At 46.3% G+C, this 264,181-nt stretch overlaps 2 protein-coding genes across 9 annotated transcripts; one reads left to right on the forward strand and one right to left on the reverse strand.

Annotated features, from left to right (window-relative positions):
• Window positions 1–9,809: 9,809 nt before the first annotated feature.
• On the forward strand, window positions 9,810–151,518 carry HDGFL3 (HDGF like 3). Of its 3 annotated transcripts, XM_063925966.1 has the most exons (8): window positions 9,816–10,191; window positions 37,503–37,579; window positions 78,133–78,271; window positions 101,224–101,235; window positions 110,360–110,524; window positions 126,880–127,023; window positions 140,664–140,749; window positions 148,585–151,518. In XM_063925966.1, the coding sequence occupies exons 1-7, from the start codon at window positions 10,108–10,110 to the stop codon at window positions 140,721–140,723; spliced, it is 681 nt and encodes a 226-aa protein (XP_063782036.1). In that variant the 5' UTR covers window positions 9,816–10,107; the 3' UTR covers window positions 140,724–140,749; window positions 148,585–151,518. The 3 variants fall into 3 exon arrangements, with proteins under 3 accessions (XP_063782038.1, XP_063782036.1, XP_063782037.1); XM_063925968.1 differs by lacking the exon at window positions 140,664–140,749 and having other exon boundaries at window positions 9,810–10,191; XM_063925967.1 differs by lacking the exon at window positions 101,224–101,235.
• Window positions 150,146–243,517, reverse strand: TM6SF1 (transmembrane 6 superfamily member 1). Of its 6 annotated transcripts, XM_063925961.1 has the most exons (11): window positions 243,153–243,514; window positions 240,500–240,603; window positions 229,846–229,943; window positions 221,268–221,371; window positions 198,898–198,980; window positions 191,946–192,067; window positions 187,314–187,418; window positions 175,855–175,947; window positions 165,581–165,700; window positions 152,718–152,760; window positions 152,347–152,512 (listed from the first exon to the last, which is right to left on the reverse strand). In XM_063925961.1, the coding sequence occupies exons 1-11, from the start codon at window positions 243,242–243,244 to the stop codon at window positions 152,439–152,441; spliced, it is 1,038 nt and encodes a 345-aa protein (XP_063782031.1). In that variant the 5' UTR covers window positions 243,245–243,514; the 3' UTR covers window positions 152,347–152,438. The 6 variants fall into 6 exon arrangements, with proteins under 6 accessions (XP_063782029.1, XP_063782030.1, XP_063782032.1 ...); XM_063925959.1 differs by lacking the exon at window positions 152,718–152,760 and having other exon boundaries at window positions 150,146–152,512; window positions 243,153–243,511; XM_063925960.1 differs by lacking the exons at window positions 152,718–152,760; window positions 243,153–243,514 and adding an exon at window positions 241,272–241,373 and having other exon boundaries at window positions 150,146–152,512.
• Between the last annotated feature and the right edge of the window lie 20,664 nt (window positions 243,518–264,181).

Here is a 264,181-nt window from a genome sequence, read left to right on the forward strand (position 1 = left end):
TGGATTTCACAGGGAATAACATCTGCTTGTAGAGTTGGATCTTGATCCAAGGCACCAACAGTCTAAAGCTTTGACTGTTCCCAAGATGCACTGCACCGCCTCCTCTATATCCCTGCCTCCAGGCACTGGAGCTCAGTTTTGTTAACCAGTCCAATGCAGTAGCAGGTAAAAGAGACGGAAGATGTTAGCCACATAGAACCACATTCTCACAACAGGAGATGGTACCAGCGGCTAATGCCATACAAACCTAAAGAAGGTAAGTGCGTCAGGGTGGGCGCCCTGTGGAATCCAGTGTACCTCGCAGAATGAGTTTTAACCATGGTAAGTCTTACCATAAATCTCCTTTTCTGCAGCAGGGTACTTTGGGTTCCACAGGGAATAACATCGAGGATGTCCTAAAGCAGTTCTTCATGGGAGGGGATGCACTGTAGCGGGCACAAGAACCCGGCGTCCAAAGGAGGCATCCTGGGAGGTGGAGGTATCAAAGGCATAGAACCTGATAAACTTGTTCACTGAGGACCACGTAGCTGCCTTGCACAATTGATCAAGGGACGCGCCACGGCGGGCCGCCCAAGAAGGTCCAACAGGCCGAGTAGAATGGGCCTTAATAGCAGCAGGAGCTGGAAGTCCAGCCTGCGCATAAGCTTGTGCAATCACCATTCTAATCCATCTGGCCAAGGTCTGCTTATTTGCAGGCCAGCCACGTTTGTGAACACCAAAAAGGACAAAGAGGTCTCCTAAGGCAGGTGGTTCTACATCCAAAGACCGCTCTTTGGAGGACAAATCAGGAGAGGTAAAGGCCGGAACCACAATCTCTTGGTTAAGGTGGAAAGATGACACCACCTTAGGTAGATAACCAGGGCGAGTTCTAAGAACCGCACGGTCACGGTGAAAAATCAGAAAGGGTGACTGACAAGAAAAGGCACCCAAGTCCGAAACCCGTTTAGCAAAGTCAATAGCTAGCAAAAACAAGACCTTAAGCGTAAGCCATTTAAGGTCCACAGACGCAAGAGGCTCAAATGGAGACTCTTGTAGGGTATTCAGAACAACAGACAAATCCCATGGAGCCACAGGAGGGACATAGGGAGGTTGAATCCATAAAACACCCTGAGTGAAAGTGTGAACATCAGGAAGAGACGCAATCTTTCTCTGAAACCACACCGACGAGGCAGATATATGAACCTTGAGGGAGGACAGACGAAGGCCTAAGTCCAGGCCCTGTTGCAGAAAAGCCAAAAGTTTGGCAGTACTGAACTTGTATACATCGTAATTCTTAGCCGCACACCAGGTGAAGTAAGAATTCCAGACCCTATGATAAATCCGAGCTGAAGCTGGTTTACGGGCTTTCAACATAGTTTGAATGACCGCCTCAGAAAATCCTTTGGCCCTCAGGAGTGAAGCTTCAAGAGTCACGCCATCAAAGCCAGTCGGGCCAGATTCTGGTAGACACAAGGGCACTGAACAAGGAGGTCTGGGCGTTGCGGAAGCAGAAGAGGACGCTCTATCGAGAGACCCTGCAAGTCTGAGACCCATTGCCGTCTGGGCCACGCTGGAGCGATTAGAAGTAGTATTCCTCCTTCTTGCTTGAACTTCCTTATTACCCTGGGCAGGAGTGACACTGGAGGGAACATGTACGGCAGCCGAAAGTTCCATGGAATTGCAAGTGCGTCCACGAACGCTGCTTGAGGATCCCTTGTCCTTACTCCGAAGACCGGAACCTTGTGATTGTGTCGAGACGCCATCAGGTCTACATCTGGTAGGCCCCACTTGTCCACTAGGAGTTTAAATACTTCTGGATGAAGGCTCCACTCTCCGGCGTGTATGTCCTGACGATTGAGGTAGTCCGCTTCCCAGTTGAGGACCCCCGGAATGAACACTGCCGATATGGCTGGCAGATGGCGTTCCGCCCATTGAAGAATCTTTGACACTTCCAACATTGCCATGTGGCTTCATGTGCCGCCTTGATGATTTATGTACGCCACCGTGGTGGCACTGTCCGACTGTACTTGAACAGGCCTGTTCGGTACCAGAGGCAGGGCAAGTTTCAGAGCATTGAACACTGCCCACAACTCCAGATTATTTATCGGGAGGAGAGATTCCTCCCTGGTCCACTGACCCTGAAGAGAGACCCCTCCAACACCGCTCCCTAACCCCGCAGACTGGCATCCGTCGTTAGGAGGACCCAGTTGGAGATCCAGAAGGGACGACCCCTGCTCAATTATTGGTCCTGTAGCCACCAGCTCAGTGACAGATGAACCTCCGGAGTCAAGGAGATCATAAGAGATCTGATCCGGTGAGGCAGGCCATCCCACCTGGCAAGAATTAGCTTCTGCAGAGGGCAATTGTGAAATTGAGCGTACTCTACCATGTCGAAAGCCGACACCATAAGGCCTAGTACTTGCATCGCCGAGTGTATCGACACTTGTGGGCGAGACAGGAAACATCTTATCCTGTCCTGAAGCTTCAGGATCTTCACTGGAGACAAGAACAAACATTGGTTGTGTGTGTCCAGTAATGCCCCCAGGTGCACCATACTCTGAGCAGGGACCAGTGAGGATTTCTTCCAATTGATGAGCCACTCGTGTGCTTGTAGGAATTGGACCGTCAGTTCCAGATAACGGGTGAGAACCTCTGGGGAGTTCGCCAGGATCAGCAAGTCGTCCAGATATGGCAGGATCCTGATACCTTGCTGACGGAGAATGGCCGTCATGACAGCCATGACCTTGGTGAAGATCTGAGGAGCTGTAGTCAGTCCAAAGGGCAAGGCTTGGAATTGATAATGTAGGTTGCCAATAGCAAACCGCAGATACTGCTGATGCGATACAGCATTAGGTATGTGTAGGTAAGCATCCTGTATATCCAGGGATACCATATAATTCTTGGGCTCCAAAGCCAGAACAATAAAGCAAATAGTTTCCATACGGAATTTGGATACCTTCACAAATTTGTTCAAAGATTTGAAGTTGAGAATGGGCCGGGAGGATCCATTCGGCTTTGGGACTAGGAACAGCGTTGAATAGTACTCTGAGACAGAGGCACCGGCGCTATCACTCCCATGTCCAGGAGTGATTGCACCACCAAACGTAGAGTTTTTGCCTTTAACGGATCCGAAGTGATAACCGTCGAGCAAAACCTGTGAGGGGGACGTGTCCTGAAAGAGATAGCGTATACGCGAGTGACGACTTCCCTCACCCAGGCGTCCGAAGTGGTCTGTTACCATACCTTGGTGAACTGCAGGAGTCGGCCTCCAACCCTGGGATCCCCCAGGGGGATCCCAGACACAGCCCCGTCATGCAGCAGGCTTGTCTGGTTTGGAAGCAGGCTAACGGTCAGCCCAAGAACGTTTAGGCTTGGGCTTAGAGGTTTTGGAAGTGCGAGTCTATTTCAGGTACGCCTGACCCTTTGCTTTACTTGGAGGTCGAAAGGAACGAAAGGAGGTACTTTTAGCCTTCGGAGCCGAAGGATTAGTACTTGGTAGACATGCAGCAACAATCTTGTTCAAATTTCCCCCCGAATAGGATATCTCCCTTAAAAGGGATCACCTCCAAGGTCTTTTCAGAGTCCAGGTCAACCGACCAGGACCGCAACCACAGAATCCGTCGAGCCAGAATGGACGTAGTAGATGCTTTGGCCGCCAGAACACCGGCATCAGAGGCCGCCTCCTGAATGTAATGAGAGGCTGTGGTAAAATATGAAAGACACTGTCTGGCATTATCAGAAAAATTCAGAGGTAGCTCTGCCTCAACAGCTTGAACCCAGGCTTCAATACCTTTTGCAGCCCAAGAAGCAGCTATAGTGGGTCTATGTACAGCACCCGCAAGAGTGTAAATAGACTTCAAGCAACCCTCCACGCGCTTATCTGTCGGTTCCTTCAGAGAGGTGACGGTAGTGACAGGCAGAGTGGAAGACACCTCAAGACGAGCCACATGTGAGTCCACCGTTGGTGGTGTTTCCCAATTCTTACTTAACTCTGCAGAGAGGGGATAACAAGCTAGCATCTTTTTAGACAGGGAGAATTTCTTCCCTGGAGACTCCCAGGATTCCTGACGTATGTCAACCAAATGGTCAGAATGTGACAAAACTAATTTAGTAACCTTCTGACGTTTACATTTATTAGGTTTCTTAGACGTATCTGGAGGATCAGTTTCATCCTCAATCTGAAGAATCAGTTTGATAGCCTCCAACAGGTCAGGGACATCAACCTGCATTGTAGATTCCTCATCAGAAGCATCTGCATCAGTGTCTGATGGGTCAGTATATACCCCATCTTCATCGGATGAAGTATCCGAAAACATGAGTGAATTGTGAGGAAGAAATAGCCCGCTTAGATGACACCTTGGTCCTAGGAGGGCGAGGGTTAGGCTTTAGTTTAACCAAAGACTGATTTAATTGCTGTAACTGAGTAGACAGAGCATCCGCCCATGGCGGATTAACTACAGGGACAATATGTGGCTGTAATGGCACAGGAGGTCCCACAAGGGGCGTAAGTCTCGTTACTAGCGTAGTCAGTAAATTAGAAAAAACAGCCCAAGGTGGGTCTTGGTGTGCCACCGGTGCTGCAGACTGACTGAGGGGTACAGAACCCCCGTTACCTGGACCCTCAGCTGGAATATTTTCCTCAGATAAATCCGCGGCGTCAGCACTGCATGATGCAGGATCAGCCACGGATCTCCCGCCCTGTGTAGCAGACATTATATGTAAACATAGCCTAAGGGCCGAAACACACGAGGCGGCTGGCGCCGCCCGGCAAACACCCGGCCGGCTTTAAACCGCTGCCGTGATGTAAAGATACATGCAGCGCAATGTGTCCTTACACACGGCACGGTCCCGGCACGGCTGCCAGGTTGCAGACGGCTCTCACCACTGGAAGGTCTGGCTGCCGGGCCGGCGCCGGGCCGGCGCCGGGCCGTCTTTGCAGCCAGTAAACCGTGTGTGTGAAGGGGAGCTTTCACACACAACGGTTTTTTCTCAAGCCGTGTCTGATACTGCGCATGCGCACAGCATCACACACGGCTCAAAGCCGTCCTGTGTGAGCGACTCTGCCGGTTTCTCCCGGATGGCAAAAAGCCGGACAAAGTTTGTCCGGCTTTTTGCCATCCGGGAGAAACCGGACAGTGTGTTACAGCCCTTAGGACGTAACAGTACAATATAGCCAGACACAGTACCTGACAAAATCCCCCTGTGGAGTGTGACTGCCAATGCAGAACACAAACAGAGGATTTAAGTTGTATATGGTGACTGAAATACACAGAGAAAAATACAAAAACAGTATATATATATATATATATATATATATACAATGCTCAGACCGGCACTCCAATGAATGAAGTAATCAGCTGGTGCCCTCACATATACCTCCGTATATACATACAATCACTGCTGGTGCGGCACTCGGCTTAAGAAAAATTCCAGTAGACTGGCGTGTATAACAAGTTATACACGCCAGTCTACTGGAATTTTTCTTAAGCCGAGTGCCGCACCAGCAGTGATTGTATATATATATATATATATATATATATATATATATATATATATGACCCTGACGCACTTAAACCCCCTCAGGGTACAGAATATAGTGATAGCAAGACGTGATACACGGCATGGAAACCACACGGCAGCTATAGGCACACACAGTCACATGTACAATGCAGAAATTATTACACACAACAATAAGTTGCACTGGACTAGTAATGTTACATAAAACTATGTATGTATACAGATATACACAACAATGCACAGTAAAAACTGGATGTATATCACAGTATACTTGTACTAAATATTCCTGTAGTTATGCACTTGTTCTTAACTAACACTGTCTAAACGACATGTAGAATACTTAAGTGTCCTGTAAATGCACAGCGCTGATGAGGCAGGCGGTTTTACAGAGGAGACAGTGCCCAGCAGTCTCAGAATCAGCGCAGCTCTGTGTAATGGAACCCAAACTCTGACAGGGAGTGATGGAGAGAGATTCAGCTCCAGGGCGGGAACATCTGCTGTAGAAGGCGCCTGGGGCTGAGGGAGGGCCTACAGGTCAGCGCCTTATCCCCTCTGCTGGGCTTCACCACTGGGTACTATGGAGCCTATAATAAACGGATTTTAGCAAATCCGATCTGTGCTCCTTGCCCCGGTGGATATAGTGGGGTCCCTGTACGGCCACAGTGTCCATGCCAGCGGCGCGGTCCGTCTCCTAGGACCACGTCCGGATCGCGATTTCGGGGGACCCTCTTACCTCCTCCCTGTAAGTGCGGCCACGCGATCCAGGAGCGCAGCGGGGGTATATGTGTGCCTGATGAGACCGGAGTGCCTCTGCTGTAAGTACCCGGCAACCAGGGTGCGGGAGTATACAGCACCGCTGGGGGAGGTGATGGAGCCGCAGCACGATATGTCAGTATGACATATAGCATCTAGTGCCTGTGCTGCGGCCCTTGAAGTCTTCTTTCTTCTCAGAAAAGCTCTTTTCAGGGCTGTTTAACGCAGCTCTCCCTGTTAGCTGCCTGCACTGCAGGCACCAACTTACAAACTGAGCTCCAGTGTCTGGAGGTGGGGATATAGAGGAGGCGGTGCAGTGCATCTTGGGAACAGTCAAAGCTTTAGCCTGTTGGTGCCTAGGATCCAACTCTACACCACAATGTTATTCCCTGTGGAATCCCAGTGTACCCCGCTGCAGAAACTATTTTAATCATATAGAGAATACTCCTTTTCTGCTATCTATCCCTAAGAGGAGTGCCAGTATCAGGAAGATGATATGAAAAGCATTGTAATTTTTTACTGTCACCTAAGGACCTTACTCAGCATCAGTTACAGTTTTGCTAATTTAGATAACTGCTAACACCGGCATGCTGGGAGTCGCCCAACACAGGGCAAAGCCACCCAGCATACTAATTGCCGACAGCAATTTAATCACAATGCAATTGCATAGCAGACCCGTCAAAATAAGGGTATCCCCTTGCCTGTATTTTTTCTTGCAGCAGCCATGTGTGATGTCACGCGGCTGCCCCGAACAACGGCTTGGACCCGCCCGTGTTTCATACGACACTCCCCTGCAACACCACATCGCCTCCCCCGACCACCCCATGAATGCCTCTGCCTGCTATGAAAACGCAGCTCTCAGGCCGCACAAAGCGGGAAAATGTGAACGCATTGCATTACTGACTAATGCTGAATAAGGCACTAAGTGGCCTGCAGCGAGTTCTCACTGCTTGATCAATTATGCAATTACCTGAGAGGTATGTACAAATAAAAAAAAAATCCCATTATGGTGGAGATGGCCTCAATAAATGTGCATGGAGAAGGCACTATTAAATGGGTGAATCACTTTAAAAGTGACTCATAATCATCAATGGGGAGATTTTTTTTATTTTTAGAAATTATGTGTGGGCTTTCCTTTTCATAAATGTATTTTTAAGTTTTGTACTTTATTGATGGTTGATAGCAATGTGTGTATATACACCCACAACATTAAAACCACCTGCCTAATATTGTGTAGGTCCCCGTCATGTCACCAAAACATCTCTGGCCCACCGAGGCATAGACTCAACAGACTTCTGAAGGTGTCCTGTGGTACCAAAACGTTAGCAGCAGATCCTCTAAATCCTGCAATGCAAGTTATGAGGTGTGGCCTCCATCTGCCCTTCTTTTTCCAGCACATCCCACAGATGCTTGATCAGATTGAGATCTGGGGATTTCAGAGGCCAAGGCAACATCTTGAACTCTTTGTCATGTTCCTCAAACTATTCCTGAACAATTTTTGCAGTTTGGCAGGGGGCATTATACTAGTGAAAGAGGCCACTGTCATTAGGTAATACCATTGCCATAAAGAGGTTTACTTGGTCTGCAACAATACTTAGGTAGGTGGTACATGTCACAGTAACAGCCACATGAATTCCAGGACCCATGGTTCCCAGCAGAACATTGCCCACAGCATCATACTGCCTCCGCCAGATTGCCTTCTTCCCATAGTACATCCTGTTGCCATCTCTTCCCCAGGTAAACAATGCACATGCACCTGGCCATACACATGATGTGATTCATCGGACCAGGCCGCCTTCTTCCATTGCTCCATAGTCCAGTTCTGACTCTCTCATGCCTATTGTAGGTGCTTTCTGCAGTGGACAGGGTTCAGCATGGGCACTCTGACTGGTCTGTGGCTATTTGGCCCCATACACAGCAAGCTGCAATGCACTTTGTGTTCTGGCACTTTTAGATCACAGTGCAGCATTCACTTTTTCAACAATTTATGCTAAAGTATCTCTTCTGTGGGATTGGAACATCTATCAATGTGCCTTGGGCACAGATTGCACCAGTGGCATGTGGTGAAGTGAGGCAGAGCCTTTCCTGTCATACTCCAGTTTACCCCACAGTTTTGACTATATAAAGTATATGAAAAATACAAAGAATATTTTAGAAATATCTTCTTTGTATTATTCTAATCATTTTTATAGTCTGAAGCAGTGCCTCCCTGCCTACCTTTTCCGCACATCTCTGATCAAAGCGCATCAAATTTCCAGCAATATATACTGCTGCACCTGTGTATAATGCCCACATGCACCCTTTGGCTCATATATAGTGTGTAAATCTGGCTCTGGTATTAGCCTGTGCCACCTGAGCCATTTACCTCACTACATGTCCCTGGATTACACTGTCATGTGTTCACCAGTTGTCCTTACTTGAACCGCTTTTAGCAGATACTAACCACTGTATACCAAGAGTACCCTACAATATCTGCCATTTTGGAGATGCTCTGACCCAGTTGTCTAGCCATCACAATTTGACCCTGTCATGATTTGCCTTGAACCCCCCCGGAAGTTCCCTGGCAGTCCCGGACACACAATTTGTTTGTTTTTTGTGCATACGATCTTATGCCGCATTGTGCGCCCCCTATACGACAAATTGACACACAATCTTTCATATGCCTCCCAAAAACCATACACTCAAATGACACTGATTGAACGGTGCATTGTATGTGCATTAAACATGGTACGATATGCATATGATTACAACGGATATTATGGGCTGCACGTATGATCAGGGGATGCGACATTCGACCCACGGGACCGCGCATCACATCGTAATCGTACCCAAATAATGCACGATGTGCACACGATGCAGCGATCGAGGCGTTGGAATTGTCATTTGTACATAAAATCGTCCTAGCGTATGGCCAGCTTAACATATCCCACCCCTGGACAGGTGCCATTGTAACAACATAATCGATGTTATTCACTTCACCCATCAGTGGTTTTAATGTTATGGGTCCTACTGTATTTATCATTTAATATTTGCTGCATGTTTTAAGTATCACCCCCTAATAGCAGCCAGATATACCATATCCATTTCTGACAGCTGCTGAAGCACACATAGGTTTCTACGGAGGATGCAAAGCTCACAGCAGCTTAGCCACTGTAGCCTATATAAGGCTGTATTTCGCAGAAAATATACTCGAGTGGGTGGTATACAATTTCTTATCACATATTAAAACAGTGGCGATAAATTAAAATTATTGGGTCTGCACTTCAGCTGAAGAAGAAACATACTGCAGGTGAACACAGATGTGCTGATAGTGTGTACACCACCAAACCAATACTCTGCATTACCTTTAATACCATTACACACAATTCTGTCAAAATGTAATGAAGCCTGAATGTGCAACGGGGACTATTCCCAGTACTGAGCACCCCAACTGTCATTTCTTCCACCACGCTGTCTGTGAACCTAGAGAAATACCCGTAGAGAGACACCCTAGCGCCGCACAGCGAGCTATTATTATTTGTATTAGGTCCCTGCCCACTCTCCATCGGCGAGCGCAGCAGCCCTGTTGTCCTCCTCGCTCACAGGCAGCGCCAGGCTGTGCCAGTGACTAGTCCGTGTGACAGGGGGACGTAGAGCGGCGGGTGCCCGGGGCTCGCACATTGGGGAGGGCCTGATTGGGAGAGCTCCTGTTAGGGGGGCTGTGTGAGGGGAGGCGGCTGCTGTGGGGCCTCTCTTGCCCCCTTTTGCTGCTGCTGTACATCGCACACTCCCCCATCTCCAGCAGCGGCTGCCGCAGGACGGAGGGGGCGGAAGGGTTGTGTGTCGCTGTTGCTGCTGCGAGGGCTGGAGGAGGACAGGATGGCTCGGCCCAGGCCCCGAGACTACAAGGCTGGAGAACTGGCGTTTGCCAAGATGAAGGGCTACCCGCACTGGCCGGCCAGGGTGAGTGCCCGGCGGGGCGTATGATGGGGCAGTGGGCACCACAAAAGGGCGCGAAACCGCCCCCCCCCCCCCCCACTCTCTGCCTGTACATGGCACCCCGGGGGGTGGGGCAGCAGCGGCTGAGAGCCCAGGTGATGTATGGGGCCTGTGCTGGAGCATCCTTCTGTGCATGCCTGGCAGCATCCTCCATAGGCGGCCGGTGCTGGACCAGTGCACCCGGCTGTACCCGGAGAGCACACACTGCTGCTGCACTGCACGTGCCCCCTACAGTGTACACACATGCAGCCATTGTGATCAGCTAGCACTGCCTGCACGGACAGTAAGGTCTCAGGGTTACATTGTTCTCCCACACTGCTCTGCACCCTGCCAGCCTCCAGCAGATTTGGAGCTGCCACCCCACCATGTTTGTGCCAGGCTGGCAAGGCATGCTGGGACTGAACATGTCCCTGCATCTTGGGAAGCCACAGGTTACTGTGACTTGCAGGGCATGCTGGGTGTTCTAGTTCCAAAATAAGAAATGGTGCTGCAGGAGCCCATATCCCTCTCTGTAAGGAGGATGCCATAGGAAAAGATTTTGGTTATTTAATAAAACTTACTTTGCCTGGCTAAGCTAAGCAGGGTAACAGGCATTCTGGAACTTCTAGTTCCACTGCAGCTAGAGAGCCATAGGTTGGCTAAGCCAACTTCACCGAGAGAGATTCCCGATAAGAGAAGCATAATGCTTCTATATAACCTCACTCAGTTACATTATAATTGTAGTTGGATTTCAAGTTTCAAGCAGATATGTGCTGTGTAACATGTACAGTAATTAGTAATTCCTGTAGTTCAGTATGATTATCATATGCAGATAAGACTGATATTACCCTCATGTTTACCATACATGGCTCCTTATGTAGAAAATTGACATTAAGCATAAGAGACACGTACCTGTAATTTGTCTGATTGTTAATATATGCATTGGTATAATGATAAGTTCAGTGTAGGACACTTTTATTGATTCACATCTGGTTACCAGCAATTAGTTTTTCGAGGACTAAAGCCTGATAAGTGTGGTACACACAGGATTGTTCTGTCAAATGTTATGATGTGGCACACCAGATAGCTGTTATGGAGACACATTTGGGGATAGGTTTGGAGACTGGCTATTCAGTAATCACAGACCTAGAGGTGTCAGGGATGCTCTCCCTCCTATTCCTCAACAAAAACATTCATTACAGCTGCAGTTCTCCAATCGAGAATATGTCCATGTATACAGTACTTACCTGACTGCTCTCATTAAAGGTAACATCAGTATTATCAATATGTCTTCGAAATCTCAAAAATGATGTCAGGATTATATATGACTGACAACATAGGTCTGCATTTACTACAAATAACGTCAAAGCTCTGTAGTATGATTTCCTCAGGCATGTTGTTTGTTAGGGAAAGAATACGTTTACCTTCAGGGTTAGATTAGCATCATAAATGGCATGTTTGTTTATTTATCTCAGGGTCCAAGATGTGTTTACTCAAGGTATTGCTGGTTGCAGTTGCTGTAAACCTATGTTCTCTGTCACCTGCTCATATCAGACAACCTTACAATTATTGCCCCATTAACAAATGGTAACCCTGTTTTTTAAAAATATAATACTTTTTTTTTTCTCTTTATCAACGTTAATAAAGCAAGTGCTATATTTGTATTATAAAAATAATATTTTCACATGGATTTAATGGCATACCTGAAAGATCATTTTAAGTATAAACAGACAGAAAAATGACAAATACCTGAAAGATCATGTCTGAGTTTAATAATCTTATAGTCAAACACAGTATATGAAAATACAGTGATTTTTCCAAGAATAGTTATCTTTGCAGAAAGCAATGATCATCTCTCTTCCCATATACCTTCATTTCATCTTGTTATTTTGGATTCCTTTCTTCAGGCAGAATATGATCAGGCTCATCACAGAGACATGGGCTGTACCATTTACATTTTCTATGGTTTACACATTTTCATTTAAAATGACTGGTTCCTATACTGATAAAGCTTACCAATGATAACAAAATATACCATGCATTGTATAATATATGTGTGGCATAGAAACAAAATACTGCTAACCATCCATAGCACTAATCTAATGCAATGATGCCTCCTCTTTGTGGTTCTCTTCCTACTATTTAAAGAATACAGCCAACCTGGGAAGCAAATATACTTTAAGAAAAGATAGCTTCAAAACCATGGAGGTCTGATGAAGAGCGGATTCGATATTTGTTATTGAAAAGAAATAATCGGCAAGTGATGACTGCTTCTCAGAGAAAGCTGTCTGTGATAATGGAGATTCAGCATGATCATGCCGTACACATGCATTTACTAGGAACACCACACCTCCATGGCTTCCGCTGTGTTTTCTCTGTGTTTCTCATTCACTAGCACTCCCTCAGCAGCTACATTTGTAAGGAGGAAAAACCATCTCCATGTTTGCTCACCCTTCTAAAGCTGTATCTTTGTGAGGAAGTAATTGTGACTTCACTCCAGACATAATTTAACTGAAATCGCATGTCTAGATTCTTTCATGTTAGTTTTGGCAAAGAACAGACTCCAGGGCTTTCATATGTTTTCACTTTGTATCTACGGATATCAGAGCGAAATGTATATTTCTCTATCGTCCTAAGTGGATGCTGGGGTTCCTGAAAGGACCATGGGGAATAGCGGCTCCGCAGGAGACAGGGCACAAAAAAGTAAAGCTTTACTAGGTCAGGTGGTGTGCACTGGCTCCTCCCCCCATGACCCTCCTCCAGACTCCAGTTAGATTTTGTGCCCGAACGAGAAGGGTGCAATCTAGGTGGCTCTCCTAAAGAGCTGCTTAGAGAAAGTTTAGTTTAGGTTTTTTTCTTTACAGTGAGTCCTGCTGGCAACAGGATCACTGCAACGTGGGACTTAGGGGGAAAGTAGTAAACTCACCTGCATGCAGAGTGGATTTGCTGCTTGGCTACTGGACACCATTAGCTCCAGAGGGATCGAACACAGGCCCAGCCGTGGAGTCCGGTCCCGGAGCCGCGCCGCCGACCCCCTTGCAGATGCTGAAGCGTGAAGAGGTCCGGAAACCGGCGGCTGAAGACTCCTCAGTCTTCATAAGGTAGCGCACAGCACTGCAGCTGTGCGCCATTTTCCTCTCAGCACACTTCACTGGGCAGTCACTGAGGGTGCAGAGCGCTGGGGGGGGGCGCTCTGAGAGGCAAATATAAACCTTATACAAGGCTAAAAATACCTCACATATAGCCCATAGGGGCTATATGGAGATATTTAACCCCTGCCTGACTGGAAAAATAGCGGGAGAAGAACCCGCCGAAAAAGGGGCGGGGCCTATCTCCTCAGCACACGGCGCCATTTTCTGTCACAGCTCCGCTGGTCAGAACGGCTCCCAGGTCTCTCCCCTGCACTGCACTACAGAAACAGGGTAAAACAGAGAGGGGGGGCACATTAATGGCTATATATATATATATATTAAAGCAGCTATAAGGGAGCACTTAATATAAGGATATCCCTTGTATATATAGCGCTTTGTGGTGTGTGCTGGCAGACTCTCCCTCTGTCTCCCCAAAAGGGCTAGTGGGTCCTGTCTTCATTAGAGCATTCCCTGTGAGTTTGCGGTGTGTGTCGGTACGTGGTGTCGACATGTATGAGGACGATATTGGTGTGGAGGCGGAGCAATTGCCAAATATGCAGATGTCACCCCCCAGGGGGTCGACACCAGAATGGATGCCTTTATTTGTGGAATTACGTGATGGTTTATCTTCCCTTAAACAGTCAGTTGAGGACATGAGGCGGCCGGACAATCAATTAATGCCTGTCCAGGCGCCTCAAACACCGTCAGGGGCTGTAAAACGCCCTTTGCCTCAGTCGGTCGACACAGACCCAGACACGGGCACTGATTCCAGTGACGACGGTAGAAATTCAAACGTATTTTCCAGTAGGGCCACACGTTATATGATTTTGGCAATGAAGGAGACGTTACATTTAGCTGATACTACAGATACCGTAAAACAGGGTATTATGTATGGTGTGAAAAAACTACAAACAGTTTTTCCTGAATCAGAAGAATTAAATGACGTGTGTGATGAAGCGTGGGTTGCTCCTGATAAAAAGTTGATAATTTCAAAAAAGTTATTGGCATTATACCCTTTCCCGCCAGAGGTTAGGGCGCGCTGGGAAACACCCCCTAAGGTGGACAAGGCGCTCACACGCTTATCCAAACAAGTGGCGTTACCCTCTCCTGAGACGGCCGCACTTAAGGATCCATCAGATAGAAAGATGGAAGTTATTCAAAAGAATATATACACACATGCAGGTGTTATACTACGACCAGCTATAGCAACTGCCTGGATGTGCAGTGCTGGAGTAGTTTGGTCAGAATCCCTGATTGAAAATATTGATACCCTAGATAGGGACAATGTTTTACTGTCGTTAGAACAAATAAAGGATGCATTTATCTATATGCGTGATGCACAGAGGGATATTTGCACACTGGCATCTCGGGTGAGTGCTATGTCCATTTCAGCCAGAAGAGCCTTATGGACACGACAGTGGACAGGCGATGCGGATTCAAAACGTCACATGGAGGTTTTGCCGTATAAAGGGGAGGAGTTATTTGGAGTTGGTCTATCAGACTTGGTGGCCACGGCTACTGCCGGGAAATCCACTTTTTTACCTCAAGTCACTCCCCAACAGAGAAAGGCACCGACCTTTCAACCGCAGCCTTTTCGCTCCTACAAAAATAAGAGAGCAAAGGGCTTGTCGTACCTGCCACGAGGCAGAGGAAGAGGGAAGAGACACCAACAGGCAGCTCCTTCCCAGGAACAGAAGCCCTCCCCGGCTCCTGCAAAAACCTCAGCATGACGCTGGGGCCTCTCAAGCGGACTCGGGGACAGTGGGGGGCCGTCTCAAAAATTACAGCGCGCAGTGGGCTCACTCGCAGGTAGACCCCTGGATCCTGCAGATAATATCTCAGGGGTACAGGTTGGAATTAGAGACGGATCCTCCTCATCGTTTCCTGAAGTCTGCCTTACCAACCGTCTCTTCCGAAAGGGAGAGGGTGTTGGAAGCCATTCACAAGCTGTACGCTCAGCAGGTGATAGTCAAAGTACCCCTATTACAACAAGGAAAGGGGTATTATTCCACTCTATTTGTGGTACCGAAGCCGGATGGCTCGGTAAGGCCTATTCTAAATCTGAAGTCCTTGAACCTCTACATAAAAAAGTTCAAGTTCAAGATGGAGTCACTCAGAGCAGTGATAGCGAACCTGGAAGAAGGGGACTTTATGGTATCCTTGGACATCAAGGATGCGTATCTACACGTTCCGATTTACCCCGCACACCAGGGGTACCTCAGGTTCATTGTTCAAAACTGTCACTATCAGTTTCAGACGCTGCCGTTCGGATTGTCCACGGCGCCTCGGGTCTTTACCAAGGTAATGGCCGAGATGATGATTCTTCTTCGAAGAAAAGGCGTATTAGTTATCCCATACTTGGACGATCTCCTAATAAGGGCAAGGTCCAGAGAACAGCTGGAGACAGCTTTAGCACTATCTCAAGAGGTGCTAAGACAACACGGGTGGATTCTGAATATTCCAAAATCCCATTTAATCCCGACAACTCGTCTGCTGTTCCTAGGAATGATTCTGGACACGGTTCAGAAAAAGGTTTTCCTTCCAGAGGAAAAAGCCAAGGAGTTATCCGATCTGGTCAGGAACCTCCTAAAACCAGGAAAAGTGTCAGTACATCAATGCACAAGAGTCCTGGGAAAAATGGTGGCTTCTTACGAAGCAATTCCATTCGGCAGATTCCATGCAAGAATATTCCAAAGGGATCTGTTGGACAAATGGTCAGGGTCGCATCTGCAGATGCACCTGCGAATAACCCTGTCACCAAAGACAAGGGTGTCACTTCTGTGGTGGTTGCAGAAGGCTCACCTATTAGAAGGCCGCAGATTCGGCATTCAGGATTGGATCCTGGTGACCACGGACGCCAGCCTGAGAGGCTGGGGAGCAGTCACACAAGGAAGAAACTTCCAGGGAGTATGGACGAGTCTGGAAAAGTCTCTTCACATAAACATTCTGGAACTAAGAGCAATCTACAATGCTCTAAGCCAGGCGGAACTTCTCCTGCAAGGAAAGCCGGTGTTGATTCAGTCGGACAACATCACGGCGGTCGCCCATGTAAACAGGCAGGGCGGCACAAGAAGCAGGAGTGCAATGGCAGAAGCTGCCAAGATTCTTCGCTGGGCGGAGAATCACGTGATAGCACTGTCAGCAGTGTTCATCCCGGGCGTGGACAACTGGGAAGCAGACTTCCTCAGCAGACACGATCTTCATCCGGGAGAGTGGGGTCTACATCCAGAAGTCTTCAACATGTTAATAGACCGTTGGGAAAGACCAATTGTAGACATGATGGCGTCTCGCCTCAACAAGAAACTGGACAAATATTGCGCCAGGTCAAGAGATCCACAGGCAATAGCTGTGGACGCACTGGTAACTCCTTGGGTGTACCAGTCAGTGTATGTGTTTCCTCCTCTGCCGCTCATACCAAAGGTATTGAAGATCATACGGCAAAGAAGAGTAAGAACAATACTAGTGGTTCCGGATTGGCCGAGAAGGACTTGGTATCCGGAACTTCAAGAGATGCTCACGGACGAACCGTGGCCTCTACCTCTGAGAAGGGACCTGCTACAGCAGGGTCCCTGTCTTTTTCAAGACTTACCGCGGCTGCGTTTGACGGCATGGCGGTTGAACGCCAGATCCTAAAAGGGAAAGGCATTCCAGAAGAAGTCATTCCTACCTTGATTAAGGCACGGAAGGAAGTCACCGTGAAACATTATCACCGCATTTGGCGAAAATATGTAGCGTGGTGCGAGGATCGGAGGGTTCCGACGGAGGAATTCCAACTGGGTCGTTTCCTACATTTCCTGCAATCAGGATTATCTATGGGTCTCAAATTGGGATCCATTAAGGTTCAAATTTCGGCCCTGTCAATATTCTTCCAAAAAGAATTGGCCTCTGTCCCTGAGGTCCAGACTTTTGTCAAGGGAGTACTGCATATACAGCCTCCTGTGGTGCCTCCGGTGGCACCGTGGGATCTAAATGTAGTTTTAGATTTCCTCAAATCCCATTGGTTTGAACCATTGAAAAAGGTGGATTTGAAATATCTCACATTGAAAGTGACTATGTTACTAGCCCTGGCCTCTGCCAGGAGAGTATCTGAATTGGCGGCTTTATCTTATAAAAGTCCTTATCTAATCTTCCATTCGGATAGGGCAGAACTGCGGACTCGTCCGCATTTTCTCCCTAAAGTGGTATCAGCATTTCATCTGAACCAACCTATTGTGGTGCCTGCGGCCACTAGCGACTTGGAGGACTCCAAGTTGTTGGACGTTGTCAGAGCCTTAAAAATATACATTGCAAGGACGGCTGGAGTCAGAAAATCTGACTCGCTGTTTATATTGTATGCACCCAACAAGTTGGGCGCACCTGCTTCTAAGCAGTCGATTGCTCGTTGGATTTGTAACACAATTCAACTTGCACATTCTGTGGCAGGCCTGCCACAGCCTAAAACTGTAAAAGCCCACTCCACAAGGAAGGTGGGCTCATCTTGGGCGGCTGCCCGAGGGGTCTCGGCATTACAACTCTGCCGAGCAGCTACGTGGTCGGGGGAGAACACGTTTGTAAAATTTTACAAATTTGATACCCTGGCAAAGGAGGACCTGGAGTTCTCTCATTCGGTGCTGCAGAGTCATCCGCACTCTCCCGCCCGTTTGGGAGCTTTGGTATAATCCCCATGGTCCTTTCAGGAACCCCAGCATCCACTTAGGACGATAGAGAAAATAAGAATTTACTTACCGATAATTCTATTTCTCGGAGTCCGTAGTGGATGCTGGGCGCCCATCCCACGTGCGGATTATCTGCAATACTTGTACATAGTTATTGTTAACTAATTCGGGTTATTGTTAAGGAGCCATCTTTAAGAGGCCCTTTCTGTTGTCATACTGTTAACTGGGTTTAGATCACAAGTTGTACGGTGTGATTGGTGTGGCTGGTATGAGTCTTACCCGGGATTCAAAATGCCTCCCTTATTGTGTATGCTCGTCCGGGCACAGTACCTAACTGGAGTCTGGAGGAGGGTCATGGGGGGAGGAGCCAGTGCACACCACCTGACCTAGTAAAGCTTTACTTTTTTGTGCCCTGTCTCCTGCGGAGCCGCTATTCCCCATGGTCCTTTCAGGAACCCCAGCATCCACTACGGACTCCGAGAAATAGAATTATCGGTAAGTAAATTCTTATTTTTTAGTAATGGAAGCATGTTTGAGCAATGCAATGTAAACCTGAATATCGTGTTTTTTAATGCAGGTGTTTACGCAAGTATTGTGTGTTGCTTTATTTGTAAATACAGTATGGGTTATTGTTTATTTAAGGTTGATATGACTTACATTAATATCTCTTGTTTGATTACACTTGTAAAAGGAATGAATAGGAATAGGCTTGGCATGCTTCGTTATCTAAACATTCATCAAAACGAAAAGAAAACAATAAAAGTTCTGCAATTTCTACGATTTTTGGACTCATCTAGATGGGAAGGTTACAGTGAAAAATACTATTTGTAGCTTGATTTAACAGAAAGGGTTCAGGTATTATTACAGTCTTTTTTTTTACCTCTTTGCTGCTGTTGACGAGTGGTATTCATTATCCTCATATACATGTAAAAGAGTCCCACTCGTAATCTGCAGCGTAGGACCCCTTACGGAAAAAAAATGTCATGCTCCCCACCGGTACTGATCACCGGGTAAGATTCGTGAGCAGCAATGGAGGCGGGGTCCCTGGCAAATGCACAGGCACGTCAACATCACTATTGTAATATAAATAAAAAACATGTAGGGACTCTATGAGGTATATTTACTAAAGTTTCTAAAAATGGAAAGTGGTGATGTTGCCCATAGCAACCAATCAGATTTCATCTATCATTTTCTAAGATGCAATAGATAAATGGTACACAGAATCTGATTGGTTGCTATGGGCAACATCACCACTTTTGATTTTTAGAATCTTTATTAAATTTACCCCTCTATCTCACCAACCCTGGAACGTAGAAGATGGCTGTGCACCTTCATATGAGAGAGGGGAGTCCCTTTTATCATGGTAGCCCCACCCAATATAATGCTGGGTACACATTACACGATAAGTGTACCCAGCAACATAGTTGGCGACAGGACCTGGCGGGGGAGCCGACATCGGCAAGTGCATACACACTTGCCGGGGGTGGCAGCTGCGGCGGGGGTCATGGTGCATTTGGCATCATGGCCCTTGCTAGCGAGGGCCGATGGAGGATGTCGCTGAGGACATGCAGGAGCACGCATCATCAGTGACATAACAGGTACACTATACGATGTACCCAATATGTCGCCGGATCAGACGACATCGTTTAGTGTGTACCCAGCTTGAGTTGTTGCCTGTGTGATCACTAGACAATAAGCTCTACAGTAAATTCATGAAGTCTCTAAAGATAAGTCATGGAGTCCAGAGTTAGGGAAACATCACCTCCAACCTGGCTTCAATAAATTCTAAAGCATACATATTTAAAAGAGGTCTGTGCCTTCTTTCCATTGAAGGACTCCATCAGTATTTATCATGTAGTGGTCACCAGACAGTATCTCTCTGCACTATAGAAAACAAACTTTTTGTATAGATGAAGGATGGCATCAAAGCACTATCTCCCCCACGTCTTGAAAGAGGGGAGTAACCGCTTTCAAACAATATGCCCTTATATGTTATTGTTTGGGCATCGTTCCCTTTTTCAAATTAAGTGAGGCCATTAACACCACCTCCCTTTCCTCCCTGTTCAACTCAGTTCTCTCTCTGTCATGCCCTGAACAAGCCGCTGCCCTATATAATGCATCCCTTACTTCTGCTCTTGACTCTGTCGCTCCTCTGACCACTATTCACCCAGATTAACACCTCAACCCTGGCACACCAAATACACCAGATATCTGCAAAAATGCTCACATACTGACAAGTGACAGTGGAGGAAATCACGCTCTAAGGCAGACTTCCTCCATTCAAAGTTATGCTCTCTTCCTTGCTGCCCTTTCCCTTGCTATACAGTCATACTTCAAGAATCTCATCACCTCCCAGTCTTCCAACCCCAAGGGCCTCTGCCACTGTCAACTACCTCCTCTGCCCAACCCAACCTCTTCTTTCCTTCTCACTCTCTGCTCTTGACTTTGCCACTTACTTCACATCCAAAATTGTCTTCATACGTCAGGACATCACATCCTAATAGATCATCATCAACCAGCCACCTCTTTCCCTTACCACCCCTCCCCATCCCTTTTCCCAACTCTTGACATCTTTCTCCCATGTATCTGGTGAGAAGGTCATGGCCCTCATCCATTCCTCCCTCCCAACTTGACCATACCCCCTCCCGCCTGTTCCGCTACCTCTCTCCTTCTGCCTGTTAACATCTTGCCCACCTCCTCAATCTCTCCCTCTCATCAGGCACTGTCCCCTCTGCCTTCAAGCATGCACTCGTCTCCCATAGTCTCAGAAAACCTAACCTTGGCCCTCATTCCGAGTTGTTCGCTCGCAAGGCGATTTTAGCAGTATTGCACACGCTAAGCCGCCGCCTACTGGGAGTGAATCTTAGCTTCTTAAAATTGCGAACGAAAGATTCGCAATATTGCGATTACACATCTCGTAGCAGTTTCAGAGTAGCTTCAGACTTACTCGGCATCTGCGATCAGTTCAGTGCTTCTCGTTCCTGGTTTGACGTCACAAACACACCCAGCGTTCGCCCAGACACTCCTCCGTTTCTCCAGCCACTCCCGCGTTTTTTCCGGAAACGGTAGCGTTTTTTCCCACACGCCCATAAAACGGCCTGTTTCCGCCCAGTAACACCCATTTCCTGTCAATCACACTACGATCGCCTGAGCGAAGAAAAAGCCGTGAGTAAAAATCCAAACTTCATAGCAAATTTACTTGGCGCAGTCGCAGTGCAGACATTGCGCATGCGCACTAAGCGGAAAAACGCTGCGATGCGAAGAAATTTTCCGAGCAAACGACTCGGAATGACCTCCCTTAATTCAACAACTGACCCATCTCTCTTCTCCCTTTTGCCTCCAAACGCCTCCCTTTTGCCTCCAAACTGCTTAAGCGTGTTGTCTACAACTGCCTTTCTTTCCTCCCACTCACTTCTTGACCCATTTCAGTTTTGCTTCCGTCCTCTCCACTCCACTGAAACTGTCCTCACAAAAGTCTGCAATGACCTCTATACTGCCAAATCTAAGGGCCACTACTCTCTGCTTATTATTCTTGACCTCTGTGCTGCTTTTGACACTGTGGACCACCCTCTCCTGTAAATCCTTCACTCCCCTGGTTTTCTTGATACTGCCCTCTCCTGGCTGTCCTCCTACCTCTAACCGTTCATTCTCTGTCACCTCTCATGACTCCACCTCCTCCCCACTTCCACTAACTGTAGGAGTCCCCCTAGGTTCTGTTCTTGGGGGGGTCATTCAGACCCGATCGCACGCTGCAGTTTTTTGCAGCCTTGCGATCGGGTTTGAACAGCGCATGCGCCGCAATGCGCAGGCGCGTCATTGTCGCCGGGCAGCAACGAGAAGAACTAAGAAAGTGCTTGCAGCTGCGAACGCAAGAAGATTGACAGGAAGAGGCCGGCCGGGGGTGTCAACTCACCGTTTTCTGGGAGTGTCGAAGAAAACGCAGGCGTGTCCGGCCGTTTGCAGGGAGGGATCCTGACGTCAGCTCCAAGAAGGATCATCGCAGCGGGTGAGTAAGTCTTGAGCTGTGCAGAGACTGCACAAACCTTTTGCTTGTGCAGCTCTCTGCACAGCCGATCGCACCCCTGCACAGCTCTAACCCTCTCCCCTGTAGGCAGCAAATACCTGGTCGCAGCAGTGCAAAAAATAGCCTGCGTACGACCAGGTCTGAATTAGGCCCTTGGTCTTCTCCTTTTCTCTCAGTATACATCCTCTTTAGGTAAACTCATTAGCTCTTTGACTTCCAATATTGGGGGTCATTCCGAGTTGATCGCTCGCTAGCTACTTTTTGCAGCACTGCTATCGGATAGTCGCCGCCTATAGGGGAGTGTATTTTTGCTTTGCAAATGTGCAAACGCTTTTACAGCCGAGCTGTACAAAAAAGTTTTGTGCAGTTTCTGAGTAGGTTTGAACTTCTCAACCGCTGCGATCACTTCAGCCTGTTCGTGTCCGGAATTGACCTCAGACACCCGCCCTGCAAACACTTGGACACGCCTGCGTTTTTCCAAACACTCCCAGAAAACGGTCAGTTGCCACCCACTAACGCCCTCTTCCTGCGAATCTCCTTGCGATCGGCTGTCCGAAAGGACTCTACGTTAAATCCATTGCTCAGCAACGATCCGCTCTGTATCCTTACGACGCGCCTGCGCATTGCGGTGCATACGCATGTGCAGTTTTACCGAGTTTTGACCTGATCGCACCGCAGCGAAAAAACTTAGTGTGCGATCAGGTCGGAATGATCCCTATTATCTCTATGCTGATTATACTCAAATCTACCTTTCCTCCTCTCATCTCTTCCCCCACTCGCCTCACTTGTATCTCCAACTGTCTCTCTGCTATCTCTTCTTGGATTTCCCAGCACTTTCTTAAACTTAACATATCAAAGACTAAGCTGATCATCTTCTCAATCTCACCTCCCACCATTTAATTATCTACTGATGGGACTACTATCTCCTCTAGCTCCCAAGTGCGCTGTCCTGGAATAATCCTTGACTCCTCCCTCTCCTTTAAACCACACATTCAGCACCTTTCACAATCCTGCTGTTTTCTTCTCAAAAATATTTCCAGGGTCAGACCCTTTCACATCCAGGATGCTACTAAGACCATTATCCACTCACTGGTCATCTCCAGACTGGACTACTGTAATCTCCTATGTGGCATCCCTGACAAATACCTCTCTCCACTCCAATCTATCCTCAATGCTGCAGCCCTGCTCATCTTCCTCACCAAATGTAATATGTCCACCCCCCTCTTCTACAAGCCTTTCACTGGCTTCCCTTTCAGAATCCAATTCAAGCTTGTCACACTCACAAAGCCCTCACCCACTCCTCTCCCAATTAACATCTCTGACCTTATCTCCTTTTACACTCCCATCCATCCGCTTTGCTCCGCTAATGCACGCTGCCTCTCCTGCCCACTGATTACCTCCTTCCTCCAAGATTTTGTACGTGCTGCTCCCTTTCTCTGAAATTCTCTACCTCTCCCCATCAGACTCTCCACCTCTCTGCAAAACTTCAAACAGGCACTTCTTCACCAAACCCACTGTAATCTCTATCCTAATCCTCTGTTCCATGATCACTGTCTACTCCATCTGTGTAGCCCCTGTCTGTCTGCCCCTCCCCTTTAAAATATAAGATCTCAAGAACAGGGCCCAGCTGATACAGGTATGTTTATGTACCCTGTACTTGTACTAAATTGTCTTCAACTGTAAATCACTGGTTTCCTTATTTGTTTATGTACTCTGCAATTGGGCTCTATGGATCTCTTGTGGTGCCATGTAAATAAAGGATAATAATGTGCCCCCATAGCAACTATTGTGTGATGATGCACTACACAATATCAGCGATACGCAGTTTTGTGAGGCATGGATTGGATCAGTAGTTGTGGGGTATGCTGATCCTTGTAGTGCCATGTTGGAGGATCTTTGGGGCCTCCAGGTAAGTTAGCGCACAATTTAGAAATACATAAACATATAACCCAAAGTAGGTGTTATTATCGTATAGTGTTGTACAACGAAACAGAGATGCCTTAAGCTGGGTATACATTTGTCCAGTCCTCGGCAGATCTGACTCCAGATCTGACTGTTTATATACAATCCTACTGCAGACCTGCTTGCAGATTCTGCATCCAATCAATCCATGGCTACACACTTGTTACATTTTTCAGCAGACCTCCAATCTGTGTCTGCGGAAATAATCTGCTGAAAAAATAAATTTGGCTGTGGGGTAAGGGTGGATTTATTAATCATAGTGTGGTGGGAGAAGGGGAGGAATTTATTATTAATAATAATAATAATGGTGAAAAGAGGGGAGGTTGAGGATATTAACTGGTGTGAATGTTGTTTCCGATACTAAACAATTAAATAAATAGTGGAGTCTCCCCAAAAACTCAATAACCAGTCCTAGACCCCTCAGCCTGATCTGGGAATGGAAATTAGGGTGAAAACCAGCATGGGGTTCCGCCTATTTTCCAAATACCAGCACCAGGCTGAACCAGCCAGGGGAATAATTCCATACATGTTAATATTTTACAGGTAGCCTACAGGTCCCAGCAAGGCAACCCCAACATGCTGGCACTTGGAGATAAATAAGTGCAAGAATGTCTGGACACCTGTAATCCACCTGTATAGAAAATTTTTAAATAAAGACATAACCGCTAATGTGGTATTAATTTATTGTACAGCACCTTCACCTGGGGTGACAGCCTTTAAGCTCTGTTGCATTTGCACTGCCTCCCCAGTGACTGCGGCATTTTCTACTTTGATTTTCATCTGGCGGAGTGGTGGCCTGTAAGCTCTTTAGCTGGCCGCTGCCTTCTCAGGGCTTGCAGCGGTGTCTTCTGTCTTCACCTGGGGGGCGGCAGCCTGTAAGCTCCTTTTCATGGCTGCAGTCTCCCCAGTGCTTGCTGCAGCGTTTTCAATTTCCACCTGGATTGTGGTGGCCTGTAAGCTCTTTTGCATGGCCACCGCCCTCCAGGACTTCCTCAGCGTCTTCTGTCTTCAGGAGCTCTTCCTTGCTCCTCCTCCGTCATCAGACTGACAGCTGCTGCCTCGCACTGGCTAATATTAACTGGCACAAGGGGCAGGATGATGATGCGGCTTGCCATGGCCATCTTGAATTAAAAAATTGGTGCTGCCTTAGCATGCCCACTGCCGAACTCTGCAGATAAACTCTCTGGTCCTGTCACCATGCCCGCAGCCGTGTTCCACAGCAGCGGCAGACAGTGCCGGGATCCCACACCGGTGCCACACTGATAGTGTGCAGTGCTACTGGGACCGGAGATTGGTTGTCCGCTTTGGTCTCAGCAGCCTACACACTTGTATATCGGTCGGCGGTTGAGTTTCCAGGTTTTTAAGTATGTTTACAAAACCAGGAGACCCAACAGACGACTAGGATTGGGTTAAGGGGTTAGTGATGGAGGGTACACACTTGTCCAATGTCGGACAAACCAGTCATTGGGAGTTGGATCTCCCCAGGATTGGACAAGTGTGTACCCAGCTTTAGTGTGGCTAATACCATATGCCTGCAAATGTATATAACTGAGATCTCTGCATTTCTATTATTATATAAAATGTAAATCTCTGTTACTAGTCTGTTGCAGTATGCTGGGGGAATTTGGTTAGTTTTCGCTTGACAATGCTATATCACCCTGAGCTAAGGTAAAATTAAATTTTCCATAGATGGGGGGAGGGCACATATAAAATCTACTGCTGGATTTCATATCCAAATGGATATCTTATTTTTACCCTTTTCATACAGAAATGTGTGAAAATCTCGGCATTTGAGTGCCGGGGAGTTTTGCCGGTCCTTGCCTGGACCCCTTTCACACAGACAAGTAAATTGCTGTGTCAAGAATTTCTACCCGGCAATTTGCAGATCAACACGGGTATTTCTTCTGTGTGAAAGGGTCAACCCCGGGTCAAAATTCCCGGGTCTCCGATCCTGGTAGATTCCTGAGTTGAAGTCCCGGGAATTTCATCCCGGGTTGACCTCTCACACAGAAAAAGGACCCGTGGTAATTGGGAAATTACCGGGTAGAACTGCTTTCCCCGGTAATTTGACTTTCTGTCTGAAAAGGGTATTATCTGAATTTAGTATTTTTATATGTTACTTTGTATTGGATATGTTGATACTGTTTCCATTAATATATGTCACTTTATGTCCCTTTAATTTTTTTTTTTTATCCATTGTTTCACTTGTTGAGGGTATGTTTTAGAATATATGTAAGGTATCTGATTCAGAGGGGTAGTTATCAAAGCTTGGAGAGAGATAAAATTGTGAGGATAAAGTGAGTTATTCAGGTTTGTTAGCAAACCAAAAAAGTTAACAATTGGGCAAAACCATGTTGCACTGCAGGCGGGGCAGATGTAACATGTGCAGAGAGATTTAGATTTGGGAGGGTTGTATTGTTTCTGTGCATGGTAAATACTGGCTGCTTAATTTCTCCACTGTAATTTAGATTTCAGTTTGAACACACCCCACCCAAATCTAAATCTCTCTGCACATGTTACATCTGCCCTCCTGCAGTGCAACATGGTTTTGCGAAATTGCTAACTTCTTTTTGTTTGCTAACAAACCTGAATAAGGCCCAAAGTACCAACCAATCAGCTCCTGTCATTTTTTAAACACAGCTGCAACATGCATGTCATAAGCTGATTGGCTGATACTTTATCTCTCACAATTGTATCTTTCTCTGAGCTTTGATAAATACCCTTTAAATGACAATCGGTTCACACAAGGTTCGTGTTGAGAAAGAAATGCAATTCTTCTATCAGATTTAGCACAGACACATTGAAACAGGACATATGGGAGAACTGGTGTCTAGGTGAATTATGTAAGTACAGATGTGCCAGATGCGTGCGCGCGCCCCATTCACTAGAATGGGATTGTCTCTGTGCGCTCCCAGCGTGACTAGGCGGACGGATCGCCTAGTCACGCCGGGAGCGCTCATATGCGATGGTGCGGCTCCATCTGTATCTATATAAATGATGTAGAATGAGTAGTTTCACCAACTCCATTTGGACCAAACACGTGTACATTACGAAATAGCATTTTTGATTGTGCATGCAAAACACTAATATAGTTTAATTTACTGAACCTACCCACTCCTGTAAGTCAGATGCCACAGTAGTCATCCAAGTTCTAGTTATATAGTCCTTTGCCAAAGGCATTTTCTATTGGATTCTAGAGGACACAGAGTAATACGAAGTAATAAATAAAATGTTTTGAGGATTTCTGTCTGTGGAAACAGGTGGGAAAATGAACTAACTTGTGCATGATTAAAGGAACCATTGCTAATGTCTGCTTATTTTACACTTGAAAATGGTATTTGTTACTTTGTATTATTACTCTGTGTCCTCTAGAATCACATAGAAATGATCCACCCTTACCTACAATCTAAGTATTATTATAATTTCTTTGTGTAGTGCCACCATATTACGAAGTGCTGTACAGAGAGTATTTGTCATTCACATCAGTAAATGCTCCACTGGACCTTATCCCTCATACACCAACCCACACTTTGGTCCATTTTGGCCAAGAGCCAATTGACCTGCTAATATGTTTTTGGAATGTGGTAGGAAATGGGAGCAGCAGGAGAAAACACACACAAACACAGGGAGAATCCACGCAGAAAGATTCTGGTTGGGAATTGAACTAAATCTGTGCTGCGCGAAAACAAGGAAACAATACTAACCACTGTGCTACAATATATACTTTTTTTTTAATTGCAATGCTTGCAAAACTACACTTTACAAAACTGATATGAATTCATAGTACTTGTACATACTTAAGGCTGCATTCTTTTACAAACACACACAGTTGTGCACACTTGCACGTGTTCATAGTAGGGCACTGCTCACAAGGCTTTTCTCTGACGTCCTAAGTGGATGCTGGGACTCCGTAAGGACCATGGGGAATAGCGGCTCCGCAGGAGACTGGGCACAACTAAAGAAAGCTTTAGGACTACCTGGTGTGCACTGGCTCCTCCCTCTATGACCCTCCTCCAGACCTCAGTTAGAATTTTGTGCCCGGCTGAGCTGGATGCACACTAGGGGCTCTCCTGAGCTCCTAGAAAAAGAAAGTTTATTTTAGGTTTTTTATTTTCAGTGAGATCTGCTGGCAACAGACTCACTGCTACGAGGGACTAAGGGGAGAGAAGCGAACCTACCTGCTTGCAGCTAGCTTGGGCTTCTAAGGCTACTGGACACCATTAGCTCCAGAGGGATCGAACACAGGGCCCGACCTCGATCGTCCGTTCCCGGAGCCGCGCCGCCGTCCCCCTTACAGAGCTAGAAGCAAGAAGAGTCCTGGAAATCGGCGGCAGAAGACTTCGGTCTTCAAACAAGGTAGCGCACAGCACTGCAGCTGTGCGCCATTGCTTCCCATGCACACCTCACACTCCGGTCACTGATGGGTGCAGGGCGCTGGGGGGGGGGCGCCCTGGGCTGCAATATTAAGTACCTTGGCTGGCAAAAAAACACATAATATAGTCATAGAGACTATATATGTGTAAAATACCCCTGCCAGATATACATAGAAAAAAAGCGGGAGAAGTCCGCCGAAAAAGGGGCGGGGCTATCTCCCTCAGCACACTGGCGCCATTTTCCCTCACAGCTCCGCTGGAAGGATCGCTCCCAGGCTCTCCCCTGCAGTTTCCAGACTACATAGGGTAAAAAAGAGGGGGGGGGGGCACTAAATTTAGGCGCAATATTGTGTATACAAGCAGCTATTGGGAAAAATCACTCAGTTATAGTGTTAATCCCTGTGTTATATAGCGCTGTTGGTGTGTGCTGGCATACTCTCTCTCTGTCTTCCCAAAGGGCTTTGTGGGGTCCTGTCCTCAGTCAGAGCATTCCCTGTGTGTGTGCGGTGTGTCGGTACGGCTGTGTCGACATGTTTGATGAGGAGGCTTATGTGGAGGCGGAGCAAGTGCCGATAAATGTGATGTCACCCCCTGCGGGGCCGACACCTGAGTGGATGGACTTGTGGAAGGAATTACGTGAACGTGTCAACTCCTTACATAAAAGGTTTGACGACATATCAGATGTGGGACAGCCGGCTTCTCAGCTTGTGCCTGCCCAGCTGTCTCAAAAGCCATCAGGGGCTCTAAAACGCCCGCTACCTCAGATGGCAGACACAGATGTCGACACGGATACTGAATCCAGTGTCGACGACGATGAGACAAATGTACATTCCAATAGGGCCACACGTTACATGATTGAGGCAATGAAAAATGTGTTGCACATTTCTGATATTACCCCAGGAACCACAAAAAAGGGTATTATGTTTGGGGAGAAAAAACTACCAGTGGTTTTTCCCCCATCTGAGGAATTAAATGAGGTGTGTGAAGAAGCGTGGGCTTCCCCCGATAAGAAACTGGTAATTTCTAAAAGGTTACTAATGGCGTACCCTTTCCCGCCAGAGGATAGGTCACGTTGGGAAACATCCCCTAGGGTGGATAAAGCGCTCACACGTCTGTCAAAAAAGGTGGCACTACCGTCTCCGGACACGGCCGCCCTAAAGGAGCCTGCTGATAGGAAGTAGGAGGCTATCCTGAAGTCTGTATATACACACTCAGGTATTATACTGAGACCAGCTATTGCTTCAGCATGGATGTGCAGTGCTGCAGCTGCGTGGTCAGATTCCCTGTCGGAAAATATTGATACCCTAGACAGGGACACTATATTGCTATCCATAGAGCATATAAAAGACGCAGTCTTCTACATGAGAGATGCACAGAGGGATATTTGCCGGCTGGCATCTAAAATAAGTGCAATGTCCATTTCTGCCAGGAGAGGATTATGGACTCGGCAGTGGACGGGTGATGCAGATTCTAAAAGGCGCATGGAAGTTTTGCCTTATAAGGGTGAGGAGTTGTTCGGGGATGGTCTCTCGGACCTCGTTTCCACAGCAACAGCTGGGAAGTCAGCATTTTTACCCCATGTTCCCTCACAGCCAAAGAAAGCACCGTATTATCAGGTACAGTCCTTTCGGCCCCATAAAGGCAAGCGGGTTAAAGGCGCGTCCTTTCTGCCCAGAGGCAGAGGTAGAGGGAAAAAGCTGCAGCATACAGCCAGTTCCCAGGAGCAAAAGTCCTCCCCCGCTTCCTCAAAGTCCACCGCATGACGCTGGGGCTCCACAGGCGGAGCCAGGTACGGTGGGGGCCCGTCTCAAAAACTTCAGCAATCAGTGGGCTCGCTCACGGGTGGATCCCTGGATCCTTCAAGTAGTATCTCAGGGGTACAAGCTGGAATTCGAGACGTCTCCCCCCCGCCGTTTCCTCAAATCTGCCTTGCCAACAACTCCCTCAGGCAGGGAGGCAGTGCTAGAGGCAATTCACAAGCTGTATTCCCAGCAGGTGATAGTCAAGGTGCCCCTCCTTCAACAAGGACGGGGTTACTATTCCACAATGTTTGTGGTACCGAAACCGGACGGTTCGGTGAGACCCATTTTAAATTTGAAATCCTTGAACACATATATAAAAAAATTCAAGTTCAAGATGGAATCGCTCAGGGCGGTTATTTCAAGCCTGGACGAGGGGGATTACATGGTATCACTGGACATCAAGGATGCTTACCTGCATGTCCCCATTTACCATCATCACCAGGAGTACCTCAGATTTGTGGTACAGGATTGTCATTACCAATTCCAGACGTTGCCGTTTGGTCTGTCCACGGCACCGAGGGTATTTACCAAGGTAATGGCCGAAATGATGATACTCCTTCGAAAAAAGGGAGTTTTAATTATCCCGTACTTGGACGATCTACTGATAAAGGCGAGGTCCAGGGAGCAGTTGTTGGTCGGGGTAGCACTATCTCGGGAGGTGCTACAACAGCACGGTTGGATTCTAAATATTCCAAAGTCACAGCTGGTCCCTACGACACGTCTACTGTTCCTGGGGATGGTTCTGGACACAGAACAGAAAAAAGTGTTTCTCCCGGAGGAGAAAGCCAAAGAGCTGTCATCTCTAGTCAGAGGCTTCCTGAAACCAAAACAGGTGTCGGTGCATCACTGCACGCGAGTCCTGGGAAAAATGGTAGCTTCCTACGAAGCAATTCCATTCGGCAGGTTCCATGCAAGGACTTTTCAGTGGGACCTGTTGGACAAGTGGTCCGGATCTCATCTTCAGATGCATCGGCTGATAACCCTGTCTCCAAGGACCAGGGTGTCCCTGCTGTGGTGGCTGCAAAGTGCTCATCTTCAAGAGGGCCGCAGATTCGGCATACAGGACTGGGTCCTGGTGACCACGGATGCCAGCCTTCGAGGCTGGGGGGCAGTCACACAGGGAAAAAACTTCCAAGGACTATGGTCAAGTCAGGAGACTTCCCTACACATAAATATTCTGGAACTGGGGGCCATTTACAATGCCCTAAGTCAGGCAAAACCCCTGCTTCAAAACCAGCCGGTAGTGATCCAGTCAGACAACATCACGGCAGTCGCCCATGTAAACCGACAGGGCGGCACAAGAAGCAGGACGGCGATGGCAGAAGCCACAAGGATTCTCTGATGGGCGGAAAATCACGTGTTAGCACTGTCAGCAGTGTTCATTCCGGGAGTGGACAACTGGGAAGCAGACTTCCTCAGCAGGCACGACCTCCACCCAGGAGAGTGGGGACTTCATCCAGAAGTCTTCCAACTGATTGTAAACCGTTGGGAAAGGCCACAGGTCGACATGATGGCGTCCCGCCTAAACAAAAAGCTAGAAAGATATTGCTCCAGGTCAAGAGACCCTCAGGCGATAGCTGTGGACGCTCTAGTGACACCGTGGGTGTACCGGTCGGTTTATGTGTTCCCTCCTCTTCCTCTCATACCCAAGGTACTGAGGATAATAAGGAGAAGAGGAGTAAGAACTATACTCATTGTTCCGGATTGGCCAAGAAGAGCTTGGTACCCGGAACTTCAAGAAATGATCTCAGAGGACCCATGGCCTCTGCCGCTCAGACAGGACCTGCTGCAGCAGGGGCCCTGTCTGTTCCAAGACTTACCGCGGCTGCGTTTGACTGCATGGCGGTTGAACACCGGATTCTGAAGGAAAAGGGCATTCCGGAGGAAGTCATTCCTACGCTGATTAAAGCTAGGAAAGAAGTGACCGCAAACCATTATCACCGCATTTGGCGAAATTATGTTGCGTGGTGTGAGGCCAGGAAGGCCCCAACGGAGGAATTTCAGCTGGGCCGTTTTCTGCACTTCCTACAGTCAGGGGTGACTATGGGCCTAAAATTGGGTTCCATTAAGGTCCAGATTTCGGCTCTATCGATTTTCTTCCAGAGAGAACTGGCTTCTGTACCTGAAGTTCAGACTTTTGTTAAGGGAGTGCTGCATATTCAGCCCCCTTTTGTGCCTCCAGTGGCACCTTGGGATCTCAACGTGGTGTTGGATTTCTTAAAGTCACATTGGTTTGAGCCACTTAAAACCGTGGCATTAAAATATCTCACGTGGAAAGTGGTCATGCTGTTGGCCTTGGCTTCGGCCAGGCGTGTGTCAGAATTGGCGGCTTTGTCATGTAAAAGCCCTTATCTGATTTTCCATATGGATAGGGCAGAATTGAGGACTCGTCCCCAGTTTCTCCCTAAGGTGGTATCAGCCTTTCATTTGAACCAACCTATCGTGGTGCCTGCGGCTACTAAAGACTTGGAGGCTTCCAAGTTGTTGGGCGTAGTCAGGGCCCTGAAAATTTGTGTTTCCAGGACAGCTAATGTCAGGAAAACTGACTCGTTGTTTATCCTGTATGCACCCAACAAGCTGGGTGCTCCTGCTTCAAAGCAGACTACTGCTCGCTGGATCTGTAGTACGATTCAGCTTGCACATTCTGCGGCTGGACTGCCGCATCCTAAATCAGTGAAAGCCCATTCCACGAGGAAGGTGGGCTCTTCTTGGGCGGCTGCCCGAGGGGTCTCGGCTCTACAACTTTGCCGAGCAGCTACTTGGTCGGGGTCAAACACATTTGCTAAATTCTACAAGTTTGATACCCTGGATGAGGAGGACCTAGAGTTTGCCCATTCGGTGCTGCAGAGTCATCCGCACTCTCCCGCCCGTTTGGGAGCTTTGGTATAATCCCCATGGTCCTTACGGAGTCCCAGCATCCACTTAGGACGTCAGAGAAAATAAGATTTTACTCACCGGTAAATCTATTTCTCGTAGTCCGTAGTGGATGCTGGGCGCCCATCCCAAGTGCGGATTGTCTGCAATACTTGTATATAGTTATTGTTTAACTAAAGGGTTATTGTTGAGCCATCTGTTGAGAGGCTCAGTTATTGTTCATACTGTTAACTGGGTATAGTATCACGAGTTATACGGTGTGATTGGTGTGGCTGGTATGAGTCTTACCCGGGATTCAAAATCCTTCCTTATTGTGTCAGCTCTTCCGGGCACAGTATCCTAACTGAGGTCTGGAGGAGGGTCATAGAGGGAGGAGCCAGTGCACACCAGGTAGTCCTAAAGCTTTCTTTAGTTGTGCCCAGTCTCCTGCGGAGCCGCTATTCCCCATGGTCCTTACGGAGTCCCAGCATCCACTACGGACTACGAGAAATAGATTTACCGGTGAGTAAAATCTTATTTTTACGTTCCCCGACCCATGACGAATATCGGAACATTTTCAAATGTAATGCTAATAACATGCTTACACTACTGTATAATAGACAGTACATGTATTAAAGTATCTAATGCATTTAAAGTATAGATGTGCCCTCTTACATCCCTGCTGCAGTCGCGCTAAACAGCCTTTGAAGTCATACCATGCCCTGGCGGGATTCTATAGCGCCAAGTGTCTTTTGCCGCATAAAATGCATCATAGACACAATGTATTGCAATAGGACGCACAATCAGATTTTGCTGATTAAAATGATATGCAGCATGCCTATATTCTTTCTGTGTATAATAGCAACTCTGTCTCCATCCGAAAAACAGTTTTTTCAGAAAAACACTGTAGCATAGCATTTTGTATACAAATACAGTCACACACAGAATATAGGCATGCTGCATATAATTTTATTTAGCAGAAGCTTCTCCTGCGTCCTATTACATTACATTGTGACTATGAGGTGTATTCAATGAGAGTCGGAAGTTGCCGTCTTGTCGGAATGACGGCAGCTTCTGACTGATTGAGGTCGGAAAGGGTTCCGACCTATTCCAGAAGACTGTGGGAATACACGTGGATCGACAGCTTCAGCTATTGAATACGGCCCTACGATGCATTTTTGTGTGTGTGGGGGGACGCTCAGCACTACCGAGTCACACGGCACTCACACTTTATGTGTAACGCAACTTGTAGCACATGGAGCAAAGTTGTAAGAGGACACATCTGTAAGAAGCTTGAGAGACACATTTTTCTTGCCACTACACGTAGATGCCATTGTAATATAGTAATATATTTATGTACTGTATTGTGTGATTCCAACAATAAAATAGCACCCGTCTTTGACAACCTTCTGTTGAGCGTGTCAGGTCGAAAAAATGGAACATACTGTAGATATAATTGAAAACCAACAAGTTAGCGGAAGTACAAAAAGCAGGCCCTTGCTGTATCCATATAGATAGGATTTCATACAATTGGCAGACATTCAGTGCAACAAATCTATACCCAGACACACACAATTGCACAAATATATATATATATATACACATATAAATATATATATACTGTGTATATGTGTATATATATATATATATATATATACACGCAATAAATAGAACAAAAAAACTTGCTTGTACACTAATATATAGTGCTAGACATAGTTCAGTTAAAAAAAATAATGTGTAGTGAAAGGTATTTCACTTAAAGAAGGGGTCCATTTACTCAGCCTCAGAGAGAGATAGAGATAAAGTACCAACATAGACCCCTAACGCCAACATTTTAGGCAGAGTTAAATAAACTATGCCAGCTGTGTTGTTATTGATCTATGGCATTCTCTCCCTAAGTGGCGTCTATCATTTGTGTGTGTTTTGGTTTGCTGTCACAAAAATGTCGGAGCTTGAATTAGAGCAATGAATCGACATTACATTTTTTGTTAAACTTGGCGAGAGTGGAAAAAGAGCTGTTAGTCAAGTTTTTGGGGATAATGCTATGAAGAAAATTGTAGTTTACAAGTTGGTGAAACGTTTTTCTGAGGGAAATTAAAGTGTCACTGACGAAGAGAGATCAGGACGACCAGGAATGAGCAGAACTGAAGACAACATTGCAAAAGTTTAACAATTTGTGCATGAAAATTGTCGGCTGACTGTCAGGAGTATAGCAGAGCAAGTGAACATTGACAAACAGTCAACCAACTTTACTATTTGAAAGTACTGAAAAAGCTGTGTGAAAAAGTTAGATGGAAACGACCCAAACTTTAGGCCAACAACTCATGAATCTTGCATCATGGTCAATGCATCTGCTCACATGGCACTTGAGGTTTTTTTTTAGCTAATAAACAAATAAATGTTAGAACACACTCCGTATTCACCGGATCTAGCCCCCAGTGACTTTTTCCTTTTTCCAAAGAGAATGGTAATATTGAAAGGAAGGCATTTTGATGACGTTCATAATATCAGGAGTAGTACGATGGCAGCTCTGAAGGCCATTACACAAAACCACTTCCAAAATTGTATTGAAGGATGGACTGATACCCATTTTCCACTAGAAGTCTTGGGTCTGACCCGGGATTTGGAACTCGGTTCCAAGTCAGGTCAGACCCGAGACGGACCCCTTTTCCACAATGGTGCCGAACCGGGAATATCCCGGGCCGGCGCCGTTTACATTGCACCCGGGTGCAGTGTCTTCTGGCCGGCACTTGGAGATTACGTCATCTCCAAGCGCCGGGAAAACTAGCAGAACGGGACCCTCGGGGCATGGCCTTGGTCCCGTTAGGCCACGCCCACAATGCGATGCTGCCCACTGTCACACTGGGGGCAAGCCCAGCACTCTGGAAGCTGCTGGGCTGCTCCCAGCCAGCGCTGCTGTCTGCAGACAGCAGCGCTGTCCCCCCCCAACCTCCCGACCGCTCGGGGTCACTGCAGTCAGGGAGGAATGGGCTCTTAACATGCTGTAAACGGGTCCCGGGTCGGATGACCCGGGTAACCCGTTTACACTACACCCTTACCCGGGTCATTCCCGGGTCCAACCCAGGTAGCTACCCGGGTAGGATTGCCGGGTCATTTGACCCGGGTTTTTTCAGAGGGAGCCGTTTCCACTACCAAAAAACCCATGCTTTTTGAGCTAGTGGAAAAGGGGTATGAGTTCTGGCATCACTGCATAGCTTCCAAAGGGAAGTACTTTTAAGGTGACCACAGTGATATTCAGCTATGAGGTATGTAGTACTTTTACCGCAATGAGTTCACAAACTTAATTGTCAGACAATATTGTACAGGTTACTCAGTGGCTAGTTTTCGGTGATGCGCCCCTGTCTTGCTAAGCAGTTGTGTTGTTCTTTCATGAATGTTTTAATCCACAGAAGAATGTATTTTTGAATAACTTATTTAACTCCATACAAAACAATATTGTAAGTTGTGGGTGGAGTCATCTTCAAAGTATTTGTATTAGAAACTAGTTCTTGCAATTTTAGAAGGGAATCTCAAGTTTCTTACAGTTTTAGAGGGTCATTTATTGGCAAATTCAACTGGATTTACTGCTTTCTCTAAATCAGGGGTGGGGAACCTCAGGCCCGCAAGCCGTATAAGGCCCGCAGAGCCACTTGATCCGGCCCGGACAGGCTCACCTAACCAAGGAAGATGCCGGGCACCCGCTGAGATTTTGTTACTAGCAGGTGCCCAGCTTCTTCCCCTCAGCAGCAGCTGGATGCAGGAGCTCACTCCTGAGCTCCGGCTTACGGCTCTGGCAGTGTGCGTGTGCGGCTGTGTGGTGCTATGGGAGAGATGTCATGACGTCTCTTCCATAGTTCTGAGGAGTGGGCGGCTAGGCGGATGGCAACGGTCCGGGAGCGGGGCTGGTGAGTATTGTGTTTTTTTGTCTTCTTTAATGTGTATGTGTAGGCGTCGCTAGTAGAGGGCATATCTAATGGGGCATAACAAGTGACTGGGGGCATATCTAATGGGGCATAACAAGTGACTGGGGGCATATGTACTGGGGCATAACAACTGACTGGGGGTATATCTACTGGGGGCATAACTACTGATTGATGGCATAACTACTGGGAGCAGGCTAATTTTTACGTTGATAATTTTTGTATGGCCCCCAAAGGATTTTTATAAATATCCAAATGGCCCTTGGTAGAAAAAAGGTTCCCCACCCCTGCTCTAAATGCTGTGTTGTTCTGCATGGTAGGTAATATTGGTGTTTCATATGAAAAACTCATGTTAGGACTGCTACTACTTAAGTGGTATATAGTGAAGCACACAGATTTCACTCTGCTGCTGTTGTAACCAATAAGACATAAGAAAATGGTTTGCACCAGAGCCAGCAAATCCTGCTTACATAAGGACATCTGTATTGCATATTGTTGCCACCTGCCACTACGTTGAACTAAATTAAGAGGAAATCACTAATAAAAAAAATCCAAACATGTTTTATTGTCCAACAGATTGATGAACTGCCGGAAGGAGCTGTGAAACCACCAGCAAACAAATTTCCAATCTTCTTTTTTGGAACCCATGAGACGTAAGTTTTTCCAGATTTCTAATGAGTAAAACATGGGGTTATGCCATAGGTTCTGAAATTACAGAAACCAGCGTGATTTGACACAAAATGACACTATATTAATAAATCCTATTTGAATCCTCATTAATGTTTCAATATAATGTAAATATATAATTTCTCTGACGTCCTAGTGGATGCTGGGAACTCCGTAAGGACCATGGGGAATAGCGGGCTCCGAAGGAGACTGGGCACATCTAAGAAAGAATTAGGACTACCTGGTGTGCACTGGCTCCTCCCTCTATGCCCCTCCTCCAGACCTCAGTTAGAATTCTGTGCCCGGCCGAGCTGGTTGCACACTAGGGGCTCTCCTGAGCTCCTAGAAAAGAAAGTATATATTTAGGTTTTTTATTTTCAGTGAGATCTGCTGGCAACAGACTCACTGCTACGTGGGACTTAGGGGAGAGAAGCGAACCTACCTGCTTGCAGCTAGCTTGGGCTTCTAGGCTACTGGACACCATTAGCTCCAGAGGGATCGAACACAGGCCCAGCCTCGGTCGTCCGGTCCCGGATCCGCGCTGATGTCCCCCTTGCAGAGCCAGAAGCAAGAAGAACGTCCAGGAAATCGGCGGCTGAAGACTCCGGTCTTCATTAAGGTAGCGCACAGCACTGCAGCTGTGCGCCATTGCTCCCCATGCACACCACACACTCCGGTCACTGATGGGTGCAGGGCGCTGGGGGGGGCGCCCTGGGCTGCAATAAGAGTACCTTATATTGGCATAAAACACATAATATAGTCAGTAAGACTATATATGTGTAAAATCCCCTGCCAAAAATATCCTTACAAAAGCGGGAGAAGTCCGCCGAGAAGGGGGCGGGGCTATCTCCCTCAGCACACTGGCGCCATTTCCTCTCACAGCTCCGCTGGAGGGACGTTCCCCAGGCTCTCCCCTGCAGTTTCCAGGCTCAATAGGGTGAAAAAGAGAGGGGGGGCACTAAATATAGGCGAAAACTGTATATTTATAGCAGCTATAGGGGAAAAAATCACTGTGTGTAGTGTGAATCCCTGCATTATATAGCGCTCTGGTGTGTGCTGGCATACTCTCTCTCTGTCTCCCCAAAGGACTTTGTGGGGTCCTGTCCTCAGTCAGAGCATTCCCTGTGTGTGTGTGTGTGTCGGTACGGCTGTGTCGACATGATTGATGAGGAAGATTATATGGAGGCGGAGCAGGTGCCGATAAGTGTGATGTCACCCCCTGCGGGGTCGACACCAGAGTGGGTGGATATGTGGAAGGTATTAACCGACAGTGTCAACTCCTTTACATAAAAGGCTAGATGACGTACAGCAGTGGGACAGCCGGCTTCTCAGCTCGTGCCTGCCCAGGCGTCTCAAAAGCCATCAGGGGCTCAAAAACGCCACTACCTCAGATGGCAGACTCAGATGTCGACACGGAGTCTGACTCCAGTGTAGACGACGATGAGACAAATGTAAAATCCACAAGGGCCATCCGTTGTATGATTACGGCAATGAAAAATGTGTTGCACATTTCTGACATTAACCCAGTTACCACAAAAAAGGGTATTATAGTTGGGGAGAAAAAGCATCCAGTGGTTCTTCCCCCATCAGATGAATTGAATAAAGTGTGTGAAGAAGGTTCCCCCGATGAGAAAATAGTAATTTCTAAAAAATTACTGATGGCATACCCTGTCCCGCCAAAGGACAGGTTACGTTGGGAGACGTCCCCTAGGGTGGAGAAGGCGCTCACACGCTTGGCAAAAAAGGTGACACTGCCGTCTCAGGATACGGCCGCCTTAAAGGAGCCTGCTGATAAAAAGCAGGAAGCTATCCTGAAGTCTGTATATACACACTCAGGTATTATACTGAGACCTGCAATTGCTTCAGTGTGTAGTGCTGCAGCAGCTTGGTCCGATACCCTGTCAGATAATATGGATACTAGACAGGGATACTATTTTGCTAACCATAGAGCATTTTAAAGACGTGGTCTTATATATGAGAGATGCACAGAGGGATATTTGCCGGCTGGCATCTAAAATTAATGCAATGTCCATTTCTGCCAGAAGAGTATTATGGACTCGGCAGTGGACAGGTGATGCTGATTCTAAAAGGCACATGGAGGTTTTGCCTTATAAGAGTGAGGAATTGTTTGGGGAGGGTCTCTCGGACCTAGTATCCACAGCAACAGCTGGGAAGTCGACATTTTTACCTCAGGTTTCCTCACAGCCTAAGAAAGGACCGTATTATCAGGTACAGTCCTTTCGGCCACAAAAAGACAAGCGGGTCAGAGGCGCTTCCTTTCTGCCCAGAGGCAGGGGAAGGGTGATAAAGCTGCACCAGACAGCCAGTTCCCTGGAACCAAAATTCTCCCCCGTTTCCTCTAAAGTCCACCGCATGACGCTGGGGCTCCACAGGCGGAGCCAGGTGCGGTGGGGGTGCGTCTCCGGAACTTCAGCGACCAGTGGGTTCGCTCACAGGTAGATCTCTGGGTTCTACAAGTGGTATCTCAGGGATACAAGCTGGAGTTAGAGGCCACTCCCCCTTGCCGTTACCTCAAATCTGCCTTGCCGGCTGCTCCCAAAGAATGGGAGGTAGTACTGGACGCTATTCACAAGCTGTACTTCCAGCAGGTGATAATCAAGGTACCCCCCCCCCCTTCAACGGGGGCGGGGTTACTATTCCACAATGTTGTGGTACCGAAACCAGATGGTTCGGTGAGACCCATCCTAAATTTAAAATTCTTGAACACTTCTATAAGGAAGTTCAAGAGGGAATCGCTCAGGGCGGTTATACAAGCCTGGAAGAGGGTGTCCCCATGTACCCACCTCACCAGGAGTACCTCAGGTTTGTGGTACAGGACTGTCATTACCAATGCCAGACGTTGCCGTTTGGTCTGTCCACGGCACCGAGGGTATTTACCAAGGTAATGGCCAAAATGATGATACTCCTTAGAAAGAAGGGAGTTATAATTATCCCGTACTTGGACGATCTCCTGATAAAGGCGAGGTCCAAGGAGCAGTTGCTAGTCAGCGTAGCACTATCTCAGGAAGTGCTGCATCAGCACGGCTGGATCCTGAATATCCCAAAGTCGCAGCTGATTCCCGCGACGCGTCTGCTGTTCCTGGATATGATTCTGGACAACAGAAGAAGGTTTTTCTCCCGGAGGAGAAGGCCCAGGAATTATCATCTCTGGTCAGGGACCTCCTGCAACCAAAACAGGTGTCGGTGCATCACTGCACGCGAATCCTGGGAAAGATGGTAGCTCTTACGAAGCGTTTCCCTTTGGCAGGTTCCATGCGAGGATCTTCCAGTGGGATCTATTGGACAAGTGGTCCGAATCGCATCTTCAGATGCATCGGTGGATCACCCTGTCACCAAGTGCCAGGGTGTCTCTGCTGTGGTGGCTGCAGAGTGCTCATCTTCGTGAAAGCCGCAGATTCGGCATACAGGACTGGGTCCTGGTGACCACGAATGCAAGCCTCCGAGGGTGGGGGGCAGTCACTCAGGGAAGAAAACGTCCAAGGACAAAAACTTCCTTGCATATAAATATTCTGGAACTACGGGTCATTTACAATGCCCTGAGTAAAACAGAATCCCTGCTTCAAAAACAACCGGTGCTGATTCAGTCAGACAACATCACGGCTGTCGCCCATGTAAATCGACAGGGCGGCACAAGAAGCAGGATGGCAATGGCAGAAGCCACAAGGATTCTTCGATGGGCGGAGAATCACGTGATAGCACTGTCAGCAGTGTTCATTCCGGGAGTGGAAAACTGGGAAGCAGACTTCCTCAGCAGACACAACCTCCACCCGGGTGAGTGGGGACTTCATCCAGAAGTCTTCAAGCTGGTTGTACACCGGTGGGAACGACCACAGGTGGACATGATGGCGTCCCGCCTCAATAAAATGCTAAAAAGATATTGCGCCAGGTCAAGGGACCCTCAGGCGATAGCTGTGGACGCTCTAGTGACACCGTGGGTGTACCAGTCGGTTTTATGTGTTCCCTCCTCTTCCTCTCATACCCAAGGTACTGAGGAGAATAAGAAGGAGAAGAGTAAGAACTATAATCATTGTTCCGGATTGGCCAAGAAGAGCTTGGTACCCAGAACTTCAAGAAATGATCTCAGAGGACCCATGGCCTCTGCCGCTCAGACAGGACCTGCGGCAGCAGGGGCCCTGTCTGTTCCAAGACTTACCGCGACTGCGTTTGACGGCATGGCGGTTGAACACCGGATCCTGAAGGAAAAGGGCATTCCGGAGGAAGTCATCCCTACGCTGATTAAAGCTAGGAAGGATGTGACCGCAATACATTATCACCGCATATGGCGAAAATATGTTGCGTGGTGTGAGGCCAGGAAGGCCCCAACGGAAGAATTTCAGCTGGGTCGTTTTCTGCACTTCCTACAGTCAGGGGTGACTATGGGCCTCGAATTGGGTTCCATTAAGGTCCAGATTTTGGCTCTGTCGATTTTCTTCCATAAAGAACTGGCTTCACTGCCTGAAGTTCAGACTTTTGTTAAGGGAGTGCTGCATATTCAGCCCCCTTTTGTGCCTCCAGTGGCACCTTGGGATCTCAACGTGGTGTTGGATTTCCTAAAGTAGCATTGGTTTGAGCCACTTAAAACCGTGGAGCTAAAATATCTCACGTGGAAAGTGGTCATGCTGTTGGCCTTGGCTTCGGCCAGACGTGTGTCAGAATTGGCGGCTTTGTCTTGTAAAAGCCCTTATCTGATTTTCCATATGGATAGGGCGGAATTGAGGACTCGTCCCCAATTTCTGCCTAAGGTGGTATCAGCGTTTCATTTGAACCAACCTATTGTGGTGCCTGCGGCTACTAGGGACTTGGAGGATTCCAAGTTGCTGGACGTAGTCCGGGCCCTGAAAATCTATGTTTCCAGGACGGCTAGAGTCAGGAAGACTGACTCGCTATTTATCCTGTATGCACCCAACAAGCTGGGTGCTCCTGCTTCAAAGCAGACTATTGCTCGCTGGATCTGTAGCACGATTCAACTTGCACATTCTGCGGCTGGACTGCCGCATCCTAAATCTGTAAAAGCCCATTCCACGAGGAAAGTGGGCTCTTCTTGGGCGGCTGCCCGAGGGGTCTCGGCTTTACAACTTTGCCGAGCTGCTACTTGGTCGGGTTCAAACACATTTGCAAAATTCTACAAGTTTGATACCCTGGCTGAGGAGGACCTTGAGTTTGCTCATTCGGTGCTGCAGAGTCATCCGCACTCTCCCGCCCGTTTGGGAGCTTTGGTATAATCCCCATGGTCCTTACGGAGTTCCCAGCATCCACTAGGACATCAGAGAAAATAAGAATTTACTCACCGGTAATTCTATTTCTCGTAGTCCGTAGTGGATGCTGGGCGCCCATCCCAAGTGCGGATTGTCTGCAATACCTGTATATAGTTATTGCTTAACTAAAGGGTTATTGTTTGGAGCCATCTGTTGAGAGGCTCAGTTGTTATTCATACTGTTAACTGGGTATAGTATCACGAGTTGTACGGTGTGATTGGTGTGGCTGGTATGAGTCTTACCCGGGATTCCAAATCCTTTCCTTATTGTGTCAGCTCTTCCGGGCACAGTTTCCTAACTGAGGTCTGGAGGAGGGGCATAGAGGGAGGAGCCAGTGCACACCAGGTAGTCCTAATTCTTTCTTAGATGTGCCCAGTCTCCTTCGGAGCCCGCTATTCCCCATGGTCCTTACGGAGTTCCCAGCATCCACTACGGACTACGAGAAATAGAATTACCGGTGAGTAAATTCTTATTTTTTCTTATACTGTACCACTATATCAGGTTTAATGCTGGGACCCACTTAGATGTCCTACAACTGCTTTACACAGACAGCTTTAATACTGCAAACAGTCATCTATTACTGAGCTGACTGTAAAAAAAGGGGAGCTTAAAGTAGATCTGGTATGACAAATCTGTGTGATAATATTGACAGTTACATATAATGTTAGTATTTGCTGCTAAAATCCTGGCCCACTAGGTGTGTGTGTTAGGATAGGAATGGGTGGTCTATCTCGTAAGTGGTGGGTGCTTGAATCACTAGGAGTGGTGTAGGCACCAAGGGGTGGGTGCTAGGGTGGCATGGGTGTTTTTAGCTTTGCAAGTGATGGGTGTTAGGATCACTAGGTGTGGGTGCTAGTGTGATGAAGGGTGGTCTGGATTGAAAGTGGTAAGTGCTAGGATCATTTTTACATTGAACAGGGTTGTGCAGTATGGAGCATACCTGTGGAGATGGCATGTCAGTCATCTATTGACTTGCACTCTGAGACCCGCGTGCAGCCTCTGTGAGGAACTCTCCTCTTGCCTGCACAATTGGCACAGTCTACTGCACATGGAAAGGTCTCCGGAAACATGGCCTGCACCATTTCCACCTTGATTTCTGCAGCGCTGGTGTAGGAATGCCAAGTATAATGTATGGGTGCAGGATGTGCTGTGTGGGTTCCCTTGGACACAGTAGCCCATATGCACCTCAAGCCCTTGCCCATCCTTCCACTGTGGTTAACTTCACTTTTTCAGGAGGGAAGCGGAAACTGTGTTTATTCATCTCTTAACTGGAACGCAAAAGAACTATGTAGTTTAGTAGTCATTTATGTCTACTAAACTACATAAGTAAAGAAAAACCATGTCAAATTAACCTACATGTATTAAAAAAATAAAGTATTGTGACCCCTTAATGTAACGCAGACCATGAATTTAATGCAGGCTGGTTATTTAAATGTAAATATTTTATGTTAGCCTACACCCTCCTGAGGTACTAGCAAACTGCAGCATTAATCTTTTCCGTATCCTGCCTTAATTTAACACTTGTGGTGAACTGAATAGCTTTGTGCCCAGAACACAGACAAAAAAGACTCCTTAATGTGCGTTAAAAAGGTCATATGCATCTCTTGTAAATTGCAGCTTATCTAACCCTTGTAAAGCATTTCACAGCCAAATCATGGGCAGTTGAATTCGCCCAGTAGTATCAATCCTACTATATTGCACGATACACAGGTAGGAGCAGTTTTTAATTTTGTAGAATAACTTACATTTTCTTTTTCCAAAATATGTAAATAACAAAAAAAAACATAATAATGTGGCCAAATTGCATATATGAACAGTCACATACTGTAGGTACAGAAATAAACATGTGGCTTGAGAGAGCTGCACACGCGCTATTTACCTAAAAAGAGTGAGAAACATATAGGTATGGAGACCGTCTAATCGGGACTTTTTAGACGCTCAAACAATTTTCACTATTCAAATGTGTTTGGGCGCACATGCACATCACGCATGTCGCACCCAAACAGACCGGGTTTAACTGCATGAAAACGGCTAAATCTGTCTAAACTCCCTGCTTTGGGCGTCCAAACTCCTGTTTGGATGCCCAAAGTGCTGTGTTTCCACACATTTTTTCTCGCATCTGAGGAGCCTGCGAGAAAAAATGTGAGCACCGCGTCTACTGGGCTTCTAAACAGAGCAACAATTAAATTGCTCCGTTTTGCGCCCCCTGGTGGTAGCTGCTGGGAAAAACTATTGAATCGGCCATATATAGCCCTTCAAAAAAAATGATGTAAAAAACCCTAAAAACTAAGGGCGGCGTAGAGAAAGCGAAGGAGTCAAAATGGAGATCGGCCTATTGATAACACTTCTAAGTTATACCATGTAGTCAGGGCTCCAGCTGTACAAAGAGAATCTGTCACAGGGGAGAGTAAGGACATATGGGGTATATGCAATTGCGGTCGAATTCGCGGCAATTTACGCCGTTTTTTAATTCGACTCAATTCGACAGGTGAATCCCGGAAGGTGGCTTCCGGAATTCACCATATTCAATGAAAAACGGATTCGCCAGAGTCGCGGGCGAAAATCGGCCGATTTGGCGGATTTTGCCGCAATTTTAAAAAACGGTAAAAAAACGTGAAAAACCCGAAAAAAAAATGGCGTGGGGTCCCCCCTCCAAAGCATAACCAGCCTCGGGCTCATCGAGCTGGTCCTGGTTCTAAAAATGCAGGGGAAAAATTGGCCAGGGATCCCCCGTATTTTTAAAACCAGCACCGGGCTCTGCGCCTGGTGCTGGTGCCAAAAATACGGGGGACAAAAAGAGTAGGGGTCCCCCGTATTTTTAACACCAGCATCGGGCTCCACTAGCTGGACAGATAATGCCACAGCCGGGGGTCACTTTTATGCCGTGCCCTGCGGCCGTGGCATTAAATATCCAACTAGTCACCCCTGGCCGGGGTACCCTGGGGGAGTGGGGACCCCTTCAATCAAGGGGTCCCCCCCCCCCCCAGCCACCCAAGGGCCAGGGGTGAAGCCCGAGGCTGTCCCCCCCCATCCAATGGGCTGCGGATGGGGGGGCTGATAGCCTTTTGTGATAATAAAAAGATATTGTTTTTTCCAGCAGTACTACAAGTCCCAGCAAGCCTCCCCCGCAAGCTGGTACTTGGAGAACCACAAGTACCAGCATGCGGGAGAAAAACGGGTCCGCTGGTACCTGTAGTACTACTGGGAAAAAAATACCCAAATAAAAACAGGACACACACACCTTGATAGTAAAACTTTATTACACACTACCGACACACACATACTTACCTATGTTGACACGCCGACTGCCACGGTCTCCGACGATCCGAGGGTACCTGTGAAAAAATTATACTCACCTTCCAGCGTCCAGAGATAAATCCACGTCCAGAGAGTAAAATCCACGTACTTGTTTAAAAAAAAACAAACGCAAAAACCCGCTCCATACCGGACTAGAAAGGGGTCCAATGCTTTCACATCAGACCCCTTTCTCCCGAATGCCGGGACATCACGTGACTCCTGTCACTGACGTCCCTTCAGCCAATCAGGAAGCGCTACTTCCGTGGCGCTCACCTGATTGGCTGTGCGCTGTCTGTACTGTGACAGCACATCGCAAAGCCGCTCCATTACTTTCAATGGTGGGAACTTTGCGGGTAGCGGTGGGGTCACCCGCCGGTCAGCCGCTGACCGGCGGGTGACCTTACCGCTAGCCGCTAAGTTCCCACCATTGAAAGTAATGGAGCGGCTTTGCGATGTGCTGTCACAGTACAGACAGCGCACAGCCAATCAGGTGAGCGCAACGAAGTTGCGCTTCCTGATTGGCTTAGAGACCTTTCTGTGACAGCTGTCACTGACAGGTCTCATTCGTGGAAAGGTGTCCCATGTGTCAGCATGGGACCCCTTTCAGTCCGGCATGGAGCGGGTGTTCGGTTTGTTTTTTTGCCAAGTACGTGGATTTATCTCTGGACCATGGCTGAGGTGAGTATATTGATCTTTTCTTTTCAGGTATCCGTGGATTCTACATGGAGAAGAGGACCGATGTCGGCGTGTGAACATAGGTAAGTATGTGTGTGTCGACGTATGAAATAAAGTTTTACTGTCGACGGTGTGTGTCCCCTGTTTTTATTTGGGTATTTTTTTCCCAGTAGTACTACAGGTACCAGCGGGCCCGTTTTTCTCCCGCATGCTGGTACTTGTGGTTCTCCAAGTACCAGCTTGCGGGGGAGGCTTGCTGGGACTTGTAGTACTACTGGAAAAAACAATATCTTTTTATTATCACAAAAGGCTATCAGCCCCCCCATCCGCAGCCCATTGGATGGGGGGGGACAGCCTCGGGCTTCACCCCTGGCCCTTGGGTGGCTGGGGGGGGGGGACCCCTTGATTGAAGGGGTCCCCACTCCCCCAGGGTACCCCGGCCAGGGGTGACTAGTTGGATATTTAATGCCACGGCCGCAGGGCACGGCATAAAAGTGTCCCCCGGCTGTGGCATTATCTGTCCAGCTAGTGGAGCCCGATGCTGGTGTTAAAAATACGGGGGACCCCTACTCTTTTTGTCCCCCGTATTTTTGGCACCAGCACCAGGCGCAGAGCCCGGTGCTGGTTTTAAAAATACGGGGGATCCCCTGTCAATTTTTTCCCTGCATTTTTAGAACCAGGACCAGCTCGAAGAGCCCGAGGCTGGTTATGCTTTGGAGGGGGGACCCCACGCCATTTTTTTTTATGATTTCACCGTTCCAGCATAAAAAAAAAAAAAAAAATATTTTAAAAAATATATAAATAATATTTGTGCCTCCAAAAAAAAAAAAAAAAGTACCTAATCCCTTCTAATATAAATAGATCTGCTATTCCCCCCCAAAAAAACACAAAAAAAAACATGTTTAAAATTTTTTTATTTGTTTTCACCCTCCAAAGTGTGGCGGATTGAAAATGACGAATTTGCTGTCTAAAAGCACTGCTGTCGAATTTCCAAACTTGAATTGAATATGCTTTGGTCGAATTGCAGCACTTGTATCATTGCAGAAAAGTCGAATTTGCAAAAAGTCGAATTTCAAAAAGTCGAATTTTGAAAGTCCGTTTTTTGGTCGGAAAGCACTGAATTGCATAGGCGATTTTTTTTTTGGGTCGAAAATGACCCGAAATTCGACAATTTCGGGAATTCGACCGCAATTGCATATACCCCATGGTAACCAGATTGTCTCTTTATTTATTTATTTTCATAAATAGTTTTTATTGAAATTTCGTTCCTTTGGACACGGAAGGGGGATACAGAAAAAAGGGGGGGAGGAGAAAGGAACAAGGAGTCAACAGGTACAGTCACATAGAATGGCATATAAACAAACATGGTGACAGTCCGCATATATGAAGCGAACAAAACAATATAAAAAAACGCAGTAACAACATTAAGAATAGACTAGCAGCAATTTGACCTCTAACAACAAATCAGTAATCCGTTTCAACCAAGTAAATCGGCTCCCTCCCTCGAGGTTGAGTATTCGTGCCAACTAAACCACTTAACCAGAGGGGATTTGGCATTAAACGCATACAGTAAACCCTGAGTTTCCTTTTCAAAGGCATAATGAATGTTACAGATAATTTTGAGGAGAGATGGAGGAGAGGGGTTTTTCCAGTTTTGAGCAATTGCGGCCCTAGTGGCTATCAAAATATGGCCAAGTACATAGCAGTCTGCTTGTGTGAGGTCCTTAGGAAGATATGAAAAAGAGCTATGGAAGGAGACGCATGGAGTGAAATATGGAGAACTGTAGAAGCGATAGTAAAGACATCACTCCAGAGTTAACGCAGCATGGGGCACGCCCATATAAATGAAAAATGACTCCAATTGCAGTTCTTCCGGCAGAATTTTGTTTGACTAGACCAAATCTTGTGTAATTTAACTGGTGTGAAGTACAGTCTATGCAAAAGTTTAAAATGCATTTCCTTATGGTTATTGCATTTAGACATATTATGTGTAGTTAGGTATATCAATTCCCATTGTTGCTGTGTAAACGTACAATTTAAATCCGCCTCCCAACTTAATTGAGCAGGAGATTTGCCTTGTAGCGTATCATTCTAATCTACACCGTACCAAAATCTAATGGCACCTCTGCCATTGCTGGATGAAATTTTAGATAGTATAGTAGGGGGAGGCAGTAGTTGTGGCCCCAAGGATCTTATCGAACTAGAAATCTCCTAAGTGGATGCGGGGACTCCGTAAGGACCATGGGGATTAGCGGCTCCGCAGGAGACTGGGCACAACTAAAGAAAGCTTTAGGACTACCTAGTGTGCACTGGCTCCTCCCACTAAGACCCTCCTCCAGACCTCAGTTAGATTCTTGTGCCCGGCTGAGCTGGATGCACACTAGGGGCTCTCCTGAGCTCCTAGAAAGAAAGTATATTTTAGGTTTTTTATTTTACAGTGAGATCTGCTGGCAACAGACTCACTGCAGCGAGGGACTAAGGGGAGAAGAAGCGAACCTACCTAACTGGTGGTAGCTCGGGCTTCTTAGGCTACTGGACACCATTAGCTCCAGAGGGATCGACCGCATGGAACCGGCCATTGATGTTCGGTCCCGGAGCCGCGCCGCCGGCCCCCTTACAGAGCCAGAAGCAAGAAGTGTTCCGGAAAATCGGCGGCAGAAGACTTCAGTCTTCACCAAGGTAGCGCACAGCACTGCAGCTGTGCGCCATTGCTCCTCATGCACGTCACACACTCCGGTCACTGATGGGTGCAGGGCGCTGGGGGGGGGGTGCCCTGAGCAGCAATATAAACACCTTGGCTGGCAAAATCATCACAATATATAGCCCCAGAGGCTATATATGTGATAAATACCCCTGCCAGAATCCATAAAAAAGCGGGAGAAAAGTCTGCGAAAAAGGGGCGGAGCTATCTCCCTCAGCACACTGGCGCCATTTTCTCTTCACAGTGCAGCTGGAAGACAGCTCCCCAGGCTCTCCCCTGTAGTTTTCAGGCTCAAAGGGTTAAAAAGAGAGGGGGGGCACTAAATTTAGGCGCAATATTGTTTATACAAGCAGCTATTGGGGGAAAAATCACTCAGTTATAGTGTTAATCCCTGCATTATATAGCGCTCTGGTGTGTGCTGGCATACTCTCTCTCTCTCTGTCTCCCCAAAGGACTTTGTGGGGTCCTGTCCTCAGTCAGAGTATTCCCTGTGTGTGTGCTGTGTGTCGGTACGGCTGTGTCGACATGTGGGATGAGGAAGGTTACGTGGAGGTGGAGCAGAGGCCGATAAATGGGATGTCGCCCCCTGTGGGGCCGACACCAGAGTGGATGGATAGGTGGAAGGTATTAACCGACAATGTCAACTCCTTACATAGAAGGCTGGATGACGTAAAACAGCTGTGGGACAGCCGGCTTCTCAGCCCGCGCCTGCCCAGGCGTCTCAAAGGCCATCAGGGGCTCAAAAAAGCGCCCGTTACCTCAGATGGCAGACACAGATGTCGACGCGGAGTCTGACTCCAGTGTCGACGAGGTTGAGACATATACACAATCCACTAGGAACATCCGTTACATGATCTCGGCAATGAAAAATGTGTTACGCATTTCTGACATGAACCCAAGTACCACATAAAAGGGGTTTTATTTTTGGGGAGAAAAAGCAGCCAGTGTTTTGTTCCCCCATCAGATGAATGAATGAAGTGTGTAAAGTAGCGTGGGTTCCCCCGATAAGAAACTGGTAATTTCTAAAAAGTTACTGATGGCGTACCCTTTCCCGCCAGAGGATAGGTCACGTTGGGAGATATCCCTTAGGGTGGATAAGGCGCTCACACGTTTGTCAAAAAAGGTGGCACTGCCGTCTTAGGATACGGCCACCTTGAAGGAGCCTGCTGATAAAAAGCAGGAGGCTATCCTGAAGTCTGTATATACACACTCAGGTTATATACTGAGACCTGCAATTGCCTCAGCATAAATAGTGCTGCTGCAGCGTGGTCTGATACCCAGTCAGATAATATTAATACTCTAAGACAGGGATAATAGTTTGCTAACATAGAGCATATTAAAGACGTCGTCTTAGATATAAAGGATGCACAGAGGGATATTTGCCGGCTGGCATCCAGAATTAATGCAATGTCCATTCTGCCAGGAGGGTATTAGAAACCCGGCAGTGGACAGGTGATGCTGCCTATAAAAGGCACATGGAGATTCTGCCTTATAAGGGTGAGGAATTGTTTGGGGATGGTCTCTGGGACCTCGTATCCACAGCAACAGCTGGGAAGAAAATTTTTTACCTCAGGTTTCCTCACAGCCTAAGAAAGCACTGTATTTTCAGGTACAGTCCTTTCGGCTTCAGAAAAGCAAGCGAGTCAAAGGCGCTTAGTTTCTGCACAGAGACAAGGGAAGAAGGAAAAAGCTGCACCAGCAGCCAGTTCCCAGGATCAAAAATCTTCCCCCGCTTCCTCTGAGTCCACCGCATGACGTTGGGGCTCCACTGGTGGAGACAGGTGCGGTAGGGGCGCGTCTCGGGAACTTCAGGGACCAGTGGGCTTGCCCACAGGTGGATCCCTAGGTTCTGCAAATAGTATCACAGGGATACAGGCTGGAGTTCGAGGCGACTCCCCCTCGCCGTTACCTCACATCAGTACTGGCGGCAATTCACAAGCTGTACTTCCAGCAGGTGAAATCAAGGTACCGCTCCTTCAACAAGGCCGGGGTTACTATTCCAAAATGTTGTGGTACCGAAACCAGACTGTTCAGTGAGACCCATTCTAAAATTGAAAGCCTTGAACACTTATATACGAAGGTTCAAGTTCAAAATGGAATCGCTCAGGGCGATTATTGCAAGCCTGGAGAATTTCATGGTATCACTGGACATCAAGGATGCTTACCTGCATGTCCCTATTTACCCTCTTCACCAGGAGTACCTCAAAATTGTGGTACAGGATTGTCATTACCAATTCCAGACGTTGCCGTTGGTCTGTCCCCGGCACCAAGGTATTTACCAAGGTAATGGCCGAAATAATTATCCCGTACTTGGACGATCTCCTTATAAAGGCGAGGTCCATGGAGCAGTTGTTCGGCGGAGTAGCACTATCTCGGGAAGTGCTACAACAGCACAGCTGGATTCTGAATATTCCAAAGTCGCAGCTGGTTCCTACGACGCGTCTACTGTTCCTGGGTATGGTTCTGGACACAGAACAGGATAAAAAGGGTTTCTCCCGGAGGAGAAGTCCAAGGAGTTGTCGTCTCTAGACAGAGACCTCCTAATACGTATACAGGTGTCGGTGCATCAATGCACGCGAGCCCTGGGAAGGATGGTAGCTTCTTACGAAGAAATTACATTCGCCAAGTCCCATGCAAGGATTTTCCAGTGGGATCTGTTGGACAAGTGGTCCGGGTCGCATCTTCAGATGCATCGGCGGATAACCCTGTCTCCAAGGGCCAGGGTGTCGCTGATGTGGTGGCTGCAGAGTGCTCATCTTCTAGGGGGCCGCAGATTCGGCATACAGGACTGGGTCCTGGTGACCACGGATGCCAGCCTTCGAGGCTGGGGGGCAGTCACACAGGGAAGAAACTTCCAAGGCTATGGAAAAGTCAGGAGACTTCCCTACACATAAATATTCTGGAACTAAGGGCCATTTACAATGCCCTAAGTCAGGCTAGACCCCTGCTTCAACACCGGCCGGTGCTGATCCAGTCAGACAACATCACGGCGGTCGCTCATGTAAACCGACAGGGCGGCACAAGAAGCAGGATGGCGATGGCAGAAGCCACAAGGATTCTCCGATGGGCGGAAAATCATGTGTTAGCACTGTCAGCAGTGTTCATTCCCGGAGTGGACAACTGAGAAGCAGACTTTCTCAGAAGACACGACCTCCACCCGGGAGAGTGGGGACTTCATCCAGAAGTTTTCCAAATGATTGTACACCGTTGGGAAAGGCCACAGGTGGACATGATGGCGTCCTGCCTCAACAAAAAGCTACAAAGATATTGCGCCAGGTCAAGGGACCCTCAGGCGATAGCTGTGGGCGCTCTGGTAACACCGTGGGTGTACCAGTCGGTGTATGTGTTCCTTTCTCTGCCTCTCTTACCCAGGGTAATGAGAATAATAAGAAGGAGAGGAGTAGGAACTATACTCATTGTTCCGGGTTGGCCAAGAAGAGCTTGGTAACCAGAACTTCAAGAAATGATCTCAGAGGACCCATGGCCTCTGCCGCTCAGACAGGACCTGCTGCAGCAGGGGGCCTGTCTGTTCCAAGACGTACCGCGGCTGCGTTTGACGGCATGGCGGTTGAACGCCGGATCCTGAAGGAAAAAGGCATTCCGGAGGAAGTTATCCCTACGCTATTTAAAGCTAGGAAAGAAGTGAACGCAAACCATTATCACCGCATATGGTGGAAATATGTTGCGTGCTGTGAGGCCAGGAAGGCCCCAAAGGAGAAATTTCAGCTAGGTTGATTTCTGCACTTCCTACAGTCAGAGGTGACTATGGGCCTAAAATTGGGTTCCATGAAGGTCCAGATTTCGGCTCTATCGATTTTCTTCCAAAATAGAACTGGCTTCACTGCCTGAAGTTCGGACTTTTGTTAAGGGAGTGCTGCATAGTCAGCCCCGTTTGTGCCTCAAGTGGCACCGTGGGATCTCAACGTGGTGTTGGATTTCCTGAAGTCGCATTGGGTTGAGCCACTTAAATCCGTGGAGCTACAATACCTCACGTGGAAAGTGGTCATGCTGTGGGCCGTGGCGTCGGCCAGGCGTGTATCAGAATTGGCGGCTTTGTCATACAAAAGCCCTTATCTGTATTTTATATGGATAAGGCGGAATTGAGGACTCGTTCCCAATTCCTTCCTAAGGTGGTATCAGTTTTTCATGTGAACCAACCTATTGTGGTGCCTGCGGCTACTTGGGACTTGGAGGATTCCAAGTTACTGGACGTAGTCAGGGCCCTGAAAAGTATATGTTTCCAGGACGGCTGGAGTCAGGAAAACTGACTCGCTATTTATCCTGTATGCACCCAACAAGCTGGGTGCTCCTGCTTCTAAGCAGACTATTGCTCGCTGGATCTGTAGCACGATTCAACTTGCACATGCTGCGGCTGGACTGCCGCACCCTAAATCTGTAAAAGCCCATTCCACGAGGAAAGTGGGCTCTGCTTGGGCGGCTGCCCGAGGGGTCTCGGCTTTACAACTTTGCCGAGCTGTTACTTGGTCGGGTTCAAACGTTTTTGCAACAGTCTACAAGTTTGATACCCTGGCTGAGGAGGACCTAGAGTTTGCTCATTCGGTGCTGCAGAGTCATCCGCACTCTCCCGCCCGTTTGGGAGCTTTGGTATAATATGTCTGCAATACTTGTTTATAGTTATTGCCTAACTAAAGGGTTATTGTTGAGCCATCTGTTGAGAGGCTCAGTTATATTTCATACTGTTAACTGGGTATAGTATCACGAGTTATACGGTGTGATTGGTGTGGCTGGTATGAGTCTTACCCGGGATTCAAAATCCTTCCTATTTGTGTCAGCTCTTCCGGGCACAGTATCCTAACTGAGGTCTGGAGGAGGGTCTTAGTGGGAGGAGCCAGTGCACACCAGGTAGTCCTAAAGCTTTCTTTAGTTGTGCTCAGTCTCCTGCGGAGCCGCTAATCCCCATGGTCCTTACGGAGTCCCAGCATCCACTACGGACTACGAGAAATAGATTTACCGGTGAGTAAAATCTTATTATTGCAATTATGTGTAAATATTTATTTATGAGATAGATTGAATTGTCTTTGTAATGTGGAGAATGGAGTAATAGTAGTTCAGTCGACTAGATCAGCAATGGTGGTAATGCCACAGGATAACCAATTAGAAATATTCAAATCTTGAATTAGCCTGGAGAAAGCAGCTACAGATAATGTACGGGAGGGCAAAGAAATTATTTTTGGGGCAGCTACTGTATCACCCCATGCCTGGAGAGAATCTAGAATAGTACATGGGGCAGTTTGTAAAGATGGACGTTGTTGCATGGGAGGCTATAGAAGGTCTGAAAGGTCAAAGTGTGGATGCAATTCTTTTTCCAAATCCACCCATTGTTTCATTCCAATAGGTAAGGACCAATCGCTTATTTGAGCCACTAGGCAAGCGATTTGATACACCTTCAAATAAGGCACCTCCAAACCTAATTTTCTAGACTTCGTCAGGTGGCTATAAGCTAGCTGGGGCTGGGGGGTTGTTTTTCCAAATGCATTGGGTTATTACAATGAACTTGGCTAATAAACCGTCGGGGGACCAAATAGGGGACCATGCAAAATAAGTTCATTAATTTCGGGAGAATTGACAGCTTATAAGTCGCCAACCTGCCCAGCCACAGTATCTCCAGGCCTTCCCATCTTTTTAGAATCGCTTCTATCTGAGAGAGTAAAGGGGTGTAATTAATCTCAGCTATCATAGTCAATGTGTTGGGAATGTTGATACCCAGATAAAGTATGTGGTCTTTCTTGCAATTATATTTGTAGAGAGATTTAAAGATAGTCAGCTTTTCGGAGCACAGATTGAACGGTAAACTTCCGTTTTAGATGTATTAAGGCCCTCATTCCGAGTTGTTCGCTCTGTAAAAATCTTCGCATCGCAGCGATTTTCCGCTTAATGCGCATGCGCAATGTTCGCACTGCGACTGCGCCAAGTAAATTTGCTATGCAGTTAGGAATTTTACTCACGGCTTTTTCATTGTTCTGGCGATCGTAATGTGATTGACAGGAAATGGGTGTTACTGGGCGGAAACAGGCCGTTTTATGGGCGTGTGGGAAAAAACGCTACCGTTTCCGGAAAAAACGCAGGAGTGGCCGAAGAAACGGAGGAGTGTCTAGGCGAACGCTGGGTGTGTTTGTGACGTCAAACCAGGAACGACAAGCACAGAAATGATCGTAGATGCCGAGTAAGTCTGGAGCTACTCAGAAACTGCTACGAGGTGTGTAATCGCAATATTGCGAATACATCGTTCGCAATTTTAAGATGCTAAGATTCACTCCCAGTAGGCGGCGGCTTAGCATGAGCAAATCTGCTAAAATTCACTTGCGAGCGAACAACTCGGAATGAGGGCCTAAGTTTGTAAAAAGAAGCTTCGCTGTAACGTGTAACTATCTCCTGAAGTGTCGGGGTCTGTAATAAATAAACATGAGAACGTCATCCGCGAAGAGGCTCAGTTTATGTTGAGTGGAGCCAACTAGTATTCCGGGGAATGACAAGGATTGTTGCAATATGGCCACCAAAGGTTCTATGGCAGTAACATATATAAGGGGGGAGAGGGGGTACCCCTGCCTAGTGCCATTAGAAATTGCAAATGGGGAGGACGTAAAGCCATTACTGAACACTGGTGGCTGATGGGAAGCTATACAATGCCAATATTGATGATAGGATCGCACCGTGTAAGCCCGCCTTCAGCAAAATCTCTTTATGAAATCCCCATTGCTTTCTCAGCATCTAGAGATAGAAAAATGGCCTCTCCTCCCACTCTTGCCAGATATTCCACTAATAAAAACACCCTTCTTGTATTATCTGAAGATTGTCTACCCCGCACAAAGGTGGTCATTCCGAGTTGTTCGCTCGCTAGCAGTTTTTAGCAGCCATGCAAACGCTATGCCACCTCCCACTGGGAGTGTATTTTAGCTAAGCAGAAGTGTGAACGAAAGGATCGCAGAGCGGCTACAAAGTTTTTTTGTGCAGTTTTAGAGTAGCTCAAAACCTACTCAGCACTTGCGATCACTTCAGACTGTTCAGTTCCTGTTTTGACGTCACAAACACGCCCTGCGTTTGCCCAGCCACACCTGCGTTTTTCCTGGCACGCCTGTGTTTTTTCGAACACGCCCTGAAAACGGTCAGTTGACACCCAGAAATGCCCTCTTCATGTCAGTCACTCTGCGGCCAGCAGTGCGACTGAAAAGCATTGCTAGACCCTGTGTGAAACGACATCGTTTGTTGTAATAGTACGTCGCGCGTGCGCATTGTGCCGGATACGCATGCACAGAAGTGCCATTTTTTTGCCTCATCGCTGCACAGCGAACGAATGCAGCTAGCGATCAACTCGGAATGACCACCAAAGCCTACTTGATCTGAGTGTATGAGATAAGGGATAAGAGAGGACAATCAGTATTGAGGAGTGCTATGGGCCTATAATTTTGGCATAGAGAGGGGTCCTTTCCCTGTTTGTGGATGGTAATAATCCTAGAGTGCAGCATTTCCTTGGGTAATGGCCCATTGTCAGTGGCATACCTATAAAGGGTGGTAAGAGGGGATGTAAGGTTTGGAGCAAATTTTTTATAGAACAGATTAGTAAATCCTTCTGGACCCGAGGCCTTTCCCAGAGGAAGGGACCCAATAACTGCCGTTATTTCCTCACCCGTCCAATCCTGTGTCTCTTTATTAATCATCATCTGTAACCAATCCATATAGAATACAACTGCAACCCATGGCAGTTATAAAGCTATGGTCAATGTGAGGAAATCCATTGGGATAGAATGTTTTTGACCCAATGCTAATGTAGACTGTCTAGCAGTGGAGATGATATCCCACATGGCTCACTCAGTGGATGTAGTAAAAGATATACCTAATTTGTCCCTTACATAATCCTGCATAAGAAGCCAAAATTTGTGAATCCCACATAGCTCACTTGGGATGAAGTAAAAGAGATGCCTAATTTGTCCCTAATATAATCCTTTATAAGAAGCCAAACTTTCTGAACCTCCGCACAGTCCCACATACAATGATAGGGATCCACCTCAGGTGTGTGACATTTAAAACAGTTAGTAGTCTGATGAAAGCTCCATGAGTAAACGTAGCTAAGGCTTAGGCCACACATAGCATTTTCGCCTGACCCGTTTCGCAGGACCCGTTCAACAGGAAGGAGCCTTTTTGGATTCACACATACAGAACAAATGTAAGTTGCTCATATCAATTAGGCTATACAATTCATGTGCATGAAAGGGAGCGGATAGTCTAAGCTAGAAATACATTGGGGAGTTGCCCCCAGCACACCAGGCTCTACCTGTACCAAGACTTGAAAGACTATATATATATATATATATATATATATATACACAGTGTATGTATATATATATATATATATATATATATATATATATATATATAGATATATACATAGATATATACACTAGAAATCCAGAGGTCTTAGTTACATACATTTGCAAATATATGAAAAGCCACCAGGCCCCGACAAGGCTCCTCTGATGCTGGTGGTCCCTAACTCTAGGTCTGGACCTGGAGTGCATAACCCCATAATCTGGCATGGGCCAGCTGCCTCAGGGCAGCAAAACACGAGTCGGTAAAGTGTTAGTACGTATTAATAAAAAGAAAACAAAATCTATATACAAAAATTAATATAACTGAAAGTGTAATTAAAAGACCAAAAGGATTAATAAATGTGTTAAGGGGGTGCTAAATAAGATCTTGCAGTGTTGACAACGTGTTGTGCTCAGTGTTGAGCACGTGTTCAACCCTGCTCGCTAGCTGAGTTGGAATACCAGGTCGCTCGACCCAGATTATTCCAACTGAGCCCTTTCAGACCGCACAGCAACACGGGTTATGCGCGCCAGTGTGCAATAACCCGTGTTAAAAGCGTATAATCAGTCCCAATGATTACTTACATTTCCTGGAGATTTCTAAAGAACAGTAACCGTTTAATGTCATTTTATTCAGTCATCTAAAACAAACAAGCCTCCTGAGTACTTTTACAATTTTAGTTGATGTTTCCATGGTGACAGGCATTATGTGTATACACATATATACCAGCCAGGAGGCGTATCCATTGCCGGTGCTGTAGGGCTGGTGCAACAAGATGCAATGATGATGTTAATAATTGCTTACAATGTTGGCATTCAAAATGTGGTCAAATTATAATGTAAACATTGTGACTGTAGACAGGTGATTTTTTTTTCTCTAACGTTCTAGAGGATGCTGGGGACTCCGTAAGGACCATGGGGAGAGACGGGCTCCGCAGGAGACATGGGCACTTTAAGAAAGAATTTAGTTCCTAGTGTGCACTGGATCCTCCCTCTCTGCCCCTCCTCCAGACCTCAGTTTGATTCTGTGCCCAGAGGAGCTGGGTGCTTTTCAGTGAGCTCTCCTGAGTTTGCTGATAGAAAGTTTTTTTGTTAGGTTTTTTATTTTCAGGGAGCTCTGCTGGCAACAGACTCCCTGCATCGTGGGACTGAGGGGAGAGAAGCAGCCCTACTCTCTGAAGCTAGGTCCTGCTTCTTAGGCTACTGTACACCATTAGCTCCAGAGGGATCGGTACGCAGGATCTCACCCTCGTCGTCCGTCCAAGAGCCGCGCCGCCGTCCCCCTCGCAGAGCCAGAAGACTGAAGCCGGGTGAGTATGAGAAGCAAGAAGACTTCACAGGCGGCAGAAGACTTCGTGATCTTCACTGGAGGTAACGCACAGCACTGCAACTGTGCGCCATTGCTCCACACAACTACACATACTCCGGTCACTGTTAGGGTGCAGGGCGCAGGGGGGGGCGCCCTGGGCAGCATTTGGGACCTCATTCTGGCAAATGAACACATATATATAGCTGCGCACTGTATATATGAAGGAGCCCCCGCCAAAGAAATAAAATTTAAGCGGGACAGAAGCAGGGGCGGGGCTTCTCCCTCAGCACTCACCAGCGCCATTTTTTCTCCACAGCACGCTGAGAGGAAGCTCCCCAGGCTCTCCCCTGCTGATACACGGTAGAAGAGGGTTGAAAAGAGAGGGGGGGGCACATAATTAGGCGCAAAAAAGTATATAAACAGCAGCTACTGGGTTAACATTAAGTTACTGTGTTATTCCTGGGTTATATAGCGCTGGGGTGTGTGCTGGCATACTCTCTCTCTGTCTCTCCAAAGGGCCTCGTGGGGGAACTGTCTTCAGAAAGGACATTCCCTGTGTGTGTGGTGTGTCGGTACGCTTGTGTCGACATGTCTGATGTGGAAGGCTATGTGGGAGAGGAGCGGGAGCAAATGAATGTGGTGTCTCCGCCGACAGCGCCGACACCTGATTGGATGGATATGTGGAAGGTTTTAAATGATAATGTAAATTCCTTACATAAAAGATTAGACAAGGCTGATGCATTGGGACAGGCAGGGTCTCAACCCTTGTATGATCCTATGTCGCAGGGACCGTCGGGGTCTCATAAGCGCCCACTATCCCAAATTGTTGACACAGATACCGACATGGATTCTGACTCCAGTGTCGATTACGATGATGCAAAGTTACAGCCAAAGTTGGCTAAATCACTCCGATATATGATTAAAGCAATTAAGGAGGTTTTGCACATCACAGAGGAAACCCCTGTCCCTGACACAAGGGTTTATATGTATAAGGGAAAGAAACCTGAGGTAACTTTTCCCCCCTCACAGGAACTGAATGAGTTATGTGAAAAAGCTTGGGAATCTCCAGATAAAAAACTGCACATTTCCAAACGGATTCTTATGGCGTATCCTTTCCCGCCAACGGACAGGTTACGCTGGGAATCCTCCCCTAGGGTGGACAAAGCTTCTAACACGCTTATCTAAAAAGGTAGCCCTGCCGTCCCAGGATATGGCTACCCTCAAGGATGCTGCTGATCGCAAACAGGAGGGTACCCTGAAGTCCATTTATACACATTCAGGTACCTTGCTCAGACCGGCAATCGCTTCGGCCTGGGTGTGTAGTGCAGTAGCGGCATGGACTGATACCTTATCAGAGGAGTTTGATACCCTAGATAGGGATACTGTTTTATTGACCCTGGGGCATATTAAAGACGCTGTCCTTTATATGAAAGATGCTCAAAGAGACATTAGTCTGCTGGGTTCTAGAATAAACGCTATGTCGATTTCTGCCAGAAGGGTCCTGTGGACTCGGCAATGGACAGGTGATGCCGACTCTAAACGACATATGGAGGTTTTACCTTACAGGGGTGAGGAATTGTATGGTGAAGGTCTCCCGGACCTGGTCTCCACAGCTACGGCTGGAAAGTAAAATTTTTTGCCTTATGTTCCCTCACAGCCCAAGAGAGCACCGCATTATCAAATGCAGTCCTTTCGTTCACAAAGAAACAAGAAAGTCCGAGGTGCGTCCTTTCTTGCCAGAGGGAGGGGCAGAGGAAAGAAGCTGCACAATACAGCTAGTTCCCAGGAACAGAAGTCCTCCCCGGCCTCTGCAAAATCCACCCCATGACGCTGGGGCTCCACTGGCGGAGTCGGGGCCAGTGGGGGGCACGTCTTCGGAATTTCAGCCACATCTGGGTTCACTCACAGGTGGATCCCTGGGCAATAGAAATTGTGTCTCAGGGTTACAAGCTGGAATTCGAAGAGGTGCCTCCTCGCCGGTTTTTCAAATCGGCCCTACCGTCTTCTCCCCTAGAGAGTGAGATAGTGTTAAATGCAATACAAAAATTGTATCTTCAGCAGGTGGTGGTCGAGGTTCCCCTCCTTCAACAGGGAAGGGGTTATTATTCGACCATGTTTGTGGTTCCGAAACCGGACGGTTCGGTCAGACCCGTATTGAATTTAAAATCTCTGAACATATACCTGAAAAGGTTCAAGTTCAAGATGGAATCGCTCAGAGCGGTCATCGCAAGCCTGGAAGGGGGGGATTTTATGGTGTCACTGGACATAAAGGATGCGTACCTTCATGTCCCCATTTATCCACCTCATCAGGCGTACCTAAGATTTGCGGTACAGGACTGTCATTACCAATTTCAGACGTTGCCATTTGGTCTCTCAACGGCTCCGAGGATTTTCACCAAGGTAATGGCGGAAATGATGGTGCTCCTGCGCAAGCAGGGTGTCACAATTATCCCGTACTTGGACAATCTCCTCATAAAAGCGAGATCAAGAGAGCAGTTGCTGAACAGCGTATCTCTTTCACTGAAAGTGTTACAACAACACGGCTGGATTCTCAATATCCCAAAGTCGCAGTTGGTTCCTACGACTCGTCTGCCTTTCTTGGGCATGATTCTGGACACGACCCAGAAAAGGGTTTATCTTCCGATAGAAAAAGCCCAGGAACTTATGACTCTGGTCAGGAACCTTTTGAAATCAAGACAGGTGTCCGTGCATCATTGCACTCGTGTCCTGGGAAAGATGGTGGCCTCATACGAGGCCATTCCCTTTGGCAGGTTCCATGCGAGGACTTTCCAATGGGATCTGTTGGACAAGTGGTCCGGATCACATCTACAGATGCATCGGTTGCTCACCCTGTCCCCCAGGGCCAGGGTGTCGCTCCTGTGGTGGCTGCAGAGTGCTCACCTTCTCGAGGGCCGCAGATTCGGCATTCAGGATTGGATCCTGGTGACCACGGACGCAAGCCTCCGAGGTTGGGGAGCAGTCACACAGGGAAGAAATTTCCAGGGTCTTTGGTCAAGTCAAGAGACTTGTCTGAACATCAACATCCTGGACCTAAGGGCCATATACAATGCTCTACGTCAAGCGGAGGCCTTACTTCGCGACCAACCAGTTCTGATCCAGTCAGACAACATCACCGCAGTGGCTCATGTAAACCGCCAAGGCGGCACAAGGAGCAGAGCGGCAATGGCAGAAGCTACCAGGATTCTTCGCTGGGCGGAGAATCATGTAAGCGCACTGTCAGCAGTGTTCATTCCGGGAGTGGACAACTGGGAAGCAGACTTCCTCAGCAGACACGACCTACACCCGGGAGAGTGGGGACTTCATCCAGAAGTCTTCGCACCGATTGTGAGTCGGTGGGAACTGCCACAGATAGACATGATGGCGTCCCGCCTCAACAAAAAGCTACAGAGGTATTGCGCCAGGTCCAGAGACCCTCAGGCAGTAGCGGTAGACGCCCTCGTGACACCGTGGGTGTTCCGGTCCGTCTATGTATTTCCTCCTCTTCCTCTCATACCCAAGGTGTTGAGAATAGTAAGAAGAAAAGGAGTGAGAACAATCCTCGTTGTTCCAGATTGGCCAGGACGGACCTAGTATCCAGATCTGCAGGAAATGCTCACGGAAGATCCGTGGCCTCTTCCTCTAAGTCAGGACCTGTTGCAACAGGGACCGTGTCTGTTCCAAGACTTACCGCGGCTGCGTTTGACGGCATGGCGGTTGAACGCCGGATCCTAGCGGAAAAAGGTATTCCGGTTGAGGTTATCCCTACGCTGATAAAGGCTAGGAAGGAAGTAACAGCAAAACATTATCACCGTATATGGCGAAGATATGTTTCTTGGTGTGAGGCCAGGGATGCTCCTACGGAAGAATTCCATCTGGGCCATTTCCGTCACTTCCTACAAACTGGAGTGGATTTGGGACTTAAATTAGGCTCCATTAAGGTCCAGATTTCGTCCCTATCCATTTTCATTGGCTTCTCTCCCAGAAGTTCAGACTTTTGTTAAGGGAGTACTGCATATTCAGCCTCCGTTTGTGCCTCCGGTGGCGCCTTGGGACCTTAATGTGGTCTTGGACTTCCTAAAGTCACACTGGTTTGAACCACTGAAAACGTTGGAGTTGAAATATCTCACTTGGAAGGTGGTCATGTTATTAGCCCTAGCTTCGGCTAGGCGAGTGTTGGAATTGGCGGCTTTATCACATAAAAGCCCCTATCTGGTTTTCCATATGGATAGAGCGGAATTGCGGACACGTCCTCAGTTCCTGCCAAAAGTGGTTTCATCCTTTCATATGAACCAACCTATTGTGGTGCCTGTGGCTACACGGGACTTAGAGGATTCCGAGTCCCTTGATGTGGTCAGGGCTTTGAAGATTTATGTAGCCAGGACGGCTAGAGTCTGAAAAACAGAAGCACTGTTTGTTCTGTATGCAGCCAACAAGCTTGGCGGCCCTGCTTCAAAGCAGACTCTGGCTCGCTGGATCTGTAACACGATTCAGCAAGCGCATTCTACGGCTGGTTTGCCGTTACCAAAATCGGTCAAGGCCCATTCCACTAGGAAAGTGGGCTCTTCTTGGGCGGCTGCCCGAGGGGTCTCGGCACTACACTACTGTGTCGAGCTGCTACTTGGTCGGGTACAAACACCTTTGCAAAATTCTATAAGTTTGATACCCTGGCTGAGGAGGACCTCATGTTTGCTCAATCGGTGCTGCTTAGTCATCCGCACTCTCCCGCCCGTTTGGGAGCTTTGGTATAATCCCCATGGTCCTTACGGAGTCCCCAGCATCCTCTAGGACGTTAGAGAAAATAAGATTTTACTTACCGGTAAATCTATTTCTCGTAGTCCGTAGTGGATGCTGGGCGCCCATCCCAAGTGCGGACTTCTTCTGCAATACTTGTATATAGTTATTGCTTCAATAAGGGTTACGTTATTGTTGCATCGGGCGTGAATTGATGCTATGTTATTGTCATACTGTTTACTGGATTGTTATCACAAGTTATACTGTGTGATTGGTGTGGCTGGTATGAATCTTGCCCTTGGATTAACAAAAATCCTTTCCTCGTAGTGTCCATCTCCTCTGGGCACAGTTCTCTAACTGAGGTCTGGAGGAGGGGCAGAGAGGAAGGAGCCAGTGCACACCAGGAACTAAATTCTTTCTTAAAGTGCCCATGTCTCCTGCGGAGCCCGTCTCTCCCCATGGTCCTTACGGAGTCCCCAGCATCCTCTACGGACTACGAGAAATAGATTTACCGGTAAGTAAAATCTTATTTTTTCTCATACGTCCTAGAGGATGCTGGGGTCCACTTCATGACCATGGGGGTATAGACGGTTCCGCAGGAGCCATGGGCACTCTTAAGACTTTTCAATGGGTGTGAACTGGCTCCTCCCTCTATGCCCCTCCTCCAGACCTCAGTTTTAGAAAAGGGAGAACTGCTGGCAACAGTCTCCCTGCTTCGTGGGACTGAGGGGGCAGAAGTAGGAACCAACTTCCTGAAGAGTTTCATGGCTCTGCTTCTGGCTGACAGGACACCATTAGCTCCTGAAGGGTACTGAACGCTAGCCGTGTCTAGATGCTCACTCCCACAGCACGCCGTCACCCCCCTCACAGAGCCAGAAGACAGGTGAATAGAAGAAGACAGATCTTCTAGCAAGAAAAGTGACGGCTGAAGTACTGCGCGGCTGGCGGGAACGCAGCGCGCCATTGCTGCCCCCACACAGTCACTGCAGGGTATAGGGTGCGGGGGGGGGGGTGCCCTGGGCAGCAAAAACACCTCTATAAACTGGCAAAAAGGGGGCATAAGATGCCCAGGCACAGCCCTACCCCGGCCAGTATAAATATTATGAAAAGTTTCTGAGGTAAAAAGGGCGGAGCTTCTTCCTCAGGCAGCCAGCACACTGCTCAGTGCCATTTTCTCTCTCCTCAGGCTGCAGAGACATCGCTGGTCCTCCTTCACTACTGACTACAAGTATCAGGGTGCAAACAGGAGGGGGCACAAGCGAATTTGGTGCTTTACAAGTGTGTTTTACTGTGTAAAAAGCGCTGCATGTCAGTGGGCATTCTGTGTTCACAGGCATTAGATACTGGCGCTGGGGTTGTGAACTGGCTGCTCCTAAACTGTGTCCCTCTGACAGATTTTACTGTGGGTCTGTCCCCTATAAGTCCCAGTGTGTCTGTGTGTGTGTTGTACACGTGTGTAAGACATGTCAGAGGCAGGGAGTTCCTCCCCGGAGGAAACCATTTTAGGGACACAGAAGTATAATGTGGTGGCGCTGCCGGCACACCAAGAGCCTGCATGGGTGAAAGAAATACGTGATAGTATGCATCATATCAATAGGAGATTAGATAAATCTGAATCTCATGCTGAGTGCTGGAGAAAATCTGTGGAGGATGTGATTTTTCAGGGCTCTGTTCTTCCATCCGCAGGCGACCCCTCTGGGTCACATAAGAGACCATTTGCGAATATTGTGAATACTGATACCGACACGGACACTGATTCTTGTGTCGACGATAGTGACTCCAGAGAAATAGATCATAAATCGGCAAAAAATATACAATATATGATTGTGGCTATAAGGGAAGTTCTGGAAGTCACGGAAGCCACTCCTGTACCTCAGGAGAAGGCTTATTTCTATAAAGAAAAGAAATCTAAGGTCACTTTCCCTCCTTCCCACGAGCTTAATACACTCTTTGAAGGGATGTGGGTGAATCCCGAAAAGAAATTTCGTATTCCCAAGAGAATTCAGATAGCTTATCCTTTCCCAGTGGAGGACACGAAAAAATGGGAGTCACCCCCTGTGTTAGACAGTGCACTGTCCAGGTTGACAAAGAAGGTAATTCTCCCTGTACCTGGCACAGCTTCAATAAAAGAGCCGGCAGACCGAAAGATGGAAACTACATTGAAATCTATTTATGTTGCCAATGGTACGCTGATCAGGCCCACAATTGCTTGCGCGTGGGTGAGTCGCGCTATTGAAAAATGGTCAGAAAGCGTGTCATCAGAAATTGACACGATTGATAAAGATGTGATACTCCTTAAGTTAGGGAATATCAAAGACGCTGCCGCATACATGCTAGAAGCAATGAAAGATATTGGACTCTTGAGTTCACAAGCCGCTACCATGGCAGTATCAGCTCGGCGGGCGTTGTGGACTCACCAGTGGAACGCGGATGCAGATTCCAAAAGAAATATGGAGGCTCTCCCATATAAAGGTGAGGCCTTATTTGGCGATGGACTGGATGTGTTAGTCTCTGCGGCTACCGCAGGTAAGTCGACATTTTTGCCTTCTGCGCCTGCACCGGCAAAAAAGACATATCACCCGCACATGCAGTCCTTTCGGCCCAATAAATACAAAAAAGCGAGAGGTTCCCCCTTCTTTGCGGGTAGTGGAAGGGGAAAGGGAAAGAAGTCCACAGCAGCTTCAGGTTCCCAGGAGCAGAAGTCTACCCCTACTTCTGCCAAATCTTCAGCATGACGCTGGGGCTCCTTTGCGGGAGGCCGCTCGGGTGGGGGCACGTCTCAAACTGTTCAGCCAAGGTTGGATTCTGTCTGGCCTGGATCCCTGGGTGTTACAAATAGTGTCCCAGGGATACAAGCTGGAGTTTCAAGACGTTTCCCCGTGCCGATTTTTCAAATCGACCTTGCCAGTTGCTCTTCTTTAAAGGGAAGCAGTAACAGCGGCAATCCAAAAATTATGTCAGGATCAGGTCATAGTCCTGGTACCTTTGCCACAACAAGGGGATGGATTTTATTCAAGCCTTTTTGTAGTTCCGAAGCCGTACGGCTTTGTCAGACCGATCCTAAACCTGAAAAATCTGAATCTCTACTTGAAACGATTCAAGTTAAAAATGGAATCACTGAGGGCAGTGATTTCCAGTCTGGAGGAGGGGGACTACATGGTGTCTGTAGGGGTGGTCTTCTGTTTGCCGGCGGTCGGGCTCCCGGCGCTCAGTATACCGGCGCCGGGAGCCCGACCGCCGGCTTACCGACACTTATTTTCCCTCGTGGGGGTCCACGACCCCCATAGAGGGAGAATAAAATAGTGTGGCGCGCGTAGCGCGCCACCGTGCCCGTAGCGTGGCGAGCGCAGCGAGCCCGCAAGGGGCTCATTTGCGCTCGCCAAGCTGTCGGTAAGCCGGCGGTCGGGCTCCCGGCGCCGGGATGCTGGTCGCCGGGAGCCCGACCGCCGGCCACCCGTAGTGAACCCGTCTGTAGACATAAAAGATGCTTACCTGCATGTTCCCATTTATCCTCCTTACCAGGCTTATCTGAGATTTGCAGTTCAGGATTGCCATTACCAATTCCAGACGTTACCTTTCGGTCTCTCCACGGCGCCGAGGGTATTCACCAAGGTGATGGCGGAGATGATGGTTCTCCTGCGTCAAAACGGAGTCAATATAATTCCTTATCTAGACGATCTCCTGATAAAGGCAAGATCCAGGGAGCAGTTGTTACAAAACATCACACTCTCCCTGTCAATACTCCAACAACACGGTTGTATCATAAATTATCCAAAGTCACAGTTGGAACCGACGACAAGATTGTCTTTTCTCGGGATGATTCTGGACACAGAAGTTCAGAGAGTATTTCTTCCGGTGGAAATGGCTCTGGAAATCCAGAAATTGGTAAAACAGATATTGAAACCATCAAGTGTGTCGATCCATCAGTGCATTCGGTTGTTGGGGAAGATGTTGGCAGCCTACGAGGCCATACAGTTTGGCTGGTTCCATGCCAGGGTATTCCAGTGGGACCTGTTGGACAAATGGTTGGGATCCCACCTACACAGGCACCGGAAGATAATCCTGTCGTCAAAAGCCAGGATTTCGCTCCTGTGGTGGCTACACAGTTCTCACCTACTAGAGTGACGCAGGTTCGGGATTCAGGACTGGGTCCTGGTAACCACGGATGCAAGTCTCCGAGGCTAGGGATCTGTCACTCAGGGGGAAAGCTTCCAAGGAAAATGGTCAAGTCAGGAAGCCTGCCTTCACATAAACGTGCTGGAATTGAGAGCCATTAACAACGGCCTTCAACAAGCGGTACATCTTCTTCAAGATCATTCCGTGCAGATCCAGTCGGACAATGTAACAGCAGTCGCGTACATAAACAGGCAGGGCGGAACGAAAAGCAGAGCGGCAATGGCAGAGGTGACGAAGATCCTCCTCTGGGCAGAAAGACATGTAAAGGCTCTGTTGGAAATTTTCATTCCGGGAGTAGACAACTGGGAAGCAGACTTCCTCAGCAGACACGATCTCCATCCAGGAGAGTGGGGCCTCCACCAAGAAGTCTTCGCAGAGGTGACAAGTCTTTGGGGAGTTCCTCAAGTAGACATGATGGCATCTTGTCTCAACAAGAAGCTTCAGAAATATTGTTCTAGGTCGAGAGTCCCTCAAGCAATAGCAGTGGATGCACTAGTGGCCCAGTGGGTGTTTTGGTCGGTGTATGTCTTCCCTCCACTTCCTCTGATCCCAAAGGTGTTCAGGATCATAAGGAGAACAAGAGTTCGAGCAATCTTCATTGCCCCAGACTGGCCAAGGAGGGCTTGGTACCCAGATCTTCAGGAGTTGCGCATAGAAGATCCTCGGCCTCTTCCTCTTCGCGAGGACCTGCTGCAGCAGGAGCCGTGCGTGTATGAAGACTTACTGCGGCTACGTTTGACGGCATGGCTGTAGAGCGCCGGATCCTAGCCCGTAAGGAAGTCATCCCCACCCTTATTCAGGCCAGGAAAGGAGTAACGTCGAAACATTACCACCGTATTTGGAGAAAATATGTGTCTTGGTGTGAATCCAAGAAGGCTCCTACGGAAGAGTTTCAGTTGGGACGTTTTCTCCATTTTCTGCAGGCTGGTGTGGAGGCGGGCCTCCGATTGGGGTCAATCAAGGTCCAGATTTTGGCCTTGTCAGTGTTCTTCCAAAAAAAATTGGCCTCTCTTCCAGAGGTTCAGACCTCCGTGAAAGATGTTCTGCACATCCAGCCTCCATTTGTGCCTCCAGTGGCACCATGGGACCTTAATGTGGTGTTGCAGTTTCTTCAATCGGATTGGTTTGAGCCTCTACTAGAGATAGAGTTGAAGTTTCTCACTTGGAAAGTGGTGCTGCTTTTGGCATTGGCATCCGCACGGCGGGTGTCTGAGTTGGGGGCCTTGTCTCACAAGAGCCCTTACCTGATCTTCCATGAAGATAGGGCAGAGTTGAGAACTCATCAACATTTCTCTGACGTCCTAGTGGATGCTGGGAACTCCGTAAGGACCATGGGGAATAGCGGCTCCGCAGGAGACTGGGCACAAAAGTAAAGCTTTAGGACTACCTGGTGTGCACTGGCTCCTCCCCCTATGACCCTCCTCCAAGCCTCAGTTAGATTTTTGTGCCCGGCCGAGAAGGGTGCACACTAGGGGCTCTCCTGAGCTTCTTAGTGAAAGTTTAGTTTTAGGTTTTTTATTTTCAGTGAGACCTGCTGGCAACAGGCTCACTGCATCGAGGGACTAAGGGGAGAAGAAGCGAACCTGCGTGCTTGCAGCCAGCTTGGGCTTCTTGGCTACTGGACACCATTAGCTCCAGAGGGACCGAACACAGGCCCAGCCTCGGAGTCCGGTCCCAGAGCCGCACCGCCGGCCCCCTTACAGAGCCAGAAGCAAGAAGAGGTCCGGAAAATCGGCGGCAGAAGACATCAGTCTTCACCAAGGTAGCGCACAGCACTGCAGCTGTGCGCCATTGCTCCTCATACACACCTCACACTGCAGTCACTGAGGGTGCAGGGCACTGGGGGGGGGGCGCCCTGAGCAGCAATAAAAACACCTTGGCTGGCAAATATACATCACATATAACCCCCAGGGCTATATGGATGTATTTTAACCCCTGCCAGAATCCATAAAAATGCGGGAGAAAAGTCAGCGAAAAAGGGGCGGAGCCTATCTCATCAGCACACTGGCGCCATTTTCTCTCACAGCTCCGTTGGAGGGAAGCTCCCTGGCTCTCCCCTGCAGTTACTACACTACAGAAGGGGGTTAAAAAAGAGAGGGGGGCACTAATTAGGCGCAGTATTAATAAAACAGCAGCTATAAGGGGAAAAACACTTCTATAAGGTTATCCCTGTATATATATAGCGCTCTGGTGTGTGCTGGCATACTCTCCCTCTGTCTCCCCAAAGGGCTAGTGGGGTCCTGTCCTCTATCAGAGCATTCCCTGTGTGTGTGCTGTGTGTCGGTACGATTGTGTCGACATGTATGAGGAGGAAAATGGTGTGGAGGCGGAGCAATTGCCTGTAATGGAGATGTCACCCCCTAGGGAGTCGACACTTGAGTGGCTGAGCTTATGGAAGGAATTACGTGACAGTGTCAGCTCTTTACAAAAGATTGATGACATGAGACAGCCGGCTACTCAGCCTGTGCCTGTCCAGGTGTCTCAAAAGCCATCAGGGGCTCTAAAACGCCCGTTACCTCAGATGGCAGATACAGACGCCGACTCGGATACTGACTCCAGTGTCGACGATTAAGAGACGAATGTGACTTCCAGTAGGGCCACACGTTACATGATTGAGGCTATGGAAAATGTTTTACATATTTCTGATAATACCAGTACCACTAAAAAGGGTATTATGTTGGGTGAGAAAAAACTGCCTGTAGTTTTTCCTGCATCTGAGGAATTAAATGAAGTGTGTGATGATGCGTGGGTTTCCCCCGATAAAAACTGTTAATTCCTAAAAAGTTATTAGCATCATACCCCTTCCCGCCAGAGGATAGGGCACGTTGGGAAACACCCCCTAGGGTGGATAAAGCGCTCACACGCTTGTCTAAACAGGTGGCACTACCGTCCCCGGATACGGCCGCCCTTAAGGAACCTGCTGACAGAAAGCAGGAAAATATCCTAAAAATGTATATACACTCACACGGGTGTGATACTGCGACCAGCAATCGCCTCAGCCTGGATGTGCAGTGCTGGGGTGGCTTGGTCGGATTCCCTGACTGACAATATTGATACCCTAGATAGGGACAGTATATTACTGACTATAGAGCATTTAAGAGATGCATTTCTATATATGCGTGATGCACAGAGGGATATTTGCCGACTGGCATCAAGAGTAAGTGCGCTGTCCATTTCTGCCAGAAGAGGGTTATGGACAAGACAGTGGTCAGGTGATGCTGATTCCAAAAGGCATATGGAAGTATCGCCTTATAAAAGGGAGGAGTTATTTGGGGTAGGTCTAACAGACCTGGTGGCCACGGCAACGGCTGGGAAATCCACATTTTTACCCCAGGTAGCCTCTCAACATAAGAAGACGCCGTATTATCAGGCGCAGTCCTTTCGGCCCCATAAGGGCAAGCGGGCAAAAGGCTCCTCATTTCTGCCCCGTGGCAGAGGGAGAGGAAAAAGGCTGCAGCAGAAGCCATTCACAAGCTGTATTCCCAGCAGGTGATAATCAAGGTACCCCTCCTACAACAGGGAAAGGGGTATTATTCCACGCTGTTTGTGGTACCGAAACCGGACGGCTTGGTGAGACTTATTTTAAATCTGAAATCCTTGAACACTTACATACAAAGGTTCAAATTCAAGATGGAGTCACTCAGAGAGGTGATTGCGAACCTGGAAGAAGGGGATTATATGGTGTCTCTGGACATCAAGGATGCTTATCTCCATGTCCCAATTTACCCTTCTCACCAAGGGTACCTCAGGTTTGTGGTACAGAACTGTCACTATCAGTTTCAGACGCTGCCGTTTGGTTTGTCCACGGCACCCCGGGTCTTTACCAAAGTAATGGCCGAAATGATGATACTCCTTCGAAGGAAGGGAGTTTTAGTTATCCCTTACTTGGACGATCTCCTGATAAGGGCAAGATCCAGGGAACAGTTGGTAGTCGGGGTAGCACTATCTCAAGTAGTGTTGCGGCAGCACGGTTGGATTCTCAATATTCCAAAATCGCAGCTGATCCCGACGACACGTCTTCTATTCCTTGGGATGATCCTGGACACAGTCCAGAAAAAGGTGTTTCTCCCGGAGGAGAAAGCCAGGGAGTTATCCGAACTAGTCAGAAACCTCCTAAAACCAGGCCAAGTGTCAGTGCATCAGTGCACAAGGGTCCTGGGAAAAATGGTGGCTTCCTACGAAGCAATTCCATTCGGCAGATTCCACGCAAGAACTTTCCAGTGGGACCTGCTTGACAAATGGTCCGGATCGCATCTTCAGATGCATCAGCGGTTAACCCTGTCACCAAAGACAAGGGTGTCTCTCCTGTGGTGGTTGCAGAGTGCTCATCTTCTAGAGGGCCGCAGATTCGGCATTCAGGACTGGGTCCTGGTGACCACGGATGCCAGCCTGCGAGGCTGGGGAGCAGTCACACAGGGAAGAAATTTCCAGGGCTTGTGGTCAAGCCTGGAGACATCACTTCACATAAATATTTTGGAGCTAAGGGCCATTTACAATGCACTAAGCCAAGCAAGACCTCTGCTTCAAGGTCAGCCGGTGCTGATCCAGTCGGACAACATCACGGCAGTCGCCCACGTAAACAGACAGGGCGGCACAAGAAGCAGGAGGGCAATGGCAGAAGCTGCAAGGATTTTTCGCTGGGCGGAAAATCATGTGATAGCATTGTCAGCAGTGTTCATTCCGGGAGTGGACAACTGGGAAGCAGACTTCCTCAGCAGGCACGACCTCCACTCGGGAGAGTGGGGACTTCACCCAGAAGTCTTCCACATGATTGTAAACCGTTGGGAAAAACCAAAGGTGGACATGATGGCGTCCCGCCTAAACAAAAAATTGGACAGGTATTGCGCCAGGTCAAGGGACCCTCAGGCAATAGCTGTGGACGCTCTTGTAACACCGTGGGTGTACCAGTCAGTGTATGTGTTTATCTCCTCTTCCTCTCATACCAAAAGTACTGAGAATTATAAGACGGAGGGGAGTAAGAACTATACTCGGGGCTCCGGATTGGCCAAGAAGGACTTGGTACCCGGAACTTCAAGAGATGCTCACGAAGGACCTGTGGCCTCTACCTCTAAGAAGGGACCTGCTCCAGCAAGGACCCTGTCTATTCCAAGACTTACCGCGGCTGCGTTTGACGGCAGGGCGGTTGAACGCCGGATCCTGAAGGAAAAAGGCATTCCGGATGAAGTCATCCCTACCCTGATCAAGCCAGGAAGGATGTAACCGCAAAGCATTATCACCGCATTTGGCGAAAATATGTTGCGTGGTGCGAGGCCAGTAAGGCCCCGATGGAGGAATTTCAACTAGGTCGATTCCTGCATTTCCTGTAAACAGGAGTGTCTATGGGCCTAAAATTGGGGTCCATTAAGGTTCAAATTTCGGCCCTGTCAATTTTCTTCCAGAAAGAACTAGCTTCAGTTCCTGAAGTTCAGACGTTTGTAAAAGGGGTACTGCATATACAGCCTCCTTTTGTGCCTCCAGTGGCACCTTGGGATCTCAATGTAGTTTTGGGGTTCCTAAAGTCACATTGGTTTGAACCACTTGAATCTGTGGAGTTAAAATATCTCACATGGAAAGTGGTCATGTTGTTGGCCCTGGCCTCGGCCAGGCGCGTGTCAGAATTGGCGGGCTTTATCCTGTAAAAGCCCTTATCTGATCTTCCATTCAGACAGGGCGGAATTGAGGACTCGTCCTCATTTTCTCCCTAAGGTGGTTTCAGTGTTTCATCTGAACCAACCTATTGTGGTACCTGCGGCTACTAGTGACTTGGAGGACTCCAAGTTGTTGGACGTAGTCAGGGCCTTGGAAATATATGTTTCCAGGACGGCTGGAGTCAGAAAATCTGACTCGCTGTTTATCCTGTATGCACCCAACAAGCTGGGTGCTCCTGCTTCTAAGCAGACTATTGCTCGTTGGATTTGTAATACAATTCAGCTTGCACATTCTGTGGCAGGCCTGCCACAGCCAAAATCTGTAAAAGCCCATTCCACAAGGAAGGTGGGCTCATCTTGGGCGGCTGCCCGAGGGGTCTCGGCTTTACAACTTTGACGAGCAGCTACTTGGTCAGGGGAAAACACGTTTGCTAAATTCTACAAATTTGATACCCTGGCTGAGGAGGACCTGGAGTTCTCTCATTCGGTGCTGCAGAGTCATCCGCACTCTCCCGCCCGTTTGGAAGCTTTGGTATAATCCCCATGGTCCTTACGGAGTTCCCAGCATCCACTAGGACGTCAGAGAAAATAAGAATTTACTTACCGATAATTCTATTTCTCGTAGTCCGTAGTGGATGCTGGGCGCCCATCCCAAGTGCGGATTGTCTGCAATACTTGTACATAGTTATTGTTAACTAAATCGGGTTATTGTTGTGAGCCATCTATCCAGAGGCTCCTCTGTTATCATGCTGTTAACTGGGTTCAGATCACAAGTTGTACGGTGTGATTGGTGTGGCTGGTATGAGTCTTACCCGGGATTCATAAATCCTTCCTTATTGTGTACGCTCGTCCGGGCACAGTATCCTAACTGAGGCTTGGAGGAGGGTCATAGGGGGAGGAGCCAGTGCACACCAGGTAGTCCTAAAGCTTTACTTTTGTGCCCAGTCTCCTGCGGAGCCGCTATTCCCCATGGTCCTTACGGAGTTCCCAGCATCCACTACGGACTACGAGAAATAGAATTATCGGTAAGTAAATTCTTATTTTTCTTCCAAAGGTGGTTTCATCTTTCCACTTAAACCAACCTATTGTGGTGCCAGTAGTTACTGACACGTTCACTGAGTCAAAGTCTCTAGATGTGGATAGAGCTTTGAAGATTTATGTCGCTAGAACAGTTAGAATACGGAAAACAGAGTCTTTGTTTGTCCTGTATGCTCCCAAGCAAACTATTGCGCGTTGGATCAGAAGTACGAATCAGCACGCTCATACTACGGCTGGATTGGCGTTACCGACGTCTGTGAAGGCCCATTCCACTAGGAAGGTGGGCTCATCCTGGGCGGCTGCCCAGAGGGTCTCGGCATTGCAACTTTGCCGAGCAGCTACTTGGTCGGGGTTAAACACATTTGCAAAATTCTACAAGTTTGACACCTTGGCCGATGAAGACCTCAAGTTCGGTCAATCGGTGCTGCAGGGTCATCCGCACTCTCCCGCCCGTACTGGAGCGTTGGTATAAACCCCATGGTCATGAAGTGGACCCCAGCATCCTCTAGGACAGGTGAGAAAACAGGATTTTGATACCTACCGGTAAATCCTTTTCTCCTAGTCCGTAGAGGATGCTGGGCGCCCATCCCAGTGCGTACTTTACCTGCAGTTTTGTTTATTAGAGTTACACATGTTGTGTTTTATTAGTTTCAGCTTGTTTGCTTTAATTGGTTGATGCCTGTTGGCGTGTGTTATGTTGAATGCCATGTTGTGCGGCATGGTTGAGGTGTGAGCTGGTATGTATCTCACCATTAGTATTAAAGTAAATCCTTTCCTCGAAATGTCCGTCTCCCTGGGCACAGTTACTATAACTGAGGTCTGGAGGAGGGGCATAGAAGGAGGAGCCAGTTCACACCCATTGAAAAGTCTTAAGAGTGCCCATGGCTCCTGCGGAACCATCTATACCCCCATGGTCATGAAGTGGACCCCAGCATCCTCTACGGACTAGGAGAAAAGGATTTACCGGTAGGTATCAAAATCCTGTTTTTACTGATCTTAGGGTTAGGCTTCGGTTTGAGTTAGGTTTACTTACCTTGTCAATGGAAAACCACATGGTTGGCATGCTGCCTGTTGACACGTCGAAATCCCAACAGTGAATATCGACATTCAGAACATAAACAGTATTAAAAGAGGGTATGGGGCTTCATTTGGGAAGGGTGCACTCTGATCTAATATTTATACACATATTAAACCATCTCCTGTTAGGTAGGCAATTAAATGTATAGAAATACGTCTATATGTGAGTATATATATTATCTTGATACTGACATATAAGCCGGGATGTAATAAAGTCGGAGTTCAGCGGCCGTGCGGTTTGCCGGCTGAGCTCAGACATTTTTTTTTTAAAGCTGTAAGCATTTACAAGGCTAAACCATGACTTGTAAATGATTTCCCCTTTAAAAAAAGCCAGAGTTCTGTCTGCATCCCGCACGGAAGCTGAACTCAGACTTCATTACATCCCGGCCCTAGTATTTTTATACATTGTATATACTGTATAATATATATAGCCTCAAAAATTGGATCAATCCTATGCCATATGACTGTTAAAAATTCAAAAAACAGGTTGTACATTTACTTATATATTATTATTAGTAACAATAATATTAATAATTAAATTAATAATACAGATCTAGAAATGTAAGAAGAAAATGGGGGGGGGGTTTGTTAAATCTGCTGTATATTACCTCTATCAAATAAGAAATACATATGAAAATGGAAAGAAATTGCTATGATTAAATATATAGGGTTTGGGAATATATTCTCAATGGCTTAATATACCATATTGTTTATAGTTTTCTTGCATACACATAGATGTATTCTCATAAACCGAAATGTATGTAATATACTTTAGCTAATATAGATATGATATCCAGATATGAATTTATAGTAACTTATCATATATGTTATTATCAATTATAGTGAATATACACTCAAACCGATGTAGCAAAACAGTATTGATAGTATGATACATCAATAGTGGTATCAAAATTGCCATGTATACATAAAATGAACCTCTAAGTGTGTATTCAGTGTGTTAATAGAGATGTTTGTTTATTTTCTGTGAATACAGTACAGGTTGAGTATCCCATATCCAAATATCCGAAATACGGAATATTCCGAAATACGGACTTTTTGAGTGAGAGTGAGATAGTGAAACTTTTGTTTTTTGATGGCTCAATGTACACAAACTTTGTTTAATACACACAGTTATTAAAAATATTGTATTAAATGACCTTCAGGCTGTGTGTATAAGGTGTATATGAAACATAAATTAATTGTGTGAATGTAGATACACTTTGTTTAATGCACAAAGTTCTAAAAATTATTGGCTAAAATAACCTTCAGGCTGTGTATATAAGGTGTATATAAAACATAAATGCATTCTGTGCTTAGATTTAGGTCCATTCACCATGATATCTCATTATGGTATGCAATTATTCCAAAATACAGAAAAATCCAATATCCAAAATACCTCTGGTCCCAAGCATTTTGGATAAGGGATACTCAACCTGTAATTATATTCCTCACAAAACTATTAACCTAAGTGGTATGTTTCGTAATTTGTCAATGTTAGATGTGTGATTTTATAATATAATTTACACTGATTACCTTATATTGCATCAGGGGAAAGATTTCAGGGCCTCTGTAAGGCCATTGTATTGTACCCTACCACTAGTTCTATGGAATAGGAAGACTCACACGAGCAGTACGGGTGCACTGAATTGTGATTGTGATTCAAGTAATACCTGTTTTGGTGAAATCAGAATTAAGTTTACAGAAAGTTGGGATGAACATACTATTTAGGGGTTCTTTGGGCCTAATTCATGTTTGTAGGCATCAGAACTGCTAATCTTATCAAGTGAAACTGCCACCCAGAAAAGATGACGTCCACTGGAGCCACCGCAAACTTACAGTATTTGTAACTGCGTATACATACGCAGCCTATACGTTTTTTGTACGTACATGATTGCAGATACATGCCCCGCTAATGGCCATGACACGCCTGTGTTTTTGTTGCCACTCTCTGTTCCCAACCACAAACGGTTACATCCTGTCAATCACTCTGCTATGATATCCTCACTGTGCGCGTGATTGCAAAGGAACCTTTACAATTGCTACGCATGCACAGTCTGCAGATAATCAGCGATTGCGTGCAAACATGAACTAGGCCCTATGTCTAGCTTAATAAATTCCTTCATCGGTAATAGTACAACATTCATGTATTTCATAATCAGAGTCTGTAAAAACAACTTTGCACAAATTGGCAAAATACCAGCGATTCCAAGCAATAATGTATTACAATTTGTATTTGGATCTCCAGGTCCATTATATATGTAAGAGTTTTGCTTCTTGCCTTACTTTAGTGCATTTTTGGGACCAAAAGATCTTTTCCCCTACAAGGAATTTAAGGACAAATTTGGAAAGTCAAACAAGCGGAAAGGATTCAACGAAGGATTGTGGGAGATTGAAAACAACCCTGGTGTTAAATTTACTGGTTATCAGGTAATCAAAGTTTATAATTACCAGTAACATACCATAGTATAATAATTTAATCATTTAGATCTAAAATAAAGATTTACAGGCAACTAAATCTGAATTGTGCAGTTGAGTGAAAACTCTTGATCTCCGGCTAAATTGTGGCCTTCTGTGGGATTACTGACCGTTTCAATCCATGGTCACAACTTTAGAATTTTCTGTCCTGATACGTTTTTAAACCATTTACAAATTTATAAAGCTTTTTAGTAGCCTTATTTTATAATCCTATTTTTCAACTGAGTGATAATTTCATCTAATTTAATCCATTCTTATATCTTAATTGAAACTGCACTCTTGTATATGAACTAGCTAAGTGCAAGCAGTTGTCCCTTTGTATAATTAATATTATGTATTATGTGCTCCCAAGATGGGTCATTCTATATCATCTGATCCAATTTTTAATAACTTTTATTTACCATGGTCTTCCTTATGGGTGTAGTAGGGTATGCCGGCTGTCGGGGTCCCGGCGCATAGCATACCGGCGCCGGAATCCCGAACGCCGGCATACCGAGAGTGTGGCGAGCGCAAATGAGCCCCTTGCGGGCACGGTGGCGGGCTACGCGCGCCACGCTATCTATTCTCCCTCCAGGGGGGTCGTTGACCCCCAAGAGGGTGAAACGGTGTCAGTATGACGGCTCTCGGGATTCCGGCGCCGGAACCCCGACAGCCGGCAAACTGAAAACCACCCCTTCCTAATTTGTATTGCACTCTGCATAACAAATGGAACATTGAAGCTGATTACAAATCTTCTTGTTTACATTTTTATCTCATGTAGTTTTTGAGTTTTGAATATGTCAAAAATGTACTTGTCAGTATACAAAACCTAATTTTCTCAGGCTAGGAATAAAATATTTCCAAGTTAAAAAAGAACACAACAGGCTTTAATTTAATATACCACATTACTTGGCTTAAGGCATCAATATTTCAAGGTCACAGACTAAAACACTTAAAAACAAATTAAAAAAACCCATATGGTTTGTGTTTATTCCTTGATGCTTAGAGTTTCCATCTCAAATTTCAAGTTGGAACCTAAATGGGTTATTATATATATATTTTTTTTTTAAATTGTGTTTATTGAAGAGAAGAAAAGTAACACACATGTAACAGTATTAATACATATCAATAAAGGCGAACATAGAAATCCACTGTCCGTATATTATTGTGACATGTTAAATGTGGGAAATTGCGAAACAAAATAGTATAAACCCTAATGATCATGAAATACAGTACATCAAAATTAGTCAATTATACATATGTATGACTATATTTATAAGTGAGGTGTTAAAAGTCCAACGGCAAAAGACCTATCTAAAGAAGCTCAAAACGGTGGCGACCCATCGGTGAGGGTTGCCATATTATACCACGTCGTTAACCGTACCACTTTACGTATACTTTCTTTGGTGTTCACAGGTAATGTGATCAAAAAAGGCAGCCATATTGCAAAAAACTTAGGAGCACGAGATTCAACATCTAGAGAACATTCTGTCCAATCCATTTGGAATAGAAATATTAACCGTGGTAACACAAGAGACACAGGAATATGATCTTTTTGTATCCACTGAGATAGTATTGTTTTCTTTGCTGCTGCTGCAATGCGAGCCAGAAGCAGTCTTGTACCCTTGGATAAAGCGGGAGTGTAAGGTTCTACATAATTCCAAAGGGCCCATGCCATTGTCATTGTAAATGGTATACCCAAGTTAACCCCGATGTACACCTGTATTAGTTCCCAGAATGATTGTATAATTGGGCAAGACCATAAACAGTGTATAATATCAGCATCGGGGGACTTGCATTTGAAACATTGAGAATTGTCTGCTGCCCCTGTAAGGAATCGCAGCCTAGGGGTATAGTAAGCTCTATGTAAAATTTTTAAATGCATCTCTGCATAAGAGGAAGATACCAATTGTTTATTAAGCAAATTAGACCATTTAATAATAGTGTGCAAATCCACTCCCGGAAAGACATCCTTCCATTTAGCTATGCCCGCAGTAAGTTTAGTATAGTCAATCTTCCGTCTGGTGTAAGAGTATATTAAAGATGCAGAATGGGGGGAGTCTAAACGTCGTCGTACAATTCCATCCAGTAGAAAAGTACGATCAATGGGCTGTAGGTGTGTCATAATGTGTGTAGCAAAACTACGCATCTGAAAATATGCAAAAAAGGGAAATTTCAAAGTCGGGTATCTAGTTTGTAATTGGGACAGCGATAATACCGCCGAACAGTCATCATTCAAAAATTTAAACAATGAACGGAGTCCCTGGAGGTGCCAACCACGTACAATCCTGCCCGCATCCCCTCCCTGAAAAGCCGGGTTCCCAACTAAAGGCTGGAACAAGGAATGAGTCAGAGTGAGTTTAGAACGTTTTCTAATTTGCTGCCACGCCTTGTAAGGAGCATATAATAATGGAATTGATTTAATATCCTGTAATATAAAGGAATTCGGAAAATGTAGTATCTGTACCAAATCATAACTGGGATACAAAGCTTGTTCCAGAGCCTTGTTAACAAAATTGTCTCCGTTACCTATCCAATCTAGGGCGCATCTATAATTAGCTGCTAAGGAGTAATCTTCCGGGCAGGGGAGATTAACTCCTCCAAGTGAGGGTGGTTGTTTTAATTTGAACAGCGCTATACGAGGACGCTTATTCGCCCATATAAATTTAGTAATGGCTTTATTTAGTGTATGTATATCTTTTTTTAATAGCAAAAACGGAAGCATCTGTATCGGGTAAAGTAGGCGAGGAAAAGACACCATTTTATACAAGTGACACCTACCCAAGTAAGAAATTGGCAGATGTTACCATCTCGTAAAGTCCTCGATCATCCTATTAATATAATAAGAAAAGTTTAAAGAGTATAATTCCGAGGGATCAGATGATACACGTATACCAAGATATGTTATGTAGTTATGCGCCCATTTAAATGGGAACGCATCATCCCATCCCACCCTCGCGTCTCCACCCAGTGCCAGTGCCTCAGTCTTGTCAAAATTAATTAAAAATCCTGATATTAAGTTAAAATTCTCTAGTGCGGTCAATAGTGAGGGAAAGGATGTCATGGGGTCACTGAAATATAGTAGAAGATCATCCGCAAAAGCGGAGACCTTTATAGTGTGAGAGCCCACTTCGATACCTTTCCAAGATACATCACTTATGAACGTGCGTATGAGCGGGTCTAAAGCCAGATTAAATAACAAGGGGGAGAGGGGGCACCCCTGTCTTGTACCCCTATATAACTGAAACGATTTTGTGTTTAATCCATTGATCGTGATATACACTTGTGGAGTGGCATATAGTGTTTTAAAAACATCAATAAACTTAGTACCAAAATGTTGGGCATGTAGGACTCGCAATATATGAGCCCAGGAGACACGGTCAAATGCCTTGTCTGCATCACAACTGACTATAAGGGCTTTGTGAGACTTTGATTGTCTCGAGCTATATATCGCTGCCATTAAAGTACGGATATTATGTACTGAAGTTCTGTTTCTAACAAACCCATTTTGAGCTGGGTGTAAAATTCGCTGTAAAATGGGCTGAAGTCTAAACGCTAGTAATTTGGTAAATAATTTCAAGTCCTGGTTTAGTAAGGAGATCGGCCTATAAGATTGGACATACTTGGGATCTTTTCCCGGTTTCGGAAAGACCACTATTCTAGCCTCATCAAACCCGGTCGGGGCTGGATTCCCTTGTAATATAGAATTAAAAAGAGCTAGCATATAAGGCATTAAGTGAGGAGCCAGCATTCGGTAATACTCCGCCCCAAAACCATCCGGCCCAGGGGACTTCCCCTTTTTCAACAATTTGATTAGAGATAATATTTCAGGTTCCTGAATTGGCGTCGTCAGAGATTCTCTCTCTTCCTCCGTCAACACCGGAAGTCCTGCCTTATCCAAAAATCTCTGGCCCTCCATTGGATGATCAGGAGGAGATTTATACAAAATTTGGTAGTAACGTAAGAATTCCTCCGAGATAGCAGGAGTATCCAAAACGTGAGAGGTGAGATCAGTTGACAGTTGAGTGATGCGTGAAGGAGCAGAGTACGACCGAACCAAATTTGCCAACAACCTGCCCGATTTATTGCCAGTTCTAAAAAACTTGTTTCTATGAATATCATGAGAAAAGCTTGCCCGCTCAGTGCATAGGGCATCGTATTGTTGTTTAGCAGTAAGATAAGCCTGGCGGTTTTCAAGTGAATAATGTGAAGAGAGTATATCATAAGTTCTAGTTAAATTTTGACTAAGATCATTTAATTGATTATTCAGTGCCTTGCGTCTCCTGGAGACATACTCCATGATCTGACCCCGTATTACCGGCTTCGAGGCGGACCAAAATAGGTTGATGTCCCCGATATGTTCCATATTATCAGTTTTATAATTTAGAAATGACTGTTCAAGATGTAGGCGGAAATCTGAAGATTTTTCCATATAAGCTGGAAACTTCCAATTATAAGAACGTGGTATTGGAGTGTTTAACTTTATAGTGAACCACACCGGAGCATGGTCAGAAAGGAGAATTGGATCTATCTGGGAGTGTACTACCTGTTGCAAAAGAGTATCCGTGATCAGCCAATAATCTAATCTGGACGAGGAATGATGAGGGTGTGAGTAAAACGTATACTCACGAGAATCTGGATGTTGGCACCTCCAGGGATCACACAATCCCATCGTATTAGTCAGCAACGAAAGCGATAGGGGAGCAGCTGAGCCATGGGTAGTGGCAGCTGTGGATCTGTCCAGTCCTGTCAATTGAACACAGTTAAAGTCCCCACCCAGAATAATAGCACCTTCTACCCAGTCCTGCAACTTTGTATAAATATCCGTGAAAAAGAGGGCATTAGGTCCCGTGGGAGCATAAATATTAGCAATCGTGTAAGATATACCATGTATAGTCAGTTTTAAAAATAGATACCTTCCCTCAGGGTCTACCAAGCTGTCACTAATATTATAAACAAGAAATTTGCTAAAAATAATCATAACCCCTCTTTGTTTTGATGTATAGGATGCTGTTTTGAAATCTCCTATCCATGTATCTCTTACCACATTGGGATCAGAAATCTTCCAGTGTGTCTCTTGTAATAAAACTATATCCGGTCGTAAACGTTTTAGATGGGTCAGAATCTTCTTCCTCTTTATAGGGGAATTTAAGCCCTCCACATTCCATTTTACTAATTTAAGGGCCGTTTTTATCGTTTTAGAAGGATTTACAGTTGCTGTCATTTAACCAATACCCACCCTAGGCCAAGTCATAACAGTATAAACTTCCTTTGGAAAATCCTTACCCGTCCCAGCGAGCGGACAAGGGGGAGGTGAATACCGGCCCAATGGGGGGAAATGTAAACATATCACATGTAGTAGGAAAAAATCATGTGTGTTAACCACAATTAAATTTTCAACAATCATAAACCATTTTAACCTTATAAGAACCCAGTAGTATGTCCGACTGAGCAGCAGCCCTGCAGAACATTGCAGGACACAATCATACTCGTGTGACAATACGGATTTCGAACTAGACGGACATTTAGTACTAGAGCATTTTAAAAGCTGAGAAAATAGGATAAGAACAAGAAAAAGAAGAAAAAAAAGAAGGGAAATCAGTGAGATGCAGAAAGAGAATAAGAAAAAGAGGGCGAGCGAGCCGAAGAAGAAATAGGTAAAGGTACACCTAGATATGAGATTTTCAACAAGAAGTTTGGTCCTTGTAAGACTCCAGCAACACCCTTGAAATATCACAGCATAGCTAAGCATTAAACAGCCTGCAAGAAACCAAAAACATTCCAAACTATAAACCGTCATCCATAACCTGAATGTTCAATGAATTTAAAGATGTCCACAAGATGAAATTCTGTAGTGTCAATCCGCATCATCCATCCTAGATGGACGTGAAGAAGCCAATGAGTCCACAAAGTTTTTTGCAGCTTGCGGAGTATCAAAGAAATAGGATTTTCCTGAGTATGTGACCCTCGGCTTAGCCGGATAAAGTAGAGCAAACCGGAGCTCCATCTCGAACATGCGTTTGCATATCGGGGAAAACTCTCGTCTCTTTGCAGCCACCATATATGAGAAGTCCTGAAAAAGCAGGATCTTGGACTCTTGGTACTTGAGAGTGGAACGTTTTCTATAAGCATCGAGCAGGCGGGCCTTATCAGCGTAATTTAAAAACTTCGTGATAACCGGTCTAGGTCTATCTTTGGTAGATTGTCGATCCGGACCGATACGGTGAACACGTTCAATCAGCAGTGATTCAGAATCAGATATACATCCCAATTCCCTTGGCAACCACTGAGAGACCAAGTTCATAAGTTCGTAAGGTTTCACCGTTTCCGGGAGTCCTATAAGGCGCACATTACTTCTTCTATTTCTGTTCTCTAAATCTTCAAGTTTCTCTTGCATGGACGTCACTATTTTATCCTGTTCAGTGAGCGCCGTTCTGGCCGTCGTTAAATCATCCTCAAGGTCTGAGATTCTTTGCTCCGCCTCCGATATACGTTGATCATGATGATTCAATTGGGTAAGAGCGGAGTCCAATGAATCCTTCAAGGGAGCCAATTTTTGATCCAGAAGCGAAGCCAGTATGTCAGTAATCTCATGCGTAGTAAATATATATATTTCTCTGACGTCCTAGTGGATGCTGGGGACTCCGTCAGGACCATGGGGAATAGCGGCTCCGCAGGAGACAGGGCACAAAAGTAAAAGCTTTAGGATCAGGTGGTGTGCACTGGCTCCTCCCCCTATGACCCTCCTCCAAGCCTCAGTTAGATTTTTGTGCCCGGCCGAGAAGGGTGCAATCTAGGTGGCTCTCCTAAAGAGCTGCTTAGAGTAAAAGTTTTGTTAGGTTTTTTATTTTCAGTGAGTCCTGCTGGCAACAGGCTCACTGCATCGAGGGACTTAGGGGAGAGAAGTGAACTCACCTGCGTGCAGGATGGATTGGCTTCTTAGGCTACTGGACACCATTAGCTCCAGAGGGAGTCGGAACACAGGTCTCACCCTGGGGTTCGTCCCGGAGCCGCGCCGCCGACCCCCTTGCAGATGCCGAAAAGTGAAGAGGTCCAGAAACCGGCGGCAGAAGACTTTTCAGTCTTCATAAGGTAGCGCACAGCACTGCAGCTGTGCGCCATTGTTGTCAGCACACTTCATAGCAGCGGTCACTGAGGGTGCAGGGCGCTGGGGGGGGCGCCCTGGGCAGCAATGATAGTACCTTATTCTGGCTAAAAATACATCACATATAGCCCCTGGGGGCTATATGGATGTATTTAACCCCTGCCAGGTCTCAGAAAAACGGGAGAAGAAGCCCGCCGAAAAGGGGGCGGGGCCTATTCTCCTCAGCACACAGCGCCATTTTCCCTCACAGAAATGCTGGTGGGAAGGCTCCCAGGCTCTCCCCTGCACTGCACTACAGAAACAGGGTTAAAACAGAGAGGGGGGGCACTTATTTGGCGATATGACTATATATATTAAAATGCTATAAAGGAAAAACACTTATATAAAGGTTGTCCCTGTATAATTATAGCGTTTTTGGTGTGTGCTGGCAAACTCTCCCTCTGTCTCCCCAAAGGGCTAGTGGGGTCCTGTCCTCTATCAGAGCATTCCCTGTGTGTGTGCTGTGTGTCGGTACGTGTGTGTCGACATGTATGAGGACGATGTTGGTGAGGAGGCGGAGCAATTGCCTGTAATGGTGATGTCACTCTCTAGGGAGTCGACACCGGAATGGATGGCTTATTTAAGGAATTACGTGATAATGTCAACACGCTGCAAGGTCGGTTGACGACATGAGACGGCCGGCAAACCAATTAGTACCTGTCCAGGCGTCTCAAACACCGTCAGGCGCGTTAAAACGTCCTTTCTCTGACGTCCTAGTGGATGCTGGGAACTCCGTAAGGACCATGGGGAATAGCGGCTCCGCAGGAGACTGGGCACATCTAAAGAAAGCTTTAGGATCACCTGGTGTGCACTGGCTCCTCCCCCTATGACCCTCCTCCAAGCCTCAGTTAGATTTCTGTGCCCGACGAGAAGGGTGCACACTAGGGGCTCTCCTGAGCTCTTTGTGAAAGTTTTAGTTTAGGTTTATTATTTTCAGTGAGACCTGCTGGCAACAGGCTCACTGCATCGTGGGACTAAGGGGAGAAGAAACGGACTCACCTGCGTGCAGAGTGGATCGGGTTTCTTAGGCTACTGGACATTAGCTCCAGAGGGACGATCACAGGTTCAGCCTGGATGGGTCCCGGAGCCGCGCCGCCGGCCCCCTTACAGAGCCAGAAGAGCGAAGAGGTCCGGTGAAATCGGCGGCAGAAGACGATCCTGTCTTCAGATAAGGTAGCGCACAGCACCGCAGCTGTGCGCCATTGCTCTCAGCACACTTCACACTCCGGTCACTGAGGGTGCAGGGCGCTGGGGGGGGCAGCGCCCTGAGACGCAATAAATCGATAAAACCTTATATGGCTAAAATAAATGCATCACATATAACTCCTGGGCTATATGGATGCATTTAACCCCTGCCAAAACATATAGAAAAACGGATGAATAGGACGCCGAGAAAGGGGCGGAGCCTATCTCCTCAGCACACTGGCGCCATTTTCCCTCACAGCTCAGTTGGAGGGAAGCTCCCTGGCTCTCCCCTGCAGTCACTACACTACAGAAAGGGGTTAAAAAAGAGAGGGGGGCACAAATTAGGCGCAGTATATAACAATACAGCAGCTATAAAGGGAAAAACACTTATATAAGGTTATCCCTGTATATATATAGCGCTCTGGTGTGTGCTGGCAAACTCTCCCTCTGTCTCCCCAAAGGGCTAGTGGGGTCCTGTCCTCTATCAGAGCATTCCCTGTGTGTGTGCTGTGTGTCGGTACGTTGGTGTCGACATGTATGAGGAGAAAAATGATGAGGAGACGGAGTAGAGTGTCTGAAATAGTGTTGTCACCCCCTAGGGGGTCGACACCTGAGTGGATGTACTGTTGAAATTGCGTGACAGTGTCAGCTTTGTATAAAAGACAGTGGTTGACATGAGACAGCCGGCTACTCAGCTTGTGCATGTCCAGACGTCTTATACAGGGGCCCTAAAGCGCCCGTTACCTCAGATACAGACGCCGACAGGGGTACTGACTCCTGTGTCGACGGTGAAGAGACAACCGTGATTTCCAATAGGGCCACACATTGCATGATTGAGGCAATGGAAAAAGTTTACACTTTTCTGATAATATGAATACCACCAAAAAAAGGGGTATTATGTTTGGTGAGGAAAAACTTCCTGTAGTTTTCCTGAATCTGAGAAATAAAATGAGGTGTGTGATGATGCGTGGGTTTCCCCCCGATAACAATTGATATTTTCTAAAAAGTTATTGGCAGTATACCTTTTCCCGCCAGAGGTTAGGGTGCGTTGGGAAACACCCCCTAGGGTGGATAAAGCGCTCACACGCTTGTAAAAACAAGGGCTCTACCCTCTCCTGAGATGGCCGCCCTTAAGGATCCTGCTGATAGAAAGCAGGAGCGTATCCTAAAATGTATTTACACACATACTGGTGTTATACTGCGACCAGCAATCGCCTCAGCCTGGATGTGCAGTGCTGGGTTGGCGTGGTCGGATTCCCTGACTGGAAATATGATATCCTAGATAAGGACAGTATATTATTGCCTATAGAGCAATTAAAAGATGCATTTCTATATATGCAGGATGCACAGCGGAATATTTGCCGACTGGCATCAAGTATAAGTGCGTTGTCCAATTATTCCAGTAAAGTGGTCAGGTGATGCGGATTCCAAACGGCATTTGGAAGTATTGCCTTAAAAGAGGGGATGTACCCCAGGTCGCCTCTCAAAATAAGACGCCGTATTATCAGGCGCAGTCCTGGTTGGCAGGCGGACAAAAGGGTTCCTCTTTTCTGCTCGTGACAGAGGGAGAGGAAAATGGCTGCAGAGATCAGCCAGTTCCAAGGAACAGAAACCCTTTTCCGCCGCTGCCAAGCCCTCAGTATGACGCTAGGGCTTTACAAGTTCAGGCACGGTGGGGTCCCGTTCTCAATGAATTTCAGTGCGCAGTGGGCTCACTCGCAAGTAGACCCCTGGATCCTTCAGATAATATTTCAGGGGTACAAATTGGAATTCGAGACGTATTCCCCTCGCCGTTTCCAAAAGTCTGTTTTACCGACGTCTCCCGCTGACAGGGAGGCAGTTTTGGAAGCCATTCACAAGCTGTATTCCCAGCAGGTGATAATCAAGGTACCCCTCCTGCAACAGGGAACGGGGTATTATTCCACACTATTGTGGTACCGAAGCCAGACGGCTCGGTGAGACCGATTTTAAAATCTAAAATCTTTGAACACTTGCATACAGAGGTTCAAATTCAAAATTGAGTCACTCAGAGCAGTGATTGCAAACCTGGAAGAAAGGGACTACATGATGTCTCGGGACATCAAGGAGGCTTACCTTCATGTCAAAATTTACCCTTCTCACCAAGGGTATTTCAGGTTATGGTACAGAACTGTATCAGTTCGGACGCTGCCGTAGGGATGGTCCACGGCACCCCGGGTCTTTACTGAAGTAATGACCGAAATGATGATATTCCTTCGAAGGAAGGGAATTTTAGTTATCCTTTACTTGGACGATTCCCTGATAAGGGTAAGATCCAGGGAACAGTTGGAGATCGGTGTAGCACTATATCAGGTAGTGTTGCGGCAGCACGATTGGATTTTCAATATTCCAAAATCACAGCTGGTTCCGACGACTTGTCTTCTGTTCCTAGGGATGATTCTGGACATAGTCCAGAAAGAAGGTGCTTCTCCCGGAGGAGAAAGCCAGGGAGTTATCCGAGCTAGTCAGGAACCTCCTAAAACCGAACCAAGTCTCAGTGCATCAATGCACAAGGGTTCTGGGTAAAAATGGTGGCTTCCTACGAAGCAATCCCATTCGGCAGATTCCACGCACAGTGGAACCTTCTGGACAAATGGTCCGGGTCGCATCTTCAGATGCTTCAGCGGATAACCCTGTCACCAGGGACAAGGGTATCCCTCCTGTGGTGGTTGCAGAGTGCTCATCTTCTAGAGGGCCGCAGATTCGGCATTCGGGACTGGGTCCTGGTGGCCACGGATGCCAGCCTGCAAGGCTGGGGAGCAGTCACACAGGGAAGGAATTTCCAGGGCTTATGGTCAAGCCTGGAGACATCTCTTCATATAAACATTCTGGAACTAAGGGCCATTTACAGTGCCCTAAGTCAAGCGAAACCCCTGCTTCAGGGTCAGGCGGTATTGATCCAATCGGACAACATCACGTCAGTCGCCCACGTAAACAGACAGGGCGGCACAAGAAGCAGGAGGGCAATGGCAGAAGCTGCAAGGATTTTCGCTGGGCGGAAAATCATGTGATAGCACTGTCAGCAGTGTTCATTCCGGGAGTGGACAACTGGGAAGCAGACTTCCTCAGCAGACACGACCTTCACCCGGGAGAGTGGGGACTTCACCCAGAAGTCTTCCACCTGATTGTAAACCGTTGGGAAAAACAAAAGGTGGACATAATGGCGTCCCGTCTAAACAAAAAACTAGACAGATATTGCGCCAGGTCAAGGGACCCTCAGGCAATAGCGGTGGACGCTCTGGTAACACCGTGGGTGTACCAGTCAGTGTATGTGTTCCCTCCTCTGCCCCTCATACCAAAAGTACTGAGAATCATAAGAAGGAGAGGAGTAAGAACTATACTCGTGGTTCCGGATTGGCCAAGAAGGACTTGGTATCCGGAACTTCAAGAGATGCTCACGGACGAACCGTGGCTTTTACCTCTAAGAAAGGACCTGCTCCAGCAAGGGCCTTGTCTGTTCCAAGACTTACCGCGGCTGCGTTTGACGGCATGGCGGTTGAACGCCGGATCCTGAAGATCCCTACCCTGGTCAAGGCCAGGAAAGACGTAACCGCAAAACATTATCACCGCATTTGGCGAAAATATGTTGCGTGGGGTGAGGCCAAGAAGGCCCCTACAGAGGAATTTCAACTGGGTCGTTTTCCTCCATTTCCTGCAAACAGGACTGTCTATGGGCCTAAAATTAGGGTCCATTAAGGTTCAAATTTCGGCCCTGTCGATTTTCTTCCAAAAAGAACTGGCTTCAGTGCCTGAAGTTCAGACATTTGTAAAAGGGGTACTGCATATACAGTCTCCTTTTGTGCCTCCAGTGGCACCTTGGGGATCTCAATGTTGTGTTGAGTTTCCTAAAGTCACATTGGTTTGAACCACTCACCACTGTGGACTTAAAATATCTCACATGGAAGTGACGAGTTAGCCCTGGTTTCAGCCAGGCGGGTGTCAGAATTGGCGGCTTTATCATATAAAAGCCCTTACTTAATATTTCATTCTGAAAGGGCAGAATTGAGGACTCGTCCTCAAATTTTCTACCTAAGGTGGTTTCTGCATTTCACGTGAACCAACCTATTGTGGTACCTGCGGCTACTAAGGACTTGGAGGATTCCAAGTTGCTTGACGTGGTCAGGACCCTGAAAATACATGTTTCCAGGACGGCTGGAGTCAGAAAATCTGACTCGCTGTTTATCCTGTATGCACCCAAAAAACTGGGTGCTCCTGCTTCTAAGCAGACGATTGCTCGTTGGATTTGTAGTACAATTCAGCTTGCACATTCTGTGGCAGGCCTGCCACAGCCAAAAATCTTAAAATGCCCACTCCACAAGGAAGGTGGGCTCATCTTGGGCAGCTGCCCGAGGGGTCTCGGCTTTACAACTTTGCCGAGCAGTTACTTGGTCAGGAGCAAATACGTTTGTAAAATTCTACAAAGTTGATATCTTGGCTGAGGAGGACCTGGAGTTCTCTCATTCGGTGCTGCAGAGTCATCCGCACTCTCCCGCCCGTTTGGGAGCTTTGGTATAATCCCCATGGTCCTTACGGAGTTCCCAGCATCCACTAGGACGTCAGAGAAAATAAGAATTTACTTACCGATAATTCTATTTCTCGTAGTCCGTAGTGGATGCTGGGCGCCCATCCCAAGTGCGGATTGTCTGCAATACTGGTACATAATTATTGTTACCAAAAAATTCGGGTTATTGTTGTAGTGAGCCATCTTTTCTAGAGGCTCCTCTATTATCATGCTGTTAACTGGGTTCAGATCACAAGTTGTACGGTGTGATTGGTGTGGCTGGTATGAGTCTTACCCGGGATTCAAAATCCTTCCTTATTGTGTACGCTCGTCCGGGCACAGTATCCTAACTGAGGCTTGGAGGAGGGTCATAGGGGGAGGAGCCAGTGCACACCAGGTGATCCTAAAGCTTTCTTTAGATGTGCCCAGTCTCCTGCGGAGCCGCTATTCCCCATGGTCCTTACGGAGTTCCCAGCATCCACTACGGACTACGAGAAATAGAATTATCGGTAAGTAAATTCTTATTTTTACCTCAGTCGGTCGACACAGACACGGACACTGACTCCAGTGTCGACGGTGAAGAAACAAACGTATTTTCCTTTAGGGCCACACGTTACTTGTTAAGGGCAATAAAGGAGGTGTTACATATTTCTGATACTACAAGTACCACAAAAAATGGTATTATGTGGAGTGTGAAAAAACTACCTGTAGTTTTTCCTGAATCAGATAAATTAAATGAAGTGTGTGATGATGCGTGGGTTTCCCCCGATATAAAATTATTGGCGGTATACCCTTTCCCGCCAGAAGTTAGGGCGCGTTGGGAAACACCCCTTAGGGTGGATAAGGCGCTCACACGCTTATCAAAACAAGTGGCGGTACCGTCTCCAGATAGGGCCGCCCTCAAGGAGCCAGCTGATAAGAGGCTGGAAAATATCCTAAAAAGTATATACACACATACTGGTGTTATACTGCGACCAGCGATCGCCTCAGCCTGGATGTGCAGCGCTGGGGTGGCTTGGTCGGATTCCCTGACTGAAAATATTGATACCCTTGACAGGGACAGTATTTTACTGACTATAGAGCATTTAAAGGATGCATTTCTATATATGCGAGATGCACAGAGGGATATTTGCACTCTGGCATCAAGAGTAAGTGCGATGTCCATATCTGCCAGAAGTTGTTTATGGACACGACAGTGGTCAGGTGATGCAGATTCCAAACGGCACATGGAAGTATTGCCGTATAAAGGAGAAAAAGACAACGTCTTTTCAGCCTCAGTCCTTTCGTCCCCATAAGGGCAAGCGGGCAAAAGGCCAGTCATATCTGCCATGGGATAGAGGAAAGGGAAGAAGACTGCAGCAGGCAGCCCATTCCCAGAAACAGAAGCCCTCCACCGCTTCTGCCAAGTCCTCAGCATGACGCTGGGGCCGTACAAGCGGACTCAGGTGCGGTGGGGGGGGGGTCGTCTCAAGAGTTTCAGCACGCAGGGGGCTCACTCGCAAGTGGACCCCTGGATCCTACAAGTAGTATCCCAGGGGTACAGATTGGAAATTCGAGACGTCTCCCCCTCGCAGGTTCCTGAAGTCTGCTTTACCAACGTCTCCCTCCGACAGGGAGGCAGTAGTGGAAACAATTCACAAGCTGTATTCCCAGCAGGTGATAATCAAAGTACCCCTCCTACAACAAGGAAAGGGGTATTATTCCACACTATATTGTGGTACTGAAGCCAGACGGCTCGGTGAGACCTATTCTAAATCTGAAATAGTTGAACACTTACATACAAAGGTTCAAATCAAGATGGAGTCACTCAGAGCAGTGATAGCGAACCAGGAAGAAGGGGACTATATGGTGTCCCGGGACATCAGGGATGCTTACCTCTATGTCCCAATTTGCCCTTCTCACCAAGGGTACCTCAGGTTCGTGGTACAGAACTGTCACTATCAGTTTCAGACGCTGCCGGTTGGATTGTCCACGGCACCCCGGGTCCTTACCAAGGTAATGGCCGAAATGATGATTCTTCTTCAAAGAAAATGGACGATCTCCTGATAGGGGCAAGGTCCAGAGAACAGTTGGAGGTCGGAGTAGCACTATCTCAAGTAGTTCTACGACAGCACGGGTGGATTCTAAATATTCCAAAACCGCAGCTGTTTCCGACGACACGTCTGCTGTTCCTAGGGATGATTCTGGACACAGTCCAGAAAAAAGTGTTTCTCCCGGAGAAGAAAGCCAGGGAGTTATCCGAGCTAGTCAGGAACCTCCTAAAACCAGGAAAAGTGTCAGTGCATCATTGCACAAGGGTCCTGGGAAAAATGGTGGCTTCTTACGAAGCGATTCCATTCGGTAGATTTCACGCAAGAACTTTTCAGTGGGATCTGCTGGAAAAATGGTCCGGATCGCATCTTCAGATGCATCAGCGGATAACCCTGTCTCCAAGGACAAGGGTGTTTCTTCTGCGGTGGCTGCAGAGTGCTCATCTACTAAAGGGCCGCAGACTCGGCATTCAGGACTGGGTCCTGGTGACCACGGATGCCAGCCTGAGAGGCTGGGGAGCAGTCACACAGGGAAAAAATTTCCAGGGAGTGTGATCAAGTCTGGAGACTTCTCTCCACATAAATATACTGGAGCTAAGGGCAATTTACAATGTTCTAAGCTTAGCAAGACCTCTGCTTCAAGGTCAGCCGGTATTGATCCAGTGGGACAACATCACGGCAGTCGCCCACGTAAACAGACAGGGCGGCACAAGAAGCAGGAGGGCAATGGCAGAAACTGCAAGGATTCTTCGCTGGGCGAAAAATCATGTGATAGCACTGTCAGCAGTGTTCATTCCGGGAGTGGACAACTGGGAAGCAGACTTCCTCAGCAGGCACGACCTCCACCCGGGAGAGTGGGGACTTCATCGGGAAGTGTTCCACATGATTGTGAACCGTTGGGAAAGACCAAAGGTGGACATGATGGCGTCCCGCCTGAACAAAAAACTGGACAGGTATTGCGCCAGGTCAAGAGACCCTCAAGCAATATCTGTGGACGTTCTGGTAACACTGTGGGTGTACCAGTCGGTGTATGTGTTCCCTCCTCTGCTTCTCATAACCAAGGTACTGAGAATTATAAGACATAGAGGAGTAAGAACTATACTCGTGGCTCCGGATTGGCCAAGAAGGACGTGGCACCCGGAACTTCAAGAAATGCTCACAGAGGACTCATGGCCTCTGCCGCTAAGAAGGGACTTGCTTCAGCAAGTACCAGGTCTGTTCCAAGACTTACCGCGGCTGCGTTTGACGGCATGGCGGTGGAACGCCAGATCCTAAGGGAAAAAGGCATTCCGGAAGAGGTCATTCCTACCCTGGTCAAAGCCAGGAAGGAGGTGACCGCAAAACATTATCACCACATGTGGCGAAAATATGTTGCGTGGTGTGAGGCCAGGAAGGCCCCACGAAGAAATTTCAACTCGGTCGATTCCTGCATTTCCTGCAAACAGGAGTGTCTATGGGCCTCAAATTGGGGTCCATTAAGGTTCAAATTTCGGCCCTGTAAATTTTCTTCCAGAAAGAATTGGCTTCAGTTCCTGAAGTCCAGAAGTTTGTCAAGGGAGTATTGCATATACAACCCCCTTTTTGTGCCTCCAGTGACACTGTGGGATCTCAACGTAGTTCTGGGATTCCTCAAATCACATTTTAAACCGCTCAAATCTGTGGATTTGAAATATCTCACATGGAAAGTGACCATGCTGTTGGCCCTGGCCTCGGCCAGGCGAGTGTCAGAATTGGCGGCTTTGTCTCACAAAAGCCATATCTGATTGTCCATTCGGACAGGGCAGAACTGCGGACTCGTCCCCAGTTTCTTCCTAAGGTGGTGTCAGCGTTTCACCTGAACCAGCTTATTGTGGTACCTGCGGCTACTAGGGACTTGGAGGACTCCAAGTTGCTAGATGTTGTCAGGGCCCTGAAAATATAGGTTTCCAGGACGGCTGGAGTCAGGAAAACTGACTCGCTGTTATCCTGTATGCACCCAACAAACTGGGTGCTCTTGCTTCTAAGCAGACGATTGCTCGTTGGATTTGTAGCACATTTCAACTTGCACATTCTGTGGCAGGCCTGCCACAGCCTAAATCTGTCAAGGCCCATTCCACAAGGAAGGTGGGCTCATCCTGGGCGGCTGCCCGAGGGGTCTCGGCATTACAACTCTGCCGAGCAGCTACGTGGTCGGGGGAGAACACGTTTGTAAAATTCTACAAATTTGATACCCTGGCTAAAGAGGACCTGGAGTTCTCTCATTCGGTGCTGCAGAGTCATCCGCACTCTCCCGCCCGTTTGGGAGCTTTGGTATAATCCCCATGGTCCTGACGGAGTCCCCAGCATCCACTAGGACGTCAGAGAAAATAAGATTTTACTTACCGATAAATCTATTTCTCGTAGTCCGTAGTGGATGCTGGGCGCCCATCCCAAGTGCGGATTGTCTGCAATACTTGTACATAGTTATTGTTACAAAAATCGGGTTATTATTGTTGTGAGCCATCTTTTCAGAGGCTCCGCTGTTATCATGCTGTTAACTGGGTTCAGATCACAGCAGGGTCGGATCTAGACTTTTCTTTTAGGGGGGGCGGTTTACGGTTTAATCTTGACCCCTCCCCTCTCCAGTCCCGACTCCTCCCCTCTCTCGTCTTGACTCCACCCCTCTCATCTTGACCCCTCCCATCTTGACTCCTCCCCTCTCCCGTCCAAATTCATCCATCACACAAATAGGTATAATTGCAGGTAAAGGATTTGTTAGTGGATGTTAGGTATAATAATCACTTCTACAACACATCAAAGCAAAGTTGCCCAATATGACATCTATCCAAATCCCTCCTTATGTTCATCATAATGTATGACACGTCATGTACAATTGTGATACCTACAGTATAAAAAGTTATAATCCCCTAATATTGGGGTATAGCAAAAGAAAATTAAATATAAACAAAATGTCTGGAGTAATTATTTGCAGCTATTTCTCATCTTAATATGAGGTACTGATATAGAGACAGTCAATCATCAAGGTTTATATGTCAACGTCGTTATGAAATACAGTATTATCATAAACCTTGATGATTGACTGAATCTATATAAGCGCATTATATTAAAATGAGAAACAGTAACAATGTGATAATACCTATAATTCCTTTCTTTGGGATACTAGCAACTTTTATGGATACAAATGGTAACAACTGGCATTTTATGTGTTACTGAACCAGGAAGGGAAGACACATTATAATACCCTGTTATATTATTATAATAAGGGGAACTGCTGAATAGTACCAAGGGGATTTTAGGCACAGAGTCTTGGGGGGTTAGACCAATTATTTGATAATCCCACACAGTACTCAACACTTGCCAACCCTAATAGATGAATTCCACATTTGTAATTGTCCAATAATGGAGTTTGAGACTAACCAGGATTAAGTGAGAGTACGTAATACTCGCAGGAGTTCACCTGTAGATTAAAATCCCTTTTGCATCTATGTGCCACATAGGTTTGGGAAATCCCCCCACCACCCTTTTTTTTCCAGAAAAATGTTGCAAGTATACCATAGTTATCTGATTGATACAATTAATTTAAGGAATTATAGGTATTATCACATTGTTGTATAGAATTTAGCCAGTGCTACTGCATATGTAGGTTGTTCATAAATATACCACTTCAGATACAGCAGATGTCATACTTCTTATTAGGCTCATTCAGCTATCTCCAATGAAAGGGATAAGCAAATATAGTGAAGTACTGTTTAATAATTGTAAATTTCAGCCAAACCTGAGCCTGCACCAGTGGGAGAACCCAGGACTTGCACTGTTTCAAGTGCATTCTGAACTGCTTAAATAACAGTTCATGTCTAGCTGGAATTGTCAAAATTTGGCCACTTGGAAATACATGTGATCTGTGTGGAGTTTATATGTTTTCGTTTTTCTCATATTAAATCTTACAATTATTAAACAGTGTTTCACTATAATTGCTTATCTCTTACATTTTGGGTATATCTGAATGAGCCTAATAAGAAGTATACTGTGAGATATGACATCTGCTGTATCTGAAGTGGTATATTTATGAATGACCTACATACTGTATGCAGTAGCGCTGGATAACTTCTATTCAACCTTTTTTGGCACATATTTGGTGAAGATGTGAGGATACCTTTAAGTAAAATATTGAGCTCACCGAGCTGCTTTTTTTCTGCTTGTGCGCACTGCTAGGATTGTCTATTTTATATATCTATTATCAGATTGTTACTGTTTCTCATGTTAATATGAGGTGCTGATATAGAATAAGTCAATCATAATTAATCCAGACATTCTGCTTTAATTTAATATTTTTTTGTTATACCCCAATATTAGGGAATTACAACTTTGTATACTGTAGGTATCACAACTGTACAGGACGTGTCATAAATTATGATGAACATATAGATGGTATAATAGAGGGCCATCAAAATACGGCATTTGTGGCAACAGTAGTGACAAGACATTTGGCATAATTCAAACTTGATCGTAGCCGTGCAGCTACGATCAGTTACTCAGACATGCGGGGGGGGGGGGGACCCAGCACAAGGCTAGTCCGCCCCGCATGTCTGACTCCCCACCGTACAAGTTCAAAACCATCGCACAGCGGCAATGCTTTTGTACTTGATGAGTAGCTCCCTACCAGCGCAGCTCCTGCGCACAGGCAGGGAGCTACTAGTCACTGACCGGGTCACAGCGGCTGCGTGTGACGTCACGCAGCAGCCTGCCCCCCGCACGGTCCGGGCACACCTGCGTTGCCTGGACCGCACCCCTAAAAAGGCAGCAAAACGCCACCGGCCCGCACCCTCCTGCCCAGCGTCCGCCTCTGCCTGGCAGGGCTGAGATGGCCGTCGGCTGTCTGGCATGCACCAGCGTATATGTGCAGTTCAAACCTGAACGGCTGCTGTGAGAAAATGCACAGCAGTGATCAGGTGTGAATTAGGCCCCTTGTCTGTAATGACATCAGTTATAAGAGAGTGAGGCTCCCGAGGACGCACCATATCAAGCAATTGAAATATTTCTAGGGATTTGGATAGATGTTATATTGGGGGACTTTGATTTGATGTGTTGTAGAAGTGATTATTATACCAAACACCCACTAACAAATCCTTTACCTGCTTATCTTGCAATATATCCCTACCAGCTATTAGGGTGCCATTTATAATCAAGGGATCTCTCCCACTGATATATAAACTGATGCACATTATAGGACCAATGCTATACAGGAACTTGAAGACGTTAATACTCATTTGTGAGGCTATAGTGAGGGCACCTTGTAGGGGAATTACACGGTGAGGACAATTCCGAGTTGATACCTTGTAGAAGGAGTATGGTGTTATGAGAAAGTAACCAAATAGAGGACAGATTAGCATACACCATATTTCTTGTATAGCATTTTTATACACATTTTCTGTACTTTTACACGCATCTCTCTATTATTTTAGTATTTCACTGACAGGACATGATATGTAATGTTTAATATTATGAAATACAAGGAATATTTTAAAACCTATAAGTGCATCTACTACAGACATCCTCTGTTCTACTGTATCGCACATATGTGAGACTCAACCTGTAATACCCTGCCTAGGGAATATGGCAAGAAGATCTCTTACTGGCTGGTTCCTCTGCAACAGGCTGGTAAGATGGTCCCTTTTCCACAGGCTGGTCAATGGCACAGATTGGCAGGAAAGTCCCTCTGGCTGGTCTCTGGGTGCAGGAATGCAGCATGCTCTCAGTGTGGAAAAAAGTAAACACACTATAGTATACTGTTTGTATTAGCCCACTAGCCTGTCTTATAAGTGAAGCCACGCCCCCAACACACAGCCACACTTCCTGGATCTGTTATCAGCAAGGAGACGCTGGGGAGATGAAAGCAGTCTCAATCAACAAACTATGTTGATTGATTAACTGCCGTGCAGGCCAAAAGGGTGAGTGAGGAGGAAGGGGCACCCGCTGTGAGCTGCTGCGACTCACACCACTGACTATAGCTGACTGACTATAGCTGACGGCCAGCTGAGATAGGAAGGGGTTAAGGAGCAGGACTTCACAGACAGATTGTCTGTAGGCAGAAGTGTGCTAGGGGGGGCGATCGCCCCCACCGCCCCCCTCTGTATCCGTGCCTGGATCACAGGTGGTACAGTGTGATTGGTGTGGCTGGTAGGAGTCTTACCCGGGATTCAAAATCCTTCCTTATTGTGTACGCTCGTCCGGGCACAGTATCCTAACTGAGGCTTGGAGGAGGGTCATAGGGGGAGGAGCCAGTGCACACCACCTGATCCTAAAGCTTTTACTTTTGTGCCCTGTCTCCTGCGGAGCCGCTATTCCCCATGGTCCTGACGGAGTCCCCAGCATCCACTACGGACTACGAGAAATAGATTTATCGGTAAGTAAAATCTTATTTTTTTTAAAGTCACATGGGTTATTATATGTTTAGTCATTTTTGTTAATAGAAACACTTGAAAATGTCTGATTTTGCACTATAGTACAGTCAGATATACACAATTGTCTGATAAGTTGCTATGGCGAATACCTCCACTTTCCCAAATGATTATATTGTCAGTGCTTGCAAAACCAAGTCCCTGCCAACACCACAGCCATGGACGTTCCTGCTTTTACATTTGTCAAAAAAGTTCACTCTGTTGATTTATAATATTATGTAAATAATTTATTAGGTTTCTCTTTCTTTTCCAATTTCAGAGAAAGAAATTCAAAGCTATGGGGTAAATGTATTACTCATTACCGAGGCAAAGCAGGACGAGACATGGACAAGATGAACATCTTGTCTGCCTAAGCGGACGATGCCCCTGAGCACTCAGCTTAGTGCACATGCGCTGTGTCTCCCTGCCTGGCTGGCTCCACTGCGCATGTGCAGGATCTCGCTACTCACGCGAGATCCCCTGCGTAGTTCAGAGCCAGCACCTGCCACAGCTAGGGACAGCTCTGTCCCTGTTGTGGAGATAGGGCATTGCCACCTGCAGCTGTCGAAACCGATGCTGACCATTCATACATTGCCACCTCATATCGGCCTGCTATATGTTAGATAGTAGCCCAGATACTGATAGGCCTTTCACTGAGCCAGCACCGCCAATGTCATACATGGGGGAGAAGCGGTATCAGTGCGGTTTGTCGCCGCCCCTGGACACCCGTTGCCTGTCAATCATGTTGCGAGCGCATCCTTCCGGGATGCAATCTCATCATGATAGTCAGACACTCTTTTATAGAATTAAGTGTGTGCAGATAATAAAATGAAATGATAAGGTTTGTATTGGATCACAGGTATATAGTAGCATTGGTGTTATTTACCCTCTGGTGATGCATTGCTGATTAGCACACTGGGGCAGATGTATTAAGCCTGGAGAAGGGATAAAGAAGTGATAAATCAGTGATAAGTGCAAGGTGATAACGCTCCAGCCAATCATTACAGATTTGAAAAATGACAGGAGCTGGTGCGTTATCACCTTGCACTTATCACTGCTTTATCACTTCTCCAGGCTTAATACATCTGCTGCAATGTTCTATGCCGCAGCACTTCCTCAAAATGAGCAAGTGTTGTCCCAATAAAAGCAGTTGATTCGGCCCGCTCTGAGCTGGTGGCTTTTGTATGGTAAATGACAATAACTACAATAACTTACACATTCACTTTGCCCACCCTATAGTGATCAATCAAACTACATTTTTTAGAGCAAATCTGTATGAGTTTTAAAATTGGTATGTGAATGGTGACTTATTTAAACATAGGCTGGTAAAATAAAATAGATTTCTGCCTGTTGTTGTCACAAGGGCAACATGAACAGAATTATAGCTATTTTACATAGCTGAGCATAGTGGTGCGGCGCTTGTGGTGTAAATTTTATTGGTAGCATAGTGGTGGCACGGGGGGGCGTTGTCAGTTGTATTGTTGGGGCCCCCACAAACCTTAATCCGGCCCTGGTTCAAATAGTTGGTAAAGTGATGGGACTGTTAAAAAGCTGTCTAAATCACTCTTTGTATATAGTAATGAAATAATAAAAGCAAAGACTAATAAAGAATATATACATTTTTTTTCCAGATGCATCTGAAGGTGAGCACCGTGATATGTGATACAGTACAAGCCAGTTCAGTGGACACATGACCATTTGTTGTGGAGGGAACTGTGGTAGAATGCTTTGCAAGAAACAAGAAAACGTCTTCAGAAATGTCCCACATGTGGGGGGTATTCAATTGTGGGCAAAGGTGGCGAATTGCTATTGCTGCAGCGTACTTTTCACCTGACCCGATTTGCACCACTTCCGCTTAAAAGTGCTTGCTACCTCATGGAGTTCAAATACTTTTGAGCGAGAACCTGCTGCCATAAAGTGCATTGGGTGTCGTGGAGATTCGGGAGGGTGAACAAATTGCTGGCAACTGAATTCCCCCCTTTGTTTCTTTTCTAATGTTGCTGAAAAGCTTTCCTGCTAATCCTGGAGGTTGAAGACAGTACTTACCTTAAACCTACAGTACTTACAAAAGCAGAGTAGGATCTGCTACATGGCACATATAATTCTTGTACTTAGCACATTGGGGGTTATTCAGAGTTATTAGCAAACCAAAAAAGTTAGCAATTGTACAAAACCATGGGCCTAATTCAGACCTGTTTGCTAGCAAGCGATTTTTGCACTGCTTCGATCAGATAGTCGCCGCCTACAGGTGGAGTGTATTTTAGCTGTGCAAGTGTGCAAACGCATGTGTAGCAGACCTGTACAAACAGATCTTGTGCAGTCTCTGCGCAGCCCAGGACTTACTCAGCTGCTGCGATCACTTCAGCCTGTCCGGGACCAGAATTGACGTAAGCAACGCTCCCTGCAAACGCTTGAACATGCCTGCGTTTCTCTAACGTCCTAGTGGATGCTGGAGACTCCGTAAGGACCATGGGGAATAGACGGGCTCCGCAGGAGACATGGGCACTTTAAGAAAGAATTTAAATTCTGGTGTGCTGTGGCTCCTCCCTCTATGTCCCTCCTCCAGACCTCAGTTTGAATCTGTGCCCGGACGAGCTGGGTGCTGTTCAGTGAGCTCTCCTGAGCTTGCTGTAAGAAAGTATTTTGTTAGGTTTTTTATTTTCAGGGAGCTCTGCTGGCAACAGACTCCCTGCATCGTGGGACAGAGGGGAGAGAAGCAGCCCTACTCTCTGAAGCTAGGTCCTGCTTCTTAGGCTACTGGACACCATTAGCTCCAGAGGGATCGTACACAGGATCTCACCCTCGTCGTCCGATCCCAGAGCCGCGCCGCCGTCCCCCTCGCAGAGCCGGAAGACAGAAGCCGGGTGAGTATGAGAAGCAAGAAGACTTCGAAATCGGCGGCCGTTCTTCACATGAGGTAACGCACAGCACTGCAGCTGTGCGCCATTGCTCCAAACACACCTCACATACTCTGGTCATTGTAAGGGTGCAGGGCGCAGGGGGGGGGGCACCCTGGGCAGCATATGGACCTCTTTTGGCAAAAGTACACATATATACAGTTGGGCACTGTATATATGTATGAGCCCCCGCCAAGAAAATTTATATTTAAGCGGGACAGAAGCCTGCCGTCGAGGGGGCGGGGCTTCTTCCTCAGCACTCACCTGCGCCATTTTTTCTCCACAGCTCCGCTGAGAGGAAGCTCCCCAGGCTCTCCCCTGCAGATACACGGTAGAAGAGGGTAAAAAGAGAGGGGGGGGGGGCACATAATTAGGCACAAAAATCTATATAAACAGCAACTACTGGGTTAACATTAAGTTACTGTGTTATTCCTGGGTTTATAGCGCTGGGGTGTGTGCTGGCATATTCTCTCTCTGTCTCTCCAAAGGGCCTTGTGGGGGAATTGTCTTCAGATGAGCATTCCCTGAGTGTGTGATGTGTCGGTACGTGTGTGTCGACATGTCTGAGGTAAAAGGCTCCCCTAGGAGGAGATGGAGCAAATGTGTGTGTGAGTGGTGTCTCCGTCGACAACGCCGACACCTGTTTGGATATGTGAAATTAAGTGCTAAGGTAAAATTATTGCACAAAAGATTAGAGAACAGACAGGGAATCTACCCATATCTGTCCCTATGTCGCAGAGACCTTCAGAGTCTCTCAATGCTCACTATCCAAAATAATAGACACTGATATCGACACGGAGTCTGACTCCAGTGTCGACTACGATAATGCAAAGTTACAGCCAAAATGGCAGGAAAGTATTCAATATATGATTATTGTAATAAAAATGTTTTGCATATCACTGATGACTCATCTGTCCCTGACACAAGGGTACACATGTTTAAGGGGAAGAAAGCTGAGGTAAATTTCCCTCCTCTCATGAAGAAAAAGACCGGGAATTTCCAGACAAGAGACTGCAGTTTCCCACAAAGAATTCTCAGGGAGTATCCTTTCCCTGCTAGGGCCAGGATACGATGGGAATCTTCCCCTAGGGTGTCACGTTTGCCCAAAAGGTAGCGCTGACTCAACAGCTATCCTCAGGGATCCTGCAGATAGCATTCAATAAAAGTACTTTGAAGTCCATTTACACACATTCTGGTACTCTACTCAGACCGGCGATTGTGTCGGCATGGGTTTATAGCGCTGTAGCAGCGTGGACAGATACCTTATCGGCAGAGATTGAGACCCTAGTATGTATATATATATGTATATATATATATATATATATATATATATATATATATAGAAAAGATGCTGTCTTAGATATATATATATATATAAAACATGCCCAAAGAGACATTAGTCTACTGGGTTCTAGAGTCAACGCTATGTCGATTTCTGCTTGACGTGTCCTGTGGAACATGCAATGGACAGGTGATGCCGACTTAAGAGGCATATGGAAGGTTTACCTTACAAGGCTGAGGATTGTGTGGAGAAGGGATCTCGGACCTGGTCTCCACAGCTATAGCTGGTAATTCTGATCTTTTGCCTTATATTCCAGCACAGCCTAGGAAAGCACGACATTATCAAATGCAGTCCTTTCGATCACAAAGAAACAAGAAAGTCCGATGTGCGTCCTTTCTTGACAGAGGCAGGGGCAGAGGAAAGAAGCTGCACAACACAGCTAGTTCCCAGGAACAGAAGTCTTCCCCGGCCTCTACAAAATCCACCGCATGTCGCTGGGGCTCCACAGGCGGAGCTAGGCCCGGTGGGGGCACGTCTTCGAAATTTCAGCCACAAGTGGGTTCACTCCCTGTTGGAACCCTGGGCAATAGATATTGTGTCTCAGGGATACAAGCTGGACTTCGAGGAGATGCCCCCTCACCGACGGCCCTGCCGGCTTCCCCCCACGAGAGGGAAATAGTGTTAACTGCAATTCACAAATTGTATCTTCAACAGGTGGTGATCAAGGTTCCCCTCCTTCAACAAGGAAGGGGTTATTATTCGACCATGTTTGTAGTCCCGAAACCGGACGGTTCGGTCAGACCCATATTGAATTTCAAATCCCTGAACATATACCTGAAAAGGTTCAAGTTCAAGATGGAATCGCTGAGAGCGGTCATCGCAAGCCTGGAAGGGGGGGATTTTATGGTGTCTCTGGACATAAAGGATGCATACCTTCATGTCCCCATTTATCCACCTCATCAGGCGTACCTCAGATTTGTGGTACAGGATTGTCATTACCAATTTCAGACGTTGCCGTTTGGTCTCTCCACGGCACCGAGAATAATTACCAAGGTAATGGCGGAAATGATGGTACTCCTGCGGAAGCAAGGAGTCACAATTATCCCATACTTGGACGATCTCCTCATAAAAGCGAGATCAAGAGAGCAGTTGCTGATCAGCGTAGCACTTTCTCTGGAAGTGTAACGGTAACACGGCTGGATTATAAATATTCCAAAGTCGCAGTTGGTTCCTAGGGCTCGTCTGCCTTTCCTAGGCATGATTCTAGACACAGACCAGAAAAGGGTTTATCTCCCGATAGATAGAGCTCAGGAGCTCATGACACTGGTCAGGAACCTATTAAAACCAAAACAGGTGTCAGTGCATCACTGCACTCGAGTCCTGGGAAGTAGGGTGGCATCATACGAGGCCATTCCCTTCGGCAGGTTCTATGCGAGGACCTTTCAACGGGACTTACCTGACAGGTGGTCCGGATCACATCTTCAGATGCATCGGTTAATCACCCTATCCCCCAGGGCCAGGGTGTCTCTCCTGTGGTGGTTGCAGAGTGCTCACCTTCTCGAGGGCCGCAGATTCGGCATTCAGGACTAGGTCCTGGAGACCACGGATGCAAGCCTCCGAGGGTGGGGAGCAGTCACACAGGGAAGAAATTTCCAAGGTCTGTGGTCAAGTCAGGAGACTTGCCTTCACATCAACATCCTGGAACTAAGGGCCGTATCAACGCCCTACGTCAAGCGGAGACCCTGCTTCGCGACCAACCGGTTCTGATTCAGTCAGACACCAACACCGCAGTGGCTCGTGTAAACCGACAAGGCGGCACAAGGAGCAGGGTAGCGAGCCTCCAGAATTCTTCGCTGGGCGGAAAATCACGTAAGCGCACTGTCAGCAGTGTTCATCCCGGGAGTGGACAACTGGGAAGCAGACTTCCTCAGCAGACACGACCTCCACCCGGGAGAGTGGGGACTTCATCAGGAAGTCTTCGCACAGACTGCAAGTCGATGGGTACTGTCACAGGTGGACATGATGGCATCACACCTCAACAAAATACTGCAGAGGTATTGCGCCAGGTCAAGAGACCCTCAGGCGATAGCTGTAGACGCCTGGTGACACCGTGGGTGTTCCAGTCGGTCTATGTATTTCCTCCTCTTCTTCTCATACCAAGGTACTGAGAATGATAAGAAAAAGAGGAGTGAGAACGATACTCATTGTTCCAGATTGGCCACGAAGGACTTGGTATCCAGATCTGCAAGAAATGCTCACAGAGGACCCGTGGCCTCTTCATCTAAGACAGGACTTGTTGCAACAGGGGCCCTGTCTGTTCCAAGTCTTACCGCGGCTGCGTTTGACGGCATGGCAGTTGAACGCCGGATCCTAGCGGAAGAAGGCATTCCGGCGGAGGTCATTCCTACGCTGATAAAGGCTAGGAAGGACGTGACAACTCAACATTATCACCGTATATGGCGAAAATATGTTGCTTGGTGTGAGGCCAGGAATGCCCCTACGGAGAAATTCCAGCTGGGCCGTTTCCTTCACTTCCTACAGTCAGGAGTGAATTTGGGCCTAAAATTGGGGTCCATTAAGGTCCAGATTTCGGCCCTATCCATTTTCTTTCAAAAGGAGTTGACTTCTCTACCTGAAGTTCAGACATTGTAAAGGGAGTGCTGCATATTCAGCCCCCTTTTGTGCCTCCAGTGGCACCTTGGGATCTTAACGTGGTGTTGAGTTTCCTGAAATCCCACTGGTTTGAACCACTCAAAACGGTGGAATTTAAATATCTCACGTGGAAGGTGGTCATGCTGATAGCCTTGGCTTCGGCTAGGCGTGTGTCAGAATTAGCGGCTTTGTCACATAAAAGCCCCTATCTGGTTTTCCATGCGGATAGAGCAGAGTTGCGGAACCGTCCACAATTCCTGCCAAAAGTGGTTTCATCTTTTCATATAAACCAACCTATTGTGGTGCCTGTGGCTACTACTGACTTGGAGGATTCCGAGTTGCTTGATGTGTTCAGGGCTTTGAAGGTTTATGTAGCCAGAACGGCTAGAGTCAGGAAAACAGACTCTTTGTTTATCCTGTATGCTTCCAACAAGCTTGGTGCGCCTGCTTCAAAGCAAACTATTGATCGCTGGATCTGTAACACGATTCAGCAGGCTCATTCTGCGGCTGGATTGCCGCTGCCAAAATCAGTTAAGGCCCGTTCCACAAGGAAGGTGGGCTCTTCTTGGGCGGCTGCCCGAGGGGTCTCGGCATTACAGCTGTGCCGAGCGGCTACTTGGTCAGGTTCAAACACTTTTGCAAAGTTCTACAAGTTTGATACCCTGGCTGAGGAGGACCTTGTGTTTGCTCATTCGGTGCTGCAGAGTCATCCGCACTCTCACACCCGTTTGGGAGCTTTGGTATAATCCCCATGGTCCTTACGGAGTCCCCAGCATCCACTAGGACTTTAGAGAAAATAAGATTTTACTTACCGGTAAATCTGTTTCTCGTAGTCCGTAGTGGATGCTGGGCGCCCGTCCCAAGTGCGGACTTCTTCTGCAATACTTGTATATAGTTATTGCTGTAATAAGGGCTATGTTATTGTTGCATCAGGGTTGAACTGATGCTCTGTTGTTGTTCATACTGTTGACTGGGTAAGTTTATCACAAGTTATAAGGTGTGATTGGTGTGGCTGGTATGAGTCTTGCCCTGGATTCCAAAATCCTTTCCTTGTAATGTCAGCTCTTCCGGGCACAGTTTCCTTAACTGAGGTCTGGAGGAGGGACATAGAGGGAGGAGCCAGAGCACACCAGAATCTAAATTCTTTCTTAAAGTGCCAATGTCTCCTGCGGAGCCCGTCTATTCCCCATGGTCCTTACAGAGTCCCCAGCATCCACTACGGACTACAAGAAATATATTTACCGGTAAGTAAAATCTTATTTTTCTAGACACTCCCAGAAAACGGTCAGTTGACACTCACAAACGCCTCCTTCCTGTCAATCTCCTTGCGAATGCCCGTGCAAATGGATCCTTCAAACAAACCCATCAATGAGCGGCAATCCGCTTTGTACACGTGCGACACGCCTGCGCATTGTGGTGCATGCGCAGTTTAGACCTGATCACCCGCTGTACGAAAACGCAGCCTAGTGCTCAGGTCTGAATTACCCCCCATGTGCAGTGCAGGAGAGGCAGATGTAACATGCGCAGAGAGAGTTAGATTTGGGTGGGGTGTGTTCCAACTGAAATCTAAATTACAGTGTAAAAATAAAGCAGCCAGTATATACCCAGCACAGAAACAAAATAACCCACCCAAATCTAACTCTCTCTGCACGTTTATTATTATTATTATTATTATCCTTTATTTATATGGCGCCACAAGGGTTCCGCAGCGCCCAATTACAGAATACATAAACAAATAATCAAACAGGAAAACAGCAACTTACAGTTGATGACAGTATAGGACAAGTACAGGGTAAATAAACATAGTTACATCAGCAGATGACACTGGAATAAATATCAGGTGGCAGATGACTGCTAGATTTAATGCAGTTGAAGATTATTAAAGTAAGAAAGGATAAGCACATGAGGGAAGAGGGCCCTGCTCGTGAGAGCTTACATTCTAAAGGGGAGGGGTAGACAGACAGGGGTGACACAGTTGGGGTACATAGAGAGCGTAGCACAGAGGGTTAGGATGAGATTTAGCTGGGTTTGGTGAAGAAGTGGGTCTTGAGAGCCCGTTTTAAGTTTTGTAGAGAGGGGGAGAGGTAGGGAATTCCAAAGAAGTGGTGCAGCACGTGAGAAATCTTGGAGGTAGGAGTGGGAGGAAGTAATCCGTAGGCAGGAGAGTCGGCGTGCATTAGCAGAACGAAGAGGACGGGTGGGAGTGTAAAGGGAGATAAGGTCAGAGATGTAGATGGGAGAGGAGTGGGTGAGGGCTTTGTAAGCGAGTGTGAGAAGCTTGAAATGGATTCTGAAAGGGAAGGGGAGCCAGTGAAGGTCTAGTAAGAGAGGAGAGGTGGACGTAGTGCGTTTGGTGAGGAAGATGAGCCGGGCAGCAGCATTGAGGATAGATTGGAGTGGAGAGAGGTATTTGTCAGGAATGCCAGCCAGGAGCAGATTACAGTAGTCCAGTCTGGAGATGACCAGTGAGTGGATAAGGGTCTTAGTAGCATCCTGGGTCAGAAAGGGTCTGATCCTGGAAATATTTTTTAGATGAAAATGGCAGGTTTGTGAGAGGTGCTGAATGTGTGGTTTGAAGGAGAGGGAGGAGTCAAGGATTACTCCAAGACAGCGCACTTGGGGGCTAGAGGAGATAGTAGTGCCATCAATAGATAATGAGATTGTAGGAGGTGAGGTTATGCGGGAGGGAGGGAAGATGATCAGCTCGGTCTTAGACATGTTAAGTTTAAGAAAGCGCTGGGACATCCAGGAAGAGGTAGCAGAGAGACAGTTGGAGATACGAGTGAGGAGACCAGGGGAGAGGTCTGGAGAGGAAAGATAGATTTGGGTGTCATCAGCGTAGAGGTGATATTGGAAACCAAAAGAACTAATGAGCTTACCTAGTGAGGACGTATAGAGAGAGAAGAGAAGAGGACCAAGGACAGAACCTTGGGGTACCCCTACAGTTAGTGGAAGTGAGGGGGAGGTGGAGTCATGAGAGGCATGTTACATCTGCCCCACCTGCAGTGCAATAAAGTCTTGCCCAATTGCTTACTTTTTTGGTTTGCTAACAACTCTGAATAATAACCCCCATTGTGGAAGAATAAAAAACCTGATATCTGAAATCCAGCAGAAGTAATTTCTCCTGACCTAGTAAGTAAGATCCTACTGGTCACGGTCGGACTGGCCCACAGGGGAACAGGGGAAACCACCGGTAGGCCCCACGGGCCTGTGGGCCTTCCTTCTCCTCTAGGGATCAGATTCCAGACTCTACAGTATCTTAGTGCACTTGAATTATGCATTATACTTATGTTACATTATACTTCACAAGAATACGGTTTATTATATATTTACCAAATGGTACAGAACATCAACTCTGTAATGGTTAGCCAAACCTCTGTGGTGGCTGGCCACGACTTAGTGGAGCCTGGCCACACCCTTAAGCATGGGCCCCTACAACAGCATTCCCCCGGTGGGCCCTTTATGTCCCAGTCCGACACTGCTACTGGTAGACGGTTTCTGTCTATAGCATTTGGAGCTCATACTGTTTTCAATAGCAGATTGGTAGCTTTTCTTGATGATTGCTTCACAGGGCATACCATGCTAGTGAGAAATAATGCATTGATTTCTAATAGTGTCTTGATCACAATTACCCCTTTAGGCTCTCATTGTAGTCAGATGGAGGAAGCATGGACAGTCTGTACGTTTTATGCTAGAAAACACTGTCATGAGTTTTACATTGTACACAAAATATAATGATGCAATTTGAGCCCCGACAGTGTACATTCCCTAGTGGCTGAGACACCTGAAACTGAGAGTTACCACCAAATGGATTCCCCCTGCCGTGCATGTACAATACATTACTAATGCCACAGCCTCCTATCAACCATAGGCAGTTTCTGAACTTTATTAGAATTATATGTTGGTAGATCTCTGCATTTTTCTGATGTATTCAAGGCAATCCAGCAACAGAGCTCATCAGAAACAGAAGGAGATGGAGATGGAGGCAATGCTGCTGACGGCAGCAGCGAGGAAGAGGGGGATCAGGTGGAGGAGGATGGGAAGGGCAAAAGGAAGAATGAAAAAGCAGCTTCCAAGAGGAAGAAGTCCTACACTTCAAAGGTGATTTGGAATAAAGTGAAAGTGTAACCATTTTTCTCTATCGTCCTTGTGGATGCTGGGGTTCCTGAAAGGACCATGGGGAATAGCGGCTCCGCAGGAGACAGGGCACAAAAAGTAAAGCTTTCCGATCAGGTGGTGTGCACTGGCTCCTCCCCCTATGACCCTCCTCCAGACTCCAGTTAGATTTTTGTGCCCGGCCGAGAAGGGTGCAATCTAGGTGGCTCTCCTAAAGAGCTGCTTAGAGAAAGTTTAGCTTAGGTTTTTTATTTTACAGTGAGTCCTGCTGGCAACAGGATCACTGCAACGAGGGACTTAGGGGAGAAGGAGTGAACTCACCTGCGTGCAGGATGGATTGGCTTCTTGGCTACTGGACATCAGCTCCAGAGGGACGATCACAGGTACAGCCTGGATGGTCACCGGAGCCGCGCCGCCGGCCCCCTTGCAGATGCTGAAGTAAGAAGAGGTCCAGAATCGGCGGCTGAAGACTCCTGCAGTCTTCTAAAGGTAGCGCACAGCACTGCAGCTGTGCGCCATTTTCCTCTCAGCACACTTCACACGGCAGTCACTGAGGGTGCAGGGCGCTGGGAGGGGGGCGCCCTGGGAGGCAAATGAAAACCTTTTTTGGCGAAAAATACCTCACATATAGCCCCCAGAGGCTATATGGAGATATTTAACCCCTGCCAAGATTCACTAAATAGCGGGAGACGAGCCCGCCGAAAAAGGGGCGGGGCCTATCTCCTCAGCACACAGCGCCATTTTCTCTCACAGAAAGCCTGGAGAGAAGGCTCCCAGGCTCTCCCCTGCACTGCACTACAGAAACAGGGTTAAAACAGAGAGGGGGGGCACTGATTTTGGCGATATTGAGATATATATAAAGATGCTATAAGGGAAAACACTTATATAAGGTTGTCCCTATATAATTATAGCGTTTTGGTGTGTGCTGGCAAACTCTCCCTCTGTCTCCCCAAAGGGCTAGTGTGGGTCCTGTCCTCTGTCAGAGCATTCCCGGTGTGTGTGCTGTGTGTCGGTACGTGTGTGTCGACATGTATGAGGACGATGTTGGTGAGGAGGCGGAGAAATTGCCTGTAATGGTGATGTCACTCTCTAGGGAGTCGACACCGGAATGGATGGCTTATTTAGGGAATTACGTGAGAATGTCAACACGCTGCAAGGTCGGTTGACGACGTGAGACGGCCGACAAACTATTAGTACCGGTCCAGGCGTCTCAGAAACACCGTCAGGGGCGTTAAAAACGCCCATTTACCTCAGTCGGTCGACACAGACACAGACACGGACACTGAATCCAGTGTCGACGGTGAATAAACAAACGTATTTCTCATTAGGGCCACACGTTAAGGGCAATGAAGGAGGTGTTGCATATTTCTGATACTACAAGTACCACAAAAAAGGGTATTATGTGGGAGTGAAAAAACTACCTGTAGTTTTTCCTGAATCAGATAAAATAAAATGAAGTGTGTGATGATGCGTGGGGTTACCCCGATAGCAAATATTGGCGTTATACCCTTTCCCGCCAGAAATTAGGGCGCGTTGGGAAACACCCCTTAGGGTGATAAGGCGCTCACACGCTTATCAAGTGGCGTTACCGTCTCCAGATACGGCCGCCCTCAAGGAGCCAGCTGATAGGAAGCTGGAAAGATATCCTAAAAAGTATATACACACATACGGTGGTTATACTGCGACCAGCGATCGCCATCAGCCTGGAGATGCAGTGCTGGGTTGGCTTGGTCGGATTCCCTGACTGAAAATATTTTATCCATATAGAGCATTTAATAGGATGCATTCTATATATATGTACGTGAGATGCACAGAGGGATATTTGCTCTCTGGCATCAAGATAAGTACGTTGTCCATATCACCCAGAAGATGTCATGGACACGACAGTGGTCAGGTGATACAGATCCCATACGGCACATGGAAGTATTGCCGTATAAAGGGAAGGAGTTAGTTGGGGTCGGTCCATCGGACCTGGGGACCACGGCAACAGCTGGGAAATCCAACCTTTTTACCCCAAGTTACATCTCAGCTGAAAAAGACACCGTCTTTTCAGCCTCAATCCTTCCTTTCCCATGAGGGCATGCAGGCAAAAGGCCAGTCATATCTGCCCAGACATAGAGGTAAGGGAAGTAGACTGCAGCAGGCAGCCCCTTCCCAGGAAAAGAAGCCCTCCACCGCGTCTGCCAAGTCCTCAGCATGACGCTGGGGCCATGCAAGCGGACTCAAGGTGGGGGGGTAGTCTCAAGAGTCTCAGCGCGCAGTGGGATCACTCGCAGGTTGACCCCTAGATAGTACAAGTATTATCCCAGGGGTACAGATTGGAGAGTCGAGACATCTTCTCCTCGCAGGTTTCTGAAGTCTGCTTTACCAACGGCTCCCTCCGACAGGGAGGCAGCATTGGAAACAATTCACAAGCTGTATATCCAGCAGGTGATAATCAAAGTACCCCTCCTACAACAAGGAAAAGGGTATTATTTTTCCACACTATATTGTGGTACTGACGCCAGACGGCTTGGTGAGACATAGTCTAAACTGAAATCTTTGAACACTTACATAAAAGGTTCAAATCGAGATGGAGTCACTCAGAGCAGTGATAGCGAACCGGAAAAAAGGGGACTATATGGTGTCCCTGGACATCAAGGATTACCTCCATGTCCAAATTTGCCCTTCTCAACAAGGGTACCTCTGGTTCGTGGTACAGAACTGTCAATATCAGTTTCAGACGATGCCGTTTGAATTATCCACGGCACCCCGGGCCTTTTACCAAGGTAATGGCCGAAAAGATGTTTCTTCAAAGAAAAAAGGCATCTAAATTATCCCTTACTTGGACGATATCCTGAAAAGGGCAAGTTCCAGAGAACAGTTGGAGGTCGGAAGAGCACTATCTAAAGTAGTTCTACGACAGCACGACTGGATTCTAAATATTCCAAGAATCGCAGCTGTTTTCCGACGATACGTCTGCTGTTCCTAGGAATGATTCTGGGCATAGTCCAGAAAAAGGTGTTCCTCCGGGAGGAAAAAGCCAAGGAGTTATTCGACCTAGTCAGAAACCTCCTAAAACCAGGCCAAGTATCAGTGCATCAATGCACAGGAGTCCTGGGAAAAATGGTGGCTTCTTACGAAGCGATTCCATTCGGCAGATCTCAGGGGATTTGCTGGACGAATGGTCCGGATCGCATTTTCAGATGCATCAGCGGATAATCCTGTCTCCAAGGACAAGGGTGTCTCTTCTGTGGGGGCTGCAGAGTGCTCATTTTTTAGAGGGCAGCACACTCAGCATTCAGGACTGTGTTCTGGGGACCACGGATACCAGCCTGAGAGGCTGGGGAGTAGTCACACAGGGAAAAAATTTCCAAGGAAGTGTGGTCAAGTCTGGAGACTTCTCTCCACATGAATATACTGGAGCTAAGGGCAATTTACAATGCTCTGAGCCTAGGAAGACTCCTGCTTCAAAGTCAACCGGTGCTGATCCAGTAGGACATCATCATGGCGGTCGCCCACGTTATCAGACGGGGCGACACAAGAAGCAGGAGGGCAATGACAGCAAGGATTCTTCGCTGGGCGGAAAATCATGTGATAACACTGTCAGCAGTGTTCATTCCGGGAGTGGGCAACTGGGAAGATTTCCTCAGCATAAATGAATTCCACCCGGAAAAGTGGAAACTTAATCTGGAAGTTTCCACATGATTGTAAACCGTTGGGAAAGACCAAAGGTGGTTATGATGGCGTCCCACCTGAAGCGCCAGGTCAAGAGACACTCAGGCAATAGCTGGGACGCTCTGGTAACACCGTCGGTGTACCAGTCGGTGTATGTGTTCCATCCTCTGCTTTTCATACCCAATGTATTGAAAATGATAGGAAGGAGAGGAGTAAGAACTATACTCGTGGCTCCGGTTTGGCCAAGAAGGACTTGGTTCCCGGAACTTCAAGAGATACTAAGAAGGGTCTTGATTCGGCAAGAACCGTGTCTGTTCCGGGACTTACCGCAGCTGCGTTGACGCCAAGGCGGGTGAACGCCGGATCCTAAGGGAAAGAGGCATTCCGGAAGAGGTCATCCCTACCCTGGTCAGAGCCAGGAAGGAGGTGACCGCACAACATTATCACCACTTAGGTGAAAATATGTGCCAGGGTGTGAGTCCAGGAAGGCTCCACGGAAGAATTTCAACTAGGTTAATTTCTACATTTCCTGCAAACAGGAGTGTCTATGGGTCTCAAATTGGGTCCATTAAGGTTCAAATTTCGGCCTGTTGATTTTCTTCCAGAAAGAAATTGGCTTCAGTTCCTGAAGTCCAGAAGTTGTTAAGGGAGTACTGCATATACAGCCCCTTTGATGTCTCCAGTGGCACTGGGCGATCTCAACGTAGTTTTGGGATTCCTAAAAAATCACATTGGTTTAAACAACTCAAATCTGTGGATTTGATATATCTCACATGGAAAATGACCATGCTGTTGGTCCTGGCCTCGGCCAGGCGAGTGTCAGAATTGGCGGCTTTATCTCACAAAGCCATATCTGATTGTCCATTCGGACAGAGCAAAGCTGCGGACTCGTCCCCAGTTTCTCCTTAAGGTGGTGTCAGCGTTTCACCTGAACCAGCTTATTGTGGTACCTGCGGCTACTAGGGACTTGGAGGACTCCAAGTTGCTGGATGTTATCAGGGCCCTGAAAATATAGTTTCCAGGTTGGCTGGAGTCAGGAAATCTGACTTGCTGTTTATCCTGTATGCACCCAACAATGCTGGGTGCTTCTGCTTCTAAGCAGTCGATTGCTCGTGGGATTGGTAGCACAATTCAACTTGCACATTCTGTGGCAGGCCTGCCACAGTCTAAATCTGTTAAGGCCCATTCCACAAGGAAGGTGGGCTCATCTTGGGCGGCTGCCCGAGGGGTCTCGGCATTACAACTTTGCCGAGCAGCTACGTGGTTGGGGGAGAACACGTTTGTAAAATTCTACAAATTTGATACCCTGGCAAAAGAGGACCTGGAGTTCTCTCATTCGGTGCTGCAGAGTCATCCGCACTCTCCCGCCCGTTTGGGAGCTTTGGTATAATCCCCATGGTCCTTTCAGGAACCCCAGCATCCACAAGGACGATAGAGAAAATAAGAATTTACTTACCGATAATTCTATTTCTCGGAGTCCGTAGTGGATGCTGGGCGCCCATCCCAAGTGCGGATTATCTGCAATACTTGTACATAGTTATTGCTAACTAAATCGGGTTATTGTTGTTGTGAGCCATCTTTTCAGAGGCTCCGCTGTTATCATACTGTTAACTGGGTTCAGATCACAGGTTGTACAGTGTGATTGGTGTGGCTGGTATGAGTCTTACCCGGGATTCAAAATTCCTCCCTTATTGTGTACGCTCGTCCGGGCACAGTACCTAACTGGAGTCTGGAGGAGGGTCATAGGGGGAGGAGCCAGTGCACACCACCTGATCGGAAAGCTTTACTTTTTGTGCCCTGTCTCCTGCGGAGCCGCTATTCCCCATGGTCCTTTCAGGAACCCCAGCATCCACTACGGACTCCGAGAAATAGAATTATCGGTAAGTAAATTCTTATTATTTAATATACTACAATGAATTGTGTCAGATTAAAATCTGGCATTCCCCAGTAGCAGAAGAATGTACCTTTTTGACCAATATATGGTTTCCTTCATCCATCAAAGATGGGGTACGTGGGGTATGTCTCATTGATTATGTGACAGATCTATCGAGGCCAATAGGAAGCTCTAGTCACAGACTATGCTGCTTACACAAGGGGGTTGATGTATGAAGGGCTGTTACCTGTATCTCCAGTAATTGCACACATTGGGGGAGATTCAAATGTCTGAAAAGTCAGTTGGGAGTTTGTTTTTTCCTATCTAATAGACAGGAAAACAGACACCCAACCGACTTTTCAGACATTTCAATCTCCCCCATTATGTGCAGCAGTTACCAGTTCCCTGCATGTATGAATTCAAGGTAATAATCTGAATGATGGAGGCGCTATGTGCCACCATCATTATCGCCACTGCTATTAAGCAAACAGGGTAAAGAAGTGGTGTTGTCAGGTATGAAACGGTCAGTGGCACTGATCAATTGTGCCAGCTTATCTGCTGTTCTGTTTATTATGGAAACATAGCACTAATCATAGTGATAACATAACTAAAAAAAAATCAGCACATGAAAAGTGACATTTTGCACGTGGAATGAATATGTGGAAGCACAATTAGCCAGAAGCTAGGGTCAGAGGGTACCTACCATTTTTTCTTTATACAATCTAATGATATGTAGCCACTACAGAATTATCTTGGAGCATTTCCACCCAGTGTGGATTGCAGAGAAGAATCAGTGTGAGACTTACATCTTCAACAAGATTGTGATTTGGTAGGGGAACTTGGTTAAGAATATGGGGGCATCAGTAACATCTAGACTACAGGTTCTCAAACTCGGTCCTCAGGACCCCACACAGTGCATGTTTTGCAGGTAATCCAGCAGGTGTATTAATTACTCGCTAACACATTTTAAAAGGTCCACAGGTGGAGCTAATTATTTCTGTTGTGAGTCTGTGAGGAGACCTGCAAAACATGCATTGTGTGGGGTCCTGAGGACAGAGTTTGAGAACCTGTGATCAAGACAATATCTTAGAATGTGTAACAGACTGGTACAGTAGGCCAGGGCTGGCCAAACCGGTCCTCGAGATCTACCAACAGTTCATGTTTTCCAGGCCTCCTGGAGATCTCTAGATTTGTCAGTTAGGAATGAATGCAGCACATCTTAATTAGTAATGACTACACCTGTGCACCAGCTAAGTGGTCTGGAAAATGTGAACTGTTAGTAGATCTCGAGGACTGGTTTGGCCAGCCCTGAAGTAGGCTGACCATACTAGCCCTTTAAACTAGGACACTCATGAATTACACAGGTTCTGTGGCTGATTAAAACCTGGTGACATGCAGGCTTGAAGTCAGCCAGCCACAGAACCTGTGGGGTTTTGGTGTCGTTTTCTTCTTAGAGTGACCGGGATCCCAAATTAGTGCACCGCGTCCGCTCGCCATGCTTCGGGCATGGTGCCTTCGCTCCGCTACCGCTTCGCTCGGCACACTTTACCGTTCCAATCGTAGTCCACATGGATCGTTAAGTATGAAAAAATTCAAAAAAAGAAAAAAAATTGAAAAACTCATATCGACCTTTAGACCTGTCAACCTAGCACATGTCGACCTAGAAACCCTGTCGACCTTCCATCCATGTCGACCTAGTGACTGTCGACCTATAGTGGTCGACCTAAACATTGTCGACCTAGATACTGTCGATATTCAGACCGGATCCCACTACAGCATATAAAATGGCACATCCGCCATCAATCTACTGCAAAGTGTTATCACTGCACAGATCACTAAGATCTGTGCAGGTTTTATTATAGCAGGGCTGGCCAAACCGGTCCTCGAGATCTACCAACAGTTCATGTTTTCCAGGCCTCCTGGAGATCTGTAGAATTGTCAGTTAGGAATGAATGCAGCACATCTTAATTAGTAATGACTACACTTGTGCACCAGCTAGGTGGTCTGTAAAATGTGAACTGTTGGTAGATCTCGAGGACTGGTTTGGCCAGCTCTGTATTATAGTAAAAAATGTGTTTATGGTTAATAGTAAAATCCCTGTGCCTCTGAGCCTAGGCTGGTATAGAAATTAGGCATGAGGAAATAGTGGGCGGTACCCCCTACTTTCCAATAACCAGAACCAGACTGAACCAGCCAGGGTGGCTGACACTGTAGCAAGAGGAAACAGTGTGGGATTCCCTTGCCAAACTGATCAGCCCAGGGCCTAGGGAAGTGCCCCTCCCCAAGGGCAACCAGCCCTAGGCTGAAAGCACAGGGTTCTTCTCTACACACCCTGGGCTTTAGGTGTAGAAGTAATAGTGAAAGTAAATTGTTAAATAGTATTGTTTCTCTGACGTCCTAGTGGATGCTGGGGACTCCGTCAGGACCATGGGGGATAGCGGCTCCGCAGGAGACAGGGCACAAAAGTAAAAGCTTTAGGATCAGGTGGTGTGCACTGGCTCCTCCCCCTATGACCCTCCTCCAAGCCTCAGTTAGATTTTTGTGCCCGGCCGAGAAGGGTGCAATCTAGGTGGCTCTCCTAAAGAGCTGCTTAGAGTAAAAGTTTTGTTAGGTTTTTTATTTTCAGTGAGTCCTGCTGGCAACAGGCTCACTGCATCGAGGGACTTAGGGGAGAGAAGTGAACTCACCTGCGTGCAGGATGGATTGGCTTCTTAGGCTACTGGACACCATTAGCTCCAGAGGGAGTCGGAACACAGGTCTCACCCTGGGGTTCGTCCCGGAGCCGCGCCGCCGACCCCCTTGCAGATGCCGAAAAGTGAAGAGGTCCAGAAACCGGCGGCAGAAGACTTTTCAGTCTTCATAAGGTAGCGCACAGCACTGCAGCTGTGCGCCATTGTTGTCAGCACACTTCATAGCAGCGGTCACTGAGGGTGCAGGGCGCTGGGGGGGGCGCCCTGGGCAGCAATGATAGTACCTTATTCTGGCTAAAAATACATCACATATAGCCCCTGGGGGCTATATGGATGTATTTAACCCCTGCCAGGTCTCAGAAAAACGGGAGAAGAAGCCCGCCGAAAAGGGGGCGGGGCCTATTCTCCTCAGCACACAGCGCCATTTTCCCTCACAGAAATGCTGGTGGGAAGGCTCCCAGGCTCTCCCCTGCACTGCACTACAGAAACAGGGTTAAAACAGAGAGGGGGGGGCACTTATTTGGCGATATGAATATATATATTAAAATGCTATAAGGGAAAAACACTTATATAAAGGTTGTCCCTGTATAATTATAGCGTTTTTGGTGTGTGCTGGCAAACTCTCCCTCTGTCTCCCCAAAGGGCTAGTGGGGTCCTGTCCTCTATCAGAGCATTCCCTGTGTGTGTGCTGTGTGTCGGTACGTGTGTGTCGACATGTATGAGGACGATGTTGGTGAGGAGGCGGAGCAATTGCCTGTAATGGTGATGTCACTCTCTAGGGAGTCGACACCGGAATGGATGGCTTATTTAAGGAATTACGTGATAATGTCAACACGCTGCAAGGTCGGTTGACGACATGAGACGGCCGGCAAACCAATTAGTACCTGTCCAGGCGTCTCAAACACCGTCAGGGGCGTTAAAACGTCCTTTTACCTCAGTCGGTCGACACAGACACGGACACTGACTCCAGTGTCGACGGTGAAGAAACAAACGTATTTTCCTTTAGGGCCACACGTTACTTGTTAAGGGCAATGAAGGAGGTGTTACATATTTCTGATACTACATGTACCACAAAAAAGGGTATTATGTGGAGTGTGAAAAAACTACCTGTAGTTTTTCCTGAATCAGATAAATTAAATGAAGTGTGTGATGATGCGTGGGTTTCCCCCGATAGAAAATTATTGGCGGTATACCCTTTCCCGCCAGAAGTTAGGGCGCGTTGGGAAACACCCCTTAGGGTGGATAAGGCGCTCACACGCTTATCAAAACAAGTGGCGGTACCGTCTCCAGATAGGGCCGCACTCAAGGAGCCAGCTGATAGGAGGCTGGAAAATATCCTAAAAAGTATATACACACATACTGGTGTTATACTGCGACCAGCGATCGCCTCAGCCTGGATGTGCAGCGCTGGGGTGGCTTGGTCGGATTCCCTGACTGAAAATATTGATACCCTTGACAGGGACAGTATTTTATTGACTATAGAGCATTTAAAGGATGCATTTCTATATATGCGGGATGCACAGAGGGATATTTGCACTCTGGCATCAAGAGTAAGTGCGATGTCCATATCTGCCAGAAGTTGTTTATGGACACGACAGTGGTCAGGTGATGCAGATTCCAAACGGCACATGGAAGTATTGCCGTATAAAGGAGAAAAAGACAACGTCTTTTCAGCCTCAGTCCTTGCGTCCCCATAAGGGCAAGCGGGCAAAAGGCCAGTCATATCTGCCATGGGATAGAGGAAAGGGAAGAAGACTGCAGCAGGCAGCCCATTCCCAGAAACAGAAGCCCTCCACCGCTTCTGCCAAGTCCTCAGCATGACGCTGGGGCCGTACAAGCGGACTCAGGTGCGGTGGGGGGGGGGTCGTCTCAAGAGTTTCAGCACGCAGTGGGCTCACTCGCAAGTGGACCCCTGGATCCTACAAGTAGTATCCCAGGGGTACAGATTGGAAATTCGAGACGTCTCCCCCTCGCAGGTTCCTGAAGTCTGCTTTACCAACGTCTCCCTCCTACAGGGAGGCAGTAGTGGAAACAATTCACAAGCTGTATTCCCAGCAGGTGATAATCAAAGTACCCCTCCTACAACAAGGAAAGGGGTATTATTCCACACTATATTGTGGTACTGAAGCCAGACGGCTCGGTGAGACCTATTCTAAATCTGAAATAGTTGAACACTTACATACAAAGGTTCAAATCAAGATGGAGTCACTCAGAGCAGTGATAGCGAACCAGGAAGAAGGGGACTATATGGTGTCCCGGGACATCAGGGATGCTTACCTCCATGTCCCAATTTGCCCTTCTCACCAAGGGTACCTCAGGTTCGTGGTACAGAACTGTCACTATCAGTTTCAGACGCTGCCGGTTGGATTGTCCACGGCACCCCGGGTCCTTACCAAGGTAATGGCCGAAATGATGATTCTTCTTCAAAGAAAATGGACGATCTCCTGATAGGGGCAAGGTCCAGAGAACAGTTGGAGGTCGGAGTAGCACTATCTCAAGTAGTTCTACGACAGCACGGGTGGATTCTAAATATTCCAAAACCGCAGCTGTTTCCGACGACACGTCTGCTGTTCCTAGGGATGATTCTGGACACAGTCCAGAAAAAGGTGTTTCTCCCGGAGAAGAAAGCCAGGGAGTTATCCGAGCTAGTCAGGAACCTCCTAAAACCAGGAAAAGTGTCAGTGCATCATTGCACAAGGGTCCTGGGAAAAATGGTGGCTTCTTACGAAGCGATTCCATTCGGTAGATTTCACGCAAGAACTTTTCAGTGGGATCTGCTGGAAAAATGGTCCGGATCGCATCTTCAGATGCATCAGCGGATAACCCTGTCTCCAAGGACAAGGGTGTTTCTTCTGCGGTGGCTGCAGAGTGCTCATCTACTAAAGGGCCGCAGACTCGGCATTCAGGACTGGGTCCTGGTGACCACGGATGCCAGCCTGAGAGGCTGGGGAGCAGTCACACAGGGAAAAAATTTCCAGGGAGTGTGATCAAGTCTGGAGACTTCTCTCCACATAAATATACTGGAGCTAAGGGCAATTTACAATGTTCTAAGCTTAGCAAGACCTCTGCTTCAAGGTCAGCCGGTATTGATCCAGTGGGACAACATCACGGCAGTCGCCCACGTAAACAGACAGGGCGGCACAAGAAGCAGGAGGGAAATGGCAGAAACTGCAAGGATTCTTCGCTGGGCGAAAAATCATGTGATAGCACTGTCAGCAGTGTTCATTCCGGGAGTGGACAACTGGGAAGCAGACTTCCTCAGCAGGCACGACCTCCACCCGGGAGAGTGGGGACTTCATCGGGAAGTATTCCACATGATTGTGAACCGTTGGGAAAGACCAAAGGTGGACATGATGGCGTCCCGCCTGAACAAAAAACTGGACAGGTATTGCGCCAGGTCAAGAGACCCTCAAGCAATATCTGTGGACGTTCTGGTAACACCGTGGGTGTACCAGTCGGTGTATGTGTTCCCTCCTCTGCTTCTCATAACCAAGGTACTGAGAATTATAAGACGTAGAGGAGTAAGAACTATACTCGTGGCTCCGGATTGGCCAAGAAGGACGTGGCACCCGGAACTTCAAGAAATGCTCACAGAGGACTCATGGCCTCTGCCGCTAAGAAGGGACTTGCTTCAGCAAGTACCAGGTCTGTTCCAAGACTTACCGCGGCTGCGTTTGACGGCATGGCGGTGGAACGCCAGATCCTAAGGGAAAAAGGCATTCCGGAAGAGGTCATTCCTACCCTGGTCAAAGCCAGGAAGGAGGTGACCGCAAAACATTATCACCACATGTGGCGAATATATGTTGCGTGGTGTGAGGCCAGGAAGGCCCCACGAAGAAATTTCAACTCGGTCGATTCCTGCATTTCCTGCAAACAGGTGTGTCTATGGGCCTCAAATTGGGGTCCATTAAGGTTCAAATTTCGGCCCTGTAAATTTTCTTCCAGAAAGAATTGGCTTCAGTTCCTGAAGTCCAGAAGTTTGTCAAGGGAGTATTGCATATACAACCCCCTTTTTGTGCCTCCAGTGGCACTGTGGGATCTCAACGTAGTTCTGGGATTCCTCAAATCACATTTTAAACCGCTCAAATCTGTGGATTTGAAATATCTCACATGGAAAGTGACCATGCTGTTGGCCCTGGCCTCGGCCAGGCGAGTGTCAGAATTGGCGGCTTTGTCTCACAAAAGCCATATCTGATTGTCCATTCGGACAGGGCAGAACTGCGGACTCGTCCCCAGTTTTTTCCTAAGGTGGTGTCAGCGTTTCACCTGAACCAGCTTATTGTGGTACCTGCGGCTACTAGGGACTTGGAGGACTCCAAGTTGCTAGATGTTGTCAGGGCCCTGAAAATATAGGTTTCCAGGACGGCTGGAGTCAGGAAAACTGACTCGCTGTTATCCTGTATGCACCCAACAAACTGGGTGCTCTTGCTTCTAAGCAGACGATTGCTCGTTGGATTTGTAGCACATTTCAACTTGCACATTCTGTGGCAGGCCTGCCACAGCCTAAATCTGTCAAGGCCCATTCCACAAGGAAGGTGGGCTCATCCTGGGCGGCTGCCCGAGGGGTCTCGGCATTACAACTCTGCCGAGCAGCTACGTGGTCGGGGGAGAACACGTTTGTAAAATTCTACAAATTTGATACCCTGGCTAAAGAGGACCTGGAGTTCACTCATTCGGTGCTGCAGAGTCATCCGCACTCTCCCACCCGTTTGGGAGCTTTGGTATAGTCCCCATGGTCCTGACGGAGTCCCCAGCATCCACTAGGACGTCAGAGAAAATAAGATTTTACTTACCGATAAATCTATTTCTCGTAGTCCGTAGTGGATGCTGGGCGCCCATCCCAAGTGCGGATTGTCTGCAATACTTGTACATAGTTATTGTTACAAAAATCGGGTTATTATTGTTGTGAGCCATCTTTTCAGAGGCTCCGCTGTTATCATGCTGTTAACTGGGTTCAGATCACAGGTTGTACAGTGTGATTGGTGTAGCTGGTAGGAGTCTTACCCGGGATTCAAAATCCTTCCTTATTGTGTACGCTCGTCCGGGCACAGTATCCTAACTGAGGCTTGGAGGAGGGTCATAGGGGGAGGAGCCAGTGCACACCACCTGATCCTAAAGCTTTTACTTTTGTGCCCTGTCTCCTGCGGAGCCGCTATCCCCCATGGTCCTGACGGAGTCCCCAGCATCCACTACGGACTACGAGAAATAGATTTATCGGTAAGTAAAATCTTATTTTTTAAAGATCCCAGAAAGCCTGCTGTGGTATGATGACCCTTGTTGAAACACAAGTGCCAGCATACCCGGACATTAATGGCCCACTGAAACCTGTAGTCTGTCAAAAAATCTTAAACAAAATAAAGGCACTGCACAGAATTTGCTATTATTTTAATAAATAAAAACTCCCACTCCCACACTGCCCTCTTTCACCAATGTATTGGGCTGGTGTGTCCTTGAGGAGGGGGGACCCCATTTTTTGGGAGGAGGGGTCCCCACTTCCCTGGGTATTCCAGCTCTGGCATGACCAGTTTGGAGCACAGTGTGCCTCCCTGCTTTAGCATCAGCCTCCCGGCTGGTTCAGCCTGGTGCTGATTATTGGTAGATAGAGGTAAACGCCACACAGTTGTCGTCCATCCCCCCCTTCATTTTTTAATAACAGCCTAGGCTTAGAGGCCCAGAGCTGTTTATGGATTTGAATGCCCCACTGTGCTATTTTAGGCTCCACTCTAATGGGAAGTGTTCCCACTACATTTTAGAACATGGCTTTGAGAATTTGTGTCCATTCAGCCACAATGGCTATAGTTAGATTGGGCACTGATGTTATAGGCCCTACACACTGGCCGACATCACTGCATGATATGAACGATCTCGTTCATTAATAAACGAGATAACGTTCATATCGTGCAGTGTGGAGGCACCAGCTATGAACGATGCGCGGCCCCGCGCTCGTTCATCGCTGGTGCCCCGTCGGCTGTACATGCAGGCCAACATGGACGATCTCGGCCATATTTGCCTGCACTTCTATGGAGCTGTGTGACGGGGGGAGTGAAGTAACTTCACTCCCCCCGTCACTGCCCCCGGGTCGGCCGTATCTGCCGTCGGGCAGCTCGGCGGCAGATCGGCCAATGTGTAGGGCCCATTAGACAGTAAGGCTTAATTTGCAGTTGGCATTCCAAAGGTATTCAGTACAGTCAGTGCTGTGTGTCATCCAGTCAAATTGCATCTAACCAACCTATGCAAACCTCTTCTTTGATGGACCTTGCTTTATGCACAGGAGCATTGTCATTCTGGAACTGGACCGTTATTCTTCCACCACCAAACTTTACAATTGGCAATATGCTTGCAAGCATGAGGTATTCTGGCACCATGCAATTCAGGATCCATATGTCAGTGTAGAGGAGTATGGTGGAGTATGAATCGTCATTACATAATAAAACATTTATCCACTTCTCCAGAATAAGATGGTGAAGTGACGTACTCTGTTCCATCTGGCATTGTGCAATGGAGATCTCAGGCTTGTGTGCAGCTGCTCGGCCTTGGAGAACCAATTTATGAAGCTCCTGACAAACAGCTCTTGTTGTGATGTTACAGCATTATTGCATGCTACCCACTTCAGCACTCGGCGGTCCCAATCTGTGAGCTTGTGTGGCCTATCACTCTGCAGCTGAGCACCTAGAAGTATCCACTTCACAACAACAGCACTTTCAGTTGTAATTACAACTCTAGCAGTGTACAGATTTGACAGATTGACTTGCAGGAACCATGGCATCCTATGACGCCACAAAAGTCGCAGTTAGTCACTGATCCATTCTACTACTTTTGTTTGAATATAGAACTGTAAGCTTGATATTATGCAACCGTTAGCAATGGGTGTTACTGAAATGGGCAAACACACTGACTAGGAGGGTTTTCTACATACTATTGGCTATGTAGTGTCATGTGATGTATTTATTTATTCCTGAACCTGCTCAAATATATCTGCAGTCAAGATAGACTTTGCTGTAATGCTTGCCTTTAAGACAACTGTACAGAACATTAAATAATTTTATACATGAAAAATGAAGATAACAAGTTTTCACCTGACTTTCACTGCAGTTCTGTTAAAGTAAAAAAATGTATAAAATATTTACTTCCTTTCCATCACAAATAGTTGAAAACCACATCCAGTTGCCCTTATCTAATGGACAGAACCAGGTTCATGTAGGATAAAAGCTGAAATGGCAAACCATACCATGTCAGTGGTACATACTATGACATAAGTGGATATACAGCCAGGGCAAATTCATCAATCTATACCAGGCATTCACAACCTCGGTCCACAAGGCACACTAATAGGCCCTACACACTGGCCGATATTCCTCAAAGATATGAACGATCTCGTTCATTATTGAACGAGATAACGTTCATATCTTTGAGTGTGGAGGTACCAGCGATGAACGATGCGCGGCCCCGCGCTCGTTCATCGCTGGGGCCCCGTCGGCTGTGCATGCAGGCCAGTATGGACGATCTCATCCATATTTGCCTGCACTTCAATGGAGCCGGGTGACGGGGGGAGTGAAAAAACTTCACTCCCCCCGTCACTGCCCCCCGCCGGGTCGGCCGTATCCGCCGGCGGGCAGCTCGGCGGCGGATCTTTATATGTGTAGGGCCCTTAACAGTCCAGGTTTTAATGATATACATGCTTGAGCACAGATGACTTAATTACTACCTCAGTTATTTTGATTTAACCATCTGTGCTGAAGCCTGGATATCACTAAAACCTGCACTGTTGGTGTGCCTTGAGAACTGAGGTTGGGAATGCCTGATCTACACAGATACAAGATACAGGTAGAGAAACTGCTTCATAAGGTTTGCACATACTTGCCTACTTGACCCTCTCCATGAGGGAGAAAATGCTCTGTTCCTGGACTTTCCTGGTAATGTATGATTGCCGCCATCACCTGTGGTGAGACACCTTTCTTATCAATTAACAGGAAAGTCCAGGAACAGAGCATTTTCTCCCTCATGGCGAGGGTCAGGTAGGCAAGTATGGGTTTGCATGGACTGTGATATATGTGCTATAAGTGTACAAATACATGTTTTGAACGCTACATTTGTATGTTCCACTTTTGTAACCATTTCAGAAACCATCCAAGCTTTCTCGGAAATCTTCGGCAGACGAGGGAGAAAAAGACAGCAAAGATGAAGACAATAAGAGTGGGTCAGAGGCTGGTGACGTGGACAACGACACGAGAAATGCTTCAGAAGTGCAGAAAATCAATACAGGGGTATGACTGCTTGCATGTTACTGTAACACAGAGGGGTATAAATGCATATATATTACACTACAGCAGGGGGGTAGGGCCGCATAAGTGTTACGGTAATGCAGAGAAGTATAGTGTAAATCCATACATGCATGTTACCGTACAGCAGGGGGTAGGGCTGCATATTTGCCTACCTGACCAGCCTTCAGCTGACCATGAAGGAGAAAATGCTCTGTTCCTGGACTTTCCTGGTAATGAATGATTGCCATCACCTGTGGTGAAACACCTTTCTTATCAATTAACTAGCTCACCACAGGTGATGACAATCATACATTACCAGGAAAGTCCAGGAACAGAGCATTTTCTCCTTCATGGAGAGGGTCAGGTAGGCAAGTATGAAACGGGTTGCTGTAATGCAGAGGGGTATAAATACATACATATTACTGTACAGCAGGGGGGTAGGGCTGCATACGGGTTTCTGTAACGCAGAGGGGTATAAATACATACATGTTACGTACAGCAGGGGGGTAGGGCTGCATACAGGTTGCTGTAACGCAGAGGGGTATAAATACATACATGTTACTGTACAGCAGGGGGTAGGGCTACATACGGGTTGCTGTAACGCAGAGGGGTATAAATACATACATGTTACTGTACAGCGGGGGGTAGGGCTACATTCGGGTTGCTGTAACGCAGAGGGGTATAAATACATACATGTTACTGTACAGCAGGGGGGTAGGGCTGCATACAGGTTGCTGTAACGCAGAGGGGTATAAATACATACATGTTACTGTACAGCAGAGGGGTAGGGCTACATACGGGTTGCTGTAATGCAGGGGGGTATAAATACATACGTGTTACTGTACAGCGGGGGGTAGGGCTACATACGGATTGCTGTAACGCAGAGGGGTATAAATACATACATGGTATTATACAGAAGAGTGGTACGGCTGCATGTGGGTTACTGTACAGAAGAGGTTTTTGACTGCATACATGTTACTGTTCAACACGGATATTACTACATACATGTTACTGTACAACACACTGGTATGGCATCATACATGTTACTTTACAGTCGAGGGGAATGATTGGATGCATGCTACTATACAGAGTTATGCCTGAATATGTGTAAGTATACAACAGAGTGGTATGACTGCATGTTATTCACAGGCAGGGAATGGCTATTTTATAGTAAAGATGTATGACTACTAGTGTAACACTATAGCACAGTTTGATCTTGGGTCCGTATTAACTTGTGCAGACCAGTTTTAGTAGTAATGTAAGGTCTCAATGAGTTGTGTTTTTAGGTTTATTAAAAGGGGTCTATAATATAACAGATTGCCTAACTTTAGTGGACAAACAATGTTATGTTTATTTCACTGCCATTCTTGTAGACATTTTAGCTTTTTTTTTTTTATTAAATACACATTTTTATATATATATATATATATATATATATCTCTAGACTAAACTTGCTTATGTGAAGACATCTTTATATACAGTTGTGCGTTAACGCAACTTATGAGCAGGGCCGCAGAGTGGTTCGCCGGGCCCAGGTACTGTATGGGGTGTGTGGCATAATTGGCAGCCCTGCTTATGCGGTAAAGGGGTTGGGAAACGTAGACCAAGTACAGTAAGGACTTGCTTATGCAACTATGGGCACTTGTGCACGTACACCTGTAAGGTGGCATATATATTTTGTGGATGCTGGGGAGCTGGTGCAGTGATACACCATAATGTTGAATCAGTAGCATTAGCCACACACTTCTGATTAGTTGATTATGGGGCAGATATATTAAGCCTGGAGAAGGGATAAAGAAGTGATAAGTACAAGGTGATAACGCACCAGCCAGTCATTAAGGATTTGCAAAGTGACTGTTAGGAGCTGATTGGTGGTAGCTCTCTGCATTCCCATCACATGGTGTGCATGCAGTCCCTTGGGCAAACTGCGTATATCGCTCAGAATCAGCTCCTGTCACTTTTCAAATCCTTAATGACTGGCTGGTGCATTATCACCTTGCACTTATCACTGCTGTATCCCTTCTCCAGGCTTAATATATCTACCCCTATGTCTTTACCTCTCCAACTAACATTCTGTGAACCCACAGCCATCTGTTTGTCTTACCTGATTGCCATTTCTATTTGCACTAGCAAGGCAGAGGACGGTCACTGGATTTTTTTAAAGAGAAAAACATCAATTTTCATTTTATATTGGATATATGACTATAGTTCAGTAATAACATTGTCAAGATACTATTCTCTCCATTACATAATTAAATGGAGTACAAATAGGTACATGCCATGTTATTATTTACTACTCGCAGTGTCAAGCCTATGCTATCCTGGCAGTTTATTGTGGGCCATTAGTTTATACAAGTGCTACACCGGACAGCTGAAGCACCTGCTGCTGGACATATGCATGAGTCCGCTTGTTTTATGTTTATTTTCTCTGCTTTGAATCTGAGCACTTGCTGTATGTGTGCAGCTCTGGGCCCAGCTGTATATCACTGCTGAGCTCACCAAAACATGCAAGTAAGTTGCTGCTTCATACTTACCGGAACATTTGTCACTTGAAGGACATCTCATAAGAGGCGACCAATGCAATAATTAAATACTGTACACTAAAGCGTTAGATAAAATAATCCTCCAGTTACTATAACCCTATCATCCAGGCAGCCAGTTTGGTAATACTGCATAGAAATGGAAAAGCGGACACCTTAGTCCTTAAAATGAAATAAAGGATCAGCCACCTATAGCAAATGTACTACACTGGTACTGGACAGTAAGGATTTAAATTCATATTACTCATACATTGGGGTATAAGCTAATATGGAGATCAGGACAAAAAGACACTGCCCTGTTTAGGAAGAAGGGGACCTTATCTATGCTGTTACTGTATATGCAGGGTCTTTATCTGAAATTGGCAAAAGTCAGAGTAGATTCTGTAGAACTTTACATACAAGAAGCAATAGCCTGTGAAAATCCCATTGTTAAAAGCAGGTAGATTTAACTGCGACTTAAATGCTGCTTAGGTCAGCATGTGTCCTAGCATTGAATGAAGCATATAATACTAACTGCCTTACTCCCTGGTCATCCTAGGAGTATACTAAATGAACATAAGAGGGGACAATTCAATTCTCAGCGATATACGCAGTTTGCCCAATGGACTGCATGCACACCATGTGATGGGAACGCAGAGAGCTACCACCAAGAACACAAGGGTAAAGGGCAGCACAAAGGATATGTTTAGGTCCTGATTTAGGAGGAATTGTGATTTCATATTTGGCAGAAAGATCTGGACGAGGTAAAAAGGAACATTTCATGGTTACCCTGGGGGGAAAAATTGTCAGAACAAAGGTGCCACCTCAAAGCACTTGTCCAAGGTGTTTTTTAAGTTAAGAATTAAAAACATTAGAGTTTATACCTAAAGCACAAATTCAGATCCTGGGGAAAGAGGTAACTGGCACCTTGATTGCTTATCTTTGGAGCTAGATGAGTGCTGCAGGAATACCATAATTTGGAAAACAGAATACTGCCTTTTGTTTGTTTTTAAAGCAAGATTTCAGATAAACCCAAAGGAAATAACCCCCAGGGAGTGGCAGGTAAGGGTTAAGGTATTTAAATTTATCATCTGAATAACAAGGTTGGGGAATCTCCTCACCCCTCAGCATCACCTTCTGATTTGAAAAGCAGTATTACTTTGGGATACAGATTTTCTCTATCGTCCTAGTGGATGCTGGGGTTCCTGAAAGGACCATGGGGAATAGCGGCTCCGCAGGAGACAGGGCACAAAAAGTAAAGCTTTTCCAGATCAGGTGGTGTGCACTGGCTCCTCCCCCTATGACCCTCCTCCAGACTCCAGTTAGATTTTTGTGCCCGGCCGAGAAGGGTGCAATCTAGGTGGCTCTCCTAAAGAGCTGCTTAGAAAAAGTTTAGCTTAGGTTTTTTATTTTACAGTGAGTCCTGCTGGCAACAGGATCACTGCAACGAGGGACTGAGGGGAGAAGAAGTGAACTCACCTGCGTGCAGGATGGATTGGCTTCTTGGCTACTGGACATCAGCTCCAGAGGGACGATCACAGGTACAGCCTGGATGGTCACCGGAGCCGCGCCGCCGGCCCCCTTGCAGATGCTGAAGTCAGAAGAGGTCCAGAATCGGCGGCTGAAGACTCCTGCAGTCTTCTAAAGGTAGCGCACAGCACTGCAGCTGTGCGCCATTTTCCTCTCAGCACACTTCACACGCAGTCACTGAGGGTGCAGGGCGCTGGGGGGGGGCGCCCTGGGAGGCAAATGTAACCTATATAAAGGCTAAAAATACCTCACATATAGCCCCCAGAGGCTATATGGAGATATTTAACCCCTGCCTGGATTCACTAAATAGCGGGAGACGAGCCCGCCGGAAAAGGGGCGGGGCCTATCTCCTCAGCACACGGCGCCATTTCCTCTCACAGCTCCGCTGGTCAGGACGGCTCCCAGGTCTCTCCCCTGCACTGCACTACAGAAACAGGGTAAAACAGAGAGGGGGGGCAAAATTATGGCGATATTTTGATATATATAAAGCAGCTATAAGGGAGCACTTATTATAAGGCTATCCCTGTTATATATAGCGCTTTTGGTGTGTGCTGGCAAACTCTCCCTCTGTCTCCCCAAAGGGCTAGTGGGTCCTGTCTTCGTTAGGAGCATTCCCTGTGTGTCTGCTGTGTGTCGGTACGTGTGTGTCGACATGTATGAGGACGATATTGGTGTGGAGGCGGAGCAATTGCCAAATATGAGGATGTCACCCCCTAGGGAGTCGACACCAGAATGGATGCCTTTATTTATGGAACTACGGGATAGTGTCAACACGCTAAAGCAGTCGTTTGACGACATGAGACGGCCGGACAATCAATTAGTGCCTGTCCAGGCGACTCAAACACCGTCAGGGGCTGTGAAACGCCCTTTGCCTCAGTCGGTCGACACAGACCCAGACACAGGCACTGACTCCAGTGGTGACGGTGACGAATCAACCGTATTTTCCAGTAGGGCCACACGTTATATGATTTTGGCAATGAAGGAGGCGTTACATTTAGCTGATACTACAGGTACCACTAAACAGGGTATTATGTGGGGTGTGAAAAAACTACCTATAGTTTTTCCTGAATCAGAAGAATTAAATGACGTGTGTAATGAAGCGTGGGTTGCCCCTGATAAAAAGCTGATAATTTCAAAGAAATTATTGGCATTATACCCTTTCCCGCCAGAGGTTAGGGAGCGCTGGGAAACACCTCCTAGGGTGGACAAGGCGCTAACACGCTTATCTAAACAAGTGGCGTTACCCTCTCCTGAGACGGCCGCACTTAAAGATCCATCAGATAGGAGGATGGAAAATATCCAAAAAAGTATATACACACATGCAGGTGTTATACTACGACCAGCTATAGCGACTGCCTGGATGTGCAGTGCTGGGGTAGTTTGGTCAGAGTCCCTGATTGAAAATATTGATACCCTGGACAGGGACAATATTTTACTGTCGTTAGAACAAATAAAGGATGCATTTCTTTATATGCGTGATGCACAGAGGGATATCTGCACACTGGCATCACGGGTAAGTGCTATGTCCATTTCGGCCAGAAGAGCTTTATGGACGCGACAGTGGACAGGCGATGCGGATTCAAAACGACATATGGAAGTTTTGCCGTATAAAGGGGAGGAGTTATTTGGAGTCGGTCTATCAGATTTGGTGGCCACGGCTACAGCCGGGAAATCCACCTTTCTACCTCAAGTCACTCCCCAACAGAAAAAGGCACCGACTTTTCAACCGCAGCCCTCTCGTTCCTTTAAAAATAAGAGAGCAAAGGGCTATTCATATCTGCCACGAGGCAGAGGTCGAGGGAAGAGACAGCAACAGGCAGCTCCTTCCCAGGAACAGAAGCCTTCCCCGGCTTCTACAAAAGCCTCAGCATGACGCTGGGGCTTCTCAAGCGGACTCGGGGACGGTGGGTGGTCGTCTCAAAAATTACAGCGCGCAGTGGGCTCACTCGCAGGTAGATCCCTGGATCCTGCAGATAATATCTCAGGGGTACAGGTTGGAATTAGAGACAGATCCACCTCGCCGTTTCCTGAAGTCTGCTTTACCAACGTCCCCCTCCGAAAGGGAGACGGTTTTGGAAGCCATTCACAAGCTGTACTCTCAGCAGGTGATAGTCAAGGTACCTCTTCTACAACAAGGGAAGGGGTATTATTCCACTCTTTTTGTGGTACCGAAGCCGGATGGCTCGGTAAGGCCTATTCTAAATCTGAAGTCCTTGAACCTGTACATAAAGAAGTTCAAGTTCAAGATGGAGTCACTCAGAGCAGTGATAGCGAACCTGGAAGAGGGGGACTTTATGGTATCCTTGGACATCAAGGATGCGTATCTCCACGTTCCAATTTACCCCTCACACCAGGGGTACCTCAGGTTCGTTGTACAAAACTGTCACTATCAGTTTCAGACGCTGCCGTTCGGATTGTCCACGGCACCTCGGGTCTTTACAAAGGTAATGGCCGAGATGATGATTCTTCTTCGAAGAAAAGGCATATTAATTATCTCATACTTGGACGATCTCCTAATAAGGGCAAGGTCCAGAGAACAGCTAGAGATGGGATTAGCACTGTCGCAAGAAGTGCTAAAACAGCACGGGTGGATTCTGAATATTCCAAAATCCCAGTTAATGCCGACAACTCGTCTGCTGTTCCTAGGGATGATTCTGGACACGGTTCAGAAAAAGGTTTTTCTCCCGGAGGAAAAAGCCAAGGAGTTATCCGAGCTTGTCAGGAACCTCCTAAAACCAGGAAAGGTGTCTGTACATCAATGCACAAGAGTCCTGGGAAAAATGGTGGCTTCTTACGAAGCAATTCCATTCGGCAGATTCCACGCAAGAATTTTCCAAAGGGATCTGTTGGACAAATGGTCAGGGTCGCATCTTCAGATGCACCTGCGGATAACCCTGTCTCCAAGGACAAGGGTGTCTCTTCTGTGGTGGTTGCAGAGTGCTCATCTATTGGAGGGCCGCAGATTCGGCATACAGGATTGGATCCTGGTGACCACGGACGCCAGCCTGAGAGGCTGGGGAGCAGTCACACAAGGAAGAAACTTCCAGGGAGTATGGACGAGCCTGGAAACGTCTCTTCACATAAACATTCTGGAACTAAGAGCAATATACAATGCTCTAAGCCAGGCAGAACCTCTGCTTCAGGGAAAACCGGTGTTGATCCAGTCGGACAACATCACGGCAGTCGCCCATGTGAACAGACAGGGCGGCACAAGAAGCAGGAGTGCAATGGCAGAAGCTGCAAGGATTCTTCGCTGGGCAGAGAATCATGTGATAGCACTGTCAGCAGTGTTCATCCCGGGAGTGGACAACTGGGAAGCAGACTTCCTCAGCAGACACGATCTTCACCCGGGAGAGTGGGGACTTCATCCAGAAGTCTTCCACTTGCTGGTAACCCGTTGGGAAAGACCAATGGTGGACATGATGGCGTCTCGCCTCAACAAAAAACTGGACAGGTATTGCGCCAGGTCAAGAGATCCGCAGGCAATAGCTGTGGACGCGCTGGTAACGCCTTGGGTGTACCAGTCGGTGTATGTGTTTCCTCCTCTGCCTCTCATACCAAAAGTATTGAGAATTATACGGCAAAGAGGCGTAAGGACGATACTAGTGGTTCCGGATTGGCCAAGAAGGACTTGGTACCCGGAACTTCAAGAGATGATCACGGAAGATCCGTGGCCTCTACCTCTAAGGAGGGACTTGCTTCAGCAGGGTCCCTGTCTGTTTCAAGACTTACCGCGGCTGCGTTTGACGGCATGGCGGTTGAACGCCGGATCCTAAAGGAAAAAGGCATGCCGGAAGAAGTCATTCCTACTTTGATTAAAGCAAGGAAGGAAGTAACCGTGCAACATTATCACCGAATTTGGCGAAAATATGTTGCGTGGTGCGAAGATCGGAGTGCTCCGACGGAGGAATTTCAACTGGGTCGATTCCTACATTTCCTGCAATCAGGATTGTCTATGGGTCTCAAATTGGGATCTATTAAGGTTCAAATTTCGGCCCTGTCGATTTTCTTTCAAAAAGAATTGGCTTCAGTCCCTGAAGTCCAGACCTTTGTTAAGGGAGTGCTACATATACAGCCTCCTGTGGTGCCTCCAGTGGCACCGTGGGATCTCAATGTGGTTTTGGACTTTCTAAAATCTCATTGGTTTGAACCACTAAAGAAGGTGGATTTGAAATATCTCACATGGAAAGTGACCATGCTTCTAGCCCTGGCTTCGGCCAGGAGAGTGTCAGAACTGGCAGCTTTATCTTACAAAAGCCCATATCTGATTTTCCATTCGGACAGGGCAGAACTGCGGACTCGTCCGCATTTTCTCCCTAAGGTGGTGTCAGCATTTCATCTGAACCAGCCTATTGTAGTGCCTGCGGCTACAAGTGACTTGGAGGACTCCAAGTTACTGGACGTTGTCAGAGCATTAAAAATATATATTGCAAGGACAGCTGGAGTCAGAAAATCTGACTCGTTGTTTATATTGTATGCACCCAACAAGATGGGTGCTCCTGCGTCTAAGCAGACGATTGCTCGTTGGATCTGTAGCACAATCCAACTTGCACATTCTGTGGCAGGCCTGCCACAGCCTAAATCTGTAAAGGCCCACTCCACAAGGAAGGTGGGCTCATCTTGGGCGGCTGCCCGAGGGGTCTCGGCATTACAACTTTGCCGAGCAGCTACGTGGTCAGGGGAGAACACGTTTGTAAAATTTTACAAATTTGATACTCTGGCTAAGGAGGACCTGGAGTTCTCTCATTCGGTGCTGCAGAGTCATCCGCACTCTCCCGCCCGTTTGGGAGCTTTGGTATAATCCCCATGGTCCTTTCAGGAACCCCAGCATCCACTAGGACGATAGAGAAAATAAGATTTTACTTACCGATAAATCTATTTCTCGGAGTCCGTAGTGGATGCTGGGCGCCCATCCCAAGTGCGGATTATCTGCAATAATTGTACATAGTTATTGTTAACTAATTCGGGTTATTGTTGAAGGAAGCCATCTTTCAGAGGCTCCGCTGTTATCATACTGTTAACTGGGTTTAGATCACAAGTTGTACGGTGTGATTGGTGTGGCTGGTATGAGTCTTACCCGGGATTCAAAATCCTCCCTTATTGTGTACGCTCGTCCGGGCACAGTACCTAACTGGAGTCTGGAGGAGGGTCATAGGGGGAGGAGCCAGTGCACACCACCTGATCTGGAAAAGCTTTACTTTTTGTGCCCTGTCTCCTGCGGAGCCGCTATTCCCCATGGTCCTTTCAGGAACCCCAGCATCCACTACGGACTCCGAGAAATAGATTTATCGGTAAGTAAAATCTTATTATTTGAAATATATTTCACAGTTTGTTTGCAAGGAGACCAATGATAATCTTGTCTCGTCAAGTGAGAAAAGACAGAAGAAAGCATGGGCCAAAAAATCACCAAGACATCTACAAATATACTGTACTTTCCATGCGTGCCATGTACCAGGTTCCATCTAATACAAACCGAGAAAGTTGACCTGCCATTTCCTAACTTCTAGAAATATAGCTAGAACACAAACTTCCACCCAAAATATATTGATGACCCATTGCTGTTGAATTTCTATTTCCTCTTTGACAATTGATGCCATTGTTGTGGTATTGTCACACTGAACCTTGTATTGTAATTGATCTTTGTCAGTAAAACTGTACACACTGGTTTAAGGAGAGAGCAGGCTAATGACAAAAGAACCAATAAAATTTGGACCTTTTTAGAGAAAACATAAAGGTGGGTTATTCAGTGACAGCAATTACTCCAAAACTTGATTCCGCCTAACTGCATGAAAGAGAAAGAACAAACCCCAGAGGATGACATTTAGGGACACCCTGATCATTAGGGTATCAAATCCAAAGTTTAAAGTTTAATTCCATTATCAATTTTAAATTTAGAATACACTTTGTGAATCCCAGTACACTATGCTTCCTTCCCACCACTGCTCCTCAAATTCCTACATGCTTTCTTTGGGACTAGTAGGAACAAGGAACAATGCTGACACAAGCAGGAAACCAAAGAGGCGGACCTGTGTTTATTTTGTTAGATTATGAAACCCTTGTTCATTATCAAGCAACAACAGTAGTGACTAATTTGAAAGCGCAGCAGTGCTGACCATCACTTATTTACTCATTTGTCTACTGAATCAATAAAAAAAGACAACATAGCAACTGCACCCCTTTGTCCGTATGGAAGCCGCTTCCGCCTAAAGCCGGGGAAAGGAACTAAAGCAGTAGCCAGGGAGAGGGACCGCCATCAGCGAGGAGCATCATTTACAGGGACAAATTAAGTAGGTGCCAGACTATGGTGGGCTGTTACATTACCACCCCCATACGGATGGGCACTGAATACCCCACAAAAGGTTTATCGGGAAACCTCTTGTGGAACTTGGGTACCAGTTGAAAGGCATGGATATCCAAGGACTTCACCCAACATGTCTTGTCCAGGCCCAAAACCTTTCTAGTCCACCAAATAGATCGTCGGAAAATTCTGGAGTCCAGGATTTATTTTACTTCATATTCTTCCTGGTGGTTAATGGAGATCGCCTAAGATGGGCATTTAGAAGTGGCAAACAGATTTACAAATACAGGTTTCAGAAGAGAAATGTGAAAGACCCTAGGATTTTGAGTGTTGGTGGGAGTCTCACTCTGAACGCAATTGGATTGATAACTTGGAATGACCCAATAAATCTAGGAGCACGTTTCATAGTAGGCACCTTTAAACATAGATGTTTCAAAGCCAAACCTTATCTCCTGGCTTTAGCAAAGGAACTTAACTTCTTTTTCGGTCAATGAAGAACTTGTAACGTGAAGAGGCAATGTGATAGCAAACGCTTATTCCAAAGATTAAGAAATTGTCACAAGCTGCTGGAAAACAAACTAACAGGAAGGTAATTCTGGCAGGTGAGGATGAAAGCCATTCTGAATGTAGAAGGGAGAAAGGCCTGAAGTCTCATAGAGGAGGTTGTTATAAATTCAGCTATCGTAATAGGGAAACCCAATCATCTTGATTGTCCAAGATATAAATCTGGTACATTTCTCCAGGTCTTGATTTACATATTCTGTTTGACCATTACTCTGAGGATGGTATGTTGACAAGAAATGTAATTTAATTTTGAAGCATTTACAGAGAGCTCTCCAAAACTTGGATTTAAACTGTACTACCTGATGTAAAGCAATGTTTTCAGGAAATCCATGCAGCCTGGAGTTCTCTCTAATAAAGTTGTTGGCTAACTTTGAGCTGAGGGCAATCTCTTTAAGGATTCAAAAATGAACGGTTTTAGGAAACATGTCCACCTCTACCCAGATGGCATTAAACCCTTGACAGGAAGGTACTTCAGAAACAAAAGTCCATGGAAATATGTGTCCATGGACAATCAGAAACTGGAAGATGCAAGGGACCTATAGGAACTTAAAGTTGGATTTTATGTTGTACACAAGTAGAACAAGCTGCCACAAAATCTTTCACCTTTAGATGCACTGGCGGCCACAAGAAGTTACTGAGAATTGGGTCCAACGTCTTCTTTACCTCTACATGCCCACTAAAACGTGATGCATGTTCCCACTGGAGTAATTGGAGGAAGCTCAGGTAAAAAAAAATGACTTTCCATGAGGTATTTTTACTTTTTTAGTCAAAGAAATGAAGCAAGCAGAGATCAGAATGGGTTTATTCTCGCAAGGAACTTCTTTGGTGGTACAGAATGGGCAATACAACACATCTGCATTAATATTCTTGTTTCCAGGCTGATATGTGATGACAGGATTAAAGAACAACCATCATCTGGCCTGGCAATAGTTCAAACAGTGCTTTGTTTAAAGGTATAGCAGATTTTTATGGTTATTTTGCTCCTTCGAACATGTGCCACCACTCTGTAAAGCAAGTTTAATTGCTAACAATTCCTTGTCCTCAACATCATAGTTCTTCTCAGGGACTGAAAACTTTGAAGAGAAAAAAACCACAGTAGTACCACTCCCCAGCTGCAGAGAACAGCCCCAACTGCAACCATTGAGGCATCCACCTTCAAAAAGACAGGCTGATCAGTATTTAGTTGAGTTAGAATTGGCGCCGATGTGAAAAGTTGTCTTAATTGTGAAAAAAACAAAAACAACCATTTGCTCTAGACCAAAAGTCAAAGCTTCTAGTGAGCCATAAATAAAATGTATTGCCTCTACAAGTCCTTGCAAAGGATATAGCCACTACAGTAGCCTCTGAACCTTATTGTCCACACAAGACTTTAAAGACTGTCACCCAATAAGAATTAGTTGCAAATGAGATGTGTCTGCACTAATCAGCAAGTGGGACTGAATACATCACAATCTTTCAATATTGGGGGGTATGAGGCTGTTCTTTTACAATAGAGCACTCACCTCTGGGTGTCAGATTGCATGTAAAAGGGCACAAACTAACTCCACCTTTAACATTTATGCATAACTGGACTTCATTATCAGTATGCAGCGCACTAGAGTATTTATGGTAGCCACTTTTGTGGGTGTTATGTGGTATGTTACCTGGTATTCATGGCAGCTAGTTTTATAAAAACACATTCTTACTTTCTACATAAGATTGGTCTGATTTTTTGGGGGGGTTACAATGATACGAAAGTGGTAAACAACATAAAAGATTATAATAAAGTTTGCCTCATTAAATTCTCACATTGTAATCAGCAGTGAAGGGCACTTATAACATGCAGAGTGCACTTTACAATTACTTTCATCATAACTGCAGTCGTTAAGTTCAAGTTTTCTATAATTCAGATCATTTTCCCGCAGCTTATTTACAGCAATGAGTATACTTCATTTTCCTAGCATGATTACCTTGGACCGCGCATTGGTATATAATACTGGCCAATTAATTCTCAAGTATCATTCACAAAGTTCCATAAAAAATTAATTTGTTACAGGTTTCCCATGTAATATACAGGTTGAGTATCCCTTATCCAAAATGCTTGGGACCAGAGGTATTTTGGATATGGGATTTTTCCGTATTTTGGAATAATTGCATACCATAATGAGATATCATGGTGATGGGACCAAAATCTTAGCACAGAATGCATTTATGTTACATATACACCTTATACACACAGCCTGAAGGTAATTTTAGCCAATATTTTTTATAACTTTGTGCATTAAACAAAGTGTGTCTACATTCACACAATTCATTTATGTTTCATATACACCTTATACACACAGCCTAAAGGTCATTTAATACAATATTTTTAATAACTTTGTGTATTAAACAAAGTTTGTGTACATTGAGCCATCAAAAAACAAAGGTTTCACTATCTCACTCTCACTCAAAAAAGTCCGTATTTCGGAATATTCCGTATTTTGGAATATTTGGATATGGGATACTCAACCTGTATTTAGCTAATTTACTATTCCAAAAGGCTTTCTAGTATTACTATGATTTATTCTTAGACAAAGGGTTGAATGTATGTGACTGCAGGATCAAGGTTTGGGTGAATATACGTGTAATGTAATGTTTTTCTTGGTGCGGGAGTACTGTACTGCCTCATAAAGTGCCCATCATTAAAAGTACACCTTCAAACATTGCTTGAACAAAAGGATTTACACGGGTGTTCTGTGATTTTCCTGCAGAATGTTTATGCGAGAGGTGGGGCCCGTAAGAAATGCACAGATGCTAAAGAGAAATTATAATTCTTAGTGGCACACATGCAAGATTGGTGAGCATACAGTCCATTACCTGTGTAACGTGAACTGAGGCACTGCAACAATCTAATTACCAAATGTCTTTATGTTATATTGCAAATACGCTTACAACTGTAACACATACTACATTTTATCACTGGCTGAAATCCCTCTAAAGGATCTTTTATTACTCTCCTTAGAACAATTCACACATTTATATTGCAGTCATCATGATATTTTTCTTTAATTTTGATCTGCCGTCCTGTTTAATATAAATAGCTCAACAACTATATGTTACATAAGACTACTGTTCTCTCCCGAGCTATATTGTAAAGCAGATAAACATTATCTCATTAGTCAAAGTATCCATATTTTGGGTATATGTGTGCAAATTATGTTCCTATCATACCTTCTGTGCATCAAAAATATAGGTGACCGATCTGCACATTCTGCTATGAAGACAACTGAACCTATTACAATTTCTCTATCGTCCTAAGTGGATGCTGGGGTTCCTGAAAGGACCATGGGGAATAGCGGCTCCGCAGGAGACAGGGCACAAAAAAGTAAAGCTTTACTAGGTCAGGTGGTGTGCACTGGCTCCTCCCCCTATGACCCTCCTCCAGACTCCAGTTAGATTTTGTGCCCGAACGAGAAGGGTGCAATCTAGGTGGCTCTCCTAAAGAGCTGCTTAGAGAAAGTTTAGTTTAGGTTTTTTTCTTTACAGTGAGTCCTGCTGGCAACAGGATCACTGCAACGTGGGACTTAGGGGGAAAGTAGTAAACTCACCTGCATGCAGAGTGGATTTGCTGCTTGGCTACTGGACACCATTAGCTCCAGAGGGATCGAACACAGGCCCAGCCGTGGAGTCCGGTCCCGGAGCCGCGCCGCCGACCCCCTTGCAGATGCTGAAGCGTGAAGAGGTCCGGAAACCGGCGGCTGAAGACTCCTCAGTCTTCATAAGGTAGCGCACAGCACTGCAGCTGTGCGCCATTTTCCTCTCAGCACACTTCACTGGGCAGTCACTGAGGGTGCAGAGCGCTGGGGGGGGGCGCTCTGAGAGGCAAATATAAACCTTATACAAGGCTAAAAATACCTCACATATAGCCCATAGGGGCTATATGGAGATATTTAACCCCTGCCTGACTGGAAAAATAGCGGGAGAAGAACCCGCCGAAAAAGGGGCGGGGCCTATCTCCTCAGCACACGGCGCCATTTTCTGTCACAGCTCCGCTGGTCAGAACGGCTCCCAGGTCTCTCCCCTGCACTGCACTACAGAAACAGGGTAAAACAGAGAGGGGGGGCACATTAATGGCTATATATATATATATTAAAGCAGCTATAAGGGAGCACTTAATATAAGGATATCCCTTGTATATATAGCGCTTTGTGGTGTGTGCTGGCAGACTCTCCCTCTGTCTCCCCAAAAGGGCTAGTGGGTCCTGTCTTCATTAGAGCATTCCCTGTGAGTTTGCGGTGTGTGTCGGTACGTGGTGTCGACATGTATGAGGACGATATTGGTGTGGAGGCGGAGCAATTGCCAAATATGCAGATGTCACCCCCCAGGGGGTCGACACCAGAATGGATGCCTTTATTTGTGGAATTACGTGATGGTTTATCTTCCCTTAAACAGTCAGTTGAGGACATGAGGCGGCCGGACAATCAATTAATGCCTGTCCAGGCGCCTCAAACACCGTCAGGGGCTGTAAAACGCCCTTTGCCTCAGTCGGTCGACACAGACCCAGACACGGGCACTGATTCCAGTGACGACGGTAGAAATTCAAACGTATTTTCCAGTAGGGCCACACGTTATATGATTTTGGCAATGAAGGAGACGTTACATTTAGCTGATACTACAGATACCGTAAAACAGGGTATTATGTATGGTGTGAAAAAACTACAAACAGTTTTTCCTGAATCAGAAGAATTAAATGACGTGTGTGATGAAGCGTGGGTTGCTCCTGATAAAAAGTTGATAATTTCAAAAAAGTTATTGGCATTATACCCTTTCCCGCCAGAGGTTAGGGCGCGCTGGGAAACACCCCCTAAGGTGGACAAGGCGCTCACACGCTTATCCAAACAAGTGGCGTTACCCTCTCCTGAGACGGCCGCACTTAAGGATCCATCAGATAGAAAGATGGAAGTTATTCAAAAGAATATATACACACATGCAGGTGTTATACTACGACCAGCTATAGCAACTGCCTGGATGTGCAGTGCTGGAGTAGTTTGGTCAGAATCCCTGATTGAAAATATTGATACCCTAGATAGGGACAATGTTTTACTGTCGTTAGAACAAATAAAGGATGCATTTATCTATATGCGTGATGCACAGAGGGATATTTGCACACTGGCATCTCGGGTGAGTGCTATGTCCATTTCAGCCAGAAGAGCCTTATGGACACGACAGTGGACAGGCGATGCGGATTCAAAACGTCACATGGAGGTTTTGCCGTATAAAGGGGAGGAGTTATTTGGAGTTGGTCTATCAGACTTGGTGGCCACGGCTACTGCCGGGAAATCCACTTTTTTACCTCAAGTCACTCCCCAACAGAGAAAGGCACCGACTTTTCAACCGCAGCCTTTTCGCTCCTACAAAAATAAGAGAGCAAAGGGCTTGTCGTACCTGCCACGAGGCAGAGGAAGAGGGAAGAGACACCAACAGGCAGCTCCTTCCCAGGAACAGAAGCCCTCCCCGGCTCCTGCAAAAACCTCAGCATGACGCTGGGGCCTCTCAAGCGGACTCGGGGACAGTGGGGGGCCGTCTCAAAAATTACAGCGCGCAGTGGGCTCACTCGCAGGTAGACCCCTGGATCCTGCAGATAATATCTCAGGGGTACAGGTTGGAATTAGAGACGGATCCTCCTCATCGTTTCCTGAAGTCTGCCTTACCAACCGTCTCTTCCGAAAGGGAGAGGGTGTTGGAAGCCATTCACAAGCTGTACGCTCAGCAGGTGATAGTCAAAGTACCCCTAAGGAAAGGGGTATTATTCCACTCTATTTGTGGTACCGAAGCCGGATGGCTCGGTAAGGCCTATTCTAAATCTGAAGTCCTTGAACCTCTACATAAAAAAGTTCAAGTTCAAGATGGAGTCACTCAGAGCAGTGATAGCGAACCTGGAAGAAGGGGACTTTATGGTATCCTTGGACATCAAGGATGCGTATCTACACGTTCCGATTTACCCCGCACACCAGGGGTACCTCAGGTTCATTGTTCAAAACTGTCACTATCAGTTTCAGACGCTGCCGTTCGGATTGTCCACGGCGCCTCGGGTCTTTACCAAGGTAATGGCCGAGATGATGATTCTTCTTCGAAGAAAAGGCGTATTAGTTATCCCATACTTGGACGATCTCCTAATAAGGGCAAGGTCCAGAGAACAGCTGGAGACAGCTTTAGCACTATCTCAAGAGGTGCTAAGACAACACGGGTGGATTCTGAATATTCCAAAATCCCATTTAATCCCGACAACTCGTCTGCTGTTCCTAGGAATGATTCTGGACACGGTTCAGAAAAAGGTTTTCCTTCCAGAGGAAAAAGCCAAGGAGTTATCCGATCTGGTCAGGAACCTCCTAAAACCAGGAAAAGTGTCAGTACATCAATGCACAAGAGTCCTGGGAAAAATGGTGGCTTCTTACGAAGCAATTCCATTCGGCAGATTCCATGCAAGAATATTCCAAAGGGATCTGTTGGACAAATGGTCAGGGTCGCATCTGCAGATGCACCTGCGAATAACCCTGTCACCAAAGACAAGGGTGTCACTTCTGTGGTGGTTGCAGAAGGCTCACCTATTAGAAGGCCGCAGATTCGGCATTCAGGATTGGATCTTGGTGACCACGGACGCCAGCCTGAGAGGCTGGGGAGCAGTCACACAAGGAAGAAACTTCCAGGGAGTATGGACGAGTCTGGAAAAGTCTATTCACATAAACATTCTGGAACTAAGAGCAATCTACAATGCTCTAAGCCAGGCGGAACTTCTCCTGCAAGGAAAGCCGGTGTTGATTCAGTCGGACAACATCACGGCGGTCGCCCATGTAAACAGGCAGGGCGGCACAAGAAGCAGGAGTGCAATGGCAGAAGCTGCCAAGATTCTTCGCTGGGCGGAGAATCACGTGATAGCACTGTCAGCAGTGTTCATCCCGGGCGTGGACAACTGGGAAGCAGACTTCCTCAGCAGACACGATCTTCATCCGGGAGAGTGGGGTCTACATCCAGAAGTCTTCAACATGTTAATAGACCGTTGGGAAAGACCAATTGTAGACATGATGGCGTCTCGCCTCAACAAGAAACTGGACAAATATTGCGCCAGGTCAAGAGATCCACAGGCAATAGCTGTGGACGCACTGGTAACTCCTTGGGTGTACCAGTCAGTGTATGTGTTTCCTCCTCTGCCGCTCATACCAAAGGTATTGAAGATCATACGGCAAAGAAGAGTAAGAACAATACTAGTGGTTCCGGATTGGCCGAGAAGGACTTGGTATCCGGAACTTCAAGAGATGCTCACGGACGAACCGTGGCCTCTACCTCTGAGAAGGGACCTGCTACAGCAGGGTCCCTGTCTTTTTCAAGACTTACCGCGGCTGCGTTTGACGGCATGGCGGTTGAACGCCAGATCCTAAAAGGGAAAGGCATTCCAGAAGAAGTCATTCCTACCTTGATTAAGGCACGGAAGGAAGTCACCGTGAAACATTATCACCGCATTTGGCGAAAATATGTAGCGTGGTGCGAGGATCGGAAGGTTCCGACGGAGGAATTCCAACTGGGTCGTTTCCTACATTTCCTGCAATCAGGATTATCTATGGGTCTCAAATTGGGATCCATTAAGGTTCAAATTTCGGCCCTGTCAATATTCTTCCAAAAAGAATTGGCCTCTGTCCCTGAGGTCCAGACTTTTGTCAAGGGAGTACTGCATATACAGCCTCCTGTGGTGCCTCCGGTGGCACCGTGGGATCTAAATGTAGTTTTAGATTTCCTCAAATCCCATTGGTTTGAACCATTGAAAAAGGTGGATTTGAAATATCTCACATTGAAAGTGACTATGTTACTAGCCCTGGCCTCTGCCAGGAGAGTATCTGAATTGGCGGCTTTATCTTATAAAAGTCCTTATCTAATCTTCCATTCGGATAGGGCAGAACTGCGGACTCGTCCGCATTTTCTCCCTAAAGTGGTATCAGCATTTCATCTGAACCAACCTATTGTGGTGCCTGCGGCCACTAGCGACTTGGAGGACTCCAAGTTGTTGGACGTTGTCAGAGCCTTAAAAATATACATTGCAAGGACGGCTGGAGTCAGAAAATCTGACTCGCTGTTTATATTGTATGCACCCAACAAGTTGGGCGCACCTGCTTCTAAGCAGTCGATTGCTCGTTGGATTTGTAACACAATTCAACTTGCACATTCTGTGGCAGGCCTGCCACAGCCTAAAACTGTAAAAGCCCACTCCACAAGGAAGGTGGGCTCATCTTGGGCGGCTGCCCGAGGGGTCTCGGCATTACAACTCTGCCGAGCAGCTACGTGGTCGGGGGAGAACACGTTTGTAAAATTTTACAAATTTGATACCCTGGCAAAGGAGGACCTGGAGTTCTCTCATTCGGTGCTGCAGAGTCATCCGCACTCTCCCGCCCGTTTGGGAGCTTTGGTATAATCCCCATGGTCCTTTCAGGAACCCCAGCATCCACTTAGGACGATAGAGAAAATAAGAATTTACTTACCGATAATTCTATTTCTCGGAGTCCGTAGTGGATGCTGGGCGCCCATCCCAAGTGCGGATTGTCTGCAATACTTGTACATAGTTATTGTTAACTAATTCGGGTTATTGTTAAGGAGCCATCTTTAAGAGGCCCTTTCTGTTGTCATACTGTTAACTGGGTTTAGATCACAAGTTGTACGGTGTGATTGGTGTGGCTGGTATGAGTCTTACCCGGGATTCAAAATGCCTCCCTTATTGTGTATGCTCGTCCGGGCACGGTACCTAACTGGAGTCTGGAGGAGGGTCATAGGGGGAGGAGCCAGTGCACACCACCTGACCTAGTAAAGCTTTACTTTTTTGTGCCCTGTCTCCTGCGGAGCCGCTATTCCCCATGGTCCTTTCAGGAACCCCAGCATCCACTACGGACTCCGAGAAATAGAATTATCGGTAAGTAAATTCTTATTATTTCATACATTTGGGGTGAAATTGAATAGCTTGCGATTTGCTGGCTGTGCAGGACTTTGTGCAAGTCTGCCCGTATTTTTGAAGCGGTAATCATTTACACAGCAAAACCTTGCCAATTCAAAAATATGGGTGGACTCGCACAAAGTCCTGCACAGCCTGCAAATCACAGGCTATTCAATTAATTGGTGTGCTCACTGTAAAGACTAAACTGGTCGATATATCGGCCGTTCTCTGTGTGCGGGACGTCGTTCACAGACGTATCGCGTTGGCCGCGCAGCACAGCCGACTGCCAATATATCTACTGCTATATTGGCACGTCTCTGTGTGTGTACGGCCCGTACACATGCTGCGGCGGCCGGCGGTGATTGACAGCTGAACTGGGCGGGTGGGCGTGTGTACACGCCCGCCCAGTTCATGACGTCAGTCCCCGACGGATCGGGCAGTGTGTATGCACAGCACACTGCCCGATCCGTCCATAGATATATCTGCATATCAATTGATCTGCAGCTATATCTACTAGTGTGTACCCACCTTTAGGCCCTCATTTCTAGTTGATCGCTCGCTAGCTGCTTTTAGCAGCAGTGCACACGCTAGGCCGCCGCCCTCTGGGAGTGTATCTTAGCTTAGCAGAAGTGCGAATGAAAGATTAGCAGAATTGCGCGTGAAAAATTTCATGCCGTTTCTGAGTAGCTCCAGACCTACTCCTATCTTGCGATGAATGCAGTCTGTTTAGTTCCTAGTTTGACGTCACAAACACGCCCTGCGTTCGGCCAGCCACTCCCCCGTTTCTCCAGCTACTCCTGCGTTTTTGCCTGGCACGCCTGCGGTTTTTAGCACACTCCCTGAAAACGCTGAGTTGCCACCCAGAAACACCCACTTCCTGTCAATCATACTACGATCACTCGAGCGACTGAAACACGTCGCTCGAGCTTGGGTAAAACTACAAAGTTTTGTGTGAAAGTGCTTAGCGCATGCGCGCTGCGTACCATGCGCAGAAAATCGGCAACGAGCGATCAATTCGGAATGAGGGCCAAAAGCTCTTGTTCTACAATCACTATTATTAACCTCTTAAGCCCCGTACACACAGGGAGAGATGTGCGCTGAGCGATCTATCACAGACTGCTCAGCACACATCCCTCCCCCCGCTCAGCACGATGTGTGCTGAGCGAGGGGGCGCTCATTTCACCCAGCATTGAAATGAGCGACCTGCTAGATTGTGCCCGCATACAGGACAATCTAGTACCAGCAATAGCGACGCGCGGGGCCCTGGGGCATACACACGGAGAGATCAGTGCTTAACTTCTAAGCAGTCTAGTCAGATACTGGATACTTATCTGTTACGTTACACATACTGGGATTTGTAGTTCAAATGTTAATAGAGTCAGATCATGACCTCTGGCATAGATCTTAGAAGTGACAGAAAGACAGGACGCATATACACCTTTTTTTTTGTTCATTTCTACAGACATTGTAAACTAATTATATGATAGTCTCTTTACAATACTTGAACTTACAGGCTTTATTTTTACATCCTTACATACAGAATGTTTTCTACAATTATCTGGTAAAATGAAGCAGATGCTTTGGTTTATGTGTTAATTATATACAGTAGTAACCTTTATTTACATTTACTTGAGAAGGTTTTATGGGGCCATGTGTTTTGTCACTTCAGATGGAACCAAGTCTCTATATTAAAATTGATATGTCTGTTTTCTTTTCAGACCTAACCAAGTACAGCATACCGTGGGAAGAGGTCCATAATTCGCAGTTTAGTATTCTTGGATTTGATATGACTCAACGCATTTAATTGTTGCCACAAAGAGATTGTCAGTTTGTATACATAATACCATGTTCCTGTTTGTTGTGTTTGCTGTCAGCAGAAGTATATCTCCTCTAGGGGGCAGCCTTTCATTTTACATTATTCTGTTGCATGAAGTTGCCCTTTACACAGGCTACTGTTATGTTTTCGCAGCCTCCCATGTGTGCAATTTTGTTTCCAATCTTGAGATCATTTAATAGTTAATTCATTTATATAACTATTTTCCTACAGGAGAACATTAAAATCACTCTCTACTACAAAGAGAGGTTCTCAAATATATTAGTTACCTTGATATAAATAAAACTTACCTGTATGATATGTTTAATAACACAAAATATATTGTACGGTAGCTTATCTAATTAGATATTACATAGGAATGCTTTGAATTATTGATTGCAGCATCTCATATTTGTCCATCTTCCACATGAAGTCGATGTGGGCAAGGCTTGCAGGTATTGATGATTACGACAGTACACAATGAGTTAAATCAATATATTACATGCTCACTTATGTATATGTTAGATGCTATTTACTGTCCACTGTTAAACTTCTTTGTACATTCTCGGTACAAATTAAAAGGCAGCTTTGAAACATGGTTTGTCAGTAGTAGGGCTATACTTATTAGCTACAAACCTTCACAGGTAAGAGGAGGAAGCAACGTCTGAAAAAGGGAATTTAATGTTAATGAAAAATGAATGTTGTTTTCTTAATACTAGTATTCTGCTATTATTACTTACAAAGCACTTTTTTATTTCTGTATTAAAATGTGTAGGTGTGTTCTAGAAAGAAAAATCAGGGGGTACTTTGTAACTGACAATGATCTGCAGTGTCTGTAATATTGACCTAAGGGGACACTTAGTACACCTTACCAGACCTAAAGGGTTATATCACATGAAAAGCCTATTTTACGTCAACAGAATGATGGGCAGAGATGCTCAGTAAGTCATAAGCCACAACTTAAACCGTCCACCTCTTTTCATTTAATACTCCGTTTAATCAGACATACTGTACCTGCCATTATTAAACACTCAACAGGCTAACATTTTTCCAGAAATTACCCCAAAATGTTTTTTTGTTTTTTTTAATTAATCACCAAAATTGTGTCAATAATATGGACGGGGTGGAGAAGGTGGGCTGGACGGAGTAGTGGGGATGATGCTGTGACAAGTGGGGGTGGGGGGGCAGACAGATTGATGGGCGGGACGGGCGATTACATTTTATTAATTATATATATATATATATATATTTGTATATATATATATATATATATATATATATATATATATATATAAAGAGAGTACGGAATGAAAAAAGGCACTTAGGACAATATGTTTATTGTGCAAACACAATGTTTCGAATCAGTGTAATTCTTTTTCAAGCTCTACCTGTTAAAAAATTTTAATAACACTCATTTGGAATGTTGCTTTTTGCACATTAAACATATTGGTTTATTGGTTTATTGCATATATATATATATATATATATATATATAACACGCCCACATATACACACACACCTGATTGCCCGATCACTGTGGCCATCATTGATCTGAACACATTGTTCTGCGGCAACCACGTTAATGCACACTCATCTGTACTGACTGAAGCCCGCAGGAGGGGTGTCGCCGGGCTGCCTGATCACTATGGCCAGCATTTATCGGGACACACTAGGGGATTAGCCATGGGTGCAGGGGAAGGTAGAGGTTTCGTTGAGATTGGCAGCTGCTGGAAGATTATCTTCCGCCAACCCCCAGTGGGCATTTTTGACTGGTCACATCAGATGTGACCATGTCAAGAAAAGCCCAGCCTGACATGATTGCATCTGATGTGACCGAGCCAGGCAAGTGGTTAATGAAGCCCATGCTATACAGAGAGGTTTTTTTATGAGACATGGCTCATTAAATCTGAATTTGCTTCACGTTAGTACATTGTCTCACGTGATCTCTCAGTACTCTCATCTTCACTGCAGCTAGGGAGGCCAATCTCGGGATCAGCGGGATCCCGGGATTTAGGCCCCAAAACGGCCGGGATTCAATGCCGGGATTGGAAGCTCCAATCCCGGGGATTGAGGGATCAGCGTTGAGCGTCCTCATGACGCTCAGACGCTGCCCGGCTCCCGCCTTTCGGCTCCCCCTGCGCAGCGTGACCTGTGCCTGTGAGGTCACGCTGCGCTGTCAGCAGCCGCAGAGCAGGAAGGTACGGCGGTATTCACCCGCCGCCTCCCGATACCCGGGATAGAAAAAATGGCCCGGGATTGGCCTCCCTAACTGCAGCCCTCTCACTGTGTTGAACTTCAGCTGAGATATCATCACACTTGTGACCGAGAACTTGATAAGGAGTTTGGGAGATACAGTTCAAGAACAGGGGATGGGACATAACCATGAAGATTGTTAGCCTTTCCAAATGTAAAAGTTACTGTTGTTATTAGATTTGATCCTCACCTGACAATGTATGGGCTTAGGGAGAATGATAGGATTTTTCTTTTACCCAAAAATTGTATTTACAATACTAATAAATAGTCATTCCAGAATGTATTTTCTTGTGGACAATACTGTTGCTATTGTGAGAATAGATTTTATTTATTTTATTGCATTTTTTTTTCGGTGAAAACATTTTCTCTGTATTCGTTCTGCTCATTCTCTAAAACATCTTTAGCATTGCCAATGTTGTAGTTGAAACACATCACATATAAAGTTTGTATTGCTGTTTTAACATAATGGACACTTCAGATGTGTGTCAGAAATAAGGTTAAAAGATTGTAAGGAATAAAAAAGGTCACAGTTGACTTAATTTACAATATATGTAACGCGAATATTAAAACAAAAAATTTATGTAAACTGCTGTTGGTTATTATTATAGACAATGTTTATGGTTAAATATTATTTTGATGTTTGTGGTAACAGATGTCTAGAATCTGTATAATACAATAATAAACATGATAGAACATTTTTTTTACTAAATGCTTTCTTATCACAGGAGGTCACATATTGAGAGTTGTTATAATTGTCAGATTGGTAAACGGGGTGTTATTCATGTGACCGGTGGTCGGGAGACCGACGGTCACATGACCTCCACCAACATCCCGCCCCCTCACTATCCCGACAGTCGGCATGCCGACCAACAGGGACTATTTCCACTCGGTCGCCACCGAACCCGCAGCGTGGCGAGTGCAGCGAGCCCGCAAGGGACTTGCTGCACTCACCCCTCCCCGCCGGGATCCCGGCGTCAGTACGCTGACCAGCGGTCTCCTGACCGCCGGTCAGCCATACCATACCCGGTAAACGGGCCGCATACTTACTGTACTATGTGAGATTGGTACTTTGTATCCTCCTGGTGTAACACTACTATATTGTAAATCAGCCATTTCATAAAATGACACTATGTAGTCCTTGCTCTGAGTAATCCATTATCATTCTAGTACTGTGCCTGGATTATGTTTTTTTACAGCATACTTTGTCCATTGATCTACTTAACATATGGTTGTTGCGCCAAACTACTTAAAGCAAAGTGCTGAAGGCTTACAGAAGATTTTGCAGTCTTAGCACAGAAAGAAACGTCCATATATACAGTGCACAGATATCAAGGATGTCATCCTCTTCTTGCAGGACGTACACTTTATAAGGTGGTAGTTTTTACCTTTTATTCAACTTTGGCCCCTGGTCTCTTCTTCACAAAAAAATCTGGCTTACTTATACATCGATGGGCTAGTAGCTGCGGAACTATCCCAAAAAGCATATTTGTGATTAAAACCACAAGCTTAGCCTCCGTAGGAACTCTGTAGATATAAGGAGTCCTTGCATGAAGTGAAGCACCAATGTGAGAGAACTGCGCCTGCGGAAAGTAGAGGAATCACTTATCAGAAATCACCTTCCTCAAAATATACAGGCTGGTTATCAATGATCATAGAAGAATCTCTCACATATATAAAGTACATACATACAGCAAACTGCAAAAAATCTGTGATATGTGTAAACACCTACCCAGGTGCTCTCAGAGTGATATAATACTAAAGCTATACACACACACAAAGTGTCACCTGTATAAAACACTCCTGTTGTCCGCTGTAACCTCATGAATAACTGAAACCATAAATCACGACACATGAGACAGTATTTTAGAATAAAAACATAAAAGTTCATTTTATAGTAAGGGGATGTAGTAAAATGGGAGGAGGTAGGACTATGATGCGACATTGGTATGGGGCACCTCTGGAGAGCTTTCAATTTAGGTGCATAAGGTTTCAGAACAGTTTCCAAAGATGAGGTGAAGGCATGGAGATCTTACATCACAATTGCCATACAGAACCAGAATAGTTGTAATCAACTGGTACACAATTGTGCTATATGATATGTAGGTGCATGTCAGAACATCGGAAACAGCCATATGCACCTACCCTAAATGTACAGAACACAGTGATGCATAATCTTACTTAACCTTGCATGGACGTATAAAGTTCCAGTTCCTGGTTGCTTATGTGCATCTGCTCTAGTATATATACTTTAACGTCCTAGAGGATGCTGGGACTCCGTAAGGACCATGGGGATAAACGGGCTCCGCAGAAGACATGGGCACTTTAAGAAAGACTTTGGATCTGGGTGTGCACTGGCTCCTCCCTCTATGCCCCTCCTCCAGACCTCAGTTTGATACTGTGCCCAGTGGAGACTGGGTGCTTTCAGGGAGCTCTCCTGAGTTTCCTGTAAGAGAAAGTATTTTAGTTAGGTTTTTTATTTTCAGGGAGCCTGCTGGCAACAGGCTCCCTGCATCGAGGGACTGAGGAGAGAGAAACAGACCCACTTCTCTGAGTCTCAGGGCTCTGTTTCTTAGGCTACTGGACACCATTAGCTCCAGAGGGATCGGTACGCAGGTCTCACCCTCGCCGTCCGTCCCAGAGCCGCGCCGCCGTCCTCTTTGCAGAGCCGGAAGAGAAAAGCCGGGTGAGTATGTGAGGAAACGACTTCAGAGGCGGCAGAAGACACCTTGATCTTCATAGAGGTAACGCACAGCAGTGAAGCTGTGCACCATTGCTCCACATTCACCTCACACACATCGGTCACTGTAAGGGTGCAGGGGGGGGGGGGGGGGGCGCCCTGGGCAGCAATAAACACCTCAGGTGGCAAATACACATATATACATGTACAGCTGGGCACTGTACATGTATAAAAAGAGCCCCCGCCATGTTATTAAGAAATTTGAGTGTGACAGAAGCCCGCCGCCGAGGGGGCGGGGTTTCTCCCTCAGCACTCACCAGTGCCATTTTTTCTCCATAGCACCGCTGAGAGGAAGCTCCCCGGACTCTCCCCTGCTTGACACATGGTGAAAGAGGGTTTTAAAGTAGAGGGGGGGCACATAATTGGCGCAGATACATGCTACAAAAGCGCTACTGGGTAAGCATTCTGTGTTTTTTCCTGGGTCATATAGCGCTGGGGTGTGTGCTGGCATACTCTCTCTCTGTCTCTCCAAAGGGCCTGGTGGGGAACCTGTCTTCAGAAAAGAGCTTCCCTGTGTGTGTGTGTGGTGTGTCGGTACGCGTGTGTCGACATGTCTGAGGTTGAAGGCTCACCTAAGGAGGAGGGGGAGTGTATGAATATTAGGTCTCCGTCGGCAGCGCCGACACCTGACTGGATGGATATGTGGAATGTTTTAAGTGCTAATGTTAATTTATTGCACAAAAGATTAGACAAAGCTGAAGCTAGGGTACAGTCAGGGAGTCAACCCATGTCTGTCCCAATGTCGCCGGGACCTTCGGGGTCTCAGAAGCGCCTACTATCCCAAATAGTTGACACAGATACCGACACGGATTCAGACTCCAGTGTCGACTACGATGATGCAAAATTGCATCCAAGGGTGGCTAAATGTATTCGATATATGATTATCGCAATTAAAGATGTTTTGCATATCACTGAGGAACCCCCTGTCCCTAGCATGAGGGTACACATGTATAAGGGAAAGAAACCTGAGGTCATCTTTCCTTCTTCACATGAGCTGAACGAATTATGCGAAAAAGCGTGGGAAACTCCAGACAAAAAACTGCAGATTCCCAAAAGGATTCTAATAGCGTATCCTTTCCCGTCACAGGACAGAATACGGTGGGAATCCTCCCCTAGGGTAGACAAAGCTTTGACACGCTTATCAAAAAAGATAGCGCTCCCATCCCAAGATACGGCTACCCTCAAGGATCCTGCTGACCGCAAGCAGGAGGTTACCTTGAAGTCCATTTACACACATTCTGGTACGTTACTCAGACCGGCAATTGCATCGGCCTGGGTTTGTAGTTCTGTAGCAGCATGGACAGATTCCTTATCAGCGGATATTGAGACCCTTGATAAGGATACCATTTTAATGACCCTAGGGCATATAAAAGATGCTGTCTTATATATGAGGGATGCTCAAAGAGACATTAGTTTACTGGGTTCCAGAATAAACGCTATGTCTATTTCTGCTAGGCGAGTCTTATGGACCCGACAGTGGACGGGTGATGCCGACTCAAAGAGGCATATGGAGTTTTTGCCTTACATGGGTGAGGAATTGTTTGGAGAGGGCCTCTCGGATCTCGTCTCCACAGCTACGGCAGGTAAATCGAATTTTTTGCCTTATATTCCCTCCCAATCCCTAAGAAAGCGCCTCATTATCAAATGCAGTCCTTTCGTTCAAATAAAAGCAAAAGAGTACGTGGATCGTCCTTTCATGCCAGGGGTAAGGGCAGAGGAAAAAAGCTGCACAACACAGCTAGTTCCCAGGAACACAAGTCCTCCCCGGCCTCTGCAAAATCCACCGCATGACGCTGGGGCTCCCCTGAGGGAGTCCGCTCCAGTGGGGGCACGTCCTCGACTTTTCAGCCACATCTGGGTTCACTCACAGGTGGATCCCTGGGCAATAGAAATTGTTTCCCAGGGATACAAGCTGGAATTCGAAGAGGTGCCTCCTCGCCGGTTTTTCAAATCGGCGCTACCAACTTCTCCCCTGGAAAGGGAGATAGTGTTACATGCGATTCAAAAATTGTGTCTTCAACAAGTGGTGGCCGAGGTTCCCCTGCTTCAGAGAGGGGTACTACTCAACCCTGTTTGTGGTCCCGAAACTGGACGGTTCGGTCAGACCCATTTTGAATTTAAAATCCCTGAACCTTTACTTAAAACGGTTCAAGTTAAGGATGGAATCGCTCAGAGCCGTCATCGCCAACCTGGAAGGGGGGGATTTTATGGTATCGCTGGACATAAAAGATGCATACCTGCATATTCCCATATATCCTCCTCATCAGGCGTAACTGAGGTTTGCGGTACAGGATTGTCATTACCAATTTCAGACGTTGCCGTTTGGGCTATCCATGGCCCGAGAATTTTCACCAAGGTAATGGCGGAAATTATGGTGCTCTTGCGCAAGCAGGGGTCACAATTATCCCGTACTTGGACGATCTCCTCATAAAAGCGAGATCACGGGAGAAGTTGCAGAACAGCACTTGAACCTTTCACTGAAGGTGTTACAGCGACACGGCTGGATTCTCAATATTCCAAAGTCGCAGCTGAATCCTACGACTCGCCTGCCCTTCTTGGGCATGATTCTGGACACAGACCAGAAAAGAGTTTTTCTTCAGATAGAAAAAGCACAGGAACTCATGACTCTAGTCAAGAACCTGTTGAAGCTGAAACGAGTGTCAGTACATCATTGCACTCAAGTCCTGGGAAAAATGGTGGCGACATACGAAGCCATTCCCTTCGGCAGGTTCCATGCAAGGACTTTCCAATGAGACCTATTGGACAAATGGTCCGGGTCACATCTGCACATGCATTAGCGGATCACCCTGTCCCCCAGGGCCAGGGTATCTCTCCTGTGGTGGCTGCAGAGGGCTCACCTTCTAGAGGGCCGCAGGTTCGGCATTCAGGATTGGATCCTGGTGACCACAGACGCGAGCCTCCGAGGTTGGGGAGCAGTCACACAGGGAAGAAATTTCCAAGGCCTTTGGTCAAGTCAAGAGACTTGTCTTCACATCAACATCCTGGAACTAAGGGCCATATACAACGCCCTACGTCAAGCGGAGACCTTACTTCGCGACCGACCAGTTCTGATCCAGTCAGACAACGTCACCGCAGTAGCTCATGTAAACCACCAAGGCGGCACAAGGAGCAGAGTGGCGATGGCGGAAGCCACCAGAATTTTTCGCTGGGCGGAGAATCATGTAAGCGCACTGTCAGCAGTGTTCATTCCGGGAGTGGACAACTGGAAAGCAGACTTCCTCAGCAGACACGACCTGCATCCGGGAGAGTGGGGACTTCATCAGGAAGTCTTCGCACAGATTGCAAGTCGGTGGGGACTGCCCCAAATAGACATGATGGCGTCCCGTCTCAACAAAAAGCTACAAAGGTATTGCGCCAGGTCAAGAGACCCTCAGGCGGTAGCTGTGGACGCCCTAGTGACACCGTGGGTGTTCCAGTCGGTCTATGTATTTCCTCCTCTTCCTCTCATACCCAAGGTGTTGAGAATAATAAGAAAAAGAGGAGTGAGAACAATACTCATTGTTACAGATTGGCCACGAAGGATCTGGTATCCGGATCTGCAGGAAATGCTCACAGAAGAATCCGTGGCCTCTTCCTCTAAGACAGGACCTGTTGCGACAGGGTCCCTGTCTGTTCCAAGACTTACCGCGGCTGCGTTTGACGGCATGGCGGTTGAACGCCGGATCCTAGCGGAAAAAGGTATTCCGGATGAGGTCATTCCTACGCTAATAAGGGCTAGGAAGGACGTGACATCTAAACATTATCACCAAATATGGAGAAAATATGTTTCTTGGTGTGAGGCCAGGAATGCTCCTACGGAAGAATTCCATCTAGGCCGTTTTCTTCACTTCCTACAAACTGGAGTGAATTTGGGCCTAAAATTAGGCTCCATTAAAGTTCAGATTTTCGGCCTTATCCATTTTCTTTCAAAAGGAATTGGCCTCTCTGCCTGAAGTACAGACTTTTGTGAAGGGAGTACTGCATATTCAGCCTCCTTTTGTACCTCCGGTGGCGCCTTGGGACCTTAACGTGGTGTTAAGTTTTCTTAAGTCACATTGGTTTAAACCACTTAAAACAGTGGAGTTGAAATATCTCACTTGGAAGGTGGTCATGTTGTTAGCCTTGGCTTCGGCTAGGCGAGTTTCGAAATTAGCGGCTTTATCACATAAAAGCCCCTATCTGGTTTTCCATATGGATAGAGCGGAATTGCGGACCCGTCCTCAATTCCTACCTAAGGTGGTCTCATCCTTTTATATGAACCTACCTATTGTCGTGCCTGTGGCTACACGTGACTTGGAGGATTCCGAGTCCCTTGATGTGGTCAGGGCTTTGAAGATTTACGTGGCCAGAACGGCTAGGATCAGGAAAACAGAAGCACTGTTTGTCCTGTATGCAGCCAACAAGGTTGGCGGCCCTGCTTCAAAGCAGACTATTTCTCGCTGGATCTGTAACACGATTCAGCAGGCGCATTCTACGGCAGGATTGCTGTCACCAAAATCGGTTAAGGCCCATTCCACTAGGAAGGTGGGCTCGTCTTGGGCGGCTGCCCGATGGGTCTTGGCACTACAGCTGTGCCGAGCTGCTACTTGGTCGGGATCAAACACCTTTGCAAAGTTCTATAAGTTTGATACCCTGGCTGAGGAGGACCTCCTGTTTGCTCAATCGGTGCTGCAGAGTCATCCGCACTCTCCCGCCCGTTTGGGAGCTTTGGTATAATCCCCATGGTCCTTACGGAGTCCCAGCATCCTCTAGGACGTTAGAGAAAATAAGATTTTAAACCTACCGGTAAATCTTTTTCTCGTAGTTCGTAGAGGATGCTGGGCGCTCGTCCCAAGTGCGGACTACTTCTGCAAGACTTGCATATAGTTATTGCTTTCATAAGGGTTATGTTATAGTTTCGTCGGTTTTGGACTGATGATATGTTATTGTTTCATACTGTTAACTAGATAGTATATCACAGGTTATACATTGTGATTGGTGTGGCTGGTATGAATCTTGCCCTTAGATTAACAAAAATCCTTTCCTCGTACTGTCCGTCTCCTCTGGGCACAGTTTCTCTAACTGAGGTCTGGAGGAGGGGCATAGAGGGAGGAGCCAGTGCACACCCAGATCCAAAGTCTTTCTTAAAGTGCCCATGTCTCCTGCGGAGCCCGTCTATCCCCATGGTCCTTACGGAGTCCCAGCATCCTCTACGGACTACGAGAAAAAGATTTACCGGTAGGTTTAAAATCTTATTTTTTTGTTTTCATCAAATAACTTAATTTTCTCTAGCAGTGTTTATAAAATGAAAGCATAGGTCTAATTTATTGCTGTGGGTGATGGTGCATTTTGTGGTCTCTCAAATGTTTTGTTTTTTTTCTCTAGCATCCATAAGGGATATTGGGGACAGATTAGTACGATGGGTATAGACGGGTCCAAAGGAGCCAGTGCACTTTAAATTTCTTCAACTGGGTGTGCTGGCTCCTCCCCTATATGCCTCCTCCTACAGCTCAGTTTAGAAAAAAGTGCCCTCAGGAGAGGATGCACACTCTGCAAGTTGCAAGACTTTTTCTTCAATTTCTTTTAAAGAGTTTTATTTCTTTCGGTATGCTGTTTGGGCAACAGCATACCTGCACCGTGGGAGTTAGCTCAACGGTAGTGAGTACACACCGGGGACCCCGCTAGGGGGGTCCCCCGGTTTAATGTGCGGCTGAGGCGCACGGGTCCCTCCTGGGGGGCGACCCGCTATAGTCCCTGCGTGAGACTGGCTAATATAGTTGTACCCAGCATTTATGTGAGGTTACACACATAGGGAGACATGGCCAGTATAAATATTCAGCAGTAGCTCCGGCACCATGGCGGGGGGGCGGAACTACACGAGAGCGGGCTCAGCTGCATGTTGGCGCCTTCCTCTGCATACAGCAGCAGCCTCCACAGCTCCTCCATTACAGTCCCTGGATACCGGGTGTAGAGGGGGAGAGCCGCTATATTAGTGCACAAAAACATCCCTCAGAGATTTTTCATATTACATATAAAAACGCTGACAGCCTCACTGGGGCTGTGCAGCGCTAGGTGTGCTGGGGTCCTCTCTCATGCGTCTCCTCTCACATGCAATAGGGCAGGCTTGCAATATATATATATATATATCAGGCTGTGTTGTATGTGTATGTTACCTGTTTTTTCTGCTTCACAATGGTAAAACAGAAGTCATGCAGTGTATGTAACCCTAGATTCTCTCCTAGTTCATCTGGCTCAATATCATGTGAGCAGTGTAGTCAGTCATCTCAGAATGCTGATAACAATGTGGGGGAGAGTCCAGAGCCCTCCTGGTTGGGGGGTATCAAAACTATGATGTCTGATATGTCATCTCAACTCACTGCAAATGCCAATAAGACTCAGGAACTGCAACAAGCAGTGGCAAGTCTTAACTGCTAAACATCCCCCCCTGTCTGTTACAGGTGCACAAAAACGTGCTCTCCTTGCACTCCTATCAGATACTTATGATGATATACAGGATGATGGTGATGATGTGGTCCCCATAAGTGGGGATTCCACCCCTGCCCAGGGTATTGAACCCCTCATATTGGCTATTCGGGATGTGTTAAAGCTCCCCCTGGAGGATGCTAATACTCAGCAGTCATTTTTCCTCCCACAAGACAAACTGATAGTCACATTTCCCGACTCCAAGGAATTGGATGACTTATTTAAAATAGCCTGGAAGAATCCAGATAAAAAATATCAGGTGTCAAAACGGTTTTTGCATACATTCCCCTTTGCCCCTGAAGGTAGGAAATTCTGGGAAGAGTCTCCAGCAGTAGACGTCTCAGTCTCTTGCCTTTCTAAAAAGGCGGTACTCCCTGCTCCGGGCTCTTTTACGGTGAAGGACCCAGCATATAGGAAAATTGAGACCACTCTGAAATCTATCTACACTGCTGCAGGTGTAGCTCAAAGACCGGTCATTGCAGGTTGCTGGATGACACATGCAATTCATTCCTGGGCTAATCAAATTAAGGAAGGTCTCTCGGGTAATATGACCTTAGTTAATACTGCTACTTTCCTGAATCACATTCAGGACACGGCAAGAGTCCTCTTTGACTCCCTTAAAGAGATTGGCAATATTAATGCTAGGACCACGGCTATGGCTGTGTCTGCGCGCAGAGCCATATGGTTACGTCAGTGGATTGCTGAAGCTGACTCCAAATTAAATGTGGAATCTCTTCCCTTCACAGGTGAATGGCTCTTTGGAGGTGAATTGGACGCATGGATTTCCAAAGCTACTGCTGGAAAATCCACGTTTCTCCCTTCGGGGGCTTCGCCTGCTAGACTTACCTATCAGGGACCATCTACTCAGTCCTTTCGGTCCTCCAGATTTTGATCTAGGCCAGAGGGGCCTCCAACGCAGCTAGAGGCTCCAGAGGAAAATCTAAGAAACCAGCCGTTGCCGGATCTCAGGACCTGAACTCCAGTTCTGCTTCCGCAAAGACTTCAGCATGACGGTGCCCACCCACCCCGAGGGGATCTCCTGGTGGGAGCTCGGTTACGTCACTTCAGCCACATCTGGGACGGTTCCTGCCAAGATGTTTGGGTAAGGGACCTTATCTCTCAGGGTTACAAGCTGGAGTTCGACGGTACTCCTCCCCAACGATTTTTCAAATCAGGCTTACCAGCTTTGGAAAGTATGCGTAGTACGTTACTACTGGCCATAAACAAATTGGTCCAGTCCCAGGTCATTGTTCCAGTACCCTACTACAACAAGGACAGGGTTACTACTCCAGTCTGTTTGTAGGACCAAAACCAGACGGGTCTGTGAGATCCATTCTGAATCTGAAGTCCTTGAATCCTTACATGAAGGTTTTCAAATTCAAGATGGAATCTTTGAGAGCGGGGATCGCAGGCCTGGAACAACAGGAATTCCTAGTGTCCCTGGATATCAAGGATGCTTACCTACATATCCCAATTTGGCCTCCTCGCCAGGCCTATCTGAGGTTTGCCCTACTGAACGTTCACTACCATTTTCAGGTTTTACCCTTCGGCCTGTCTACAACTCCGGGGGTGTTCACGAAGGTGATGGCAGAAATGAGGTTTCAGCTCAGGGTTCAGCGGGTCAATGTAATTCCATACCTGGACGATCTCCTGATAAAAGCGAGTTCCTGGGAGCTTCTATTGCTCCATATAGATCGCACTATCCAACTTCTGTCTCACCACTGGTGGATCCTCAGTCTGCAGAAGTCCCACCTGGAACCGTCTCAGCGAGTCCTGTTTCTGGGAATGCTACTGGATACACAGAAAGTGTTCCTCCCAGGGAAAAAGTGAGAACATTTCAAGAAATGGTTCACATGGTACTCCGACCTGCTCGAGTCTCCATTCATCTTTGCATAAAATGATTGGGAAAGGTGGTGGCCTCGTACGAGCTGATTCAATTCGGAAGGTTTTATGCCAGACGGTTCCAATTGGACATCCTGAACAAGTGGTCCGGTTCCCATCTTCAGATGCACCGGATGATTCGGCTGTCACCACAGGCCAGAATTTCTCTCCTGTTGTAGCTACAGTCTTCCAACTTGCTGGAAGGACGACGCTTTGGGATTCAGGATTGGATTCTCCTCACAACGGATACGAGTCTGAGAGGATGGGGAGCTGTCACCCAGGGGGCACAGTTCCAGGGCAGTTGGTCTGCCCAAGAGGCCCTACTTCCGTTCAACATTCTGGAACTTTGGGCTATTCGCAATGCTCTGATTCAGGCATCCCCTCTACTCCGAGATCAGGCAATCCTGGTGCAGTAGGACAACACCACGGCGGGGGCGTACATCAATCGACAAGGAGGGACAAAAAGCAGGGCCTGCATGCGAGAAGTGTCCAGAATACTCCTCTGGGCAGAATGAAATTCAAGAGCACTGTCTGCAATCTTCATTCCGGGAGTGGACAACTGGGAAGCGGACTTCTTAAGTCGCCACGACCTCCACCCGGGGAAGTGGAGACTACACCCTCAGGTGTTTCAACAGATCATCGACAGGTGGGGCTGCCCACAGAGCGACTAGATGGCCTCTCGCCTCAACAAGAAGCTTTGCTGCTATTGCTCATGAACCAGGGACCCTCAGGCGAGCGCAGTGGATGTGCTGACGTCGCCTTGGCCTTACCAGCTGGTCTACCTGTTTCCTCCGATTCCGCTGATCCTGAGGGTGCTCAAGCAGATCAGACATCAAAGAGTGGAAGCAATCTTGATTGCCCCGGGTTGGCCCCGAAGAGCATGGTACGTGGCTCTTCTGGACATATCCGTAGAGGACCCTTGGCCTCTACCGCTAAGAAGGGATCTTCTTCAACGAGGACCGTTCATCTACCCGGACTTACGGCGGCTTCGTTTGACGGCATGGAAGTTGAATGGAACATCCTAGCTCACAAAGGGCTTTCCAAAAAGGTCATTGCCACTATGGTGCAAGCCAGAAAACCCGTGACGTCAAAACATCATCATATCTGGCGGAGATATGTCTCTTGGTGCGAGGAACGCACATATTCCCCTTCAGAATTCCACTTGGGAAGGTTCCTATGGTTCCTGCAGGCTGGAGTGGATAAAGGCTTATGTCTGGGATCCATTAAGATCCAGATTTCAGCTCTTTCCATCTTCTTCCAGAAGAAGTTGGTTCTGTTGCCGGAAGTTCAGACCTTCTTGCAAGCGGTGCTTCACATACAACCTCCATTCGTGCCGCCTACGGCACCTTGGGATCTGGATGTAGTGTTACGCCTTCTACAGTCCTCCTGGTTTGAACCTCTGACGACGGTAGAAGATAAGTACCTCACATGGAAAACGGTTACTGGCCCTGGCTTCTGCTAGACGTGTCTCAGAATTGGGGGCCTTGTCGTGCAAAAGTCCGTACTTGGTCTTTTACGAGAACAGAGCGGAGCTCAGGACTAGACAGCAGTTCCTGCCGAAGGTGGTCTCCGCGTTTCACTTGAATCAACCTATTGTGATTCCGTCCAGTTCTGACAGTTCTGCTGCTCTGGTGGCATTGGATGCAGTGCGAGCCTTGAAAATCTATGTCCAGAGGACGGCTCGGATTACAAAGACGGATTCCTTGTTCGTGCTCTATGATGCGCAGAAGAAGGTTTTCCCTGCTTCAAAGCAGTCTATTGCACATTGGATTAGGCTTACTATCCAACAGGCCTGTGTGTCGGCAGCCTTACCTGTTCCACAGTCTCTGAAGGCCCACCTTACCAGATCGGTGGGCTCTTCCTGGGCGGCTGCCCGTGGAGTCTCGGCCCTACAGCTATGCCGAGCTGTTACCTGGTCGGGGAAGAACACCTTTGTGAAGTTCTACAAATGTTATACCCTGGCCAGTTTGGGCAGGCAGTGCTGCAGATGTCTCTACACGTTCCCCCCCCCCCCATTCTGGAAGCTTTGGGACATCCTCATCGTTCTAATCTGTCCACAATATCTCTTATTGATGATAGAGAAAATAGGATTTTAAATACATACCGGTAAATCCTTTTCTCGTATTCCATAAGGGATATTGGGCGCCCGCCTCTGTGCGGTGACTTTCTGCAGGTTCTCTGTTATGTGTTACCTGTTAACTGTTGCTGTTAATGTTGCCAGCCGTTGCTGGCCCGGTTGTTTTGGTGTGCTGGTGTGTAAATCTCACCACACTTATTGTTGTTATGTTCCTTCTCTCAAGTATGTCATTCTCCTTCGGGCACTGTGTTACCTATAACTGAGCTGTAGGACAAGGTATAGAGGGGAGGAGCCAGCGCACCCAGTTGTAGAAATTTAAAGTGCACTGGCTCCTTTGGACCCGTCTATACCCATCGTACTAATCTGTCCCTAAGATCCCTTATGGACTACGAGAAAAGGATTTACTGGTAGGTATTTAAAATCCTATTTAAAATACAGTAGAACCCAGATTATCAGGGGCTATATTAATCGTAGTGCAGACTAACTGGGCAGCTCAAAAAAATAAACTAAAAATTCCCATTTCTCCCTAGTATGACTACTTTAAATAATGTACAGTAGCGCAATCTAGGTAGCAGATATTCAGTATTTACATTACTGATACTCACTCCTGTGTATATGACTTTCCTTCTGTAAACAGATGCTGTTTCTTTCGATGATATATGTAATATTTACTAAGATTATGATTGATTCTTGCATCACATAGTACACCCTAGGATTAACCACAATTCCAATTATCCATGCAACCATTCCCCTCATTTACCCTGGATAATCTGGTTTGTTCTGTATGTTCAGAAATAGCCGCCGATTGGTTGAAATTGTGCATGCCGGAAATGTTAATCGCTAATACTGAATAATATACAATGTATTTTGACTCAACAATAAAAATATAACTAAATTATAGCTGTTGGTATGAGAAACCTTGACTGGACTTGGACGTCAGTTGTATTTTCCAGACTAACAGAACAGACACGACAGTCATGAGAGTCTCACAAAGAAATTTTCCACTTCAGTGGAGAATTTTATTTACCATAACAAAGTTATATGTCTGATATGAATCTTGTGAGTGTATTGCTATATCTTAAGAAAACTTTTCCTTGGCTTTATTACAAAGCCAAGAATAATAAAGCTTTCCCTTTCCACCACAAATTATAAAAGCAACATCCCAGTTCGAAGACAAAGTCAATTAAATAATGTGTTCTTGTTATCTTTGAGACTACAAGCCAATCACTGAGACTTTGGCTTCTGCATGATAAAGAAGCTCTATCCTCCCATATATATATTCAACCATGTCAACAAAGTGATTTAAAAGGTAGAGTTCTAGAAATTTAGAATTTTGCCAAGAGAAGGAGCAGACTTTTGTTATATTGGTTTGCTAAATCATACTGTACAAAACTTAATAAAACACTGGCATACAAACATGGGCAAGATATAAAAAAAATGATGGGGCTGCATTTAGCAGTTTCCTAAATGGGAAGATAATGCTCACACTACCTGAGCCAATCCACCAGCATGGATAAGAGTAAGGTCTGGCATCCACGTACATCCAGGAACGAGGAGACCATACAGAATGAGCATATTGTATGGGATACAGTAAAACATATACACCAACATCTACAAGATAGAGAATTAGATACTGAGTATTAAACTTTATTGGAAAGTCAGTATAAATTGTACCAACCAATCAGCTTCTAACATTTTCTAGAATACACTAGACCAGTGGTTTTCAAACTGTGTCGTGCACCCTGGGTTGCCTCAGGACACTTGCTGAGGTGCCCTGGGGTGGTGGTCCAGGACCAATTAAAATTATTTCTGGTCTATGTAATAGGCAAAGCCAGTGCTGGTGGCTGTCAATCATAAAATATATGGACAAGCAGAAGCAAATATTGTCCCTTACCACACAATTAAACCTAAGGATGACATATAAACACAATTTACTTAATTTAATATTTCTTTCTAAATTTGTCAATAAGAAACTTGTGGCCTACGGTTGCTGTGAAAAAAATTCTGATACTATAGGGCACCATGATTCAAAAAAGTTTGAGAATCACTGCACTAGACTAATGATACCTAGAATAATATTGATTAATATGGGTAACACCTCTTAAATGTGAGGGTAGCTATTTTGTGAACTCAAACAATATTTAAGAGAATACTGCCTAGTTAACTAGTGACATTATGGAGGGACTTGGAGGAGGCAGCATTTCTGTGGAGTAAGTATTACACATGCAGCTTATCACATACTTGTGTGAGAAGCCATGGGAGGTGGGGCTAAAATTAGCTATTCTGCAAGACTCACATCATGTTGGCCCCATCCTCTTCCCGTGGATAAGCAATTCCCGGTATTGTCTCCCCATCCTGCCCACTTCACTAGGGAGTGGGAAATTCACCCACTCCAGTGGTCTGGGAATCTACCTAACAAATCGGGAGTCTTCAGTAATGTCTCGGACATGTTCATAAATAATGTTTCTCTAACGTCCTAAGTGGATGCTGGGGACTCCGTAAGGACCATGGGGGATAGCGGCTCCGCAGGAGACTGGGCACAAAAGTAAAAGCTTTAGGACTACCTGGTGTGCACTGGCTCCTCCCCCTATGACCCTCCTCCAAGCCTCAGTTAGATTTTTGTGCCCGAACGAGAAGGGTGCACACTAGGTGGCTCTCCTGAGCTGCTTAGTGAAAAGTTTAGTTTTAGGTTTTGTTTTTTTCAGTGAGACCTGCTGGCAACAGGCTCACTGCACCGAGGGACTAAGGGGAGAAGAAGCGAACTCACCTGCGTGCAGAGTGGATTGGGCTTCTTAGGCTACTGGACATTAGCTCCAGAGGGACGATCACAGGCCCAGCCATGGATGGGTTCCAGAGCCGCGCCGCCGGCCCCCTTACAGAGCCAGAAGACTGAAGAGGTCCGGGAAATCAGCGGCAGAAGACGTCCTGTCTTCAATAAGGTAGCGCACAGCACCGCAGCTGTGCGCCATTGCTCTCAGCACACTTCACACTCCGGTCACTGAGGGTGCAGGGCGCTGGGGGGGGGGGGCGCCCTGAGACGCAATAAAAACACCTTAGATGGCTAAAAATACATCACATATAGCTCCTGGGCTATATGGATGCATTTAACCCCTGCCAGTTTTTCCTTAAAAAAGCGGGAGAAAGGCCGCCGAGAAGGGGGCGGAGCCTATCTCCTCAGCACACAAGCGCCATTTTCCCTCACAGCTCCGTTGGAGGGAAGCTCCCTGACTCTCCCCTGCAGTCCTGCACTACAGAAACAGGGTAAAACAAGAGAGGGGGGGCACTAAATTTGGCAGATTAATAATACAGCAGCTATATAAGGGAAAAACACTTATATAAGGTTATCCCTGTATATATATATAGCGCTCTGGTGTGTGCTGGCAAACTCTCCCTCTGTCTCCCCAAAGGGCTAGTGGGGTCCTGTCCTCTATCAGAGCATTCCCTGTGTGTGTGCTGTGTGTCGGTACGTTGTGTCGACATGTATGAGGAGGAAAATGGTATGGAGGCGGAGCAATTGCCTGTAATAGTGATGTCACCTTCTAGGGAGTCGACACCTGACTGGATGGTCGTATGGAAGGAATTACGTGATAGCGTCAGCACTTTACAAAAGACTGTTGACGACATGAGACAGCCGGAAAAACAGTTAATACCTGTCCAGGCGTCTCAAACACCGTCAGGGGCTCTAAAGCGCCCGTTACCTCAGATGGTCGACACAGACCCAGACACGGACACTGACTCCAGTGTCGACGGTGAGGAAACAAACGTATTTTCCAGTAGGGCCACACGTTACATGATCACGGCAATGAAGGAGGTTTTGAACATTTCTGATACTACAAGTACCACAAAAAAGGGTATTATGTGGGGTGTGAAAAAACTACCCGTAGTTTTTCCTGAATCAGATGAATTAAATGAGGTGTGTGATGAAGCGTGGGTTTCCCCCGATAAAAAACTGCTAATTTCTAAAAAATTATTGGCATTATACCCTTTCCCGCCAGAGGTTAGGGCGCGTTGGGAAACACCCCCTAGGGTAGATAAGGCGCTCACACGCTTATCAAAACAAGTGGCGTTACCGTCTCCGGATACGGCCGCCCTCAAGGAGCCAGCTGATAGAAAGCTGGAAAATATCCTAAAAAGTATATACACACATACTGGTGTTATACTGAGACCAGCAATCGCCTCAGCCTGGATGTGCAGTGCTGGGGTGGCTTGGTCGGATTCCCTGACTGAAAATATTGATACCTTGGACAGGGACAGTATATTATTGACTATAGAGCATTTAAAGGATGCATTTCTATATATGCGAGATGCACAGAGGGATATTTGCACTCTGGCATCAAGAGTAAGTGCGCTGTCCATTTCTGCCAGAAGAGGGTTATGGACGCGACAGTGGTCAGGTGATGCGGATTCCAAACGGCATATGGAAGTATTGCCGTATAAAGGGGAGGAGTTATTTGGGGTCGGTCTATCGGACCTGGTGGCCACGGCAACGGCTGGGAAATCCACCTTTTTACCCCAGGTCACCTCTCAGCAGAAAAAGACACCGTCTTTTCAGGCTCAATCCTTTCGTCCCCATAAGGGCAAGCGGGCAAAAGGCCACTCATATCTGCCCCGGGGCAGAGGAAGGGGAAAAAGACTGCAGCAGGCAGCCTCTTCCCAGGAACAGAAGCCCTCCCCCGCTTCTGCCAAGTCCTCAGCATGACGCTGGGGCCTTACAAGCGGACTCAGGTACGGTGGGGGGTCGTCTCAAGAATTTCAGCGCGCAGTGGGCTCACTCGCAAGTGGACCCCTGGATCCTGCAGGTAGTATCTCAGGGGTACAAATTGGAATTCGGGACGTCTCCCCCTCGCCGGTTCCTGAAGTCTGCTTTACCAACGTCTCCCTCCGACAGGGAGGCGGTATTGGAAGCCATTCACAAGCTGTATTCCCAGCAGGTGATAATCAAGGTACCCCTCCTACAACAGGGAAAGGGGTATTATTCCACGCTGTTTGTGGTACCGAAGCCGGACGGCTCGGTGAGACCTATTTTAAATCTGAAATCCTTGAACACTTACATACAAAGGTTCAAATTCAAGATGGAGTCACTCAGAGCAGTGATAGCGAACCTGGAAGAAGGGGACTATATGGTGTCTCTGGACATCAAGGATGCTTACCTCCATGTCCCAATTTGCCCTTCTCACCAAGGGTACCTCAGGTTTGTGGTACAGAACTGTCACTATCAGTTTCAGACGCTGCCGTTTGGATGGTCCACGGCACCCCGGGTCTTTACCAAGGTAATGGCCGAAATGATGATTCTTCTTCGAAGAAAAGGCGTCTTAATTATCCCTTACTTGGACGATCTCCTGATAAGGGCAAGGTCCAGGGAACAGTTAGAGGTCGGAGTAGCACTATCTCAAGTAGTGCTACGACAGCACAGGTGGATTCTAAATATTCAAAAATCGCAGCTGATTCCGACGACACGTCTGCTGTTCCTAGGGATGATTCTGGACACAGTCCAGAAAAAGGTGTTTCTCCCGGAGGAGAAAGCCAGGGAGTTATCCGAGCTAGTCAGGAACCTCCTAAAACCAGGCCAAGTGTCAGTGCATCAATGCACAAGGGTCCTGGGAAAAATGGTGGCTTCTTACGAAGCGATTCCATTCGGCAGATTCCACGCAAGAACTTTTCAGTGGGATCTGCTGGACAAATGGTCTGGATCGCATCTTCAGATGCATCAGCGGATAACCCTGTCTCCAAGGACAAGGGTGTCTCTCCTGTGGTGGTTGCAGAGTGCTCATCTTCTAGAGGGCCGCAGATTCGGCATTCAGGACTGGGTCCTGGTGACCACGGATGCCAGCCTGAGAGGCTGGGGAGCAGTCACACAGGGAAGAAATTTCCAGGGCTTGTGGTCAAGCCTGGAGACATCACTTCACATAAATATCCTGGAGCTAAGAGCCATCTACAATGCTCTGAGCCTAGCAAGACCTCTGCTTCAAGGTCAGCCGGTGCTGATCCAGTCGGACAACATCACGGCAGTCGCCCACGTAAACAGACAGGGCGGCACAAGAAGCAGGAGGGCAATGACAGAAGTTGCAAGGATTCTTCGCTGGGCAGAAAATCATGTGATAGCACTGTCAGCAGTGTTCATTCCGGGTGTGGACAACTGGGAAGCAGACTTCCTCAGCAGACACGACCTCCACCCGGGGGAGTGGGGACTTCACCCAGAAGTCTTCCACATGATTGTGAACCGTTGGGAAAAAGCAAAGGTGGACATGATGGCGTCCCGCCTCAACAAAAAACTAGACAGATATTGCGCCAGGTCAAGAGACCCTCAGGCAATAGCTGTGGACGCTCTGGTAACACCATGGGTGTACCAGTCAGTGTATGTGTTCCCTCCTCTGCCTCTCATACCCAAGGTACTGAGGATCATAAGAAGGAGAGGAGTAAGGACTATACTCGTGGCTCCGGATTGGCCGAGAAGGACTTGGTACCCGGAACTTCAAGAGATGCTCACAGAGGACCCGTGGCCTCTACCTCTAAGAAAGGACCTGCTCCAGCAGGGACCCTGTCTCTTCCAAGACTTACCACGGCTGCGTTTGACGGCATGGCGGTTGAACGCCGGATCCTGAAGGAAAAAGGCATTCCGGATGAAGTCATCCCTACCCTGATCAAAGCCAGGAAGGATGTAACCGTACAACATTATCACCGTATTTGGCGTAAATATGTTGCGTGGTGCGAGGCCAGGAAGGCCCCTACAGAGGAATTTCAACTGGGTCGTTTCCTGCATTTCCTACAAACAGGACTGTCTATGGGCCTAAAATTAGGGTCCATTAAGGTTCAGATTTCGGCCCTGTCGATTTTCTTCCAAAAAGAACTGGCTTCAGTTCCTGAAGTACAGACGTTTGTCAAGGGGGTACTGCATATACAACCTCCTTTTGTGCCTCCAGTGGCACCTTGGGATCTAAATGTAGTTTTGGGATTCCTAAAATCACATTGGTTTGAACCACTTTCCACTGTGAACCACTTTGCCACAGCCAAAATCTGTAAATGCCCATTCCACAAGGAAGGTGGGCTCATCTTGGGCGGCTGCCCGAGGGGTCTCGGCTTTACAACTTTGCCGAGCAGCTACTTGGTCAGGGGCAAACACGTTTGCTAAATTCTACAAATTTGATACCCTGGCTGAGGAGGACCTGGAGTTCTCTCATTCGGTGCTGCAGAGTCATCCGCACTCTCCCGCCCGTTTGGGAGCTTTGGTATAATCCCCATGGTCCTTACGGAGTCCCCAGCATCCACTTAGGACGTTAGAGAAAATAAGAATTTACTTACCGATAATTCTATTTCTCATAGTCCGTAGTGGATGCTGGGCGCCCATCCCAAGTGCGGACTGTCTGCAATACTTGTACATAGTTATTGTTACAAAAATCGGGTTATTATTGTTGTGAGCCATCTTTTCAGAGGCTCCTCTGTTATCATGCTGTTAACTGGGTTCAGATCACAGGTTGTACGGTGTGATTGGTGTGGCTGGTATGAGTCTTACCCGGGATTCAATATCCTTCCTTATTGTGTACGCTCGTCCGGGCACAGTATCCTAACTGAGGCTTGGAGGAGGGTCATAGGGGGAGGAGCCAGTGCACACCAGGTAGTCCTAAAGCTTTTACTTTTGTGCCCAGTCTCCTGCGGAGCCGCTATCCCCCATGGTCCTTACGGAGTCCCCAGCATCCACTACGGACTATGAGAAATAGAATTATCGGTAAGTAAATTCTTATTTTTATTAGTCACTATAAATGTAGACCATATTAAACCAACCATTTTCGGTGTCTTTATAAGACTAAGGGCCTAATTCAGATCTGATTGCAGCAACAAATTTGTTAGCTAACGGGCAAAACCATGTGCACTGCAGGAGGGACAGATATAACATGTGCATAGAGAGTTAGATTTGGGTGGGTTTTGCCACTTTTCCACCTAAATCCCGGGTCCAACCTGGGCTTTGGAACATCTTTCCAACCTGTGTCAGAGCCCGTTTCCACTGCCCCTCCAACCAGGTCGGCCCCTTTCACACTTTCTGTTCTACAGGTGATTCGGCTCTCCCTACGCTTGCAAAGGGGCCCTTTCCCACTGAGCGGCGATCCAGGCTTACCCAACAATAACCTGGCTTATTGCGGCAGTGGAAAAGGGGTACTATATTGTTCTTGTGCAGGGTAAATGCTGACTGCTTTATTTTTACACACTGCAATTTAGATTCAGTTTGAACACACCCCACTCAAAGCTAACTCTCTCTGCACATGTTATATCTGATCCCCCCCCCCCCCTGCAGTGCACATGGTTTTGTCCATTAGTTAACAAATTTGCTGCTGCGATCAGATCTGAATTAGGCCCTAAATACTGATGTGTGTTAAAACTACCTTCTTGTAGTTACCCGATCGTGCCTCTCCCCAAAACTGCATTCATTTTAGTACACTACAGGGAAGTAGACAGAGAGAGAGGAGACATTTTTTTTTTTTTTAAAGAAAAGGTAAATAAAAAAAATAAAAAATGTGTAACATATCAAGCTGCATATGATGTTCATGTAAAGAGCTGGGTAGATTGAGGCATTCATATTTAAGTGCTGTCTAGATACCCTAATTTTCAGTTTGTGTCCACATGAAAAATAGAAAGTATTTTATGTTGCAGGACAAAATATCAACAATGTTTATGAGGCGCCACACAGGAAGCAATACACAAACACATACACAAATTAGTATGGACGTGTATGTGTTGCATCATACATTTACACACAGATGCAAGAAAACAAAAAAATTGCATAAGTAAAAATACAGGGTGCTAAGCAGAATGGGAGCCCATTGCAGGTTAGAAGTGAGCTAGGAGTACCAGGGTTAAGGTTTGGAATGTCAGAGGTGAAGTGCAATATCGGAGGTGGCTTCATCCAGGACTGTGAAGCACCCAGAAACCCCCCTTTTTTCTGCATGACTATTATTATGCCTGCTGTCTTCCTGGTGGTACTTATAAGTGTTTAATAAAAGTTTACTTTATTTTAATTATTAATTTATATATCCATGTGCATACATATATACACATGTATATACATACAAACACACACATATGATATATATACATGTGTGTACATATATGTGTACTGTATATATATGCATGTTTAATATGCTGTGTATATATATATGTGTGTGTGTGTGCGCGCGTGCGTGCGTGTGCGCGCGTGTGTGTGTGTGTGTGTGTGTGTGTGTGTGTGTGCTGCCTTTGACACCGTGGATCACCCTCTCCTCCTCCGCACACTCCAAAATGTTGGCCTCTCTAGCACCGTCCTTGACTGGTTTACCTCATACCTCACTAACCGCTCCTTCTCTGTGTCTGCCTCCGGAACCACCTCACACCCTTCCATCCTTCCTGTTGGTGTCCCTCAGGGTTCTGTCCTAGGCCCCCTTCTGTTCTCCCTCTACACCTCTTCCCTGGGTGCGCTCATTAACTCCTTTGGCCTTCAATACCACCTCTATGCTGATGACACACAACTCTACCTCTCCTCTCCTGATCTGTCCCCCTCTGTCCTCTCTCAGGTCTCCAGCTGCCTCTCTGCCATCTCCTCCTGGATGTCTGAGCGCTCTCTGAAGCTCAACATGGATAAAACTGAACTTATTATCCTTCCCCCAGCCAGAGCAACACCCCCTACAAACATCTCTATCACTGTTGACAACACTATCATCTCCCCCGTTCCCCAACTCCGCTGCCTGGGCGTCACTCTTGACTCCTCCCTCTCCTTTGCACCCTACATCCAAGCTCTGGCGCAATCTTGTCGGTTCCAGCTACGCAACATTGCTCGCATCAGGCCACTTCTCTCCCAGAGTGCAACTAAACTTATCATCCACTCACTGGTCATCTCACGACTTGACTACTGCAATGTGCTCCTCACTGGCCTCACTTGCTCCCACATCGCTCCCCTCCAATCTGTCCTCAACTCTGCAGCTAGGCTCATCTTCCTCTCCCGCCGCTCCACTTCTGCCACTCCCCTTCAACAAAATCTACACTGGCTCCCATTCCCCTACAGAATCCTCTTCAAACTCCTCACCCTCACATACAAGGCCATCTCTAATTCCACTGCTCCCTACATCTCCAACCTCCTCTCCCTTCATACTCCCTCCCGCCCACTACGGTCGGCTGATGACCGTCGCCTCTCCTCTGCCTTGGTCACTGCTTCCCATGCACGAGTTCAGGATTTTGCCCGTGCTGCACCCCTTCAGTGGAATGCGCTCCCCCGCTCCATTAGACTCTCCCCGACCTTGCAAAGCTTCAAACGGGCATTGAAAACCCACCTATTCATCAAAGCGTACCCCTCCAATGCATAACCTAGTCCTTAGGCTGCTCCTCCATCCCCCTGCCCCATGCCTTGGACATCTCTGCTTTGCTCGCATACCACCATCAGGCTTCTACCTGCTTGCACCTCATGTCATCTGTCTGTTGCCCCTCCCCACTAGATTGTTAGCTCTTCAGAGCAGGGCCCTCTTTCCTCTTGTCTAAACCCTCTTCTTGACACATTTCACTCAGCGACCATCTTTACCTGCTTTCTGTCCTGCTGGTTAAAGCTCATCTCTATTTATGGCCGCCAGCCCCAAGTAGTACAATGATTACTCCTTCGCTACTTGCATCTAAGCTGTATTATGTTTTGAGAATTGTGTTGCTCTTTGTTACCTGCACTCCATTTTTGTTATTTATTTACTGTTATGCTAAGTTTTGTCTCCCTGTACTGTCCTTTGTACGGTGCTGCGAAACACTTGTGGCGCCCTATAAATAAAATGTAATCATAATAATATATAGAGGTGTATATACGGTATATATATATGTGTGTAGATATATAGATAGATATATATATATATACACACACACACACACAGACACACTAGTTTTACGGACCCATCATATACTGGGTCACCTCAGTCCCCACCCCCGTGCTTGGCTCCATCCAGTTCTGGAAACCCCCCCATGCAAATCCTGCGTTTGCCACTGGAGCCTCATCACATTCCAATCCTGTCATCCTTCACCTGCAGTATATCCTTTCCAAAGCTCTCAAAGATAAGTATGCACAAACAAGGCTTATAAAGGGTTAATGAGATCAAACTCGCTGGACTTCTGCCTCCCAATCCATACAATGGTTCTTGTCAGAAAAAGTCCCTGTGTCTAGCTTGTGCAAACATGCTGGAAGAAGCGGGAGCTTAACATACTATGTTTGTTCCAGCCAGTTTAATCTCATCTAAAACTCACACCCTTATACATTTACTCCTTAGCGTTAGGGACAGAATCAGTAGAAAACAACAATGTTGACATGCTAGCAATGTACACATTTCGACCATGCTGACATTCTCTTGTCGACATGATGAATGTAACGGTCGAGCTGGTCTCTAGATAAACTTTATCTTTATGATATCAGAGCATTAAGGCTGCACTACCACATTTGAAAATATATTTCTAACATGCTTCCTCCCCCTATTCCAGAGGTTCTCAAACGCGGTCCTCAAGGCACCCCAATGGTCCAGGTTTTAGGACAACGTTTGAGAACCTCTGCCCTGTTTGGAACCCTGAGTGCTGCTCTGTGATGCATTTTCCAGGGGCTCCTATGTTCCTCTCATCCTCCCTGGCTGTCTTATGCAGCTTATTCTCCTACCACCCTTTACTTCTGTGAGCAATATTAGGGTACAATTCCTCTTCAATTTACTGTTTTCAAACATTTGTGACATCAATGTGGGATCAGGTATGTATTACAGGAATGTATAGATTTGTTAAATGTTTACCTGGAGTTTTGGGTAAGCAGCAGGATCTTTAATGTAAGGTTCTTGAAGTTGTATATAAAATCGACAAGGATCAGAAGGACAGTCTAAGGCAACCTGTGAATCAATGTAAAATACACAATTAAATTAATCTCATAATAATAAAATGTATTCATCTCCCAGTAACTTAGACTGTTGATTAAAGTAACACTGACTGGCTAAATATGGTGTCTCACACACAATGATAAAATTGGGCATTTTCAAATAAATTGGTTTGGCTGATATGAGTAGAGGTACCATATAGCCCGGGTGCCCAAACTGCTGGCAAATTTGATTGTTCATTTAATTTAGCCACATTTTATTTAAGTGTCTAGTGTGAATATTTTATCAACTGTGTTTTATCTCTTTTGAGCACAATTCTTTGGTTGGTATAGACCTAATTTTCAAGGTCTATTTTTGTTAAACACCTACAATAGTGTATGCTTTAAAACGGGATTTGTGTTTCTATACACAATTCTTGTACACTGTTTGTTTATTATTTTTATATAACCCATGGAACTTGGAGACAAAAAAGGGAAGATCGATATCTGGAAAAGACATTTATAGATAAGCAATCTATATTGAGTTGGTGGGATGCGTCAGTATCCCAGCAGTCGGGAATCCAGACAGTCAGAATCTCAATGGATGCCAACAGTAAGTACTGTTAAACACTTGGGAAGAGTGTTAGAGTTACGCTGCGGGGGTGGGGGACATCAGGGTTAGGCTATGGGTTGGCGATGGGATGGTTAACAATTTTATTTTTTTACTCATGTAAAATCCCTTCCTTGAAGTCCATCTGGGGGACACTCCATTACCTCTGGGTTATAGTGTATGGGCTTTGGAGTCTGCCACTAAAATAGTTAAAAGCTGGCTCCTTCCCCATATATATAACCCCTCCAGCTGCACCTCAGTCTACATTTAGCAAAGCCACACGAAAAACAAACAAACAGGATGAACAATTGTAAACTAAACCAAACCACCTGTAACAACACGTACACTGGCAAGAAAAACAAAGAAGTCATGGACGGAACTCAGTGTCCCCCAGATGGACTTTGAGGAAGGGATTTTACGATGAATAATAAATCCAATTTCCTCTTGTACCCATATGGGGGATGCTTTATTACCTCTGGAAATTCCCAAATCAAGCTAACAGTGGTGGGAGGCATCCAAACCGGCCACTTGCAGAATCTTATGCCCAACACTTGCATCACGCGCTCCAAATATATGGAAGTGGAAGAATTTTGTGAACGTGTACGGATGACCAGGTTACTGCCCTGCACAACTGCTCCACAGAAGCGACATGCCGCGCAACTCAAGACACCCCAACAGCACGAGTCGAGTAGGCCCGTATAGAAGCCGGAGTGGAAACATTTGAAGACAAAAAAGCCTGATGAATGGCAGAAGTGACCCATCGAGCAATGGGACCCTTGGAAGCTGGCCAGCCTAGTTTTTTGTGCATCAATCAACACCAATAAGGAATCCATATGCCTCAGAAAAGCAGTACAGTCAAGATAAATGCGTGGACACCATCCAAAAGCACCAGGGATGAACCATCAGCAGATGCCGAAGACTGCTGAAATGCTGGAAGAACAATGTCTTAGTTTATATGGAATGCAGATACAACCTTCGTAAGAAAGTTTTGCGCGTTAAAACCACCCGGTCCAAATGAAAAACGAGAGGCAGACACTTACAGGAGAGAGCCAATTCAGATTCTCTTCTGTCAGATGAGATGGCCAAAAGAAATACAACTCTTAAAGTGAGATACCGCAACTCCACTGATTCAAGTGATTCAAAGGGAGCCTTCTGTAATGCGTCCAAAACCAAATTTAAGTCCCATAGAGGAATTGGCAGAACGTAAGGAGGCTGGATATGAAGAACTGATGGAAACTTTCAATGCTCACACCAGGATATATACAACTTCCACACACAATGGTAAATCCGGGAAGTAACTGGATCATGGTGTCAACAACAGACTGAGAAACCCCTTAGCTCTCAGGATCATGGTTTCAATAACAAAGCTGTCAAAGCCAACTGAGGCAAATCGGGGTGAAGACAAGGACCTTGATGAAAAAGAGTTGGGCAAAGAGGAAGGCGGTATGCAATATCGGCCAACATGTTCTGAAGTATGGTGTGCCAATGATGGTGAGGCAACTCTGGGGCAATGAGAATGACTGGCCAAGCTTCTTACTGAATCTGCTGAAGAACCTGTGGAAGCATCGCAAGGGGTAGAAAGCGATACTCTAGACGGAATGACCAAGGACCTGTTATGGTATCCACCAGAACTGCCTGAGGATCCGGAGACCGAGTGCCCTATCGTTTAAGCTTCTTGTCGAGATGTGAAGACATGAGATTAATGTCTGGAGATCCCCCCCACTGGCCATTAGCAAACACATCCTGGTGCAGTTCTCATTCTCGTGGATGAATTGTGTGGCAGCTTAGAAAATCCTCCTCTCAGTTGTCCACACTTGGAATATGAATTGAGGAGATTGCTGGAATCCAGAGCTCCGCCCAAGGAAGAATGTGAGAAACTTTCCTCATTGCATGCCAACTGTGTCTGCCACCCTGCTTGTTTATGTAAGCAACTACCGTGGCATTTTCTGACTGGATACGCACTGGTAGATTCCGTACCTGCAAGAAGGCATAATGAATCACTCTCAATTCCAGATCGTTGATAGGAAGAGTGGATTCCAGAGTGGGCCAAAGACCCTGCAGATGCAAGTTCTGAACCACTGAACCCAGCCTGTTAGATGGCATCCCTGGAGACAATCACCTAGTTCCAAATTGACATCTGGGAGCCCCTTGTCAGATTGGGACCCTGAAGACAACTGTAGAACAGATCTCACTCTGGACTGGAGATCCTGAACCTTCTCCTGTGAAAGAAAAACTCTGACACTGGGTGTTGAAAAGGAGACCCAAAAACACTATCCTTTGAGATAGTACGAGGTTGGATTTGGGAAAGTTCATGATCCATCCGAAAGTCTGGAGCTTGCCTAATGTCAATCAAAGGTGTTGCTGCAACAGGGATACTGATGGAGCCCTGAGCAACAGATCATCCAGATAAGCTATGACACAGACACCAAAACGTCTGAGCAGAGAGATCATGTGAACCATGACCTTTGTGAAAACCGAGTGAAAACCGTGGGTGCCGTGGAAAGTCCAAAAGGAAGGGCTTGGAACTGAAAATGCCACTGACCTACTGCCAATCGCAGAAGATTATGACGACCCTTCCAAATGGGAATGTGAAGATAGGCATCCTTAATATCGATTGAAGCCAAATACTCTCCTTCTTCCATGCAGTTGATAATAGACTCCATTTAGAACTTTCCCAGGTGGAGATAAGGATTTAACTGCCTGGGGTTGAGAATCGGATGGAAAGACCCATCTGGTTTGTCCACAAAGAAAAGGCTGGGATAAAACCCCAGATCCTGCTGGTGTAAAGGAACTGGAATAATTACCACAGAGTCGGAAAGAAAAGAGACTGCATGCATTAAAGCATTTCTTCTACAGCAATCATGAGAAAGAGGATTGTCAAAATAACAATTTGGGACGGGACTCTCCAAGTCCCCTGGACACAATCACACTGATTGCAACAATCCGGGCAGGATTGCATCCAAACATCCCAAATCCTACGGGGCCCCAACACCTGAGATTGCCCTGCTGCCTTGGCGAAAGGACAGTGGGCTTCAGGGGTACCATGGTCTCTAAAGGATCCTCAACAGGAAAATCTGAGCATACCCCATCTGACCTGAAAGCTTCCCCCACCATGGGAAACAGAACCTGGGATATTTAGGTTTTGGAGTCGAGACAGGGAGGTAAGGGCTCTTACCACCCGTAGCCTGGGAAATTATCTTTGTTCTGATCCAAACAGGAATTGGCCGCAAAAGGAACAGCTTCCAAAGTATGTTAAGACTAAAGTATCAGCATTCCCGGCACAAAGCCATAGAGAACGTCTGGCGGAAACAGGCAAAGCTAAAGTCAGTGCTTGCCACCTGTAAACAGGAACTAAGCACATCAATAAAAAAATAAAGAAATAAAACCTAACTAGAAGCTAAGCCCTTAATCGTGCCTTTCTCCAAGGCACTAAAAACAAGACTGAGGTGCTGCTGGTGGGGGAAGGGTTATATAGGGGGAAGGAGCCAGCTTTTAACAATTTTTGTGCCAGAATCCAAAGCCCACACACTATAACCCGAAGGTAATGGAGCGTCCTCCAGATGGATGCAAGAGGAATACTTACCTGGATCCTCCGGGATTTTGACTGTCGAGATTCTGACTACCAGGATTTCATACCCAACCCGTTTTGGTATTTGTACCAAAATATGAGATATTAGTATTTTCTCATTTATATAGAAATTTACTACTCTATGTGGTGCAATATTCTGACCCTATTTCCTAGATCAACACATTAGACACTATTTAATTGCTAGTGCCAGCAGTTGTCACTCCTGCACGCCCGATGAAGCTATTTAATTGTTGCTCCTGCCAGGCGCGAACAGTTGCCAGCGCGGGCAAAAAGTAATATGTTTGGGCACCCAAACGTCACTTTTCGCGCTCATGCCCATTAGTTTAGTCGGGTTTAGCTGCTTTACACAGCTAAACCCGACACTAATAAGCGCGATAACGAGCATTAATTGAATATTGTCCCTGCGATCTCCCGTCACTTTAGACGGGAGATCGCCACGATAACAACTGAATAGTGCTCATTGACTTTGAAGAACAAAAGTCAGTCTGACAAATGTATAAAAAACATTATTCCCCACCCAACCTCTCACTGCCTTTAATGGGACAAATGACTACAAACGTGTTGTTTTGATCTGACATGCTCTGTCTTCCTTTATAATAAAGCAATGACTCACATACGTACGGCAGCAGGATACTTCAACAGTTACAATTGGTCAGAATTTGTGCATTTTCCATAATAATAAGGCTGTTACGGACATTGTGTAATTGGAGCCTATGGTGTTAATGTAAGTATACAAACACTTAAAGCTTCTGAGAGTTTATTTTTACAATTATCACATAACATCTAATTATAGAGATGGTTATAAGATATTATTTAAAGTTACGTTAAGCCTAAGAAATAACCTATTTTATCTAAAAGTGCTGCTAGCAGCACTTCAGAAATCTATATGGAAAAGTTGGAGAATTTACATATTTGAAATAACGGTGAAATCATTATAAGAATATATTTCCTACACCGCACAGTAGTGTCCGTTATGTACATTGCACCGCGCAGTAGTGTCCGTTATTCACATTACACCGCACAGTAGTGTCCGTTATGTACATTGCACGCACAGTAGTGTCCGTTATGTACATTGAACATTACACCGCACAGTAGTGTCCATAATTTACATTGCACCGCACAGTAGTGTCCGTTATTTACATTACACCGCACAGTAGTGTCCGTTACTCACATTACTCCGCACAGTAGTGTCCGTTATTTACATTGCACCGCACAGTAGTGTCCATTATTTACATTGCACCGCACAGTAGTGTCCGTTATTTACATTGCACCGCACAGTAGTGTCCGTTATTTACATTACACCGCACAGTAGTGTCCGTTATTTACATTACACCGCACAGTAGTGTCCGTTATTCACATTACACTGCAGAGTAGTGTCCGTTATTAGCATTACACCGCACAGTAGTGTCCGTTATTCACATTACACTGCACAGTAGTGTCCGTTATTCACAATACACCGCACAGTAGTGTCCGTTATTCACATTACACCGCACAGTAGTGTCCGTTATGTACATTGCACCGCGCAGTAGTGTCCGTTATTCACATTCCACCGCACAGTAGTGTCCGTTATTCACATTACACTGCACAGTAGTGTCCGTTATGTACATTGCACTGCGCAGTAGTGTCCGTTATTCACATTACACCGCACAGTAGTGTCCGTTATGTACATTGCACCGCACAGTAGTGTCCGTTACTCACATTGCACTGCACAGTAGTGTCCGTTATTTACATTACACCGCACAGAAGTACTCTTATACATGTTACACCATACAGTAAAAGCCACTTATACACGTTATGCCAGTTATAGCCCAACCACGTCATTCCTACCGCCCTGCTACTGTAAATGTAGTACCTTCTGCTTCATTACTTTGTAGGTACAACTCTGATTGATGCTCTACCTTGGACTCCACGCTCGGGCGCTGATCCTCCTCTACCCTCTTGGAGGCTCCGTTACTCCAGCAGCAGCGGCTCTGGAGGATGTCGGAAGTTTCGGCGAGAGGGGAGGGGGCAGGTACAAATTATGCAGGCCTGGGACTGATGAAGGGGCTCAGCGGGGGCCCTGGTTCACTGCACTCCTCTCTCCCTTCTTACTGGGCAGCAGCAACAGCATAAGCTCTCATCATGGCAGAGTGTGCTCTGCTGCAGTGCCGGAGAGGCTGCTGCTGTGGAGCCTCTGCCTGTTTCTGTATGGGTAGGTGGAGAGTGATCACACTGATCACGCTCCCCACTGGAATTGCCACTGGATGAGGGGCTCAAGGCCCCTCTACCCTGCTGGACCCTGCAATGTAAAAAAAAAAAGGTGTGACCACGCCTCCCATGATTAGGCCACGCCCCTAAAATTCTACCGGCGGCCGCTCTAAAAAACCTCTTGGAATTTGGCAGCAGTGAGTGCATTCTCTGTGAGGAGGAGGGGGGAGGAAGCTGGGGGAAGCTAGAGGGACCTTGTACAGGGAGAAGCCCTACACGCTGCCAGCGCCGTTACCTGTCTTCCACTTTGACAGGCGCAACGGCAGCTGGCAGCAGCAGGTACCAGGGTAGCAGAGCAGGGAGAGCGCAGCGCCTCTTCAGCTGGGCGCTTCCCTGCACTGCATACCCTTGCTGAGCGGGTAGCGCCGGCTCTGTCTGCAGATTTAGGGCTAAGCCCCCAGGTCAAACGGCAAGGCGTCCCTGTCACTGTGGGGTCCCTAATACTAGGTATGGGTCAAGGGCGTGGGACCCCATCATGTCGGCACACGCTGGCCAACGGGAATAGAACCTGTGGCGAGCAAAGCTTCGGGCACAGTGGTGAAGCTCACCAATAGGCCCGAAGCATGGCGAGCGCAGCATGCCTGCAAGGGGACTCACTGCCTTGCTGTGGGTATACCGCCAGACAGGATGTCGCTTTTGTTATACTGACAGCCGGCATCCCGACTGCCGGTATTTCATTCCGGATACCTGTACAGAGGGGATGTAATTAGATAGGAATGTTTGTGGTTCCAGACATTGATAGGCTTGAAAGAAGAGGTGAGTTTTCAGAAACCGCTTAAAGGTTTGGAGACTAGAGGAGTCTTATTGTGTGAGGGTGGGCATTCCACATAGTGGGTGCAGCCCAAAATAATGCAATCATGAATGGGAACGACTAATGAGTGTGGATTAGAGACACAGATCTTGTGCTGAGCAGAGAGGTCGAGCTTGGAGATATTTTGAGATAAGCAAAGAGATGTGTGTTGGTGCAGTTTGGTTAATAGCCTTATATGTAAGTAAAAGTATATTAGACTGAATACAGTGGAATACAGGCAACCAATGGAGGGACTGACATTGTTTATAACATAGAACATTAACATTGATTCAGCTACATAAAAATATAAATATAATAATGCTACCTTATTGAAAATCATGTCCTCACGATCTTATATTTTGATAAATGTGTTGGTTTCTACAAAGAAACCGGGGCAAAGAAGGTAGTTTGGCACCTTCTGGTGTGGGCAGCTGGTCAGATCATAGGCATTTCTTTCTGAGTGTGGACTAGGCACAAAGCATATTTACAGTATAATGGCTGCAGAGTTGTCGGTGCACGCGGACCCCATGGTCTTGGAGGCCCTGCACCGCACACCCTGCACCCAAAGTATACTTACCTTGTGCCGGCAAGCGTGTTCCTCCTTCTCCCCAGTGCCATCTTTCCAGTGATATCATCAGGAAGATGGTGCTGTGCAGTGAAAGCAACCTGGCAGAGCCATTGCTCTCTCATGTGCACGCGCCATCTTCCCGAATATCACTGGGACGATTGCGCCGCGTAGGAGGAGGGACATGCTTACTGTTACAAGGTAAGGTGCAAGGTCCCCCTCAGATGTTAATACACACCTGGCACAGAATTACATGATTTAAAGGAGTGGAAAAGGAGCGTTTAGGAGTGTACAGTATTCTGTTTACCCTGGATGGATTTTTGTTTTTACCTGTTAAAGAGTTTGATTTTACCACATCCTATCTTATGGCAGAGAATTAATCTCATCTCATATTTTCAATAGGATGCACTGTGTGCCTTCCAGTAGCTCTTTGAAGAAAAGAAATGAGTGAAAGAATGGGTGTGACGTAGGTAGTCTTTTGTGTTTTCAGGTAACATTTTGCTGTTTCCACTAATCGCATGTCCAAGTGAATCCACAAACCTTCCTAAGACGTACTCCTGGAAAGTAGCCGTGCACCTCCAAATGCACTTGGCAGACACAGGTACACTTGCCAAAAAAAAGGAATTTATAAATCATACTCAACTTGCTTAATGGGTGTAATTTAATATCCATGTTATGCAACCAAGGCAATATATCCTAGTTATGCAACTGATGAAGTGTGTTTGAACAGAAAGGGACATAAAATGGTCATAAAACAAATTAGTACAAACACACCTACTACTTTTAGTGAGATCAGAAGGAAAGGGGGTTTGGGTTGAAAGACTGCTTAAAAAGTGTTTTAATTGCATAAGGAAATGTCAGTTCTCGGAGCAGCAAAACACACAAAAGTTTACGTAATATGTTTATGTTTTTATTCTTGTTTTGTTTTAAATAAATGCTTTTGCAATTTATGTATGTTAATTTGTTATCTTTTTTATACAATAAGAATCATGACTATTCTTGTCATTTTAAACGCCATTTAATAATGTTTTGTCTTTGTGTTCTTAAATATTTAACATGCGGCAGGCCTAGTTTTTAAGCACCGTATTTAAAGCATATAATTATTTGATTTACAATATTTTTGATGGGCTTTTTAACTGGCTTTGAAGAACACCTCCTCCTTAATAAAAATTCATGAATTTTCCAGGATTAAGTTGTTATGACATTCTGGCACACTGTAGGTCAGGTTGTAACTAAAGACATCCTAAAGAGTATCAGTTCTTAAATTTTAGTGGTTGCAAAACCGGGAGTTTCATAGTGAGTATAAAATAGAATCATAGTGTAATGTTTAGACAGACCAGTGGGTTTTGTTTTTATTAACTCTTCCATACCTGTATATCATGCAATCTTGTCTTATCATGCACTATTTTAGGATTTGTGATTTATATATGTAGAATGTAAAGATCCCTAGTTTGTTTATGAACAAAGATGCCTCTACACACTTGCGTTTCCACTTATTTAATTTGAGATTCATGCATCTAAAGAAATAAGCAACCATAATCCTAGTGTATAGGGTGTCAGGAGCAAAAACAATTATCTGCCACTCTAAAACTGGTAGGTCATTTAGATTTGTGTAAACTGTATGTCTTACATCTAATGTATTTTCTTATTTGTATAATTAAAGTAATATGTGTTCTTAATTTGTGTCTGCATGCCTTTAGCGCACTGCACCGACCCCCACTGCACCCCTAAATTGCATGGCTAGATTAACAATGAGGCGGATGGGACTACAGCTCCATACCTCCACATAAAAACAGGCCCATCATCATGACGGAAGACCAGCCACCCACTAGCTACACGATTGGCCATAAATCCTAAATATTAAAATTGTACTTCTATTTTTCAAAATGTAAGTATTTAGGGAGAAATTAGGTCTGACAGTGTAGAGGATGTACACACCCACATGAAACTGGCTAATACCACACCACACCAGTCACACATCCTCTGCTTCTTATAATAGGCCAGAGGTTCTCAAACGTGGTCCTCAAGGCACCCCAATGGTCCAGGTTTTAGGTATATCCATGGCTCAGCACAGACGGTTAAATTAAATTGCTAATTAAGTCGCCTGTGGCCAAGCGTGGATAAACTTATAACCTGGACCATTGTGGTGCCTTGAGGACCACGATTGAGAAGCTCTGTAATAGGCCCTTGATCACTTTCAGCACAGGCCCATGTGGCCCTTAATCTGACCCTACTGAATAATTTCTCCAAGCACAAGATGCTGCAGGTGCTAAATATGTGCAACTTAAAATTTGGCATTGCTTCATATTTGTTATTGCATTTGTTTTCAGCTAGTTAAGACTTGTGCATTGAATACAGTTGTGTATACAGTGCAATTTTAATTTACATCCAGTTGCTATAAATATCAAATCTGCCCAGAATTAAAGCAAAATCAATTGTGCTGGCAATAAGACTTGACTTATTGTCATGTTGATTTAAAAATTGATACAAGGCAATATCATAAAACATATCTGAAGGACAAAGGGAAGTATTCAATTGCCGGAGATGATCTTGCCGATTTGAGTTCACATGATATCCACCGCACTTTACACAGATAAAGATAAAAATTTGCGCTTCCCCTTGTGAGTATAGTGGTTGCGTGTAAGATGTACCAGCTGCCATGGGGTACATATGAGGCGGCTGTTCCCTACCAATAAATAATGGATACAAATATAAATGTAACCCTGGCGTGTAAGTGTGTAAAGTAATAATGTGCTTAGACTCTGGTGTTATTTTAATTCAAAAAGAAGCACTTATTAACTTAAAACATTAAACAACGCTGTTTGAAATACAGTCAAGCAGTGTTGAAGAAAAAATAACTTAAACTACCAAACAGTGTATATACCTTGGTATCAATAAGAACTTTAGATAAAATAAAATTCAAAAAAGGCCTCAAGTGGGGGGAGGTCTCAGTGAGCTCCCTTATATTGCTATGCAGATTGCTTATTGTAATGACCAGGTGCTGATTGTATGACCCGGTCTGTCATCTGTGCCTTTAATGTATGTGGAAATTTCTGATTTCAAAACAGTCAGCACTGTCCATTCTAATCGTAAGTGTGTGATAATGTAAATAAAAATGGTGTGGTGTGGATGTCTTTAAAATATGTTGGTATTAGGTCAATTAGCCTCCTAAAGTACAAATATGTTAAAGGGGAAATTACCTATAGGTTCCTAAATGGGTCTATGCCCTAAAATGAACATCATACATGGATAAGTTATAGCGATGTCTCCTATATAGGGATCATGTGTCCCCAGTACAGTAGCCACCGCACTTTACGGCAGCAGGATCTTACTCAAAACGGTTCACTACACCATATGGTAGTGAGCACTTTTGAGTGAATAGAGGTGTGAATTGGATGGGTGAAGGGTGCGAATTGGGCTGCTGCTGCCAGTGATTACACACCGCAGCAATGGCAATTCATCCCCTTCGGCCACAACTGAATCCCCCTAAATCACCAATAAAAGCTGTGTAACGGTTACTTAGATTACCTTTACACCTCCATCAATACCCTCATTGACTGATTTACTGCCATTTCTGTAAATGGGTCCTGTCTCTAACTTACCAATCCTCGGAATATACAGAAGGCAGTGGCAGCAATAAGATACACAGCCAATAGGAGGTCAGATGGTCTCTTTAATATGTTTTTTTGCTGAACATTTTGTATGACCTGTAGAAAAAAAGAAAAACTTAAACAATAATGTTACATTAAACATGGAAGCTAAAGAGGAAAAAACATCTTGTTACAGGATAATACAACTTAATTTCTTTTGTATCTATATAGTTTCTTATTACTATTTTGTAATCAATAGAAAAGGTCAGGTGTTCTAAAGTTCTCGAATACTTCAACTTTAGCAAACCAACACCAGATAGATGCACAGTATCACAAAAACAGTAAAGAGATCTGAAGTATGGAGACTGTTCAATGATCTATACAGTTGCTGCACTCTATAAATAACTTGGAGAACAATAAGACATAGCTAGCAGGATATGCTGCTTGCACATGAAAGATTCCCATTGTGATTCTTGGAAAGAGAATAATAATTCTAAAGGGCTTTCAGGGACTTACTGAATGTGAGATTGACGCTTACTATTGTGGTGGCTTTATGACGTAAATATACATTAAACTAGTTTACCTGTCAAATTCCACATTTATACTGTGTGAACTAATACATCTATTTAATTTTGCCAAGGAAATCAAATCAGAAATTAAAATACAGTTGTATTTCTCTAAGTGTAGGTTTGGTGCTGTGGATAACATTTAGTACTTCACCATAGTGAAAAATTAAAGACAACTGCTTGTTATACATCCATCTGTCAATATATCAATCTGTTTAGCAAGAAAATAATCCAGAAGTTGCTAGGTAAACGATACTATATGATGCTATATATATATATATATATATATATATATATATATATATATATATATATATATATACACACACACACACACACACACACACAAATAAATAGTGAAAAAGGCGCTTAATTTCAGTGATCCAAATGACAATAATAGATGTCCTTTCTGTAAATCTTCTTTCTATGTGCACTGCCAGCATACCAGGCAGGGGTGTATCTAGGGGTCTGAGCGCCCCTGGCATAGTAAGGAACTGGTGCCCCCACCTCCCCCACCCAGGGACACAGAGGGGGGAGTTACAGATAGGCTGAGGTCAGGGACACAGAGGGAGAATTACAGGGAGGGTGCCGGTAGGGACAATGAGGTGGAGGGCTTACAGGGAGGCTGAGGTCAGGGACACTGAGGGGCAATTACAGGGAGGCTGAGGTCAGGGACACCGAGGGGCAATTACAGGGAGGGTGTGGACAGGGACACTGAGGGGGAATTACAGGAGTGTGCGGGCAGGGACACTGAGGGGAAATTACAGGGAGGGTGTGGGCAGGGACACTGAGGGGGAATTACAGGAGTGTGCGGGCAGGGACACTGAGGGGAAATTACGGGGAAGGTACGGGCAGGGACACTGAGGTAGAATTACAGGAGGGTGCAGGCAGGGACACTGAGGGGGAATTACGAGAAGTGTGCAGGCAGGGACACTGAGGGGGAACTACGGGGAGGGTGCAGGCAGGGAGACTGAGGGGGAATTACAGGAGGGTGTGGGCAGGGACACAGGGGGAATTACAGGAGTGTGCGGGCAGGGACACTGAGGAGGAATTACGATGAGGGTGCGGGCAGGGACACTGAGGAGGAATTACAGGAGGGTGCAGGCAGGGAGACTGAGGGGGAATTGCGAGAAGTGTGCAGGCAGGCACACTGAGGGGGAATTACGGGGAGGGTACGGGCAGGGATACCGAGTGGTAATTATGGGAAGGGTGCAGGCAGGGACACTGAGAGGGAATTATAGTAGTGTATGGACAGGGTCACTGAGGGGGCAGTTGCAGGGATGTGCAGGCAGGGACACCAAGGGGATATATGCACACATACATACAGTTAAAAACCCCTCTCTGGGTGTGATGGCACTACATGTCCCAGCAAATCCAGTTGACAAGGTGTGCTGGGACTTGTAGTCTCAACACAGCTGGACAGGCATTCACTGGTTTAGATACCGCTCCATACAGAGCTCTTTGTAAGATGTGATCCAGACTGCCAGGATAGACCATGCAGTGCAGCTACGGTACCGCACAAAATGTACAGGTATGCTCATGCTGCACTGCTGACTGGTGATGATTGTAGTGGCTGCTGTGTGGTGACAGACCGCGTGGGACCAATGAGAAGGGGAGCAGATGAGGAAGAGGAGGTGCCTCGCCCCTCCCCACACCTGGAAGTGCCCCGCTCCCCGGCTATATTCACCATCATTGTGACTGTAGTCATAGAGAGTGTCAGAGTGCAATACGCTTCTGAGAGTCTTGCAGTGGATGAGCACTGCTAAGGGATGTACTCAGTGAGAACTACTATGTCATTCTATCCCCTGGCCCAGGTGGCACTGCCAGGTGGCGCCCCCCTCTTGGCCGGCGCCCCTGGCAAGTGCCATCCTGGCCAATAGGAAGATACACCCCTGATACCAGGTCCTAGATCTCAGTAGGTAGAATCTCTGTGGTAAAACAAAGGCAAGAGGCGCCTCCTAGTGCATTAAATTTAAACTTTATAACCTATATAACACTGGGGAAAGTTTAAATTGAATGCACTAGGAGGCACCTCTTGCCATTGTTTTACCATATATATATATATATAGTAGTGCACACAGGGAGGGTTCGGAGTACCTGGAAACCCCCCCTAGTGAGCCAAATGTCTCCGTCTCAGCAAAAGCTGCGATCGCAATTGTGACCACATAGTTGTTGCAGCAGCAGAGAGCTACGTAGCTCTCTGCATAGAGAAAGTTGGAGGGGAGCTGCTGGCTGCGCATGCTCAGCCACAGCAGCTCGCTCTGTCCTCACAGAACCGCCAGTCTGCTCCCGCCCTCCAACCCGTGGTGGTATGTATACCACCATACATGTATACTGTGCACACATGTATGTGTACATTGCAGGTATGTATGTGTGCTTGTGTATGTATGTATGTATGTATGTATGTATGTATGCATGAATGAATGAATGTGTGCTATGTATGTACATGTGTATATATATATATATATATATATATATATATATAACAAAAGTTGCGCGGACCGGCACTCCCAAAAGCTGAACAGTGTACTCCGGTGCCCTCTGACTAAAATAGGTATAACAAGTACAGGAAAAATGCAGCGGCACTCGGAGATTTCCAATAACAAAATCCGTGTATTTAAAAATCACTCCATACTAATCCAACGTTTCTGGGCTGATATGCCCCTTTGTCAAGGTGAGTATTTGTTATTGGAAATCTCAGAGTGCCGCTGCATTTTTCCTGTACTTGATATATCTATCTATCTATATATATCTATCTATATATCTATAGCAAGTACAGGAAAAATGCATATATATATATATATATATATATATATATATGGAATCAGAAGAAAAGGACAAGCGCCTAACGGTGCAATAACTTCACACTTCTTTAGGTGACCGGACAACACATATATATTCTGCGTACCAGATGGTAGGCTTTCAATCGTGCACATCAAACACTGTGACTTTGTCCTCCAATTTGTTATTCACCACAAAAAGGATCACGGCTACCGGTCGGGGTAGTTAGTGAGGGGTCGGCGGTGAGACCAGAAACACAGCGCGGGCCACAGCGACGCCGAGAGTCACTTGTATACATATACACACACATATATTGAATTGTTATGTTTTACCGGCACATGGGATGCCCAGTGTCAGTATACGAGCTGCCGCATCCCGTTTGTCGGAAGCAGGGCAGCGAGTCCCCTTGCATGGACCCACCAACCGAGTGGGAATTACTTGCGTATGTCGGGATTCCATTCGTTGGGATTTCACCGGCTGTTGGGATTTCACTGGCTGTTGGGATTTCGGCATCTGTCTCCTGAATGCCAGGGTTTCCGACAGCTGGCATTTTAACTGATTCCCATATATATATATATATATATATATATATATATATATATACACACACACACACACACACACACACACACACACACACACACACACACACACTGTATATAGGGACCACTGTACTCACAAGGGGTCTGCTTCTCCGGCAAGCATTTACTTAGAGGAGTCAGCATGATTTAGTCCATATGCCTTTTATACCCTTTATTTTCTAGTATAGTTAACACACGGCTTGGAGACAACTTACAAGGCTTCACAATGCTGTATCATGATGTTCAATCACAACAGAGCTGAGAGCTATAAGGTTTGTAATATTATCTCTGACCTAGTCAGCCATCTCTTTATTTACAAATGGGATAACGTATCCTGTACTGGAAATTATTAAGGATAATAGACATTACAGAGGATTTCCATATGCATATAAAATACAAGGCCATAGATGGAATGCTTCTTTATTGATCTAAATTTGCCAAGTTCTGTCTATAAATCCCTTTTAACAATATTTATTCCAGATGTGGTTCTTAGCAATATGTATTGCAGCCAGTCACAGTAAGTTCAAAGCCGGGACTACGGATTTTTGGCTTTATGCCAATTAGTATGGTCACCATGGCAGAAATAATGCATATAGGAAATGAAATGCCAGTTTGAAATTACAAGACAACATGGCAGAAATAATGCATATAAATATATATAGCCAAATATAATTTCTCTAACCAAAATACAATAGATCAGTGATAAAATATAATACCTTTATAGATGGGTTAGGAATGATAGATGGCTGTTTGTAGATCCTGAATCCAGCCCATAATGGGAGACAAATATATGGTAGGTTCAAGAAAAATGCTGGACATAATCGTGTTCCATATTTACCTATTAAAAATAAACTACAGATGGTTTAAAAAGTATTGCAAAATGCTTGTGATTTATTCATATGGTGAGCAATTTTACAGTTTGCTGATACAGCGGAGGTGGCCATTTTGTGGGCCAAACCAATATTGAGTTTTTCAATCTAGGATTGTTTCTCATGAACATTGGTTCATTCACGCATAAAATGGCTGGCCCCACTGTGCATAGGACAGTGGTTCTCAAACTGCGTGCTGCGGCACTCGGGTGCCTCGGGACACTTGCAGGCATGGCTTCGATTGGTGGTACATGACCAATTCAAATTATTTATGGTCAATGTAATACAGAAATCACACATTTTATATATATAATATATCTGTATATACACATAATATATAATATATATGTCATTATCTCAGAAGGGGACCCAAAACTGTGGGATTTTGAATTTTGGATAAGGGATACTCAACCTGTAGATAAAATCCAGTCCTGGTGGCTGCCTATCATAAAATATGTGGACAAACAGAAGCAAATCCTGCCCCTTACCACATAATTAAACCTTAGAATGACATTTAAAAGACAATTTACTTAATTTAATATTTTTTGTTAAAAATTTTGCAATAAGAAACTTTCTCTTTCGACCTAGAGGATGCTGGGGTCCACATTAGTACCATGGGGTATAGACGGGTCCACCACGAGTCATTGGCACTGTAAGAGTTTGAGAGTGTGGGCTGGCTCCTCCCTCTATGCCCCTCCTACCAGACTCAGTTTAGAAAATATGCCCGGAGGAGCCGGTCACAGCTAGGGGAGCTCTATAGAGCTTCTTTAGTAGAGTTTATTATTTTACAGGGAGGCTGCTCGCAACAGCCTCCCTGCTTCGTGGGACTAAGGGGGGGGGAGTAGTGCCTGCCCTGCAGGGTCTGAGCCACTATCTCCGCTGACAGGACACTGAGCTCCTGAGGGGATAGATCGTTCCCCGCCACAGGGGATCGCTCACCCCAGCAACATGCCGCCACCCCCTTACAGAGCTGAAGATCAGTGGCGAGTGAGTCACCGCCCCCCCTAGCAAGCGGGGGACCGGTGTGAAGATGGCGGCAACAGGGTAGGAGCGCAGTGTTAACTGCGCTCCGGAGGCTCAGCGGTACTTAGTGCGGCGCTGTGAGGGGCGCCCTGAGCCAGCGCCTGAACCCTGCACTGGTCAGCAAGCCTGTCGGGGTCTGTGGATCTCAGCCAGCATTTTACCTCAGGCCAGTATAATCCTTGTGAAGAGCGGGAAGACAGCACCATCTTGGGGGCGGAGCGTCTCCTCAGAGCGGACCCAGCAGCGTTCAGCACCATTTTCCTGCCTGCACAGCGCTGTCCAGGAAGAGCAAGTCCCTCCACAGCAACTCCAGCTATATCTCACGGTACCAGGGGGTTGTAGAAGGGGGGGGGGCAGCATTAAGACTGTGTAACCTATTAAGGTGCACAGTCAGCTCTAGTAGGGGTCTCCCTTTACATTAAAAGCGCTGTGTGTGGGTTGGCTCTAATCTCTGTGTCTCTCTTGCCATTCGTGGGGGTGAAACTCTGTCTGTCCTCCTCTGTCTGTGTGTGGAGTGTCTGTGGTCTCCATTAAGCAATGTCCAGGGACTCTGTGTCAAATGCTGCAGAGGATATGTCCTCTCCGGATGATCCCATTCCATGTAATCAGGATTGCACTGGTTTAGCACAGATACCAGCAAGGGAGCCTAAGTGGTTATCCTCTATCAAATCTATGATTTCTCAGATTTCAAATAGGGTTGCACAAAATGAATCTGCAACTCAGGCTTTACAGAACTCTATGGCAGTCTGGCCCAGTTCTGGTACCTCAGGGCTCCCCGCTGTATATTCACATAAACGTGCTCTTGCGCAGATCATGCAGGATGATACGGATACTGATTCTGACACTGCAGACGGTGACGGGGATGTGTTGCGGGGGGCAGCATCTCTTGCTAAAGGGGTGCAGTTGATGATAGAGGCTATTAGAGATGTGTTGAATACAACACCCGAGCAGTTTGAGGAGGCGTACTTCACTGAAAATAAGAAAGCCTCGCTAACCTTCCCTGCGTCAAAGGAATTAAATGCTATTTTTGAAAAGGCTTGGGAAAACCCGGATAAAAAGTTCCGGATACCTAAAAGGGTTCTGGTGGCATTTCCTTTCCCGGTAGAGGATAGGAAAAAATGGGAAAACCCGCCTATTGTTGACGCATCAGTATCCAGACTCTCAAAAAAAGGTGGTTTTACCTGTGCCAGGATCTACCGCCTTGATAGAGCCTGCTGATCGATAAATTGATAATACGCTCAAATCCATGTACACGGCTTCTGGGGCAATACTACGTCCCACTATTGCCAGTACTTGGATTGCCAAAGCTATAGTAAAGTGGTCAGGCATATTACTTGAAGACTTGGATACTATGGAGAAATGTGATGTTGAATTGTTTCTATGTAACATTCAGGATTCGGCAGGATTTCTGGTAGAATCCATGAAAGACCTGGTTCCATGGCTGCAGAAATTTCTTCCATGTCTGTATCAGCTCGTCGAGGACTGTGGTTGTGCCAGTGGTCTGCCGATGCGGAATCCAGGAGAAGTGTGGAGACCCTACCCTACACAGGTCAGGCTCTCTTTGGGGAAGCGTTAGATGCGTGGATCTCCACGGCTATGGCTGGTTAGTCACCTTTTCATCCCTCAGCTACACCTGCTCCGAAGAAACCCTTTTCTTCAGCTACATCACAGCCCTTTCGGTCTACCAAGCCCAGAAAGGCCAAGCCGTCCAACACCTTTCGGGGAGGTCGGCCCAAGTCCAAGAAACCTGCGGCTGCAGGTTCCCAGAAACAGAAACCTGTTTCAGGTACACCAAAGTCCTCCGCATGAAGGTGGACTGCACGCCTCAGAGGTGGGGCCGGTGGGAGCGAGACTCAGGCATTTCAGTCATGTCTGGGTGTCATCCGGCCTGGACCACTGTGTGCAAGATATTGTGTCTCAGGGGTACAGGCTGGAATTTCATAATCTCCCTCCTCACAGATTTTTCGAATCAGGCTTGCCAGCTCTGCTGGCGGACAGGACTGTCCTGCAAGAAGCTGTCCAGAAGTTGGTGGAGGCACAGGTCATTGTGCCAGTACCACCTCATATGCAAAACAAAGGTTACTATTCGAACCTTTTCGTGGTACCGAAACCGGATGGTTCGGTCAGGCCCATTCTGAACTTAAAATCACTAAACACCTTTCTGAGGTAGTTCAAGATCAAAATGGAGTCTCTAAGGGCAGTGATATCCAGTCTGGAGAAGGGGGTATTCCTGGTATCCCTGGATATCAAGGATGCGTACCTCCACATTCCGATTTGGCTGCCGCATCAAGCTTATCTTCGATTCGCACTGTTGGACTGTAATTTTCAGTTCTAGGCCCTGCCATTCGGCCTCTCCACAGCACCGAGGGTATTCACCGAGGTGATGGCGGAAATTATGATTCTCCTCTGCAAACAGGGGGTGAACATAATTCCATATCTGGATGATCTGCTGATAAAAGCATCATCCAAGGAGAAGCTGTTACAGTCCATACTTCTCACGACCCACCTGCTCAGGGAACACGGTTGGATCCTGAAACTTCCAAAATCAAATTTGGAACCAACCAGGAGGTTGTCCTTTCTGGGAATGATCCTCGACACGGAAGTGCAGAGGGTGTTTCTTCCAGAGGAAAAAGCGTTAGTGATACAAACAATGGTCCGGGAAGGCGAATGCACTGTCCTGTCGGTTCATCAGTTCATTCGCCTTGTGGGGAAGATGGTGGCCTCTTACCAGGCTCTGCAGTACGGAAGATTTCATGCTCGGTCCTTCCAACTGGATCTCCTGGACAAGTGGTCGGGATCTCATCTACACATGCACCAGAGAATACATCTGTCACCAAAGGCCAGGATTTCACTCCTCTGGTGGCTGCAACTTCCTCACCTTCTGGAGGGCCGCAGGTTTGGGATTCAGGACTGGATCTTTCTAACCACGGATGCAAGTCTCCGGGGCAGGGGCGCCGTCACTCAAGGGGAAACCTTCCAAGGAAGGTGGTCTAGTCTGGAATCCAGCCTATTATGCCGATAAACATTCTGGAACTAAGAGCCGTCTACAATGGTCTTCTTCAAGCGGCCCATCTTCTGAGAAATCGGGCCGTTCAAGTGCAGTCAGACAATGTGACTACAGTGGCTTACATAAACCGACCAGGCAGAACGAAGAGCAGAGCTGCAATGTCAGAGGTAACAAGAATCATCCTCTGGGCAGAAAAACACGCGTTGGCGCTGTCAGCAATCTTCATTCCGGGAGTAGACAACTGGGAAGCGGACTTCCTCAGCAGACACAATCTCCATCCAGGGGAGTGGGGTCTCCATCCGGAGGTGTTCAAGGAGGTAACAGATCTTTGGGGCGTACCCCAGATCGACATGATGGCCTCTTGTCTCAACAAGAAGCTTCGGCAGTATTGTTCCAGGTCGAGGGACCCGCAAGCAGTGGCGGTGGATGCCCTAGTGACTCCATGGGTGTTCCGGTCGGTGTACGTGTTTCCTCCACTTCCACTCATCCCAAGAGTTCTAAAGCTCATAAGGAGAACAAGGGTTCAAGCGATCCTCATTGCTCCAGACTGGCAAAGAAGGGCTTGGTACATGGATCTTCTGGATCTACTGCAAGAAGAGCCGAGGTCTCTTCCTCTTTGGGAGGACCTGCTGCAGCAGGGGCCATTCGCCTATCAAGACTTACCACGGCTACATTTGATGGCATGGAGGTGGAACGCCTGATACTAGCTCGAAAAGGCATTCCGAACAAGGTTATTCCTACCCTGATACAGGCTAGGAAAGGAGTAACGTCTAAACATTACCATCGAATTTGGAAAAAATATGTATCCTGGTGTGAGTCCAAGAAATTTCCTGCGGTGGAGTTTCAACTGGGACGGTTTCTCCTCTTCTTACAAGCCGGTGTAGCTATGGGCCTGAGGTTGGGATCTGTGAAGGTCCAGATTTCGGCCCTATCCATTTTCTTCCAGAAACAACTGGCTGCCCTCCCTGAGGTTCAGACCTTTTTGAAGGGAGTTCTGCACATCCAGCCTCCCTTTGTACCTCCTACGGCACCTTGGGACCTTAGTGTGGTGTTGCAGTTCCTTCAATCGGACTGGTTCGAGCCTCTACAGGAGGTTGAGGTCAAATTTCTTACATGGAAGGCTATCACGTTGTTGGCCTTAACTTCTGCTAGACGTGTGTCGGAGTTGGGGGCTTTGTCCTGTAAAAGCCCATACTTGATCTTCCACGAAGATAGAGCTGAGCTCCGGACACGTCAGCAGTTTCTTCCGAAGGTTGTGTCGGCATTTCATATCAACCAACCTATTGTGGTGCCAGTGGATGCTGACTCCTCAATTTCATCAAAGTCCTTGGATGTTGTAAGGGCTCTGAAAATCTATGTGAAGAGGACTGCTCGTCACAGAAAATCTGACTCTCTGTTTGTCCTGTATGATCCCAAGAAAATTGGGTGTCCTGCTTCTAAGCAGACGATCTCTCACTGGATCAGGTTCACTATCCAGCATGTGTATTCTACGGCAGGATTGCCGTGTCCTACGTCTGTCACGGCCCACTCTACTCGTAAGGTGGGGTCTTCCTGGGCGGCTGCCCGGGGTGTATCAGCAGTGCAACTTTGCCGAGCTGCAACTTGGTCTGGGTCGAACACGTTTGCAAAGTTCTACAAGTTCGATACTTTGGCCTCTGATGATCTGAAGTTCAGTCAATCAGTTCTGTAGGAGCCTCCGTGCTCTCCCCCCCCCCCCCGTTCTGGGAGCTTTGGTACATCCCCATGGTACTAATGTGGAACCCAGCATCCTCTAGGACATAAGAGAAAATAGGATTTTGGTTACCTACCTGTAAATCCTTTTCTCGTAGTCCGTAGAGGATGCTGGGCGCCCGCCCAGCGCTTCATTTTCCATCTATCGTTATTTGGTTCAGTACAACTTCGTTTTAGTTGAGTACTGTATTGTTACTTGGTAAGTAATGTTTCAGCTGTTGCTGAGTTTTCAAGCTAAGTTAGCTTGATGTGCCTTGTATGTGTGAGCTGGTATGAATCTCGCCACTATCTGTGTTAAATCCTTCTCTCGGAGATGTCCGTCTCCTCGGGCACAGTTTCTAGACTGAGTCTGGTAGGAGGGGCATAGAGGGAGGAGCCAGCCCACACTCTCAAACTCTTAAAGTGCCAATGGCTCCTGGTGGACCCGTCTATACCCCATGGTACTAATGTGGACCCCAGCATCCTCTACAGACTACGAGAAAAGGATTTACTGGTAGTTAACCAAAATCCTATTTTTGGCCTAGGGGTGCTGTGAAAAAAATCTTTATACTCTAGGGTGCCGTGACTGAAAAGGAGTTTGTGAACCACTGGCATAGGAAATCATTTAACTCAGTAACAGTGTATTAACTTTCAATTGCTAGTATAATGAGCTAGCTAAGCTTCTACAGTTTTCTTTGCTTACAGACAACATTATTATACGGAACTTGACATATGAAGAAAATAAACTGGTTGTTCAATGATTCATTGCTGTGGTAAATAATATACAAAATCTTGCACACTTCAATGAAGTTTCCGCAACAATCATTATTCTACAGTGTTCTGAATAATCTCTAAATCATCCAGAACGGTCATGGTGTCTGCATTATATTTTACTTTTACTATGGCTATTATCGTTAGCACATAAACCATTAGTATATATTTACACTGCCTTCAAAAACCTAATTTACAGTTCCTGCTGATGTACTTTGTGAGAGGAGACTGTAGGTTTAAACAGGTGAATGAACATTAATGAGGAGTTTACAGCGTCATGCTACTTACCCACAATGCTTCCAGGAACAAACACAATCATACTCATTATAATGGATCCCACCCAGTAGAGGCCGATCATCCTGTAGTTCTGACTGACAGACAGACAGACAGACAGACAAAAGCTATAAGCAATTATAATGTCATTTTTCACACATACAGTAGAGAAATATTACCTGTTCAAATACATAGAAAACAACATCCTTTAGTGGTCTACAGACAAGTGATAAACATTTACAGCTGTGCAGATTTAGAGCCCAACCCCCAAATCATCTCCTCTGCATCTTTTTTAAGCTTACTACACTGTTCTGTATGTACAAGTTAACAAAAAAATGTGTCTCCAATAGAAATGAATATGATTTTCAAATGTTTGGTAACAGAGTTGGAAGTAAACTGGGCATAAATTACTCAAAAGAAACGTTCATTGAAAAATGGTATATTGTCACCCATATGCAAAGCTGTATGCCTCTGTAACAGAAGCATATGAGGCTAGTATGCACTGATCAGTCATCCTGATCAGTGCATACTAGCACCTGTCCTATGCCAAGTGCAAAAGAAATACCTACTACCAAATGAAGCGCTGGTCTGCCTGGCCTGCATTTGCATACACAAGCCCTTATTGAACTCTGGCAACGTGAATAAAATCCACTTCCCACCACAGTTCCACCTCTTTGGTTAAAAAGGGTTTATGTGCACAACTCTGCATGTGCTCATTTTCTAGTCAGGTCAAATTCACACAAGATAAGCTACACAAATGACCTGGTTTTGCCTTGTAAATGATTCTTAGTTTAAAAATACGTCCATTCTCGCACAAACTCCTGCACCACTGGTTTCTCTTATCTATTACATTTATCCTACCGTCTGTTGTCTTTTACCAACAGTTGCAAACCTTATACTATGGCAAGGCCGTTTCTTGGGGTGGGCGAGCCGTGCAACCGCACAGGGTGCCCGCCGCGGCACTGACTGTGGCTCTCTGCTTTCCCCTCCTCCCTCTTCCCGAGTACCGCGCTCGGGGGGTGGAGTTTCACGGAAGGCAACCGCGTCATTCCGCAAAACTACGCTCTTCCCCCCTGAGCGGAGTACTGAGGAGGAGGGGGAGACAACTTACAAAGAAGAGGGAGAGGCGTCTGGCGCGAGGAGCGACTGGGGAGGCGGGTCGAAGAGCGGGAATCGCCTCTGTAAGTATACTCTCTCTGTCTCTCTCAATCCCTCACTCTGACTGCCATTATGTGTAAATGGGGACACTTGTCTGCCATAACGTGTAAAATGGGGACACCTGCCGCAATGTGTAAAAAGGGGACACTGCCTGCCGTAATGTGTAAAATGGGGACACTTGCCTGCCGTAATGTGTAAAATGGGGACACTTGCCTGCCGTAATGTGTAAAAAGGGGACACTGCCTGCCGTAATGTGTAAAATGGGGACACTTGCCTGCCGTAATGTGTAAAGTAGGGACTCTTGCCTGCTGTAATGTGGAAAATGGGGACACTTGGCTGCCGTAATGTGTAAAGTAGGGACTCTGCCTGCCGTAATGTGGGTATTTAATGTATCAAGGGCATTGCGATGTGTGGCATAATATGGTGCAGGGGGCATTACTGTGTGGGGCTTAATATGGTAGATTTTTTTTTCCCTATGGTGGCCGTGATCTGTTGGAGCAGGGTCAAAAACTGGGGGTGTGAGATAGTCTTTTCAGATGAGGCCACGACCATTTAAATGAGACCATGCCCATTTAAATGAGGCCACGCTCCCTTGCTGAGAGCGCGCGCATCTATGGCGCGCGCAATGTGTTTTTTTTTTATCTAGGTGGGGCGCATTTTTTTTATGTCATGGGGGGGCGCATTTTTAAATCTCGCACTGGAAGACAAATTGGCTAGAAACCGCCCTGTACTATGGTTTTGATTAAGTGTGACATCTGTAATGATACACATACTTGTACCCACCTGTTTTTCCTTTTTTTTTATGTACCCCCTTACTTTTCTGAAAAAAATAAAATAAAATGTGGCTTGCTGTATAGGGAGGCCAATCCCGGGCCGTTTTTTCAATCCCGGGATTCGGGATTGAAAAAGATCAATCCTGGGATTCCCGGGATCCCGGGATTGCAGTAGGGATCAGTGAAGAAGGGTGTAGGGAGCAGCGCTGGAGGGTAGGTAGCGGTGCGGGAGGGTGTAGGTAGCGGCGGAGAAGGGAGGGAGGGTGTAGGTAGCGGTGCGGAGGGTGTAGGTAGCTGGGCGGGAGGGTGTAGGTAGCTGGGCGGGAGGATGTACAGTAGGTAGCGGGGAGGGTTGGTAGCGGCGCGGGAGGGAGGGTGGGTGTAAGTACCACTTACTATTAGGTGGGCGCCAGCCATGGACACACTGAACGTGGCGGCATTTCAAATGAAGCGCCGGCCGCCAGCCAACCAGAGCTGGCGGACCAGCAGCCAATCAGGGAAGCGGCCGCAGCAGTCGCTCCTGAATGTGCTGTAGGATTTGCACATTTTATTTATTTTTTATTTTTATTTTTCATTTTATCTATTGTGATGGATCCGTTTTGGTGGTTTATCTCTACATAGTATAAAATAATAGCTGTCTGTCTGTTCGTTCGGGCTATTCTCGAGAACCACTGGATGGATTTTGATGCGGTTTTGAGTAAGCGGTTCCCAAACTGTGTGCCGTGGCTCCCTGGGGTGCCTCGGGACACTTGCAGGGGTGCCCCTGGGTTGGTGGTTCAGAATCAATTCAAATTATTCATGGTCAATATAATAGGCAAAACCAGTGCTGGTGGCTGCCAGTCATAAAATATGTGGCCAAACAGAAGCAAATCTTGTCCCTCACCACACAACTGACCCTAAGGATGACATATAAATGTGATCTACTTAATGTAATATTTCTTTCTAAATTTCTCAATAAGACATTTTTGGCCTAGGGGTGCGGTGAAAAAAATTCTGATATTCTAGGGCGTCGTGATTCAAAAATTTTTGGAAACCACTGGAGTAAGGTTTAGGTGTATGAAACATTAAGCCATGGGTCTTCATCCTGTGGCCCTCCAGCTGCTGTGAAACTACACATCCCAGCATGCCCTGCCACAGTTTTGCTATTAAGGTATGCTAAAACTGAGGCAGGGCATGCTGGGATGTATAGTTCCACAGCAGCTGGAGGGTCGCAGGTTGAAGACCCATGCATTAAGCTATGACAAAATGCCCCTACAGTGCCACACAATGGCCAAGAGTGTTACTGCAGTAGCTGTGTTCAGTTTTTTTGCATTAGAGCTATAGGCAGTCCAGATACCTGTATCCAAGGGAGTAGCTACTGAGGGTGCAGGGAGTGCGGCTGCTATGGGGCATGATGACCGTGACAGAACAAAGAGGCTGTTGCGATGGCTGCATCATGCAGTCACTTAACGATCACAGCTGCGCCCTGTCACTATGTAGCTATGGGGGCGGGGCTACATGGGGATGGAGATACCCAGAGGTACTGCTGGGGGCAACATTTAGTGTTGGACACTGAGTGGTGTGCTATATCAGGACCGCAGGAGCGATCATCGCTCCTTCAAACTGCTTCTTAGTCCCAACCAGACTTTAGCCCAGGGACGGGGAACCTTTTGCCCTCCAGCTGTTGTTGAACTACACATCCCAGCATGCCTTGCAACAGTTTTAGCATAACCAAGTAGCAAAACTGTAGCATAGCATGCTGGTATGTGTAGTTCAACAACAGTTGGAGGGCCAAAGGTTCCCCATCCCTGCTTTAGCCTGTAACTAGGAAGCAGTTTGCTGCAGGGATTATTAGCACTGCGTGCCCCCTGTCAGATTGATCAGCAGCAGCTCCCCTGTTCCTCCTCCCTTTCATAGAAGGCTTCAGTCTGCAACTCAGCACTGTGGAGGAAATCATCACAGGGTCATCCTTCACATATGTGACCGCCAGTGACGTGCGGTGAGGTCAATGGCTGGGAAGGCACTGGCTAGGATCCCCAAGGGGGGGTTGGGCAATGATACAGTGAGCCGCGATCGGCTCTTAGTGTCCATCTTGAATTTCAAAAATTCAAAATCCTGTGGCAATTTACATGCCGACTACTTTACAAGGGCTATATTTATGGTAAGCTAGGGAAAATAAGAAGACTCTATTTTAGGGGCAATTTTTTTAACCTATTTGGTTGGAATTGTAGTTAATAAAATGTAACTTTTATTATATATAATTTTAATATAATGTAAGAAACGTAAAAAAAACCATACAATTTAAATAAATTGTATTAGACCACTCGCTTAATAGATCATTTTGAGTAAGTCATACATCTCTTAAATATGTTCTTATTAATACGTGTACAGTGATTTTTTTTTACAGATTTAAATGGGTACTAACCATATAAATGGATTTTGTAAATATTTATTAGTTTTGTGGTTTTCCCACTGTGGTAAGGAGCTCCTTCATTTTCTGCAGTTCTTTAAAAGGGCTTATCCTAATAGCATGAGGGTATATACTGTATGATACCCTATTCGCATACAGTTAAATGTCTATAATAGTTGTTTCAGAGTTTCAATCTATAGTATACAAGGGATTCACACTATGGGCACGAATTAATTCAGTGACAGTTGACAGTTGAATAGTGCCGGCACTATTCAATATGGCACCATGTGACACCCAGCAACGGGATTTCTTCTCGCACCTCCGGAGGAGTGCCAGTAGAAATCCGACAAAATGGTCGGCGCAATGCTGATTTCTGTCCTTAGCACAGCGAAAATAGCGTTGCGTCGGGCAATTAAGTCAGAGAATGCCCGTTCTCCTGACAAAGCACCCTGTTTAGTCCGGGAGAACAGGCATTCTCCAACTTACCACTATGCTCTATTGAATAGTGGTGGGAGTTAATTCCCGGCGCTATTCAACTATCCATTCAGTGTCACCACAATGTTAGTTCTTAGGTTTCTAGTGTGTACATTTTGAAAAGGTCATTTATACAGGCAGTTATCACTACCTAGAAATCACAATATATTCAATTCAATAAAAAACACAATATTTACAAATGCTCTGCGTTGCTATAATCCCAGCTTGGTCAGTACTTGGGGTCAGAATTTGGGATTAACGCCACAGTATGAACCCTAAGGTTCAGTCATACAATATGTACACACATTTCAATTGTTTCAGCTTCACCAAAGCACATAAACATACTGTATATCACTTCCAGTTCTGGTTTCCATGGGATAGGGAGCACTTCGTGAGAGCTCCGTCCCAGCCAGCCTGCTGACCCACCTTTTCTAGGCTGCCCACAGCCTCCACTGCTCCCGGGACCTGACCTGCAGTCTCCATGATCGTCATGGATCGCTTTGTGACACCCGTGGCCACAGCCTCCCGCTGGCGCCTCGGCGGGACAGGAGAAGCGCAGCGCGCCTGGCAATATGGCGCTGACAAGCTCTCCCCTGCATCAAAAAAAGGCTGCTGAAACCAAACCACAGGGATCTCAACCTCCCAGGTATGCCGCGCACCAGATGCCCCAGTGACATATGGGGATGTAGTGGAGGCGATCAGGGCTACTAGGACCCCCCTTCTCTCAGAGGCTGTGTCTGATATCACAAAGCAGCTGCAGCACCTCACGCAGCGAGTCACTCTCACTGAATCTCAGCTGCATGCAGCATCCAATTGCATAGAAGGGTTACATCATTCTGCAAAATCGCTGACATCGGAGAACTATCAAATCTGGAATAAATTAGATGATTTCGAAAATAGATTGAGGAGAAATAATATACGGCTGGTGGGACTACCAGAATCCATAAAAGGCACAGCATTAGCCCATTTTGTGCGAATTACCCTCCCGTCCCTTTTGGGTATAGAACAAGATTGTCAAGATCTGGTTGTTGAACGGGTCCACCGTGTGGGACCTGTTCCTACTAACAGACCGCGGCCGCGGGTGACTTTATTTCCCTGCTTAAACTATCTCCACAAGGTGGCGTTTTGGTCTGCTTCACGTAGAGTGAAAAATATTCAATGGGAAGGGAACAAGCTTTTAATTTTTCAGGACTACTCTGTTGAGCTGACTAGGGCCCGGAAAGCCTTTTCTCCCATATGCTCGCAACTAGTATCAGAGGGCCGCAAGTTTGGTCTGTTATACCCCGCCCGCTTACGTCTGTATGCTGGGACTTCTCACAAGGACTTTCTGTCCCCAGCTGATGCCACAGTTTACCTACGCCATCTCGCTGACCCGGATCACTCTGACATATCGGATACACCCACAACATCCACTTGAGGGTTTTTTTTCCCTCTTTTGTTAAGCTGTTACCTCAAATGCCTGCTTTAGATCATTAAGTTGTTTTTCCCTGCCCGCCTTGTGCGGGGTGAGACTCTCGCTTTCTACCGCCTTGATCACAGTTTTACAGTTCCAGATATATGACCCCTTTCACCAGCTATGTTATATCAGTGGGACCTCTCCCCCTGTTTTTCACAGGCTGCAAACTTTATGTTTTTACTCGGATCCTGATATGATACTGGCTCAATTTGATTTTTTTTCCACTCCCTCATATCCCAGATATGATTGTTATATGATTCTTCATAGGCAACTTGGATTACTGTTTTTAGTTCATTACTGGTTGCAATGTCGATTTACACCATTGTTTAGCAGCTCCTCCCGGAGCACAGTTTACCTATGTTTTCATAGCATATATCTCTATTATCGCTATTTTTTTAAGTTTCTCCATACAGTGGGGTGGCTGGACAGAGCCCCCTACCCAGTTATCCAGTTACTAGCACCTGTGCAAGGACTGCGGGTAATTGTCTCGCTCCTGCATGTCTGCTAGCTGGAGGATTATGGCTGGTATCTTCGTATTGTTCTTACTTTTGTTGTCATTACTCATGCATAGCCATCTACATATACTGATTTCCCCCACTCCTCCCACCCGCTCTCTCCTTTGTATTGTCTCTTTCCACCGCCCTCCCCCCCCTTTTTATTTTAAGCAGGGACTAACTTCAGTACTGATATTAAGTACAGTTCTAGGACTATTGATTTGCACTCTCCTCTGAGTAAATGCCTGAACTGATAGTGGGGCCATGGAATGTGGGTGGTTTCAACTCACCGGCTAAACAACGTAAAATACTTCTTTATCTTACTAAGCAAAATGTGGATCTGGCATTTCTTCAGGAAACACAACTAATGCCAGATGAGATTGCATAATTAAACAGTTTAAACTGGCAAGTATTGGGTTCTAGCTCTTTTAATTCCAAAGCTAGAGGGGTAGTTATTCTGATAAGACGCCATTTACCCTTTGTCATAGCCTCCACTATTGTGGACCCCAACAGCCGTTATGTCATTCTTTCAATTAAGATCCAGGATAGATCCTATCTACTATGTAATGTGTATGCTCTAAATGTATATTCCAAGTCCTTTTTTCAGATGCTGCTTGCGAAATTGAGCCCCCTTCTATCTGACCCGCTGAGTCTATGTGGTGACTTAAACTTGATTTCTTATCCCTACTTAGACCGCTCTCACGCTCCTACCCATTATCTCACTTTACCAAAATTAGGGATCCCCCTCTTAGCTAAGAGGATACAGGCGGTTGATATTTGGAGGGCACTTCACCCAACTGACAAGGAATACACATGTTTATCCACAGCTCACATACTCTATCTAGAATAGATTCAGTGGCGTAACTAGAAATTTTTCTCCCCCAAGCCAAAAAGTTATTTGGCGCCCCCCCCCCCTCCCTCCCCCATAAATGGCACTAGAAAAGGGATAAACATTTGCGCGTCAAAGGCGCGTGCCGCAAAAGGGGTGTGGCTTCATTGAAATGGGCGTGGCTTCGCATAAAGGGGTGTGGCATTGCAGGAAAAGACTACCTCATACCCCAGTTTTGCAACCTGCACGCCCAGACGTTAGCCACCACAGGAAATAAAAATAATCCTGATTCATGCCCCTTACATTATTTGTTATTTTTCCTCCTTATAGTAATGCCCAGTATACATTATGCCACATACTGCAATGGCCCTTAGACATTATGCCACACACAATAATGCACACACCGTAATGCCCCCGACACATTATGCCACACACCGTAATGCCTGTGACACATTATGACAGGAATCGCAATGCCCGTTATACATTATGCTACACACTGCAATGCCCCTGATACATTATAGCACATACAATGTCTATGACACATTATGACACACACCGCAATGACCCTGAGACAGAGGCAGAACTCTGGGAGGCAACAGAGTCATCTGCCGCCGGGTTCCTGCTCTGAAGGGGCACCTCTCCTCCCATTCTGTGACACCATTTAATTAAGTTAATTGATAGCTGTCGCTGTCTTTTCAGTGGCTGACTTCCTCACTGGTTCCTGCACCTTACAAATCACACCCTTTTTATTATACTGTAGATACATATTTTACAAGTATCACATCCAGGATTAGAAACCACAACCTATTACACTGGAAGCAGACACCTTACTAATGAAGCTGTTTGCTCCTGTATAGGAAATATGAGAATTTTAACTACAGTATATGAAGATACTTCTCTGACAATTACACGTAACTTCATATAGTTAGAATTCTCATTCTTCCTCTACAGGAGCAAATAACTCCATCAGTAAAGTGTCTGCTGTTAGTGTAACAGGTCATGGGTTCTAATCCTGGGTTTGACTGCTAAGAAATGTGTGATTTAAAATAAAAGACAATTAAATGTATAAATACAGTATATAATTTTTTTTCAGAACACACTCCACACACACACACACACACACACACACACACACACACACACACACACACACACACACATATTGTAACACTGTAAGGGTACAAGGTGCCGTTTCTTGGGGTAAATGGCAGCACGCAGCAGCTGAGGAATCACACAAGTCCAGTTTGTGGTACAACTGGCCCCAGCCAGTTTTATTACACAGAAAATAAAACAAACACCAAAAGAAAATACCTTGCCTGTCCGGCACTAACTAAACACAAGATGTTCCTAACTATCACTAAACAAAAACACAGAGTTCTCCAGTAAACACTGTATAGCTCACTTGTATCAGGAAGCGTGTTTCTCTCACAGAAATCCTGCAGTCTTCCCAGGCAGTCTGCACACATTAATCAGGCTAGAAGCCCTATAAGGCTCTTGCACAGCTGAAAGCCCTGATTAGCCCTCTGTGAGGCCAAAGATCCGAACTGGGCCCAATGTCTGGAATTCGCCCTCTCTCTCTCTCAGGGCCCTTATCCAGCTTTTCCAGCAAACTGAAAAGGTTCTAACAAAACAAAAGCATTTTCTTAGAAGTTTTCATTTTCTAAAACATGTAAGACAAGAACCTGGGACAAACATACCTGCCCTCAAACACTATCCCAGTGTTCTTGTCACATATCCCCCTCCCCTGTTTCTACCTAGGGGCCGGAACACTTGTAGCCCCCAAACAGAAGATGCGGGACAATGCATCTGCGTTGGCCAATTGTGTACCCGGTCTATGTTCGACAGTAAACTTAAAATCCTGCAACGCTAGAAACCATCTAGTTACACGAGCATTCTTGCCTCTATTTACATACATCCATTTTAAAGGGGCATGATCTGTCACCAGTCTGAATTGTCTACCCAAGAGGTAATATCTCAAGGTATCTAGTGCCCACTTAATGGCCAAAGCCTCCTTTTCCACAATGGCATACCTTTTTTCATGCTCATTGAGTTTCCTACTCAAATAAATGATAGGGTGTTCGTCCCCATCTCTGGTTTGGGTCAGCACAGCGCCTATCCCTACCTCTGAGGCATCTGTCTGTACCACAAATTCTTATAAAAAATCTGGTGTTATCAATACCGGTTGTGAACACAAAGCCACTTTTAACGCTTGGAACGCTTTTTCTGCATCAGGGTTCTATTTCACCATATTTGACTGCTTCCCTTTGGTAAGGTCTGACAACGGCACCGCTGTGGTCGCAAAATTGGGAATAAACCGTCTATAGTACCCAGCTATTCCCAAAAAAGCCCTTACCTGTTTTTTATTCACTGGACGAGGCCAATTTTGAATAGCATCAATTTTATTCAATTGGGGCCTAATCAGACCTCTGCCTATGATGAAGCCCAAGTATTTGACCTCCTCCATTGTGAGGCAGCACTTCTTTGGGTTAGCAGTTAACCCTGCCTCTCTGATTGAGTCCAGTACTGCTTGTACTTTAACCAAATGGGACCCCCAGTCTGTACTGTGAATTACCACATCATCCAAATAGGCAGCTGCATATTTTCTATGGGGCCTCAAAATTTTATCCATTACCCGTTGAAAGGTTGCTGGAGCCCCATGCAACCCAAAGGGTAACATCTTATACTGGTACAGCCCCTCCGGAACCGAAAAGGCTGTTTTTTCTTTTGCGCTATCAGATAAAAGGTATATGCCAGTAACCTTTGGTCAGGTCCAACGTGGTGAGAAACCTGGCTGTTCCCAGCCTTTCTATAAGCTCATCCACACGGGGCATGGGGTATGCGTCAAACTTGGACACCTCATTTAACTTACGAAAGTCATTACAGAAGCGTATGATACCGTCGGGCTTCGGGATGAGAACTATGGGACTGGACCACTCACTGTTAGATTCCTCTATGACTTCAAGTTCTAACATGGTTATAACTTCTTTAGAAACAGCTTCTCGCTGAGCTTCAGGAATCCTATATGGCTTTAAATGGACCCTGACCCCTGGTTCTGTGACAATGTTATGTTTTATTATGGTCGTTCGGCCAGGCAGCTCTGAAAATATCTCCCTATTTTGGATGAGAAATTCTTTAACCTGATTGTTCTGATCAGCTGATAATGTCTCTGACACCTTTACTGCGGGAAGCAACCGAGGTGAAGACACCGAAAGGCAAGGCTCCGCTGACAGAGACAACCTATCTTTCCAGGGTTTGATTAAGTTAACATGGTAGATTTGTTCGGGTTTTCTCTTTCCCGGCTGGTATACTTTGTAATTAACCTCATTCACTTTTTCCCTAATCTCAAATGGACCCTGCCATTTAGCTAGGAATTTGCTTACCACAGTGGGTACCAAAACAAGAACTCTATCTCCAGGAGCAAATTCCCGTATCTTGGCACTCTGGTTGTATACCCTCTGTTGAGCACTTTGGGCCTGTTCCATGTGCTCTCTGACAATAGGTACCATGGCTGCAATCCTATCCTGCATTTGTGTTACATGTTCAATAACGCTTCTATAAAAGGAGTGGGCTGTCCTTCCCATGTCTCTTTGGCAATGTCCAACAGCCCCCTGGGGTGTCTACCATACAACAAATCAAATGGAGAAAACCCCATAGAGGACTGAGGAACTTCTCTGATGGCCATTAACAAGTAGGGCAACAAACAATCCCTGTTTTTCCCATCTCTATCAACAACCTTTTTTAACATACTTTTTAATGTTTTATTAAACCTTTCCACCAACCCATCAGTTTGGGGATGGTAGATGGACGTCCTGAGGTGAGTGACCTTAAATAATTTGCACAATTCTTTCATGATCCTTGACATAAATGGAGTACCTTGGTCAGTCAAAATTTCTTTTGGTATTCCCACTCTACTAAAAACCTGCACCAGCTCCCTAGCTATCGCCTTGGTTGTGATAGTGCGTAAAGGGACAGCCTCAGGATATCGAGTGGCATAGTCCACAATTACCAGGATATATTGATGGCCCCGAGCAGACTTTAACAAGGGCCCCACGAGATCCATGGCTATTCTGTCAAACGGGACCTCTATAATAGGCATGGGAACTAGTGGGCTCCTGAAATGGGGTCTAGGGGCATGATACTGGCATTCAGGACAGGAAGAACAATATTCAGACACTTCTTTATAAACCCCTGGCCTAAAGAACCTTTGTAAAACTCTTTCAGTGGTTTTTTCTGCCCCTAAATGTCCTGCTGTAACGTGACTATGAGCTAAATCTAGTACCATTCTCCGATAAGGCTGGGGAACTACCAGCTGTTCCACCATATCCTCACCCCTTTTGACAATGTGGTACAAGAGCTCATTACAGATGGCCATGTGGGGATACGTAACCCTGTCACCTGGTACCACAGGTTCCCCATTAACAACCTTAACATTCTCTCTAGCCTTTATTAAGGTAGGATCCTTTAACTGTTCAGACGCAAACAGATCCTTCTTTACCTCCAGGTCAGGCACTCTTTCAGTTCTAACTACTATGTCTCTGTTCCCAGCAAGAGGGTCCTCACTGGACTCCCCATCTGTCACTTCCCCAGCCAAACTAGCAAAAGGCAAAGGGTCAGAAAGTTCCGAAGACACACGTACATCCATAAAATCACCGGTATTATCAACTGGCTCTTTACTTCTCACATCTGTTGATAACCGTGATCCCACAATTTCCAAAAATGAGGAAAATCCCTCCCTATTATGGCCTCATGCACCAAGGTGGGGACCAGTCCTACTTTAACAATTGCTGACCCACAACAAGTTTCTATATTCACTTCAGCAGTGACATAATGTTGGGTATCCCCATGTATGCAAGTTACCCCAATAGGTATTTGCTGGACCTTTAAGGGGTTCACTAACCCAGCTTTCACGAGGGTAACTAAACTTCCTGAAACTAGCAAGGCCTCTACCCGGTTACCCTCTAAGAACACATCACACATTTGTTTTTCCAGCTCAGGTGAAGGTACCACAGTACAGGCTAACCTAGCAAAGAAAGACATTCTGCGACATTCAAAGGCAGCATCACATTGCATGGGTTCTAGCGTGACTGGGCAATTGGCAATAACATGACCTGGCATACCACACCTAATGTCTCTGGCTGTAACCATTTTTTTGTGGTCATGCATCTGGGAGCGAGGAGGCTTATCCATGGCGTACACCCAACGGTGCACCCATTGTGCTCGTACTGACAGCGTGACTCCCAGGCGGGTCAGGATCTCAGTCTTTAGTTTATCATAGTCCCGAGCCTCAGCAGGGCTTAAATCAAAGTACGCTTTTTGGGGCTCACCTGACAGAAAAGGTGCCAGCAGACTGACCCACTGTGCTTTCGGCCAGTTCTCATGCTTGGCAGTCCTTTCAAACGTGGTCAGGTAGGCCTCCACATCATCAGCCTCTGTCATTTTCTGCAGGAAGTGACTGGCCCGTATAGAACTAGAGCTGGTCGGAGCACTGATGGCCATATCTCCAATCCGGGCCGCAAGGCTCTGCACCACTTCTGTTAAGGCCTCTCTATCCTGACGCTGTTGCCTGTAAAGTTCGTCAATAGCCACCTGCTGCTGTCTCCTATTTTCCTCCATTGCTACCTGCTGCTGTCTGTTGGCCTCCTGCTGAGCTGCTGTAGCCTGCAGCAAGGCTTTGAGCAGTTCCTCCATGTCAACAGACTTTTCAGGCGACTTTGTAGCTGCTTTCACCCAGGACAAATATCCAATCCTCAGGGCGAGTCTCAGTAACTTCACACTGGGCTGTATCTGCATGAACCACCATTTTCTGCAGGCCTCACAAAGCTGCTGCTTTCACTTATGCGCAGAACGGCATGCTCGCATTCTCCACCAAGTTGTAACACTGTAAGGGTACAAGGTGCCGTTTCCTGGGGTAAATGGCAGCACGCAGCAGCTGAGGAATCACACAAGTCCAGTTTGTGGTACAACTGGCCCCAGACAGTTTTATTATACAGAAAATAAAACAAACACCAAAAGAAAATACCTTGCCTGTCCGGCACTAACTAAACACAAGATGTTCCTAACTATCACTAAACAAAAACACAGAGTTCTCCAGTAAACACAGTATAGCTCACTTGTATCAGGAAGCGTGTTTCTCTCACAGAGATCCTGCAGTCTGCACACATTAATCAGGCTAGAAGCCCTATAAGGCTCTTTCACAGCTGAAAGCCCTGATTAGCCCTCTGTGAGGCCAAAGATCCGAACTGGGCCCAATGTCTGGAACTCCCCCTATCTCTCTCTCAGGGCCCTTATCCAGCTTTTCCAGCAAACTGAAATATTCTAACAAAACAAAAGCATTTTCTTAGAAGTTTTCATTTTCTAAAACGTAAGACAAGAACCTGGGACAAACATACCTGCCCTCAAACACTATCACAGTGTTCTTGTCACAATATATATATATATATATATATATATATATATACATACACATAAACACACGCACACATACATACATATATTTATCTTAATATAGGAAATAGGGGGGCACCAATATTTATCTTGCCTCCGGGCGACTGTGACGAACTTACGCCACTGCCCTGAGACATTAAACGACATACAATGCCTGTGATATAGTATACAACACACCGTAATGCCTGACACATTATGACACACACCGCAATGTCCGTGATACATTATACCACACACTGCAATGACCCTGAGACATTATACCACATATCACAATGCCCGTGATATAGTACAGGTTGAGTCTCCCTTATCCGAAATGCTTGGGACCAGAGGTATTTTGGATATGGGATTTTTCCGTATTTTGGAATAATTGCATACCATAATGAGATATCATGGTGATGAGACCTAAATCTAAGCACAGAATGCATTTATGTTACATATACACCTTATACACACAGCCTGAAGGTAATTTTAGCCAATATTTTTTATAACTTTGTGCATTAAACAAAGTGTGTCTACATTCACACAATTAATTTATGTTTCATATACACCTTATACACACAGCCTGAAGGTCATTTAATACAATATTTGAATAACTTTGTGTATTAAACAAAGTTTGTGTACATTGAGCCATCAAAAAACAAAGGTTTCACTATCTCACTCTCACTCAAAAAAGTCCGTATTTCGGAATATTCCGTATTTCGGAATATTTGGATATGGGATACTCAACCTGTATACCATACACCGTAATGCCTGTGACACATGCCGCAATGCCCTTTATACCCTATGCCACACACTGCAATGCCCGTTATACATTATGTCACACTGCAATGCCCCTGAGACATTATACCACATACCACAATGCCCGTGATATAGTATGCCACACACCGTAATGCCTGTGACACATTATGACACACACCGCAATGTCCGTAATACATTATTCCACACACCGTAATGCCCATTACACATTAAGTCCTACAGTAAGGCTTCTAATTACTTTTAAATTACCTGCTCGTTGCCAGGGGTTTCATGCTCTTGGTTCCATGCATGGTACCAGGGGTTTTCATGCTCAGGGTGTCATGCTCATTACCAGGGGTTTCATGCACTGGGTGTCATGCTCGTTGCCAGGGGTTTCATGCACTGGGTGTCATGCTCGTTGCCAGGGGGTAGTGCTTGTTGCTAGGGCTGTGCTCTCCCAGTGCCACATATGCCCCCAGTGCCAGATATTCCCCCACAGTGCCAGGTACTCACATGCCCCCAGTGCCAAATATAGCCCCCCCACCCCATGTGTCAGGTACACATATACCCCCCAATGCCACATATGCCCCCAGTGCCAGATATTCCCCCACAGTGCCAGGTACTCACATGCCCCCAGTGCCAAATACAGCCCCCTTCCCCCCATGTGCCAGGTACACCTATACCCCCCCAGTGCCACATATGCCCCCAGTGCCACATAAGCCCCCCGCCCCCTGTGCCACATATGCCCCCAGTGCCACATAAGCCCCCCTCCCCCTGTGCCACATATGCTCCCAGTGCCACATAAGCCCCCCTCCCCTGTGCCGCATATGCTCCCCCAGTGCCCCCCATGCTCCCCCAGTGTGCCCCCCCCCCCCCCCCGCTCCCCCGCTGTTTTGTGTTGGAGGGACACGGAGGGCACAGCGCGCGCCTCTCCTGTGTCCCTCCTGGGTCTCCGGCGGGTCTGTTAAAGGAAGTGCCGGTTCGTGAGCCAATCAGAGCTCACGAACGGCACTTCCTTTATTAGACACGCAGGAGGGACAGGGACACAGGAGAGGCGCGCGCTGTGCCTCCTGTGTCCCTCCTTACAGCAGCGGAGGGAAGGAGGAGACCGCAGATTTACATGCGGACGGCTCGTCCGCATGTCAATCTGTGCTAAATCAGTGGCGCCCCCGCAGCCCCTCGCCCCCAAGCCACCGCGAGGGCTGCGGGGGCAGTAGTTACGCCACTGAATAGATTATATTTTACTTTCCCATTGCCTTCTACCACAAGTCACGTGTTCCCACATTGAGACTATAGCCCTCTCCAATCATGCTCTGGTCACAGCCACCCTTCACCTTCCAGATACCTCCTCCTCACTCAAACTGTGGAGATTCCCCTCCTACCTAGCCAAATCTCTCAAATTCCAACAACGTTTAGAATCTGCCTGGGAGACCTACAGGATAAATAATTTGGCCCATTTGGACAGTGATCCCATTCTATTTTGGATGTTGGCAAAAGCAGTCCTCAGGGATGACATTATTTCCTATGTTTCCAATGTGACCAGACAATATGCCTCCCAATATCTGGAATTTAAGAGGTCCTTGACTACAGCCTTTCAGCTGTACAAAGCCTCCCTGACTCCCCAATCTAGACTATTATACATGGAAGCTAAAACATATTTTGACGAATTTATGAAGTCTATGGATGACCGATACCTTTTTCCTGTGAATTATAAGTACTATAAATTCGGCAATAAAGCAGGACGTTTACTGACTAATCTACTCAATAGCACTTGCCCCCCCCCCCCCCCATGGTGACTCGCCCATTGCACACCTCTTCAGGTGCTCTGACCACGAGCAATAAGGAAATCTCTGATGTGATGAAACATTTTTACCAGGAACTATACTCCACCCCTTTGTCTACCCCCTCTCCATGTTCTCATGATAGCTCTCCCTGGCCCCAGACGTTCTGGGATACACTTCCTACTCCACACCTTCCATCATCTATGGTTCAGACTCTTCTTGACCCTATTACTCTTTTAGAAGTTAAACGGGTTATTGGTCAATTTAGTCGTGAAAAGGCACCTGGCCCAGACAGTTTCAGCGCAGATTTTCATAAAATCCTTCTTCCTCATTTAGGTGATACCTTAGTGCGGGTACTGAATGGCTTGCTCTCTTCAACATCTCTCCCTCCCCACTTTAACACGGCTATCCTTAAGTTCCTCCTAAAACCAGGTAGGGATCTCTCACTTCCTGGTTCCTACCGTCCCATATCACTCCTGAATCTTGACTACAAATTACTCACCAAGATCATGGTGGATCGCATTAAATTACTGCTTCCACATATTATACACAGAGATCAGACTGGATTCATAGCAGGGTGTCACTCTGAAATTAATGTTCGTCGGGTACTCTCAGCAATATATTATGCTCATTCCTTGCCTCCCACTGACCTCCCCCTCATACTCTCCCTAGATGCTGAAAAAGCATTCTATATGGTTGAATGGGCTCACCTATTTCATACCCTCTCTAGATTTGGATTCCCAGACGTCTTCATTGATCTCCTCAAACTACTATACTCTGCCCTTCAGACTCAGGTATCTTGTAATGGAATTCTCTCTTCCCCTTTCACCATTGGCAGGTGCACGAGACAAGGGTGTCCCCTTTCCCCTCTACTCTTTGCAATTGCCTTGGAGCCCCTGGCGATCGCTCTAAGACAGTCAAGGAACTTCTCAGGAATACGAGTTGGTGATGTTGACCTGCGTCTCGCTTTCTTCGCAGATGATATGCTACTATTTGTGTCTAACCCAACCACCTCTCTTCCCGAAATTTTAGGACCGATTGGTGCTTTTGGGAACAGAGCGGGATAAAGGATTAACATCGCCAAATCAGAACTTCTTTCACTGGGCTCTTCCTCTCGTACCCTATCGGACTGTCTCCCTGATATTTCTTTTAAGATCTCCCGCACAAAAATTACCTACTTAGGAATTCAGATTCCGCCTGATCTTTCCAGACTATACGAGGAAAATTTTACTCCCCTATTAACTCGTATCACTGCATTATTGGATGGTTGGAAATTACTTCCCCTATCTTTGTTAGGGAGGGTGGCTGTGCTACAAAGTATAGTTTTCCCAAAATTATTCTATCTCATGCAAATGCTCCCTATTAGCCTTTCTAAACGAGATATATTATACGTACACAAAATTATGGCCAGATTTTTATAGAAAGGTAAAAAATCGTTCATAGCTTTAGACAAACTTATGGCTCTAAAAATGGTGGGGGGAGTTGGTATTCCAGATTTTGCTTCTTACTCCCTGGCCACCCTGTTCTGCTGTGCTGCTGATTGGCTGTTTGATAGAGATCTTTTCACAGACCCTGTCCTAGATGAAGCCCTTTTTCATCCCTATTCTCCCGATGCACTTTTATTATCCAAGGCTACACTCATCCCGACTCACATACTGCATAACCCCCTCTTCCATTATATTTATTATGCTCGGAACACACTACATAGGAAATTTCGCTGTAATTCCCGCACCTCATCATGCATCCCGTTATGGGGTAATCCTATGTTCCCTCCCTCTCTTACCAACTCTAACTTTTGTATCTGGAGGGAGAAAGGTTTGACAAATTCCTCAAAGGTCTATGATCCTGGAGGCACTTTCCTCCTGTTCTCAGATCTTCGAGATAAATATGACCTCCCTTCTTCACATTTTTTTATGTACTTGCAAATTCGTCACTATCTGGGATCTACTACACTTACCCAAAAATCACTTAATGACAACTCCAGTTTACTTAATCCCCTACTAGTATCCCTGAATGTGCACAAATCAGGCCCTACACGTATTCGACAGCTCTACTCTATCCTGACATCGGCCTCCACTGATGCAAGATGGGATAAACTCATGAAACAATGGCAACAGGATCTACCTCATCTCACGGACCATCACCCCCTCAGCAGTAGTTTTACGCTTGCAATGAAATGGTTAGCTTCCCCATACTTACAGGAGGTACAGCTACGCACTTTGCAAAGAGCATATATCTCCCCAGCCCAACATGCCAGATTCCACCCGACCGAATCTGGGGAATGCCCCAAATGCCACGTACGCACTGCTACCTTTTATCACATGTTTTGGCAGTGTGGCCTGATTCGCATCTTCTGGCATAAAATAGCCTCATTTGTGAATCAACTGCTGGGAATACGGGTCAAAGTGACTCCTGTGGCATGTCTTTGCGCTGACTTTAATGATTGGGACCTAGGCCCCTCACGACTTCGCTGGCTCCCGTTCCTTACAGTATTGGTCACTGTATCCCAAAAAATTATATTGTCACATTGGCTAACAGCTTCTCCCCCTAAGATGATGGAAGTTCACGGGAAACTTTTACAAATTCTATATTTTGATAGAAGATCAGCCCAAGTCAACATAGAGATAGGTGTAAAATCCTTCTACAAGAAGTGGTCCATGTACATAGATTCCCGTGATCAGGCCACACAAACCCAAATATTGAAAGTATTTGAAAATACAGAATGGTTTCTTCATAGACGATTATTGGAAGATCCCACACTATGACCACCCCTTCCCCACCCCCACCCTTCTTCATTAAGGCTTACTAGCTCTCACTGGGTTAATATTTCTTCAACTCCAATTATCGCATAAATCGTCTATATACATGCTGTTATTGGTACTACTGTATTATTTTTCTAATGTCCCCGCCCTCCCTCTTGTGTGCCCCCCTACCTACCCTTCCCTTCTATTCCCCTTCCTTATAGCTTTGGGTTCCTCTCTGTTCGATAGAGATTGTAGTTTATTTTGTACTCATCCTTCTACATTGTGGATACGTCATATAGTTGTAGATGTATACATATCGCTCTTTATGGTATTATTTCTCTTTTCTCAAATGTTCTGTATGACTGTTTCATGGCCATGTATACCTACTATCTGCTTTTCTTTGTGTATTTTGTTTGAAAAATTCAATTAAACAGATTTAAAAAAAACATACTGTAGATCAATGTAAATGTATAGTGTCACCACAGTTATGATCATACGCCCAATGTCCTTTTCAATATACAAAGCCTTTATCCATTAATCTCTAACACATACTGTACTGTACTGTACTGTATACTGTGCCCAAAACAACAGAGAGCATGTAAGCTCACTCTGGATAGTGAGGTACATGCCCATCTCCTTAAAGGTTTCACCTTGATATATAGGGTGTGCATGTGTAACAAATTAGAGTTTTTTGTGGATTTTAAAATCAGCCAAGGTGGAAGGAGAGTAATAGGACCAGTATATGTCTGATTCCCCCAGCCTCTGTTGTCACACAGTCATGTCCTGCAGAGGAGGGTGGATAAGAGAGCTGAGGTGAAAGAAAGATGTAGAGGTCACTTCTACTGTCTGGAAGTCCAAAGCTACTGCGTCCTGATATAGTAGGACATTGCAGGACACAGTACAGCTGATGAAGGGGTTCCCAGAGAGGAGTTCCTGTAACCAGGGAGAGTGAGGGCAGAAGAGTAATCCCAGCGGGAGTTCCAAAGTCAGTCCACGTGTGCTGCCAGCACTGTGTCCTGCAATCTGTCAGTGCAGTGTCATCTGACAGTGCAAACAGCTACCATTACTGCTGAGTGGAGCATGCACAATGCAATAACTGACCTCATGCAGCACACCATGGCCGGGTCACCAAAGAGCAGGAGACAGGGGCATTCTTCTATGGTAGCGTCTAGTTTACCTTCGTGGAGAGGACCTTTCCCATAACCCCTTGGGTCCATGTCACAATCTATTTGGAATAGTAAAGTGTGGCGAGCGAAGCGTGGCGGGCGAAGCGAGCCCGCGAGAGTCCAATGCTGCATAGGAAAAAATTTTTACCCCAAACGAGCGGAGAACGAAGCAAACATTTAGGTGCTGTAAGGGCGGAAGTTCTCTCCTGCCCTCTCGTTGTGTCACTTCCAGGTCCTGAGCACGAAGGTAACATAGACACAACCATTCTTCTATACCTCGTCCTGTGCCAGAAAGGGGGTGGGGCCGCCAGATGCCATGACATCACAGGGAGGTGTCTTTGATGTGGGCTAAATTCAAAGCCCCATAATGAGGCATATGTAACGCTGCCTCTTCTCATTTTTTCAATGGGCTTTTACTGCCCGTGGATTGGCCACACCCCCTGCCCGCCCCTTCTTCAGCCAGTTTACAATTGTCAGTGGGAGGCAGAGTTCTTACTGCCTCCTATCCAGATTGGCTGCATTTTCATGGCAATAATGATTAGAATAATATAAAGAAGATTTTTATGGCACAGAATCTGTGTTATAAATATCTTCTTTGTTTTATTTTAATCATTATGACATGTGAGGCACTGCCTCCCCTGACTGCATGTCCCTGGTGACCGCCCTCATCTCTCATTAGTGTTCCTCCTTTACCTGCTTCCAGAAGTCATCGGTAATATAGGCAAGTCTTTCCCATGAGTGCCTTTTCCCACTGCCTGCTCAAGTGTGCCTCTGACCACCCCTCCCCATGACGGGTAGTCTTCAGTATGCCGACTGACGGGATCCCGGCGCACAGTATACCGGTGCCGGGATCCCAACAGCCGGCATACCGACACTTATTCTCCCTTGTGGGGGTCCACGACCCCCCTGGAGGGAGAATAAAATAGCGTAGCGCGCCACCGTGCCCGTAGCGTGGCAAGCGCAGCAAGCCCACAAGGGGCTCATTTGCGCTCGCCACACTGTCGGTAAGCCGACGGTCGGGCTCCCGGCGCCGGTATGCTGGTCGCCGGGAGCCCGACCGCCAGCATACCGTAGTGAACCCCCCATGAATGCCTCCGACCGCCTGCCTCCCCATGAACGGTGTACATGTCCATTCAATCTTAATATGCATTTGGTGTTTGTTTTTTTCGTAATTAGCGCAAGTAGCTGTAAATATTTTTCTAGTGTTTATTTGGGAGACTAAAGGGTCCTTTTTTATTTGGACTAATCAGTTATACTCCATAGTTGTGTGCACACAAACACAACTGGGCTATTTCTGCTGCTGGGTTCTAAATAAATAATCTAATCACTGTTGTTTAGCTATTAAAACACCTGACTTAAAATTGGTTTTATTCTGCTTTAAAAAGGCACAATAACAGTACTTTTTTATCAAAATAAATGGAAGTGAAATAAATGTGTCTAATTTTTAATGTTAAAAGAAAGCACCCATGTGTATATAACCTTAAGGCCCATACACACGGTGAGATTCGGGCTATGCCTGATTCTCACTATGCGACAGGGGCTAGGTCGGCACATAATCAGTATCGCAAGCACACTCATTATGTGCTTGCGATACTGACTATGTGCAATTCGGCTAAGTGTCAATTTTGACTATCTCTTCTATAGAGATAGTCAAAATTGACTTGCCTGCACAGTCTATCTATTCTTGCGATGCCGACCGCGCATCTGCATCGAATCGGGATCGCAAGGGGACTTTCACCTTGCGATCTGCACTAACTTTTCTTGCTATTTTGACTATATAGTCAAAATAGTAAGAAAAAATCGCACCGTGTGTATACCCCATTAGTTTTCTACTTTGTTGCAACAACGTTGTTACATAAATAAATAAAACCAGTTGAAACTTACACCTAGCTACAATTTTGGCCATTATACTGATGTTTTTAATAAGATTAAAGCTACTTACTCCCAAGCGATCGCTGCCACCATAAGGAGATACATCAGGTAATGTGCAGTGCCATCCCAGTAACAGATCATGTGACCATGTGCTGTATTCAAGTAAGGCTCAGCCTGAGGAAAATACATTAGGTCAGTTACTATATACGTAACACATGTGCACTTGATATTATCTCATTGGAACTTCACTTGATTATTAAGAATTCAAATTTGTTTTATGTTCCACATACAGTATGTGACAGCATTGTACTTTGTAGGTCATGTGAGCATCGGGGATCATATTTATTTCCGCTGCTATTGCTGGCAAAATGATACTCACATTTAAGTGAGTATCATTCTTAAGAATATGTATTTGATCATTTATCTACCTGAATCCAGACATTTCAGATAAGTATCTTTATAAAAGACACTAATTACCATTGCACAGGAAAGCCATTTTGTGCATACAAATAAAGCTTTTTAATTCACTGAGATCATGTGCTGTTGCTAGGGATCTTATAAATTCACTAGTAAGCTGCACCTCCCCTGAGGTTATGTTTTCGTACAAAATTTATAGCCCCCCCAAATAATGGCATAAATGTCAAACATACACAAGTAAATGTTATATCTATAACCAGTCTAATATTGTGTAGGTTTCCTCGTGCCGCTAAAGCAGCTCTGACCCATCGAGGTATGGACTCAACACTCAACATACCTCTAACTTTAGCAGCAGATCCTTTAAGTCCTGTAAGTTGGGAGGTGGCTCCTCCATGGCTGGGATTTGATTTTCCAGCAGATCCTACTAATGTTCGATCAGATCTGATTGACATCTGTGGAATTTGGAGGCCAAGTCAACACCTTGAACTCTTTGTCATGTTCCTCAAACTATTCCAGAGCAATTTTAGCAGTGTGGGAGGGCACATTATACTGCCGAAAGAGCATGAATGGTTGTACTTAGGGGGTTATTCAGGTTTATTAGCAAACCAAAAAAGTTAGCAATTGGGAAAAACCATGTTGCACTGCAGATGGGGCAGATGTAACATGTGGAGAGAGATTTAAGTTTGGGTGGGTTATATTGTTTCTGTGCATGGTAAATACTGGCTGCTTTATTTTTACACTGCAATTTTGATTCCACTTTGAACACACCCCACCCAAATCTAAATGTCTCTGCACCAGAACATTGCCCAGAGCATCACAATGCCTCCGGTGGCTTGTCTTCTTCCAATGGTGCATCCTGGTGCCTAATCTTCTCCAAGTAAAAGACACACACGCATGTGGCTGTTGACATGATGTAAAAGAAAACTTGATTCACCAGACCAGGCCACCTTCTTCCATTGCTCCATGGTCCAGTTCTCTGATGCTCACATGCCCATAGGCACTTTCGGTGGTGGACAGAGGTCCACATGCGCACTCTGACTGGTCTCTCCACTGAGGACTGCCTGTCTTGCACTTTGTTGCCTGCTGGCAGTGCTGTAAAAGTGGATGCGCCCTCTCTCCTCCCCAACACAAAGGAACCATCTATTTTTCACCGCAAGTCCATGGATAATTTCAGAGTATGGCTAACACTATCCTGTGGCCAGAGCATTCCACATATCTGCCAGCTTGCACTACCAAAGGAGCCACAATGGGCTTAAATACAGCTTGACTTTCCTAACAGGCACCCACTACTGGAAGTTACTTTATTGTAATTACAAACTGCTTTAGGTCTATCCACATTAACACTGGATCCTGGATTCACTGTTCCTCATGAACTGTCCATACAAGTATAAACTCACCCGGACATCCCACAAGGCAACCAAGGCACCTTCCTAGGGTCCGGTGGGTCCCGAAGGGCCTGTGGCCAGGCCCTACAAAATCTAGCCCATCCAGGGTCTATTACAAAAGCTGGCTTCTAGTTAAATGTTTTACAAAGGCTCTGTAATGTGGCTCAGCCCAATATTAAAATCACCAGTACTGGCACGGAGCTCCATTATTGTGCCTCTACAAAACATTCCCAAAGGAGCACTGCATGACCACTGTTGCATGTCATGATGCCACGTGGACCTTGTCTGCACTGCCAGAGTCTAATTATCTGCATTGCATCGGAGGGCCCATTGCCAGCCCCAGCACAGCAGCAGCTGTCACTGCCAGCACCATTGGCGGATTGTGTCATTGGTCAGCTGGGGCATTTGTAGCTGGCCCAACCTCCGACCCCTACGCACCCTACAGTGAGATAACGCAGCTGGATGTCGTCAGGTAAATAAACTCTCCTTACGACTGCCATTTGGAGAGCTTCCAGGATGGATGTACATTATACGGTATTGTAGTGAGAGGGTTTGTGTCTCATCACAATTGCCCACACTTCTGTGGGATCAGCTTCCTTCAAGAAAGAGAAAAACAAGACCTGCACATTCTGCACCTGCAATAGTGATTTGAAACTGGATTTCTGGATTGCACAGCTGCAAGAGGAAAAATAGAAATCTGGGTCTTCCAGCTCAGCCAGAGCCAGCAGAAAGTCATAAGCAGGAGAGGGGTTTAAAACTCCCATACACCCAGTGCATAGTGCACTGATGCCTGTAGGAGGCCAGCGAGTAGGCTGCAGTTTTAAAGTGCCAGGGACTGAAAAGTGGCTGTGCCAGGAGAGCATGGCAGGTGGTAGCTGCAGGTCATTGCAGCAGAATGACTGTTGAAAATGGGGAGTGTTAAGACATTTACTTTAATTTGTTTATTTAAAATTATGACCAGGCCCAAGCCTGTCTATGCTATGTCCAGTGTTTGATGCCAGTATAGACACTGTTTTCCTAGAAACCTGCCTCAGAGTCTTTATTTCAAGTACCCGTTTTACATATGGTGTCCCATAAGGGGAAAATTAGCGCTACTGAGTCCCCATGCAAAAATCAGACGCCTTTGGTGTGGCAAAGGATTTGAAGGCAAACATTTCCGGTTTTTGTGAGTAATGGATGCTGGCCCTAAATAACTGTAGTTATATTAAAAGCACTGGGTAATCTAAGGTTGCTTATTTTACAGTTGCTTATTTTGATTTTTTCATAAATTCAAATGCTGTCTGCTATTCACAAGCTACATGTTAGGTTTGGTTGTTGTGTAATCAAGTACACCTGATAGCAGGGCAGAGCACACATACTGAGGTAATTAAGCACTGCTGATGGGTGGGTAGGGGCCCCAGTGCATTGCTGTGCCCAGGGGCCTACACTGCTGTTAAGACAGCTCTGGCGAGGAGGCTACAGTTTTATAGTGCCAGGGACTGTGGAAGTTGGCTATGTCAGGAGAGCATGCTGTTGCAGCAGAATGACTGTTGAGCATGTGAAGTGCTAAGCCATTTACTTTAATTTGTTCATTTTAAGTTGTCTGCATATGCTATGCCCAGTGTCTGATGCTAGTAAAGACACTGTTTTACTGGAAACCTGCCAAATACCTGTTTTACAGTATATTGTCGCTGACCTCTTGTCCCACTTTGCCTGTGAGCTAGTCTCTGGATCTCCCAGAATGAGCATGAAGAAATTTTACAAACTTCTCTGTTTGTGACTGCTCTCCCACATTACAGTCGAAGCTGTCAATATAAAATGTTAATGGGATCTGTAATATTGGTTATCTCTGATGGTAAAATGTGATCCTAATCTATATGATATAACATGATGAGTATCCTTCTATGATTCATTTTTGTTAGGAATCATGTTGGTGTAAAATGATAGTCATCTTTGCTGCTATACTGAAAGTCACACTGTTGGCTGTGTATCCCTTCACTGGTGTAATCTGAAGGGATACAGAGCCAATATAAAATGATGTGCTCTCCTGGCAGAGTAATGTGATGCACATTATGTAGGTCATCACAGCAGCTGGTATAATATTTAGCATGTTTTGGTTTTTCCTGTCGGGGGACAGTTTTGTTTCTATTCCTGTTGGGGCCAATGTGGTGGGAGGTTTTCCTGTCAGGGGCCAATGTGTTTTCTTTTTCCTATCAGAGGCCATTGTGTTTCTTTTTTTCCTATTGTGGCCAATGTGTTTTACTGTTTTTTTTTGTAATTTAAGGGAGGCCTGTCCACTCCCCACCTGCCACAAAACAATTAAGCCTATACTGTAAGATCGCTCATTAGCGAACGATGTGGTTCACTGACATCGGCCCATCGCTGCCTCACTGACAGCAGTCCATTGCTGCCTCAATGACAGTGGCATATCCCTGCGTGACTGACAGCAGCACAATAACAGCAGCCCATCCCTGCGTGACTGACAGCAGCCCATCCCTGCCTTACTGGCAGCGGCACATCACTGCCTCACTGATAGACATGCACATTTCAACTATTTGAGTACACTTACACAGTTATCCTGTTACTGCAAATGTTTATTCATTAAAAATAATTCAAATTAAAAAGCCTATTCTGTATCTGTTTCACTCTATTTGTCATAACAGAAGCCATTTTATAATATAGATATACCACTCTTGGGTACACACAACACCCAGGAATGAGTTATCTACTACACATATACATGATTTAGTGATACAAATTTTTTTTTTATGAAGTACAGAAATAAAAGGAACATTCCATTGCTAGTTTACAGTTGAGATACATTATATTATAAATATTTCTTCAAAATGTGACATTTGCTGTTGAAAAATATGTAGGTTTCAAATTGTTATTAAGTATTTTAATACTGCTGGAAAAACAGCATATCCATTTATAATCTACATGGAATTCTTTCCATTCTCTATTTATAAGACCAAAGTAAATTAAGCCATACAGTAAGTGCAAGATTTATTTTATAGATCAATGAGCTTAACAATAAAAGCTGGAAGGTGGATTAAATACAGTATTTGTAAATAATTTTCCTTAGAAAGAACAGAAAGAATTGGCTCTGTATCCAACATCCATACAGTACATGACGTAGCTTTTGAAATTGCTTTGTATATTTAGGTATTTGCTGGTGTCCATGTTCTGCGATAGTGAAAGTGTCTGTATCCAGCATGCACCTAATCAGGTAGGCTTAGACACAGGAAGTGCCATTTAAAAAAAATGGAAACCTTAGTGTCAAGGTGGCAGCAAGCACAGGCCACAGAACCCCTGCAATACAAGCATATTTTTACATATGCTTTGAGGCGGTGGAAATCATTGTCACATACTTACAGTACAGTAGGATAACTTTTTCACTAGCCAGGATCAGTAATTAGGAAAGGTAAATTTTTATTCCCATGGATACCACTGCACATAGGGGGTCATTCCGACCCGATCGCTCGCTGCAGCCGTCATTCAGTAGCGATCGCCTCTGCCTGATTGACAGACAGAAGCGGTCGCAGGGCGGGAGGGGGCTGGACGGCGGCGTCAAGCCGCCGTTTAGGAGGTGCGGTCCGGCCAACGCAGGCTTGGCCGGACTGTTGGGGGGGGGGGCGGGCCGCGACGGCTGCGTGACGTCTCACGCAGCCGCTACAGCCAGTGGCAGTGACGATCAACTCCCGGCCAGCCACAGGAGCTGCGCTGGCCGGGAGTTACTCCTCAAATACAAAAGCATTGCTGCTGTGCGATGCTTTTGTATTTGTGCGGGGGGCGCCGGACTGACATGCGAGGCGGACTAGCCCTGAGCTGGGCGTCTCCCCGCATGTCAGGGAAGATGATCGTAGCTGTGCTAAATTTAACACAGCTACGATCAACTCGGAATGACCCCCATAATATCTAGTTGTGACACATGTAACACACACAAACTTAATCATTCAGCAACCAAGTAGCACTATTTGAGAAGAAAAATATACATAGTGAGATAGATAAAATAATTGGTTAGTTTTTCAAAAGGTTTCATATGTGCTCTATATGATCTCGTGATCAGCCACAATCAACTCCCTCCAAGGAACCCCACAAACTGGCCTGGAAGAAAGACTATGGAGAGGCTCCAGAGTCATGGGAGTGGGAGGAAATTCGAGAGCTGACTGCTAAGTCTTCAGATATAATATAGTATGCCGGCGGCCAGCATACCGGTGCCGGAATCCCGACCAACAACATACCGACAGCTGGGCGAGCGCAAATGAGCCCCTTGCTGGCACGGTGGCGCGCGCCGCACTATCTATTCTCCCTCCAGGGGAATCATGGACCCCCAAAAGGGAGAAAAGGTGTCGGTATGCCGGGTGTCAGGATTCTGACGCCGGTATACTGTGCGCTGGGACCTGACAGCCGGCAAACTGAAGACCACCCAAGTCTTCTATATGTGTTAGAGTGAGAGAAAACACTTATAAACGCTTATACCAATGGTACCTTGTTCCTACATGCGCTTGAGCCATATTTCCCCAGACATCGGATAGATGTTGGAGGGGATGTGGAGAGGAGGGCACCTTCGCTCATATTTGGGGCCACTGCCCTAAAATTAAATGCTTCTGGGATATGGTACATCGCTTAATTCTCTCCCTTGTAGGTATATCAATCCCACACTGCATCTCATATTCCATTCTATTGCGGCCCATTTCCGAATGTGATAGAACTTCTCATGCACTTATTCGACACATCCTTAACGCAGCTAACCGTGCCATTGCAGCTCGCTGGAAGTCAGTAGACCCCCCTTTCTTCCTCTTCTCTACATAACTCGATATGGCACACCTATCACTTAATGTAGAGAGCTGCAATGGCACAGGTAGCTGCGTTAAGGATGTGTCAAATAAGTGCATGAGTAGTCTTAGAGCAGGGGTGGCCAAACAGTCGATCGCGGACATGCGACCAGTCGATCCGCCGCCCATCCACGAGAGGCGAGGAGAGCGCAGCGCGTGCTTCTCCTGCCTGCCGCCTTGCCCCTAAGTCTGGTCTCCGGCAGTGACGGCGGAGTGTATAGCTCAAATCAGGCGCCGGTTCGTTAGCCAATGAGAGCTCGCGGACCGGCGCCTGATTTGAGATATACACGCTGCCGTCACCGCCAGAGACCAGACTGAGAGGCAGGGCGGCAGGCAGGAGAAGCACGCGCTGCGCTCTCTACACAGTGGTGAGCAGCACTGTCAGGGCATATGTGGCACTGTGGGGGCATGGCACTGTGGGGGCTTATCTGTATCTGGCACTGTGGGGGCATATCTGGCACTGTGGGGGCAAATCTAGCACTGTGGGCACATGGCACTGTGGGGTCATATCTGTATCTGGACTGTGGGGGCATATCTGGCACTGTGGGGGCATATGTGGCACTGTGGGGTCATATGTGGCACTGTGGCGGCATATCTGTATCTGGCACTGTGGGGGCATATCTGGCACTGTGGGCACATGGCACTGTGGGGTCATATGTGGCACTGTGGGGTCATATGCGGCACTGTGGGATCATATGCGGCACTGTGGGATCATATGCGGCACTGTGGGGGCATATGTGGCACTGTGGGGGCATATGTGGCACTGTGGGCACGTGTCACTGTGGGGGCATATCTGTATCGGGCACTGTGGGGTCATATCTGTATCTGGCACTGTGGGGTCATATCTAGCACTGTGGGGTCATATCTGGCACTGTGGGGGCATATCTGGCACTGTGGGGGCATATGTGTATCTGGCACTGTGGGGGCATATGTGTTTGAGGTTTTTACCTGTGGGGGCCAATGTGTTATTTCATGCGAGACAGTCATTACACTCTGTGCAGCAAGGCTACGTCCCTTTTTTATACCACGCCCACTTTTTATACCACGCCCACTTTTTGTTATGCCACGCCCTTTTTTGGGCGCTATTATCCCACCTAGGTAGATCACAAAAGCTTTTCAGCTTTCAAAGTAGATCGCCGACTCCGAAAGTCTGGCCACCCCTGTCTTAGAGCATATCACCAGCTACCTGCATGAGTGTCCTCACAAATTCACTAATATCTGGTCTCCCTGTATCTCTTATCATGAGGCTAATGCTTGTACCTTATACAGTAGTTTTCTGTTTGACATAGCTACTGCCTACTGTCACCCACCCCTACCTCCTTTCCTGTTACTAACACTTCCCCACTCTCCTCCTTCACTCCCTACTTACTTCTGTCTCCCCTCTTCCTTTTATTTTTCTTCTTCCACCTGTTCAGAATGTTATGTTTGATCGTTACTTGATTCTTCGTTAAATGCAATTTTACAATTGATACCTACCTGTATGCTGTGATGTAAAATTTGAAATGAAACTTTCTCAAAAAAATTAAAATAAAATAAAATTGGTTAGTTCAAATGTGGACATTTCTACCCTTAATTCTGGCATACTAACTGTCATAACTTTACTCCTGGCATAACATTAAGGTAGTTATCCTGACTGATGGCAGCAATAAAGCTGGAACTCCACAGGTCCTGACAGGTTAGGGGCCCTCAGATTTTGTGTTTTCCACCAGTCACACCAAGAAGCACCTGCCAAATACCAACACATCTATGGAAATGGTTTTAAATTTATGTTCTCTACATAAATTTAATTTTACATTTTTGTTTATTGATGTAACCTGTTCAGTCGGTGCTGCAACTGCCCATTATAAAGTCTCTGATCTACTGACTGATTCACCTGGATAATTAAAAAAAAATGAAAGGTCTCATACTTTGCACAATACTGTATATAGATTAGAAGTCTAGCTATAACTTCTCCAAGCACATGAAGATCCATAAAGCAGTAGAAAGTATTGGTCGGACAGTAGCACAAAACTTGTCTAGTTGCAATTACCTCTTTTAAATAAAGGCTCATGAATCCGTCAATGATTCCATCCTGTTCCAGTCCAATGATAAGCCCCACGACACTGGTAAAAGCAAACACGGCAAATACTACCAGGGAAAGAGACAAGAAATGATTAGCAAAGTGTAGACTGACTATAGTATTTTTCTGCCAGTCTGTCCATAATATTTTAATTCTCAGCATTTCAATATAATGTTCAAAAGCGATATTACTGTATAAAAGCAAATGTTACGGTATTATGAATTTAAAAGCATCCTCCCTGTCATTTTTCCAATATGCAGTTTAATTTAAGAGATTCATTTGTCATTAATCACCATTTCTCTGCAGTAACAAGTAATATTAGAACCATCACATTTTCTATTTTTAGCAAAAAATCAACTACCGGCTAAATATTATAACGTCACCAATTCCAGGCATTGTGTTCTCCCATGTTCTGTATCAGCATTACTCTATGTTGATAGCAAGTCGAAAAAGGCTGCAAGACCAGGGAGGGGCAAAACCAGCAGCTACCAGGTGAGGGAGGAGGAAGATAAACTTCATCACTGATTATCCTCTCCAGCAGCTAGCAAAACTGTGCAACACCGTGCTTTTCATCGCTTGGTAAAATGATTGCACATACCACCTCCATAATGGGCTGTAGAGGCAGATTTTTGGAACATAAACAGGTACCTATACCTCTTGATTCATTTAGTTAAACTTGTTTTCTGGTGAAAAAAGGAAAGGACTTATCTCAGCTTGATGAAGTGACCCTTTTGTGTACTGTGCAGTGCTGTAACTAGACTTTTTTGGTGCCCTGTGCCAGAAAGAGAATTGGTGCCCCAGTCCCCACCATATTTTTCCAATAGGAACATAAGGCGCACACCTCGTGGGGAAGGGGCATGACAAAATTGATCCCAGAGAAAGTCCATGCTATGATGGCCATTCCCTTCACAAAGTACAAGGTAAGCTTCATATAGTTAAAACTTTCCAGCTTGGAATTCTCTAGATTTATATGGAAGGGCAGATAGTTGAATGAATAGTGTCCAACTGCAATGTCATAGGCAAGGGGTTCAAATTCCGGGCACATCAGCATCCCGAAATGTAATAAAGGACAGTGCGACTGAACAACAGAGAGTTAAATGCTGTATAAGTATTAACGACAAAAGGGGTGGGAGTAGGAGACAAGGGCGGTCAGAATATGCTGGGCTTCAAAAAAGTGGTAAGCTGTAAGAGAAAGTGATTAATAATTCATAATTGACAAGTGCTGCCAAGAGCACCCCTTACCCTGCTCGCTATGTGCGGAGCACACTCCGCACATACCTAGTTATGGCCCTGGAGAAAGGGGCAGGCTTCATGGAGCAGAAGGAGTGGAGTCTGGGCCAGGAGGGGGAGGAAGTAGAGGTATCCTCACCGCAGCCCATTGGCGACAGTATGTTATAGAGAGCTCAGCACAGCAGTAACACCCCCGATGATGGCTGCAATGCAGCTGCGTGACCTTGAGGCTAAACTAGAAATATTTCCTATGGGTTCAGGGGAGCCCATTGTGAGAGGGGGGCCCAGGGTTACTTGCACCCCCCCCTTAATCCGGCTGTGAGTGATTTGTAGGGACCAGTGCGTGATTGTTGTTATTCATGGGATACAGTTGGAATGGGACAAACACACAGAGACAGAAGCTGTTTTCTGGGTGCACTGAGAAACTCACAATTAATATTTAAAATATAACTTTTATTATTTTCATTTATAATACAATAATTTTTATTCAGCCATTATGAAATATTTAAAAACTATATAGAGTGAATCGATAGTAAAGAAAGTGTTTTAAAATGAAAAATAAAACAGAGACTGCTAAGTTTTTATCTGTTGCTTATTCTTCCAATAAAGGCATTATAGCCCCCACTGAAATTTCTAAAGTTATATTTGTATGATCTAGAGATGAGCGGGTTCGGTTTTACTCGGTTTTACTCGGTTCTCAAAACGGCATCTAATTGGCTCACGGATGTCACGTGTTTTGGATAGCCAATAAGATTCGGTTTTGAGAACCGAGTAAAACCGAGTAAAACCGAATCCGCTCATCTCGATCATGTATATTTGTTGATTTGATTCTATTTCAACTTTTCCAGGAGATCATACCTCTCATCCATTGGCAGGCCCGGCGTTACCCGCTCAGCAAAGGGATGCAGTGCAGGTAGGCGCCAGGTAGGAGAGGCGCTCTGCCTGCCCTGCATCCCCACTGTTGCACCGCCTGTCCCCCTGCTGCTGCCGGCTACTGTGCCTGTCACAGTGACAGGCAGCGGCGCCGGCAACTTGTATCCTCCTCCTCTCCCTCCCCTGTTACATCGGAAGTGTTTGTCTGAAAAGGGGTGGAGCTACACGGAGCGGAGGGGGCGGAGCTACATGGGACTTTAGTGAGTGGAGCTACACGGGACTAGGCTGCTACAGTACAGATCCTGCCTGCCAGACAGCTTGGTAAATTAATGAAAAGTGAGTGAGAGAAAGAAAGTGTATGTGTGTGTGTGTGTGTGTGTATGTATGTATGTATGTGTGCGTATGTATGTACATCTATATCTGTGTATGTGTGTGTATGTATGTACATCTATATCTGTGTATGTATGTGTGTGTATGTATGTACATCTATATCTGTGTATGTATGTGCATGTGTGGGCTAGTGGTGAAACTATAAAGGGGCCCATTACCAGCGGCATTACAATGAGTCAGATTGACTCATGACATGCCTCCCGTCGCTGATCCACTGGCCGCAAAAGAGTATCCCGAAGCCCAAGGAGAGGAGTTGAAGGGGGGGGGGGGGGGGGAATGTGGGCCACAGCGCTTTTGTCACCCTTCAAGACAAGTCAGCTCCACTTCACCTCTCTCAGCTGGCCACTCACACACACTGCATGCTTGGAGGAGGGACACATTGATGGCGTGAACAGCTGCAGCGAGGGCCACTGCAGAGCCTCAGCCGCTGTGGAGAGCAAGCCAAAAGCCAGGCCAGCTGCAAGTCTTAAAGTATGTTTCTGTTCTGAAAATTAAAAAAATGTGACTCCTGGGCACACTTATTTAGTCTCTCCCTCCCTCTCCATCTTTCTCTCCCCTTCCTTCGGTCTCCCTGTCCAGTGGCGGAACTATCACCAGTGCAAGCGGTGCCTTACACTGGGGCCCGCCACTGTCTAGGGGCCCAAAGCCAGCGCGGCATGTAATGAGTCAAACTGACTCATTACATGCCGCTGTGTGCTGCGGGCCACCGCCGCCCACCGAGGACAGGAGCAGAAGGGATGCAGCGGCCACGGGAGAGGAGGGGGGGAGGAGGGTGGTGGAGGAGGGAGCCGCAGCAGCGCAGTGTAATTGGTGGAGGTGCTGCTGCAGCTGTCCCTCTCCTTCCAGATAGGCTGTCCTCCGCCGCTGTGAAGGCTTGGATGCACTTCCCTCATCACAGCGGCGGCGGGCAGCCTATGTGGAAGGAGAGAGACTGCTGCAGCGGCGCCTCCACCAGTTACACTGCGCTGCTGCGGCTCCCACCTCCCTCCTCCTTCTTCTCCCCTGCCCGGGATCATCATCTGCCAGAAGCTGCTGCACCGCGGAGCCTGACTGCCAGCAGAGACAGTAAGTATAATCTATTCTTTCTTTCTATCTATCTGTCTGTCTATCTTAATGTGTAAAAAGGGGATGGTGTCTGCTGTAATGTGTAAAAAGGGGACGCTGTCTGCTGTAATGTGTAAAAAGGGGACGCTGTCTGCCTTAATGTGTAAAAAAGGGGACGCTGTCTGCCATAATGTATAAAAAGGGGACGCTGTCTGCCATAATGTGTAAAAAAGGGGATGCTGTCTGCCGTAATGTGTAAAAAGGGGATGCTGTCTGCCATAATGTGTAAAAAAGGGGACGCTGGCTGCTGTAATGTGTAAAAAGGGAACGCTGGCTGCCGTAATGTGTAAAAAGGGGACGCTGGCTGCCGTAATGTGTAAAAAGGGGACGCTGGCTGCCGTAATGTGTAAAAAGGGGACGCTGTCTCCCGTAATGTGTAAAAAGGGGACGCTGTCTGCCTTAATGTGTAAAAAGGGAACGCTGTCTGCCATAACGTATAAAAAGGGAACGCTGTCTGCCGTAATGTGTAAAAAGGGGGACGCTGTCTGCCATAATGTGTAAAAATGGGGATGCTGTCTGCCGTAATGTGTAAAAAGGGGACGCTGTCTGCCGTAATGTGTAAAAAAGGGGACGCTGTCTGCTGTAATGTGTAAAAAGGGGACGCTGTCTGCTGTAATGTGTAAAAAGGGACGCTGTCTGCTGTAATGTGTAAAAAAGGGGACGCTGTCTGCTGTAATGTGTAAAAAAGGGGACGCTGTCTGCCGTAATGTGTAAGAAGGGGGACTGGCTGCCGTAATGTGTAAAAAAAGGGACTCTGGCTACCGTAATGTGTTAAAAGGGGATGCTGTCTGCCGTAACGTGTAAAAAGGGGATGCTGTCTGCTGTAATGTGTAAAAAGGGGGACTGTCTGCTGTAACATGTAAAAAGTGGACACTGTCTGCCGTAATGTGTAAAAAGGGGGATGCTGTCTGCCATAATGTGTAAAAAAGGGGATGCTGTCTGTCGTAAATGTGTAAAAAGGGGACGCTGTCTGCTGTAATGTGTAAAAAAGGGGACGCTGTCTGCTGTAATGTGTAAAAAAGGGGACATTGGCCCTCATTCCGAGTTGTTCGCTCGCAAGGCGAATGTAGCAGAGTTACACACGCTAAGCCGCCGCCTACTGGGAGTGAATCTTAGCTTCTTAAATGTGCGACCGATGTATGCGCAATATTGCGATCACAAACGAGTTAGCAGTTTTTGAGTAGCTTCAGACTTACTCTGCCTGTGCGATCAGTTCAGTGCTTTTCGTTCCTGGCTGACGTCATAAACACACCCAGCGTTCGCCCAGGCACACCCACCGTTTCCACGGCCACTCCTGCGTTTTTTCCGGAAACGGTAGCGTTTCCAGCCACACGCCCCTAAAACGCCGTGCATCCGCCCAGTAACACCCATTTCCTGTCAATCACAATGCGAACGTCGGAGCGAAGAAAAAGCCGTGAGTAAACTTACTTTCTTCATAGCAAAGTTACTTGGCGCAGTCGCAGTGCGAACATTGCGCATGCGCACTATGAGAATTCTCACTGCGATGCGTTGAAAAACTCCGAGCGAACAACTCGGAATGAGGGCCATTGTCTGCCATAATGTGTAAAAAGGGGACGCTGTCTGCCATGTGTAAAAAGGGGACGCTGTCTGCTGTAATGTGTAAAAAAGGGGACGCTGTCTCCCGTAATGTGTAAGAAGGGGGACTGGTTGCCGTAATGTGTAAAAAAGGGACGCTGGCTACCGTAATGTGTTAAAAGGGTATGCTGTCTGCCGTAATGTGTAAAAAGGGGATGCTGTCTACCCTAATATGTAAAAAGGGGGACTGTCTGCTGTAACATGTAAAAAGTGGACACTGTCTGCCATAATGTGTAAAAAGGGGGACGCTGTCTGCCATAATGTGTAAAAAAGGGGATGCTGTCTGCCGTAAATGTGTAAAAAGGGGACGCTGTCTGCCATAATGTGTAAAAAGGGGACGCTGTTTGCTGTAATGTGTAAAAAAGGGGACGATGTCTGCCGTAATGTGTAAAAAGGGGACGCTATTTGCCGTAATGTGTAAAAAGGGGGACTGTCTGCTGTAACGTGTAAAAAGGGGACATTGTCTGCCGTAATGTGTAAAAAAGGGGACGCTCACCCCTTTTGCTGACACGCGTCTTAGGCGCACGCTATCACTTTGTAAAGTGTGAGAGGGCGCAAATTTATTGTTTGCAGGAGGGAGCCAAACACCCTAGCACCGGCCCTGAGTGGAGCTTTAGGTATTACTAACCAATACAATGTAACTGTATTATTGTTACAATGAACAGTATCATACAGTCATACGGTGTTGCTTGTTCTGTTAAAATAAATGGGTGGTCTTCTGTATGCCGACTGACGGGATCCCGGCGCACAGTATACCGGCGCCGGGATCCCGACAGCCGGCATACCGACACTTATTCTCCCTCATGGGGGTCCACGACCCCCCTGGAGGGAGAATAAAATAGTGTGGCGCGCATAGCGCGCCACCGTGCCCATAGCGTGGCGAGCGCAGCGAGCCCACAAGGGGCTCATTTGCGCTCGCCACACTGTCGGTAAGCCGGCGGTCGGCTCCCGGCGCCGGTATGCTGGTCGCCGGGAGCCCGACCGCCTGCATATCGTAGTGAACCCAAAATAAACAGTGTCCTTTTATTAGTGTAATATCTAATGCTCTTTTTCTGTTGCAATAAACATTGGGGCAGATGTATTTACCTGGAGAAGGCATATGGTAGTGATAAACCAGTATTAAATCCAAGGTGATAAATGCACCAGCCAATGAGCTCCAATATGTAAATTAACAGTTAGGCGCTCATTGGCTAGTGCATTTATCACCTTGCATTTATTACTGGTTTATCACTTCCTTATGCCTTCTCCAGGTTAATACATCTGCCCCAATGTCTTTAATGCCTGTGTTGTTTTCTTATTTTTCATTTCCTAGTGGTCATATAATGTGCAAACTAAATATGTTCATAACTCATAAGATTATGAAGGACATATTTTCACCTTAAGGGTATCTCAGTTTCAAATAGTACCTTTATTCACAGTGCTAGTGTCCTGCGGGTCCGCCAGTGACACTGCACCCTGTGAATATAATGGTTTCTATCACTGACAGAATCCCTTAATTTCATAAGGTATGTGTGTCCTAATCTAATAGGCATGTGCTGACATACAGTAATTTCTGTAGATATAGTGCTAATAATGCCCCTTTAGGTACAAGACACTGGTTCTATTAAAAGCACCGGTAATTTATTAACCAGAATATCCCACTGATATGTGTTCTAATCGCTGAGTGCACAATATTTTCAATACTAATATCGTTCCAGTGGGTTCACTTAAGTGTTTTAATACACATATTATTAGTATATCCTATTGTTAGATGTTATTTCATATGATCATTATCAGCCTTTCATTATCTGCACTGCGGCCATACACATGCCACTCACTCCCACTTCCTCAGACGATCCTGTCTCACATTCCTGGTGTATTTTTACAATTAATAATACACTGTTTTCTCCTCTCCGTAGGTGCAATTGCAATGTATATATTTTATTTGGGGCACTGATAATCAATATGTCCAGCATTTTTGTCTGTGCATAAATGTTGCACAGACGGATTTCAGTGGGGGCTATAATGCCTTTATTGGAAGAATAAGCAACAGATAAAAACTTAGCAGTCTCTGATTTAATAATTCATTTTAAAACACTTTACTTTCTATTTACTCTATATAGTTTTTAAATATTTCATAATGGCTGAATAAAAATTATTGTACATAATGAAAATAATAAGTTATATTTTAAATATCAATTGTGAGGTTCTCTCAGTGCACATAGAAAACAGCTTCTGTTTCTGTGTGTTTGTGTTATAGGTCTATAGGCTATGGGTAGCACTTCCAACTAATAATATAATTAGGTATATATATATATATATATATATATATATATATAAAATCAGTGGAGGAACTAGCGAGTGATGGGCCCAGGTGCAACAAGATGCTTTGGGTTCCCCCTCATATCCCGTCCAAGTCCACCCCCTCACCCCCAACTCTAAATTAAGGTTTCTTTGCATGCTGCCGTATTATGGGGGTAATTCTGAGTTGATTGCAGCAGCAAGTTTGTTAGCAATTGGGCAAAACCATGGGGGTCATTCCGAGTTGTTCGCTCGTTATTTTTTTCTCGCAACGGAGCGATTAGTCGCGAATGCGCATGCGCAATGTCCGCAGTGCGACTGCGCCAAGTAAATTTGCTATGCAGTTAGGAATTTTACTCACGGTTTTTTTCTTCGTTCTGGTGATCGTAATGTGATTGACAGGAAGTGGGTGTTTCTGGGCGGAAACTGGCCGTTTTATGGGTGTGTGCGAAAAAACGCTACCGTTTCTGGGAAAAACGTGGGAGTGGCTGGAGAAACGGAGGAGTGTCTGGGCGAACGCTGGGTGTGTTTGTGACGTCAAACCAGGAACGACAAGCACTGAACTGATCGCAGATGCCGAGTTAGTTTGAAGCTACTCAGAAACTGCTAAGAGGTGTGTAATCGCAATTTTGAGAATCTTTCGTTCGCAATTTTACTATGCTAAGATTCACTCCCAGTAGGCGGCGGCTTAGCGTGTGCAAAGCTGCTAAAAGCAGCTTGCGAGCGAACAACTCGGAATGACCCCCCATGTGCACTGCAGGGGGACAGATATAGCCTGTGTAGATAGAGTTAGATTTGGATGGGGTGTATTCAAACTGAAATCTAAATTGCAGTGTAAAAATAAAGCAGCCAGTATTTACCCTGCACAGAAACAAAATAACCCACCCAAATCTAACTCTCTCTGCAAATGTTATATCTGCGCCACCTGCAGTGCACATGATTTTGCCCAATTGCTAACAAACTTGCTGCTGCAATCAACTCAGAATTACCCCCTATATATCTATTATGTATAGATGATATTGATATATTATTTAAAAAAGGGATCTGGTGAGGGGAAATGGATACCTAGCAACAGTGCCATAACTAGACATATTAGTGCTGTGTGCAAGAAACTGCATCAGCGTCCCCCCTTTATGTAAAATAGGGGCAGTGTGTGCCTTAGACGTGCGCAAAAAATATAGGGGCATGGCTTCATGGGGAAGGGGTGTGGCCACAAAATAATACCAATTCATATTATGGTGCACAGTAGTCTCCATTATTCAAATTACACTGCACAATAGCGCCACTACACCAGGTAGAGCCCTTTTTACACATTACGGCAGACAGCGTCCCCTTTTTACACATTACGGCAGACAGAAAAGAAAGAAAGAAAGAAAGAAAGGACAAAATAGATGATACTTACTGTCTCCGCTGGCTCAGGCAGTCAGGCTCCTCGGTGCAGCTTCTGGCAGATCCCGTGCAGGGGAGGAGGAGGAGGAGGGAGGGGAACTCGGGAGCAGCAGCAGCACAATGTAATTGGTGGCAGCGTCGCTGCAGCTGTCCCTCTCCTTCCACATAGGCTGGCCACCGCCGCTGTGATGAGAGAAGCGTATCTCGGCATTCACAGCGGCGGTGGCCATCCTATATGGAAGGAGAGGGACGGCTGCAGCGGCGCCTCCACCAATTACATTGTGCTGCTGCGGCTCCCGAGTCCCCCTCCCTCCTCCTCCTTACCCCCGTGGCTCTCTCCTCGGCTCTTAGGCGGCCCGCAGGCGCAGCACACAGCGGCAGCCAGGCGGCATGTAATGAGTCAGTTTGACTCATTACATGCCGCTGGCTTTGGGCCCCTTCCCAGTGGCGGGCCCTAGTGCAAGGCACCGCTTGCACTGGTGGTAGTTCCGCCACTGATTGGTATATATATATATATATATATATATATATATATATATATACCAAAGAAAATTTCTAATAAAAGGGAACGGAGCAATGTACTAATTGAATCACTACTGGTGCGGGAGTATTTCTGTTTTGTGGCTATAGTTGGAATGAGGTTTGGGGGGCACTCCAGACACTCTCACACAGGGTGCTAGAGTACGCAGGGCCCGCCCTGTGCACAGAGGATACTCTCCGCTGATAGTACAAGAGCACAGCGGTAGATGTTTGGAGCACAGCGACAGATTTTAGTGAGCTGTAGCCACTGCAGTCCCTGTAAAGGAAATTGGTCTATCACTGAGGAAACTGTGCATTTACTTACATCATGCAGAGTATGTGATTCTCCATAGGTGCCCCTAGTGACATCTTATAAGTTAGTATGACACGGCTGCTCTTATAAATTAGGAAGAGCACTTTTCTTATGCATTGGGCAGACAGCATTCCAATATGAACATTATTTGCAGTGATTTTGGAGTACCAGGAATAACCTACAGTTCCTAGTCTATGTACAGTACCACATGACTATCACTGATGGTATAGGTCTGGTGGCAAATTGTGAGAAAAACCTTTAATACTGGCTTGCATGGTGTCCTTAGGGAAAGGCTTAAAAGAAACTCTTGATGGGGCAATACATTGATCTGTATTAACTTGACATTTATCAACAGCTCTGTTAAAAGCAAATATAACTTCACCTTTCCAGAACACAAAGCTGAAACCTGTATCACACAGTGATGATAACTTCCTAGAGGTGGAAAAGCTGAGATAACAGTCATTTGAGTTACTGTGGTATAACTGGCCAAGCCTCTGTCTGTGAGATCAAACAGTCCACACAGTTCATTTTCTGCAGAGCAAGTCTGCAAGATTGTCAGTCAGCAACTATGCACATGCTCTCATAGAAGTATATTACACTTAGCATGGTAACCCACTGCCAAGGGTGAAATGTAGCATGGTGGACATAAGTATAAACAGACTAATCGTTTAATATTGATTACTCCACTCAATAATATACAACACTTTCACAAAGATTAATGTTAAATAGTGCACTAGTACATACTCTTTATTAATTTGATGACAAGCTGAGGTTGGAAACATGTTTCTTAGAGCGTCGCTGCTATTGTAAATACATCACTGTCTGTTAAAAACTCAGTTCTTTCAATATTTTTAACAATAAAATGAAACGGTGAGACCCTTTATCTCTATAGCAGTACACAGACAGTTTCATATATATGCCCATACCTACCATAAAACAAAGGATCTTTGGGTGGTTTCTGAATGACCAATAGACATGATAACAAGGCTATCAACATTAAAACCCCAGCACCAGCAACAGCAACCAGCCAGGAACTGAAAAATACAAGTGATGTGTTAATGACCAATTCAACTATCACATGGTCCTGAAATCAAGCTCTGCTGTAATTAGATTTTGCGGCTGTGATGTTGGACATCAAGGCTTTTCAGGTGTAGGAATACATGTAAAGAAACTGGTAAGCCTGGGACACTACTGGTGAGTAAATTACATAGTTGTACAATACATTATTGCTCATTCTCCAAAGCTATTGGACAGACAGATGTGTTGGTAACCCTTAGAAAAGCTAACGAACAACTGTAGTGAAGTGATATTGCAAACTAATTGCTTTCTTCAATTAGCATTATAAGCATTATGCTTCTTCAATCTTCTAATCACTGATTCAGCCTATTTAAATGGAGAAAAGTAGTCACTCTGCTGTTTGGTATCATTGTTTGCAACACACTGACATGGACCAGAGAAAGTAAAGGAGAAAGTTGTCTGAGGAGATCAGAAAGACAATTATAAGAAAGCATGTTAAAAAGGTAAAATTTATATGGACATGTCTAAGTAGCTTTATGTTCCTGTGACATCAGTTTCAAGTTATTTCAGAGAAAAAATATGGGTTTGTCTTTATTTGTGGACAGGGTCCTCCAAAAATTGTCCACATTTGTATCACTACTGTGTAAATTGGCTGGTGTTTTAGCATAGCGTGAGAGGTGATCACCTTGGCGAGTAAAATCGGTGCATGTCCCATTATCTTTAAAGGGCGTGATTCGGAGTCAGGCTCGTCGATGCTCCATGCAGTTGGCCGATGTTTTGAGTCTGTGTCTGAGTTACACGCATGCATCGCGATTGTCAGCGGTCAGAGACCCCGTACAGAAACCGGGGTCTCTGAATTGAAAAGGGTGTTACTAGGAAGTAGGAGGAGGTGGCTAAGCCAATGTGGGCATGTTGGGGGCGTGTCACTGAAGCGGCTGCATCCATAGATATACTGCCACTCACACAGAACACCACACTCAGACAGGGAATCAAATTGGGAAAGTAATGAGGCAAATTTGAGAAGTTTAATTTCTGTGTATTTCTATTAAAATATTGATCTTTCGGTTATAGGACTATGCTTTCATTCCGTGCTCACAGGTGCAAAGCATGAGCTCAGCAGCTGAAGTCATAGATATCCAACTTTACACACTTGAACTTTATGTGGTATAAACGTTCAACATATCTGTCCAAACAATTCTATTACTCTGATAAAGAAAAGGCTCACCAACTAATATGTACTACAATGTTAGGACTGCAGAGTTTCTACTTTGGTGTTGCACCATTGTGTAATATATCATATGCACAGCATGTGCCTGGTTCATACTTGCCTACCTGACCCTCTCCATGAGGGAGAAAATGCTCTGTTCCTGGACTTTCCTGGTAATGTATGATTGCCATCACCTGTGGTGAGCTAGGTAATTGATAAGAAAGGTGTTTCACCACAGGTGATGGCAATCATTCATTACCAGGAAAGTCCAGGAACAGAGCATTTTCTCCCTCATGGAGAGGGTCAGGTAGGCAAGTATGGCCTGGTTAGGTACATACACCGCCCGTCCCACAGTGCCCTATCCCAATCCCATCCTATGCAGATCTGGGCAGATGCCATCTTTCAGCAGCAAACCAGATGCTAAAAGGAACACTATCCACAATAAAAGACATATGAGGTAGGAGAACTGTACATCATAAATAACCCCCAATGTGTTAATGTATCAGATTCAAAAATGTTTCATATGTGCATATTTTTATACATGTACAGTATGCTTGAATAATATATACACACATCCATCAAGATTCCGGCACTCCTTGGGTACACATAATTAGTTACTTTACGGATGTCCTGCATGGACGCGTCCCCATATATTCTGCAACTCGGCAGCACTCCGGTATATGTGTGTATGGTATGGTATGGTATGGTATGTATAAAAAATTCTTTCTAATAACGTGCATGATATATACAGCTGTACATACCATCACTGTAGTGCCACTTTCAGCCAGGTGACCCGGTAATTTGCCAGGTCTGGCAAGCAGGCAAATTCCCAGGTCTCAGCTCCATGACCCTGGTCAGGAACAGATTTGTAAACCTGGGACCTAGTTCTTTCACACATGCAGAAATCCTGGGTTGATGCACATTCACGTGCAAAAACCTGGGATATAGCTGCATGTGTGATTGAGAGAGGTACAATACTTCTCTTTCATGGCCTGGTCCTGTCAGTTGCCTTAAATGGTAAACAACCAAGCTCCATGCATAATCATATAAACCTGCACATTAGATTCTAGATAAAGATGAACGTATGTATTATGGCCTATCAGCAACCCTGACAGCAGATGGTAGGAGTATGGCATTTCAGTTACTCCTTTGCATGTCAAATATATGAATGAGACATCAATGGAAGTTCTGTATGTGACAATACAATTTAATAAAACAATTTATCTGTTTTATTTAACAACGATATAATAAACTGCAAGTAGTATATTGACCAATGGGGGAGGGTCCCAATAACAAGAGCACATAAAAACATAAATGGGGGCACAGTATTCTGTATAATATGTACTGATTGTCACTTACCTATGAGCTGTAGCCACATAGTTGAAGAGATAAGTGATAGGTATGGCTGTCAGAGACCATACAAAAACACCAGTGGCAGCAGGTGCGCTCATTATTATAGGACTTCTGTCACCTTCAAGAAATATCCAACATTTCCAGCCCTTTGCTTCAGAAGAAGGCACAGTTAGGATTTGGTGCACTTCTTTTCAGGGCTGTTATATGACAATGCTGTTAGGTTGATTTGCACTGTGCATTGTATTGATTTGAACTTCTCATGTAATCTTCACAGTTCTTCACTTCTTGCTGTTCAGCTCACACAAGGTTACACACAAGACCCCCAAGCCTCCCCTTGTTCTGTGCAGTGACACAGCTGACTGCTGTTTTCAGAACTTCAGCTGATTCAGATTCCTACAGCGAGTGGCTGGCTCAAGCCAGAGCTAATACAACAGATCCAGCTAGCAATTATTTAAGCAAACTCAGAGGAGACCATCAGCAGGTGACAGAAATTGGGTACAGTGCTTCAATAACAAACAGAAACTTTCTATTTAACTTCACTTCTTATTCCATTTTTAAATAGTTGTAAATGATAATGGGACCTGAACTATACTGTTGTCAAGGTGAAACCCTGTACAGAAAATTAAAGTGGAATAAAGTAGACATGCCAGAATGTCACACAAATATAGGGTACACAATACATCCATTTATACTACTTAAATCCTACATCCATTTATACTACTTAAATCCAAGTTAAAACTACATGCTGTGTCTACAGCAAACAGGCTGAAAATGTCTGAGTATTTCTAATGAATGGCCCAAAGCCAACTTAGAATGAATTCAGCTGAACAAAATGTATAATCTATCCACCTAAACCTGTACCATTACTGGATGACAAGATGTCAACTGACGTATATGACATAATTGTGCTGCTGCCTAGGGGTGTCTTCTGTCTCCTATTTCTTCATACTGTATAAACTCTCTATAAACTTGCTAGGAACTGGTTTTTCTTCAGTTGGAATATTGCCAAGGTTCCTATATCTCCATTTGTTTCGTTTTAAGTCGAAGCTAAAACTCTAATACTTCCCACACCATTCTTTAGCACTGATAGCGGCTGCCAAGAAAAAAATCACATTTTCTGTAGCTAACCTCTGGAACTCTATGTCTCAGCATGACACAAGGTTAAGTGTTTTGACTTCAAACCTACACAAAAATATTTCTTCTTAAAATTCTAACATTGTTGTAACTTGCTGTCTGTGCCTAAGCTTTCTAGGTCCATTACTTAAAACATTAGCACTTGTTAACTTCCTTTTATTTCTCTGACGTCCTAGTGGATGCTGGGAACTCCGTAAGGACCATGGGGAATAGACGGGCTCCGCAGGAGACTGGGCACTCTAAAAGAAAGATTAGGTACTATCTGGTGTGCACTGGCTCTTCCCTCTATGCCCCTCCTCCAGACCTCAGTTAGATTTCTGTGCCCGGCCGAGCTGGATGCACACTAGGGGCTCTCCTGAGCTCCTAGAAAGAAAGTTTATTTTAGGTTTTTTATTTTACAGTGAGACCTGCTGGCAACAGGCTCACTGCATCGAGGGACTAAGGGGAGAAGAAGCGAACCTACCTGCTTGCAGCTAGCTTGGGCTTCTTAGGCTACTGGACACCATTAGCTCCAGAGGGATCGACCGAATGGAACTGGCCTTGGTGTTCGTTCCCGGAGCCGCGCCGCCGTCCCCCTTACAGAGCCAGAAGCAAGAAGAGGTCCGGAAAATCGGCGGCAGAAGACATCAGTCTTCACCAAGGTAGCACACAGCACTGCAGCTGTGCGCCATTGCTCCTCATACACACTTCACACTCCGGTCACTGAGGGTGCAGGGCGCTGGGGGAGGGCGCCCTGAGAAGCAATAAAAACACCTTGGCTGGCAAATATATCACAATATATAGCCCCAGAGGCTATATATGTGATAAATACCCCTGCCAGAATCCATAAAAAAACGGGAGAAAAGTCCGCGAAAAAGGGGCGGAGCTATCTCCCTCAGCACACTGGCGCCATTTTCTCTTCACAGTGCAGCTGGAAGACAGCTCCCCAGGCTCTCCCCTGTAGTTTGCAGGCTCAAAGGGTTGAAAAGAGAGGGGGGGCACTAAATTTAGGCGCAATATTGTATATACAAAGCAGCAGCTATTGGGAAAAATTCACTCAATATAGTGTTAATCCCTAAATTATATAGCGCTCTGGTGTGTGCTGGCATACTCTCTCTCTGTCTCCCCAAAGGGCTGTGTGGGGTCCTGTCCTCAGTCAGAGCATTCCCTGTGTGTGTGCAGTGTGTCGGTACGGCTGTGTCGACACGTTTGATAAGGAGGCTTATGTAGTGGCAGAGCAGATGCCGATAAATGTGATGTCGCCCCCTGTGGGGCCGACACCAGAGTGGATGGATAGGTGGAAGGTATAAACCGACCGTGTCAACTCCTTACATAAAAGGCTGGATGACGTAACAGCTGTGGGACAGCCGGCTTCTCAGCCCGCGCCTGCCCAGGCGTCTCAAAGGCCATCAGGGGCTCAAACGCCCGCTCCCTCAGATGGCAGACACAGATGTCGACACGGAGTCTGACTCCAGTGTCGACGAGGTTGAGACATATACAAAATCCACTAGGAACATCCGTTACATGATCCCGGCAATAAAAAATGTGTTACACATTTCTGACATTAACCCAAGTACCACTAAAAAAGAGTTTTATGTTTGGGGAGAAAAAGCAGGCAGTGTTTTGTTCCCCCATCAAATGAGTGAATGAAGTGTGAAAAAGCGTGGGTTCCCCCGATAAGAAACTGGTAATTTCTAAAAAGTTACTGATGGCGTACCCTTTCCCGCCAGAGGATAAGTTACGCTGGGAGATATCCCCTAGGGTGGATAAGGCGCTCACACGTTTGTCAAAAAAGGTGGCACTGCCGTCTTAGGATACGGCCACTTTGAAGGTACCTGCTGATAAAAAGCAGGAGGCTATCCTGAAGTCTGTATTTACACACTCAGGTACTAGACTGAGACCTGCAGATAGTGCTGCTGCAGCGTGGTCTGTGACCCTGTCCAACAGGGATACTATTTTGCGAACATAAGAGCATATTAAAGACGTCGTCTTATATATGAGGGATGCACAGAGGGATATTTTGCCGGCTGGCATCCAGAATTAATGCAATGTCCATTCTGTCAGGAGGGTATTAGAGACCCGACACTGGACAGGTGATGCTGACTTTAAAAGGCACATAGAGCCTTATAAGGGTGAGGAATTGTTTGGGGATGGTCTCTGGGACCTCGTATCCACAGCAACAGCTGGGAAGAAATTTTTTTACCTCAGGTTTCCTCACAGCCTAAGAAAGCACTGTATTATCAGGTACAGTCCTTTCGGCTTCAGAAAAGCAAGCGGGTCAAAGGCGCTTCCTTTCTGCACAGAGACTAGGGAAGAGGGAAAAAGCTGCACCAGTCAGCCAGTTCCCAGAATCAAAATTCTTCCCCCGCTTCCTCTGAGTCCACCGCATGACGCGGGGGCTCCACAGGCGTAGCCAGGTATGGTGGGGGGCCGCCTCAAAAATTTCAGCGATCAGTGGGCTCGCTCACAGGTGGATCCCTGGATCCTTCAAGTAGTATTTCAGGGGTACAAGCTGGAATTCGAGGCGTCTTCCCCCCCCCTGCCGTTTCCTGAAATCTACCTTGCCGACAACTCCCTCAGGCAGGGAGGCTGTGCTAGAGGCAATTCACAAGCTGTATTCCCAGCAGGTGATAGTCAAGGTGCCCCTACTTCAACAAGTACGGGGTTACTATTCCACACTGTTTGTGGTACCGAAACCGGACGGTTCGGTGAGACCCATTTTAAATTTGAAATCCTTGAACACATACATAAAAAAATTCAAGTTCAAGATGCAATCGCTCAGGGTGGTTATTGCAAGCCTGGAGGAGGGGGATTACATGGTATCCCTGGACATCAAGGATGCTTACCTACATGTCCCCTTTTACCATCCTCACCAGGAGTACCTCAGATTTGTGGTACAGGATTGCCATTACCAATTCCAAACACTGCCGTTTGGACTGTCCACGGCACCGAGGGTCTTTACCAAGGTAATGGCAGAAATGGTGATACTCCTTCGAAAAAAGGGAGTTTTAATTATCCCGTACTTGGACGATCACCTTATAAAGGCGAGGTCCAAGGAGCAGTTGTTGGTCGGAGTAGCACTATCTCGGGAAGTGCTACAACAGCACGGATGGATTCTATACATTCCAAAGTCACAGCTGGTTCCTACCACACGCCTACTGTTCCTGGGGATGGTTCTGGACACAGAACAGAAAAAAGTGTTTCTCCCGCAGGAGAAAGCCAAGGAGCTGTCATCTCTAGTCAGAGACCTCCTGAAACCAAAACAGGTATCGGTGCATCACTGCACACGAGTCCTGGGAAAAATGGTAGCTTCTTACGAAGCAAAATTCCATTCGGCAGGTTCCATGCAAGAACCTTTCAGTGGGACCTCTTGGACAAGTGGCCGGGATCGCATCTTCAGATGCATCGGCTGAGAACCCTGTCTCCAAGGACCAGGATATCTCTACTGTGGTGGCTGCAGAGTGCTCATCTTCAAGAGGGCCGCAGATTCGGCATACAGGACTGGGTCCTGGTAACCACGGATGCCAGCCTTCGAGGCTGGGGGGCAGTCTCACAGGGAAGAAATTTCCAAGGACTTTGGTCAAGTCAGGAGTCGTCCCTACACATAAATATTCTGGAACTGAGGGCCATTTACAATGCCCTAAGTCTGGCAAGGCCTCTGCTTCAAAACCAGCCGGTACTGATCCAATCAGACAACATCACGGCAGTCGCCCATGTAAACCGACAGGGCGGCACAAGAAGCAGGATGGCGATGGCAGAAGCCACAAGGATTCTCCGATGGGCGGAAAATCACGTCTTAGCACTGTCAGCAGTGTTCATTCCGGGAGTGGTCAACTGGGAAGCAGACTTCCTCAGCAGACACGACCTACACCCGGGAGAGTGGGGACTTCATCCAGAAGTCTTCCAACTGTTGGTAAACCGTTGGGAAAGGCCACAGGTGGACATGATGGCGTCCCGCCTAAACAAAAAACTAGATATTGCGCCAGGTCAAGGGAACCTCAGGCAATAGCTGTGGACGCTCTAGTGACACCATGGGTGTACCAGTCGGTTTATGTATTCCCTCCTCTGCCTCTCATACCAAAGGTACTGAGAATAATAAGAAAACGAGGAGTAAGAACGATACTCGTGGTTCCGGATGGGCCAAGAAGAGCTTGGTACCCAGAACTTCAAGAAATGATATCTGAGGACCCATGGCCTCTACCGCTCAGACAGGATCTGCTACAGCAGGGGCCCTGTCTGTTCCAAGACTTACCGCGGCTGCGTTTGACGGTATGGCGGTTGAATTCCGGATCCTAAAGGAAAAGGGCATTCCGGAAGAAGCCATTCCTACGCTAATAAAAGCCAGGAAAGAAGTAACCGCAAACAATTATCACCGTATTTGGCGAAAATATGTTGCGTGGTGTGAGGCCAGGAAGGCCCCTACAGAGGAATTTCAGCTGGGTCGTTTTCTGCACTTCCTACAGTCGGGAGTGACTATGGGCCTAAAATTGGGTTCCATTAAGGTCCAGATTTCGGCTCTGTCGATTTTTCTTCCAGAAAGAACTGGCTTCACTGCCTGAAGTTCAGACTTTTGTAAAGGGAGTACTACATATTCAGCCCCCTTTCGTGCCTCCTGTGGCACCTTGGGATCTCAACGTGGTTTTGAGTTTCCTGAAATCACATTGGTTTGAGCCACTTAAAACTGTGGATATGAAATATCTCATGTGAAAAGTGGTCATGTTATTGGCCTTGGCTTCGGCCAGGCGGGTGTCAGAATTGGCGGCTTTGTCATGTAAACGCCCTTATCTGATTTTCCATATGGATAGGGCAGAATTGAGGACTAGTCCCCACTTTCTCCCTAAGGTGGTATCAGCTTTTCACTTGAACCAACCTATTGTAGTGCCTGCGGTTACTAGGGACTTGGAAGATTCCAAGTTACTGGACGTAGTCAGGGCCTTGAAAGTTTGTTTCCAGGACGGCTGGAGTCAGGAAAACCGACTCGATTTTTATCCTGTAAGCACCCAACAAAATAGGTGCTCCTGCTTCTAAGCAGACTATTGCTCGCTGGATTTGTAGCACAATTCAGCTGGCGCATTCTGCGGCTGGATTGCCGCATCCTAAATCAGTAAAAGCCCATTCCACAAGGAAGGTGGGCTCATCTTGGGCGGCTGCCCGAGGGGTCTCTGCTTTACAACTTTGCCGAGCTGCAACTTGGTCAGGGGCAAACACGTTTGCAAAATTCTACAAATTTGATACCCTGGCTGAGGAGGACCTTGAGTTCTCTCATTCGGTGCTGCAGAGTCATCCGCACTCTCCTGCCCGTTTGGGAGCTTTGGTATAATCCCCATGGTCCTTACGGAGTTCCCAGCATCCACTAGGACGTCAGAGAAAATAAGATTTTACTCACCGGTAAATCTATTTCTCGTAGTCCGTAGTGGATGCTGGGCGCCCATCCCAAGTGCGGATTGTCTGCAATACTTGTATATAGTTATTGCCTAACTAAAGGGTTATTGTTGAGCCATCTGAGAGGCTGTTATATTTCATACTGTTAACTGGGTATAGTATCACGAGTTATACGGTGTCATTGGTGTGGCTGGTATGAGTCTTACCCGGGATTCAAAATCCTTCCTTATTGAGTCAGCTCTTCCGGGCACAGTATCCTAACTGAGGTCTGGAGAAGGGGCATAGAGGGAGGAGCCAGTGCACACCAGATGGTACCTAATCTTTCTTTTAGAGTGCCCAGTCTCCTGCGGAGCCCGTCTATTCCCCATGGTCCTTATGGAGTTCCCAGCATCCACTACGGACTACGAGAAATAGATTTACCGGTGAGTAAAATCTTATTTTCTCTGACGTCCTAAGTGGATGCTGGGGACTCCGTCAGGACCATGGGGAATAGCGGCTCCGCAGGAGACCGGGCACAAAAGTAAAAACTTTAGGATCAGGTGGTGTGCACTGGCTCCTCCCCCTATGACCCTCCTCCAAGCCTCAGTTAGGTTTTTGTGCCTGGCCGAGAAGGGTGCAATCTAGGTGGCTCTCCTAAAGAGCTGCTTAGAGTAAAAGTTTTATTAGGTTTTTTATTTTCAGTGAGTCCTGCTGGCAACAGGCTCACTGCAACGAGGGACTTAGGGGAGAAGAAGTGAACTCACCTGCGTGCAGGATGGATTGGCTTCTTAGGCTACTGGACACTAGCTCCAGAGGGACGATCACAGGTACAGCCTGGATGGGTCACCAGAGCCGCGCCGCCGACCCCCTTGCAGATGCTGAAGAGAGAAGAGGTCCAGAAATCGGCGGCTGAAGACTTCTCAGTCTTCATGAGGTAGCGCACAGCACTGCAGCTGTGCGCCATTGCTCTCAGCACACTTCACACCAACGGTCACTGAGGGTGCAGGGCGCTGGGGGGGGCGCCCTGGGCAGCAATGAAAATACCTATACTGGCTAAAAATACATCACATATAGCCTCTGGGGCTATATGGATGTATTTAACCCCTGCCAGGTTGTCAGAAAAACGGGAGAAGAAGCCCGCCGAAAAGGGGGCGGGGCCTATTCTCCTCAGCACACAGCGCCATTTTCCCTCACAGAACTGCTGGTGGGAAGGCTCCCAGGCTCTCCCCTGCACTGAACTACAGAAACAGGGTTAAAACAGAGAGGGGGGGCACTTATTTGGCGATATGATTATATATTAAGATGCTATAAGGGGAAAACACTTATATAAAGGTTGTCCCTGTATAATTATAGCGTTTTGGTGTGTGCTGGCAAACTCTCCCTGTCTCCCCAAAGGGCTAGTGGGGTCCTGTCCTCTATCAGAGCATTCCCTGTGTGTGTGCTGGGTGTCGGTACGTGTGTGTCGACATGTATGAGGACGATGTTGGTGAGGAGGCGGAGCAATTGCCTGTAATGGTGATGTCACTCTCTAGGGAGTCGACACCGGAATGGATGGCGTATTTAGGGAATTACGTGATAATGTCAACACGCTGCAAGGTCGGTTGACGACATGAGACGGCCGGCAAACAAATTAGTACCTGTCCAGGCGTCTCAAACACCGTCAGGGGCTTTAAAATGCCCATTTACCTCAGTCGGTCGACACAGACACAGACAGGGACACTGACTCCAGTGTCGACGGTGAAGAAACAAACGTATTTTCCTTTAGGGCCACACGTTACATGTTAAGGGCAATGAAGGAGGTGTTACATATTTCTGATACTACAAGTACCACAAAAAAGGGTATTATGTGGGGTGTGAAAAAACTACCTGTAGTTTTTCCTGAATCAGATAAATTAAATGAAGTGTGTGATGATGCGTGGGTTTCCCCCGATAGAAAATTATTGGCGGTATACCCTTTCCCGCCAGAAGTTATGGCGCGTTGGGAAACATCCCTTAGGGTGGATAAGGCGCTCACACGCTTATCAAAACAAGTGGCGTTACCGTCTCCAGATGCGGCCGCCCTCAAAGAGCCAACTGATAGGAGGCTGGAAAATATCCTAAACAGTATATACACACATACTGGTGTTATACTGCGACCAGCGATCACCTCAGCCTGGATGGGCAGCGCTGGGGTGGCTTGGTCGGATTCCCTGACTGAAAATATTGATACCCTTGACAGGGACAGTATTTTATTGACTATAGAGCATTTAAAGGATGCATTTCTATATATGCGAGATGCACAGAGGGATATTTGCACTCTGGCATCAAGAGTAAGTGCGATGTCCATATCTGCCAGAAGATGTTTATGGACACGACAGTGGTCAGGTGATGCAGATTCCAAACGGCACATGGAAGTATTGCCGTATAAAGGGGAAGAGTTATTTGGGGTCGTCCATCGGACCTGGTGGCCACGGCAACAGCTGGAAAATCCACCTTTTTTACCCCAAGTCACATCTCAGCAGAAAAAGACATCGTCTTTTCAGCCTCAGTCCTTTCGTCCCCATAAGGGCAAGCGGGCAAAAGGCCAGTCATATCTGCCCAGGGATAGAGGAAAGGGAAGAAGACTGCAGCAGGCAGCCCATTCCCAGGAACAGAAGCCCTCCACCGCTTCTGCCAAGTCCTCAGCATGACGCTGGGGCCGTACAAACAGGTGCGGTGGGGGGTCGTCTCAAGAGTTTCAGCACGCAGTGGGCTCACTCGCAAGTGGACCCCTGGATCCTACAAGCAGTATCCCAGGGGTACAGATTGGAAATTCGAGACGTCTCCCCCTCGCAGGTTCCTGAAGTTTGCTTTACCAACGTCTCCCTCCGACAGGGAGGCAGTATTGGAAACAATTCACAAGCTGTATTCCCAGCAGGTGATAATCAAAGTACCCCTCCTACAACAAGGAAAGGGGTATTATTCCACACTATATTGTGGTACTGAAGCCAGATGGCTCGGTGAGACCTATTCTAAATCTGAAATATTTGAACACTTACATACAAAGGTTCAAATCAAGATGGAGTCACTCAGAGCAGTGATAGCGAACCAGGAAGAAGGGGACTATATGGTGTCCCTGGACATCAAGGATGCTTACCTCCATATCCCAATTTGCCCTTCTCACCAAGGGTACCTCAGGTTCGTGGTACAGAACTGTCACTATCAGTTTCAGACGCTGCCGTTTGGATTGTCCACGGCACCCCGGGTCTTTACCAAGGTAATGGCCGAAATGATGATTCTTCTTCAAAGAAAATGGACGATCGCCTGATAAGGGCAAGGTCCAGAGAACAGTTGGAGGTCGGAGTAGCACTATCTCAAGTAGTTCTACGACAGCACGGGTGGATTCTAAATATTCCAAAATCGCAGCTGTTTCCGACGACACGTCTACTGTTCCTAGGGATGATTCTGGACACAGTCCAGAAAAGGGTGTTTCTCCCGGAGAAGAAAGCCAGGGAGTTATCCGAGCTAGTCAGGAACCTCCTAAAACCAGGAAAAGTGTCAGTGCATCATTGCACAAGGGTCCTGGGAAAAATGGTGGCTTATTACGAAGCGATTCCATTCGGCAGATTTCACGCAAGAACTTTTCAGTGGGATCTGCTGGAAAAATGGTCCGGATCGCATCTTCAGATGCATCAGCGGATAACCCTGTCTCCAAGGACAAGGGTGTTTCTTCTGCGGTGGCTGCAGAGTGCTCATCTACTAAAGGGCCGCAGATTCGGCATTCAGGACTGGGTCCTGGTAACCACTGATGCCAGCCTGAGAGGCTGGGGAGCAGTCACACAGGGAAAAAATTTCCAGGGAGTGTGATCAAGTCTGGAGACTTCTCTCCACATAAATATACTGGAGCTAAGGACAATTTACAATGCTCTAAGCTTAAGCAAGACCTCTGCTTCAAGGTCAGCCGGTATTGATCCAGTGGGACAACATCACGGCAGTCGCCCACGTAAACAGACAGGGCGGCACAAGAAGCAGGAGGGCAATGGCAGAAACTGCAAGGATTCTTCGCTGGGCGGAAAATCATGTGTTGGCACTGTCAGCAGTGTTCATTCCGGGAGTGGAAAACTGGGAAGCAAACTTCCTCAGCAGGCACGACCTCCACCCGGGAAAGTGGGGACTTCATCGGGAAGTCTTCCACATGATTGTGAACCGTTGGGAAAGACCAAAGGTGGACATGATGGCGTCCCGCCTGAACAAAAAACTGGACAGGTATTGCGCCAGGTCAAGAGACCCTCAGGCAATAGCTGTGGACGTTCTGGTAACACTGTGGGTGTACCAGTCGGTGTATGTGTTCCCTCCTCTGCTTCTCATACCCAAGGTACTGAGAATTATAAGACGTAGAGGAGTAAGAACTATACTCGTGGCCCCGGATTGGCCAAGAAGGACTTGGTACCCGGAACTTCAAGAAATGCTCAGAGGACTCATGGCCTCTGCCGCTAAGAAGGGACTTGCTTCAGCAAGTACCATGTCTGGTGCCTCCAGTGGCACTGTGGGATCTCAACGTAGTTTTGGGATTCCTCAAATCACATTGGTTTAAACCGCTCAAATCTGTGGATTTGAAATATCTCACATGGAAAGTGACCATGCTGTTGGCCCTGGCCTTGGCCAGGCGAGTGTCAGAATTGGCGGCTTTGTCTCACAAAAGCCCATATCTGATTGTCCATTCGGACAGGGCAGAGCTGCGGACTCGTCCCCAGTTTCTCCCTAAGGTGGTGTCAGCGTTTCACCTGAACCAGCTTATTGTGGTACCTGCGGCTACTAGGGACTTGGAGGACTCCAAGTTGCTAGATGTTGTCAGGGCCCTGAAAATATAGGTTTCCAGGACGGCTGGAGTCAGGAAAACTGACTTGCTGTTATCCTGTATGCACCCAACAAACTGGGTGCTCTTGCTTCTAAGCAGACGATTGCTAGTTGGATGTGTAGTACAATTCAGCTTGCACATTCTGTGGCAGGCCTGCCACAGCCAAAATATGTAAATGCCCATTCCACAAGGAAGGTGGGCTCATCTTGGGCGGCTGCCTGAGGGGTCTCGGCTTTACAACTTTGCCGAGCTGCTACTTGGTCAGGGGCAAACACGTTGAAAAATTATACAAATTTGATACCCTGGCTGAGGAGGACCTGGAGTTCTCTCATTCGGTGCTGCAGAGTCATCCGCACTCTCCCGCCCGTTTGGGAGCTTTGGTATAATCCCCATGGTCCTTACGGAGTCCCCAGCATCCACTTAGGACGTCAGAGAAAATAAGAATTTACTTACCGATAATTCTATTTCTCGTAGTCCGTAGTGGATGCTGGGCGCCCATCCCAAGTGCGGATTGTCTGCAATACTTGTACATAGTTATTGTTACAAAAATCGGGTTATTATTGTTGTGAGCCATCTTTTCAGAGGCTCCGCTGTTATCATGCTGTTAACTGGGTTCAGATCACAGGTTGTACAGTGTGATTGGTGTGGCTGGTATGAGTCTTACCCGGGATTCAAAATCCTTCCTTATTGTGTACGCTCGTCCGGGCACAGTATCCTAACTGAGGCTTGGAGGAGGGTCATAGGGGGAGGAGCCAGTGCACACCACCTGATCCTAAAGCTTTTACTTTTGTGCCCTGTCTCCTGCGGAGCCGCTATTCCCCATGGTCCTGACGGAGTCCCCAGCATCCACTACGGACTACAAGAAATAGAATTATCGGTAAGTAAATTCTTATTTTTAATGTTACACACTTGTTACTTTGCAATATGTTTCTTCTGCTCTATTTGCACAGTAAGCTATGTTGTAAGGTACCTCAAACTTTCTTCCTATCATTGCACTTACGGATTTCATTTTGCATCTTGTTTAATTAATTTGGAGGCGCTCAATACTAATATATATATATATAGTGTGTGTGTGTGGTGTGTGTGTGTGTATGTATGTATGTATATATATATATATATATATATATTGTTAGTGCAGGGGGATGAGGTGTTTGCAAGCGACCAAAGGTGTCGAATTAATAGTGTAAAAGCCAGGTGTTCTAAAAATATAAAATTTAATTTCAGAAGACAACACACTAAAAAAAGGGGGGGTATTTCGTAAGATATTAACAATTTTCAAAAATGCAGCCTAATCAATAAAATCTGGTATAAAAGAGCAGAGGTAAAACTAAAAAATGTAAACACATATACCAAAAATTATTAAAAGGTACATAAAAACATGAGAAATGGGTACAAAATCTACAGGATAAGAGGTAAAAAGGAGTGAGGTAGCTTAACTTAAATAGTAGAGGTATAATCAGAGTAGCACCCAACGCGTTTCGTCCCTCATGGACTTCATCAAGGGGTGGTGAGAGGCTAGAGACAGAACATATTTATACCACATAGCTAGGGGAGGTGTTATCAGCATCACTTCCTGTTTGTTAATTGATAAATTGCTGTCATATGGTCAAAATACCTGTATATGCACATAAACGTGAGACTAATACAATAGGGAAGCCCACTGTTATATTCATTCGCCAAAACGATGCCTGATAGAGCTAGAAAGACGTATATAACATAAAAAACGAGTAAGTCCGTCAACTTCCGGTCCGGACTGTGTGGAACGTCATATCCGCCCCTCTTCCGGCGGCATTAGATCCGTTATGCGCATGCGCCGGCTGGGCACCGTGCGGTAGAGATCTCTAGTATACTGTCACTTTCGAGGGTGGCGGCCATCTTTTTGGTTATCCAAAAGGGGATACAGTCCTGCTGCGGGTAGAATCCATGTGCTGCGGTCTATATAATTCAATGTTCTAGTGCGCACTGCAAAGGTTTAAATATGTGTGAACCTTTGGAGTAATTTTGCATATTGATGGTGCGTCTCCCCGTGGGATACATAAAAAAACGAAAAGGAGAAAAAGGCATATAAATAGATGGTGATAGCAGGCGTTATTAAGTTCCATAACAGATGAATACGGCATTGAGAGGGATGCAGACGGATAATAATTAGTGGATAGATAGTGCCACTACGGGACATGCTATGGAGATAAAAAAATATGCAAACACTAACAAAAAATAAAAATAAATATATATATACGGGGATGGGAAAGACTGGATAATAGTCCTGCTAGGAAAAATGGGAACAGCTAATATTAATTAGGTACCGCATCGTGAAGAAAGTGCCAAAGTGATGTGGACAAGACATCATCCATTAGTTTCCGAGATATCCCAACAATGTTCCCTTAGCGCCTCCGTATTTACAACACCAGGTCTCCCAAGGGGGTCTCCCATCCTTGTACTGACCGGGCCCAACCTTGCTTGACGAAGGATGAATTCCAGTATCTCCTAAATTCCAACCCCACCACCCCCATATTTTACTTTCTCCCAAAAGTACATAAATCTTTGGACAACCCCCCTGGTAGGCCCATAGTGGCAGGTATTGACTCTCTGACTTCACATCTGTCAGAATATGTGGACATATTCCTGAGGAAATATGTGATGGAACTGCCGGCTTTTCTTAAGGATACCACATCGGTCCTGAACCTTTTGGAACCACTACAATGGAAGGATACTTACAGGTGGGCCACAATTGATGTGCAATCTTTATATACCTGCATAGAGCATGAAAAGGGCATCGAGGCATGCAACAACTTCCTAATTTCGGACCCTCAAATTACAGAAGATCATAGACTATTTTTATGTGAGCTCATGAATTTTATACTTAAACATAATTATTTTACATTTTTAGATGGGTTTTATCTCCAAACATGTGGAACAGCCATGGGCACTATCTTCGCACATAGTTTTGCTAACCTATTTATGGGACAATGGGAGAACGATTACATTTTTACTAACCACCCATACCAACAGAACATCATTTTTTACAAACGTTATATAGATGATATTCTAATAATTTGGGAGGGAGATCAGTTGAGTTTTAAAGAATTTTTAACTTATATTTCAGACAACACCATGAACCTCAAGTTTACGGCCAATGAGAATATAGAACGGATCGAGTTCCTGGATCTTGTTTTAACACACTCAGGAGAGGAAATCATCACAAGCAATTACATTAAGAAGGTGGATATGAATAGTTACGTTCACTATAGAAGTAACCACCGGCAACAATGGAAGGACAATATCCCCCTCTCCCAATTTAATAGAATAGCGCGGAATTGCAAGAAGATGGAGGACAGAGATCGACAACTTGAAGTGTACAAAGGAAGATTTAAGGAAAAGGGGTACCCGTCCCGACTCCTAGAAGAAGCTACTATCAAGACTAAAGTTTTAGAAAGGAGGGACCTTCTAAAGTACAAACCCAAGGAGGAAACAGTCAAGTTTATCACTACGTACAGCAGACATGAGAACCTTATCAAGGATGTCCTCAAGAAGCACTGGAATATTTTACTTATGGACCCTATACTTAAAGACTACTTCACTAAAGAGCCTAAGATGGTCTTTCGCAAATCCAGGAGTTTGAAAGACCTAATAGCCCCAAGTATGCTGAGGAATCCAGAAGTCGTAAGCATGATGCCTAAATGTGTAGGAAGCTTCAAATGTGGTCGGTGCAATATTTGTAGGTATCTCCATCCGAACAGGAAATCATTCCACAATGGTAAAACAAATAAGGACTATCGGATCAAACAATTCATCAATTGCAATACCCCATCGGTGATATACCTTCTGGAGTGTTCCTGCAAAATAAAGTATATTGGGAAAACCAAGAGACCCCTTAAAATACGTATCCAGGAACACGTCAGGAATATCAAGAACAAAGTCCTCACCCATGCAGTATCCAAACACTTCAACCTTTGTCACAACTCGGATCCAGAGGCACTAACATACAAAGGGATTGAACTGGTAGCGCTGGGAGATAGAGGAGGAGACCTTTTCGAATCTCCTTTCCAGGAGGGAGATGTATTGGATATACGAACTGAATACGCTCCATCCGGATGGCTTCAATGAAGGGTACGAGATAGCACCGTTCCTGTGATGTAAGAAATCCTTCTCCTTACGTTTCACTCTTGCCTCTCAAAAAAAAAACAACCTTTTTTCGACACGAACACTGTACTGATCACCCTTTTGGGCCTATCTTGCAAAAACTCGACCTGGCCAGTACCTGGATGGGAGACTTACAGGGAATACCAGGAGCGTGGTGAACCCAGTGGGAACTTCCCTAGCTCTCATGGCACAAATACGCTAAAAATCACACTCTCTCAATAGGAGCTTATATACCTCCTCTTTGCTATGATGTTCAGTATTTAATACTATATCCTCTTTGCCTTCTGTGAGTTCATAATGTTGTCCATTGGCTTTGAGAGACCTCGTCTCTAACCCAGCCCTATACATTACAACCATACCTCCTTGGGGACGCCCAACGATCTTGGAAGCTAAGCAAGGTTGGGCCCGGTCAGTACAAGGATGGGAGACCCCCTTGGGAGACCTGGTGTTGTAAATACGGAGGCGCTAAGGGAACATTGTTGGGATATCTTGGAAACTAATGGATGATGTCTTGTCCACATCACTTTGGCACTTTCTTCACGATGCGGTACCTAATTAATATTAGCTGTTCCCATTTTTCCTAGCAGGACTATTATCCAGATCCAGTCTTTCCCATCCCCGCTCATATATATTATATAATTTTAAATGTATTTCTTATACATATATGGTTTTTTATATATATATATATATATATATATATATATATATATATATATATATATATATATATATATATATAATATTTTGCTAGTGTTTGCATATTTTTTTATCTCCATAGCATGTCCCGTAGTGGCACTATCTATCCACTCTAATTATTATCTGTCTGCATCCCTCTCAATGCCGTATTTATCTGTTATGGAACTTAATAACGCCTGCTATCACCATCTATTTAAATGCCTTTTTCTCCTTTTCGTTTTTTATGTATACCACGGGGAGACGCACCATCAATATGCAAAATTACTCCAAAGGTTCACACATATTTAAACCTTTGCAGTGCGCACTAGAACATTGAATTATATAGACCGCAGCACATGGATTCTACCTGCAGCAGGACTGTATCCCCTTTTGGATAACCAAAAAGATGGCCGCCGCCCTCGAAAGTGACAGTATACTAGAGATCTCTACCGCACGGTGCCCAGCCGGCGCATGCGCATAACTGATCTAATGCCGCCGGAAGAGGGGCGGAAGTGGGGCGGATATGACGTTCCACACAGTCCGGACCGGAAGTTGACGGACTTACTCGTTTTTTTATGTTATATACGTCTTTCTAGCTCTATCAGGCATCGTTTTGGCGAATGAATATAACAGTGGGCTTCCCTATTGTATTAGTCTCACGTTTATGTGCGTATACAGGTATTTTGACCATATGACAGCAATTTATCAATTAACAAACGGGAAGTGATGCTGATAACACCTCCCCTAGCTATGTGGTATAAATATGTTCTGTCTCTAGCCTCTCACCACCCCTTGAAGTCCATGAGGGACGAAACGCGTTGGGTGCTACTCTGATTATACCTCTACTATTGAAGTTAAGCTACCTCACTCCTTTTTACCTCTTATCCTGTAGATTTTGTACCTATTTCTCATGTTTTTATGTACCTTTTAATAATTTTTGGTATATGTGTTTTAAATTTTTTAGTTTTACCTCTGCTCTTTTATACCAGATTTTATTGATTAGGCTGCATTTTTGAAAATTGTTAATATCTTACGAAATACCCCCCCCTTTTTTTAGTGTGTTGTCTTCTGAAATTAAATTTTATATTTCTAGAACACCTGGCTTTTACACTTAATTCAACACCTTTGGTCGCTTGCAAACACCTCATCCCCCTGCACCATTTTCTAATTTCTAGGCATATATACCAGTGCCTACATGTTTTTTGAGGTTCATAAGCTGACGCCCTAATAGTTTATAGGGAGTGTCCTCCAGGTAACATATATCTTTTGGTAATTATTTCAGAACACTTTTTTCCTAATACTGTCGTTTACACCTTTGATACTACATCTGTGGCGCTGCCAGCTTCTTTTGTGTGTGTGTGTGTGTGTGTGTGTGTGTATATGTATATATATAATATTTCAACTAGTATGTTTGACCCGACATCTGCTGGGTCACTAGCTATTCTGGCCAGCATATACTGTAGTCTCATCCCCTCTGTGTCTCTTCACTACATGTTTCTCAAGCTCCATCTGTGGGGTAATACAGACTTGATCACTACAAAGCGTATCACCGCTCGGCTATGGGTTTGTTTGACGGATCAGTTCGCACGGGCGATCGCAAGGATATTGACAAGAAGGCGTTTGTGGGTGTCAATTGACTGTTTTCTGGGAGCGTCTGTAAAAACGCAAGCATGTCCATACATTTGCAGGGAGGGTTGCTGACGTCTGTTCCGGTCCCGGACAGGCTGGTGTGATCACAGCGGCTGAGTAAGTCCTGGGCTGCGCAGAGACTGCACAAGATCTGTTTGTACAGCTCTGCTACACACGTGTTCGCACACTTGCACAGCTAAAATACACTCCCCCTGTAGGCGGCGACTATCTGGTCTCTCCACAGCCTCATGTCACCCCAGTGTGTCTCTCTGTAACCCTAGTGTGTCTCTCTAGCACCATGTCCTCATCTCTATTTCTCTTCACCTCATGACACCCCCTGTGTCTTTATAAAACCTCGTGTTCCCTGTGTCTTATTTTACCTTCCCCCCCCCCCCCCCCCCCCTGCAATCGCTGACATCTGTCAGATCCTTCCCTCTCTCTCTTTTTCCCCCCAAACTTCCTCTCACTCTGATCTCTGTCAAGAGCGGTTGTGGATCCGCATGGAGGGGATGTTGACAATGATGGACATGCGAGAGTTGCACTAGGGGGGTGGTCACCAGCTCCAAACAATGACAGGTGCCTTCTCCATCTCTGCCCCCCTCCTTTACAACCACGTGTCTGACCCATCTCTGTCCCTTCTATCCCTCTATCTAATTTTTTCATCTCTGTACCTGCAACCCTCCTCTCTCTCCCTGTCCTTCTCCACCCACTCTCTCATCCCTCCCTCCCAACCTCCTCCCTCATCTGAAACCCTCCTCTCTCCAATCTCTTTCACTACTACCACCCCCCTATCCCATCAGGGGGTAAAAGGGTGCCACAAGTGGGAAGAGGGACCCAGGGTGCCATGAGTGAGGAGGAAATGTGCGCGGGGGACGATGACACATGATGGTTTGGGTGCCAGCTACAGTTACTGACAGGACTTAGTGCTGTTAGTGTCTGTGGGAAGAGGGGCTAGTACTGCACTGTTTGTTAGTCTAGCAGTCCCTGAAACTCTGAATACAGAATTCTGGCTGTTTATACTATAGATATTAATTTATTTTTGAATGTGATGTTTATGTAAATAAGTAGAAAGGACGATATCTATTACTAGCTATTTTACGACCGTTATGCCCGTACTTTCCCAGGAAGACTGAGCTGCTAGACGAGCAGAATTTTGTAAATGACCTTTCATAACGCGAGCAGGGCCTTCCTACCTCTATGACTGTTATCACCCAGTTTGTTATTGTTATTTCAAATTGTAAAGCGCAACGGAATTTGCTGCGCTATATAAGAAACTGTTAATAATAAATAATAACACAACTTCCATGAACAACAGTGGTGCATATAGCTGAAAATTGCCATCTAGTCAGGGAGCAATGACAAACGTAGCAAGTGTGTGGGGTCACAGACAAAGAATTCTACAAAATTAACCTAGCCAGAGTCCGAATCGCAGGAAATCCAGTAAATGAAAAGCATATGACAGGGAACATCAGGTCAATGAAACAAGACAGGACTAAAAAGGTTACTTAACCATGGCAGGAATCAGTGGCGGAACAAGCAAGCGGTGGGCCCAGGTGCGACAAAATGCTTTGGGCCCCCCCCCCCCCATCCAAGTCCACCCCGGGGGCAGTGCGCGCCGTAGGCGCGCGCAAAAATACATAGTGGCGTGGCTTCGTGGGGAAGGGGTGTGGCCACAAAATAATACCAACACAGTAGTCTCCATTATTCAAATTACGCCGCACAGTAGCACCACTACACCACGTAGAGACCCTTTTACACCTTACAGCGAACAGATTCCTCTTTTTACACATTACAGCAGACAGCGTGCCCTTTTTACACATAACGGCAGACAGCGTGCCCTTTTTACACATTACGGCAGACAGCGTGCCCTTGTTGCACATTACGGCAGACAGCGTGCCCTTGTTGCACATTACGGCAGACAGCGTGCCCTTGTTGCACATTACGGCAGACAGCGTGCCCTTGTTGCACATTACGGCAGACAGCGTGCCCTTGTTGCACATTACGGCAGACAGCGTGCCCATTTTTGCACATTACGGCAGACAGCGTGCCCATTTTTGCACATTACGGCAGACAGCGTGCCCATTTTTGCACATTGCGGCAGACAGCGTGCCCATTTTTGCACATTGCGGCAGACAGCGTGCCCATTTTTGCACATTGCGGCAGACAGCGTGCCCATTTTTGCACATTGCGGCAGACAGCGTGCCCATTTTTGCACATTGCGGCAGACAGCGTGCCCATTTTTGCACATTGCGGCAGACAGCGTGCCCATTTTTGCACATTGCGGCAGACAGCGTGCCCATTTTTGCACATTGCGGCAGACAGCGTGCCCATTTTTGCACATTGCGGCAGACAGCGTGCCCATTTTTGCACATTGCGGCAGACAGCGTGCCCATTTTTGCACATTGCGGCAGACAGCGTGCCCATTTTTGCACATTGCGGCAGACAGCGTGCCCATTTTTGCACATTGCGGCAGACAGCGTGCCCATTTTTGCACATTGCGGCAGACAGCGTGCCCATTTTTGCACATTGCGGCAGACAGCGTGCCCATTTTTGCACATTGCGGCAGACAGCGTGCCCATTTTTGCACATTGCGGCAGACAGCGTGCCCATTTTTGCACATTGCGGCAGACAGCGTGCCCATTTTTGCACATTGCGGCAGACAGCGTGCCCATTTTTGCACATTGCGGCAGACAGCGTGCCCATTTTTGCACATTGCGGCAGACAGCGTGCCCATTTTTGCACATTGCGGCAGACAGCGTGCCCATTTTTGCACATTGCGGCAGACAGCGTGCCCATTTTTGCACATTGCGGCAGACAGCGTGCCCATTTTTGCACATTGCGGCAGACAGCGTGCCCATTTTTGCACATTGCGGCAGACAGCGTGCCCATTTTTGCACATTGCGGCAGACAGCGTGCCCATTTTTGCACATTGCGGCAGACAGCGTGCCCATTTTTGCACATTGCGGCAGACAGCGTGCCCATTTTTGCACATTGCGGCAGACAGCGTGCCCATTTTTGCACATTGCGGCAGACAGCGTGCCCATTTTTGCACATTGCGGCAGACAGCGTGCCCATTTTTGCACATTGCGGCAGACAGCGTGCCCATTTTTGCACATTGCGGCAGACAGCGTGCCCATTTTTGCACATTGCGGCAGACAGCGTGCCCATTTTTGCACAGTGCGGCAGACAGCGTGCCCATTTTTACACAGTGCGGCAGGTAGTCCCCCCCTTTTTACACAGTGCGGCAGGCGAAAGAAAGAAAGAAAGAAAGAAAGAGAATTATACTTACCCTCAGGCTCCT

This window comes from Pseudophryne corroboree, chromosome 6 (genome assembly GCF_028390025.1).
Source record: "Pseudophryne corroboree isolate aPseCor3 chromosome 6, aPseCor3.hap2, whole genome shotgun sequence".
NCBI classification, from domain to species: domain Eukaryota; kingdom Metazoa; phylum Chordata; class Amphibia; order Anura; family Myobatrachidae; genus Pseudophryne; species Pseudophryne corroboree.

Coding starts and splice junctions, on each gene's coding strand:
- TM6SF1 (XM_063925959.1), bottom strand. CDS start 243,244: ATGAGCGCACCTGCTGCCACTGGTGTTTTTGTATGGTCTCTGACAGCC. Junction 240,604..243,152: donor TATGTGGCTACAGCTCATAG/GTAAGTGACAAT, acceptor TGTATTTTTCAG/TTCCTGGCTGGTTGCTGTTG. Junction 165,701..175,854: donor CTGCTTACCCAAAACTCCAG/GTAAACATTTAA, acceptor TCTATCTTGTAG/ATGTTGGTGTATATGTTTTA.
- HDGFL3 (XM_063925966.1), top strand. CDS start 10,108: ATGGCTCGGCCCAGGCCCCGAGACTACAAGGCTGGAGAACTGGCGTTT. Junction 10,192..37,502: donor ACCCGCACTGGCCGGCCAGG/GTGAGTGCCCGG, acceptor ATTGTCCAACAG/ATTGATGAACTGCCGGAAGG. Junction 37,580..78,132: donor TTTTTTGGAACCCATGAGAC/GTAAGTTTTTCC, acceptor GCCTTACTTTAG/TGCATTTTTGGGACCAAAAG.